At 38.0% G+C, this 215,000-nt stretch overlaps 2 protein-coding genes across 4 annotated transcripts in view; both read right to left on the bottom strand.

Annotated features, from left to right (window-relative positions):
- The window catches only part of LOC121306712 (noelin), a 31,301-nt gene extending 16,332 nt beyond the window's left edge, over nt 1–14,969 (bottom strand). Inside the window, exon 1 of one of the 2 annotated variants that reach the window (XM_041238591.1) lies at nt 14,531–14,969. In XM_041238591.1, coding sequence (XP_041094525.1) covers nt 14,531–14,605 — 75 coding nt within the window. In that variant the 5' untranslated portion in view covers nt 14,606–14,969. Of the gene's footprint in view, nt 1–544; nt 1,228–14,530 lie in introns of those variants that run through there. The other variant, XM_041238590.1, reaches the window with a different exon arrangement.
- A 41,611-nt stretch (nt 14,970–56,580) lies between these two features.
- On the bottom strand, nt 56,581–171,912 carry col5a1 (procollagen, type V, alpha 1). Of its 2 annotated transcripts, none has more exons than XM_041238600.1 (66): nt 171,540–171,912; nt 144,120–144,287; nt 132,252–132,465; nt 131,720–131,882; nt 116,159–116,290; nt 112,930–113,049; nt 112,164–112,844; nt 111,425–111,622; nt 110,585–110,641; nt 106,557–106,598; nt 106,142–106,204; nt 103,749–103,823; nt 99,807–99,899; nt 99,330–99,386; nt 98,331–98,384; nt 98,045–98,098; nt 97,172–97,225; nt 95,298–95,351; nt 94,252–94,305; nt 93,809–93,853; nt 91,427–91,480; nt 91,153–91,197; nt 90,047–90,100; nt 87,858–87,902; nt 86,934–86,987; nt 86,326–86,370; nt 85,804–85,857; nt 84,257–84,301; nt 83,572–83,625; nt 81,714–81,821; nt 81,206–81,259; nt 79,959–80,012; nt 78,523–78,567; nt 77,870–77,923; nt 77,716–77,760; nt 77,123–77,176; nt 76,347–76,400; nt 75,783–75,836; nt 73,824–73,931; nt 73,425–73,514; nt 72,936–72,989; nt 72,543–72,650; nt 72,029–72,136; nt 71,139–71,192; nt 70,873–70,926; nt 69,226–69,333; nt 68,568–68,621; nt 68,352–68,459; nt 67,718–67,771; nt 67,255–67,362; nt 66,727–66,780; nt 66,315–66,368; nt 66,155–66,208; nt 65,983–66,036; nt 65,301–65,408; nt 64,851–64,904; nt 64,682–64,735; nt 64,220–64,327; nt 64,083–64,136; nt 63,503–63,538; nt 63,039–63,092; nt 62,624–62,882; nt 62,303–62,415; nt 61,014–61,082; nt 57,618–57,851; nt 56,581–57,012 (listed from the first exon to the last, which is right to left on the bottom strand). In XM_041238600.1, exons 1-66 carry the CDS (start codon nt 171,643–171,645, stop codon nt 56,866–56,868), a joined length of 5,970 nt encoding a protein of 1,989 aa, XP_041094534.1. In that variant the 5' UTR covers nt 171,646–171,912; the 3' UTR covers nt 56,581–56,865. The 2 variants fall into 2 exon arrangements, with proteins under 2 accessions (XP_041094534.1, XP_041094533.1); XM_041238599.1 differs by lacking the exon at nt 61,014–61,082 and adding an exon at nt 61,139–61,207 and having other exon boundaries at nt 171,540–171,911.
- Nucleotides 171,913–215,000: the final 43,088 nt, after the last annotated feature.

The raw sequence follows: 215,000 nt of genomic DNA, 5'->3' as shown, positions 1-215,000 counted from the left end.
ACAGCCTAAAACTGCAGCAAAGCCCGATCCACGTTCCCGGGGTGTCGAAATGACAGATGACTGAACAAAACCATTCTGAACCCCAATCCAGATGCACCTGCGCGGAGATTACAGCTTTCTGTCTTGTTTTAAAGGGCCAGCGTTTTTAAACCAAGATCTCAAAAACCATCCGGTCAAGAGAATACAAATCAACGTAATCAAGAATTTATCTGACTGGAGTTAAAAACAAAACAAAACAAAACAAAAAACACAGAAACAACATTATTAAATATATTGCATATAATATACTATTAAACTGAAACAATTTGATGATATGCATCCATTTAAATTGATATCAACTGCTTTTTAAATTGCAGTGTACTTTGTGTCGATAAATTTAGCACCAAGGTTAATACTGCAACAAACAAAAGCCGTTCTATGCAGTTTTACACATTAGTACACAGCGTACCATTCGACAACACGCACGCACAAACAGAGGAAAAATAACATTTGAATCTGTCAAAATCTTCTGCAAAAGGGTAACGTTAACCCGTGTTTAACTTACTCCCGTGCTCCTGTCTAAGTTTCCTGTCGTTGCCGTCAGCTTGGTGGTATTCAGCCCTACCAGGGATGGTAGTGTCTGCGACATCCAGTTGGTGATCATAGCCATAGTGCTAAGCACAACCCCAATTTTGAGTAAAGGCACCGACATCTCTGCTTTCTGACTCCCACAAAAACCTTCATTCTGAACATTCGAGAGAAGAATACTTTTGGCGACCCATGATGCGTGCGAACGCTTGGTGCAACACCAGTGCCCCTGGCATGGACGATCTCGCTTTGGACATCGCTGGCAAATTAATCGAAGGAGGATTTTTTTTTTTTTTTTTTTTTTTTTTGCAAAGGAGCAAAAAAAGCCCGACAATGCTGCCGTGTGAGAGCCTTCTTGCGGTAAGCTGCGAGGCTGTCCTGCAGCAGTAGATGGAGAGAATACAATCTGTTGTACGTTTCCCTGCACTGAATTAAAATTAGCCTATTTTTTTTTTTCTTTTGAAACGAACCCCTTGATCTGACCCTGCCTCTTATGCAGTTGAGAATGTGTGAAAGTGGCTACAGGCAGTTGGGAATGGGTAAGGGGGAGGTGGTACTGTGCAACAGCGCAATGTGATGTCAGGTTCGCTTTGCTTACGAGAACGCCCTTTTGTTGCCACTAGGGAGTTTCAGCCCGGGCTTGTTAAATTGGGTTTTGTTGCCGAGGGTTCTTTCCCTGTGCAATTGCAAAGAACATGTCGCTAAGGTTTTTGTTATTGATTGGATGCTAAGCGCTTGACTATGTCAGGGGACACTTTCTGCCACAAATGCATCCTGAGCGGAACAATGGAAAGCAATACTATTTATAGCACCATTCTGCATCCTGTTTTTTGTTTTGTTTTTTTTTACGTTGGATTTATCTGTATACATGTACCCACATTGATTAAAATTGTGGATAAGTGTTTATTCATCTCATAACACATTGTGATCATTCGGTATCCTATTAGTTACCTACAATAATTACACGTTTACATTTGTAAATAGATTTACAATGTTTTCACATACTACACATAATTCCTATATACATGACAACAGTTCATTTTTAACACATTTCCACAGTTAAATGACACGAGCATGAGAAGATGCGCTAGCTATCTTTTAATATCACTTGGGATCTGTGAAATTACAAAAGTACAAAGGTAATAGACAGGTAATATATGCCCAGTACTATGCCCAGTGATTTTTGCGATATGTTTTTCATTACACCACAAAAAACGAGAGACATTTCTGCAGTGGTTGCACTTCTGTTATTCAATGATGTTAACAGTTTTTAAAAGATGGAGTCTATCGCCCCCTTGTAGTTCGCTAAGCTATTGCGTTAAGTTATTTTAGTTTTTATACTGAATATATATTTCTCCCACATTCTGATACTGTATTCACGGGGCTGAACGGATGGTTACTGGACATTTAACAAGTGGTGTCGCCAATCGTAATCCTTCTTACTCTGCTATTATATTTATAGTTGTATTCATTTATAGTACTAAAGACCTATGTTTGAAGTGGGAAAGAACACCGATCATGTCGTGACCTATTTTCTAAGAATATATATATATATATATATATATATATATATATATATATATATATATATATATATATATATATATATATATATATATATATATATATATATATATATATAAATCTAAAACACAAATAAAAACCACACTGGGCATATAAATAGCAGGGTATTTTTAGAAACAAGCAAAGACATCACGTCCGCTTGTACAATGCCAAACGCACAACAGGCTAAAGGACTGACAGATGGAGCACCGTTTGTACAGGTTACAGCTAGAGAGTGACTGTACCGGCAATGACTTCCCGACCCACATGCAACTTCAACACCCACTGATCACCCAGCATCCTCCCCAATAAAACGAACACCAATGACCTTTGCGCACGAGTTCATGCTTTTCCAGTAGGATTGTTTCTTGAGCCAGTCCCCATATAGTAACAGAAGAGTCTTTGAATTCAGCCAAAGTTATATACGTGACATGTTTATATATAGTTTGGCAACAACTAAGATAACTTAGTAATTGGTAAGTACTGACCACTACTACACCTACCATCTGAACACAGGCAGCATCTAAATCACATTACATTTTCGTGTAGATAGTCCTGACTTATTGCTTGTAAAAACACCAATTGGATCTGTTCAGTTGTATACCTTATTGCTCTAGGAAACAGAATGAAGCGGCTGTATACTTTCAATCGTACAAAAGTTCTTGACAGTAATTGAATGAGTCACTTCCTTGGATTTCGTTCCCATCCAATAAACTGTACATATAAATGAACTCCCAATGTAAAGACCCATTTCACAATGGCACTCCTACCCTTCAATACATCTCAAACCTGATCATATAATCTAATGTATATCTAGCTGCCACCAAAAGTATTTTAGTGGAAATATTATCATTAGGCTTTATCCAATCTACAGCAGTGCTATTGATATGAACTCGTCAGTTTACCACATTTCTTTGACAGCACACACTATACACAGCTCTCTCCTTCGCAGAACACCTGTTGTTTATTCTTTCAGTTCTTGACATAAAATGTGTTTCACAGTGCTTCAAATCCCTGTAGTATGGGCAATTCACTTTTCAGTCAGTTTTAAGTGGTTTGGTTTGACCTGTTCTTAACTATATATACAGTATATAAAGAACAGGTATATTATGGAAAGTAATGTAATACTCAGACAATAATATTCTGTACACAGAGCTTTTTGTGTGTTGTACAGTATCAGTTTTAATTGCATAGCCCATTAGCCACCTTGCTTTTTATGTTATAAAATGTATTTAGATTTTTAAAAAAAGACACATGAAAAATATATTTCTCTAGGTTTTAACAGTTATCTCTACGATAATAGATCTTATTAAGTTTCTCCATAATATGACTTTCATTGTATTGTAGGTTCAGTATTTGTTTTTCCTTGAATAGTATAATAATGCAAGAAGATCATTAAATTCAAATCCAACCAATACAGTATATAAACATAAAGCCCACATACTCAACCGGCTCTCTGCAATGGTACTGTCATGCACAGAATCATTATGTACGTTTGTGTTTGTTTTACACTGACAGCTGCTATTGAAAGTAATGTTCTTGAGAGAGAAATACAAAAACTGCAGGTTTTGCAAAACAATAGGCCTACTAACCTCTCTGAGATAAAATGGCATTCTAATAATAGTTCTGCCACCAGGTAATTCCAGTAATATGTTTTAGAAAGTAGCTAAAAGCTGTTTAGCTTGTCAAGTGGATGTTACTTTAAATAGCTGATTTCTCACAACTGACCATTGAAGACTGATCTCCATACAAACCATTCATGTTCCCACTGACAATGATACACGTTTCACAGGCCTGTTTAAAATCTCTGTTAGCAATGCATAGAACACTCGTTCCTGCTGTGACACCTCCTCTGCTCTCCCAGCTCTCTTTTAAATATTGATAGCTGCTTCCTCTCTCTCTCTCTCTCTCTCTCTGAAATCATTAATGAGAGTAGCACTGTTTTGTTGTCCTTGTTTTTTCTTTTTTTTTTCTTTAACTTATAAATTGACCTCCTGCCCAGGCCAATTAAAACGAAATCTTTCAGCTGTGCATTGCTGCCACAACAACCCACTTTAGTGCTGTTAGGAGCATTTCTATTCAAGTTCAGGGAGGCAGACAGACAGACACACATCTATAATTTAAAACTTTCCTAGGTGAATTTAAGGTAGCTTATCATTATCTAATGTTTACTTTGCACACGAAACCAGCCAAATATTGCAATAGCACTCAGAATCCACTAGAGGGAGCCATGATTCATAATGCACGCATGATGCAGGACCAAGGTTGGAGACCGCTGATCTAGTGAGTGCTGAGGGCAGAACAATGGAGACCTTTATGTACAACATGTCTATTACATGGTAGAGTTCCTTATGAAGGTAAAGCATCAGAAAAGATTTACAGGATTGTATACAAAAGACACTAACAAGCATTAAACACGTCCAAAACCACTGCAAAAAATATCACTGGATAATGCATACTTGTTTTCACATTTTTAGGTCAAGTGCAAAGAACAAATGCATTCCACAAAACATACTACCAGTACTTCAGATTTCAAACATACCACAAAAGTACTACCCAAAGATCAGTATACATTTACATTTTTACCAGCCAGTGATTTGTTTTTGTGAGAGAATATTAGATAAATAAATAGCAACTAGGATGTTGCTCAGATCAGATGTACAGTGCTTATTTGTGGAATCTGTGTTTGGGTCAATGTAGTAGATTTGTGCCAGTGTTCGGAAATGGGACCACTGCCATTGACTCACAGATCTCTCAATTGTGAAGCCAGCTTTACGATATCTTACTCCAGTTTTGTGCCAGTATTAGGAAAATGTTGTCTGCAATGCAATAGGAGACAGTGACAACAGCAGTGAAATGATCTGAATGAAGGTTGTGATTAAAGGGTTGAGAGGCTGCTTAGGGTCTACTGAGACTCGTCTACTCTGCACAAAATGACCCCGGTGGTCTCATTTCAGAAACAGATATCTAGTACCTCTGTTCTGAAGGCACTGTTTCAGCTCATACAGATGGGTAGGGCAGCCTATACCCAGCACGACTCAGTTTACAGACTTCCGATCCCAGTGGAACCAGACCAGAGATAAATAATGCACTTTAAGCAGGAAAAGCCAGGAGAAGGGAAATGTTTTAGACAGGCAGCAGACTAGACAGGGTGATGTTCTGAAACATTAAAGAACTACAATACGTCAAGTACATTAGATTTTATTTTGTCACCTTGCTATTTAAAAATAGGATTTCCTCTTTAAAATTTGAAAACCAAGCGTCCAGGAATATTGAGATTGTTTAAAAAGAAACAACTACTGGGAAAACTTACATCTTCTTCCCATACTAATTGCTGCCCTGGATACTGATTGCAGTCTTATATTTTGAACACACATTTATATATATATATATATATATATATATATATATATATATATATATATATATATATATATATATATATATATATATATGATTGAGTGCAAACAGCCAATCAGCTTCCAGATCTAGCGGGCTTCTACTTTGCACAGATGCCCGCTGGTACGTTGAAGTACTTAACTGTGAATTACATTTTAAAATCAATCTGCGGTAAATAACGGCTTTTCCCCTTAATATTCTAATCTACAATTTATCTGATAACATAAAGAGCAACTTAAACATACTTTCTGACACTGGTCAGGGAAAGGGAAATCATGTCTGTGACAGGTCACTGTAATGAAGGCTCAATTCGCAGCTACTGGACAGCAAATCAACCGGAAAGATACGATTGGTCCACAATTCTGTCATCGGCTGGATCCAAACCACACCCTCCCTCAAAACCAGCCAGTCAAACTGCCAACCCTGTTTCAGTTCTTTCCGCACAAGCCAATCCACTGCCTGCCAGCTTGAATGAGTCCGACTCAATACTACATGGACTATTCAACAACTGAACATGTCCAGATAAATTATAATAAGAAAGAGTAAGACCCCAATAAATAAATATGTTAGCAATAATAATAATTTTAATAACAATAATAATGTTTTCTCTACATGTTGTTTTTCTGTTCTAATTGTGTTAGGGACTATTTTCCTCAGTGGAATGTTACCTGGCGAAATAGCAGAAGTTCACGGTAAATATAGGTTTTTTCTAAGAGAAAATAAATAAATAAATCGTTTTCTAATAACGATAGAGCCTTCAATGTGGGCTCTACTGTGTGGCAGATGATCTTGACTTTCATTAGCACCCTCGTCTATAGCTCGGGACGCATAACTCCAGTCGCGGAGTTACATATAATTACTAAGACCTGTATTTACACCCACTTTTTTAAACTTAATATTTTATTCAAAACTTGAATGCTCAAACTGAAGACTTCTAAGGGTAAGATAAGTTACAGTAAATGTCAGCAAAAACTAAAGAGAAAAAACTGAAATGTGTTGATTGCATAAGTATTCAGACCCGTCAACTCAATATTTGGTGGAAGCACCTTTGGCAGCAATTACAGCCGCAAGTCTTTTTGGGTAAGTCTCTACCAACTTTGCACACCGGCTTGGTGCAATTTGTGCCCATTCTTCTTGGCAGATTTGCTGAAGTTCTCTCAAGTTGCTTGGGGATCGCTTATGGACAGCAGTTTTCAAGTCTTCCTGTCACCCTGCCATACAGGTTACTTTTGTGAAGTGTTCTGGATATTGTTGACTCTTGCACATTTTCTACCCATCTCAGCCATTGAACTCTGTAGCTCTTTGAGAGTTGTCGTTGGCCTCACGGTGGCACCCCTCACCAGTTTACTCTTTGAGGGACGGCCTGATCTAGGCAGTGTCTGAGTGGTACAATGTCCCTTCCATTTCTTGATGACCGAGTAGACTGTGCTCACAGGGATATTCAGAGACTTTGATATTTTTTTGTACCCTTCTCCTGATCTGTGCTTTTCAATGACTTTATCCCTGACTTGCTTTGAAGGTTCCTTGGTCTTCATGGTTGAGTCTTGCCTTAAAATTCACTACCTGACCAAGGAACCTCACAGAGACATGTTTTTATTCTGAAATCATGAGAACCACTAATATTGCACACAGACAGAAGCCATTCAACTACTTGTGTGGCTCATTAAGGTCATTTTGTGCACCTGAATTAATTTAGGTTTGCCACAGCAAAGGGTTTGAATACTTATGCAATCATGACTTTTCCATTTTTATTTCATATTAATTATCAATTTACTTCTTTCTTTTAGTTTGTGCTTTGTATGTGTGGAATAGGTTGTGTATATAACACATATTAATTCCTACTTCAAAGTGTCATGACTGCTAGCTTTAAAGCAAAAAAATGTGCAAACTGTGAGAGGGTCTGAATGCTGTATGCAAGGCACTGTATAAGGTACCAGACTAGGATAAAGAAAGATCCGATTACATGACATACTTTTCCTCTGTCATTTCACCAAGTGAGTGAAATTGTCTCCATGCCTTCTTGTTATTAACTAGCTGCTCTCCCTAATAACTGATATGCTTTCAGCCAGTGGAATGGTTTGACCCTGAAAACACTGCTGAGCTGAACTCTCATTAGAAGTGCAAGTGTAGGCGATTACCTGACTTTAAGGCTTGCAACTGAGAGTATGGTACCCGTTTCTTTTGTTTAAGCTCTAACATGTGCTTCCGTTAACTGCACACATGAGATCTACACAACGAATCGAAGTACATTGTAAGTATGAATTCCACATCTATAAACAGTGTTCACAAATTTCCCAGTCAATGTGTTGGTGCAAGGGAAGTTTAAGTGTTTACCTTTAGGCTGAATTTCAAGGAGAATTTCAAGGTGAGACTTATCTTGTCCTTCTTTTCTCTATCTGTAATCAATCCATTTCTTAAAGTGTTGTCTCCTGATTTGTTCACCAGTTTATTCTGCCTCTATAAAACACTCCCATTTGTAGCAAGCTCTCTCTTTTGAGCTTTGTTTGTTCCAACCATCCTCCCCTCCATCCCCTAAACTTTACTATTTTCTTATTTCCTATACAGAGCCCCGCACCGAGTCTCCACTGGGGGGGATATTGATCACTTCCCCTAGCTTCTCAGGTATCTGCCATTCTAGCATTATGTGCGCTAGTGCGTTTCTATCTCTACTGGACCTTTAGTTCCTCTACTCTCTCAAACTTTGTAATTATACTAACATCTGTTTCCTTAGAGCCCCCTCTAAGTGCGGTTGCTGCGTAATCATATGGGCCTCTCTATCTTATTTTCTTCCTTCAAGGACTTGATCACAAGTTCGGTCCCGTCGAGTCAGGCCATTCTCCTCCCCTGGGTGGCTTTGCATCCGCATCCAAGCCACCGCCATGGTTCTCCTGTGAGTAAGGGACTAGCACTTTATGTTTTCCATTCGACCAGCCTTCAGTCACCAAGCTTCCCAATCACGAGACTTGCTTTCCTATACATTTTTTCCCCTTCAAGTAAATAGCGTTCATCGAGTCTGCTATAAATCACCCTATAAAAAAAATTGCTATCTCTATAAACGTTTCACCGATACTCTGTGAAATAGGACGCAAAGCAGAATTTAAATAAACCGGATAGACTTTTAGTATGGAGCACTGCATTATTCAGCTGTTGTTTTGCAGAGAGTTAAGGGAGTAATACATATTTGATGACTTTGGATTTTAGTATCTCAGAACAGCAGATTGTGTTGTTTTTATAGAGTGTTCAAGGCTCAGTCAGAATGACCCTGCTAAGTCACGCATGCATTACATGCAGCTGGTTAAAAACAAATGGAGTGCAACTGCATTGAGTACCAAATCCATTGCAACCTCAAAACATATATACAGTACATTAAAACGTGTGTGAGTTATTACAGTATTTTGGCCACTCCTTAAAGAAAAAAAAAAATCTGAACTATCTGAATCTGAAAAACTATGAATAATTTGAGCAATTTTGCTCCAATGTTGCAGCTGCACAGTTCCTTGAGCCAGGCAGAACAATCAGTATGACTCAAATTATACTTCAAATATACATCAATGCAACTACAATATGATTGGACCAGCCAGCTCCATTCTCTCATCCTTTTCACGTAAAAAGCTGATTTTATCAGTACCTACATTTCATCTTTCATATTTTCTAGGTTTCCTCCAGTGAGTAAATCTGCATTAGCTTGTTTAAATCTTAAATAGTGGTTTATTAAGCCAGCCCTAATACACAAAGGCAGTTTAATTGTTTAGTTTTAGAGAGTTAGGCCCAATTAAAGTGTGAAAGCATATTGAGTAGTACTTCCATTTTCTTTACATAGTAATGAATGTCCTTATATAATTCCCCCAGTAAAACCTTTATCTTTTAATATGATCCATATGGAATAAAGGAGACAGGGTTAATATATTCTACTGCTGGAATGCAGACAGTCATGGATGTTCAAGGTTCAGATACTCTAACTTTAATTAACGGCACTGTATTAAAGTACAGAACTAGCTTGCAAACCACATGTGTTTTATTCAGCCAACAGCTGGAGGCAGGGAGTGCTCCTTTTACAAGGACAGCAGTTGTTTTTTGTGATGTTTTTGTTTGATAACTCAGGTAAACATGAACAATGGTCAAGGTTTGTTTGACAATTCAAATATTTGTCTCTGGCTAAATAAACATGCCAAAGGAATGTCTGAGTCACGCTCTCAATGTCACACATTCAGATCAATGATTTTTATGCTAACAATTGTCCTCTGTCTGGATAGGTCATCATATGTCAAACCTAGCTGTAATGAAGACTTGAAATGCCATATTATGAACTTCTGAATATCATAATACATAACTAGTCCTTGAAGTGACCTTACCTCTCACACCTAACTAACATTATACACAACATTTGGTTAAACATGTTAACATTCTTGCTTACAACAATTTACAACATTTGTTCCAAGAAAATATAAACTAGGATAGGACCCAGGGGAACTTGAAAAGATGAGAAAACAAATTGTATTTTAATTAATTTCAAAAGGTGGTAACAGTTTATAGATATGGACGCTATGCGATACACACACACACACACACACACACACACACACACACACACATATATAGTAATTAGAATATACTTGAGGATATCACCAAATCTGCAATTAACTCAGGTTACCTGATTTATAATTCATAATAATTACATATTGCAAAAGTTAATGAACATTACAAAATTATGTGATTTAAAAAAATGTTAGCTAGCCAGAGGACACACTTTTATAGCAAGTGTTACCAGGACAATTTATGATGTGAATTTTTTTATTACAGAAACCTACTGTAGCCAGAAAACACAGATGATTGTTTTCTGCTACAGTGACCACCAGAGTACCCCCTTCAATCAAGCCATTGCCTTTGAGTGTGCTAAGCCATGTTAAAGCACTTCTATTAAATGGCAAGAAAAACCGTTTTGTCTTGTCACACAATATTTAATTCATGCATGCTTACAAATACAACAGATGGAGAAATAGCATTTCAAGGAGTCCCAAAAAAACAGAGCATATGCCAGTGTTGTATCTATTTGTCGGAAAGAGGGGGAAATACATTAGAAATCAACTTGTACAGCAAGGCATTTTACTCACTAATAAGAGGAGTATAGAAATCATTACAATTTGTACGCTAGCATGATAAAATAACTTTGTCAAGCTCTGTTTAATAACAGTTTTCATTAATCTTTAACACTAACCTTTTCTAAGGCAATCAGGATTTGTGAAACCAGTAGACCATCAATAAAATAAATAAACCCCACTGTTTAGCACTAGATAGATAGATAGATAGATAGATAGATAGATAGATAGATAGATAGATAGATAGATAGATAGATAGATATAGATGGGCTTCAGTGACGTCATAAATTATGAGATCGAAGGTCGAGTTTATAAACTGTAAAACCCGAGATGGAATTGCTTTTCTGTAACTCACTGAAGAGGCCCATCTATTATTTTTTATAATACATGGATACCCTTGTGATGCTAATATTAAAGAAGACGAGGTTCAGCAGTACAGTTCGGTTTTTTTAAACGCAGTGTTTCAGTGCTGTACAGATGTTCTATGTCGTTATCCGTGTCTCTGGTTTCGCTGAGATACGAATGTACCAGCTTTACATCTTTTTCTTTTTAACCTAGTCTCATTTTGTTGATCATTAGTGAACATTTCTGTACTGTGGGTGTTGTCGAGTGATTGAAAACGAAACATTTTGTGTTTGAATTGAAATTGAAGGTCTCGAGTAGTCGAATGGGTCAAATTTCAAGTATATTTTCCTTTAGAGGAATTATCACTTTTTGACGTCACTAGTGTGGTATTATGCCTTTTTTTTAGAATGGCTCAGGATGCAAATATAGCTTTCATCCATGAATACATATGATTTTTTTATCTGCACAAAAGTTTTAAATTATTAAAAAAAATATTCAGCATGTTGCTGACAAAAGTCCTTCTTCAGCAGTGTAGAAAGGGTTCAATTGCTGTATGTATGTACTTATTTATTTTTAAAACTGAAAAGAAAAAACTTGTGTCAGCAATAATGCAGTATAAACTTACATTCCCTGAAAATAAAAGCTTTTTATGCACAGTAAATCAGAGCCTTTCCACTGAGGCATGTTCTTTATGCAAACTGGTGACAAGCTTGACAGAATGAGATTTACAACAGAAAGATGCCAAGGAAATGGAAACAATATATCCCTCAATCAGTAGAAAATCTGAAACTGGGAGCATTACAAATATGATTCTCTTTTATTTGAAAATATTTTAGCATTTTAAATATATTTTATAATATATTCAAAAGCAATACATGCACTGTTCTGTACTGAGATACATAAATCACACACTATAGCTACAGCAACCAACACTACATTAATAATTGGCACATACATACATACATACATACATACATACATACATACATTCCCTAACATGTAAAGTAATGTTTTGTAACAATAGCAAATTAAGTCAGCCCCAAGGAGATTACTGAATTATGGCTATCCTTATAGCAGTTTTGTAAAAGTATCAAATGAGTAAAACTATAATGATTGCATGAAAATATTTCAAGATAAATCTGCATAAAATGCCCCAAACCATCAGTTATATCTATCACTGTTGTTGGCTTGTTCTGTTATGTGTTACTTTAAAAAAAATGAAAAATGCTAATAATAATAATAATAATAATAATAAATAATAATAATAATAATAATAATAATAATAATAATAATGGAGCCTCTACAAATTAGAATCTCTGCTGTGTCACATTATCTTTGTGACCTTTCTCAACTGACTTTGCTCTCTCTTTCTATCTTGTATCTTTGTCTTTCAAAGACTGTCACTTACAGGGAATTAACCCAGTTCTAGTTGTATTTAACAAACCGCTTGGAACCCTGTAACAGACTGTTACAGCCGATCTCAATAGAAAGCGAACAACCCGTACTTTTGTGTTGCTTTCTGCGTTTTAAAGAACACTTTGGGGTTTAATAGACAGGATAGGAGGCACATTCACAGTCAGCATTAAATATGACTGTTTTTAATATTTCAATCCCATGTCTTCTGTTCACTGATTTACTATGTTGCAACATTCTGCTTTAGCATCTCAACAACTTGTTATGGACTTATTTTATTTGTGTAATCATATTATTGATTCACACACAGAAACACTTTTAAATATCCAGACCAAAATAGAAAATACACAATCAATCTTGAGTAACATATTTGATTAGTCTTTACCAGAATAGGCCACTATTTCAAGTATTATTAGCAATTATAAAATGAACATCACAAAACTATAGTTTCCTATAGTACCATAGGACATCTTTAGGAAATTATAGTGTTTTTGGACAATACTCTAGTATTTCACTTATACAAGTCCAGGGGTCAAAGAATCCCAAATCCCAGTTACATTACTCATATCATTAACCATTTGTTTAAACTAGTTTCAACTGCATAGCCAGTTTGTTCCACTTGAAGTTGTCTGTATCACGACCCTTACCACCATGTGTTAAAAAGCCAGTCCGATCATGAATCAGTTCTTAATGATAGTTGAGAAACTTCCATTGAATGTCTTCCCCTAATCTTGACATGGGAAAAATATACATCAAATAACTATTTTGTTTAACCCAGAGTACTGCTGAATTGAACATTTTGAATAACTTTTTTTAACTTGATTTAATTTGAAAAGCATACTGGACTAAATAGAGTTGGAGAACGCTTGTTTAGCCTCAGGGCTCTGACTCTTTGGAACTCTCTTCAAGCTTTGTTGCCTGATGCTCTCACTGTCCCTTGCTTTAAATCAACTCTCAAGACCCACTTGTTCTCTCTTGCTTTCCATGCTCTTTAAGCCTGATATCTGATATTAGCTGCTGTGTTGTTGCTACTCTTTCACGTATTATGCTACTATCATGTATTATGCACTGTTTCTTTTTTTTTTTTTTTTTACTGTACATCATGTATTATGCATTTCTCTGTATTTAAAGTATTATGGATTTTCTTTTTGTTACTGCATCTTGTAAAGCACTTTGTGAGGGTGGTCCACGATGAAAGGCACTATATAAAACACAAACTTAAAATTGATTTGAAAATCCTTCCCTTTGCTCTCGTTTTTTCAATGTGAGCTAAATCGTCACCTTGAAGAAACAATGGGAGGCAAGCGATGCTCCATTTCTGGCAAATATCCATATGTTATATACTGTAACTGTATGTTACAGTATATAACACAAGATTCATTTTACCAGACAATAAAATTAACGCAACTTTTTTTTTTTTTTTTTTTTTTATGTAATCTAATGTATGTAATCTACTAGGACAATCAAAAGCAAACCGTTTCTTGATGCAAATTAGCTAGGTATTATTGGATTTGATTTCATGGTATCATTTTTAGGTAGTTTAAATAAAATCAGACAGCGTGTATGTTAAACCAATATATTGTACAAATATTGTACTCTCAATATCTAGTTTCATGTTAATAGTACTGTAGTTCAAAATACCACTCCGACTCATTCAAACACACTTGTCTAATCATCTTACTCTTAACAAGGTAGGCGTATAAATAAAACTAATCTATTTTTCCACTGCAAAACGAAAAGCCCTTTTGTTGCCAAAAATACTGCGAGCGTAAAAGGCTGAGAACGGAATATTTACATATATAGTGGACTGGAATTGTCTTTCATTCATAAGGTTTGAAACTGAACACCACATTATGGTGCGTTAAGACCGTTAAGCTACATTTTTATAAATTGCCATTGAGAGGTTGCTCAATTGAATCCGTTTCAGTAACAACAGCGTTACCAACCCCACATCTAAATCTCCACCCCGCATGTACTGCACATATTACCGGACAGTAAGTAACCCATGCTACTGATCCGGTTTCGTGCAAAAATCTACCTAATTCTCCGTAGTATTTTCAAATTCAAAAGCCTTATCTCTCACACATTTAGCTCTAATCGAGGATACTATCGCTTTAACTGGGGGAAAATGGCGTTTGTAAACCTACTTGGGTGAGTTCTGTGCCCATCAAGATGAGAAGGATAAGACTCATAAGCTTGCTTGCAGGCTGCATTTCTTGCATCCGGTGCCAGGACCAGCGCTGTTATCTGCAGGTCGTTCTCACACTATTTTCTTGTCCTTTCAAAAGCCCCCCTTTTCTGGTTGCAGCCTTCCCTGCAGCCTTCAGCACCCAGATGAAAAAAAGCAAGAATTCTGTCTTGCACAGCCGTCACTTTGCATATTTATTGTATCCCCGTTTCTGACAGAGTCTTTTTTTTTTCTTCCACTGTCTTTAACGGCTGCAGCTCGGCTTGTTAGGTATTTGTAAGGGAAGAAATTCAACGGAGCACGAAACGATTGTCCTGGTATTGCCAAAAGTTTGCTTAAGAAAAAGAGGGGCAGACAGGAGAGCGAGATCGAAAAAAATACTAAGAAGCAGGCGCTAGCCACGGTGCTGAAACAGGATGTGACATCAAACAGGCGTGGGAAATTCAAATTCGATGAGTAGATTCTTTCACAGCGAATGCGGTTTTTCCCTTTGGATTTTTTTCCTTTCTTCTTTTAAATGACAGATTTAATAATCTTGGTGACAGACTATAATTAAATGTGGCGTGTCAAAATGCTAAATAAACCCCAAAGTAAAGTGTGAACCATTATCAATACTGGATTATGTGCCGCTTGTGTTGCTATGGAAACTGCCTCCTCCCTTGAGCTCTTGCTGTTCGGAAACAGTGGAACTGAACAAATAGGCTTGCTCAATAAATTGACGACTAAAGTCTTATTTCAAGGGACCTTAATAAGCCTGTCAGCAGTGCTGTCTATGAATTTGTGTTAAGAGGAAAAACATATTGTTTATTATTTGCAAGAAACATCAAGGTTACTTTACCTATTTTTTTTTTTAATGTTTTGTGAATATGTCCTATAGAAGGTATACTCAATTAGCTTTCTCTTAAAGGAAATAGGCCTATAACAAGATAGGGATGGGACATATTATCTTAAAGAGTCAGGGACAGCAACAATGAAACGTTATATTTATGTGTGTGCAACCCATTGTGATATTTAACAGTCTGTTTATACAGGTTTTAACATTCATTTTGCTAATAACCCCCTGTTGAGTACCAGGATCCTATGTAGGACGCAGCTACAAGTGATTGCTACCATCCTATCCAGTAAGAAAAATGCAAGAAAACAATTCAAGCTTCTCACTATTCAACAACTTATAAACTATAGGTGGTCTGGGTTGTAAATATAAACATATCAGGGATTTTTATTAATTGGTGGTTAAATGGATTCCTTAAATACCATATGTGCCTTCTAGAGCCTTAGCTATATGCCAACTGTCACGAGTGTTGTATATTTGAGCCACTAAAGATCAGGTGTTCTACTTATAATATACTAACTGAAACAGTAAACATAGAAACTGTGTTTTGTTGACTATCTGGGGGTTAGTTTTCCAGTAAAGAATCACATTCAGCAATGACGGCCCTGTTATAAGTCCAGCTGATTTATATGAACATTTCTGAGATTGGGTTTCAGATCGGGTTTGTGTTGGTCAATTGATTGTTAATCCAAACAATCAGATGGCATATTTGTTGCCACTGCCAGTATCAAACTACAAATAAAAACAATGAGGTGCTAATAGGATGAGATGATCATTTTCATTATGAGGTGTGACAGTGAAGCTTTCCTGACTTAACTGATTGTGCCTGTTTGCTATGAAAGGGCATGCCTGTGTTTCTGTGTGTGAATACGCATCATGTCGGATGATGCCAATGCTCAATTAAAATCAGTTCTCCCTTTCCTAATGTCCATTGCAGATGTTCACTGACCAAGATGAGCTCAGCAAGTCATTAGTTGTGACTGCTCCAGAATCTTATCTGTCTCCTTACTGATGTCTGCTAAGTCAGAATGTGATTGCATACATCAGCGGCCAGAGACCTTTACAGTGGCAAATACCCTTTTCTGTTAGCCGCCTTTGAAGGGAAAGATACATTAAGCCTGTTGATAGTGAAGCATTTCTGCTTGGGTGATATAAAGCATCTAATATTGTATTCAGAGGAAACTGTTTAATCTAATATTCATGATAGAAATCCACTTTTCACTGCTGCCCTTATTAAATGCATGCAGGAAAATGGACTAATACAGAAGGGTTTGCTAACATGTGCTATAATTCACATCACAACTGCACTTGATTTGCAGGTATATCTGTATCTGAGAGTACACATCTGCTGAAAAAAAAAGTTACTACTGGACTATTCGGATTTCTACACTCAACTTCCTGGAAGGCAATGGAAGAGCTCGTTTATAAGAATGGTCCAGTACCTCTCTAGAACAATTTAAATTTCTTGCAGACTCTTCATGTCAAATTAGCTCCCCCAGACCTGCCAATTGTTATGGCAGGTGTTTATTTTTGTTGTCCCACCCCTTTCGATCTACATTATAATAAACTTCATTACTGCAGGTACAGCATTGATATTACATAGCATGTTTCTTTTAGTGTTACAGTCACAAAGAAGGCTGTACAAAAGCTTCAGTCACTCAAGAACAGCAAACCCAGACGACTGTATCGGTCTAAGTTGTAAGAGTTTCCAGTAAGAAAGTATACAGATACCGATATGTGTGCTTTCAACTGTAAAAGGGCACTGCTTCCTTTGAAGGTAATTGACTTCAGCACAGTAAGTGTTTTAGTTTGTAAGCTATATAACAAGATCTAAAAGCTTGCCTTTGTTTTTTTTTTAGAGCGAATGTATTATTCTCCTGCACTAAAGCCCTGCACAGTGACCACAATTCAAACTAGGAATGAGAACAATAAATTCAGAAAAGCAATGGTGAGGGACACAAGCCTGCAGCCACTGATTAGTTCTCTCATTGTGTTAAAGACCCAATCGATTCTGCAGCTCCCTTTAATTAGAATGCATTTTTTATGTTCTGTGTTTTATTATTTGGGCAAAGACTGTTTGTTTGATGTTTTATTGAACTTGAATTGTAATGTTAGCCCATTTAACATTTTATAATCTAGTGTACAACTATTGTGTGTTTTTTAAGTTAAGTTGATTAAACCTAATTTATTTTGCATCAGAATACTATACATTAATCTTTATTTAGTAAGAGCTATATGGCAATCTGGAAGAATACTATAATTGTCACACTGTTGTAGCTTCAAAGGTGCTTTGTCCCTAAGGAGTCAATTTAGCACATATGAGAATTCCTTTGTGATAATAAGAGCTGCTCCTTGTGTTTCTCTTGTAATGCCCTTTTATGCTTGGAAGGATCATAGTGGTTCTGACAGTTGAAAGTGTAGCTGCATTCAGTTCAATTCTCATACTGGAAAACCTCCCTGCCTGTCCAGACTGCATCAGCAGCAAGTCAACCTTTTCAAAAAGCAGTCCCCCATGAGTTTAAAAATAGTCTGAAAATATTTCACAAGGCTGCTACCAAATGAGCCCGTAGTGAATACAATACTTCGAATCCTGTATTTTTGGCTTCCACACTACAAAAATGACATTGCAGCTTTGGGGAGATTTTACAGATGGCAACTAAACAAATCCCAAGGCTAAAGGGTAAGGGTTATGAAAATGGGTTGAGGGCACTGAATATGCTTAGCTTGGAAAATAGAAAAGTCAGAGGAGACTTGATTGATTGATTTATTATTCTAAAGGAGATCAACCAAGTCATCCCCAGATGCTAGTTTAACCCCAGTACAGAGTCCAGGATCAGGTGACACATTTGGAAGTCAGATTCAGGAGAGTGGGTAAGAGGCGTGCGTGGAGGTGTATTGAATGGGTTCTGGGAAGAACTTTCTGTTAGGAACCGGGCGAGCACTGGCATCCTCTCTTCTCAAACTTATTATGATAGTCATAATACTCAAGTAGACTCAGTAAAATATGATCAGGATTAGGTCAGTAAAAGCACTGCATGGCACTATAAAAATGCAATCCTTACATTTAATTGTCTGCAATTGATATAATTGGCCATGTACAGCGGTTGGCATTCACTACACTTCACTGCTGTACTGGGGAGGAGGCTACTGGACAGTAAACAGCACTTGCTTTTTAAATAGGTGGTATGTTTTAGCTAGGTTAGTGGGCACTTTTTATAGACCCATATAGTCTGTTAGAGCATTGTTCTCATGAGCCCTTGTCTTGTTTATACACTTCAGTAATTAGACAGGGTGTGCGTTGATGTGAAATGACTGCATTGCCAGGTGCAAGCACCAAGATAAGCAGTAAATCAAACGCACACCTTGTGATTATAAAATGTCCCGCTCCTGAAGAAAAACCCTGGAGTACAAAAGCTTCAAGATGAAATCTAACAATAGCATGGCTTGAGATCCTGTTCATCCAAGCCATTTTATAATGAACAGCAGAAAGGTTTTTAGTTTTTTTTCAATTAGATACGAGTAAAAAGAAATGACCAGTTCAAAACGATTAATATAATTAGGGCAGGAAAGGCATTCTTGATCATATACTTTTACAGTGCTAAGTATATCCAGGGCAGTCATCCGAAATATTATTTTAACTCACAGCCTACTGCAATGCAGGCCTGTGCTGTTTGCGTCAAATGGCACCTAAACACCTAAACCCTCACCAGAAAAATTGTCTTCTTGGACCAACCAGCCTATCCAATACAACATACAGTAATTCCCTTTCGCCTCGAAAATGAACATAAAAACACGCTGGGCATAAAACATCACAATGTGAAATATCAGTTGGTATGAGAGCCATGGGCAGAGCTTACATAAGCAATCACTAGGGGTACAACTCATATCCTTAGATGACATCAAATATGAGGCATTATTAGCGCACACCCGCTACATTTAAAATGATGCTAATAATAATATAAATATTCTAATATAGGGTAATATATGGGCTGTGTATGTTATCATCTGCTAAAACTAAAAAATACCCTTTACTAAGTGATTGTAGCTAACAAAAGAACATGTGTGCTGATCACTTTTATTTTATACATGCAGTAGGTCTGAAACGTGCAGTATTTAAATGTTATAGCAGACATGTATAGGAATCTAGTACTACACTAGGATTAAAGGAAGTTCTCCGTCTGCTTGCTTTGCCCTTTAGGAATTCTTTCACCATCACACTGTCATGCATTCCTGTTTGCTGCATCGTTCTGAAACATGCAGTGTTTACATGCTTTGCAGCCACACTGCTGAGGGAAATAGCCTTCTAAGTGTTACAGAAACAGACTACCTAGTAAGAGAAGCATACTGAAAATGATAATATGCACATGCTTGCTAGAACATGTGTTTCTTTCAAACCTGCACATTTGAGATATATATATTGAATGAAGGCACCCAACAGATAACATGTATGGAATAATTGTGTCAGCTACAACCGCTTTAAAATATATTTTTGTATGAAGGAGTGGATTACGTCAAACTATATGTGTATGTGGAGTTAGAACTTTTTTTGCTGTGCTCCAATCTATAATTAATTGTGGATTAGTAGCATCACATTATAAAGACATTTGACTACAAGGCAGTTAATGTAGAAAATTTGGTATCAGTATGTCCAAGTGCAGGTAACCCACATATTATTCATTTACCAGCAACAGCAAAGTGCTGGGTGGAGTGTTATTGCCTCATTTTAGCACCAAAATAGGATTTCTGCAATAATCATAAATAACAATTTCCATTTAAAAACCCTTTGCCTGCTCTTTTGCTATACCCACTCGGTCACTGTTTAAAAGTATACTGCAGTTTCACCTTTGAACAACAGCAGTCATTGAAGAATTAGGAAGTTGAATTATGCGACTATCCTGCGGGTGTCACTCCTCAGGCCTGATGACATTCAATCCACTAAATAATGCATTAAAGAATGAAGCGAGTAATTATTGACATGCTTCTGCTGTATGTGCGTGCTCTCTCTCTCTCTCCATTTCACTTGTCTCTGGTATCTGACACTCCCTGGCTAGAACCTTCTTTTCCTCTGTCTCAACAGTCTCTATGCACCATTCTGGAGATCTGACTTGGCTACATATTTCCACTCTCAGTTTCCCTGAATGAACAGGAGGCGGTAATTCTTGAGGAATGGTCGCCCACAGTTTTAAGGCACCAGTACCTCTGAATGCATACATGTATCAATTGCATATTAGAACAAGCGTGAGTAAGGTTGTTGTAATGAATACTGAATACAGCTAAGCTTAGCTGCAGTGCATACATTATATATAAAAAAACACATTTATAAGAAGTGACTCGAGGAATGGAAAAAGTAGACATTTGGGACGTTTTGGATATACCATAAAAGTCCATCATTAGCTAAAATGTTTTTTCTCATGGTCTCATGGAAGAAAACTAATTGTCGGTATATCTAAAGATGTGTTCTGTTATTTGAATGTTATTTTATATTATTTAGAATATTTGTCTTGCCCTTTACATACAAAGACACAAATCCGTCAAGGTTGTAGATGTGTTCACCATACAGGGCATGCTAACCCTTTTTGAATGCAGCCTATATTACGTACACCCTCATTTTGTAACCCTTCTATGACCCAAGCTATTACTCATTGTGCCACACAATATTGTCATGCAACGTACAGTACATCCTATAAGGCTGATTTCTCCTGGTTTCCCTTGACTAACACATTTCGAAATGATTAATGCTCCCCTATACATTCAACTTTCCTTTGTAGGATATCATTTATGTAATCTAACTCTTCAATCCATGGAACCATTGCATTATCAGAGGTGGCATTTCAGATTTTCAATGAACCCTGATGCCTTTTTTTTTTTAGCAGTATCAATCAATAATCCTATTTGCAATTGTATGTGTGTTTCTTTTTTGTTTTATCTAGGATAGAATCAATGCCAAGAACGTTGCAGGGGTAAAATCCAATTCTCATTTTCATGTGGTAGTAATAGCTTGCAAATTATCTGGCTCAGCCCTCTCCATAATGATGCTAACCCTGGGCGGTTCAGCTTTTCAACATATGGTGAAAAGAGCCAGCTCCCAAATGGTATTGATTGTGTCTATCTGGGATGTCATTGCTGCTGACATGTATGCATTAGGGTGTAAAATACAGAACTTCTGGGCAAAGAAATTCAGTTTGGACAATTTATTTCTCGAGTGTGTGTGTGTGTGTGTGTGTGTGTGTGTGTGTGTGTGTGTGTGTGTGTGTGTGTGTGTGTGTGTGTGCAGGTATTGCTATCAAACAATTCCCATTGTTTACCAAGACACCAATACACATTGATCATGAGCTTTTACCACTAGAAAAACAAAATTAGCAGTGAACTCACTGGTAGCAGTAAACTCTCCAATTCATACCCTATAAATATAGAGGAAATGCAATCCTTATCTTAGATAATAACTTGATTGCTGACATACTGACATGTTAGTACTAGTTAACAGTTAACAAACCAAAAAGTGCCTATTATTCAGAACTTTACAAAACATTATTAAAATCTACCAAAAACACATGTCCTATGCAATCTATACAGTTGTCTTCTTGTGGCTAATCTTACCCTCTTTTTTTTCTAATTCTGTACTTAAAAAAAAGTCTTTAACAAACACACACATCTGCTTTTTTATGCAACTTTAAAAAGGTTACATTTCATAATGTCTTTGGCATGTGGGGGCTGTGGTATTCAGTGGTAAGTGCATCGATTTGAAACTATGTGTTTATTGGTATATAAATCAAATTAAAGTTTGAGTGGATCTGAAGCCTGAAGAGAGTGTATTTAAAATGATCATTATATAAGGTTGAACGGCAGATTTAAAGGAAGCATGCCAACATTTTTCTAAGAAGTCCTTTTTTTAAAGAAATACTTGAAAAGACTTCTCTGCCTTTTTTTTTTTTTTGATGGGCATATTATCCATTATGTAAAAGCCATTTTAAATGTACAAGAAATACTAATAAAGCTATGATTAGCTTGGGAGCAATGAAGGTGTATTTTATCTGTTCAGTGCTGTCATTCTTATTTTCTGAATATCTCATCATAGATCAAATGCAGTCTTTCCATGATTCTTCACAGTGTCAAACAGCCCTATTAAGGGGGTGGAGCAGTTGATTTTCATTTCATGAACGCCTGGATGGTACACAGGACAATCAGTGTGCGCTTCTTCTGCGTAACACTGAGCAGTAAAAATGTGAAAAGCAAAGAGAGGAAACAGCAAAGAAAAATGATCCTAAAATGATATATAATATATATAATATATATATATATATATATATATATATATATATATATATATATAAGTTTTATTTAACCAGGTCCCCTTCAGAAACTTTCTTTGATACAAACTCGGTTTGCAGTTCAAGTGCTCTTCTCTGAAATTCTACTGCTGCAAAGCCTCTGGTGGGTTGTGGGGGATCTTAATGGAAACTAGACTCAAGCTTGACAGATTTGGGAAGACAATGGCAGCGAAGGACTGTTACACCTGAAAGGCAACACCGTGTCTACAGTAGCTTACAATGTAAGATTTAACATTGACGCATTTAGCTGCCATATTTTAAGTTATGTGAAGAGAAAAGACGCATGTCATTGGGTGTAAATCTAGTATGATTTGTGCAAAAGATATAAAAGGAGAAAGAGGTGGTGAACTTAAGGTAGAGTAGAAAATGAAAGCATTTTGATCCCTGACTCCCTTTTCATGGTTTAGTTTAGAAAGCTTTATAAATCATCATTGAAAGAGCCACGTAGTCATTGTATGAGAATAAATAATAGGGCTGGAGCTGATTACAGCTTTAGGAACACAACTACCTTTTATGTGGTCATTAGATCAGTTTAACTGCCTTTTAAAACATTGGGTTGTCCAATATTGCTACAAACCTTTGTAACAATGAACCATAATGAGCTAAGAATACAGAGCAGTATAACATAGCTGACTCCCAAACTATACCCTGTACCAGTGTAAAAAACTTTTTTTTTTTTTTTTTTTCTGTAAATAGCTAAAGTTATAATTTTGAATGTGTTGCTGCCTAAAAAAAAAAAAAATCAGTAAAACATTTAATAGAGAAACGATTCTGCTAGAGGGCACATAAAGGTCAACTATGGAAGAATGTAGTACGATTGGAATTTAATGTAAAATTCAATATGACTGTGGGTTACTGCGACTTTAATGGGCAAAGCAGAATGAATGTAAAATGCAGTGGATTTGATTGAATGTGTCTTACCTTCACCATGAGGCTATGGTGTATTATTATTGTGTAGCATTGCAATTGCTGCAGCTGCTAAGGCATAAATATTTAAGAACGAGTTTTTAAAAACCTCCTACATGTGCACAGCTAGACGCTTTCTGGATGTTAATGCTTGACCCATCATGCATAAGGCAGCGCTATTAAAAAGCCCATTAAAGGTCACACTCTGAGAGTCGCACAGAGCTGTTTGATTAAAAAAAAAAAAAAAGAAGAATGACGGATTCAAAGAACATTCCAGTGACTGGTGAATAATGCATTGTCCTGCTGGACAGTGGAGCAATGGCAGCCCATTCTGGACAGCTACATCTATTCTCCTTTTTAATCCTGCTACAATCTGCCTGCCAAAGTCCCAGTTGGGTGTGTTTGTAACAGGTGCTTCACAACAAACTTTTGGCATAAACAGAACTATTGATATGAGCTTCCTGTTTTCTATCTAAATCAAATATTCAGAACTCATTCCAATCTTGTCATCTAATAAGATAGGGCAAAATTAATGTAAAAGCATAGGGGGTCCTGAGGTAGTTCTGGACCGGCATTGAATTAGCCTACCCCAAAACCAAAAAAGGCCCCAAATCTAGGTTTCCAACCCCCAGTTGAGCAACAAGCAGTTCAGGTGAGTGTTCATAGGCATTTTGATATTTTATTTAATGTCCTCTAATCCAAACTGTAATTTCAGCCCTATTTTAGAAACCATTTGTGTAATTTAACAAGCCGTTTGTGTACAATGCTTTGTTTACTTATGTATTTAATTTGTGTGAACATCCCAACAATAAATTGCAGACTCCTGTTAGAAAAAAAACTAAAAATGTTTTCATGAATTCAAAACAGTATTTAAAGGAAACAGGCGTTAAAAGGTTGTTTTGCGAGTAGGGCCCAGTTTTTAAAAATGAGTAATTTAGTAATTAGTAATTTAATGCTGGTTTTATACTTTTTAAAATGCTTTTTGCTTTTGCCTTTGCAATTGCTTCAAAATGGGTCACATATGTTGTCAGCTGTAGAGCCTTTTATCCACCTGCCAACTTCATTGCTCTGCAGTGCATAGTTTGTGTCCAGCTTACTTTAAACTCATCCTGCTTGTTAAAACTGTAGCTGTGAATCCAGTTATTTTCATGGTGAATACATGTGTTGATTAAATTGTGACTCTAATGACTATGAGCCATGGCTTTTTTTCCCTGCACTACAGCATTCATTTGGTATCCACTGGGCCCTGTTTTGAAGGTTGTGGAAGAGAGTATTTTCTTCGAGCAATACAACTATGGTGCGTGAAACCACCAAAAATAAATGCTTAGTTGCAGGATGGAACATGTTAGTTGTTACTCCAAGTGGTTTATTTCTAGTTTAAATGCTTAGATTGTTTTCTGAATTACAGTTGCTTTGAGGGCTCATTTTCTTAAATCATGTTTCCGTGGAGATCGTTCGGAATGCTGTTTTATTTTTATGTAAAGCACTCTATACGTTTTCCAAAGGGTTCTGTCATACTGTTCCTTTTGATTCAGTGAGAAGATTAAAGCCATAACTTCAAAAGCTCAGAGACCAAAGCAACCTCATTACTCCAACAAATGAAATTAGGCCTTTTTTTTTTAAAGGGAAGGGGGTTCCTTGCATAATTCTGATAAACAGACACTGTTCCCCACTTAGCCACCTGGGCCCAGGGTTTTTGATTTTGAGAACATTCATTCCTACTTTAGAAAGGTTTTATGGTTTCATAAATATCTAACTGTGTATGACGTTTAGGAGGGACACATTCTGACTCGATGGGGTTTTATATGATGGCAGTTCCATAATTGCAATTATTATAAACTATTTTTAAAACAAGAATTGTATATCATATATTAATTGTATGCCTACTTATGCTGATATGGAAAGCTATCAAATAAAATACCTTTGTACATCTGCAAGAGGAGATCCCCATTCTGCATCTCATATGGTAGAATGTTTTTTGTAAATAAAATCTTGTCATTTCTCCTTATGTACAGTATGCTGTAGGTTATTTGCTTGCTTGGAAGCGGCATACACTGGTTGCATTGAGATTTGCTATTCATTTAACCATGGCAAATCAGTGTTGTTCATGGTTTAGCAATGAAATAGCATTGTTTTTACATTACAAAATAGTTCTGCTGCCGACACGGAAAACCTACTGTGTAAATCTTATATTAACAGTTGTTATATCATCACGTGTTGATTTTGGCATGTGTGTGTGTGTTTTAGGTCTTAAACGCGAGTCAGCACATCTCAAACAGTAAGTAACACTTCTGGAAAGAAAAAAATAATATGTTGGTCTTTTTACTTGCATTGACCTAATATGGTCTGCTTTTAGGGTTTGGTTTTGGGACAGAGGGTGTTATATCCACCGCTATGATGAAACTTGTATGGGCAGATTTTACCTTAACAAGAGCCTAATAAAGGCTTTCTAACCGTTCCTCCACTCTGCTTAACACCCACTCTAAATTTTGTTTGACCTACTTTTTTCATGGTGCTGATGGTGCCTGATTGATAGAGCTATTGAAATCCAGCAATGTGGGTGCCACTCTTGAGTTTGATGAAAATACATTTATTATTCATTCAATACCTCAAATGTTGGCAGGAGATCTCTGTTACTAACATTCCTTACCCATTGAGGCATAAATTGCATGGTTGTATAACAATGTAAATTATGTTCTCATGTGAGCTTTTATACACAATACATGCCTGTATACATTTTGATTCATTGTTATTGCGTACATGCATGCTCACAAGCTGTGCAGTCATTAAGAAAAAGTATGAGAACAGATAAGTAAACTGTAATTACCACTCCAAGTAAAATTATAAATCTGGCAGAACAACATGGTGCATGCTTGCCTTGCAAGCCTTTTCAAGAATCCAGAACAGCTTGCACAGTCAGTAATTATCCCCCTACATGTTGGATTTCAGATGGCCCGAAAAGTTTTCTACTTCCTAAGGGATTATCAAATATATCCATGTGCTTAGCTGTACAGATTTGATTTAATTTTCTGTGGAAGTTCAGCACTGTACTTGCATGCAAAATCAACATGACCTATGTGTACCAAAATACAACAGTTGAGCTTACTGTATATATGGCTTGTAACCTGCATCGTATGGGACATGAAGGCTTCCTACAATACAATATTAAATTGCCTGCTGTCCATGTGCGGTCTTCTCCAGGTGATGAATAGAGCAATAAAATCGGTTCCCCACTGAAAAAAAACACAGGATTTTAGTGATAGCCTATTGAATTCCCTACCAACAGCACACACCCAGCAGCAATACGATAATAAACTAATGGGACTAACTATATAGTAATTGAAATGACCATATATAAATCATAGCCCCTTTTTCCTTGTATAGTACCTAACCAGCTTAAAGCCAGCTTACTGTCTGAGCTCTATTTTCTGGAAATGGCATTATCCTTCAACTAATAAAAGATCAAGCTTTTGTTTCGATTTTTACACTGCTTTTTTTCAGCACACCACCATAAAACAAAAGAGCTTTCTATAGCAAACCTGTTGCAACTCCTTCATCGGCCCCCTAACAAGTATAGGCAGTGGTGGTTAGAGAAACAGCAATTGATCGATTATTGATTTCCACAGCTTTTATTTTGCAAGCCTCAAACATTTACTGATTGATTTTTTTTTTGACCTTGGCCTCACATAGCTAGCTGCACAGTAACATGTGCATTACTTAGTAGTTAAAGTGATACTATAGTTTTCTCAATGCATATATTATAGGAATAGATGCCTTTACCAGATGAGCTACTCGGAGACCCACAACTACTCAGTAGCAAGGTAATCTCAAAAATTCACAATTTTCAGTAGAGAAAACAAGGTTGTTGCACAGCTGTTTTGTCACGAAGCTGACATTGTAAATTGTTAGTATTAATCATCCTCACAGTGTTCACATCTGGAAAAATCACTGTTAATGCATTTAAATCCAGCTGTGTTCGATACTTGATTCTTTTCATCCAGGTTAACTTTCAGCAAACATCAACTGGAGTTGAAGTACATCACTGTGTATAAGTGCCTCATTGTTTTATTGTCTATAAAATTGCTAAAGTCCTATAGGAATAAATACATCAATATTTTTTTCCGAAACAGTATAAGGTAGGCAATGGTAAGAAACACACAACTGGAACCCCAGAAGGTGATAAATCACTCAATGTAAATGATGCTTTACATCACTGACATTTGCAGAGTGACAGCTGCATCTTTTGACAAGAAGATAAAGTAGAACAGAAATGGATAAATATACAGGCATTAGAAAACAAACAGGGATGAAAGCAATGTTGCATCGTGACCTTGCGTCAGCAAAGACCTTCATTTTAGGTCAACACTGGCAATACAACACTCCACCTCTAAAAAAATTCACCTTCCTGGAATGATTTATGATTATGTCAACTGTAAGCAGATCACATGCGTATGAAGCCCAACCCAAAAGCCAAATCCTACCAATCTCTACTTTGGAAGACACAGATTCAAAGGTGAGAATTTCAGTCCTCTTTTGTGTTAGCTTTTTGAGCATCTGCTAGCGATTAGTCCTCTCTGAACGAATCAGATTAATTATATAACTGGTAATTAGTCTTACATATAAGTCTTTAATTGATTACCTGTTGGAAGACGTTCAGGCATACATTTTCTGTAATGCATTTCAACAAGGTAGATATCCAACACAGGACTGGGGGCAAGTGGACTGTCCTCTATTCAATTCTAGGCTTACACAGCCAGCGGAAATCACATTGGATGGTTGATATCTTGGGGTGTTTCCTGTGCCTCCTAACAAAAGCTAAGAGGCATTGAAGGTTTTTATGCTATTTTTCTTCAGTTGTTCTTGTGTACCAAAATGGTAAGCCAGTGTAATATAAAGCCAAGGGTGTACCGAAGCCCAAGGGATGTTATTACATTAGCGAGTCGTTCTGGTATATTAGTGCAACAATGAAAAAACAGCCCAGTAACAGTGCTCAATCAAGCTGCCAAAGTAAAACAATTAATCAAAATGATCCATCTAGGAGAAACATTGACTAACTTATACATATGTGATCTAATTTTATAAAATATAGTTCAATAGGAATAATACACATTAATGCTAATCTCATTGTGATATCATTTTCATATGATACAAAGAAACATCAGATAGCTGTATCATACCAAGGTATGAAATATGTTATTTGTTGGCTAAAAATAGTAGTTTTGTTACATTTTGATTGAAACAGCTGTCAACTATACAATCAGCGATCCAGACAAGACTCCCAACAAGAACGTCTTGTGGCTGATAACTGCGCAGACGCAGAGGACTCTAGTCTTGGCCGGGAACCAACCAAGTTTGACCTTAAGTCGAATCTTGCATATATGTTTTATTTTCCGGGTCTGCGAGTTTTAATGTCAGTTTGGGGGTCTGACTAGCACAATGCTGGTCACTCGGGTGGGGGGGGGCAACTTATCTGGAGTGCTGTATTTAGTACTGTATATGGCTTGAGAGCCATCAGTTGGACAACCTAATCGTTAGCCTGTATTATGCCTGTTCTGATTGTGCTGATTATTTGGCTGTACTATGCCTGGGTAAAACATACAAATGTTGCACTGCCTGACTTTTGCAGAGGGCATGTACACGTTCATAACATATTTCACTCTGTATGCAGTACATGCTAAGAACGGCTAGTTGTACAATGACAAGAATGGTATCCTGAGTGCACAATAGAAAACCAGTGATCTGTGATCAGATTTCTTGTTTCAAAGAGCACTTGAAGGCTGCTGTGCATGTCTTACCAGGTGTACATATGGTAAAACAATTTCACAAAGGTCAAGATCATGGTTCAGGGTAACGCAAGACTGGGACAGGTAGAGAGCAGGCCAAATTCATGTTGGCACCAGATTTTGGAATAAAGAATAAATCCGTTTTTACATTTGATCCTACTTGCAACTAAGTTTAATGGCGACCAGTCTTGTTTCAAACCAGAACACATTTAAAAAGCCATGTAATAAACTGAGAACTCACATGTAATACATCTGTTTGCACAAGTGATAATTTAAAGGTCTGAAATAACGGTCCACACATATCTTTCAAAATCAAAAATCCTTGTTTTCCATGCTAGTGTTTCCTCCAACACAGTAGGGTTTCGGAGTGAAGGCATCACCTCTTTTCTATTGCATAACCGAGCTGCACCAGGATTAGGAGAAGCCTGGTTCAGTTTCCACTGCAGAGCCCAAGCTGTGCAGCTGACATTGCGTGTAGATGATATGGTATTAAGACTCACTGTATTTGAGTTGAAAATTGAAAACTCAGGTGTGATGGTTATGGTTCACCATATATTACTGAATACAACTGAAATGCAACCATGGGCTGATTACTCAAAGAGGAGACGAATGCCTTAGACACCATATGGTAAAAAGTGTACTGACTGGCATAATGGAACAATGAAATTCATTAACCCCACCCCTGGATCTGCTTAGCTCCAGGCCAGAGTTTCACTGTTTGGTTCTTGCTTGGCTCCAGAAATAGCCAGTGGAAAACCACCCTGGGGCCTGGGCTCCTCATGGCTCAGAAATGCCAGTGAAAAAGCGTTAATTATGTGCAGGAAGGCATAACAAATCTGGGAGGTAGGTGTAGTGGGGTCATTTTTTATTCAAATGCTGCATTTTGTGCTGTCCTCTAGCCTCATAAACTTTCTGAGCACATACAGGTTTCTTACAATTATCAGACCTTGAGGGTTACTTGGGCTACAATGTTAATGCAATATAATGGCAATATGTGAACAGTACCCCAGTCTCCTTGCTTTAATTCTAGGTTATTCAGACAGCTGTAGGCAGTTCAGTCCATCAAGCCTGGCCCACTTCTATACAGCGCTCTGTACAGCTCAACAGTCAGGTCCCAGGCACTGTTTGTCTTCTAACTTCCTGATTGCAATGTGTCAAACTGAGCTATAGCAGAGGAAGTGATTTGGCAGTTGTCTTTGAATTATCTTCATATTCCAAAAGAGAAGTATACCATACAAGCAAAACAAACAAAAGATATTCAACAGAAGAAACGTGCTCCTTTTGAATTGCTGTTTTTAACCCATATCAATGATGCTTTCTTTGGGCAGGAGCAGTGTAATTAATTTTTTTCTACACCTTCTGATGGCTGATCATCCTGACCTTCAAGCGTCACCATTTCTAGGTTCAAAAGGGTAATGCAGTCTGTGAATTTATTTCCTACCTAGACAAAGGCAGACATTTTTTTTTCTGATGTGGTCTGCTTTCCTCCAGGGACTAAACACCTATTTTGCTTCTGAGCACATCAGAGCTGGAAGTAAAAACCAAGACTACAGAAAGGTTGTTGCGTTTTTCCACTCAGATACCTGATCCCCCACATAGATTTCTGATACCCCTCCTTCTCTCTTCACTGAAAATGTAGGTCACGTATGATGGTAGAGTGTAGCCTACAGTATCAGTGTTAGTGGACTCATTGTTAGTGAACTCATTGCTCAGCTTTTGCCAGCAAACAAGCATTCTTCTTGGCTGCATTATGTATAGTCTCTGACACTGACCTTACCATGCTGAGCTGGGGGAGTCTTGGAAAGAATACAGTGAAGAACAAAAGGATTCTTTCCAGGATTAAAGTGCATGTCCTATGAAGATAGACTAAAAGAGCTGAATCTATATAGCCTAGAAAGAAGGAGAGCCAGAGGTGACTTAATAGAGGTATTGAGAATTATTTTTCACAGGTCACAGAGAACAGACCCAGGGACCACAGGTGGAAGCTGAAGAAGGGCATATTCAGAACCAAGGGGAGAAGGAGCTTTTTCACAGAAAGGGTGGTGAACCATTGGGACAGGCTGCCGGACAGAGTTGTTGAAGCAGAGACTATCGAATCCTTCAAAAAAAGACTGGATGCTGTCATGAACAATATTGTATAGCCCTGTCTGTGACCACTGTGAGACCTTTAGCTAGCCGCCTAGGGGAAGGGCGGTCTGTCTAGCCCCGGATTCTCAGAGGTTTCATTTCTCATACTAACCTGATTAGGGGAGTTTGTTTTTTTCCTAACAGACCCTGCTGGCATGAAACGATTGGTGGGTCGAGCGGCCTTTTCTTGTTCTTGAATTTCTTATGTTCTTACACATTTATCTTGTTTCTGATCAATGCACACATTTTCTATAAGCACTGTGGATTTGCATTTATTAAAATGGAAGGCAAACATTTAAAAGTTAGACTTTTAGGAAATTGTGATCAAAACTGAGCAGAGTGGAATAAACAAAGATGGGTCTGGAGCCTTTTAAGGAATCTTAAACAGACTGTGATCAATTTACCTGGAAAATTGCAGTTTATTCTTCAAACAACTCTACCTGGCACTCCTTACTGTCAGGTACAGTTTGCTACACGCGCACGTCCACGTACAATTACATTTGCAGGTAATTTCATCTCAGCAATATCTGACTGCAAAGCATGTCAGTCTTAAGGGAAGGAGAGAATTGCTTTAATGGACACTCAAGAGGGGGTGAGAACTTCAATCAGGGTCAAAATGGAGTGCAAGTATAAAAGCATGGCATGCAAACCAAGAACCAGCTGTCATTTGTTTTTAATGAATTATAATTTTGCTGTGTGCTTCGTTCAAAACTGCACATAGTGAATAGAAAAGTACAATAGGTAAGATTTCAGAATATTTTAATTGGCTATTCATAACCCCATTTCAGGCTATGTGTTATATGTTTGAATACTTGGTGTTTGGACATAACTGACTATATAGATTAATTCTATATCTTATTCAACCTACAGCAGTGCTAATCGGAAAACCCAAGACCTGATGATAGTTTTTGCAGTGGCTGTGGAAATGTTTTTTCCACTTCCAGATGAGATGCATTAAGACACTTGGAATTTGGTTGCAGACAGCTTAAATTAGCTATTTCTCAAATTTAAATAAAGCAGATTAAAATATCTCTCCATCTCCTCACAAATCATTTAGAGAGCCTGAAAAACATTTCAAGACTGCCCTGTCAGAAAGTCAAATTGAATCTGGTTTATATTCACAGGAATCATTGAAACTATATTAGTCAATGAATAGAAATGCCTGCCTGTACTGTTGGAAAGTCAATAAAGTCTTAACAGCCTTATAGATTTATGTGTGCTTGGCAGACTTTAGTTTAAGGTTGAGATAAAACAAAGAAACCTATAGTGTGCATAACAGACATGGACTCAATTATGATTGTAATTGTGCAATTAATAATGAATTTCAATTACATTGTAATTGTAATTGTAGCCAAACCTTGGCCTACCTGTAATTATACCATATAATTGATCAATTGCACTTCAATTAGGCATTTATTTGTCATATGATCATTATTATTGTATTGTCAACATCTTTTGGTGACCCCATTTGTTTATAAAAAATGAAAGTTTTTTGTGTTTGTACTTGTGATTACTGCTTGGGTTATTTAGAATACATAGAGTAAACTTGCTAATGCATTGAGTTGTTTATGTTATTTTTATTGGTACTGTAATTATAATTGTGATTACTGCAGCATAATTGTATCTATAATTGTAATTGTATTGTAATTGCAATTTTAGCAAACAATTCTGCTTAAATTGCATTTGTAATCATAATTCACAAAATGTGTGTGTGTGTTAGGAACAAATGACACCCTGTTAAGTTTGTAGAGTTGTTGTCGTTGTCCTTTTTTGCCAGCAGGTCCCCTGTCTGAATGGGGGAAAAGGGAAACCACCACCCCAATGTGAAGGAGAAGCTGACTCAGGGTTCGTTCTGTGGCCCTTCACCATGCACCACCATCAGGGGACATATAAAATGTAGGGCATATAAAGTGTAGGTCAAGGAGGTAGAGGATAAAAATTCACAGACATACTGAATGTAACCAGATGGCTCACTTAGAGTTTGAGGACATTTAAGAAATAGTGATCCCTCCCATGAAATTCAAGCTTAGCCTCTTTCATATATCTCCCAAAAAAAGGACCGTGAGTCATGCATAGCATCCTAAGCTCTCTAAACAACAGGCAGGAGTATTCTGGCAAGGTAAAGTTTTAAATGTATTGGCCACATCTGTGTTGAAATCTTCTTCAATCTGCCACAGGCACTGCTCTGATACTGCAAAGGATCTGCGGGGATTCCAGACGGATGACTGATGAAACCAATCTGGGTACATTAGCATGAGGATGTGAACATATTAGAAAACCATATCTGGAGGGTAAATGAGATATCAACTCCTGCTCTTTGTAATAGTAGTTGATTTATAAATTAGATGCTGTATCATCTTAAATACCCGATGTGTCCCATGTTAAACGTGGACTTGAAAGCATCCCTTCCATTGCAATCCTCTGAGACAAATGTAACAATTAGCTGCAGTTCAAAAGACAAAAAAAAATTAATTAGCCATATTTTATTGACGCAGCCTGAGACAAAAAAGATGCCACAAAGGATGGAATAGCTCCTGCATATGAATGTTTGTGTCGTGCATGCTTGGTCATCTCTAACAGAAACACACCCTTGCGGCACCATTACAAAGCAGTGTAGTGTATTATCATACAGAAACACTGGCAGAGTAATTAACAAACAATAGCATCACCAGCAATTGCAACCCAAGGGAATTGAATATATTGGACTGTGCTGCTGTGGTAGCACGCTGGCACTCACATTGTGTAATTGTGCTACATTATTTAATGTCACCAATCTGGTTTTATTCTGCTGTCACTGCATTGTCATTGCAGATCATTTGTTAGGTGGTGGAGAGTTTGTTCCCAGCCCCATATCTTGATGGAAAACGTCTGTATTAACAGTGATATGTGTCAATGGTGTTTCTCCTGGGAAGCCTCCCTGTCACCTTTAAGCATGTTTTGGAAAGGAATGCTTGAAAAGACCATTGGGGTAGCTTTAGGCACAGGGTATATTAATTAATTTCACCAGTAGACCAAATACTTGTTTATGCATAGCAGATGTGGGGTCGAGCGGGTTCAGAACTAGCCTACCTACATTAGAATGAAGGGCTAGAGATTCATAGTTTGAAGAAAAAGTAGATTAAATAGTTAAGACCAATAACTTATCAAATGTTAAAATCTTTTTCATTTTATGGATGTGTTTCGATCCTTACTAATCAGATTTGCGGACACTTACTAAATCATCAAAGTGTTTTTTTCTGGAACAAAGGACAAAGGCTAAGTGCCTTCCCTATGAAAATGGCTTGGCAGCTAAAGCCGTGCTCTATCTGCTATATTATGTTATTGAGTAAGAAAGATTAATGCAAAAATTCCTATTGGAAATCCAAGCAATGGATAATTTTAAGGTGGTCAGGACTGGTTGTATGGGCTTTTAGCTAGACTTACAGTATACTGACTTGGGAGTCAATATACTTTTGAAATTGGAATCTAATGGAGATGAATATAGTTTAACACACTTCATCAGTCTAGCACATAAAACAAAAAGGTAAAATACATTAAAATCTCAAGCTAGGAGCTAGAGAAAGACATATCAGTTCTTTTTCAAGTTTAGGGTACATTGACTTCATCTATGAGCCTAGTTATTGCCGATGTTGGTGGTTCAGATGACAGGAAACATGGGGGTATTAAAGAGAGTGCTATAGCTGTAATATGGTGTGATTTTCTTCACAAGATCATCCTACCTACTACTGCATTGTATAGTCCCTGGCTATTTCTAGAATCTTGGAAATCTCATTATGACCTTAAAACTCGTATAATCAAAAGTCCCCTGTCCTAAATTCTAAAATACAAATCCATTACTATAAGGGAAACAGAATTCTGAATACAATGTGATTGCATTCGAACTACACACATCATTGTGTAGAGTACTAAAGAGTTGCATTCTTTGCAAATGAACTCACTTTTTAGTAGGGCTGCCAATGAATCGCTGTTCTGCTATTAACGCTTTCATTTTTTGGGAGATATGTATTTTTAATCACACTCCTCTGTCTTGTCCATCTTAGCATACCGTAATTCATTTATTCCGGCACCATTTTAACACGCTCGAGTGTATACCAGGATTGAATGAGTGTTCATCAATCGTTTTCATATAAAATTAGTCATGTAACCATATCATGTAGCAAAGCACTCAAACTGAAGGACTTGTGAATGGGAAGTTTTTTTTTTTAAACTTTCTGATGATTCATTGGATAGAAAGAGGGTTACTTGTATCTACTGTCAAAATGAGTTCCAATATCGCAGAAGTGCATCTAGTCTGCTGTACCACCTGCGTGCTAAAACAACACTTCTGCTTCAGACAGCAATACAACAAATGAAACCTGTCAGTTTTGACAGAGTACTTTGAATCAAGCCAAGTACAATACTATGACCAGTGCTGTTGCAAAGTGGATTGCTACCAACTGCTGACCTGCTAACATTGTAGCTTTGTTTTATTTCAATAAACGCTTTTATTTACAATTATGGAGGACCGCTACTCAGTGAATATTTTGTTTCATTTTGGCCATTTCGAGGTGTTAATAATAGAAAGAAAGATAATAATAATAATAATAATAATAATAATAATAATAATAATAATAATAATAATAATAATAATAATAATAATCTTAAATGAGATGGATGCAGTAATTGTATCAATTAAATATGTGATATGTAAAAAAAAAAAAATCAAGATTAATTGAAATTGATTTTTTTAATCACTTGGCAGACCTACTTTTTAGTAATATTGTTAATGTTGTTATTGGGTTTAAAAAGGTCTTTCTAAAGTTTTCATTAAAATAGTAACAGCATTTCAGGCAACCCATGACTATGATATAAAACAGTGGCTCATCACAAATCCTAATGGAGCATCACTGCACTAGAATGTACCATACCTTACCGTGTTTGACTATGGCATACTTTTCATCCCCTTCACTGCACCATCACTGCATGATATTCAGCTCTAAGATTCTGTATGGTTTAGGAAATCAAATCTTTCAGATCCCCAATGACTGTCTTCTAGAAATTGTATTTGTCACCCATGGGTTGAAAATCTTTTTAGATTTAACCATTCCTTATTGCTTTCCGACCTTACCTACTTTTTAAAAAAATATGCAAACACGTTAAACATACCTAGCTCAAAAGTGAATTGCAAATAGTAATACAAATAAAATAAAATAAATAATCACAAACTCACATGTAAAATAATAATACATAGAAAATATTATGGCAGATATTCTCTTTAGAATAGTTCTTTGTATTGCACACAGTGCCATTGGTGGTGAATATGTGTAACTGCAGCAATGACCAAAAGTATCAAGTTAATTGTGATGCATGTGTTCCACAAAAAAAAATATAAATTGTGATGCTACAGTATACTACCCTTCCATTCCCATTGCATTGCACCTTAGTGTGAAGAACACAATCTAAACCAAAGGAGCGGTCTCATAGGCTCTGCTGACCTTGAAACGTGCTCCACAATTGAATGGAAACTATCTGTTTCTGTGCATTCCAATGCAGACAAATCATTCTAAATGAGTTTCTGGAAGCTTTGAAGTAGAGACTTAGACTTTATAAAAGAATGAACAATGCCTATTTGCATTCAAATTCATTTATCCAGTCAGCATAGTTGTAAAACAATTGTAACTTCTGAAATGACTTTTAAACTTGAAGTGCTGTCGGTTCTTGAAGTAGGTTTCAAACAGTGCATAGGATTTTCTTAATCATTAGAGAAGGAATGAGCTCAAATAAATTCTCCTTTTCTATTCCACCCCCTCCTCTATGGTACCTTTACCTTTGAAATGTGTGGCAAAATGACAAGTTCCTTTACATTTATATTGGCTGTTCTGCTGCCAAGATTAATACGCAAACGTGTCTAGAGTTTGAGAAGTCTGCAAATACGTGAGTAGCTGTGAAGAGCTGTGGCACAGTAGCATTGAGTAAGGAATAGATTTAGGGATGGGTGATTAATTATTGTGTACAGCTCCATCATCTTAGTCGGTCACAACTGCTGCCCTGCACATCACTATTGAAAATGACTTTCAACAGAGAGATGCAAGGGATATCATACCACAGAAATTTGTGTTATTATTATTATTATTATTATTATTATTATTATTATTATTATTATTATTATTATTATTATTATTATATCAATAATAACATTTACAGAGAATTTATAAGAAAAAAACTGATTTCTAGGTAAATATTGGGGGATAGTATTGGTCAAAAGTGAAAATAAAGGTGCATGTAGTTGAATTCTGATGTTAAAAGCTATTCCTAAAGACTTGCAGATCTCAGCTTCTCACTTCAACTCTCCACTGTGTGGTCTTGAAAGGTGGGGCGTTTGATGTACCTGTGCATGTTCATCTGCTCCTATTAAAGGTATCACAGAACATGTGTTGTAACATGTGGTTTTCCACATTACAGAAGTCAGCAATAGTGTTGATAACTGTACATTGTTTGCACTTAAATCACTCTATTTATTAAACAGCGTCCAATGCCCCAGTCTCCATTTGCTTTGGTTTGAAATTATACAGTTGAATTTTGTTAGGTTAGACATGAGCTTGCTTGCTATAAAACCAATTCCAGACTATGCATCAATAACCCATAATCTGTCATACTAGATCTCTGTGCAAGGGGAGCATAATGATAGTGCAGTGAGAATGGGAATGAGATTTGAGTGCATTGGTTAAGGTACTGTTGCTGTTCTTTCAGCCGTCCACTATCCCCTTTAAAACATTAAGCATTTATTATGAATCCATATGGGAAATCAAGCAGTATATCTTGTCATGTTCTTAAATATGTATATGTATATCTTTTATAACTGAAAGTTTGATCTCAGATTTACTTTACAGTCCTTAACAAAAGAGTCCATAGAAAAGACTAAGTATACACAGAATGTATTACATTATAATATCTATCTATCTATCTATCTATCTATCTATCTATCTATCTATCTATCTATATGTCTGTCTCTATCTATCTATCTATCTGTCTATCTATCTATCTATCTATCTATCTATCTATCTATCTATCTATCTATCTATCTATCTATCTATCTATCTATCGTTTGTCTTTGTTTGTGTTGAGGCGCATTTCCTGTTATTACAGCTCCGCCTTTGCTTCCACGTCACTCAGCTGCCTCGTACCAAACGTGAACGTGAATGTTCCTGGTATCAGACTCTCTGTCTTTAGTGCAGACAAGAACTTGCAGAATGGATAAAACTGTGTTGAGAATTTTAAGAAAATGCTACATTCTCAGACAACATGCATTTGAGAGCAAAACATAGTATGAGATTTTTAACTTTCCTAAGTAAGAAAGTTATGCCCTGGCAAGCCCAGGGGTACCAGGGTTATGCCCCATACAAGCCCAGGGGTACCAGAGTTGCGCCCCTACCAGCCCAGGGATACCAGGTTTGCGCCACTACAAGCTCTGGGGTACCAGGGTTACGTCCCTACCAGTCCAGGGGTACCAGGGTTGCCCCACTACAAGCTCTGGGGTACCAGGGTTACGTCCCTACCAGCCTAGGGGTACCAGGGTTGCGCCCCTACGAGCCCAGTGGTACCGGGGGTTGCGCCCCTACAACCCTGGGGTACCAGAGTTGTGCCCCTACAAGCCCATTTATGTTCATTTTACCTACATAACTTGTGCTTTTATTTAATCAGTAAAACTCATGCATTGGTCCTGAAATCTGACAGCCTTATTAGGAATGATTTATTTCATATTACACAGGAAGCTTAGATACTTGAAGAATTAATCAGATTTTTTATTTCCTTATCAAGGGAGATTTTTAATCTCTAGGGTAGTAAAACCCAGTCAAAATTGAGTAACTTATCATCATCGTAATTATCTATTATCATCACTTTCAGAAGTGAACCTCTTGTTCTCCAACACAGGCTAAGAACATTCTAGAGTTGATTTGATAATGATTTTTTGCAGACAAGAATGTCCACTAAAATAAATAGACAGGGTAGCCCTTACCTGAGGATATTTCTGCCCCTCTACAGACTGTGTGTTAGGAAAACAAGAATGGAACAGATCACTTTCCTACCATCACTGCAACAAACTCTCCAATTGCAATTGATCACTGTTTTCTCTTTTATATTATTGTATTGTGTTTGTTTTTATCACTGAAAGCAAGCAGGTTTTATTTATTTATCTGTTTTACTTTTTGTCTGTTTGTGATGCTGCTTGGAGTTTTGGCCAGGGTGTAGGTGTAACGCATCACCCCCACACACTCGTTGGTAATTCTCTATATGTTAATAAAATCCAATAATATAATTTAGATCTTCACAATAGATGAACTGTGCAGTGAACCCTCTATCGCGCAAATTAATTATTTTCAAATAATTCATCCAGAAACCTCAAGGTAAATACAGCTCCTGTATCTTTACAATGCTTGACATGTATTGTACTGCAAGTAGTAGATTGACCATCTCAAACAACATGACAGGTTTCCAGGGGGTGAGGATAAAAGATGTTCATGTAAAATCTGCTAGTTGTAAACCACTTTGACAATTAGCCTGTCCATATTTGAGCACCCCATTTCCAGAAAGGTTCAAATGTACTTTAGGAAGCTGTCTGTTTAGAGGGAATTGGTTTTCATATTAAGTGGTATGAATCACTGTGTGCTAGACAATGCTTGTTGAAGGACTCCTTAACATTAATGTATAATGAATGAGTGAATCATGAATGAGGCTTTTGAAAGAAAGAAAAAAAAATAGCACTGTAAAAGGCAGTTCCTTAAATGCACACTTAGCGAAAATGAGGATTTTAAAAACTCATGTGAATAATTGAAATGGTGTTTTGTGAAGTATATCAGATTTTAGCATGTAAAAAGAAGCAAAGAGACATGTACATTGCTCTCGAGTGAGATTGAGTGTAATTCCTGCTCCTTGGTTGTCCCTTGTGTGTTTCTATCTTGGTTTGGTCTGTAGTATAAAGATTTGGATTAATCACTATGCTCAACAAAATTGTCAACCCATCAATTAGCAGGTTCAACTGAATAATTAAGAGCTAGTTAAGACCAGGCCCTGGACCAGAAGAGCCTCAAGTGAGTACTACTGTTTTAACCAGCTGACTTTTACAAAAAAAAAAAAATGACACTGCATTTGAGAGAATGGCTTAAAGCTGGGGGTGGGGGAATACATGGTTCTTCAATTTATCCAGACATGCTTCATTTCAAAATCCAGCAGCACAAATTATTGCTAGGCAACATTTTTTTCAATATTTGTTGACATCTGTCACTCATTGGAATATTGGAAGACTGAAAGAGAAATTGGGGAAATAAAGACTCATTTTGGAATGAATAAATAACGAATGGCCAATAACAAATGCTGCAGTTATAATAAGGACTCAACCAAGGAGTTCTGGGCATCACTGAGGGGTTAAGTGGTGCTGAACTTTTGTCAGCTGTGCCGCCTAAGGGAGAATAGTTCATCATTCACTTTGAACTTATCAGCGTCTCTCACTCCCAGGTGCTTTATATAGCAGTAGACCTGAAATCCCTATGATGCTCCATGTAACAAAGCCACTTAACACCAGCAGCCTGAATCAGCAAGAAGTGCCAGACTGTGTAGCTGTGCTCTGTTAAGTAACAGACAGGAGTTAGACTGTTTAATTGAGTTTTTCCCACAGACGGAGACACAGTCCTGAATTACGCCAGAGTAACTCAATGCATAGGGCAAAGTGTGGCCAGATGGAATTTAAGCACACTAAATAATAAACAAAGGAACATGTCTTAGCATGCTGGAAAACATGTTTAAAACGTGTTGATTTCAACTGGACCTACAGTAAAACCGAAATACGTTTTCTTATAACATTTTGTGGTTTTACTGTACAGAGCGTCCCTTGCCAGAGAGGTTGAGGGTGGGTAAGAGTCTATTGCCAAACATCTACCATATCAATGTTAACAAACAGGCAGACTAATAAAGGGCTTGAGGTTTTCGGTTTTAACCGATATCCGAAAAAACACCCTCGAAGACCTATTTAGACAATTCGTTTTATTTTTTTTTTAGTGTTTTGTGTTCATTGCTGTCCTGTCTGTTTGTTTGACGTTTTCATGTGCTTTGTTCAACCTGTTTATGTTGGTTACCGTGTCTTTTGTTTTATTGCAGTATTTAGTTTTGTTATTTGTATTTATAATTAAAGTGTGCATTAGCCCATTCAAAAACATGCAGCTCCCTTGTCCCTGAGTCTCCTCCCTGGTTGAAACAGCTTGTCAGTTACTCTACCCTGTCACAGGGACTTTTTTCATTATAACAACACTGGCAAGACCAAGACTTTTTATCTATGCATCTTCCATCTCCCATTTTTGCACTAGATACTGTACTTTATTTGAATTATTCTAAGTGCCGGAACATGGGTTTGGCATTCTGCAATTGGAAACAGTTCCCATGAGATGCCACTCAAACAACATCATCTTTTAATCCTAAAGAAATCAGATTTTGCCAGGCAGAAATAGCAGCTTACATAATCCACAGAGAACAAGAGCAGTTATTCTGATCCTTTCAAAATGCAATCAGAGAGCAATTCGCAGGGGTTGAGGGAGCTCAGAAGTGCAGAGGCACTGATGAAAGGCAGGGCAGCACTGACCCGAAGTGTGCTGTAAACACCCATAATTTAATTTGCCTCTCTGTGATTTATTAGATCAGGAACTTCCTGGATGCATTTATTTTGGATCAATAAACAAGATCTTGAATGGTTCAGCCAGGGGCAATTTGTACCTTTACATTTGTATTCGAAGAATGGAGGGGAATCGTATATGTAAGATACAGCATTCATTTTTCATTTATTTGTGTGCCAAAGGCTTTTGTTGGTTTTTCTAGATACAGTAGCAGCACACTGATAAGATTTCTGTGTCTTGATTGGGATGAGAAGGGTATTGTTGTCAGTGCTAGGGAGTTGTAGCTCTGACAGGTTTTTAAAGGGTATACGCTGTATTATTCTCTGCTGTATAATCATTTGATTATAATCATTTGATGTTGTTAAATTTGTGAATTCAGACTCTCTGTGACTGTAGTAATACTGTTAAGGATTAAAAGCCAGTATTGTCCAGCCATCCAAAAGGCACATTTTTAAATGTGCATTAATGTTATGTATGTCTTCATCACATTCAGATTAATTTGGGGTTGCCAATACTAGGGACTCTTTTTATGGTGTATCAGTTTTGTTGTGTTTTTTTCTGACATCTGTACACTAATAATTATGGTTTCAAATAATTTCTTAAATTGATGTCATCGGAGACATGACAAGCACATGACTTGCATTAACATTGCATTAACTGTCATAACACTGAAACAAGAGACATTATTATTTAAGAGATTTTCAATTGTTTTATTATTTATTCATCATTATCCAGCTCAGTACCATCTGGCGCTGCTCTGTACCCATTGTGGAGGAAGTGAGAGAGTAATTGTTCTTGATTCAATTGATCTTGATCAATTTTGTTGAACAATGTTCACAAATATTACTGCTTCTTCTGGTCAATGGTAATCACGAGAATATTGATTTTCTTTGTTATTCGTTCATTATTATTATTTGTTTATTTCTTTAACCACTGGGCCACACAGTCTTCTGTATATTTATATATTTTAATAAAGGCATGCCAGATAATGTTCTGTAAAAAGTGGGATTTAAAGTAAAGATAGAGTGGACTGCCTTCCCCGCCAGATACTCACTGTAGTATCTTACTCTTAAGATGAGAACCTCAAGCTTAGTCTTGGTGCTTGCCTTCTGGCTTCAATTGTAACTAAAATCCAGGGCTTCAGAGAAGGCCTAGATGGTCAGTGTGACTTGTTCAAGGTAAGACAATGAGTAAGTGTCTGAGTAGGAATATGAACCCAGGGTTTCTTGGCCCAGCTAACTTAATACTGACTCCTTCTGTTCATCAGTAATAGTTCTCTTTTAATGTTATACATCCACAGTCACTGATTATTGCGGCTTATCAAACTAATCTAATCGCTGAAGGTTGATGTGGTATTACACCCCACACCAAAGGCTCGTTTAACACTGTGCACTCAAAGCCCCATTTTCTGTAGCCCAAATGGATTTAGTGCTTGGAAATTACAGGCACTCTAGGTTTTATTCAACTTGTTGAGCCTTTGTGGTCTATAAGTGATGCCCAATTGTGTGGCTTTATAGATTTCAAAATGAGAGTTTTATATTCCTCAATTAAAAAAAAATATAGACACACACACACACACAAGCAAAACCATTGACGCCAAGCTTTCGCTTGAATGCCCAGCTAGTGTGTTGATAGCATAATAAATCAAGCTCGGGTGCCGGGGACAACTGCTGGCAAAGCACCACCCAGGCTTTTCAAATGAGACTCAACTGCTGAGGTCGTCTGACACATGACTCGTGCAAATATGGTGACAGTAATTGCTTTATTTTATTGTTGCACTAGAATACAGGACAGGCTGGAAAGGTTCTAGTTTACCAATAAAATACAATCATATGCAGCCGACTCACACTGCTGTATGATGAAACCAAAACATGTCATCTTCATGCTGCCAATGTAAAAAATTTGAATATGTTTCTCAAAAAGCATGTTGTTGTTCACTTTGGTATGTTAAGCCTAAGCCTGTCTTTAAATATACTCTGATATCGACCAGACTTTTTCTCGGCTTTAGAGTATCTACTGTGGGTTTTTTTTATGGTTCTTTGTGGTAATGGGGTGGGCATTCTGCAACATGATTGGTTGAATTGTAATAAAGTAAATCTAAACCACAAGCAGAATACATTAGTTAAGATAACTGTAACATTTCTTACCCCTCCACCCCCAACCCCCTGCACACACGCACACACCCACACACGCCTCTCACCTATATCAAGTCTCCAGACTTTGACCTCTAAAAGACCCCCAGGTAAAAAGCGCGGTATTGTACTGTCTGTGTTTACTGCGAAGAGTAGCTTTGTGAACAGCAATCGATCGTCGGCTTTGTTAGCTGAGCGAGAGTTTGCACATAACGTGATTCATCTTGTTTGTCTTTCAACAGGCCCTTATTTGTCGTATCTGCAGCATCTGCTGGTGCATGTCCCTGCATCTCTGTTTTGCAGGGCGGCACTGAGATCTGCCCTTTGGTGCCGAAAAATTTTGGCTCAGCTGCCTGCTGTAACATACACTTGGAATACTCCCAATAAAATGAAAATGGAGAAAGTGTATCGTCTGCTGAATAGAGGAAGGCACGAGCCCAACTGAGTCACAAGTCCCCAGGACACTCTAGTATTGCCTCACACAAAGGGCATCAGAGATATTAGTTCACTCTTTTTAATTATGTATTCTTTCTAGGCTTTAATTGTAAAGGCAAAATGACTATAAAAGGCAGCTAAGTGGACCTACAGTACAATACAACATCTGACAAGGACAGAGGACCAGATTAAATCTGCATTCCGTTTTAGTCAGGGCTCATCAGTACAGTGCCTTAAGGCTCTAGTCTACCAACTGTGTGCTTCTCAGCCCTGGTTTAAAAAAAATAAAAAGGAATTGGACCCAAATGAAAAAGATTATACATCGCCTTCCAATAAGTAAAAGGACAGCATTTCTGTGGTGTAGAATATGTTAACCAATGGATCTCACTCCATAGAAAACATTTCCTATCTTCAAATACATGCAAAACATTTAGGGCCTCATTCAGTAAGCAATGGTAATGTGGTTTGCATGCAGTAAGCCCCTTTACTGCGTGCTTTATACACCTGCTGTATTCACTAACCAATGGCAGGCAATCTAGCGATGGGAAAATGTATGTGGAAAAAGAACAATATTCGAGTCATTTAAATATAATGAATAATGTTAATGGCTGGAAATGCATGCGAATTACATCACAAAATACTATGAGGGAGGTATTTGATATGCAAACTCTATTCACTTAAGGGTGCTGACTTTATTAGGTGCCTCAGCATGTGTTGAAAGTACCGCTTATTGAAACCAGGTGATGTCACAGAACCAGGAAAAGAGCGCAAATGAGAGTCAGGGAGAGAGTATTTTGGACCAGGCAGGTGTGGAGGAGGTAATAACTAGATACAGATTGAGCATAGAGACCATACTAGCTTTATATGAGGAGATCACATCTGATTTAGAGCCATCTGATTTAGACTTTTTGTCGTGGATCCTCAAAACCCTTGTTTTGGAACTAGAGTATTAAGGGCGTCTTCTCAGTGGACCCTTACAACACAGGCATAGGGGTGACTTTCTCCCTCTATTTTTTAGCCCTAGCTACTTGTTATTGGGGTTCTGAATGTCAGCCTCGGCTTAGCCTTGTAGCATTCCAGTCATGTGATAATCTTGCCCTTGTGACGGCTTGGGTATTCTAACACATTCGGTAATGGTTACATTTCTATTTCAGGGAATGTTTTTTGTAGTGCCCTAATTCTAATACTGTGTTTTATTGTCAGCGATTGTCACAGGCATCTGTATTCTTGTTTTTTGTAATTGCTCTGATTTGAACTCGTTCTTATCCATTTATCGTACTTACTATGTACTCTTAACGGAATTTACTCTTATAAACAAAATTTGTTTAACTGCTCTTAGTCAAATTCGCTCTTCAACGCTATTATTTACTGTATTTTTTTTATTTTGCTGTTATTTGAATTTGATCTTATTTTCTGCTGATTTTACTGTACTTTATAACTACTGATATTCTGTAATGTGATACTTTGTATTGTGATATTTTGTAACAACTGTAAGCCACCCTGGATAAGGAATAAATAAATAAATAGATAAATAAATAAATAATGCATATTTAAAAAGTTATCTCAGCATAAATAGTCTCCAAGTTGAGCAAATCACTTTACAGATGGTTTTTAAAAGTAAAAAACAAGTAAAATCCTCTTGGTACTGCTTGGTGTCTGTGAACAATGGTATATTAAGCCTCCAACATGGTGCCAGATGAAGAGAACATTAACTGGGATATAGATCCTCATTTACAATGACAAAGACAGATGTTGTTTTGAAAACTTACAACATCTGTCTCCTTTGCGACTGCCAAGACCGTCAATTTCACAAGAAGTTTATATTTTCAACTTTAGGGGTTATGGGAGGTCCCTTTGTTTTTGTTTTTTTATTATTTAAAATGTGGTTTTTACATTGCGTTTGACATTGCCATCTGTAACATGTTCAAATTATCGTATCGTCATTTATTGTTTATACTGCCATTGAATTTGTCATAAACTGCAGTTGTCTAAAGATTACGTTATATTCAATTTGTTTTGTTTTGCTTGTGTGTGCATGTGTCAGTTTTTAGTAGGGAAACTATAAAGCAGTTTAGATCTTTGCAAAGTGGAGATGCTCATTCAGTTAAAACCTCAATGGACATCCTGTGGGATATTGGTGTGGGCTAATGCTTTTGGGTAATTAGATATTACTGCTGGAATCAGCAAGTTTTCCTAACCTTTTTATTTTGGTACTGTATCTACTATTGAAAATATAACAAGCATGTTTTATTCACACACACACACACACACACACACACACACACACACACACACACACACACACACACACACACACACACACACACACACACACACACTCACTGTATAAATACAGTAAATAACTGATTTGCTGAGAAATGCAATGATTTATCTTGCTCAAAGTGTTTAGCACAATCTTACTAGATTATAGGTTTTTTGTATATAGGGTTAGCAAAATAACTTCTCAGACAACCATGTATTATTCAAGTTTAAATCCATATATATTTCACGTAAACCATATCTATTCCTGTGTCATAAAAAATAACTCACATATATATTTGTAGATTTATTTTTGCAAACAGCAGTGGTGTACACTATAACAATAAAGGAAACTTGCCCAATTCTGCTTAAATTCCTGTTGTGTGCGCTTCTTCACACACAAATATATATAGAATATAGTTTCCTTACATAGTGTTATCAACAAAATAATAAAATAAATGCAAGTGTGCTGGCACAGCATGTCCTTTCTCGCTCCCAGTCATGCTGACTTGGTGACTGCCTGTCTCAGCGCAGATGAGCAAAACAGTACACTTCAGTGCCTGTAAACACAAGTACACAATGTTGAGCCATGACCATCCTTTGCGTGGTATTCAGCTGTATCTAAACACACAGCTCAAACCACAAGCTCATGATAATATGGCTGGTGAAGCAGAGTGTGTTAAACTTGGCTCAGAAGCTCTGAATTTCGCATCCTGGCCTCTTCTTGGCCAGGGAAACGGAAATGTTTGGGGCACGTCACACAGAGCATCCCTGGTTTGTCACAGATTTTCATGTCAGGTTACATTAGTTATTCAGAAGCTACCAGCAGGCTGTGAATTCCATCTGCTTGGTCAGTTCATTTCAAGCCAAGGCTGTCCTGATACTTTACATGCAGTGCTTAGTTACTCTGGTAGGAGTCGAGACTGGCCATTGTGGTATATTATCTCTTGTAGATTTCCAAGAACATTGTTGGCAACAGATATGAGCTTTTGATTCTCGTCCAATAATTTCTAAATATAACACTAGCTTTTGAATGTTGCTGACCCAGTTCTATCTTTTTACTCAAAATGTAGCCTGTGCTGCTTAAAAAAAATGAAGCTGTTTTGATCAGTTAGGGTTAGTTTGAGGTGTGATATTTGTGAAACTAGCAGCAGCCTAGGACAGGGGATATTAAACTGTCTTTCAGAAAAATCTTTTTTTGCTTTTTTGTTACAGCGAGGCACATGACTGTTATTGTAACTAACAAGCTGATGCTACCAAGTTATTTTCAGCAGTATTTCAAAGTTGCAAATGCCATATATATATATATATATATATATATATATACATATAATGATATGTTGTATTAAATGATATATGCAATGAAAGCGTTATTTGTTACGGGGGGGGGGGACGTTTTTCACAAAATAACAAATGCATTACAAACCCCACCCAAATGGGGGAATTGTTTTAGTTGATATCTCTTTCGCATTTTTTTTTAAATAATGAATTTAATTAATTCAGTTAATGAATTAACCCTGTATTTCCAAATGTTGCTTTTAGGCATTTTGTTGTTTTGTTAATATTTTATTCTACAGTCAAATCCCCCCGGAGTTGGTTCCTGGCTCCTTTGGTAAGATACAGCTCTGGGGAAAAAATAATGTTTTGCCTGAAATGTGTGTTTGTCAAGATTGGGTTGATGATAATGATAACAATAAAAATTCATAATGCAAGAATTTCTTGTATGATGTCCTAATGTTTTATATTAAAACAAGAAAGTTATTATAAATAATTAGTGTAATCGTCAGAATATTGTTCTAATAATGTTTTTTAATAGATTTGGTTTTGTTTTGTTGTTGTAGTACCTATGTAGTTGTACTAGTTAATGCAAACATGTTGCTTTCATTTATTATTTTCCTTTAGCATGCTCTGTGAGGATGGAGGGTAGTTTGGAATGTGGTGACATCATTTCCATGGAAAGCCATACAGTATATTGATTATGTGATTTCTGTGATGGCTAGATAACCTAAAACATTGCACCATGTAATTGCAAAAACATGCTGTTTCCACCCTACAAAACCACAATAAAAACACCCCATACAGTAATTTGTCACCTGCGCCATTTTGCTTGTCACTTCTAAATACCAGTTTCTAACTTGTTCACCTTTGGAAATAAAATGGGATGTGTTGGTTCTGGAAAACACTGCCTTATTGGTTATTTATCTGCGTTGTGGGATTGTGGTGAGATTTAACAGGAGCTGGCATGTATGATAATGCAATATCCTGCTCTGTTGCCATTGTCGTGATCTCCCTTCACACGGTGTTAATTGTAATTACAGTCTTGTTAGGATGCTTCACAGTGATCAGAACTGAAATGGGAACAGGAAGCTATAGGGAACCACAGCATAGGATAAAAAATTGGTCTACTGAACATTTTGTATGCTGCTGATCTATTTTGGTCACTGTGGATTTATTTTACTAGGCCATGATGCTGGAAAAAGTAAGCTGACTGAATTTATTTGCCACGGGAAAGATAATACTGATCATAATAATAATGACCAATGAAGGCTGTCCTATCTGCTGACAGTGTAAATAACTCACCAGAGCACTGTTATCTCAGTAGTTGCTGTTTAGAAGTGCAAAGTAGAAGATGGCACTATTGTGCTCCAGCCAATATCCACCCTACACATATGCTGGGTTTCAGAAGTGGCCTTCAGGTCCTCATGGGTGCTAACAAAGAGGAATGAATAGAGGACAACTCCAAGGTCCTTTTGAGCACCCCTTTGTATCTTCATGCGTAAACGTTGCATATTTTACAAAGTCTATTGTCTTCAGGTGCCTTCTGAGTCTATTAAGTTAATTTATACAAATATGTCCACTGTTTACAGAATTAAAATAAGGCTCTGCGTTTAAAAATGTCACAGTACAATGGAGTTTCTTTAGTGTGTTTATATTTTGAAATGTAAAGTGCTTACCAGTTATTTCATGATTTGATTATTTATAAATGTGCTTATTTGAGTGTAACTTTTATCGTGTAAGAGCAGGATCCAGGGATTGTGAAGCTGACGAGCAGTTTACACCCTATTTTCAGAGACCTAGAAAAACTTGTTTGAAGTTTGTGTGTCATTGTAATGGTTCCGTTTAGGCCACTTACTCTACTAACAATACTTCAGCGACACGGCTTCATAAAACAATCCATTTCACTAGAAAACCAAAAAATGATCCCTCTAGTCTGCTTGCTGCAGTGCCAAAGAGTGAGATGCTGCATCTGCATTACTGATAACGATTATTGAGGTGCCTAGAGCAGCAATCCTTCCACACAAGTCTAGATGGAAGAGGAATTGGAAAGCTGCTGTAGTTCTGGCTTCAGAGCAATTTGTAAGTATACCTTACTGGTACCTTACAATAGAAAGATGAACTTCGGTTAACAAAACAAAGCAAAGCTGGGGAATAGCTGTCAGACAGTGTTCCTGAAATAGCTCAGCTTGGGCTGTGCTGCATGCAGAACAGTAAAATAATAATGAAAAGGTTCTGTGAAACCCCTTAAGAATATTTAAAATAAAGTACTGTTGCCGCTTGATGTGTTTTTAAAACATTTGCATTTCGACACCCACATTAACTATTCTCACTTTCAGATAGAAGCACGCTGAGCCCCAATACTCACTTGCCACTGATACCCTCCTATTAATATGAGAGAGGAGGCTAATGCAGCGGTGTCTGCCTTTACATGAAAGTAAATGTGTTTTTAGAATGTTGTACACATTCACTTTATATTCATTGTACCAGTAGATAAGGATAACAAGTCTAGTCTCAGGAACTAACCCCACTCACTCTGTTTAACGAGTATCTTGCTGTACATTTAGCATTTATCTGGAATATTTTTCTTTTTTTCAGATTTGAATGTATGTTTGCATATTATATGATCAGCAGTAATAAGGTTACTGACAATGAAAGTTTTTAATTATTTTATTATTCTTATATACTATTTGCTCTGAATTATATTCCTAATATTTTCTGCATCTCTAGAGGGCAGCAACAGAGTGAAAAAAACAGTAACATGTAAATTAAAATTAAAAACATTTTGTTCAAACAGAGCGTAAAATTAGTTTCACAGTAACCCTCTACTATGGGGTGTGAATTAAGTTTGTGTCTTTCATTTCCATTTGATAATATAGTTTGATTCTTTAGTCTCTGTTTTTTGCATCCTGTTCTTTTCAGGAGAAAATTCCCAGTATTTTCCTAATCTTTTCTATTCAGTATTATTCTGTCTACAAATACGTTGTATCTGATATTGACAGTGTTTTCAGCTAAAAAAATGCATTAACATATTGTGACAAAGAGATTCTATCACCAGTATACAGAGATATTACCCTACATGAAAAGAACTATATGAGTCTATGTTATTGAGTTATAGATGTGAAGGGCTTCCAGCTGTTATACAACACAAAGCAAGGTACAAAGTCTCACTGACAGATAACAAGCCACTGTTATTTTGTGTGTTTTGTGCAACTGAGGATGTGCAGTATTCTTGTGCTTGCAGGTGTAGAGAGGGGGACCCCTATTAGCCGTCACTGCTCGATTAAAATGGCTTTACAAACTATTTAATAAGCTACTCTTTTTGGTTTTCATTTTGCAGGCTGGTTCTTGAAACCATATCTCTGTTCTACATGTTCTACAGTGCAGTGAGAATACATACTGCAATATTATGCAACAGTGAATCATTACTGTTAACATGACAGTTTCCCAAATAGCCAGAGAAAGTCGGTTTCTGCAGTCTGGGATTAATGTTTTTAGTGTTATTAATGTGCCTGTTTTGTGTTGTGTACCACCTTCAACAAGGATTCCATCTTATCAAACCATGTGCATGACTGAGCTGGTTATATAATTATAATAGTTATATATTTCAAAATATAATTCAGTGCTAAAGTGTTTCAAAGCATGATGTAGAGGTTGGTTTTCATGTTTGGTAAGGAAAACGCAGCACATGCATTCTCCGGGCATCAGCTCAGCCCTTGAAATGTTGACCTCTGCACCACATCAGTGGTTTTCCTCCATGAAAATCGTTCTCCTTAAATAAGGTGTCTAGTGAAAATACTGTTTTCTCTTCAGTCACAATTCCGTTGCATTATACTGGGAGAATACATACAACACCAGAGACACCTCAGTACACTTTTGTGTTACTGTCTCTAAATTGTCCATTTGGAGTTGCAGAGTGTAGTCATTATGACAGTTTCTGTGAAGTGCTCTGCTTACATTTTGAACATCCATTGCAAAGGCTGTGGTTAATGGTTTAGCAGTAGTTCTCAATTGTTACACACTGTATGGTCATGTAATGAAGTATACTTCTTGAGTCCAGATTTTTAAAATATGTTCTATAGCTGAACTGACTCATTTAAAAATACTCTGTACTGCAATGGATTAGGGTGTGCACTAGGTTATAATAAAGTAAGGCTATCTTGCAGTTTCCAATGCAACTGCTATTGTGTTCTCTGGATGTCATGTAGTTTTGACATCAATTATTGTTTAGACATTCTGCTTTTCGCAAGTATTTTTATCCTTCTATGAAATGAATAAATCAAATAGGCAGAGCTTCGCTAATTGCCTCCAGAATGCTCTAATGTCATTTGAGTATTTGCAGATAAAGATCTTTAGCCACTATTTTACTTGCTAACATTAAGCATGAATTGCTTCTTTTTTAGTGCCATGGTTCTCAATTCATGGAGGCACTAAACAGTCTGGGCTTTATCTAAATACCACCACTGATTACATAATTAATAAGAGATGAAGGTTAAAAATCAATAATGCAACAGTTCATATTGGTCTCGTTATTTGTAGCTCTGCCTGTAATAAATAGGAAAACAAAACAGGAACTTTCATCTTTGGAAATACTGAAAAAAATTAAAATCTAATGACGAACGTTTGACAACAGGTATTTTTAAATGTCTTGAAACTTTCATATTTGAAGGATTTAAATGACAGAGAGTGCCCTGGACTGGATGGCCAGATGATTCATTCCCAGGGTTAGATGGAAGTCCGCCATCTAGAAAGGGGGAGGAGCTACTGTACACCAAGTCATCAACCTGGAAGGGAAGCGATGTGGCAGCCGCGGATTGGAGGTTGCAATCGTTTACCAAGGGGGGGGCGTGATTGACGGTACTTAAGAGGACATAGCAAGGTGATCTGTTCCTTTGTAATGGTTGTTAAAGAACCACTGAAGGACCGTGAATTTGTATTGTGAGTGTTTCGCGTTTTGTTGTTTACCGTGTTAATTGCACTGTTTGTATATTATAGACGGCTAACACATCCGGGAGATGTCGTTTAAGACCAGCAATCAACCCGGATTTCACTGTACTCATATTCACCGATAACGTGTATCGCATCAATAAAATTCACTGCACTCACTCTGTACTTGTGATTGTGTTTGTGTTTGGTGTCGTGTGTATGATTTCGAGACTGAACCCTGTGTTTAAATAAACTGCGCAATACATCAGGGGTGTATTGCCAGCTCTCCTTGTTATATTACTGTTGTCAAGTGACATTGGATTACAAAAATAAATCATCATTTTACCAGTACTTTGTTATCTGTCGTTGTATCAAACCCTGCATCATCTCTACACCTGTGTACTACTTACCACTTTGCCACACAGCAGTATGTAGATGCACTGCAGTTTAGATCAGCTGAATAGACCCCTACAGTGTATGCAGTATACTGTCTTCTGTACAGTAATACTATTAGAATAAATACACCATACTCTCAGATGTGTATAATGGCAGTGGGTCCTTATTTAACACTACAGTATGTGTGACATCTTGTATTTATTTTCTTAAATAATACAATAAATATTCTATAAAATAGCAAGAGAGTGTTATAAAAAAAACTGGGGAACATAACTGGTCACAATTTAAAGACCCCCCTCCCTTTATTTCACAATTTTGACATATTTCAAATGCTTGGTTGTTCTCATCTTTTAGCATGTAAACTTTGAAAATAGCACCACAAAGCCCAAAACATGCATAACAACAGGAACACATTATTAATGAGTCATGCATACAGTTTGGTTTTAATGCTTCGAAAGACATACAAGAGTCACACCTCAAAAGGAGTGGAAGGGCACAGTAAACTTCAATTTATTAACATAAAAACCAATATATCTTCTATCCTTTATTACACAGGTTTAAAAAGCTCTTATGAAGGCACCTTTATTGGTGTGACAGTTAGGACACTTTACTGAAGGATCAAGAAATTTACAATGTTTTTTCTTTTCAATATCATTAATGTCTAATGGGCCATACGTACTGTACCAAAAATCTATATATAGTTCACAGATTTTTGTTTGTTTTAATTTACTGAAATTGTTCAAGTCATATATATATGTATATATATATATATCAAAAAAAAAAAAATCTGACAATTCCATTTTTTAAATTTTATTCCATTAATGTTGAGTGGTTGGAGAGAAGTAGGAAGTAACTCTATGGTTTGACTAAAGCAATACCAAGAGTGAAACCTAGTATATAAACCCAATCCTTCTGCAATAAAGCATAGAGACTGAAGAATCACATGACCTAAACAGACCTAAAATAAGCTCTCATTTTCGCCTTTTTCTTCAAAGTGGAAATGTGCAATCAGTTGATGTCTCCAGTAAAATCAACTGATACACATGAACACAACTGTGCTATAACTTGCAAAAAAAAAAAAATAATTAAAAAATTGCACAACACCAGAAGTCATGTTGCATTAATTCCACAAAGGGTGGATGGCACTGCCTTCTAGTCTTCAAGTTTTCAAAGTAACAAGATGCTTAGCTGTGTAAAAATCTAATTTCAAAAAGAAGAAACATGTACTTGGATGAGGGGTTCTACAATGCGTTGTACTCTCTGAAATGATTTTAGAATGACATATAAACTTTAGGTCCCAACTAATTCCTGGAAGACATATGCAACACACATGTTAGGGGTGTGTGGTTTAAAGCCATAGCTGTAACACGCTATTCTGTGTGATTCAAGCATTAACTAGATTTCTTTTTGTCCTGGTTGGAAAGTACTGACACCAATTTTTGCAAGAAAGATAGCACTACTTTCAACTTATGTTTGATTGAAACCCAGTATGATTGTTAACGTATCCCAATAATAATCCCATCCTCTTGCCCTAAAACTGGCAGGCGGTAAGACACTGCATACAGTAGATGTGAATAACACGTGGTTGAAATGATAAAGATCTGACAACAGTGACAATTTTGAAATTGCTGGGGAGGTGTACAGAAATACTATAAAAAATCCAAGTAATTAATTTAAACAAACGTTTTGACGAGAAGCCTATCAGATGCACGCATTATGTCTCACCTCTTCTTAGCCTGATAATTACGCTGAATTTGACACGCTAAACTAAAATACTAAGGGCATCCCCATTAAGGCTTGGAGTGTACATTTAAGAATTGTACTTTTTTTTTGCTCGTGAATTAGAGCCTTTTACAAAACACTTTGAAGTCGAGGAGCCATGGCATGCAAGCCTGTTTGCTTTTTTATGTTCTGTAACTAAAATATAAAATACATAAGTTAGAACCACAAACATTCAGCAATTGAATACAAACATTACTACTATCCTATTATTATTATATTTAATTTTTGTTTCCAATAATTGGCTTTCTACATGGGCTACACAAGCTTAAAAAAGAAAGAAAAGAACACAAATACATAAAGGAAACTGCCCTGTGTATAAATATGAAAATACCATGCATTAACTAAGACCTTGCATTAAGGTACAGTTGTATTGTCTTGTCAAAAAGCAGGAACTAAAGATCTTGGGAGATTTGTTAATAGCAGGGCACCACCAGTGTTTTACTTATATAAACAAGTAAATATATAGCACCACCAAGGGAAATACAAAATAGCACCTATGTTTTCTTATAAAAGCGTGATATCCCTCATATATATAATCTCCCATTGCATATAGAACAATATGGAAGTATGAAAGAGCAAGCATTAAACAAATTCACTTGAAACTTGAACAAATAGCTAAGTTTACAACAGTCATCTTTCAAAAAAGGAGATTTCCAAAAGGTGATAGACAGATATCTTTTTTTTTGTATAAAAATGAAAGCTCAGATGATAGAGCCGTGTGTATTTTTTTTAGTTTTTTTTTTTAACCTTTATTATAATTAAGTTTTTAATTACAAAAAAGTTGATGCATTCAGTACCTCAACAAAAAGGAAGTTGGTAGTAACTCCTTTTTTTTATAACAACAACTTTGTCATTAAAGAAAAAAGGGTCACATGCACGTTTTGAATCCAGATATATATATATATATATATATATATATATATATATATATATATATATATATATATATATATATAGAAAAAAATATACAAAAAATTACTTACAAAAAAAAATATACAAAAAATTATATTATATATATATATATACATATAATAAATATATATATATATATATATATAAAAGCCCCATTGTAGAGAATAGGTGGACAATATGCACAAAATAAAGCAAAGCTTGAAAACTGAATACACTGGCATTTAAGGCTGGTTGTTTGTCCCACCCTTCCAATGCTTAACGTTCCCAATGGCAAGCTTTAGGGTTGTTTGGGTCATGTGATTCTGGACCTACACCAAAGAAAGCCTTCCTGTTACTGGAGAGATGAGGAGCAGTGGGGGGCGCGCAACGTAAAAAGCGCAGCTGAATGTCATATTCATCCATTTCAAAACCTGCATGTGACGGAAAAGGCACGCTGAGGTTAAAGGTTGCTGTTTTTTTTTGTTTGTTTTTTTTTTAATCTTTTTGTTTTTTGGAGACTCAATGGTTAAAAAAAAAAAAAAAAAAAGGTGATATTTTCTCGTTCAATTTCTCTGTGACGTCTCAACCCATAAAGCAGACGGGCCCCACTTCAAAACCGAATTTCTGTGAAGCTTCGCCGAAATCGTTGAACATGATGTCAACAAAAGGAACTTGCTCCACTTTGGGTGTGTTGATCTCCAGTACAGTTTTTTCATAGCCTTTCTTTGCCTGAAAAAAAAAATAAAAATGACCACATTAGAATGAAACAGACAAACTGCCAGAACATTTACTGTAGGGCTACTGCCAAGAACATTTAGCACATATTTTGGCCCTTTTACTACATGCATCAAATTCATTATGCTTAAAAGATTTGCGGTGGTATGGCTTCACAATTTGGATTTTTCTTTTTATATACACCCACCCCTCGTTATATCGCCACTCGCGGGTTCAGATATATCACGGACCCTGATGCCGCTGATAAAACGAGGGAGTGGCTGAGCAGTATTTGTTAGCCTATTTGTTTTTCTATGCGTCTCTCGCTCTATCGTGGCCCTCGATGTATAGGACCCCGACACACGCGATATACACTATGTAACACAATTTTTGTTCCTGGGTAGTAAGTGTTATTTCCTAATTGCTTATGCCTCAAAAGTATAGAAAATGGCTATTATTCCCCACAAACTTTGCTTTTGTCACCAGGACAGTGATATTTTGAAATATCACTATTTCCAATGAGAAAACGGGTGAATGTGTGTCTTTTCGTTTACATAAAGTCAGAAAAAAACAACAACAATCTCGAAAAACTACAAACCAATAAAGGACCCAGTACTTACAGCACAGCCATCGACTAACGCTCTGATGTAAGGGTTGTTGTCGTAGGACATCTCCTCATCGTTGGAGCCCAGGAAGCGGACGGCTTTGTCGTAGCTGTCCTGGGATGAGTCGTGCCAGGCCACAGACTGGTAGCAGTTATAAGTGAGGTTCTGGCGAGCAGAAGCACTTAGCAGTCTAAGAAAGGTCATCTGAACCACTCCGATGGGGTTGCCTTCTGAATCCACGTACGAGAGCTAATTGACAGGGAAGGAAAAACTAGGCAGTGACATACCAGCACTGAGAACAAATGAAGAGCAACACTGATACAGTGCCAAGATTTCACAGCACTGTGATACCATAGAACAGGATTCCAACTGGTGCAGGGAGATATATTATTTTTGCTGTCCTTACTTTTACTAGTTGATCAGTAACGCAAGTGAACACTGTAAAAATGATGGTATTCTCTGTAATTGAGACCGCCTGTATGGTGTATCACAGTTTGGTTTCCAAAATAGTTCTGGAGATTTCAGGAGCAAATGGAAGTTGGGTGAAGAAGGCACTGCTGACAGCGTCAAACACCTCAGTTTCAAACCAGCTCTAATTAGGGATCAAATGGTAACTTGCACGACAACGACATGCAGTTAAAGATTTTTCTAGGCAGCCAAAAATACCCACATTGTTATATGGGGTTTATGTTTGGAATTTTAGCTGGACAGTAATGATTTTTATATATATATATATATATATATATATATATATATATATATATATATATATATATATATATATATATATATATATATATATATATATAAACATTATTGTGTGAGGTTTGTTACCTTAAATTAACCAGACTTCATAAGCCTATTGAATATATTGCCTGTCCTTGCAAAACATACAGAACATCTTCAGGTATTATACTTTTAAAGTACAACGGATTATTAAAGTCATAACATTATGTATACATGCACTGAAATTAGTATTTGAAATACCCCACGTATCATAAGTAAAATACTTGACATGTTAGGAGAAAAAAAGAACAGAGCCTCTTTGATATTTCAGTAGGCAAGCAGAATGTCTGATCACATGTTTAATAAATATTTTATGACTAGCATACATTCAATAACGCATACTTCTGTTGGTAAATAGTTAATAATTTGTAGAACAAAAGACAGATTTCAGACACTCTTGTGGCCTAATAATAAATGTAATAAATCCTTCGTGCAGCAATAATAAACTTGTTTTAATGAGGTTGCAAAGACTTGGTTAGTTTTTAAACAGCGGTTTTGAATGAGGGGGTACTGGATGAAACCTATTGTGTCTGTATGAATCAGCTTTCGATTATGAAATGCTTCCATTGTCATTAACTGTTATTCCCTTGCCTGTAATATAATATTTTCTATTCTTCTATTCTTTGTCTGTTAAAAGGTACAGGCTGGGGAAACTGCTTGGAAACAAAAAAACTTTCCTCTAACCATTTCCAGAGACTCCAAATACAAATAAAGGGATTCGGACCAAGATTTAATTAAAAGTCTTATCTACTTATTCGATTTATAATTGAAGACCGTGCTAATAGGAATTAGAATTTATAAAGCTGAAGGCACTCTCGCACAAAGGGATTGAGAATTAATTGAAGACAGTTCTATTATTTTTTAAAGAATGACCCAATGATTCTTCTTCAATCACCTTTCCCTTAAAGCCTAAATCAGAGCCTAGCTCTACACTCTTCTGCGCTGCAGGCAAGAACATCTTTTGATAACCGACATTAGGTAATTACTCGGCTGAAAATGAAATATAAGCAGTGTGATTTGCTATGGTTGACTTTCAAATATCCTCAAAGGTGTGAAGACATATTTCCATTAACCCTGTGCCTGTATAGTACAGAGATTTACTTACATACCCATACAACACTTTACACTCATACCAACCATTTGTGCTCTGCTTGATCCATAGGGAGTTCTTCTTAGAGATTAACATGACTGACCACGAGAGAAGCACATGCAGAGCCAATGGATACAGGACAGGTACCAGGGAATGGCTACCAAAACTGGAGTTCAAGTGGCTGGTGAATTTGCACTATTCAGATTTAAAAGCATGTCATAAAATCAGGTTTCATATCCAAGTTAGTTCTAATAAGTAAGTCCCAACAAGTTAACAGTGAACAGTTTAAACACCTCAAGCAGGTGGAAATGTAATTGTAATGGATTGGATTATGATGAGTTAATTTCTTGGTATATGTTGTACTATGGTAGAGTTTGTTTATTTAATGTTTTATTATGAATACGTTGCATTTATCTAGGATTACTGTTTTTCTTAAACATCATGTCCATAACTTCTTCTAACACCAATTGAGCAGACAATGGTGTGATGGAAAAATCTTAGAAATGACTGAATTTGGGCACACTAAAAAAACAATATCTCTTCTACCCTAGTTAAAGTAATCCAATGTTATTGTGAACTGGAATAACTTGTTGGAACACAGGATCCAGGCATTATTCTTGTCATGTTTCCAATTTCAATAGTTCTTTTCTGGTTTAGGTATAAGAAGAGTGCAACACCGAGTGAACACCACTGAGAACTACCTTAGCAGATGAAGCACCTGGCAAGACATCTGAGATGCCATGTCTTCCCATCCCCTGCCCCAGAGCTGAATAAGCAAGCCATGACCATGTAATATTGTTACCTCATAATCTCAGGCACTGCCGCATTTCAAGTGTGGCTGGAGACCTTGTGCAACTTGCTTAAAGTGACTGTATTCCTTGTCAAAACAGAGTTTGCATCTGTTAAAAAATGCAACTGAATCAGAATAGGATATCTTTTTATAAGCTTGCTTAAGAGCAATTGTTTTCAATTTTGTCTAATCTTGTCACACTTGTGGTGTGCTGTCTCGGGTCTTTAGGGATAGTAATGAGGCTGCTGTAACTTACAATTTCTTCAAGCTTAGCTTGAAAATTAGACAGACAGACTGCAACCCAATCCCTTTTTTTAGTAAACGTGTGGGCTAGCACACCCCATATGTATTGAGGTATACAGTCACTTTTGGGTGAAATCTTTATTAAGAATAAGAATTACGGTTGGGCAATAACTTCAAAATAAATAATGCAGTTTCCTAGTCACACTAAATTTGACTTTTGTCTTCTCTGAGCTGTGTTATAGATTAGACATTATGTGCCATCTGTGGAGAAACAGTATGGATAGGATCGCTCTCAAGAAGGTGCTAAAGAACGCTTTCGGCAAACCAAAAAGATATGTTTCTTTAAAAAGCTTGTCCCAAACCTCTTATCATATGATAAAGATAACACCTTTACAATTAGACTTACTCGAGCAAATAACCAGTGAAACATGCGGTTTACTGATTGAAGCTGGTGCCAAGGACATGCATGACTCAAGACTCAAAACCTTGATGTGCAACTTACCAGTGACCCTCGCTTGTACTGACTATACCAAGAACCAGGTACATCTTTGGGCCAACGAGCCATTTTACTCTGTAAAATATGAAACTGGTTAAAGGAAGAGAAACAGACTGGGGAGGATGGCTTACCAGTTTACCACGTTTGAATTCACTGAACCAGGAGCCTGGAATTTCCTTTGCCCAGGATGTGATTCTAGCCTAGTGTGCGAGGTGGGACAGAGAGGGAGAAAAGCCACATTAAATAAGGAAATGCCATTTCATTTGCCCAATTGAAAACAAAATGCTGTGCCATGTAGTCAGCCCGACTGGAACTACACAACCATCCAAATGAATAGAGATTCATCTACTTCATTTTCCAAATGTCATTTTACATGTGTTGGAATGCACATGAAAGACTTTACTAATCCCCATCCATTTTGAACAATTAAAAAAAAAATGAAATGAAAGACACTGTTACCTTGCAGCTTCATTTCAATGAGTATTTAAATTTTCTATACACAGGACCACTGATCGTACTTTAAAGAGAGATCTTAAGTATTCAAAGGCTGCATTAATGTTTCCTACTGGCTGCGCATTGAAAAACTGAGCAAAGGCATTAAAAAATTGATCAAACTGTCATCGCTCTGTGATAACGCCTCTGGTAAACAGCAATAAAATAAGCGTTAGCATCCTGGGACCGACTGCTGACAACCTCCATTTACTGTGATAGAGCAAGGCATTTATGCATCCATAAATACCATCTACCAACAACACTGAGGAGATAAAATAATCATACATGTATACTGAACTGTTAAAGGAAATTAGTTAAAATTTCAGTTTGAGCTCAATAGATAGATATTTAATTTTGTAGGCTTTTCATAATTGTAAGCATGGCTGAGGCTGAAGAGGTTCAATAGCACGGGACTCGGGTTTCTGTTCAAAGAACTAGCTTTGCATTTCCATTAGTCCTACTGGAGAATAGAGGTGTGGTAGTTGTGCTACAATCTAATGGAAACTCCAGAGTCGCTGTAGGGTAGTAATCTTCAGGCAGAAATAGCAAAGGCAGTCAGTTAACATGGAGGCTTAGTTTAAGTTCAATGTGTGCAACGGTTGATTTATCATTTGACAGTTTGCATATGTTAATAGTAGGATATATATATATATATATATATATATATATATATATATATATATATATATATATATATATATATATATATATATATATTTATGATATTGGAGAGACAATGGTTCTGCTTCCAATATGAAGAGACACAGAGATGTAACTTTGCGTTTTCTTTTAACAGCACTTACTCCTTCAGATTTCTTGTCTGGGAAGATGCAGCTTTCCCCTCCCGCTGTGAAATTGCAGTAAACCTTGAAGGAATCTCTGGAGCAGCCCTGGTTGGGATCGATCCAGTATTCACCTGCAAACCAACAGTTAGAATGTAAGCTTGAAATGTACATGTCAATAAGAATAAACTGGCAAAATCCAAATGGATCACTTGAAAAAATTTGGAGATCATTCTACCTATTATAAAGATATATGTTTTTGGTCCTCTGCTGCTAGCCGCCCATTAAAAGAACCCTGTGCTGCTAGCGGCCCATTGAAATAACCCTCAACTCTTAACGCACCATCTGGAAAGTCAGAGTGGCACAGCTGCAGGTCCTTGCAGGTGCGGGCAGGGTTGTTCTGAGTACCCAGGGGGTGCTTCATCTGCTCGATCTCCAGCTTGAGAGAGTTGAGGGAGCCAAAGATCTCCTCCATGCCATCAGCGTAGTCCATGTAATTGTCTGGGTTGCCCTCGTCCATGAGCTGGCTCGCGTCAATGTTGCGCTTGTTTCTCTTAGAGGACTGCATGGGAAGAGGGTGGATGACATCACCAGGAGGACCCTAGGGTTGAAAGAAAATAAGAGTAGACAGGCTGAATTAAGGTATTATTTATTACAACCTACTTCTTAGTTTTGGTATTACAACCTAGTCGTTTTAATTTTTTATGGTGTCTTTAATTTTAACTTAAAACAAAACTTAAAGGGTTAAAATACTTACTGGAGGACCAGGGGGGCCTGGCACACCTGTTTCACCCTTAGTACCAGTTTGGCCCTACAGAAGAAGACAAGAAGAATCCATCTTATTAGCTTAGGATTAATACTTTCTTGCAATTGTCAACGTTACTGTAAATCCAGTACATAAAATTAGTAAGAAACAAAATGTCACTTTGCGAAGGGAATGGTAAGGGAGTAAGAAAAAGACATTCCTTATATCTGTTCATTACAGTTTAGTAAATAGTGTAAATCTTCAACCCCTTTTTAAAGCACCCAAGCCAAAAAATAAATAAATGATGGCCGCACTCCATAATATACTGGCCAATAGAAGGTTGCGTGAAGGGAAGCAGTGGGAGTAGTGAGAATTCCGCCCAAGCCAGGGCAGCTGGGGATGGGGATTGTACATTACACTGTACATGTATCTATTAAACTAAGACCCTCATTAGTGAGCCAATATGTTGTACTTACAGATGAACCTTTAGCACCCTTTGGACCAGGAGGACCCTTGAAAAAAGAAGGAGAAAATGCACATCATTCAAAACATAGTGAACAATGTTAAAGTGTAAATTAACAAACAGATCATTTTACCTATCCTGAAAGGGGACAGAGATCTTTGAAACATGCATGGGAATCTCCACTATCTCTCATCAATACCAACTGACCAACGTACTGTAACTGTATGCCAACTGTTTTGTTAATCTAGACCAGTAAAACACAGCTGTGAAGAGTACGGTACCTTGACTGGAAGACACAGAGAAAGAAAGATCCCAGTTGAAGTCGATGTCTCAACAGCTGCTACAATGTTGGCAGTACTGTACCTTTGTGGTGACATCATAAAGAATCTGCCCTGCACTCGTAAACTGAAAGTACAGTGTTCTGTCTTTCTAAAGCAACCCTTTTTAGCATGAACTCAGGTTGCATTCGCTATGGCTCCCAACTGCACCAATTGTACCAGCTGCCTTCAAGTGGAATCCCACGTCTCCAGCCACAACAATACATGGAACATCACTGAAGCAGGTATCTTTTTATCCCCAGATCTGCTACTTACTGGTAATCCTGGAGGACCAGGGGGACCAATTGGACCAGTTGGACCATTTATACCCTAAAACACAGGAAAGCAATACGTTACTGTACAGTAGCTAACCATATGCAGTCTCATTTTCATCTGGAGGAAACAATACTTACAGTATCTCCTTTAGAACCCGTTGCGCCCTGAGGACCTGGAAGACCCCGATCACCTTTCTCTCCCTGCTCTCCAGGGGGTCCAATCAGACCGATCAAACCTGGATGACCCTGAATTTAAGAACAACAAGTAAAAAAGCATTACATGGCATCCTACTTAGTCAATGGGTGGCATAGAATAGGATCTGAAGCAGCACAATATTTACAGAAAACTCCCTACTGCCTATATAAAGAGCGCTTCAGCAGTACGGAAACTCCCTGTCAGCGCCTTAGCATTAGGAGACAACCTGAAATATTCCCTTTGTTGGGATGACTTATTTCCATTCCTCTTCCTGACTGCAACAGAGGAACTTCACTATACCACATTTTATATTTCTCTGAGCAGAATTATACGATTGAATGAGCTTCTTGAACTTGTATTTAGAGAAATCCCTGTAAGAAATGTCAAGATGCTTCAAGCCTTACCTTTTCACCCTTTACTCCAGAGTCACCTTTGAGACCTGGCAAACCAGGAGGACCCTTAACAAAGAAGAACAAAAGAGCAGTTCATTAAACAACAGCACGAGATGTGATCTGTTTGTATCATCAATTACAGTAATCGGTTAGCTACAATTTAAAGTCACATATCACCTACCATTGGACCAGGAGGGCCATTTGGGCCAGGTAAACCTGGGAGACCTTGTTCACCCTGAAAACAAAAAAACACAAATAAAAAGTTTAGTTTTATTCTAAAAGTTAAAAAAACACACCAAGGGCAAAGTTTAATTCAACCATATTTTATATGATCACCAAAGAATATATTGTAACTGGTGATGGATGTTTGCTTAATGCATAGGCAGTGGTATACTCAATGTATAAATAGTGATATACCAATACCCCGAAGCCCTATCATGTATTTTTTATACAGTGAGTTTATTATTTACAAATACCTGAAGACACGGTTATGTTATTACTCTACAGTCCATAACACTTTAAGTGTGGCAGTCCTATTGCAATTGATTTGACTGATATTTTTCTTTTCACTGAGACACACTTATAGTGATCAGCTGCTTAGCAGTAGTGAATTGTGATTGTGTATACTTACCACCGGACCGGGGATTCCCCTGAGACCCTCTGGGCCAGGCTTTCCTGGAGATCCTTGTGGACCAACTGGACCCGTCTTTCCTTGAGGACCCTCAAGACCAGATTCTCCCTATTGAACAATGAAAGGTGCACAGACATTAATATATGCCATTTCACCACGCCATCTGTCATTGTGCAGGTTTGGCATCTTAAGCAGTACAATGAAGAAAGAACGTGATTAACCCACCCTCTCCTTTAATTTCCACATCTCTGTTTCCAAAAGTAATTTCCAGTAGCAGAACCTTCAAAAGCACAATGCCCTCAACATGCAAAGAACTCAAATGTAACCATCTTCTCTATTTGATCGTGTCTCTTTCTAGCCCAACAGTGAGCATGCCACAGAATGATCTACCACCACCTGCTGGAATGGAGGATTCCAACTTCTACTAATCCTACATTCAAGACCAATTGAATTGGGAGTGGAAGACAAGTTCTATTCACCATCATTAGGAGATTTAGGAACTGACTCTTGTCAATCCAATAACGGTGGTAAAGTAAGCATCTTTAAAAAGGTTTACCTTGATACATGAATATGGTGACACCACTGCACTGACTTCATTGTGTTTGCTACAATGATTTACTATATTTATTAAGGGCAGTGAGATTCTATTCAGTTCAACCTTCCCCTAAAAAAAACTCCTTACCTTAGCACCCTTTTCACCTTGCCTTCCTTCAGGGCCTGCAGCTCCTTGTGGACCCTGCAACAGATGACCAACACGTACATTAAATGTCTTGAACAAAGTAGATAGTGCCAAAGAATTCCTGATACCATTGTTTTAAAAATGATCTAATTTGTATGAATTGTGGGTAACTTACTCTCTTCCCTGGGGGACCTGAAGGGCCAGCCTCTCCAGTAGGACCAGGAGACCCCTAGATAAGGGCAAAAAGCCAAAGGAGATGGTCACTGTACAGTAACATGTGAGCAACATGTTGCCACTCAGTGCAACATACAACAGGGAATGATTGCATCACTTACAGGTTGTCCAGCTTCACCATCATCTCCTTTGTCACCAGGAGGACCATCCAGACCCTGTGGGGAAGACACAGTTCAAATTAACTTGCATACCTTGATTAAAATAAAAAATATTTACCCCTACAAACAGATTTACCCCCCCCTCCCACCCCCTAAAAAACAAAGACTGTTTTATAACCCCGTTGTCATAAGATTGTAGAGATTTCACTGACATAATAATATAGTTGTGTATTATTAATCCACTTTTTCAATTAAACATCTGTTATTCTCAGTAATTTCAGCCCCAATAAGATACAAGTCTCTGTTGGGTAAGACTCAATAGAGTAGAGCCTAGTACCTTGTTTGGTCCCTATTATCGAACTCCTGTATTATCACCGGTGTTTATATCTATTGACCAGGTCATGTGTGGACTTACAGATGGGCCAGCCTCTCCTGGAGGACCTGGGTCACCGGGGAAACCGACTGGACCCTGAAAGAGAAAAAAAAACACAACCTGGTTATACACAGAAGAAAAGGATTAACAGCAAACCCACAACCAAGACTTAACGGATCAACCCAGCATGATAAAACTGAGTGTCCCGTGGATTTAGACAAGATTCAACGTGGTTCACAGCAGCAGTGATGATGATGCGCTGTGTAACTCTGCCATTTTGTAGCACCTTATATACCCCTAGCTGTATTTTTCTTCTTCTAACCACAATATATCAGATTTTAACGGCTTGTCTTTTTTGCTTGGTTATGTATTAGTTCTACCTTTTATCCTTCTTTCCAAGTTCATCTTCTTTGCCTTGTCTACTCATTAATCTGGCTACAGATTTATATCCATTTATCTGATGTATTGAACCACTGCATGTCTTTTAAATCCCTATGGGTTGAGACTAGCTTACCCCAGTGGTTTTGAAAAGGTGATCCGCGAATGGGAAAGTGGAAGTGTCATACTTACAGGGCTACCTTTGGGGCCATCATCTCCAGGGGGACCTTTAGGACCAGGGGGGCCTGCTGAACCAGCAGGTCCAGCTTCGCCCTTTTCACCTCTCTCTCCTCTGGGGCCCTAGAAAGAACACACAACACAACCATAAACTATGCATGATAATACTATGCTATAGTTTTTTAAATCAATAGCTGATGTCACATCTCACTGTTTTTACTGTTGCTTCTAATGAGAATTTTCTTGCACACTCCTATGTCATTTACTGCTCTTGATAGAATTTCAGTTATGCATAATGCATAGAATATAAAATCATAATATACATAAGCAATAACAAGTGCCTAGGAAGGACAGTGATTGTATAACTGCTGCACATCTTGTTGTGTGTTATTGTGATTTAAATACATTTGTATTGAATATAGCCTTCCACCAGCACAAAATAGTCCCTATACTTTTAAAGAATACAAATTTGACTTACGGGTGGGCCAATATCACCTTGGAGACCAGGTTCTCCTGCTTCTCCAGATTCACCCTGTGGGGGGGGGAAACAAAGAGATTAAACCTGAAACAAAGTGTTCTCAAAAGTAAACGGGCAAAAAAAACACGCTGATCCAGAGGGAAAAGAGACGGAATCCCCTGTGCTTTGTTCAGAAAAAGCTAGTTTCTGTAGATCTCTGCATTTCCATCTTGTTTGATAAAAGACTAATTGAGTTGAGTGATGCATGAAAGATCAGAATGGCACAGTCTCCTATTGTCATCATTAGAGCCAGGAGTGAAACACACGCTACAGTACCAATGCTTATCAATTCAGGACAGCTTGGTAAACCACAAAGACATTCTTGTCGACCGTTAAAAGATGGCAACAGTGTCGCGTCACAGTAAATATTTATAAACTACAACTCGGAAAGGGCTTTCAGATCAGTTTATACCAAGAAAATAAAAAAATGTAAGCAGCAAAATGTGCTCTTGGTGGATTGACTTTCCCCATACATTTAAACAGTCTGTAGTTGGCAATATACATGACCGAAGTACAAGAACTATTGCATAGCCTCAGATGTGCTTTTATTTCCAACCAAACGATCTGAGATTCTGAGAGAGAGTGGAAATCTTACTTTCTCTCCCACAGCTCCTGGGTTTCCAATGCCACCTGGGGGTCCTTGTGGCCCATCCGCTCCTGGAGCGCCAGATGGGCCCCTGGGGCCTGGGGGACCTGGCGGACCCTAGAAGACAAATGATACATGCTGATTAAACACGACAAATGCATCACTTAATACACAAATTCCAATGTCTACTTATGGTTTGAAGAGGGAGGTGGGAAAATATTTTACCATTTGACCAACGTCACCCGTTTCTCCTTTTTCACCAGCTGGGCCAGGCAAGCCCTGATAAACAAAGAGAAACACATTGTTATGAATTGGAACCATTACTCTTTTCATCTTTCAGAAGATATTGTAGACAATACACAATGGAGGCTTTTGGTTTTTTCACACTTTTTATTTTATTTTACAAAGATATTAGCTTGTTGAAACATCCATTTGTACATGTTTGTAATATACTGCAGCTGTTAGCTTATTCCATGTTTGTGTTATAAGGTCTTCACCGTGTCTGTTAGCTTATTCCATGTTTGTGTTATAAGGTCTTCACCGTGTCTGTTAGCTTATTCCATGTTTGTGCTATAAGGTCTTCACCGTGTCTGTTAGCTTATTCCATGTTTGTGTTATAAGGTCTTCACCGTGTCTGTTAGCTTATTCCATGTTTGTGTTATAAGGTCTTCACCGTGTCTGTTAGCTTATTCCATGTTTGTGTTATAAGGTCTTCACCGTGTCTGTTAGCTTATTCCATGTTTGTGTTATAAGGTCTTCACCGTGTCTGTTAGCTTATTCCATGTTTGTGTTATAAGGTCTTCACCGTGTCTTGGGAAGATATGTCTAGCACAACTAAAACATGATGAATTTCTACTCCAGGAGCAAAATGATGCTGCGTTACCTGCAGGCCGACAGGGCCGGGGGGTCCTGGAAAACCTCTTGGACCTTCATCACCTTTCTGACCGAAGAGACCCTGCTGTCCACGGGGGCCAGGCTCTCCGTCAGCACCCTGGAAATGCACACAGCAATATAGTGTAAGCATTACACACAGAAATATAAACTAACCAACACCCCTTTAACACATGCACACAGCAAAACCGTGATAGCATTACACTTAGAAATATAAACTAACCAACACCCCTTTAACACATGCACACAGCAAAACCGTGATAGCATTACACTTAGAAATATAAACTAACCAACACCCCTTTAACACATGCACACAGCAAAACTGTGCTAGCATTACACTTAGAAATATAAACTAACCAACACCCCTTTAACACATGCACACAGCAAAACTGTGATAGCATTACACTTAGAAATATAAACTAACCAACACCCCTTTAACACATGCACACAGCAAAACTGTGCTAGCATTACACTTAGAAATATATACTCATTAGCATTAGAAATATAAACTAACCAACACCCCTTTAACACATGCACACAGCAAAACTGTGATAGCTGTACATGTCTAGCAAAACTGTCTAGCATTACACTTAGAAATATAAACTAACCAACACCCCTTTAACACATGCACACAGCAAAAGTGCTAGCATTACACTTAGAAATATATAACCAACACCCCTTTAACACATGCACACAGCAAAACTGTGCTAGCATTACACTTAGAAATATAAACTAACCAACACCCCTTTAACACATAAATACATTCTTAGAAATATAAACTAACCAACACCCCTTTAACACAGCACAGCAAAACTGTGCTAGCATTACACTTAGAAATTTAACCAACACCCCTTTAACACATGCAAAACTGTGTCAGAAATATAAACTACCCCTTTAACCATAACATTATAGAAATATAAACTAACCAACACCCCTCACATAATACTTAGAAATATAAACTAACCAAACCCCTTTAACACATGCACACAGCAAAACTGTGCTACATAACACATGCACACAGCAAAACTTATAGCATTACACTTAGAAATATAAACTAACCAACACCCCTTTAACACATGCACACAGCAAAACTGTGCTAGCATTACACTTAGAAATATAAACTAACCAACACCCCTTTAACACATGCACACAGCAAAACTGTGCTAGCATTACACTTAGAAATATAAACTTTTGCAAAACTGTGCTAGCATTACACTTAGAAATATATACTCATTAGCATTCTGTACATGTACCCAAACCCTCTATCAATCCCATGCCCTTTAATATGAAGTGCAGATACCCATTATATTACTGCTCACTAAGGACTATAACTAAAACATTCCTTAAGCGCAGTTTTGTTTTGCAAGGTCATTATTACCTTAACAGTATCTCAGCCTAATACAGGAGAATACATGAATTATTTATTTGTTACAACTTTTTTTTTTTTTTTAATTCAGAATGAGTCCATTGATATGCATTCTTCTCACATCTTGACAGCAAACAACAAAACAAAAATGAAAACAGTAAAACACAAACTAATAAGAATCTACTGATTTATAAAACAAAAAAAAAAAACATAGGCAACAGTTAGTGGATGCCAGAGGACTGTAGGAAGGGGAGTATGAGGTTCTGTACTTACAGAAGGGCCAGGCTGTCCAATTGGACCTACAGGACCAGTAGGACCAGGTGGACCCTGGGGGTAAAGAAATAAAAGTTCACACAAGAGTTAAGGACTGCTAACTGTTGTATGATGGTACAAGCTCCTAGTGTAACTGCATGAAAACATAATTCACTGCATTATCATGATAACTTCAAAATGCATATTAAAGCATGGAGATATATGTGCACAGAAAACTACAATTTAATACTGCAGTACAAATATCAATATTTGAAAAAAAAACATACATGTTCTCCCTTGTCGCCTTTGCTTCCTTTCTGCCCTGGCTCACCAAGTTCACCCTGTTTGAAAACAAGACAAGCATGATAAATACAATGCATTATTACAGTACACATTTACTGTATGTTATTCACTTTACTGTGACAAATGCAGAGAACAGCTGCATTTGGGTTTTGAGTAAGAAACCAGGGTAGTGTCTGCCATCTAGTATTCGTCTCCATGGGTGTTGATAGCCGTACATCCTTAAAATGTGCTAACATTTGTCACCGCCAGGCATGTGAGCAAACCTGACATCATAAATTAGATTATTCAAAATGCTGCTGCTGCTTTTTCCCCCTTGAAATATCCAGACTCATCCAGCATTGCAAACTGTCACCGTGATTTCCTACTAGAATGTAGTTGAATTACTGAATACTGCAGTGATTGAAAAAAGAACGGTTCAACATTCTATTACATTTCTATAAAATCAGCCTCTTGGATCAGGAAATATATTCAAATGAAATATAATTTCCTTGGAGATTGAAAGATAAAATATATAAAAGCACTTAAATGGAAATACACTTTGCCTGCAGAATTATTTTACCTTCACTTTTTACCCACAAAGTACGTTTTACCAATAGTTTAAACTGTATCTGGCAATACATCTACAGTATAGACAATCAATACAACTATAGATATTTAGAGTAGGTCCACTAACTGAACTATCCATTCCTATACAAATATATAGATACATGGAGCTCTGAGGTTTCAATTGCATTTACCACAATGAATCTAGCTCCAGCTGAATGAATGACCATTGAAGTACAGCATATTGTTGTCTGAATTGATGAACTTCTGCCTAGTAATTATCCTGTAGGTATATCACAGGTCGCTGGCCCCTCCCCCTCCACCTCTGTACCTTGTCCCCGTCTTCTCCAGGAGACCCAATAGGTCCAGCCGGTCCTGGAAGACCAACTGGTCCCTGGATACCATCCCGACCAGCAGGGCCTTGAGGACCTTTCTCACCCTGGAACACAAGCAAGACGCACGTCATTCTCTCCATCTAAAGACTGCACAATTTCATTTCCATTAAATCAATGCAGAGCATGTCATCTGTCTCAGCTAGATACGTTCATAAAGGATTTGACAAAGAAGAACAGAGGATTTAGAAAATAGTCTCCAACAGTTATCTGTAATAGAAGGGTTTGGATGGGGATTTATTGACCAAATCCTTTAACTGTTGTATATATTACCTGACAGTTAGAATCCAGAATTATTAGCGATTCCAGAGAGTACTGTACATTTTTACTTGGTGATAAGATGAAGTGGTTACAATATATTAGCCTTCTGTAAATGCCAGTTTTTGAGAGTAAATTGTCTTTAAGTAAACACTAGCATTCAATAATAAATAAATACATAAATACATTACTTACAGGTCCTCCTTTTTCCCCAGATGGTCCAGGGGGTCCTTGGGGCCCGGGTCTGCCTGGAAGTCCGATTGGACCTGCTGGGCCAGCTGGTCCCCTTTCACCTGGGGAACCCTGAGAAAACAGCGACAGGGTTAGAGACAACGTGGGGTTAGTAGGGTAGGGGGCTGCAAAAAAATACACTTCCAAGTATTGGAATATACCAATATTACCTGAGCCATTTCTCAGGTATTATCCAGATGTCTACAGAACTTATTTAAAGACTTTTCAAGCATCTTTTTAGTAGGCTGCTAGTCTACACTACAACAGAGCTATAGCAAGCTGCAGGGAAAAATAATTTGTCCAGTATTGCAAAGCAATATCGTTCATAAAAGAGGTTGTTCAGCAGTCACTACTTACAGCAGGACCTGGTGGGCCATTGGGACCCTCGTTGCCTTTCAAACCAGCTGCACCCTTTTGAAAAAAAAAAGAAAAGGAACATTAAATACAAACATATAAGATTCAAAATCAGCAGCTATCATAGCAAAGCTGTGTCAGGCTCAGCTAAGCAACAAACAACACATTAATATTTTACTAGCATTGTTCTAAGAATTGAGCCCCAAATAAAGCACTTCCATTTTGTTTACTTCATTGATAAATATTCAATTAGCTTGTAGTGTGCCTACATCAATGGAGTACGACCAGCTTATAGAAAGAGGTAAGTGGTGCTATTTGTAAAAGCTTTGAGGTTTCTTTAACACAGATGGATGAAATTGTATTAGCATGCTACTGCACAATGTATGCCTCATAAAGTGTGCATTTGTGATTTTAAAGCACTTTATTGCACATCTCTTAAGACAGCTGCATTTGATTTTTCCCGGTACAGCAATGAATAATATTTGTACTTACTACTGGACCTGGAAGTCCTCTTTCTCCTGTGAATCCTCTCAGACCAGGAGGACCATCTTTTCCAGTTGGGCCAGCAGGACCAGGGTCACCCTGAAAATGATAAAGCCTCATTAATATCGCAATACTGACCAGGACTGTGCACCATATTGTTTGTGACCAAATAATGCGTTCATCCCTTAAGTGGTTCCCAATCTCAGCAACTCCAGTAGTTTGGAACCTTCTTCCATCTGATGATGTCAATGACCATTAGGTTCTTAAAAGCACAGCAGGCTAATTAATCAGTCATGTGGTCTATTTGTCTGGTTCCCTCCTCACAAGCCACCTTTGGTGCTTTGCTTCTCATTGGTGGTTTCTGATTTGTACTGGGAAATCCAGAACAGTGGAAACTGTGCACCTTACCTTTGCACCTTCTTTTCCAGCAGCTCCTGGTAGACCCTGCTCGCCTGGGGGGCCCGGGGGCCCAGGGTGTCCACGCTCTCCCATTGGTCCAGTTTCACCAGTAGGACCCTGCACAATACAGTTCATAAGTACACAGGACCAGAGGCATTCTAATTACACAGTGGCATTCTATACATAGTTCGGCCTGAAATTAATCGAAGTTATAGGACAGATATAACGCAGCAGCTATAAAACAGTGCAGTTCAGTAACCTGTCTCTGTTGCAATGGCAGTAGAATCACTAATTCTTCGACCAAGTTGCTAATTGTCTCATTAGCTAGGAGGTAGGTACACAGCATTCATACAGCATTCCCTGTCAGAGGAAAGGGAATGCTGTATCTCAAAGGGGTCTTTAAAGTTGACAGTCAGTAAAATTAGCATAACTGCAAAAAAGGCCATATGTGTCTCTAAAGGAAATGTGGATGCAAGACAGACTTGTATCAGAACTACAAATGAACACTCATGTTACTGGGGTGAACAGAGACGTACCTGGGCTTGGGTTTCAATTGAAAACCCATTGGACTGCTGTATTAACCAACCTTGACTGGAGGTGCTGCTTGTTGGGAAGTGTTAAATGTGACTAGAAAGCTAAAGCTCAAAGTTTGCTATAAATTAAGCCCATCTAGTTGAGCAGATTCGACTAGCTGACAAGTATAAGTTTCTGTTTGCAATTATTTCTTTTTTTTTTCTTTAAAATTCTTCCTCAAGACGATATCCCATCTTTCACCTAACAAACTGCCTCAGCCGGAATTACTCAGTACGCTTGGGTCTCCTGTGAAGTGGTAAATCTGCTCATTAAATTCACTTATTAATAGAGAACACCAGGGATAAAGAATGAAAACCCAGGCAGAAATAGCTCCCTTACAGCCAGTATAAAAGATAACTAAAAAAAACAGTTTTTGGTCCTGTTAAAATGAATATGCTTTAGAAATTCTTTTGGTTCCACATCCATGAAATTCAAAAATAGTTTAAATTCCATTTCCAATATAGAAATTGCCACATACAGCATGGCAAGTGGCTGAGGTCAACATGCAAAATGCTTATTATAATGATCTAAAGCTTCAACTATTGGCCTTTTTTTCCTATTTTTTTACATTATTAATATTAGGAACTGCAAACCCAGTGGAATGTATAAAGGGCTTCTACTTGAGATCAGGCAGAATTCTACTTATTTAAAATGTCTTCAGAGCCAGACATTCCTAATCAGTACGGGCTCCAGCTTCTCAGCAGCAATAACACTTTAATGCAGTAAAGTCATCTAAAAGTACATTCTGTACCTTACAGCACTGCATTTCACAGTCTGGTCAGAATGTTTCTATGTATATATTCATGTGCATTCATAACATCACTTCTAAACTATGGCACTGTAGTTGAACCTGAAAAAAAAAAAACACTACGCTAGGATTGTAATTATAAAAAGTACCAAATACCAAAAAATATGATAACTGTGTGCATATATTTAATGCTAACACTGCATACAATGCACACATTTCATCAGTCATATTCATCCCAGCTGTTTTGTTCTTTGGCACCATAAGGCAATATACTGGAGGGATTTTATCTTAAGGCAGATTTCAGTGCCTTCATTAGTGCAATGACATTAAAGATGACATTGTAACGGTACTGTAATGGTTTCTAAATCCTGATGTGCACAACCCACTGACCTTTATTCCTTGTGAATATGTGCACATTATTAAACTATGCTGTGCATGGCTTTAAAGTCTTTTGTTCCCGCAGTCATGCATGAAAATAACTTGATTTCAAGCCATTTTTGTGTGGGTGCTGAAACACGTTTCATGATACAAACCACCCACCACCGCAACATCCTGACAATAAACTGTCTCTCGTGAGACTGTATCAGACAACGCAACTGGCCAGGCTACTCATTTGCTGTTGTTGCAATGCTGTAAACGAGGCTCACCTGGGGTCCGACCACACCTGGGGGCCCAGGAGGACCAGTCTTGCCTTGAAAACCCTGAAGAGAAAGTCAAGCAAGAGATAAATACAATAGCAGTTACAAGAGGCTCAGATATACAGTACAGTGATTTGCAATAGCATACCATATCTCTGGGAATTAATATTCATTATTCACAGTGTTGATTTACAGAGATACTACAATGATTCCCTTTACATTGCTAATGAATGCAGGTAAAATAACTTTCCTTCTCATGGCATTCCCTGACACTTTTTTTTTTTTACATACATTAGTATTGCTGTCATGCTCTTCCTCTTCGCCTGGTTTATCTACAACAACATGTTTCTCGATCCAATTCTTGTTGGACTGTATATGCAGGTGAATGGACAGCGCAGAATCTCATTCTCTGTTGTGTACATTTGAATCATGTGCTGTTACGTCACAGCAGGAAACATCTGGAGTCATAATAATAGCAATAAGCTAGTTTATACAGGAGGACTTCCTTATCCAAGTCCTGTCCTGAGTGTTAACAACAAACCAGTGCAGTCCCATGACAAGCACAATACTCACAGTTTCACCTCTCTGTCCAGGGTGTCCTGGGAGTCCATCTTTGCCAGCGGGACCCTGATTGAGAAAAGACAGCTTGGTTACCCAGTGGAAGGAAATACCTTCAGAATCAGCAAAAGCAGGCCCTCTGATTAATTCATTATTACTCTCGGAAGGGAGACCCTGAACTACATTTAAGGAGAGGACTCCAATAGCTAATCTAACAGAGATACCTTCACGTGTTGCTTATACCACAACACCTCTTAGGGATTACACAACTGCTCCAAGCCATTCTTTTGAGACTTTCAACACTGAGGTCTGGAGTATTACTCTATTTAGACCTTTCATACTGTGTGTTTGCACAGTACGTAGTACACAGACTGATATGTGGATTACATGACATGCCACGTGGCTGCATACATGGCAAACTGGGGGAATATTCTACTTGTACATACATTCTCTAATTGTTTGACCACTCAGTGCATGCATGTATGTCAGTATGTGTTGACTATGAGACCTGAGGAGGACATTATAGATAATATACATTATTAACGCACATTTTATATTGGCTAACAATATAAAGAAGTGCCTCCATCAGTAAATTATTAAACAGTAAGGGGGATTAAATGCATGACCCTAGGCTCCCAAAGCCAAAACAGAAAAGATGCTCTTTGTCACACCATTGTGACATCACGCATGCTAAATAGTGGTCTTCAGGATTAGCCTATTTTAGCAGTGCTCGTTTTTCAAAATGCATCCTCATGTGGATCTGAAGAGTGTTTCAATGAGAAGATACTTACAGGTGGGCCCTTTGGACCAGGGAATCCTGTGGGTCCCTGAGGTCCTGGTAAACCCTGAAGAACAAAAGGAAGATACCATTGTTACCAGATCACACAGCTTCATTCGTGTTGCCTTGCGATGCTCCTGAATCTAGCACACACTAATAATAATAATAATAATAATAATAATAATAATAATAATAATAATAATAATAATAATGTTTTAAGTGCCAACATCTAGTTTAAGATCAGGAGAAACATTGTAATTAGTCAGTTTAAATCTTCCACAAGTGTATTCCTGCAGGACCTGCCGAGCTCCAGGTAAGCGACTGTAACTAGGACACTGGAATATCTACACTGGTGTAATGGCAATGCCCTCAGAAGGATACTACAGTGACGGTAATTATACCCTGGGGGCATTCTACCCTATGTAGTAATAGCCTGGGTTGCCTAGTACCGGCACACAGTCTGTAACAAACATTCTACTGTAGCCAGAGGTATAATGAAAAATTACAGGTGTCAGTAGCATAAAACAGAACATGTAGGTCACCGTGATACTGCACACCCGTGCATGCATATGCATACATTATATATATATAATAGATGGGCCATACCCTTTCGCCAGGAGGACCAGCTGGACCATCACTCCCTGAGTTGCCCTGTGGAGATGAATCAGAAGCCATTCAGTTAAAAAGCAATGCAAGTACACTGAACAAATTAAAAAAGACAGGCTTCTGATTGAGAACAGCAGTGTTTAGTAAAACACACCTTCGACCCTGGCTTTCCAGTGGGACCCCTTGGACCTCTCTCTCCACGAGGACCCTTGAAGGAAATGAAACGCAGGAAGAGTACATTATTGCATTATTTAACCCTCTGTATCTTCACATTGCTCTCCTGGCACTTGAGTGAAAAGCTGTTGCGCAATCTGATTGAAATAATGCACACGGCAGTTACTGGGCACTGGTTCTGTTTTAGAATGAGCTTCAATGCTTTTTGCTAAGCACAATCTCAATGTTCTCTTTAAACATAAAGATTTTTAGATGTTGCTATTTCTTTGAGAATGGTTTCACGTATGCAGTAAAGGTACCTTTTAACACATTCAGAATAATGTGGTGTAGGCTTTGATTCCAACTGGAATTCATAAGCAATTACTGATCCTCATGATCAGGACATGAGGGGCGTTTTTTTCTTCGGTGTAGTTGATCGCTGTTTAAAATGCAATACTCAGTGATTCACAACAGGAGTCACTGATCTAGATAGCAGTAAACAAAAAGGAGATATATTTTTTTATTATGTCGGGTGTCAGCAGGGGCTTCCTGATATTGATGATGTGAGGACTAAACTAAAAAAAAAAAAAATCTCTCTGAAATAACAGATCCTGTTTGACACCAGAACCTAGACAGACTAAAAAGGACACGTACCGTTGGTCCTCGCTGTCCCCTTGGACCAGGTTTGCCTGCTGTTCCCTAAAATAAATAACACAAAGCTGTTATGGTAACAAGTACAGTAGACAGGGCACCAATGCACAGTACACTCTGTGTAACAGTGGTCTTCAGCTTTCAGGTGACTTCACTGGGAGGGATGCTACAAACACAACACACCAGACAGCTGACAAAAGAGGCTTCAGATCTGGAGGACCGCGGGACTGCCTGAGAAAACAAACCACTGGCAGCTGTTGGGACAACCGAGTAGCAAAGCTGGTCCTCCTGTCGTTACTTCATAGGACAAGCATGTTAGTCATCAAAAGTAAAAATAAGCTGACTGATGAGTCATTTCTACCAGCAAACGTGTGTGTGTGTGTGTGTGTGTGTGTATATATATATATATATATATATATATATATATATATATTTCAAATGTATATGGCTTACCTTAGTGTACTAATAAAACAACTGGATGCATAACCTGATAGTTATGCATTATACTAGCTGTTGAAGAGTTTAGGATGATTGAATCAGTATTTGGCAATTGAGAGATTTAGATCTACTACACTATATGATCCAGGCCAAGCCATATACAGACTATGTACTGCAGTTCGTTCAATAAACGTGTTATCTATTTTCAAGTGGACACTTTAAACAAAGCTTTAATGCATTTAGACCTACATGCTGAAGTCATGGATAAGAGCATTGCTTTCTTCAAGTAAAAGAAAAGTAAAGATGGCAGACTTCTATAGATCTTTAGCAGTGCAGTATGGGCTCTGAATGACAAAACCCCTTTTATCTGTCGTGAAATCAATAAACAAATTACCGCTGCTTGAAGCAGGCTTGGAATTCTAAACATGACAACCATTTAAAACGTAATGGGCTGAGACGTAATCCTCTTGGTCTGCTGTCTTTGACAATGCATTATTTGTGCTTGGGCTTTATCTTAGTTTACATTGATCTATGGGCTCTGACAAAATCACCAGTTAATACAAAATCAAAGGATATATTTAAAAACAATTCTATTGTGTTTTAATGGTTTTTAAAAAGATTAGATTAAAAGATACAAACATGACAAGGCTCAGTCCTTATGAAAGTATCGTGTACAGGAAGCTGCTATATACTGTAAATACGGTGCTTTGCAGATTATTTCAAAGCATTTTCAAATGTGGTCTTCAAAATTGAATTCAATTGAATTCATAATGTACATTAATCCTTTTACATAAATCTAATCCTAATATTTAGAAATACAATTTAGTATGATCTGATTTCAATTAAAGAGGCACATCTCTTTGTTCCAGAATGATCAGCTTTGCTAACCATCGATCAGAGAGTGCAGGCAAAACAGTAACGAATGAGGTGGCTGAATGGCGAGGCTCAGCACAGTAATGCTGTTAGATTCTTCTCGTGGGTTTGCACTCTACAGTACGTACCCTTGCTCCTTTTTCTCCGTTGGCTCCTTGAAAACCTTGAAAACCCTGAGATCCCTGAAAAACAAAAACACAAGAGGCTCAGTCAACATAGCAGCTCCCCTATTACCAACCTTCGCATGGTCGTATATTATTATGAAAATGAACTACATGCATAATATATTAACCTCAATAAATTATCATATATTTCATAATGTATGTGTTGTAATATATTCAATCTGTTTACCATATACAAATTATTGCTGTTTTTAGATATACATGTATACTATAGATATACTTACAATATACCAGAAAATGTATACTGTAGCAAAACAGGGCACTTTAAAAACACCATTTATACCCAGGAACCTGACAGCCACACTTGATTTAAGTTTTAGAATGCTGTTTATTCACAAAGAGCTCATCAAATCGAAACTCCCCTCCAGCTCTACAGACTGCAGGAGCGTGCCACTCCCACACACTGCAGCCCTGCTGACTATGACAAATCCAGGAACAACACTCAGTAACACACAACGCTTCCCAATAAAAACCCTGCGTTCCCAGCGTCGTTTGCGCCGCTATATGCAAATGAGCTACTTGCTGCTGTTACTGATAACTGTTTTTTGTTTTCATCCTATATTTTAATCTATCAGCCAAGAAGAACATGCACAGGGAATTAAGGCATATAAATTGGGATAAGACATAAAACCGAGGTCCTACTGTATGAGACTCTGCAGCAGCAGTTGTTGATGCAAAGTCCACCCCCTAGTTTCTGTAAGTCGCTTTGGATGAGTGTCTGCTGAACAACTAATTAATAATAATAATAATAAATGAAAGGTAAGGAATGTAATTCTCTGTCTACGATGTCTAACCTCTTTCCGTTTCAAGGCTGCTCTCTAGGTCTGGCAGGACAATGTGTCAAATATATTCATAAAATACAAAAATATGAATGGTCTTAATGTTAAAGTATACACAATATGTTCCACATTCATACAAACATTAGATATATATAGTTTTAATGTTATATATAACCTATATATATTGGATATATAATTAGTATATGTTTAAATCATTTCAAATCTATAAACAGAGTGTTTAGTAAATCGTCTTGTCACTGCACAAACAAAATTTATTGTGTATATATATATATATATATATATATATATATATATATATATATATATATATATATATATAAAGAAGTCAGGTAATATAGTTGATGTATTGTGCAATATATTTGAAGAAATTAGTTTTATAGATAAATGCCATACCTTTGGACCTTGTCTTCCGGGATATCCTGGTAACCCTGGAACACCAAGCTTGCCCTGGAAAACAAATGGAAAATTGCCTTTAGTTGGTAACAATTCTCTTCTAAAGAAGGACTAATATAATATAATATAATATAATATAATATAATATAATATAATATAATATAATATATTTGCAAATTAACTAATGTACCTCAAATTCTGATATCAATCTAGGTCAACTACTGGTTAACTATTCATTCACTTTTGTTTTAACAAACAAGATTGGTTCTCATAAACAAAAATGTGCATCTTATAGATAAAGCACAGACCGCCAAATTACCCCCCCATGTAACTTAGAATCAAATACCGTCCACATACAGTACAGATAAGTAGGAAGACTGTTACAGGTACAAGCAACAGTATTGTATTTCCACAGTGATTTACAGTCATGACAGTAAGAAAACCCAGACCCAAGAGCTATACGTGGGCTCAGCACATTACTCAGGCAATCGTCCACCTAAAGCCTCACCTTTTCTCCAGTGGGACCAAGTGGACCTGAATCACCTGGCAGACCAGACCTTCCCTTTGGACCTTCAGGTCCATCTTCTCCTCTGGGACCAGAAGGCCCAAGCTCGCCCTTGGGAGTAGAGACGCATGCAAGATTGTTTTAGTGCCAAAAGCATAACTACTAGAAAACAAAGGCATGCTAGCTATTAGGTTTCTTTAATGCAAATGCAATGGGCTTTGAATGGTGAAATAATACAAACATTATCTAATGTTATGGATTAGACTAGCTAATGTAGAGGTTAAGAGAACTGGAGCTGAATTTCATTTAGGCTAATTTGGTAATTGAGAGATTCTGATGCGCTACAGTATATGTTCTGTTTATACTTGTCTGCTCTATTGTAGAAAGATTTAGCAATGCATTTGGATTTCTTTTCTAGGGTTTCGTAATAATTCTTGTCTGAGACTCCTCAGGCCCTATTTTGAAGCAAACCAAAGGTGATTTTTTTAAGAGGAATAAAACTGAGACGATCAGAAAGTAGAAACTTAGCTGCAGGAAGGAGCACTTAAATGACTGGTCCGTGCAATTTCTTGCTATTTGTTTTACAATTTAAATTATTTTATTCCATTCCGAAAACATGCGTTTGCCTTTGTGTACTTCAAAATAAAGCTTAGAGCAAACTAGCACTTAGGTTTTACAGCAGATAACAGAAACATACGGGACTCCTGGGGCCTAATTACAGACCCCTTTTCATAAAATGTTAGTTAACCCTGGGTTTTAGTGCTCTGAATAACTGAGTCTACAGGACTCTGATAAATTGTATTTTCATAATGAATTGTTGGTATCTTGCTGCATGGCTTGTCCAGTGAGCTTTCCCCAATCAAGACTTTTCTACCTCAGTCAGAAAGTAGCGCACAACTCATAAACGAAACTTGGACTGTTTCATTGCCATTTAAGTTAATGTAGTAACAGGATTGCTTTCTTGCCATTTCGTAGAATCAGAATCCCTGTACAGTATTTACAGCCTGCCAACAGCCGCAACAGCCAACAATGAAATAGCCCAGAGGCTTTGTGACTGGCCCCATAAAGAAATGGGCCTTCAGAATGCTACAGTAAATAAGAGCAATGCAGGGATCAATACTGGCATCCATCTCTGCCAAGGTTAACGTTCCTGTGTTTTATGACTTGATCAGCATCCAAAATCAAGTTTTTATCAGTAACACTGCTGTTTTGCAGCTCAGCCATTCAATATGTTTTAATAGGATTTTGATTTAAAACATGTTTCCTGTATTACTGAACAAAACAACCAAAAGTGATTTTAATATTTACAAGACGCTATATGTCAGTAAACTGCAGGTGTACTGCACATACATGTTAGTAGGCTGCAGTGAGGAACCTGAATAGAGTGCCTCAGTATATGGAGAATTGTGATTCAAGGGATCTGGGTGCTGTGGAAGCTTTATTTCGATAAAGAAAGCCAAGGCATTTATCATTTAGGTAATGTCATTCAGCACTGATAAAATTAGAGTCATTCATTTAAAAATAATAAAACGTAACACAGCATTCCTTTACATACATTTTGGGGGGTTTACAAGATTAAAATGCACTTTTTTATGCAAAAAAGTAGGCTACAGGGTTGTATTTATACATTTTATAGGTCTAGTCCCTCCTCAATCCAAGTCTGAAGCTCAGTTTGTCAGTTAGGTGGAGTTGGAAAAGGAGCTGATGGGTTAAATTTGAATAATAAACCCAGCTCAGGATGGTCTTCTTCACTGATCCTGTCTAGGCCGTAATCGTACCCCCTATGAGGGGTCTGATTGGCTGACGGCCTTTACTTGTATAATACAATATCATTATATCCGCAAGATTTCAGAATACTTACTCGGTCACCCTTCAACCCCATGTCACCCTTGAATCCTGGAAAGCCATCTTCTCCCTGGCAACAATAAAAGAAGACATTAGGTCACCAGCCAGACTTTGAAACAACAACATTACCACCCTACTCTTGTTGGGTTAGAAATGTTATATGCTCACTACATTATTTAATTCGGCAGAAGGAACAGTGAATGTCTAATTAATTGTTACATGGAATAGATTTGGCTAATAAAGCCAGTTGCAGACTGTTGCCTTGGAAACGTTAACTCGTGGAAAGTTGCCAGTGGCAGGCTGCTTTCTCTCGCAGGTTTAGAGCTTTTCTTGAGTGCTACCGAAAATAAGGGGAAAAAATACAATCAAATATAGAAAAAAAAAGGTTTATTTGAATGTGTTTTTGACGTGCAGCTCAGGCAGATACCACTCTAGAATATAACTTGAACACCTGAAGATTCGGAAGTCCATTCTGCCGATATTAAAACAGTCCAACCCATAGAAAGCAATGGAGCTTTTCTGTGCCTAGTCAGGGGTTTATTGCAATTAGAAATGGGTGAACAGTCTCTTTAATGCTATGCAAAACATTGAAATCTTGGACGACAGAGAGGTTTTCCATTGCAATGTTAATCTTTCCCACTGACCCTGCTGCTCTTCTGGCCCTGTAATACTCTGCATCTAGTCCAGTACGTTTCTCTCACCTTATCACCTTTGTGACCCATTAATCCACGGACACCATCAGCGCCCTAAAAACAAAACAAACAAAAAATAGATACAAAATGCGAATCATTCACTGTTTAGATACTGCATACATACATGCAAGACAATCCGAATTCCTTTGGGAGCGTCTCAGTTAAGGTCAATGCAGACACCTTTAACTTTTAACTAAAAGTTGCATGAACTAGACCTAAGGGCCACGGTATATGATATCTGTGGTGCCTGCATCAGATACCTGAATATTCTGACACATGCCCAACCTGAATACAATAATCTAGTACAGCATTTCTCCTGTATAAATAGCTACACAACCTCTTGTGGTATAATAGTGGAATTGCATCTAGTTCAGTGCGAATGAACAGCAGCATTTTCTGAAGACACTGCATTTGAATGAAAAATGAGAGAAATAGTAAGTGCTGAAAGGTGAGGTGTGTTAAATTAAATGATGATCGTTCCATTTTCCCCGTTGTGCTAAATTGTATTTGAAGTCACATCCGTTAGTTAATTGAACTGCACTAGCAGGTAGAAATAGAGGCCTTTTTAATTAGAGGATGCAATGCCAGCTCTTTAAAGATGAATTGGAATAAACTTGACACTCATTTATAGCAAGACTTGCTTACGCAATAACTCGGAGCGACAGTATAACAATCCTGGTAACTGCCACAAAAAATAGGAAAAAGAAAAAGAAATAAAAATAATAAAACCAATAATAAAACCAATTTGATCCAAGAATTACCGAATTCCCTGCTCACTTCAAACCACACAGTGAACAAAGCAACCTGATTATACAGATTTGCCTGCAATTCCAGTTACTGTACAGCGTACTGGCCTCATTAGCTAGTTGGCCCATGTTTCCAGCTCTGATGTAAACTCATGTGTAAGCCATGAAACTAAACTCAGCTGCCATGACTCTCAGCTCCCTCAGTCTCCAAGTAATAGAGCAAGGACCAGCACAGCAAATACTGCAGTACATTATGGCTGGTGGACATAAATATATACTGCTCATGCTGTTACACATAGTAAACTTGGTAGATAAGAAGATGATAATATTACATAGATTTATAGATAGAGACATACAAAGACAAAGGAGCAGACATTTCAGATCAATACATACTGTGAATACATGTTGGTGTCAGAGTCACATGAAGGTAATTTAAAAGATAAAACTGCTATATTACAGTTTAAGAAAGCAAAGCAAACTGTAAAAACCAATCAACACCTCTTGTCTGGAAAAGTTTGCAGGGTCATTGTAAGTGGAAGAATCACTGAAGGGGTTTCCTTGTAACAGAAAACACTCTTTCAAAAATGGATTACCCACAGCAGACCAGAAACCGTCTACATGCAGACAGACAGACATTTCAACAGGACAGACTAAATGATTTAGCAGTTTATAGAACACAGACTAAAAGACACACTCCGAATATTTAAATAAGTGCTGTCATTTCCCTGTGAATGGTTCTTCACAATCCCACTTTTCCTCACCCTAAACTGTAAAAAAAGGTTTTTACCAATCATGAAAAGACTGTCTTACCTTGACTCCTCTGGGTCCTGGATAGCCAATTGGGCCTTGTGGACCAGCTGGCCCCTAAAAAAGACAAGCAAGATTTTTAAAAATCAATGCGTCACTTTCAAGAATATTTCTGTCAGATTAACAAATTCTCTACCTACAGTAGTTAGGTACATTAGTTAGTTCCATTTAATAGCTCTGCAATGGTGGCAATAGCAGAGATAGCGTAGCATGCTGTTGTATGTCTTAAAACATATATATATATATCAAATATGTAATATATATATATAACAGTGGCAAGCATATCTTTTAAGCTTGTCAAGTTACACACATTTCAGAATAGCAATTTCAAGTTCAAACTAAACTGAGATAGCAGCTCCTAAATTTCACCGGTGCTCCAGTCATTCCTATGCTTTGTTCGCTAGCGTCGAAGCTCTGAAATGCAGTAGCAGGTACACATACAGTATGGCAGGTGTGCTGTAAACCTGCCCAAGCCCTGCTAATCTAAATGAGAATGCAATACAATGAGAATATGGAATAACTCACTGGGTGCCCCTTCTCTCCGGAAGGTCCTTCTTTGCCAGGGTGACCCTGTAAACATGAAAGATCAAGACTTTTGGCTTGTGACTGCAACACAAACAGCTAGGACCTTATCAAAAACATCACAGAATATTATATTAGCTTTGGTTTAGCCCTTAAAAGGATGCATGTGACAGTATTAACCACTGGGAATAGAGGAAGTGAGGTCACTCAGTTCTGAGTCACATCTTAAAGATGCCAAGTGCAACAGAACAGCAGCAGAACAAGCAATCCGAACTCAATCATTCATATACAGAAAGATTACAACATGTGAAATGGTACAGAGTCACTACCAAATGATATTCAGCCTTTTCCATTACAAGACAGCAAGAAAGCCCTTACATAGAGGCTTTGAAATATCCAGAAGAAACAAAGTGGGTTTGACTGCCTCTGCATTTTCCAATGGCCTGATAGTCACCATGTGCAACTTTGATATCAACTCTGGCCACTGTAGTGCAGAACTGCGTACATCGACTCAACATCCTCCTGTCCTGTCTCATGATTTAGGAACAGGTCTTCAGAGTAGTCTTTCTTTTTATAAATGTCACTGCATTCAGCCAATTGCATTAGCTTACCGGAGGACCATCTGCTCCAGGCATACCAGGCAGACCTGGCTTGCCTAAAGGACCCTGAAAAGAAGCAAGGAACAACCATCAGGAAAAATCTAACAAAATGAGCCAAGCTTGCATTAATCACGGCCCTGTGGTGAGATCAGCTCCCTTTGCAATAGGAGGTTTGAGTCTTCGATTCCTGGACAGAGCTGACTCAGCGACAGTCAATACCATCAAGGGCAGGCCAGCTGCTAGTCCTCAGGGTGGGAGGAAATAGACTAGCATTGAGAGTGCCTTAGTGGAGCGAGGGGATCAGCTTGCTGTCTGAGCTGTTTTAAACTCAGGACGCAGTTCAGCCTAGAGCTGTAGCTGCTGCCGAATCTCATCTCTTCCAAAAGGTTCATGGAAGGGAAAGACATCAATGCACTCCGCAGTGCCACTGTACTGGAAAGTGCACACAATTACTACTACTGTCACTGAGATTGTATTTTAAATAGATATGGCTTCAGTGAAGCATGAAGAGTGTCAAGAATAATCCCCTTGTTATACAGGCTTTTAGATTGCAATTGGCAAGTACTTCAGCTACTTGCAAATAACAGCAAATTATTAACTCCCAGGAAGCTCAGTGCAAGTACTAAGGAAACTGGACATTCGGCAGTGGCTGTATCCTCATTACAGCTTTGTAAGTACTCAATAATATTATGGAACACATCGATTCTATATATGACCATTCACTTCAATTTCAAGTCACAAAATTAAAACAAAACCCTAAGAATTAATTAAATAGGTTTAATACACAAGACTGCTGGGCTGCTGTTTTGAACAGTGTTATCTTTCCTACAATATAGGTCAATTGAAATAAACAGGACTCCCAGGACTGACTGTGTGAAAATATTCCCGTCTAGTTACGACAAAGTGTGGTACTTTTTCCAGTGATTTTAGACTTACTTTGTCTCCTGGTGGGCCAATAGGACCCTGGGGACCAGCAAGACCCTGTTAAAAGAAGATGAAATAATAATTATAACATTTATGTGGCAGTTTTATTCACTAATTCACAATGAAAAAAGTTTAGAACAGCAATAGTCTAATAAACATACAGAAAAACACACTATAATATACTCAATATAGTTGCTATAGTAAACTAGAATGTGTTCGCTACTGTATATGCATATTCAATGAAATATTTACTCTAGGTTTAGTAATAAATAACTATTATAACGTTAAAGACAGAATACTGATATGCCGGGTGCACAGAATTGTATTCAAGTGTGCCGATAAATGTGGATTTTACTGGAGTGGAACTAAGGTAGCTACAAGTGAAACTAAGGTAGGTGTATTTAGATTAGAACACCTTCCAAAAAGAGCACAATTAAACCAGGATATTTCGTTCTATATAACCTGCTGGTATTGACTTGCTAATGCCTTCCCTTAGCTGGAGCATGTCGCTTAGTGAAAGAAGCAATTAAAATTAATTCAAAATAGCAGCTACACAGCCAGTATCTTGGAAGTGACAAATGCAAAGTAGTATAAATCATTTCTTTTAAAATAACATCTTAATTCAACAGGGGCTTCAATACGAGAAACCCTGTAATGCCAGCTAAGACATATTTTATATCCAATTAAAATGTGTAAAATAGTGAGTCACAGCTACAATAAATTCATATGGCACAGATCTCCTGTTTTTTTTTTTTTTTCTAGGAAGAATTCAATACTGGGAAATAATGTCTTTGTTATTTACTGTACACACTATTTTGCACTTTGAAATCTTAATAAATAAAAATCATACCTCTTCCTTCTCATTTTTTTTGCCATACAAAGTCTACAGTACAGTGAAAGTGTTCCTTGTGGTTACAATGTTGGCACTGGGCTTTGAGATGGCCTGGTCTTGAAGGGCGCTGTATTAGGGCAATGTTGGTGTTGCTGCATTGAACTGGGATAGTGTGTGTGATCAAAGACATATAGGTGAAAGGCATGGTAAGTGTCTGTTTCATATTGCAATGCCATAGGGAAGTCATATTGTACAGCTAGTGCCAACATTCCAAAAAAAAGAACCTCTCATTTGAAGAATAACTGTTCAGTAAATCCTTTATTTGTATTGTTGGTTGTTTAGTCTGTTTATTTTCACATTAATAAGAAATAACAGGTATAGTGCTATGTGCAGCAAAAGCCATCTAAGGTGGCACTCAGCTTAAGTTCAAATTAAGAATACAAAGGGACTTGTTTGGAAGTTACGTTGTTCATTAGTTCAGATGTTTTTCACAGCCTTAGTTACGACCCCTTTAAGTTTTATAACTAATCGAACATTGCATTGCATGATCTAATGTACATAATAAGAAACAGATGCTTAACAACTAGGTGTATGACTGCAGTTCGGAACACCTCAAATGAGTCAAGGGACTCTCTGGGAGTCATTTGTCACATCTGGCTGCATGCACATTAGTTTTGCAAAGAGAGCTCAATCAATACCCTAATACTGTGGGTTTGTTTTAAGTCCCATGGATTGTAAATGTGACTTCAGGAAAGACTTTCATGACACAGCATCACGATTTATAGGGACATACTGGAATGGGTAACTATACGACAGGGATGAACTATTGATCATTCATCAGCATTAAAAAAATCTATTAACAAACTGATGGTAATAATGAATCTGTTACTACTCCACACGGGAATAACTGAAAGGATTATCGTTTGTTTGGTTAATCAGGGAAGAGGTCCTGTTTTCTGGCAGGTTTCCTGACCTAAAAGCTATAACTTTAAGTCAATGAAAAGACTGAAAATGCTTTTTATGTACTGTAACACTATCATCTGGCAGTGATCTAGGTGTTTTTTTTTTTTTTCTGCTCATTGAGTTACAATGGGATTTAACACAGGAAATTATCTATGTCTTAGTCAATTCTAGTAATTCCAGGCAATCAATGAAATATTGGCATTATTATTATTATTATTATTATTATTATTATTATTATTATTAAAAGTGCAATGTTACTGTGCAAATGTACTGGTGTAAACTGTTATAAGGTAAACTCACCCATTTAATTGCAAGCCATTGACATACAAAATGTGATGTTTATAGCTCTGTTTAATACAGATGGAGGTTTAACCCCCAGCATGAATTGTTTATCTGAAATATTTACCTGAGCTCCAGGGTTGCCCTGCTGTCCTGGGGGGCCTGGCTCTCCTTGAGGACCCTGGAAAGGCAATTCCAATCTCATTTAATTATACCCCTGTGAAGCGTGAACTCCGTGTGACCACCATGCAGCCGCGTTACAAAGGAGCCGGGGCTAGATTCGCTTTCATTCCATTACTGAACCAGCACAAAGACTGCACTACTGACAACATTGACTAACGCACAGTTAAAATTGGATGCTGGGAAATGAGATCCGTGATGGGATTGGTTTCTTTTACAACATGCAATCTAGTTTTTAATCTTGTCTTATGTATACCAGAGTGTAACAATTAACCTGTCCTCTGCAACCCTCAGTGTGGGATTTCTAACACCCATTGGTTGCAGGGGGGGGGGCAGGTAAATGGTTACACTCTGCTATACTAGATGTACTGTACTTGACGTGAGACAAGACTCTGGGAGCTCTATTGAGAACACAGGGATGCTTAGCATTTCTGAGTTTGATACAAATTGAATCTGAACAGGAATAACAACAATAGCTATGATAACACATACCCATACCACGTTGCTCTTTGGAAGTGTAGTTCATAGCAACCTTTATATCTAATTGGTTCCCAACTGACGTTATAATATAAATAAATCCACAGCGCTTAAATGAGATACTATTATGTAGCTGTTTACAATGAGCAGAATACCCCGGGGCTACTGCTAGACTCAAGCACTCCGCCACACAGTTTCACAGTCCACAGGCATCGCTCTAAGCCCTTTCAATTCCAAGTTACCTGTGCTGTTGACTATTTCATTAGAATAGTGTATTGGCTGGCAGGGACAATCTGTAATTGTTCAGCTGTGAAGTAATTGTTGGATTGTGAACAGCGCATGCATTAAGCACCCGCTGTGACTGTTACAAACAACTACCTCTAACTAACTGCCAATCAGTTAGGAAACTCAGGCTTGAGAATGGCTGACTGTTGAAGTAAACTCTCTCCTAACAGAACTAATGAGAGGCAAACTGGACAGGAGTGCTAAGCTACATTAGCAACATCATCACTGCCCTTCCCCTTTATAGTATGATTATATTGGAACTAAAGAGAAAACTGTTTTTTTTTTACTTACAAAATTTCCTTTTGGACCAGGCTGACCATCCATACCTGCAACACCCTGGAGAAAAAAAAAATCCTTTTCAACAGCTTTAAAGAAATGGTAAACACATTGCAAAACACTTTCTGTGGGCTTACATATTTGATATACTGTATTTTTGAAAGCTTAATTTTCATAACAGCCTTTTAAAAAAAAAAATGTTCCCCTTTACAAGGACAAGGAACAATGAGGGTTGCTGATGTGTCAATGTTGTTGCTCAAAGATTTATTTAATTTCAAACAATACTCACTGGGGAGCCGACAGGTCCGGGGGGCCCCTTTGGCCCTAGCAAACCACGAGGACCCTGCAAAAAAAACAACAATGAATCTGGTACCCGAACACAAGCAGGGAGCTGATCATCACTACAGCATCTTCAAAGCAAGGCTGTTAAAAATCAAGCTCTGGTATTAAAGGATTCTTTAGGAATAGAAATTGCAAACATCTGTTACATCTTCTTATATTACAGCCCTGGCAGGTCTTCAGGCACATACCGCAGCATGTACAGGATCTTTCTGGGAATTGAAGGAAGACTTTGCTGCTCCATCTGCTGGGCAGGTGGTTAAACTGCAATGCTTTCAGTCGAGGCTGGTCATGAGCCCTCCATTTGGAGCCTGTGTACAGATCTAGCTCCACTGGGAAATGGCAGTATGCAAGTTCGTCTCTGCCAGCATGCAGGTGTGTGCTGAGAAACAGTGTCATGCACCACGTTGTGCAGATCCCTTTTAGCCTGTGTTCTCTTTTGAGCTTTCATTTAAAATCCTTCCAATGTTACTGCACGATACAGTATGTAAGTCCTTTCCTAAAACAGTCACATACAAATCAGAACAAGGTGTATAATAGATTACAAGTCACATCCCAACGTAGAAGCCAGTGGCAATTACATTAATGATGAGTGTCTCGAATGGCATATTTCAAAAGCTTCACAGTGTAATACCAATGGAGTGATTAAATATTATGTCAACTGTTTGAATGAGCCGGGTTAATTAGCTACTGGTTGTTATATTTTAAACTCATTTTCCATGATTCATATAGCTTTGTATGAGTTTATCTAGTTCTATTAAAGCAGAGTGGTTCTACTTGCACTTCTGTGTGACTGGCCGTGGTGCTGCAATCAATGTGAGTGGAGCCACTTGCAACATGATTTGAGTCAGCAAGCTCATAGGAATGAAGAATCAATGCAAACGACAGCCAGCCATTGAAGGCAACAGGGAGGATGGCACTGTGGAGTCAGAACCTTTGTGGGCACACGTATAGATATCAAAGAGACTTGAGACATACGACAGGGGTGGCCAAACAACGCACAGCAACAGAACAGAAATTAGACAATGCGCCCTTCAGATTTCAGAAGAGGACAAGACATGTGGGTCTTTTTCAAATCACAGCACAAAAATATGCTGTTATTTCAGAAGAAGAAAAAGGGGCAGGGTAACTATTTAAAATTCTATATTTTTAAATCCTGCCATCGAAAAGCCAAACATGTCATACACGCACACACTCTTAGATCAGGTCCCTCACAGGCTGGCAGAGTTATAAGGAAACAAAGCAAGATGTTTTCTCTTTATTAGATTTTAAGACCCACTGAGCCTTCAGTGTTCTTTTAAAGCTGAGCCTCACATGTGTGCAGCAGACACAGTGCATCCAAGGTGAAAACGGGGAGAAAAAAAACTATGGAAGGGAGCCAGGACATGTTTCAGAACACAGTACACAGTACTATCAAATAGAGGACAGCACTTTCTGAACAACACAGCTATTTTTAGATGGATGACTGGTAACTCTTAAAATAGAATAGAAATGGAATTGTGCTAGACTTTTTTAAGGTTTAGAGCTCCCTGATGCATTTTTTGTTCTATTAGAGTTTGACAGGATTTTGTTTAAGGGCTATCTGCAATCCAATCTCAGATCTGTTAGGAGTCCCTGTTATATTAGGTAAAAGTATGGCAAATTTCAGTAAAGTGTGCAAAACATACCATTATGAAAACATAAATATAAACTCCCATACATAATCATTGGTTCTATTGTATTAATCTATAAGATATAATAAATATAACCATGGTTTAAATCATACAAATACAGCCCTCTTTGGAATACTATTAAAACCTCAAACCTCAAAGACTCACATGCACTGTTATATTATCTAAGTATTTGGACCACTGCTAGTAAATACATGTACTTATTGGATCTCCTTACAGCACCATAGATTTTACATACAGTGCCAATACCCTGGAACTCTTTCTGAGATACAGAAATATTTTCTGTCATGCTGTGCAAATCAAAAAGAACAACCGCCTGCACAGAGTGGCAGAATTCTATGCCAGGCACCTCATACCATACTGGGCACCTCGGAGCGCATTTCCTGGACAGTGTGGAGTCTAGAAATGGACTGCCTTATGCCATGCATGGCCGGTTACTGCAGTACAGCATATGCCATTCTCCCAGAAGGCAGGAACTCAAGGTGGGAGCAGGCAACAATCATTTGCAGCTTAGTCATCTCAACCGCTCCTCCTACTAGAGTGACTTTCACAAGGCAACTTACGTACAGACACAGCGCTTCATAGAAAATACCTTTCCATAGTTATGTACTAATGTATCGGTAGAACAATTTGTTTAAAATATTAAAACTAATAGCACTTACAGGTTCACCTGGTAATCCTCTCAGTCCAATCTCTCCATCGTCTCCCTAAAAAAAAAAAAAAAATAGGAAAATGCCTGTAATGGAGCTGTTACTAGGCATTTTGAATTTTGTGGCCCCATAGTTTCAAAGCGGGGCATTTTTACTATGGTTTGGAACTGTGTATTGATTCTTAAATGTTAAAATCTATGTTAACTATTCTCGTTGTAGTTATGAAATGTTTATTCTGACATGGAAAGCAACTCTAAATGAATCGGAACTTCCTGCTAAGTTGTCTCATTTTACACAACACGATCACCACTGTTCTGTAACAGATTCATTACAGTACACTTGCAGTACCATTTAAATATCCCTAGATGGAGCTTTTTCATAGTTTTGAACAGTAATGATGCACATTAAGAGCTGGGTTTACATTACATTAATGTTACGAATGAAAAAAAGCCTACCCTTTCACCATCCTCTCCTGGTGGACCTGGAGGACCAGCTGGACCAGAGTCTCCCTACAAAGACACACAGTGATCAATACATACAGGACCCATAGTCCTGCCAGCCAGGATGAAAAAACATTTCAATTATTTATTAAAAAAAAAAAAACTACCACAATATCAGTGACTGCATTGCAAACCAGGCCCATATGTCTGAAAACAATTTACTCTATTTTCCAATAATGCATTCTGTTAATAAGACACATCAAGGCCATTACTGCTATTATCACAATTTTTAATGAATTCTAGTCATTGCATGTGCTTATTACGTTACTATCTAACAGTGTTGTGAGGATAGCTCTAAGATTATTATTATTATTATTATTATTATTATTATTATTATTATTATTATTATTATTATTATTATATGGTAGCATTATAATTTTTTTTAGACATGGCAAACACTAAACAATGAAACAAATAGAAATACAGCTAAATCTGTGACATGAGTGCTTACTTATCAGGGATACATTCCTGTCTGAATTAAACAGGGTTTTTGTAAAAGGGATCTTTTGTTTTTTTAGTATTTGAAGAATTTCTCTTAAAGGAGATCCACGCTTATTCGATATACCTGCTGTGTCGAGTAATTGTGTCAATCTGTTCCATTCATGCTATTGTTAATTGCTGTATCCAACGAATGCCAACATAATAGCTTTGTATCCAGCTAAATCATCAGGAAACGCATCAGGTTTGAATTAAGGGCTGGCTGCTTTTGCAAAAATAAGTCATTGAAAACAAAGTTATACACTACCCAAATCATTGCATTTGTTAAATATGCTTCTTTTGTTTTTATTGGCGTTGGTACAGATATAACAAAGTAGTAAAAATGAAGAAATTCAATTTTACAACTGTTGGGTTCATGGAAACAAGAGATTTCTTAGTATCCAGTGTATGTATATATATATATATAGGTATTTCTTGCTCATGTCGCCAAAGTCGGTGGAATATTTCTGAAAAATGTTAAATAAAGAAATCAAGAAAAGGTGAATTATACAGATTAGGCTTACTCTGTGTCCCTTTTCACCAGGTAAACCAGCCAGCCCGTCAAATCCTCTATCACCCTGAAAGAAGAAGAACAACAACAATATTGAGGGGGGTGCAATACTTAAATATATAATGTGCCTATAAGGGTTAAACCTCCATATTGTATAGCTATGTCAAATTCAGCATGTGATGTGATATGTCTGATTTACTGTTTGGGCACCAAACAATCTGACAAAGATAACTGTTGTATATGTGTTTCCAATGACTCTAAACAAGTAGGAAACCATTAGGGGTGTTTAAAAAAAAGAAACGGAATATAAAGGTTACAATCACTAGGCATGTTTGCATAGATCTCTGCCACCCAATGGTTCCTGTAAACATGGTCCCTTTGAACTAAATGGGATTTTCACTGAACACGACCCCACCTGGTGGCCAAATGTTGCCCAAGTTCCTAAAAGCAAAATCTGAATATTCTGCACAAAACTGGAAATACTGTAATGTGCATGTGAGCTAAAATCAGCATTCTGTTTAAAATTCCTCTCAGCACATTAGCAGGTTATTAAACTGGTGCTAGCTTTGCAGTGGAGTGAAACTAAACGAATGCCCTGCTATTCAGATATTCAGTGAATGCACAACACCAATTTAAATGTAGAGCATACTGCAAAATATCAAGATACTCCAGATAGATGTATACTCTCTGCAGTATACTGTAATTCAATGAACTGAAAAGCCAAGATAACCCTTTCACCATTGCAAACAACACAACATAGGTTTCATTACAGTGAGCACAGCAGTGTAAACAATGTCAGAACATTTACAACCTGTACTTTCCTTATTAACAGAATCCTTATTGTGTAAGCATTATTATTAGTAGTAGTAGTAGTATTTATTTAGATTAAGTTAAAAAGGTTAACACTAAGTTTCGAAGATCTGTAGCCAAGCCACACAGCTTTGAAGATTTTAGGCTTTTAGTTATGACTTCACAATTTTTAAACAAGCCTTTTTAAATCTATTTCCATGCACATAAAACACAGCCCTAAGCCCCATTAGGTATCACTTGTCTAGTTGTCTTTTTTAATCGTATTTTCACTGGAATGGATTTTCTAATCTGCTGACAGCTGAAGATAAAGGGTGTCTAGACAACGTTTTGATTCTGAACCAAAAAGGTATTGTGGAGTTTTATTTACAATTAGAAAATAAGTAAGCGTGATGCAACGATCCTGGTTTTGACAGGTATTAAATGAAGCCTCAGAGGCGTAAACTAATCTATCCAGTACATTAAACTATGTCCATGGGGAATCATGTGCTTGCTTTGGATAGGTGGTTATGAATATAAGACATTGCAAAGCATTGGGATGTGGACTCTCAGCCAAGCCTGTAGGAATTGTATATATTAGTCTGGCCATTTCATATCCTTCCTTTTATGATTATGGTATCTCATCATAGATTTGTCTGATGGGACATATTTCAATTTAATACCATTTAAAATCAGTCTATCATATTTCAGATGTGGTGGGCATTGCTGCAATTATATGTACCTTTATTCTGCAGAGGGAAAATACTTCCTTAAAAAAGCTTTACTGGCCCTTTGTTATCTACAGTGGCTTCTGCAGATTTGGTCCCTGGCAGGTTAACCTGGATTGCAAACAGTTTTAAGCTTCCAGTCTTCCAGCCATTGTCTGGGTTCTGACCAATTTCTAAAAACAGATAACTGGCACTGATGATAAACACTGTGGGGGTTACTACAAAAGGTCCTCAAGTACAAAGCTGGCTGTATCTGAGTGGGCTGCAGCCAACATTTGCCACCTGAGGGGCAACTGAAGCAAAGTGAATAACTGCTACCACGAGGGATAAGGAGAGAAACACAGACTCCAAATGTTGAAAGCTTGAAAAATACCTTTGTCCCTGTTTGACCAGGCATTCCTCTAGCCCCATCAGAACCAGCTCGACCCTGCAAGAAGACATCAAAGAGCACAAGTTAGTGTGGATAACAAGAAGCTCTCTAATGATTAGGAGACACATACAAACTAGCTTTTAGTAGGCAGCTAAGTCACACAACGCTGAGCATTTTTTACAGAGACAAACAATATCTCATAGCAGATGGCATTCGTGTAATGAAATGTTTTGTTTCTGTAAAACAGGGCACCAATCAAGTGCATCATGTTAGGCACACACAACTCCAGTATGGGATGTATTATTATTATTATTATTATTATTATTTCCATAGGCTATTTGCTTTCATTTGTTGATGTTGGGGTATTTTGCATTGCAGCACATTTTGTTTCCAATTCAGTTATTTGTGTTGCTTCTTATTGCTCTGGCACACTCGTCTCCAGGGTCTGTTATGTAAACTGCATTACTGCCTCTATTTTCTCCAAGAAACGCAATGGATCAGTTACATTTTCTGTGGCTTCAATGAAGCAAAACAAACTGATGAAATTCAAAACTCTTTTTAAACAAAAAACAGTGCCAGTAAAATACACACTCTCAAATTTCGATTAGAATGTGACAGAAATGTTTACTACAAACACTGCAATTGGAAGGGAAAAGCCAAATAAAATACTACAGTAATGCACACTTAATTGTTTGCTGTTTTTCCCACACATGGGTGCTGTATATTTGTATATACAATGTATCCATCACTGTGTTTGACTATAAATAGTGTGCTGATATATATAACACATGGGGTATGGTGTGCAGGTGGTGGAAGCAGTTTGACTACAAACTGCAACTACAAAACAGATCTCAATAAAAATCAAACTTCATTTACCCTGCGTCCTGGTTTCCCTGATGGTCCTGGAGGGCCCATAGGGCCTCGGGGTCCCTAGATTTAAAACAAAAAGAAAAGTTTAATAAAGAGAATGGTATTGATGTAAACATGTTTTCTTTTTTCCCCACTGGCACTTTGATCAATGTAAAAATCCCATAATCGGTAATATATGTGCAGCGCATATGACAACAGATGAAATACTGCAGCATTCAACAATACTCTGATTCAAAGCGGCTTGCGCTCTATTCTTTCAGTGGTATGGGATTAAACCAGCTGCATCACTCACCTGTGGGCCATTATCTCCTGGATCGCCTTTTACTCCTGAAACACCTGGTTGACCCTGGGAACACAAAACTAAAGTTGATACAATACTAAAAGTGACAGACACAATACACAATACCTACCAAATGATCTCCAGTGGCAATGTAATGACAATGCACAGTGTTTTTTTTTTTGGTCTTTTTTCCAATAAGGGGCAATGGTAGCAAAAGGGCAGCTACAATGGTATGAATACCACTGCTGGCAATGTTGTGGATTGCTACTGGGTCTGCTAGAGTACCATTATTGTAAATGCACTGGGATTAGAATTAGAATTTTGCGCAACTATTTTACCCCCAATTTGGAATGTCCAATGATTCAGCAATTCCCCACACAGCAATCCCACGACCAAGCCAGCTTCCACTTTCACACCCAGGAACTTGAGAGCGGATGTCAGCCAGGAGAAAGGCCAGCCCAGCAAGTGTCCACTCTGAGCTCACTGGGCACCTGGCCAGCATGGTCCGCTGCAGCGTGATGTGGGGAAACAATCCCCACTGCTTTTGCCTCTCTAACCAACGGGAGCGTCAGAGCCAATGCGACACTCTCTTTGGAATCCCCAGAGAAGACCACCGACTCCGAACAGCCAGGATGTGAACCTGCGCTGTATGACTCACCCTGCACACCATACCACTGTGCTTTTACCAGGTGAGCCACTCTGGGACCCCCTGGGAATATAATGATTTTAATCTTTTCTGTAAGGGTAGACTCTAGTCTGCTGGCATCCCTATTCAGGTAGTGCATTATACTTTATATACTATGTATGTCCAATAACATCTAATCAAGCACCCACAGGACCTCTGCATTACTTATTACATGGATAGCAAAGTGTTGTAGCTGGCAGTAGTATGCAAGCACAACTGGGAATTTAACAGAGCACTTGTGCTTGATTATGTTCAGTTTAAGTACATGGTTCACTGTGTAAACACACAGCTAAAATGTCAACAATGAAATCAAACCTGTTACTTACCAGAGGTCCAGGCCTTCCTGTTAGACCCATTGGACCTGTTGGGCCTCTCATTGCCAGCTATGAAATTAAGGAGAATGTTGTTAGAATTTGAAAGCACACTGAGCAGTATTACAATATGGAGAACCCAAGTAATATGATCATAAACCACCGATTAATCTATACTAAGGAAGATCCCACACCGATAAACCAATACAAAAGGGGCTCAACGCCCTGCTGGTGACCAGCTAAGTTTGGGGATTGGAAGAAATATTTCCTGGCCTCTTATCAGACAGCCTGCAGTTTTATAAAATTCTGGACCAGCACGGACCAGAAAACCACCAGCTCTCACCAGCAGACATTCCACCAGCGCAGGTCATTGCTGGAATCATACTACTCCTGTACGGAGGGTGGTTCCAACACTATCATCCATTGAGAAGAACTCCTGTTTTAAAACAATCTGAAAGGCATAATGGCTGTGGAAAGCCTCACTGTACTTACCCTCGCCTGTTGCATTATGGCTTGCATTTGGGCTTCCTGTGCTGAAACAACGGGTCCCTTCTGTCCTCCATCTCCTCCTGCACTGAATCGGAACTGCAGGAATGAAGGGCAGAGTTTAATACCACAGTGCAAGGAAAAGACCACAAGTTAAGCAGTTCCTCGTGCACTTTGTGTTGCTTTTACTTTTAATCAGAAGCCTGATCATGCATATTGATCTATAGTCTGTGTTCAGGTTTGTAGATCCACAGGAGGTGGGTTGCCTATTGTTATAACAATCCAAGATTCCTCTATCGTCCCTCTATTGGTAGCATATGTATGGAAACAGAGTCACTAGCGTAGCTGCCAAAAAATTAAATTTGGCAACTGGTCCGTAGCTCTACTTGCGTAATGTAATTCGCGTTTGTTAAAATAATTTGCCCTAATTAAACCTGTCTAATTAAAACTGCAGATTTATAGGATGGCAGTAAGCACTATCATCGCCTGCCAATGCATTCTTTGCTGTCAGCAGTGGGTGTCGGTTCTAAAGTTGTGTGATATATTGGGGTTTATTATTTTAAAACTTTAAAACGTTTAAAAACAGTATTAAATGTATTAATATTAATATTAAATGTATGCAAGGTAAAATATAAACATAACTATGCTTACTAACTGAAATCGACTTTTTAAAATGAAAAATGATATGGTGGTTTAAACGGTTAACAGCCCCTTAACACAAAAGGATAATGTAGATTTACAGTGATGGGTCTATACATCCATTTCTCATCAGCCAAGCCAAACCACTGCGACACCCCCTCCAAGTCAGTGTGACCCAGGTCTGAAATTCAAGTGCATTGTGTGCATAAATCACTAGGAATAAAGCACTGTGAATCTGACAGAGGTGGAACATAAGAGCTCTGAACCACGGCTTCAAGTGTGCTGAAACAGGCTGGACTGAAACAAACCCATAGCCAGGCCCCAAAATATGTGAAGATAGCATTATTCTAGATATAGCTAAGGCCAAAATAATTTTAGGAAAGAGACATCATTTAAAAATGACATTAACATAATTTAGATATTTTATTTAACATCATGTAATCAAAGAAACAACAAAATGATATCGCAGAAGTCTACCAGAAGCCATAGTATTAGTACAGTATTCCATGTTATTATTTTTTTGTACTGTATATGGAAAACTACAAAACGGTATGCCATTCAATATGTCAATGCAACATTATTCAGCAGGTATCGTTCGACTTTATGAAGCAAAATTAGTTCATTCTGTAGTGATGCTAAACTTTTGGCGTAATTCTGTAGTGATGCTAAACTTTTAGTGTACCTTTCAAATTGACATCTAGCTCAATTTCCATGTAACCCAGGCTAGACACAGCAAGGGATAGGCCTGACTACTGCATCTGCAATCGCACGCTTTCCAGCACTCTCTTCAGTAAGTAAACAAAGGAAAATATACTTGTTGACGGCATTCCAAGGGTTAAACTAAGCTCACAGCAGAACGAGGTTTAGACATTAACAGTTTTCATCATCAAAACACCCCTCGACCAAGCTCATAAGAGGTGTCAGATTTACTGTGACTAAAATCAGCTATGGGGAGATAAACATTTATTTACGTTTCATAACACAGTTTCTACCATACATACCCTTCCAATGTTCGCCTTTCTATTGCCAAAAATGCGAGATTCTCATCCACTACAAACTACACAGAATTGTAAATGTATTAAATCAGTGATAATCCACTGAGCTGTTAGACCATATATAAAAAATAAAATACAATATAAAAACCCCTATATTTTTGATAAAGCTCTTTTTAGTTTTGCTGGAAAAAAGTATATTTTTTTGAGTGATGGAAAGCTGTTTGCAGCGCCAAAATGTACTGTTCTTTAGGCACCCACTGTGGGAATTTAGACCTGGAAACAACAACCTTGAAGAAAACATTTTGGATTGATGAGATTGTGTTTTCTGCTCTCCGCTGAAAAGCAAGAAAGCCTCACTATTTGTTATTATACAGTCATAATGATTTCCTAATGACTGAGATAGAGGTAAAGAGCTTTCTTCTTTAAACAGAATTCATTTCTCACACTCCAGCAAGACAGCACCACTTTCTCTTTAAAGAGAGGCTTTCACTTTTCCAGATGCTGGCAGGTGATTGTTTGTAAATCCACCCCAGAAACATTCAAACAAATAGTTACTAAATATTACAGGTTTATTCTCCAGGCTTGAAAGTGACTACCCTATCTATGACAATCTGTGTGTTCAGTTCAGAATTCAAGTAAATTCCACTTTACACAAAGGTCTGCATTAACTCCTCAGGCATTGGCACAAAATAAAGATTGCTTCATAGCCACATGGTAAGTCAGCAGTTGAAACAGGTTATGTTTTCCATTCTGAAATCTGTATCAGCTAGACAGTGCCCAAATTCCAAATGGACATTACTACTCACCTCTAACCTGTAGTGTTTGTGGTGCAAGCGTTCTTTACCCATATAAAAACAGGTCATTGAAATACAGAGATCTGGTAACAGTACTGTACTGCAGTTTAACTGCAATGTAAAGATGAGCTGCTTATTAAACATGCTAACATTGAACAGCACTATAAAGCAGTAAGGTTTTAGATGGAACGGCCCCTAGTATAATAAGGTACTGCATTTTCATTGCAGTTTAATTGCTAGTGTGTTTCTTGTTTTGTAAGGGTGGGGAGGGGGGTGGCTATGTTGTTCTCGTCATTAAAGACTCCAAGATTCAGTGATTTATTCTGCTTTTTTTTGTTGCAGTTATTGTGTGGAAAGTAGCCCAGTTTGCGTCTCAAGCCAGGAACCCCATGCCATAAGCAAGTATTCTTTTCTCTCCCCTTTAAGATCACCTTGGGTCTGTATAAATCACAGGCTCAGAACAGATCCACCTGGTAAACTTTTCAAAATTCTGGATAGCATTTAACAGATACTTGCCAGCAGAACACAAGAACCAAAGCACTAAGAATTAACAGCCTGGCAGGATTGTCATTGGTGATCTAATTTATATTACAAGATCTAAGCAATATTGGCAGATACCCAGTTTGAATTCTTTGAATAGTCTTGTCTGGCAACAGATTTTATATCTAAAACAAAAACCTCAATAAATAGAAAACTTTTTTGTCACATGAATTAACTGGACACGGTGGAGCGGTTTATTAGTTCTTTGCCAAGGGGTGGTGGTATAGTGTACCCATTAACTGAATGTCTCACGTGGCACCAGCTTCTTCTCTACCTGACCTCAAAAGACCTCAAAAGTAGAGCCAAACTACATCATGCTTTCCATGAATCACTCCTGCACTAATATTAGATTCATTTAAATTCATTTAATTAATTGAACAACAATTTCAAAGCCTAGGACTTATAGTACAGCACGATCTGGCACACGCATATAATAAATAACATTTGCATTTATATTTTTTTTGTCTAATGTTGGCCAAGTGGGTGTAAACAATCTTTTTTCAAATAGGTGAAAGAGTAGAGAGTACACAAGGGGGGCTGCCTTACACAGTGTCAGTGAAATTAACTGGGGTCTCTTTCATAGCTTTGGTGAGAAGCAAAGATTTAGGAGGGAGAGATTATGGGTTTGATTCATGGCTGGGGTTTTAAAACGTGCAGGCACCAAAACTGCAATAACATTAACAATGTGTTTAGCATCCACTAGATGGCAGTACAGTATCAGGGAGAAAGCATTTCAAAGCAAAATACACACCTAAAGTAGGGGTTGCACCTTGAAGCACAATATGCTTTGTGTGGATAGCTACTGAGGAATAAACTAAACTTACATTAACAATATTAGGTGACATTTCTTTTAAACACAACCAGCATTGTTTAACTATTTCACTGTCCACTGATCAAAATGCCCAAAACACACGCAACAAAGGGTTTCTCTCCCCAGCATCTGGACAGTTTAAAATATGCTTTAAAGTGTGGATACTCACAGGCAGCATGAGGACAGTCCCTGGGGGTCCTGGCAATCCATCAGCACCTGGAAGACCTGGTCGACCTGCAGGACCCTGACAAAAGCAACACGAAAAACGATGCTCGGTTAGTACTTTTCAATGCAACATATGCTTGGCATATTACAAATGCTACATACGCTTGCAGTGTGCTGTTACTACCACCAGGTGGCAAAACACACAGTAAGATATTTGGACAGGACTTGGAAATAATTCCACATGGGCAGAGCTTCCACGATTGAGGTTCTGTGACGATAAAATAAATTAAATTTGGCGTATTACCAGAAGAATGTGTTTTAACACCTAAAAGCACAATGATAGTGAGATATCCAGCAAGATGTGTCTTGTGGCCAACACCAGCTGTTCAGTTATCAGAGCAAGTCTAGACCTTTTCGAATGGAAAACTCTGCTAATTTCGCTTGTTCTATAAAACTGGAATCTGAAACTAAATATTCTTTATACTGTATTTTAAAAAGTGAGCTTTGTGCTGCATCAGCGCTTATGCAGATATGTCATTTCAGTTCCATATTGATTCCCAGAGTTTAACTCACGGTTCTCAGTCATTACACACTGCACCTTACTGACAATATGTCCAGTGATACCAGAGCCCTTGGAGAAACCCACTCTAAACCCACTCTAATACCCCTTCTTCCACTGGCACAGCCAAGCCGTGTGGGCCCCGGGTGCTTTTCCCCCGGCTATTTTGTCAAGCCGAGCGAAAAGTAAATCATGAAGTTGGTTTCACAACACATCTGATTCTGGCTCGGAGCCAAGCAGGGGTGTGGTTAATGAGCTCCATCATTACGCTGATTCAGTCAAAACACTCAAGGAATATGACATGGCGTGCAGCTATTTGGAGCAGTGGAAATTTCAGCCTTGGGATGCTGAGGGCTCTTGTATTTATATATGAAGAACAAACATGCAGAAAAACACCTTGTAACCTCTGGATCTTCCATTCCCAACTCAAATACAGCTAGTATCGCACAATCTACGACATGTTCATTGCCTACATGCGACTCCTCCAAACTCGGTTGTACAGTGGAAAAGAGGCAGAAGAGAAACTTTAAACATGACTGTCCATTACTGACAAAAAAAAAAGTTGAGACAAGCAAGATTATATGAAGCTACAGTGTGACATCTTGGTGCATGATGGTTTATGCTATCAATCACACTTCAGGTACAACACTGGGGAGATATATTTAGTTTTTTTCTCTTAGAAGGGACAGCATACACTGTTGTGGAACATTTGATAGTTGATGTTTTGTAAACGTTGCAGACTTTGGATGAATAAGGGTTTCTGCTGTCAAACAGCTTAGCTGGCATTACCCTTAGGATAGTTCAGAGACCTTGAACTAAAAGAATAGGAAGACCGCTTAACTGTCAATGGCATGCTCATAGCAGAGAACAGATTATAAACAGGCATTGCTTTTAGGACTAAACACAGTACAGTCCTCCATGCATATATATATATATATATATATATATATATATATATATATATATATATATAATCATCAGTTGTCACCGCTGTTAATGCACTATACCCATACAGTGTAATATGAGGCTGCGATGAAAGCTTTTGTTATCATGACAGTTGCTGGTAGCGGGCGCATGGGTTACACGAGTCTTTGAACTTGGTTACTTCAGTAGGTAAATGCTTTCCTCCAATCTCTTTCACTTAGCTGTCCAAGACAGGTTTACCGCTTAAAGAACTGGTCCAAAATTCACTCCATATGACCTCACTACCAGCTGGGAATGAATTAATGACTAATTACAATTCTGCTTCAAACTCGTCAATTGTACTTGTTTGTTTTTGTTTAACTAGCTTATTCAGTAGCACTAAAGAGAAGCTTAAAATTCAGAAAGGAGACCACCTAGTAGTAGAAAATAACAATTTCTTGATTGCGAAAGATATGCCTGATACACAGGAACAATTTACAAACAGTTATGCCCGACATGAACATGACAGCCGACAGATACATAATACATTCACATTATAATTTGGCCCATGGCCTTGTCCATTGGAGCTCGATAGCAGCCCCTGTGCTGGCTGAGCTAATATGAATTCAATACAGTGATTAAGAATGACTCGGCCAGTGGGCAGGACAAGTGGCACTTGGGACCACCTTCCCCTAGACAAGGCACGCTGCAGGGTGGAGGCAGGGGAGAGGGAGGACCAAACAAAGAAACAACAGGGATTTGTGGGCAGACAGACCTATTTAACTGGTTAAACTGGTAACGTATGAGATTGATGAGTCTCCTTTTGGAAAGACAACAAGTTTCCAATGTATTTAGACAAAGGACAATCCGGGAGTCAAGACCTCTTTCATGATCTTCCGAGAGTGTGATTCAGTTCTGGGTTATGGATTACTTACTCTTTCACCTGGATCTCCAGTTGAACCAGGAGGACCAGTGGGACCAGGAGATCCTGGGAGACCCTGTGCAAAAGACACAAGAACAAGGGATTTAACTAACTGTTGCTAACACACCACGGGATCTGTGCCAGCGAAGGTAGATTTTGGATGTAGACCAAGGCTTACGAACAGCTGTAACAATTTTTTATATAGATCCACATTCTATAATTCTACATAGTACTGTATCTATACAGTTGTGGGTTTACTGGTAGTCATGGTAGCAGTTTTTTATTTAAACTGTTGTGAGACAGTTTGCTGAGGTCATATATAGACATTCAAAGTTTTTTTTTTTAAATGCAGCTGTATGTAAATTGTGTTTCTTTTCTTTTTGGAGGGAGGGGTGGAGTTCCTATAGGGTAGAGAACATGTTACTTACAGCTGGGCCTTCAGGACCAGGGGGACCTTCCACAAGCATTCCCTGGAAAAGAAAGAACAATGCAAGTTTCTAGCAAGTTTGTTTTGACAAAATGATAATGGTAATTAATCTCAAAAACACGTGCAGGGTCAGATTACATGATTAGAGAAGAGAAGTGCTCAGAGGGACAGGCCGATCCATTTCACTACGTCAACATGTTTTTCCATAATTCCAGGTGATATATTATGGTCATTATGCACTTTTTCCTATCTTTTTCCTTTTTTCTTTAACTTGAAAAGGCATTAAGATACCAAAGACAGCTTGTTTTCATAAAAAACAAAACATCTGTATCAACAGTGAAATTAATCACAGTCAGTTCAGTGCTGCTTAGATAGGTCTACGGGAAAACAAGCATGTATAGGTATTGGATTACTGATGAATCTATTGGTTATTGTTTCGGTTATTTGGATCTTTCCCAAAACATCAAGGGACTTTCTTTATGGCACTAATAACTATGCCATAAAGACATAGCGACATTAAAATACACAGAAGCATTCAGAGTTGCCAACGCAGCAATCCTTCAACTGTATGTTACATAAAAGTATTTATGATGCCTTAATTAGGGTGCAAATAAATGAATACCCAAGACTCATGTAATTCTACTTTTTACTGTGCTTACTAGGATATATAGTATGCTGTGATTAAGCACATTCTTTACTCTTCTGCACTGCATCCAGGTACCAAACTGAACTGTAACACAGCAGTGGGCAGATTACATTTCTCTTAAAGGCTTTTTTTGTTTTACCTGTACAGACATTGCAATTGCAACCAGATAGTAAAATGGAGTGCCTATAATGATACAGCAAGACGAATTGAAAGACAAACCCTGCAGTCTCTTTTCACTGCATTCTATTTTTAATACAATTCATGTTTCAGCATGTCGGGAGCCAGAATACACCGTAAATCTGTGTTTCTTGTGGCTGGAAGGGCACTGATAGCATTTCAGCAGCTTTAAGAGTTAGATGAGGAGTTGTAGTCCTTTAGTAATGGTAAATATGGAAAACATATGACCAATTTATTGAAGCCTGCTGCTTTTACATTAGACTTAAATGCCTTTCTTGATCTGATTTCTAACACTGAAGATATCAGTTGAGGAATAGATTCTCCAATCACACTGCTTCTCTGATTGAAACTGGAGAAAGGCTGTCCAATTAAACTCATTTTGAGGTGAACTGTGGGGAGGGCATGTCACTGCTGAATTTAAATACAGTCTAACTTCACTATAACGAACCCTTCTTATAATGAACCCCCTTTTTTAACAATCCAAGCAGCAAGAACCATTTTTCTCACTACCTTACAATGATCACTTGTACAAAATCTACCCGGATAAAACGATCTCGCTTGTGACTGACACTGAACTTTCTCCAGTGTGAATGTGATATTCTCTCAGTGAAAACAAAGACCTTGGTAGGCTAATTCAAAGACAAGGCTGATTCATAGATAACCTATTGTAGCGGGAATCATGTGTGACGTATTCAACCGTTGCACCCCGTCACACAAACTGCAACCATGGCAACAGGCGTGAGGAGGTAACAAGAGTAAAACAGCGTGCATTGAGAAAAGCACGAAAAATATGAAGCAATCGACGCTGGATATGTTTTTCAAGAGAAAGGGCTCAAAATCACTGTATTCAGCATGTAAATGTACTTTTTATTTTTTTCATTTCTTTACTGTTTTCTTTTAAATCTACAGTTTAAATGTTGATCAATGTGAAGTTGTCTTGAAAGAACTGCTGTATATTTTATAAAGATGTTCAATTCAATATGGGTGTTTCTTCATTATTCTGATACAGCAAATTGCCAAGCCCTATTATAGTGAACAACCTGATATAAAGAACATTTCTCCAGGTCCCAGGCTGGTTCATTATAATGAAATTAGACTGTATGTATTTCTACATAAAAGTTAGAGATTAAACATAGCTAGTAGTAACAGTAGTACATAGCTGTATCCCTGTATCATAATGTATACTAATATCCTAATTGTTCAGCTGCATAACAGTAAGCTTATTTACTGTTTAAATAAAAAAAAAATACTGATAAAATAAAGCTTATGGACGGATAAGCTGTACATTATATACATTTGGAACGGACAGGCTGACGAGTGTGTGTGGTCTGAGCTATACATTTATGTTACATCGCCAAAGAGTGGAATACATTTGTTTCTGAGTTGGTGCAAATCGCTAATTACACCCATAAACCCAGTGCAATTGTGTACATAAAACTAACATACAGTAATAAAATCCAAGCCCTCGGTTCACAGCGAGCCACTGACTATGGGTTCCCTGTAGTTTATTTGCAGAGCAACAATAATACATTTTAAGGAATTCAAAAGGTACTGAGCCAGCAGTTAACTCACAGTGGGTGGTAAAGTACACCCATGGTATGCAATGTGAACACTTTGTTTAATGCAATAGGGCAGCTGTATTATTTGAATATGCTTTTATAACGTAAACCTTAAAACACCCTTTCCAAATGGTTCCACTCCATGGGAAAGTAAGACTGTCAGGGGAGTCAACTGGGCAGAGAAAAGGGTCAACGGGTAAATGCATGTTTATTCTGCTCTGTGGGATTGTTTAATATAAAGAAAGCAAGCAGGACCTTGGCTTAGTGTCCTCTGCAGAAACACCGCAGGCTCTAACACCAAACAAAGTTCTCACACGCCACACTGTAATTCTGCTAAAGGGAGTCTACCCGCCACTCAATATGCATGGTTAGCCTGTTCTTTGGATGAGTCACGTCTACCTTGTGGAAATTAAATACTGGAAAAATACCCTTAAAATGTATTACATGAATGGTCAAGACTATGCCACATAATGGATAGAAACAGAATTGTGTCATGATGGAAGTCTAAGGGTTATGGGTAGGGCTGTTATCCTCTGAGTTCTTTTCAAATACTATAGAAATTCTGGCTTAATCCCCAAGCCCAGCCAAATCCAAGCGTCTCTGGGAAGAAGCAGTTATATCTTAGTGGCTCTGACCAGTATAAATAGCATCAGATTATAATACTTGGCCACTTTTCACATCCCAGATATTACGCCAGGTTCCTAGTGTGGTATGAACAAAAACAGAAGTATGAAATCAGTAACATGAAGCTGTTTCCCACTGAAACTAACCACACCCTTTGTAAAAAAAATTTGAAGATGTGAACGCTGTTCTGCATCCATTCATGTTCCTAACATCCTTGAAATCCAGCATTATTTATTCTGGGACAGTTTTGTTGAGGCAGTAGTGATAACTGAGAACCCTTCAGTGCTGCAGTTTGAACAAACTCCCTGTACAAATGTTTATGTTGGCATATTGCCGGGCGTGTAACCTTGAGGTGAAAACGCGCATTAAGCAGGCAACACACAGCTTTCTCAGGACCGCAGAATAACTTGTGACAATTTAAGTAGACTTCTAAGACTCAAGAATGTTATAACCCTAAACAGAGGGGAGGGACTGGGCAATGCAAGCGTCACAGCTTTCTCTTCATCTCTGGGTCCACATCCACAACTTATATCATTCAAGCATTTTACATTAAACAGGTCAAATATTGTGTACCCTATGGTTCACCTCAGTTGAACCACACTGATGGAGATCATGTTTCTTCATTGAGGAATTATCCAAAACAACCCAAAATGACGCTCTCCAATGTCTTATGAATCGACCATTGCTTATATGACTTATGAGATGTCAGCTTTGCTTTTTTGCTGCATCATTTTCTAGCAGGGAAAAGTCAGTGCAAAGGTACTGTCAAAGGCACATTTTTTGCTACTTTACAGTATAAAACTTGGAACAATACTGTAACAGCCCCTTGCTGAAACCAAGTTGCTTCTTGTTCTTGTTTTGTACTGGTTACCACTGACTTATTGCTTTCGGATAATGTGCCTTTGCACACAGTGTTCTGATGCTTGATAATCAACGACAGCAAGTCCAGGTATTATTCACCAGTTACGGCAGACGGACATGACAATGATGTATACATCAATCAGTAATAATAACAATACTTACAGGCTCAATGATGGCAGGCTCTCCTTTCTGTCCCTTTTCCCCCCTTGCTCCGCCAACCTACAATATATGAAACAAATTGTGTGACTTCACAATTTTAATCAATATTAACACACACCTAAATAGAATAACATCTGTTAACTGGATATGACCAGCAGTAGCAGCTCTAGCAGGGGTCTCCTTTTATCTGTCAGAGAGCATGGGGACTCAGAAGCATTTTGTATATTACAGCCCTATGTTTTTTCAATAGGGAAGATACTGTATAATAAAGCCTATTCTGGACCCCACAGCATTTCTTTTGCAGATCCATCTACCCGAGGGCTGTCCAACGGATGGCTCTTGAGCCATATGTAGCCCTTTGAGCTCCCAATATGGCTCCCCGGACAGCAAATACAAATCTTTAGTCTTAGGTAAAAGCAAGTACAGTACAGTGAAAATATATATATATATATAATCCGTATGACCCTTTCATGTACAGCAACCTCATAGGTGGATGTATAAAAAAACTAGACTTTATCTGGGGACATATGGAAGACACAAATTCATGATAACCTCATATGAGGATGGCATTTTTTCCCTATATAAAGGAATGGAGAATTAAAAAAAAAAATGTATTGAAATATATTTATTATGTGTTTAAAGCTACTTTTTTCCAGCTATTTTCAACATGTCATGAATTAAAGGGTTAAGTAAAACATTTAGGAACAACCTGCGCTGGAGAACAATCTAGGAATGAGTCGCTGAGAACAGAGCATATTATTTTAAAGAGCATCCTGGGAACAGGCAAGCGAGGCACTTCAAAGCAAGATCCCTTGTTGAATCAAGAGAAGGAATAATACAAACCTGGCTATAATCATCATCGGTCTGGGCGGGAGAAACGGGACCAAAATCTCGGTCACCCTCGCCATAATCATACTCTGTATAGTAATCTTCCTTGTCAAACTCCTTAAGGATTTCTTGTGTAAAATCCCCCCCCTCCGAGGACTCTTCATGTCCGGTACCTCCATGTCCAGTTGACCCTGACTCACTTCTGCCTTGGGTCTGGATATGTAAATACAGAGCATTGTGGTAGAGAATATACACCATCACATTTTAATAAATAAACATGGTTATATCCTAAAACACATCCCATATGAAACATATTCTAGCTTTTGTAATTCACAGGACTAGAGCACTTTTACCTTTTTACCCAGCAAACAGACAACAAGAGAACTGCCCTCATTTTAACTTTACAAAATATGGGGATCTGGAGACGTGTATACAAGTGGTTTATAACAAATATATAGTCTGCATACTGAGGTGATGGTTTGCGACTCACAATAACAGACGTCTCATAGTGTCAATGATTCACAGTGAGTGTAGAACAGCTCTTTTATGTGACCAGTTGTGTGCTGGTTTTACGATGTGGGATAGTGTTCACTGGGGATTGAGAAGATAACACCCACTGAATTTAACCTGATACAGAATCAGACAATCAGAGGCATAAAGCATGAAAAGCGAGTGATTTAGCCTGCTTCTATCAACCACCTAGCCCTATAAAACATCCCTGAATGCACAACAGTGAAGGTTAACCAGCACTCACCTCAGTTCCATTTTGTGAAATGATTACTGTTGAAGTATGAATGTCTTCAGTGTGTGTCCCCATGTCAAAATCAGTCCCCATGTCAAATCTGGATCCCAGGTCCACTCGTGATCCCAGGTCCACATTTGTCCCCATGTCCACTCTGGATCCTAGGTCCACTCGTGATCCCAGGTCTACATTTGTCCCCATGTCCACTCTGGATCCCAGGTCCACACGTGATCCCAGGTCCACATTTGTCCCCAAGTCCACTCTGGATCCTAGGTCCACTCGTGATCCCAGGTCCACATTTGTCCCCATGTCCACCCTGGATCCTAGGTCCACTCTGGATCCCAGGTCCACACGTGATCCTAGGTCGACCCTGGATCCTAGGTCAACTCTGGATCCCAGGTCCACATGTGATCCCAGGTCCACACGTGATCCTATGTCGACTCCGGAGTCAAGATCCACATTTGTTCCAATGTTCACTCGTCCTCCCTGGTCCACATTTGTTTCAATGTTCACTCTTCCTTCCTGGTCCACATTTGTGCCTATGTTTACTCTTTTCCCCCCTTCCCCATCTTCATATTCATTGTATGTCTCATACGCCTCAGGATCCTCATACTCTCCATATTCTGGATACGCTCCCCCAGTAGGCTTTGTTTCAATCATTGTTGTTTCTTCAGTGGGTTTGTACAATACATCCTATAAAAAAGAAAGAAATGTTACAGCAAAGCAGTTGTACATTGTGCAAGCAATTTTTTCCTGATCACTATTCCTGATTCCATACCTCTTCCACTGCTGCAACAGGTCCTGCTACCTCATTAGGCTTCGGTTCAGGGGTAGTAGTTTTCTCACCAAGATCCATGTCTTCGTAATATGGGTATTCATAGTAATAGGTGTCTTCGTCCTGAAATTCATAAAGTACCAAGATGAGTTCCTCACTGCTGTGCTGTATTCCTTGCACCAGGTTGCATAAGCTCAATTTGACCAATGAGTGCTGCTCATCCCTTTATGTCAATGGCTTGTTTTAATGCATTATTTGTTATCTGGAAAGCCCTTCAAACAAGCTTTGAAATTATACAAATGTTATTTGTCTAGGTCACCCCCCACACCCCCACACCCTCCCCCCACTTAAGAGAAAAATTGTCAAAAGTCATCAACATGACTTCTGAGACTCCATAATGTGGTTCAGCTCTTACAGTTTATATGCATGCACAGACAACACCTACCCTGGAACCCATTTACCATGTTACACATGGCTTACATCTCCTCAACCACAAAAGAAGAAAGTCTGCTGCAGTTCAGCTGGAATGACCCATGAAGGAATGTTTGTAAAGGATATGAACTGTAAGGTTACACTGTGACATCAACTGATTGTACCAAATTTACAAAGAAACACAATCTAGGGACCTAGAACTGAACTTTATATTGCAAAGTGCAATTTAGAAAACAATATATAAGGCATCTCTGTATTGCTTCATTTCATTACCCTGCTGGAAGAAAAACTCCCCTGTTTGTAAACACCTTACAGCTGAGCAAGTATAATCTGCAGAGGATCAGCTATTTCCTGTCTCTCCATTTGCAGCCCCAGCAATGTGAAGCCGGCTGGATTGAGTTTCAGCTGCACAGTTGGCCATGGGATTGTAATTCATGTACACCCATAAATTCAGCATAACGCTTTCAAGACTGTTTCAATAAATATTTAAGATTTGTTTTCCTGTAGATTAATAATACTTAGAAATAAATAAACAAATATTAAAACATATTAAAAAGGGGTTTAAAAAAATAGCCCGTCCTTAAAAGAGTCCTTGCAGCTGTGAATCGGGCACTATAGCACAGTATAAGCAACCCAGCAATTCTTGTGTTTTTGTGTTATATAGCACTGCTGATAAACTGCGGCTGCTTTGTTTCACATGGGTGAAACAGAGGCCTCCTTCGGAAACAGCAGAGCCCCAAGCTGAAGTGTAGCCTGTACCTCACAGTCTGTCCTGAAGTTTCAAGGAATTTTATATCAGCTTTCATTCCATTAATTTTTTTCTTGTTGCTACACTTGCTTGGAGGCAACTGGACAATGTTCACATTTTTTTAAGATTTATGAAGGCGGCACTACATGTAAATGGAAGGCTTTATTATTATTATTATTATTATTATTATTATTATTATTATTATTATTATTATTTTTTTTTTTTTTTTAATAAACTGTAATTTTATGATACATATCCAGTCCAATTTGATTTGTTCCCTTTTAAACGCCCATATCAGTCCCAGAGTTCTAAGACCTATCGTGCGGCTGTGCCATTTATCTCAAGTGACACTTGTTTTCTAAACTAAACAGCTAATGCACTAGTTGTTTTCTGGAAGGCCGCAAATTGACCAGTTTATAATGTCCTTTTCTGTGCGTTCACAGGTTTGGTTGATCATTTTTAGGTGCATCTTAAGGTTACTGATGTCAGTATCAAGGCTTTCTGGGTGACACATCTGTTATTTGAAATCTAGTCCAGGCTAGTGAAGCAGCAGAGACGGCATTTATAGCTTATTTTTTTACTTTGCCTTTTCTAGTTTACTTCAGAAAATAAATATATTAGAGCTATGAATGGAAGAATGCCCTGAGCCAAACAAAGGTGCTTTATAAGGCAAGCGCAGGTGGTTCCCAAACCAGTAAGGACCTGCCTGTCAGTGTTGCCTTTTGTCAGGCAGCTCTCGTCAGCTGCAGAGGAGAGTGTGAGGCATTAGCATGGAACCAGGCAACAGGGTTGGACGCTTCGTTTACCCTGCTCCATGCACACCACTCACCGCCTCTGACTTTTGGACCTGTCAATCTTTCAGGAAGACTGCAAATAAGATATCTAGCTGCAATTGCATTCCCACTCCACACTAAATCTGGAATAGTGAACGGATTCCACTTTGTTCCACTACAGCTGATGCTGGTCAGGGTGTATTTAATTGATCCAGCGTCTGAACTAAAACCATTCAAAAATGAACCTTCTATGGAACTGACACTTCTACAATGCAAGTGAGGTTGCTTTTCTGTTTGTTTATTGATTTCAGTAGCAACACATGTTCACTGTTAAGATTAATTGGGTTGGCAGGTAGCATGCTTTTTGACCCAAAGACTATTTAGCAGCGTCTGATTTAGAAGTGGCTACACGCTCTTCCTGAAAGTTAATCCTATAGCTACAGAAATGGGGCTCTGCAGTATACTGTGTATTAAATAGGGCCTGCATTACCTGTACTAGTCCAGGCAAGCCTCCCTATTAACAGCTTAGAAGTACTTTCAGAAAGGTTCAAGCAAGGGTGGCCTTATCTTGGATGCAGCACTGTAAAATCTAAAGAAACCCTGACAGCAAGCTAACTTGGAATATCAGATACTTGTGTTAATGTCAAACTATATTTGAAATAAACTCAGCATAATTTAATTAGGCTTAATACCATACATAACTGTATGGCTGTGGAACAGTTCCAGGCATGGTGCCTACAGGTATAAGCTTAAACAAGCATTCAATATCATTCTAGCAATATATAGCTTTTTTTTTTTTTTTTACTAAAATATTACTGTGCAAATTAGTTTTTTAAATTTGTGTTTTGGGTTTTGTACGGAGAGCAGGCTATTAAGCAGGTCATTTAAAAGAACTAGAATGAAAAATCAGATAACACAATAGAAAAAAAAAATACTTGTATATATCAAAACTGCAAAACAAGAATTTGAAGAAGAAGAAGAAGGAGTGAATAAAGAAGAAAATACAGGGCATCCCATAATTCAGGTATTATAGGCAATATAAGAACTGTATATGCACATTAGGATGTTCTGTGTTAAATCTGGCAGCTACATCCCATTGACTGTCTGCTCCATACATGAAAATTACCAATATTAACAATTATGCCTATGATGCCTCATTTATGTGACACCCTGTATTTAAAAAAATAATAATAATTTGTATTTAACAGTGAAATGCACGGTGGTACCAAAATGCATCTCCACGCCTCGTAAAAAGCGGCTGTTGTTTTGTAACACTTACATCTCCGTCTGGGTTTGGGTCCTGGGACTGCGGGGAATCAGGGGCGGGTGATTCACAGTCTGGGCTGTAGTGCTCACAGTAATCATAGGCTGCCCTGTGGTCTGGAACAATCATTAGCTGCTGGATATCTCCCTGCAAATACCAGAGGAGAAACACAATATTAATAAACAACTCCACCCTGGGGAAACATAAAACAGCACTACCATGGCAGTCACTTTGGCTTGAGTCGCTTCACTTGCATTAAAGCATTGGTATGCATCCTCTATAGGGTTTTTAAATTGCCTGCAAACTTAAATAAAATAAATTAATAAATAAAACACTAACAATAGCTAAATAACAATAGATAAACGGAACTGTTTCCATCAGGAATGGCCCCATTTTTTGTTTGGTCTTGTAGTATTCTCTACAAATCAACACTCCAGGCAGTAAAACAAAAAGACTCAAGGATTGATGAATGACACTGCAGTATAATGCAACGTGGACGCAGTATACAGCACACACTATCACTCAGTGATCTGGGTTGATAAACTATAAACATTAGCAATGTATGAGTCACTTTAACTTTTGCATCTAACTTTTGCATGGGCGGTGGCCAGACTGTTTTAAAACTGCATTCCTGATTGCTGAAACACCAGGAAAAAGCAGGCACCCAAGGGACCACTATGGAGCACTGAAAACCAGTTTCTTTATTTTAAAGAGCTTGCACCAGACTGCATTAACCCCCAGCAGACATCTATTTTCAGGCAGCCAGACCACCAAATCCATAGCATTGAGTGAGGCCCATACATTTTTTTTTAATAAAAGGCATTGATCTTGTCTTGTCTCCTGTAGAGATCTAAAATAAAAACATTCATTTCAGATACCATTTCAAATGCCTTTAGTTGTCAATCACTTTCATTCTTTCTATTCAGAAGCTCATATAAATGAATGCATTTGTTAAAAGACTTCAGATATTGCTCCAGCATAAAGTAGTTAAAAAAAAGAACAGATTTGCATTTCTTTGTTAGAGACTTTGCACTGCAGTATTGGTTTTCTCGTAATGCCAAGGGAAGCTGCTCTTGCAGTAATTTGATGTGATGCTTTATTTCCTGTCCCTGTAAAAAGTAAAGATATTACAATGATTTTGCAACAGCTCATATCCGCAGAAGCTGACTTTGTTTGACACACTTGGCTTTTTTTCCCAGGCTTCAATTCCCAGGGCTTTAAAATTCAGCGTTTTAATGATATGAAGTATACAGTACTCTTGCGCATAATTAAGAAATTATTCTGGAGGTTGCTGACATGTTTCACATCTCTGGCAGACCTCACATCTAATGGCTTCTGTGTTAGCAAAAAAAGTCTCTTAAATCACATCACAGCATCACACAGGGTGTATATTTGGTGGCTACCAATTCACTTATAACAAAGCTTTAATAAGACCCAACCACTGTCCACAATCACTCACGATGCCCTAGAACCAGCAGCTTTGAAGACTGAGTTTCCAGCTTGATTTAGTGCAGGATTAACAGTACATAAAAAAGTGCAGCACCACACCTCTCTGGACTCTATATGCTGAGTAAGATTACAAACACATCAGGGTAGACCTTGATTCCCAAAGCCAGTCTTAAACTGAAAACGGTCCGAAAACATTAAAGAAAAGATAAATAGAAAATATCGAGCATAATTCGTTCTTTTATCTCTCATTATTTTCTTTGTTTACATCACAGACAGAAGCCCAAGTTCTTGTCTGCAATATAAATTATATACTGTATATTGAACTTGGGAAGTCATGATTATAGATTGCTATGCAGACTTTATATCAGACACCAATGTTTAGTGCAGCAAATATCAGGTTCTACTTCAAAGTTCTACCAGTACCACAACTGTTTATCACAGCCCTTGCATTGGTAAGTTCCTTTAATGATTGGTTCAAGTGTTTCTTTTGCAATATTTTGTATCCCATTATGCAAAACGCTTGTGATTATTATACTTAAAAGATGTTTTAGAGCTATCGTGTTTGTTGACAGCATCCTGTGAAGATATTAGGTTTTACGAGACAAAAATGTATCCGAGTTCAGGCACCAGCACTTTACAGCACAAATTACAGTTTAACTTTTCCAAAAAACTCTTAGAAAATAATCGTTTTCCAAAACATAATCCTATACTAAAGTATGAACTCCCAGCCATCCATGGAAAACACGACTTTTTGAACAATTGTCGATGGTATTCGTTTTGTTTTAAAGTTGTGGGGCTCTAGAAACACATAGCTATTCAGTTCATGATGGACTGGAGTTCTGCAGCCAGGTGGATTATTCAGTTTCAGCTTTCCCGATTTCCCTTGTTCCTTGTCACCACTGGGAAGAGTGGGGCTATTATTCCACCCCTGCTGATTCACCGCAGGATAGTCTCACTGCTGGGCCTCTAAGACATCACTGTCTGAGAGCCACACCTGCAGAGAACACAGCTCAACTGGAGCAGCTGGGAGCTTAGCCATAGCTGCCAGGCCCCACCAGTGTCTGCTCTGATACAATGATGTGGTTGTGGATGATAGATCCACTATGCCATTGCCACCAGGGTGTCTCAGTAAACCATTGCTTGAACCTCAGCAGAAATTGTCCAGGCAACTTCTACATTTCCCCCCATGTCCTACAAGATTTCTCAAACCTTTTAGTATTTTTTTTTTTTTAATCCTAAATGGTACACCATTTCACAATCACTGCTAAAATATGTTGCTTTTACCAATAGTATCAATTTCCAATCATCATAGCTATTTGGTGTACAAGCGAGAATTCAGTATACTTTCACAAGACTTTATCCATTATAAGTAATACTACACATCACATATAGACAGTCGTGTACATAATATGTATTGCTGAAAGGAAACTGCCCATCAAATGGTATCCATCTGTCAGACATTATACTTTAACACAGTGCAAACTCAGCCAAATGTGTGTTAAAGTTCATAAGTCAGCCATGAACACTTTAACGCTCTTCTGGGATCCCACATAGCAACCAGGCGAGTCTGTAGCTAGGGTCGCCATGGATACCAGGCTCTGGTATGGTGTGTAACTACAAGACTTTAGAGCTGATGCCTAAATAAAAGCGTGGCATTCTTCCGCTGACCTTTTACTGTGTGATACTCATCTGTTTAAAAAAAAAAAAAAAACAGGAGACCTTTGAGAACCTGTAGTCTGAAATGAATGGGCCTCTTGTCTTCCTGTTGCTTGTCGTCATGTCTTTAGTGCACAGTGACTCAGCTCAGTGCCATGTGAAGCACTCACAGGTCACATAGCTTTCCGTCAGTGAAAAAGAAGGGGGGCAGTTTGGAAGTCCTTTAGTGCCAGCTTCAGGCTCCTTGTTAAACTAAGAATAACTGCTGCTCAAAGTTAGCTCCAGTATGTAAGAAAAACCTTGACGTGAGGTTTTTTGCTGACCAGTTAAGCAGAACAGTTGTAGTAATTCATCAAAAAAAGCACTTCAGAAAAGAAAGCCTAATGTACTCCAATTCAAGTAGGGCACGCTGCTAGAGACCAAGGCAAGCAGCTCACTGTAAGTCTATCATAGCTTTGACCCCAAGACTGACCAGAGACAGAAATACCTTTCTGCATTATTTTAGTTTCATATGCATTCAAGCTATTCCTTGAAATGGATTTGAATCTGAAATGATTTCATTGTGATTCTTGCACCAACTCCATAAAATACCAGAAATGCTATCTTTCTGTATTCTCATTTTGCCAGGTATCCCCACTGTCTCCGCTAGTGTAAGAACTATTAAACATGGTCAACAGTAAAGCACTGATTATTCATCAGCAGTCACCTTGACATGCTTCAGCTGCCATGCAGCTTGGAGGTCCGTTCAGTATCAGCCCTGTGCATCTTGTTTTAAAATGTCATCACTTACGCTAGCATATGAATTAACTGAAGCAGGAAGCCACAAATCTGTCTGGCTATAGATAAATAATACAGCGGTAAATCCAAGCGGATTATCTAATTTTTTTTTTGGGGGGGGTTACCATGATGAGGTGTACATTATCATTCTATATTCCTGTAGCTGCTACGCAAACCCCCCTCAAGCTGACGGTTTGTCTGCGTAAGCCTTCTATGTTTCTGTAACAACACGTCATTACTCGGACAGGAGAAGGAGAGCCTGTCAGACTCTTACTGTCTCGTTCACAGAGATTACACAGAAATAAAAGAAAAATGGACCAATGAGAATTTAATTATTAAAGTCGAAAAAGATCATTTTTTATGATGCCAGTGTCAGTGGTTATAAAGACAGTAAAAAGAAAGACGCCACATGGTAAGAAAAAACAGAACAATTGGAAATTGATGGTATGTCCATCTTATTTCACCTTAATTATAGTCAAAGGTTCACTGGTTTCGTATTTCTGTAAAATGACGCTTTTTTGTTTTAATAATGTTGACCAATAATTCACACACTGACTGAAGATTTTATTAAAACTGAAAATCTATATAAAAAAAGTATATTAAACTAATTTTCTCAGTATTTACAAAGAGATATGTGTAGATGCATTCTTTTTGAATAATTTAAACCAGATAAACCAGATCACATATAAACATTTGCTGTTAAATGTCATTTTTTTAGTGTGCGGTGTACCCAGACTATTTGTTTGTTTTATTTATTTTATTTCGTCTCCACAAAAGGAACAAAAGCAGACAGTATTTTCTTTTCATGACTGGCTACAGTTACAGCTACAGCTAGGTTAAGGTTTTTCATCAATCCCAAAGTTTATCAGCTGGGGTCTCACTGGTATGAACACTTAGGGGTTGACATGTCAGATTCCCAAGTAAGTCTCATTGTCAAATATTGTATTTACTGTAGTTACTGCAGTTCCATGGTCTACCAGCAGGAGTCACTGTGGTAAATTATGCATGGCTTGCCTCGAGAAGATTTAGTAACTAAAAGTAAATTAACAGGAGAGTCTGTAGATGGAATGTAATGAATCTTCAGGCAAAGCCCCTTCAAGCAAAGCAGTTTCATTTTTACTGTTTTCTTCATTTTTCTCTTTTTGGCAAGGCTGTACCCATCTGCAGAACTCATCTTTAAAAACAAAACATATCGGGTTGATGTACTATAGAAAACAAGCCTGGTGCCTTTCCCCCTTTTTACGATCCCTTGGTCAACCCAAAAAAAAAAAACTCAAATTCCAGATGCCTTGTCTGGCTCTGAAAGAAAAGCCACCTGTTGCTGAAACAAAGCAGCAGCATTGCCTATTTTCCAATAGGAAACACATGTAGGATCAGTCCCATTCCCAGGCAGCCAACGGCTTTGCTCCAGACGCTGCTGTGCACTTCCTCGACCGAATAAAGGTAGCGTGATTATGAATTCCTACACATTAGCAAATAGCTATCGAAGAGATAGTACAAAAAACAGGCAGGGTTTTAACAAACAAAATAATTTGCTGTAAGAGTATTCCACTATTCCAAACTGCTGTCAAAACCCACATTGCCTTGTGTTTTCTACTTCAAGTTCAAGTTCTGATGAGACTAATCCAGCTTCAGTCCAGGCTTGGATATTCTTACCTTTGGACCAATGTGGATATGGACTTGGTGTGAGATGGGTATCATCATGACTTGGACTTGATAAAACCAAACTGCTTCCCAGGGATGTCACTTCAGATTTTATATATTCATGTATTTGCAGGACATGTCAACTCGGAGGCAGGACGTGTGAAACAAAGTCTTTATTTTAAACGCCTTAAGATTGTTCACGTGCATCAAAGGTTCTAAATACCATCCCCAACACAATTTCATTGCACATAATAAAGTGTACACATAGTAAACACATGTACAGCATAAGTAAATTATGGTCAACGATTTGCGATCCAAGCAGGGAAATGGTACTCCAAAGCATTAGGAGTTACAGGAAGAGGTCCGCTTATCCGTGCCACTGTATCATAAATCCAAACTATGCAAATCAGCACTCTTAAACCATCAGTGAAGTCACATGAGTGGGCAAGTTAAGTTAAACCATAAAACCAAAAAGTATACGACTGAGATTTGAACAGGATAAATCTATAAGATTTGGGCTCCCTCAAACTGTAACATGCAGAGGTTTGCCAAAAGCAACAAAACGTAAACCACATGTTTCTTTTTTCAACCTTTTCACCGGTTGCGCTTTGCCTAGGCTCAAGCACAGCCAACATTACAGGACAGCTAAAAAACACGACTCCAGCTTCCTGCTTCTCAGGCAACGCCAATCCGACATGTCAATGTTATAGTTGGCTTTTAACTAATACCCACAAAATACTGCTGAGGGAATGCTTCTTTTCTGCTGCAGTAATTAGGGACCCTCACTTCCAAAGCAAATCTCCAATACGGAACAAGCAAATTGCAGGATTTACCTTGGAAATCTGAGCGCTCCCTTGAGGGGCTGGACGGGTTACAATTTTTTAAACTGTGACTTGATGAACCGATATTAAACAGATGGGTCTTAATTGCAGTTTTAAAACAATTTTTTGCAGTCTGAAAAATAAAAAATCTTAAAAACTAACCATCAAGTCACTTTAGTTACCTTAATAAAGCACAATGAGAGAAAATACAGGCAACTATGTTTAAAACTTAGCTTTGCAATACTGTTATGCAGTCCCTGCATAGCAACTATTTGGCAAGTTGAAGCATATTCTGGTATTTCCAGTTGCTTATTTTAGCAAAAACATTTTTTTTGGTATTTCCATCTTTAATCTTACTTAAAGGGTACTGTTAAACAAATTAAGTATATATAAAATGCTAATAATCCACAGAGACATATCGACAGGCTCAAAACAAAAATCCAAAACAGCCTTGTCTGGTCTGCTACATTTTCCATGTTTTTTGGATGGTGTGAAGCCTGTGACTCATCATCCAAGTCTCTGTACAACTCATCGGAGCTCTATGGTTCCTGCCTGGGCTCTGGAGGGTGTATTTAATGTGAATAATGCATGTAGGATTCTTGTGCAAATAGAAGGCACAACTTGTCCGTTGCTGTACAGACAGGGGGAGGGGTGGATGCGTGGGGAATAGGGAGGGTGTCTGGCACGGTTTAGGATTTTCCTATCAGCCTCCTTCTGGCAGTCTTACCACCCAGCGGGCAGCCTAACTGGTGATGTTGACGTGTTCCATCAGCATTACCCTTTCTCAATGAGAGGCAGTAAACCCAAGGAGACCAGTACAGGCTCATTCTGTGTAAATCATGTCTGAAGGCATCATACGTGCTGTAAATTAGAGGGTCTGCCAACAGCTTAACTAATCTGCATGTTCTTCTTTCGTCATTTTTTCTTCTTTTCAATTTGCTCAGTAGTTCTGCTTTAATAAGAACATTTTGAAAGCCAGTGTGAACTTATGAAAGCAAAATTGGTCAGTTTTTTAGATGGTGTTGATGTTTGTGTCTTTTTCAACCTTTTTTCTATTTCCGACTGCATGTGCTCCCACCCAGTCAAATAAGTCACATGTTCTAGTAGCCCTGAGTGTTGGTTGCTTGCTTGCCTCTAAACCAGCAAGCCTGATCCCAGTATATAGTCTATCAGTTGTTTTCTTCTCCTGCATGTGACATGTGCACCCGCAGGATTGACAGTTTGCCATCATTTATGTATATTGTAACATATTTGGTTGTGTTAGCTCAGGCTGCTCAACACCTAACCCACCCTGTCCCAACCGTGACCCCAAAATATCCACAAAGCAGAGAAACACAGGTACCCATACTGTCCTGCCCCAATCATTTGCATACCAAATGACACTATCCAAAATTCCCCACTGACAACGATGCACCACCTGCTGCCATTATATATATATATATATATATATATATATATATATATAGAGAGAGAGAGAGAGAGAGAGAGAGAGAGAGAGAGAGAGAGAGATCTGCCTGGTTTTGCAGCTGTGAGCAGAGGCGGGACATCAACATGCTAGGCCCTAAGTGGTGTAACAATAGCTGAATTTTGATCATTATAGATTGTTATTGAGAATTATATTGGGAATGTCGAAGTAATATTTCAATTTACTTCTTACAAATAAAAATGAATTGTCATCAGACAACAGAGGCATCGTAGTCGATTTGGTTACGAGTCAATTTTCAAGAACTTTCTCAGAAAAAATTGGAGATTGCTAAAAAAGGGAAGCATATACCACAAACACTTGAACCGACACAGGAAGGAGAGGGATATACTCGCCAAAATTAAAATTATTAAAAGTATGCGCGACTTGCCGGTAACTGTCAATTTCAAAAATAATACAGCTGGAACTGTCTGCTGTTCACGGAGCCCTTTTCCCTCCCTACCAGGAAAGCTCTGCAATCCTCTGCATTATTGCCATCAGATTGGTCCAGGTTTCCAAGAATGACATCAGCGTCTGGGAGGAAAGTAGAGCACCAAGCACCTCACTATTTCCAAGGACTTAATCAAATCTGAGGTTTACCCTCTCCTCCCTCATCCTATCCAGTGTGCTGATGAGAAACTTCCAATTGAATCTTGCTTGATTTTACTTTACTCAGTGATTAAACAGAACCTGAACAGGAACACATTGATAATAACAGTTGGAAGGTGATTATACCTACATCTAGAGCCAAAAGTTTTGCATCACGCTACAGAATTAACAAATTTTGCTTCATAAAGTCGAGTGAAACAGGCTGAATAATGTTACATCAACATATTGAATTACATACCGCTTTGTTAGTTTTTCATATACTTGACTGGAAAAAAAAAACTGGAAAATGTGACATTTCGAAATCTAACATGAAATACTGTCCTACTATTATGGCTTTTGGTAGACTTTTGCAATCTCATTTTGCAGTTTCTTTGATTACATGATGTTAAATAAAAGATCTCAATTATGGTCAAATCAATATGTCCATATCGGGGTCTCAATCCTAAAATTCGAGGTGATGCAAAACCTTTGGCCGTAGCTGTAGTCAGGACAGGGACTCAGCAGCTCTTCCTCTTAGGTTGAAAAAGTGGGATTTATGAAGTACTTGCACTTATGGCTTCATACGAAGAAAAAAAAAAGAAAACACGCCAGTGTCTGACAGATTAATTGTTGTTATATTTGGTCTCACTCCTGGCCTCTTTTAAATGTTTTTCCATTTTCCATACTTATGGACCCTTTTTTGGGATATCTATAGTATGATATGATTTGGGGCATAGCGGTGATGTAACTGCTGGACTTTAACAAACAGCGGGAAAGACTACACTGTTTACTGCTGTGTGCATCTGTATCTCGATGGGATAAAAGACAGAAATAATAAATGTTTCTGGCCCATAGTTAAGTTATTTGTGTTTTTAATGTTACACAGAAAAAAAAGCAGTTTTGTCAGTGTCTCTATCTTTCCTAAATAATTTTTTTCTGTAATATTTGTGTATTTTGTTTATATAATAAATTGAGGTTTGTGGTTTGCAGAAAATGCAAACGCCCATCATGCGAAAAGACCAACTCTTTCCTGAGCCTACAGCCACATTCACAAACATGCCAGCCTTTAATATTTGTGGAATTAAGGAATGTACTGATAATTATGGTAAACAGGAAAACATCTTGTTTTGTTTTTAAAAATAACAAATATTTGAGCTGTATTTTTGAAGCACCAGCACAGTAAATGCATTAGAGCACCCTGGTATCCAAGCTTCAAGCATTAAATTGCACTGCAGTTGAGGCAGAAGCTTTAAACCCCAGCTAATGCACTAAGGGCAATCATTCCCAGTCAGTGCAAGAATGGTTATGGTATAAAACCAGTCTCGTCATGTCAACGCCACAAAAACATAAGAATACAAGAAAAGCTTGGGAATGAAGGCCCATCAAGGCTTGTCCCTTCTTAACACATAGTAAGAGGATACTGTTTCAGTATGCACTATGAGGTCATGAGGACTCAAAAAATCTATCTCCAGCATTACAAGGTCATTAGAATAGCAGAATGCTAACACAATTTAGCCACTGGTTTCCACAGAAACCACAGTCTAGTATTGATATCCTGTATTGTCAGATAATATTTAAGAACATATATAGAAAAATGTTTGGCCAGTTTAAGGCAGGATTTACGCAGGACTAAAATCTGGTGTCCTCAGAGACGGTCAAGAGCATAAGAAGTCTAGTAACCTCCCAGACTAGTTTTCACCAAGGAAAGTCGATCAATTAAAAATGAAATGCGATGCTGCGACCAGACAGGGTGATTTTGCGCATGACTTGTAAAAAACGAACTAGATGTAAATAACCTCCACAGAAAAAGAGGTTACGGGCAACTTGACGACATTGAATAAACGTTTCCCCTCTTGAATTATATGTATTTCCATACTTATTTTTAAATGCTACATTCAAAGCATCCATTTTTAGAGTCGCCACTTACGTTTTGTATTTTCGCCCGTCCCCAGTTTGGATACCAAATCGTAGCTTTGAGGCGAATACCCCGGAAATGCTTATATCAATTCTATCATAACACTAACATCGTGGTCGATTCGCTCGGGGGTAAAAAGACACAGGACACCTGAGTTTGAAATTTTACAGGCGGTCCCGATGTCCTGTAAAAAGAGATAAAAGAAATGGGCGTTTCGCATGGGACTAAATTTCACAGATGTCGGTAAAAATTCACAATCCACCTGGTGATTTTTAGTCCCATGCTAATCAGGCTTTTGGTGTAATCTACCTTACTGGTTACTACAACGGGTGCAAACTGATTTGAAAGTTTAGCACCAGAGCGTCTACCGGTGCTAAATTATCAAACTCTGCCTTAATCAAGCCCCCGCCCCCCCTCACAACTTATTACACGACACAAACCTTTTCTCCTGTGTATGTGGATGAGTGTGGGCGGGTCATGTGAATAGTCTAGACCCAATGAGAGACTATCATCATCTATGGCTGCTAAGGAATATAACAAAATAAATAATAATAATGAAGTATATTTATTATATGAGGTACTCTGGTGCTAGAATCTAGTGCCATGGAGGCAAATTTTCACCGCTGTATAATGGTCTATTTATAAAAAATAAAAATTAAAAGTACGTTATTAATAGAAAATTCACAGGTACACCATAACAACTTATTTAAATAAGAAAATCATAAAAACTAGTTCACCTGTTCTGCTGCCAGCTTCTACTGGGAACTGAGACAACAGAATTTAAGTGAATGCCCAGACTGTTTGCAAAAGTACCACCCAATCTTCCTGTATATATGTCTCTTGTGCTTAAACATGCTGCGTTTACATATTTAAGAGCTTCGATACTGTCTCGTCTCCTCGCTGTCAGACTTTTGTTTTTAATGATGTTTCCAGTCTCCCTCAATTATTTTACATTTTTCTTGGCAGATGGTGAGGGAAACTGCAGTGTTATTAGGGCCAGCAAGAACAGGGGGACATGGGCTGTCTGCTGAGCCAGACAAAAATCAGCTCTCTCTGTCTCTGCAGAAACACACACACACACACACACACCTGCTAAACCTATTATAACGTGTAGCGGCAAAAACAGTCATGTCTCTTTTCCATGTTATAATCTGCTCCCATAAACATTACAACCACTAATAATTCATTGCACTTTACTAATGCTGCTATAAAACAGAGTGGTCTGCAGACCACAGAACATTGATCGTGGATGATTGCTATTGGGTACCCAGTTCTGGTCTCTGGAATCTGGGTTTAAAGATTAACCTAAACCAGCTGAAATTAATTCTGGCAATTAGTGAAACAACAATGTTTTTTGTGGACAGAGGCCCAAAAACAGCACATAACGGCAGACCTCCCAGAATTTTTTTTGTTCTACTCCAACCACAGGTATTTTCTGTGTATGACGTCTCTGGCATAACAACATTCATTTTGTGTGCTTTATATTTACCTATCTTAGAAAGTACATACCTCCCCACCAATGATATGAACAGGTGTCCTACCAATGGATAAGTTGTTCTCTAGATTATGTTACACACGGGTCTGATGGATAATATGTGTTTGGATATTCACCACATGCCGTCTTTTACAAAATACAGAACTACAGATTGTTCTAGTTTACTGACCCTCTACTGTTAAATAAACTAATATCAATAAATACTGTACCGGTCACTATTCTGCTGTCGCTATGCTGCAATTACAATTGATTCATAGATTCAACTGAATAATACCAATCCCTAGCCATAGATATTTACCTGGGACACTACAACTAAGACTACTGTTTCAGTTTACGAGTCATAACAAAGGGGGAAGAGAAAAGGGGCATCTCATAATTTGGAAACTATGTGGAATATTTTTCCATTTTACACAAGTTCTTGGAGGAGTTTCCCCTCATTTCCAGCTGGCTGGGGTCCAGCATGAGAGAAAGTTTAATCTTTCTAATAAGCCATTGCTGGTTCCCATGTCAGCCTGTTCCATTACTGCTTCCATGACTAACAGTACAGTCAGCTAAACTCTCAGCAGATGGCCGGCCGTGTCATCTAATCTGTGTCAAGGAGCCCTATGTTTAATCACACGTGTGCTGCAGCGGTGTACATCGGCCCAATTAATCATTCAGTCATTTCAATATTATAGAAGAGCAAATGCTTTTCAAATATTCAGCTTCAAAGGACTGCTGGCAAATTCTTTAGCATCTAACCCTGGTCCACCACTATAATTTCATGCAAAGCCTTTAGCATCTAACCCTGGTCCACCACTATAATTCCATGCAAAGCCTTTAGCATCTAGCTCTGGTCCATCACTATAATTCCATGCAAAGCTTTTATATCCAAGTCTGACATCCTATTTTCTTTACATGTGTTAGGAGTTAGCTTCATGTATACTGCAGTACATATCGATATGGTTTTTTTTACTAATTGAAAGTATTAATAAAGTAAAACTAAAAACATCTCAACAAAAACACTGCATGTGCATTTAAAATAACTTCTACTTTTAAAAGAGATGGGAAACTGAAAAAAAAACATACAGTAGTTTAACAAGATGTTTATTTGGTGGTCTCACTCCCATACAGTACATACAAAATAGTACCAACCAACTGAATGTACAGAAAGCTTAGAACAAACATTTCATTTAAAGAGCTAGCTTACAAAACATGCCTGGAGGATGTTATTAGCTCTTTTAATCAAGGCCAGAGGTGAACCAAATCATCCAACTCTACAGTCAGCCCCTTGCTCCAAACTTCTAGGATTTCAGACAACTTGTACCTTTGGATTCTCCCCCCTCTTCTTACAAGAAGAGGCTGTAGTTTAAATTATGCCTTGGCCCATTATCAAACATGCTGTATCAGTCCAAAAATTATGACCCAGAATCCCAAGATTTGACGACAGGAATTAACACCGCTCTCAGACAAATTACATTTAAATGAGAGGAAGATTTTTTTTCTAGTGCAGGAAAACCTGATGGTCAAGCAAATTTAGAGGAAATTATTATGAACCCTTCCCCTTGACCAGTTTAAAGGTACAAGTACACTCATACGTTCATTGCTGTAATTTCACCCTACGGTGTCTAGAAATGACACAGTCCAACTCCACCCATTCTAGATATCCAAAAATCTTGAAGGCAATGACCTTGTATGTAGGAAGCATATTAGGGTCACGACCAGAGTTATTATTTTCATTGGAAGATCTTGTAAAAGATTGAAAGACAATCCACTCTGAACCTGAAACTGTAATGCACCAAAGACAATACAACTGGAACGTTTGTTTGGTTTATCCCAGTGAAAAATCTAATGGTTTAGGATTCTGCTCAAAAACAACTCTATCTGACAAGTTTCAGAAGCTGTCAAGATTATAAAACCACATGCTTGGAGAGCCAATACTGTAAATCACATAAAAAAAAAACTGTCAGAGGCAGCTGGTTGGAAGCGTACCACTAGAGCTTCATTTTAGTAAAAGTGTGTGTGTACACTATCAGCAGTGCCCTGTCAAACAATATGAAAAACAGATTCACAAGCTGCTATTGCTATGGAAACACATAAAATATCCCCTTGTACTTTGTGTTAATTTGTATGTTTGGGTAAGGCTTCATTTCAAATAGCCATGTACTGTATTTATGCATCACATTGTAAAACAGATGTTAGGATGGGACAATATTCAAAAGTTATTATTATTATTATTATTATTATTATTATTATTATTATTATTATTATTATTATTATTATTATTGAGTAAAATACACTTTGCTATTCATGTTTTTTTTTTTCCTTAACTTTTGTTATAAGTATTCTAAAACAGTGGGTGAATATCAAAGTTAATTACAGTCATAAAAACAGACTTTAAAAAAGCATTCTTTAAATCATATGCAAGAGCAATGGCAAATTTTCTGAATGGAATAAAACAGTTTAAATGGTATAGCAATAGCCCTAAAAACCCTTTATGTGGTTTTCATAGCATCATATTCTGTACTTTAAACAGCTGTAACTCTTCAAAAAATTGCAGCAAACCAACCAAACTGTTACAGTACTGTGTGCATTAGCATTTTATTAATATCATGACACGCAAAACTACACTATATTCTACGCTTTTTTTTGTTGTCATTATGAAGGTTCAAAAACACATCTGCAACATAGATATCATATACACACAGCAACAAAACGTGTTAGGCCCAGCCAACAACAGGAAAACCTTAAAAAATGAATTATTCTATGAATTGAACTGGGACTAAGTGCTCACCGACATATGTGATCAAAGCCAGCTTTCTTCAGGCTCAACCATTTGCCTGCCGTTTTGTTATTTAAAGGGCCACTCTCCACTTTCCTAGACCTTATTAAGATTATTTAAAAAAAAAAAATTATATATAAAAAAAAATATATATATATATATATATATATATATATATATATATATATATATATATATACACACACACACACACACACACACACACACACACACACACACAGTTCAGTAGTTCAGGACAAAACCCACAACATGTACATTTTAGTTTCAGAAAACTAAAAAGTATTGATGATTATGCAATGTATATCTGAAAAACTATCTGGCTTCAAACCCGCCTGGCATAAGGGTTCACCACCTGGCCGTCTGGACAAGGCAGGAGACCCCCCATAATAGATTGTGCTTGGAGAAGCTACTGGGGTGGAGAACTGCTACTGGGGTTCTCCTGTTTTCTATTCACTTCAAGTAAACTTCTTGTGAACTTATTCTTATTCACCCAGGGCTGCCCTGTCCAGGGGTGAACTGTTAACCTGGCAATGCAAAGACCACTTTTGGCTGGATTTCAGTTTTTTATTGATTGTTATGAGGAATTACTCCAATTTAAGCTCATAGTTCCCTGGCGTTTCATAACAGTGCTATAATGAGGGTAGAGTGCATTTCACTGGATGGAACTTGTTGAATTTCTTCAAGTCCTTGACAGAACTTAGTTTGACAGGCTGTCATCAATTCCAACCTATCTGCATGGCTCACTAAGCCAATTATCTCATATACTATACTGTATCTTGAACCTACTTAGCAAGCTGGGGGGGGGGGGGGGGGTGACTTTACTTCAATCTGGACCCAATAAAAAATGTTTATACACACATTAGGTATTTCATTTTAAGGTGTTTTGAAAAATGTTGTATATCTAATAATAATAATAATAATAATAATAATAATAATAATAATAATAATAATAATAATAATAAACAAGGAGAATTAGAAAAAACCTACCTCAAAGACTTCTTCATCAAGTATTCTAGTTCCAAAAACCAAAATGCCCTTGGTGTCAATTCGAGGACGGGCACTTCTGTCCAAAATCTTTGTTGACTTCTTAGTACAGTCCAACACCATGGTGACTTCTTTGTTGTGGACACTGATAGCCACTCGATGCCACCTGTGGAGAAGGAATTTCATGTGTGGGTGTGCGTTCTGTGACTCGTATTTAATTTGCATTGAGAGCTTTCACTTCTGACAACCGCTGATAGTTTTTTAGTTTTTTGATGCTCTTAGTCTTACTTTACTACTTTCATTTAAATACCCAACTCACATGGATATCACACAACACACACACACACACACGCATACACATACTGTATAAGACACAGGGCATGAATACATTCTAAATTCATGGTGGTAGTCGACACTTTATTTTCTATGAAGCCCATATTGAAAACGTCATTGACAGCATCAAAGTGCACATTGAGGCCACCGTTTGAATGCACTAGTCTCAGAGACACTACTGTGTATGATGGCCTGCACTTACTTGCCATCAGCCAGGTTGATGCCCCTGAAGAGTGGGTAATCCTCTGGCCCGGGCTTGCCCGTGTGATCTTCATAAAGGAACACCGGAGACCGTCCCACCTCCATGCCAATCTGCTGGATCCCCTGCTCATTGTAGATGGACAGGAGGAAGGACTGGCTGCCTTTTTTCGGCCTCACGGTGGTTAAAATGGAGAAATCCTTGGGGAAGGATGAAGCTGGGGAAAGAAACAAAGAGTTATAATAAACCAGCATTCACTTATGAAACAAAAACAAAAGTCATTTTGCTGCTTTAAGTCAGCCTGCCTGTGTATTTGTTGTATCTTAGATTATGTGCCTGTTTATTAGAAAGTACTGAATGCTGTTAGATTGTTTGGCAGATGGGGAGCAGTATTATTGGGAAAGCTGTTAACAATAATTCAAATGTTTAATTAACATTGCTTCATGTAATCAGTGATTAATAATGTATTGCTGTGAACGTAGTCTGGGTTGCTGGCGCTAATTGTCTCTATGGTTGTGTTGTTGTGTTGTTGTGTTGTGCCAAAAACAATTTTTTCACTAGTAAGTTGCCAGTAGTGTTCAGTGTTTTTCTTTTTTGCTTAACCTTCATGATGAATGTTGTTGAAGTAAACAAAATATTGCCACTATTAAAATCTATGCTGGTTGTTGTTGTACAAGGCTTACTTTGTTTGCCAAGAGAAGTTCTATGGTCACTGGCCTTTGGGTTTTAATGTTGAATTGCACATTTGCTCCTATGCACAGAACATGCCACAGCCTGGAATGTACTGCATGAAAATTCTCTGGAGATTGGACTCAGAGACTGGTGGTTTCAACAGTCCCCACAGCAAAGATGACCGAAACCAATACAGTACATCATATATGATCTTGAAAAAACTTAAACCACCAGCAGAATTTCTTCAAAGGTCTTCACTGAGTAATCATGAAAGTTAGCTAATCTTCCAGTCCTGCAGAAGGCAGACCGTGTACTTTTAAATCTGAAGAATGCTGTCAAAGTAGCTTAAGGAGAGGGGTGCCTGCTACCCTGAGTGTGGAAATTCTTCATCCTGTCTAACACATCACTCAGTACCAAAACGACTTGATAAAGAAGTGCCAATCACATCTCTTAAACTACAGACAAACTTAAGAGCATAGGGAGTGTACAGACACCTCTTTCTGAGAATGGCAGATCACATCCAATGGCCATTAAGGGGCACTGTTTCTTTGTTGTGGGGTGTCAATGATACAGATATAATAGCCACAAGGCAGGGGTAAGCTCATGGGCCCAATTCACAAAGCTTTACCTGATGAGAATGTTTTTTCTCATTGGGTAAAGTTTGGTATGCATGAAATGCCAATGACAGTCTATAGCAATTTCATGAATACCAAACTGTAATTCAAAGTATTTTGTTAATAGACCCCCTGATATACTTAAACTATTAAAAAGAGTTACATTTGCTACTCCTGTCAAGTTAGAATGAGGGTGGGGGGAGAGACCATTGACTATGTGCTGTTTTGAATGTATGTAGTGGTTTCATATTTTTCTTAATGTTTTCTTATGCTATACAGTAGTGGGTAACAGTATACAGACTCTATGAAAAATCCCAAATTAGGGAGGCCTTAACTGCAGAAGCATGTTCTGCTGTGACCCTTTGACCTTCTGAGGATTCCTTTCAGGTAGAATGACCCCTTAGTACACACTAATCCATTCACGCAACATCACTTTGACTCCAAGGCTGACAAAGTCCTGCAGCCAAAATCCTGGAAATCTGCACATAAAAAGTCTCTTTCAGGCCCCAGAGGAATAGTCTACGGAATGCTAAGTCGTTTCAAACACTTGTGACCACATTCTTCTAGAATCCCCCTAGTCAAGAAGTAAAATCTACAGCACGATTAAATGCCATAATTAACATTAAAACAATAAATTCCGGCACCCTTGACACAGAATATAATGATGATTAGACAGACTACACTTAAACATTCAAGTTAAGGAAAACTACAACACAACAGAGTTCTACTTAACCCTTTAACATTATACCCAGGCTAAGCATATACTATGATTATGTTAATAATAATAAGTTAATGCTCCCAACACTGCCATGTATTTTGCATTACTTGCTTGCTAAGGAACCAGACATTCTAAAATGAACTGAGCTCAGCAAACTGAATCTTGCCAAAGTTAATTAATTAAATAGGCCAAGTTCCAAAATTAAATATTTCCATATTGCAATTACAATATTGCATACATATGGCACTGTATATGTATACTGTTCATTTTAATGACTAATTCATAGCAATCAAGCATGAAACGGACTATATATTTAATCGGGCAGTTTCCATAGAAACCACAAACGTCCCTCAACAGCAAGGTTGTGAGCCAAGGAATAAAGTTCTGTCTGAAATCTGCAAAAGATTTAAACACATCCAGATGCCAGTACGGATAGTTCCTTTGCCAGCAGTGGTTTCTCAAAAGAATGCAGTTTCTTTGTACACATTCTTTCCACAGCACGGGCAGAACGTTTGATGATTTAGCCATTCACGCTCAGAAATCTTTATCTCACACAAGCCCTAGGATCCAAGCACTCTGCTATCATCCAACACTTTAAGGAAGTCTTGTGTCAGGCACCAAACAGAAAGCCTTGTAAGGAGGGTTCAGAAAACGTGTTCCGCAGCGGTAGGCGAATAACTGAGAACCTTATAAGGAGAGCATACTGTATAGGCATTAAAGTCCAAGGTTAAGGGATGAGGCTGTGAGACCCAACCTTTGGAATTGGATACCAAAATATTTCTTAATACCTGCTCAGCCAATGATATATTCTATAAGTCATTATTACAGTTCTATTTACTGTAGCTAGTGAAACAAAACAAAAAAAAAAACATAAACTGAGGTTTTCTGAGGTTTTCAGTAATGTGCAATGGAGATAAAACTTAGCAATTGAATTGTGGTAATGACACAAAGGACAACTGGGCACTTAAAGAGATTCAAGAAATGGTGAGAAAAACTTTCCAGCAGCCACGGCTTTTTCACAGAGTCGCTTTGACCCTGGCTCTTAGTAAAAGCCTTTTGCAGGCCTCGTCTTCCAGCCCATGTTCAATAACAGTGTTTGAAAGTGTTAATCTCTTCCTATTATGCCTCTCATTTTTTTCTTCCCTCATCGGTTTGTTTGTTTTCCACCGTTTTCTTTTGACTGGCCTCCTGATCCTAACGCTGGATTCAGTTCTATTCACAGTCTTGTTCCAAGACCCCCATTAGTGCAGCCCTTCTTGTTACTTGAATGAAATGGCCTTTTGATAGTGGAGCATCTGACTCCCCTCACTCTCTCTTACTCAAATGCCTGAGGATTCATTCCACCAGCGGCTTGCGTCTTCACACGAATAGCATTCCCCACGAATCCCAGGCATTACCCCTATGCATGCAGTTCGTCTCTACAGCTTTTCTACAAAGGGTCTCAGTAGAACTGCCCACTGAGAATCCTGAGTGTGTTTTACTGGCAGTACCTGTGCATTGGAACAATGGGATACTGTAGGCCTGCATTTGCTGGGTCTGCATTTCTGGAAGTATGGCCATCCTGCAGTTCATTTTAGTTGTAAGCTGAGACAGTACACAACATTTCAGCTATGCTGAAAGCATCCACTTTTTCTTCATATCGACACATCCCCACTTTGCTTCTCAGCATAGTCTCCTCACCTATAGCTGTCCACCCTGTAGACGACTTTTTTTTTTTTTAAAAAAGCCAATAAAAGCCATGCCAGTACTGAACTGTGTGTTGAATCCATATGCTTAAAGTTTTCCCCTTCCATATGTTTTTACAACTTTATTGTTTAGTTATTGGCAAAGAACGCTCCTGGGCTGCAAACTGCCATGGTGATTCAAAACAAAACTATGAAAGCATGCAATGCAAACTTAATCCCACAGGCAAAACCACATACAAAGAAGTTCAGAGCTCCTGACCACATGAGGATCGCTCTTTGCAGGGGCTTCTGGCAAGCTCAAAGGGGGTGCCAATTCTAAAGTAAAAGATCATCATTTCAGGCATTTTTAAAGAGGGAAACAAAACAGCTCAGCGAGTTCGGGATGGCTTGCGGGTTTGACCAAGGCCAGAAACCATTGGTACTTTTTTTTTTTATTTGTAAAAACAGCCGAATCACTTCTGGGAAAGTATGGTGCTCTGATTACAAGTTTGCATGAGATAAAGGGCTCTAATTAGGCCACATGAATGTCTTATATAATTCTTTTATGGCGAAAAGTTAAGAGAATGGAATTTTTAAACTGTGATGTAAAAACAATGTATACATCTGATGTTTTTGATTTGATATGAATGGGATTTTCCTAGCAACACTTTTTTTTGTTTTGTTTGAACATCTACAGTATTTTGTTCTATGAAATTATATATTGTACTATATTCTACCTTCATGAGATTAATGTGAAATACATTGAAAAAAAATGTTTTATACAAATGTTCAATCAAACCAAGTAGACAGAACTACAGTGTTTGATGAATGTTTCTATTTAATATTATACCAAGCATGGCCTTATTTTTATGTTTTGATTTAAAATTATACTGTTGCCTAGTTACCAGATTGCATTAGGCAACATATTCTAGATGTGTTTTACTGGACAAAGCAGATGGATACAGTGTAGGAATGACTTACAGTCCTTTATAAATAATATGCAGTACAAATATACATTTGAAGAACACTAAATTAAAACCATGTGGCAGGAATATGTTACTGTCTGGAATGCTGTGTTCTATCAGATTTATGTCACTCGGTGCCACGCTGTAAGATATATGGTCACTCTTCACCATTCGTGGCATAAAACATGTACAGTACAAGATCCCAGGCAGTATATTTAACAGCAGAACAATGACTTTATTCTTTTTTTTATTATATTTTCTTTCATTATTGTACAGCATCAGCAGTGGCAACACTGAGAGTCTGATGGAAAAATTTAAACTAGGTGTTTGTACTTTCTAACTTTCCAGCAGCCAGAGCATAGACAGTAGCCAAAAAGTAAAATAAAAATGATCTCACTCTGCATTCTGGAACGGATAAAGTCTCTATGCTGAATTCTACCAAGCCAAAGACAGAATGCTATAAGAGCCCCAATTTGGTTCATGGACAGATCTTTGGCAAAAATAAATAAATAAATAACACACCTTACACAGAGACTATTTGAATCACTGGCTGAACGCTAAACGGCAACAGGTGATCGTTGTCCTTCTGGGTTAAGGGGTTATATCTTAGCCTGCACATGTGTACTATGTATTATTCGTATGTCACAGAACCTGCAGGGTTATTGTACTCCAGTGCCTGTGTCTTCTAACAGACTACAATGAGTTTCTGATTGTTGACGCCCCTGAAACTCTAGAAATAAATATGTACTGTGCTTTTAAAAAAGCACAGTCTGCTCACGGTGTCCCAGCAGTTTAGTTTAATGCATTTATTTTCAAAAGTTCTAGGTTAAACTGCATCAGAAAATGTCTGACCAGACTGTGCTGACTGCACAGAACTCAGTCCATGAGAATGGAGTGCCAGCTTCATGAAGGCAGTAATTACTGAAAAAGAACATAATCCAATAGAAGTTTTCATCCAAAGCAAAATGCTTCACAAGTCCCTTTATCATATATGTATAAAAAGTTACTTGAACCAGAAAGGTTGTGAAATGAAAGCCAAGCTCCGGCCATGTCCTGGGGTGACCCACGCTCAGCAGACCTCACATGGTTTGACCGAACAGGGATGCCAAGTTTAACTTGCTTCACACTTCAGCTGCCACAAGCTAGCTAAAGACAACCTAGGATAAAGCATTGCATATGTGTGTCTGGGACATGTGCTGGTCACTTTGCAGTGTCACCTCTTTACAGAGTCACGTGACACACATTTGCTATAGCCAAAGAAAAGGGCTGAGACTGTTTTATGGAGGGAATTGCACAGTATTTAAATTGATTTAAACAATGGCTTTTGCTTGTCGTCCACAATTGTTTTTAAAATGTTAAGAAGGGTATATTATCAGGTATGCACACATATGCACAAACAGAGACACATACACACACACACACACACACACACACACACACACACACACACACACACACACACACACACACACACATTTACTGTTAATGATATACATTGAGCTAGAGGGCAAGTTTGTTAAATAAAACACAGCTGTTTTAACTAAACAGTCCTCTCCAGTTTACAGAACTGTAAACTAAAGACAGAGGCTCATTAAACCCAGCCGCATTTAATGAATGAATGTAAGTATCTTATAGACTATTCTGATTAACTTTTCAGTCTTTCAAAAGGGTAGAATAATATTTGCAAGCATCACAGTTAAAATTGTTTAATACATCAATTAGCCAAGAAATCAATATTTACTACTTTTCATCGTATCATCAAGAGGATTATCAAAATAGATAAAGTTGTTTTGTTATATTAAAATAAAGAAAAACTATGTTAAAAACGTATACAAAAGTTGTCTGCCTCTGATGTGGAGTCTGCATGGGTTTCATCCATACACAGCATACAAATGGGATGCTTTTATTAAAAAAGAATACAGTGTGTAGATGTGACATATATAGATGAATAACTAAGCGGATTGTAAACAAATACAGTAAATGTAATCTCTTCACGTATCCCTCATATTGTACTATATACATTCAGAGTTGTCATTTGTTTGACAAATATATTAGCTCATTTCTTTAGGAGAGTACATTGTTTAGATCTGGCATCTTTCATTTTTTGTTTGGATTCCAAGGAACTGACTTCTCAGAACTCGTACTTGAATGGTATGCCTAAACAAGCTTTCATGAAAGGATTAGGCTATTTTAACTTCCCTGCAGCACACCCGTAGTTTAAACAGTCAAAGAATTCTGAAAACCCAAACTTGCTTTCTTCTAATAGCTGCTGCTAGCCCCTGTATTTCTCAATGTTTCTTCAAATATGGGTCAAATCATAGGTCTATTAGCTGGCTCATTATATTCAAGTATTAGTGATCGCTGGAGACTGAAATCCCTTGAGCCCTGCTCTTGTGAGAGTCCCTTTACCCCAGCCCTTACAACAGTCTGACTGCAGTTTATTGCTGAACAATGTAGACATGAAGCAAATGAACTGCTAAGACCTGTCAGCCACAGCTAACACTATTTTAAAGTGTCCTTTACTCCACTGTAATTATACTTTTACATTGTATGTTATATAGCAACTACACTGTAAAACCTCTACTTTTTATGTAATTACAGTGTGATTATCATGAGGCTAGTTAAGATCCTTAGGTCTGGCTTGATGTGGAAAATATACAAAGCAGGCACAGGTGTTAATGCAGGCTCTTTGTCTAATTTAGCAGTAGAAATACCAGCTGGCTATAATTATGACTGATAAAATGTACGCAGGAAGTTTTAATAGATTATGGAAGCAGTTCTGCTGCCTGCCCTGAAGAAGGGATCTGAAGCCAGACTTTCACCCTAACCGAAGGCAGAGGCAGAAGGAAGCCTGCTTGCTTTAGTTTCATATGGCCTATATATTTCAAGCTAACAGCTTTTCTGAGCATAACAAAATGATCTTTCTGTAATCTGCTAAAATAAGTTTGTGCTTAGCGATTTCCAGCTAAACTAACTGAAAAAAATAGAAAAAAAAAAACGATGATCGCTTGCAACTGCAGTATGCAGGTGTCAGTACAGGATCTGGTCAGGATGTTTAACTAAGATGCAAGCTTGCTGAAATGAATTATCATTCTAGTTAAAATGTTGAAAAATAATATTATTCATATATAAGCAGGCTAATGCATTATATTCATTTTTACTTAATGCAGTATATGTATTTTTACTTAAACGCATTACAAGCGTCTGTTTTTATTATTGTCTAGTAAGCATATTAGTTTTCAAACACATTATAAACACATAAGCAGGAGAGGATACAAGCGATGTCAGTAGGGAAGAGTGAGCAGCTAAAAAAAGACATCAATATTAAAGTCAAGCCATACCAAAAAGATTCACATTTTAGATGGGTGGATAAGATTGTTTTGTATGCCTGAACAACATTGTACTGAAGCTTTTTTTAGAATGAAGTTCTTAAAGATATGATTACTGTTTTAAACGTATCATTTTTAAATCGAGGCCACAAACTCTTGATGAACATAATCTCGGAAGGAGGCTACTTTTCTTTTTCTTCCAAAAGCTTAAGAATAGGATGGCATTCTTGAAAGACAGAACTATGTTGTAAACAAATAAAACAAATTAACAAAATTAAAAATTCTTAATAAATATAATTATCAGGAAACTTCAAGCGTCGTGTTTGTTTTCTGTTCCTCACAGAAGGTTTAGTGGGTAGTGTTTGTCCCGAGCTCATATGAGACTCAAATGTGAAAACAGTGTAATTATTAATAGATGCAGCTGCCATTGCTGGAAGAAAAGGAAACTTAACAAAAGATAATTGCAATTAATTAATATACTTCTTCACACGTATACAATCTGATGCAAGAGTTTTGAGTTCCAAAGGCATCCATCATAGGATAACGGCTTCTCTACTCAAAACCCGCTTTTCTGAGGCTGCCATAAATTGCAGATTCGGTTTAAGTAGATTCCCTCCTTTTTGTTTTGGGAACATTAGAAGAGGTTCTTCCATCCTATGTTTTAATGCAGCTCAGGCCACGTCAGTTTTGATTGGGGGTATATACTCTAATTGAGGGTGTGCTAGGCTCTGCATTATCGTGCAGCTGTATACATGATCTTTACGTCAGATGATTTATAGTTTGACAGGAAACACACTCTGACAGCTCCTAAGGGCAGGAGAAAGAATGAAAACATCTGCAAAGACTTTTCACTGTAACCCTTTCACTGTCCACATGGAAGTCTGGAGACACCAGCCACGTCAGCTCACTTGTTTTTGGTTTTGAGTTTAACAATTCTTAATTCAGAACAAATTTACTGCTATTAAATCCAGAAGCTGTATTTCATTGTACGTTGAATCAGAAACACAGAGCACAGTAGTAAAGAGAATAACTTTATTTATGACAGATGTTATAGTGTACAGCAGCCCTGTTACAGGCGGGTCCACCATAAGAAATAAAATAATGTGGAATGACCCAGAAACCTGAGATTGTACAGCAGCATAAAGCTCATGAACCACAAGGCAACTTACAAGCAATCAGTAAAAGGGGACACTTTCCAGCAATTCTACCCTTTTGTTGAGTTAAAGCAACAATGTAAAACCATTTTGATTGGAGCAACTGGATTAAAAGGTTGCTTCAGCAGTTTACCTTGTGTTAAAAGGCTTTTACAACAGTAACTTCGTTCTGAGGGTTAAAAGGAAGTCGATCATGTAGAAAAGAGACAGAGCTTTCTGCACACTAACTCATTGACCCAGAAGGGAAATTATGTGGCAGCCGCGGAGTGGAGGGGCGGCTGCAATCGTTACCAAGGGGTTATGATTGAAGGTATAAATAGGGGTTGAAGCAATGGTTATCTGTTCCTTCATTTTTGGTTATTAATAAGTGACCCGGAAGGACCTGTGTTTTTGTAAATTATTGTGAGTGTTTGTTTTGTTCTGTCTATTTGTTTGCTTGTTATCACTAGACAGCTAACACGTTCCGGAGCTGTCGCCAGAGGCCAGTACAAACCCAGAACAGCACTGCACTTTTATCACAAATAACTATTTGCACCACAAGCATTAATTCAAGCACTAACGGACTTGGGTATGTGTTTTGTGTTTTGTGTGGGTGTATAATAAAAACAGGACTATTATTTGCAGGGCAAATCCAGGGATTATAAATTAAGTAATACACGCTGCTGTATTACTTACCATCATCTGTTTGTTTTGCCGTCAGGCACTGGATAAAAAAAATATCATTAAACAAACTTTGCACCTGGATTATAATTGTCTGTCTGTTCATTGATCACCTACACCTGCACACTATCAACCTCTTTGCCACAAGGGAACACACAATTCAGAAAAAGTGGTAAAGTGCTGTATCTCATGTCACATCAAAGGCAGTATTAGAGCAGTCAAGAAGACAAGTGAGAGAGAGAGCATATTACTGCTCCATAGTATATTGGAGCAACACATGCTTAAAGCAATGGTCGAGTCAATGCATTATAGACAGTGTTAGAACAATAAGCTGTGCAATGCAGTTCTAGATTGTATACACAGCAGTGTTCTGCGTCAATGGAAAGATCAAGCCTATATAAACAGCATTTAAACACACGTTTTAACCTGAGGGGCCAGGAATGATGTCATTCTGAATACGGAAATCAGTTTATGTAACTGGGAGGTAAAATCTGGTTTTAATAATAGTGCTGTGGTTGGCCCTTTTCCAGAATTTATTCTTTTTTTTTTTTTAACAGGTTAATTTAAAAGTTGTCAAGCTACCATCCCTAGTGTTGACAAATGTATGTATGAATGTGATACGTTGTCATGGTGCGATGTTACAACAAGTGCTCAAAGATCTAGGACTGAATTACTTTATCATATTTAACACTACAGACTGAATGGCTTTATTTGAGGGGGAACTTAATCCTTGCATCTAATCATATTCAACAGCAGAATGACTGGACAAATCAACACGCAGATGTGTGATTTAGACTGAAACATATTTTCTTTTCAGGACATTGTGCTTGTTCTATAAAGCAAATTCCCCACAGAGTGGTGTTTATTTCACTTACATGTATGAAGATGGCAACCCACTTGCATATTTGTGGAAAACCAGACACTGAAAGTACTGTAGAAGAACTTAGCTAAATGAGCTCTAACTAGAACAAACACAGAATAACACAATTGGGCAGGAAAGAATAAGGTCTGCTAAAGAGGCAGAGCTTTATTTAGTATTATGTATGGAGCCCTGTGATGCGGTACGCCTCGCCCCTGTGTTATTTGTAGTTTGTTGTATTATGGTCTCTGTTCATTGTTTGTTTTGGCCAACGTGCCTTTTTGTTTTGTGTTTTGTTTTGTTTTGTTTAAACGTCTTATTTATTATTAATAAAACAAATACAAGCCCATAGTAACTTGCCTGTGTGTGTGGTTACTTCCTGATATGTGACATCACCACAAGCCCACACACTGGAAATGTACCTATTCTCCACAGATTAGTTTAGTTTGTAAGCCTCATTCCACACCCGCTTAGTGTTCCTGTGTGCTTGCTAAATAACACAATCAGCATTTACTTATAAAGCAATTTCACTTTGTATTTCATGGCTCCCACCAGGTGTCATGTGTTTCTTTCCCAGGCATGCAAGGCACCAATCATTTAGGGAATGTACTGACATTAGAGGAAACGGTTCCTTCAGAGATGGAGGTCTGTTCTTCCTACCCCTGGAGAGACACCAGTACAAGCTGGTAAAACCTGATAGATCCCACGCGTTATAGACAGGACGACCAAACCCTAGTTTCCATTCATTTCAAGCAGAAACAGTAACTGTGGCTCCCCCACAATCATCCTTGTGTTATGTACTTTATATGTACTGTATATTTGCTATTTGAAATGGTTTGATTTAAAAGTGGCAGGCAGCATTATAATTTAATTCTGATTGTTATTGTGTCATATAGTTATTTCTTAACTTGAGCTATTACTGGTGGTAAAAATGGTAATATTTTAGGAGGTCACATGTAAAAAAAACTCACAGTATTTTAGTGTGTGGGTGTTTTTTGTGTAAGCAAACTTTTTTTTTCTTTAGTAACATTTTTATAGTGTATTTCTGTGTTATGATGGGAAGGAATGGGTAAATGTTCCACCAAAAAAATTTAAAAAAATCTAGATAATTCTTAGAGGAAACACTGACTGAGGCGAAAATATTTATTTACTGGTAAATACACCAGCATATACCTGCCCATACAGCAGTAGCTCCATGTGGTATGTGCTTTGAATATAGAATAATGTTTCTCTTACCAGGATATAACTGCTTCGTGGGGGCGCTTAGCTGGGCTTCCTTTGTTACTCTATAAGCGACATCTGGCCCACTTGAAGATCTTCTGTGTGGACAAAGGCCTGTTGTTTTTGTTACACCTTCAGGTAAATTGTGAAAATCTAATATCTTCAAGAGATCTGCAGGGCCCGCTGTGAAAATACAAAATAAGAGAGACAATGTTAAATAAATCAATAACAATAACAACAGCACGCCATTAAATACTATTGTTTTTTTAGGCAGCTTTTCTTTTGATCTGTAAAGATAGAAGTTCAGAACTACACTTCAATTCACTTTTCTACTCAGCTTTGCATGTCAAAACAGCCGCTCATATTCTCTTCAACATAATTTTCTAAGAGACTTATCCAGCATCCAGACATGTGTTCAGGCTGCCCCAGACAGGGAACTCATAACCTCCAGATCAAAAGGTGTTAAACACTGACTACCTAAAACTCACAGATCAACTAAATCTTCCTCTTTGACAGGCAGACTCCTTAATTTGCTTTTTTTCCTCCTCCATTAAAATGAAATATTTCCTGAATTTGTCTGAGTTAGTAGCAGTCTGTGTCTCATATAATTATAATGTTTGGTAAAATATGAGCAAGTCCATTATATAATGACAACAGAATTACATAATCCTAACACCCAGTGTACACGCATTCATATTCACAGTGTCAAAGACTAGTTTTGACCACAATCAAGGTCGATAACATTTTTTTCCCCCTCTTCTTACCACAAGAAATGCACCCTCTAGGGGGTACTCAGAACTACTACAACAAAAAGACTCAGGACCAGTCTCCCAGCAGGGCCACCGTATTATGGTGAATGAGAATTACTGAAAATAATAAGTAATAAAATAAAACTTTGAAATTATTAATAAAATAAAAAACATTCTGTTTTTTGTAATAGAATGATGCATATTTTCATTGTCAAACTAACAGCAGAATCAATAGATATTAAGTGAAAGTATCCAATGACTTATTAGGACTGATTCCTAACATCTGGTTCTAAGGCAATCTGGACTGTAGCAGCGTACTCATTCACTTCAAATAACTTTGATTCTAGGAACTGAAAATACCCTAGAGAGCAAAGAAATCCAAGTCCCAGGACCAAACCAACGTTTGTATTGAACATGGAGGACACATTTTTTGTATTGACTAAATTAACAAATATTTGCAACAGCAGCTGAAAATACTGCTGGAAACAGTATCCAATCAGCAATACAGTACTTTCTTGGCTCTGGATACCAGTTAAATGAATAACAGATGCATGCTTGAGAAGTCATAAATGGCAAAAACTGCCTTCTATTCTACCAGGATTTTTTAAAGAACAATAACCAAAATATAAACCTACTAACAGTACTATGAATATGCTGGTTCAAAAACAGGTAAAACAAATACAAATAAATAAATAATAACTCAGACTTATTCCTGCATTTCCTTCAGAACGCTGTGGTTATGCCATATTGGGAAGTTGAATAAAGTTATAGTTTACCCTAAAGCCTGTAAATGATATGTCTTTTTCTTTATTTACAGCTGCACTGATATGAATTCGGAATATGTACTAGTTTAAAATGAGAGGAGCCGAAAAATAGACAGCAACGTCCTTTCTCTGGCTGATGAGGACAAAAGACAGGAAAATGGTTAAATATGGGATAACTAATGTAAGCAGCAAAACGGCTACAATTTTCAAAAGGCTTTTTTTTTTTTTTTTTTAACAGTTTGACCCTATAGGACCAGAGAGCTGTCCTTTTGTTCTGAGATAGACAGGCAAGCATTTTTGCACATGAATTAACAAAAACAATAACAGCGTCAACAGCGGTCCTGAACAGCAAATTGTCAGCTCTAGCTATTGCACCTGATATCCTTGGGCTAAGCCATTAATGCTTTAATTCTGCTTCAGCTGAAACCAGGCCTCTGCAGGTCTTACAAGCAGGGATAATACCAGTAATTAACCCTTCCTTTCAAAGACCAAGCAACTTCAATGAATTAAATGCTTATACAGTACAAGCAATAATTTCTCTTGGCTTTGACTAACTCACAATTAAAGATGCATGCAAACTGTGGTTCTGCATTCAATTGCAATTAGGCATGGCTAAGTTCAGTGTGTTAGCCTGCTGTAAAATGCATTACAGTTTGTATCCCTATAGTGCACTAAATTAAGTACTGAATACAGCACACCAGCCCTCCCTTTTCAAGTGTTCTTGCCACTCTGATTAACTCAACAGAAATCCTCATGATACCACCAACAGCAGCAGCTGCAGGAAGCTTTGCAGCTCAGGGAAATTACAAACGTAATCAGATGAAAATAATGGGATCATTTTCACTGCATGTTTATTAGTCTTATATTTATCTATACTGTAACAACCTTCTTAACTAAAACCTGTAAGGGGTACAACTGCCTCAATTGAAGTCAAACTGCACAGACCTGGCTTTACTTGTTAACTGTGCAGAGATTCAACATGACCCTATAAGTATAAATGGGTCAATGAGAACAAACCATTAATTTAACCGAAGCCGTCATCCATTCAATGCTTTTAATTTGCAGTTGAATCTTATCATTATATAACAGCTAATACAAAAATAATCATATCCAAAGGACAAGGTATCAATTACTGTACACAAGGCAATGTTATGGAAAAAACCAATAACAGATGCTGAAAGCCAGCATCATATTAAACATCATCACATTTTACACAGGCCACATCAAACAGTGCCACTGGTTAGACTTCCCTTTGCTCCATGCAGTACTCCCTTGCTTCGCTTCCCAGCCATTTCTCCAGAGTGCCTGCCAGCTCGCCTGTGAATCCAATCTCGCTGCTGCTGAACTATATAACTACCCTGTTTACTTCAAAATGAATTTACAGTTTTTCCACTTGTTTGAGTTTAATATGAAAACCCTATTAAGTTCTAAAAGCTTAGAAATAAATACTGTACTACATATATACAACATTATCAAAGCTAACAGTGCTGTGAAGAATGAGAACAATAATGCCAGTAACTTTTTAAACAAAGTCACCCACAATTACTGCACTACGGATCAGAACTGGCGTAAAATATCAAAGCATCCAGCCTTTCCATTTGGCAGTATAACAGGGGGGAGGAGGAGGAGGAGGAGGGGGAGGCCATTTTACCAGTCAGCCTTCTCAAATAGAAATGTATCTATTTTGTTTTGATTTGTTTTTTTTATTTGTTGCAATACAGCATATGCTTTTGCTTTCATTTCTCTGGTTAGAAATTTTTCACAGTGTGGCGCAATAGGTACCAGAACACCAAAAACGAATAGTCTAGCTTATCAATGATCCTGCCCATAAGTCCTTCCACAGTCTTAATAAACAAACCTGTATACAGCCTTTTCTCTTACTGTTGAGAAGGTTTTGTCCCTAAAGTGATACCAACTGGAAGAAGTGGGGCGACTCCCATACATTCACTTTCCAAAGGAAAAAGCAGACGACCAATAATTCAAGTTTTACTGTACGTGCAGGTCAGAAGTCATCGTGTCACAAGAGTATGAAAACTTGGCAGGTGAGAGGTGGGGGGAGGATTTTTCCTGTGACACCTACAGTACAGTGAGCTCCCAATGCCAGTCGAAGACAGGATAATAACAGTGTTGAGAAAACCACACAAACCGCACGCCGCTGCCAGTAAGGGCCATCATTGTGGAGACATGGGACACTCTCCAACAGGGCAAGAGCCGGTCTGTCACAAGCCACACTGTCTCACAAGAGAGGAGGCCAGCCAACGTACACACATACAGGAAAGCTTTATTTAAATTCCAGCAGTATTTCCAGTATGCTGCAATAACGCCGACATGGACGGCTCCAAAGAGAGCCTTGTGGAGGCGCCAAGTTCCCAGGAAGTGATGTCTGCATTAAATAAAATAAATAAATAAAAAAATCCTACAAGTTTCATCCCCTTGCGGAATCGAATGTCAGATCTGACTGATTCAAGGTTCTTTTCAATCAGATGATGCCAGCTGTAGTACCGGTAGTGTGATATGTTTGTTTTTAAAATTCGCATCAACCAACAGTCAGAGGTAGACAGTCATGTGAGGGCACGTGGTTTAAATGAGTACCGATCATGGCTTATATATATATATATATATATATATATATATATATATATATATATATATATATATATATATATATATATATATATATATATATATATATATATATATATATATATATATATATATATATATATATATATATATATATATATATATATATATATATATATATATATATATATATATAATAAAATAATATTTTCATTAAACGTTGTAAATACTCCTAATGTATATTCATCCACACACCATACTCGACATACACTAACACCAGAGTCAACTTACCTTGCCTAAAATCACATACAGCCTGGCCATTTGTATACAGACAAATATTCATCCAAATATTAGTCCTCTTTCGTCAACATTTATAACGGTAAAGAAGTAAATGAAAAAACTGCCTTCCGCATCAGTATTAATGCAATGTCTTACAATACAAGAAAAACCAATGGCAATTTTCAGAGTTTGGGAACACAGCAAGCCTAACCAGAAAGAGCAGACCAAAGCAGTAATCTAAAGACACAAAAGGACTACAAACCAGCAATTAAATGTGTAATCGTCTCCTCAAGAACTCCACAGCACATCTCAGCAACCTCCTTTCCAATCACTGTCTCTCTTACGAGTTACATTGTTATGTGATTCCCCCATTATTCCGGTAATCAGAAACCATGCAGACAAAGCATGGGGTGAGCCAAAAACACCTACTCAAATGAAACCAATTATTTATAAGAACCAACTATTTGAGAAAAGCACAATAGTAACAGCAAGATTTACATGAATGTATTAGCCTTTAGCTTTTAGGTTGTCACACCATGCCAACAAAAAGCAGAAGCTTCTGCTCACACCACTCAGCTTAACAAGCGCAGTAATGTTTAATTAATCACAAAGGAACTTAATTGTGCATTTAGACTCCATGAAGCCTGGCTTGCATGCTGAAACCCAGCAGTCACACGACGAGGTCAGGGTGAACATGTGATCTAGGAGCGAAGGCATTGCATAAATAGTGTTGTGTACAGAACAGTCTTCCTCTCCCACACCTACTGGAATTATTTGCCTTTTATGAGAATATTCCTCTATGTATGGGATACAGCATGGGGCTCCCCTATCATAGTTAGCATGCCTTCAGCCGCCTTTTGTTGGAGGCTTCAAAGTTCGTGGCCTACGAATTGACATGAGGGACTGCAGAGGCTACACTTGTATTACACTCAGGGCTGTGCTTTGTAGGGTGGCAGGGCTTGCAGTGACACACACCAGATGTCCATGTAAATTCCCAAGTTCCGCTTTTAATAGTATCTCCCATGCTGACAGTATAGGACGTTCAAATCCTGGATTCTGCTGGTTTGAGCTCTCATCCAATTAGAGCCGTTTTTAGCCAATCCAGCTCCCAATGGAATTTGTCACACTTTAAAGGGTGTTATTTATTAAGCCTTTTTTCTGAATTACTGTATTTCTACTTACTGTATTAATGCATATTATAGTAAAGAATGCTATAATAAATACATATTTAAGCTTTACAGAAATTCTGTAGCTCTGTCAAAGAGTCTGTGTATATAAGAAGCCTGACTCCACATTACCTTCTTCTGTATCAGGTTTTCATTTACAGCTGAAGATGGGACAGACATCTATAGAATGTGTAACAGCTGAATCGTGATATTTCTGTCTTTCATGAGAATGGACCACCCTGTGCACTGCTGAACGACGTAGGCCCCTTTCAATATACGTCCGTTATTAGCAATAGGTATCTTAAAAAAGTCTAATGCATGTACATGGAAAAATGTAAGGGTGACACTCAGACACACCTACGCTCATAGACAGGTACCTTCATATATCCCCACATTCTTTTATTGTAAATAAAGACTCCTAAAGAATGTCCTTACCAAATTTAATCAAATCTAGAAATATTAAAAGAAACGTAATAAATGCAATGAGAAACAGTTAGACTGGAAGTCTTTCTCAATGCCCATGCTCTACATAAGTGCACACAGTACGCATCACTGCAGGGGTTAACAATCCAAGCTAATACTACCAACAGCAATCACTGCTAAAGAATGTTTAATACCTTGCACAAATATGCCATAGGTAACGAAAGGAAGGAAGAGTGGACATACAATGCAAAATTATTTTTAATTGTTATTTATATTTTATTTTTTACCAATTAAACCAGCACATTAAACTAATTGAACACCAGTAACTATATTATTAAATTCAATTTCACAACAATTCCAAACCTAAAACACAAGAGAAAATACCCCTCCTGCCCTGTTCTCCCACAAATTACAAGAGCTTTACTATGTTGCTTTTATCAGATCAGTTGCAGGGGGTCTGTTCCAGGTTTGTCTTTTACCATAAAAGGAAAGCTCCAAGGCTCCAAGATGGTTGGCTGTAGACCTACGAACGGCAGTTGCTGCTCCTGGGAGGTATTCAATGATGCGTCCCTTTCAGATGCAAACACCTGCAGGATAGCTTTGAGAAGAACTGCCCCCTACTCACACAGCTGACTCCTGAATGCTCACAAACCCCATGTGAATCCATTCCGTGCACAAATGATTGATTGGCTAATTGGTTGACTGGCAGGTTATGGCAGTGAGTGACAGGTGAAATGCTTTCTCTTGGTGACAGTTACACAACACTAGTCTAAAGTCAGATGACCTTGTTCTGTTCCCCTGGTTTTAAGTGCTATTGCATTTCTCAACAACCCTGGGATATTTTGGGAAATAAGGGAATTCTATTTCAGTTTTAAATGGATATAATGCACTTAGCGGAATTACAGGTTTTTATTTGTGCAATAAAATTATTTAGTAAATGTCTGTCCCTGTACAGACAGGATTCCACTACATTTTTGCTACATTCTGTAAATAGTGCATTTTTGGTATTGGCAGATTTTGCGCTGGAGGAAAGGCTTAGTACTGTAAGTCCAGTCCAAAATGTGCTGCTTTATTTATAGATGGATTTGGACCACACATTTTCCTCTAATATAGCATTAAAACCTACCAGACACCTGTGCTAGTAAATCTAAAGCAGGATCTGTTATTGTAGCTACATTTGATCCTCCTGAATCGGACATGAGTCTGTGATGAAGGATTTGCAGTTCAAAGTCCAGCCCCTAATGCACCCCACACTGTTTAAGTGGAACTGGAAGATGTGTGTATCTTGCAGACTGGCTTCAGGAACTGGAGTGTGCTGATGCTATTAATCGGAGTGAGGAATAACTGAACGCTTTGATCTTCATACAGGCCAAGTTCACTAGACTCTTCCATTTCCAGGTATCCGATAATGGGGCTTCCATTTCCAGGTATCCGATAATGGGGTCATTGCTCTCTCTGCGGGGGGGGGGGGGGGGGGGGGGGATATGCTAACTATGCAAGCTTTAAAATTCACATCCTCTCCCTTGCTCAAGGTGTTCTTGTTCCACACTGCGCTGTAAGGCTATCTGACCAGTGAGAATCAAGGTCCTGAGGAGGAATAGGGCCATTTAACAGGCAGGCATAGTTGGATTTTGCTAGAAGGTTCCTTCAGATATTTCCCTCAGACATAAAGTGAATATGTCTGTTCCTCTCATTCCCACTTGTGTGCATAGGCATGCATTAGTTTTGTTCTAAAACACTATACAGCGTGATTAAAATAATCTGGCCACAAGAATCAACCAAACATTTAATATTCATGCTACAGGCATATATCAGCATAAGAACATAAGAAAGTTTACAAAAAACTTTGGTTGTTTATAGCTTATTGATCCCAGAATCTCATCAAGTACTTTCTCAAAGGATCCCAGGGTGTCAGCTTCAACAAATTACTGGGGAGTTGGTTCCAGACCCACACAGTTCTCTGTGTAAAAAAGTGCCTCCTATTTTCTGTTCTGAATTCCCCTTTATCTAATCTCTATTTGTGACCCCTGGTCCTTGTTTCTTGGGTCAACATTGTCAATACATTTTAGCATCTTTTGATTTATTCCGTAGCCAGAAATATCAAAATATGAATAGAGCTAAGAGATAGTAACTGAAGCTTTAAAGGGTTAAATGTTTAAACAGTAACCACAAATAAACTCCTCAACAGCACAGTATTTTACTCAACGTTACAATCAATGTCAAATTTTAAACGGCAACAAAAATCAAAGATAGACATAAACCAGAAATACTAAATCAGGTATTTTTTTCAGTGTAAATGTCTATGACACAGAAGGTGTACCCGTTCAATCTATTGAACACAGATTTGCTGCCTTACATGAGTGTCAATCACATGTGTGTGATGTTCACCTCAATAAAAATAGCTCATCGGCTTCTAAACACTCACACATAAGGTGAAGTCCAGTGCTAATCTTAAGCAGGCACAAGTAATGGCAAACATGTTTCTTAATACAAAATGTTCCAGGCACAATACAAACCAGTACATTTAGCATGGGGAAGAGGTAAATCAGAGTTATTAAACATCAGTATTTAGGTATGTGGTTGCAAAGAAAGCTAGTAAACTTTTGATTGCATTTTATTATGCATTTGAATTGAATCTTAGTTGGCCTCAGTTTAGTTCTACCAGGTTAGTATAAATACAGCATATTGAAGATGCATAGAGGAACTTTTGTAAACCTGGACAAATCTATGAAGATTCTACTTCCAGTGAGGCAGCCTATTGAAGCCAAAATATCCTGTACAAAATCAGAAGCAATTACTTTGTTGCATTTTGTTACTCAGTTGTTACAGAACAAAAACTACAGCGGTTCTAATATTACTGTAACTTGCAACTAAATCTATATTTCCACCGGCACTGATCTGGCAGTTTGCCCTACATCTCAAAAGCCAGCAGCCATGATTTGCATGTTGGCAGATTAAGTACTATGGCAAAGAGTCACTATGGAGGAACTGACAGTGAACACAGCGTGTTGTTGGAGGACATCCCTCTGCTTTTTGATTAAGTGTGAAATGTCTAATACATTTTCAAGGTTAAAGTTGGCATGAAATACATGATACCCTAACCACCAACAAGTAATAGCACCCACTGTGCCACACTTCTTATTGGAGAGTGGAAGTGAAGTGATTGGCAAAGACCAGATTTGGTGAAAGGCATGTAGGCACGTTCTAAAAGTCAGGTACCAGACAGACACAAGACATACAGTTATGTAACCAGACAGACACCAGACATACAGTTATCTATACATCAACTTGACAACAGACAAGTACTGGTAATCCTCCAGCCCATTCTCCTTGATGAACCATATCTGATGGTGTCAGGTGGCAAGCCACAAGATAACCTTCTATTTCAGCTTCTGATTGCTGTGAAAAACACTTAAGACTCTGAAGTTCTTTGATGCTGTTAAACTACAAACAGCTGTTCTGTCTCATGCTGGAGGATCCCGCCCATTTTAAAAGGAAACAGATTATGCACACTCATTCAGAGTGAGGGTACTATACATTGCCCAGAACTATAATTCCAGCTTAAACTGCAATGCTTGCCTTGACATGCTTGCTAAGCAACCAAGACAATCTACAAACAACAGGATAAAGTCTCTATTCTTGATCAACACACTGTGGGTTGCAAGGGCATACAGGGTGTACAAGGAATGATAGATAATGTCATTTTTTTTAATGCAAATTCAGTCCTGCTCTGTTACAGCTTTAACCCTTCACTCATCTTTGCCTCTTTATTCACAAACGTTGATGTGACTGAAAAGCCATCAGAGACTTTCGCAAACCTAAACTACTCAAGAACTCAAGCAGACACACTTGTTTCGTTTGTGCCTTCGTTAGTACACCGATGGATTGATTGTCTTATCTTTTCAATTATTATGTTTACAATCCTGACTGCTGCAGTGTGCTTTCCAGCGACTGGCTCTAACAGGTCTCCCTTTCAAAAAGCAAGTCTAGCAGCAAATTAATTTGACAGCTACAGAATAAGCATGGCCAAGCAAGTTTCTTTCACCTGATATCTTGCAAGATCTGTTCCATTTTTTTTTAAATGTCCCTCTTAAAGCTTATATAACCTTCATATATCTAAAGTTACTGTAGCATCACTTTACATAATTATACACATTCCACCTTGAACACTGCAATATATAAATTGTACTCACAAAGGTTAATGAGAAGAGACAAAAGCTCCTAAACATGTTTAATTGTTTTCAGCATCTGATGTTTTATATTGCAGGTAACTGCTGAAAAAAAAAAAAAAAAAAACAGTAACTACATCAGAACCCTCTCTCTCTGAACTCCTGGGTGGGAAACCCCATGTGAGGTGGACTGACCAGAAAACACAGAAGCGGTTCTCAGTTCTCTTCACTGGTCACATGACCTGCCTCACAGGAAGTGATTAAATACCAAGAAGTTTTATTTATTTATCTATTTATTTGTATGCTATTCATTGACGTCACTGCCAATGTTTGTTTTTTTTTCAGGCGAACTGTGGTACTGCTTCTTTTACACATCTAAAAACTGAAAATCTTTTACACATCTAAAAATCTGTTGGGTACAGCTATTTAAACTATAGAATGCCAAGTTAAAAAATAAGTAATAAAAAAGTAATAATAATGTAATACTCATAATGTTTTTGATGATATCTTCAATCTAACACACACTCCACCTGTCTATGTTTGTATGCCAGGTGAATAATGTCAGTACCTCATTCCTCCAACATGGAAGCCAAAAAATCCCAAAACAGGCTATAAATCTCCTGAAAATAACATTGCGCTTTCTGCGCAGCATGCTTTTCTAACATTGGCTTGACCTTCCTTCTCATAAATTCATGTCTGAACCCACCTTTATTTTTACTGGGTATAGATCAGAAGTAAGCCACTTAGCTATATGCTTTTCTTTGCTATAAAGGAGATGACCAGTGCTTAGTATAAACCCAATAGTGATATTACTGTAGGTCTTAAATTCTGAAGTGACAGTTGTTGATGCTTCCTGGTATAAAACCAAGTTCTTAGCTGTAGTTTATTTTCAGTCCATTGGTCTGTATATCAGGGTCCAAATCATCAGGATCACTGTATAGACTGTATTAAGGCAATCTAATTAGGGTTTTGTATGTGCAATTATGTGCTCTTGCTTTTATCTCAATTACAAACTGTGTATCACATACAATTCCTCATTGTAATAACTGTGGGGTTAGTCTTTATTTTGCTGTGCCAAGTTTTAATTACAAGTTCTGTTCAATAACTACAAAAGGATTTAAATCGCTGGCTCAGATCACGAAAGCCACAGGATCACTTGAGATAAAAAGTGTACTGTTTGAGTTGCAGACATCAGTCAGATATAGCATACGTCATCTATAAATAGCATCCAATTTCAGGGAACAAACCATATTTTACAGTTTTGTTTGTTTGTTATACACAATATTTTGTGTCAACTGTATTTTATATTAAACGCTTGCTATAGTTAAAAGCATAAACATAATAATATGATTCTAAACTATTGCACATGTTTTCTAAAGCCTCAGACAAGTGTGGTAAAATCTGAACTATATACAGCATCAAGTATATTCTGTAACTAATTTCAGACTATACAGTAGAGAAAATGCTTCAAAGAATATTTTACCAGTAGCTTCCATGACAATTGTCCCAGAAATTTGTTTCCTTTTTCTTGCATATTTAAGGCACAATGAATTCACTTTTGCATCTCCAAATTCTCCCCTCAACCCCATCTCTAGTATAGAAATTGGCAATCCACCGTGACTCTGAGTCACACTCATGCAGGCCAAAACTGTAGTATGAATCCAAGTTCAGTACTTTGGTCAAATTCATCAATTCCAGCAATAATAGGCTCAACAGTCTTAAACCGTCGGGGGGGGGGGTTAGGGTTAGGGTTAGATAGATAACCTTACCCCAGAGTTCACTCCAGGGTTACTTAAAGAATGCAGACAAGGAACTCACTATTTATTCCAACCGCAGGCAAATTTGTTACAGTGTGGTGATTGCTATCGTGCAGTGACTGCACAGTAATTATACCACATTGAACCCCATGTCCTTTTAAATCTTCCTCTACCGCGTGTGATAAAAGCTTAGAAAAAGCTCAGCACCTCAGCTGCCCCAGACAGAAGCATGCCAAATAGCATCCAATTAGTAGTGAATCTGGGAATAGTCTGATAATACATATTTTCATAATTAATTGCAATTGTATAGTTCTCTCTAATTATCTGTATTGGCTACAAATCAAGAGAAAGAGTAAGCCAGAGATCAGGAGCTGTAGCCCCAGAGCCAGCTCACACCCACGATTCACTGCTTCACTGCACAGCACCACACAGCGTACCAAAGACACTCGCACCACTTTCACCAGGATCACAGAGCACAGTTTCGTGCATGGAGGATTGGGGTTATTGGAGTGTTTGGGACTGCAACCCGCCCTTTTTTTTTGGATTCCCCTATACCATTGCTGGTATAGGGGCGACCTGTTTTATTTTTGTGTGCAATTCATTAAATAAACACAGATGTTTTGGGAATTCAATTGCTGTATTGTGTGTCATTTACCTGATTCTGTATGCTTTACAAAAACAAGTAAAAAGGGACTGCTGGTGCTTGCAATTAGGAAGTTGAAGGTCATCAGCACCTACTTTAGAGATAAAATAGTACATCACAGCACTTTAAAATGTGCCAAATGCTTTCAAATACATTGGGAATCCCCCTTGCACTCAGTGTGTTACTGCTCCAGTTTAGCTGTATACATAGCAGAATGATTAAACAAATTCTAAATGATAACGGAAGCCAACCAATCCTTTGCAGTGATACGCTTGTCACATGACAAGATCGAAAGTATGGTACACGCCCCCTGGCTGGAGAACTCTTGAGCTGCTAAACCTCGACTGGGTTTATACTGGCTCCCTTACAGGGGAAAAAAGGCAGTGTGCCAATGCTCCAATTTCAAGCCACAATAAGCTGTATCTAAAATGGGCAAAGTCAGTGCGGTATGAAAGTCCAAAGCTAACAAAAGTGAACTCTGCTGCAGGGAACAAAGACAGCACCCTCAGGCACTTCAGTTATTTTCATTAGAATCCTGCTACAGTATAAAGTTTTCAAACTCCTCTTTTGTCAGACAAGCGGTTTTAAGACTATCTGAGCAACTCACTCAAATCTACAAACATATATAGGCCTACATATATACATATTATTTTTAAAGGGAACACTTTCCAGCACTTCCCCTTGTTCCAGACTGCAATCCTCACATTCCCCAAACAAGATTGAATTCAGACACAGCCAGAGAGTGTTATCAGATAAAGTATTCCAGACACACACACACACACACACACACACACACACACACGCACACACACACACACGCACATGCACACTCACAAAATGCCTCAGAAAAGGCAGGCATAAAAGATCAGTCATGTTCACTCCACTCCCCTTTTATTTGTCCTGCTCTGTGCTTATTATTTTAGCAGGGGGAACTCCATATGGTCTACCTCATTGTCTGCTGAATGAGGCTTAGCAGGCTTGTGCAGAGAAGACAGATAAATCACTGTCAACCACCAAAGACTAAAATGGAAAAACTTAGTCAGCATCTGGGGGCCTTTTTTAATGCTCAGTTTACAGCAAGACTCTGGAGACCTCAGGTCATAAGGATAGGGGGGCTTTTTTTCCACTCACACACTTCCTTCGGGTTTGCAAGTAGTGTGTGGTCACTAAAACATTTTGTTTGACTGGCTGGCGCAAGAAAATTCTCATGATTAATAACCCTTTGCACCTAGCCTCCTGCATTACCTATTAGGAGCTCTCCTACTTTTCCAGAAAGTGAAGACAGCTGGAGGTTTTAACAGTTATGAAACACCAGAGGTAAGAAGAAAAGGAGGAATGTAATTTGCGCCAAAAAGGAGAAAAGAGGGAGAGGGAGAGCATGACTTAAAAGCATTAGAGGCTGCAATGACCAAAAATACAGCTTTGCATAGCACATAAAAAAACGGGCAGTGAGGTCAGATGAAGACTGATTAAAGAGTAGACTCTTACAGATTAAGCTAGAGCACAGGCATATGCATACAGTCATGGTTAACAAAATATTCTGCTGGCAGGATCTCTTTGAATCCCTAAGTTCAACATGACCAATACACTGCTGCGAAGATTTTAATGCTGCTTTTGATTCTTGCATAACACTTTAATAAAAGTGAAGGTTGCTAACATCTGCCCATGTTATGAGTTTAATTTCGTTTTGAGAGCTCAAACTTGTTTGTTGACAACAGTACCTGCTATTGCTGCAGCTGTTCAAGGTGACATCATGTAAAGCAGGGTTCAAAGGGGGAGAACGTATTTTTGAGGAAACGAAACAGACCAATACAGATCTAGACTTTAGATACTAAACTGTGGAAGAATGTAGCAATCACACACCAAATGTAGTTGCGCATTTCAGCTTTAACATCATTGTAGGTGAATTTACTTTTTTTTTCCAAAGGAAATCCCTGTAGCCTTTTTTTTTCCTGGCTTCCTTCCATAAAGCAATATAACAGATAAGATCAGGCCAAAAATAATAACCAAATCTAGACCAAACATTATCTTTAGCTGAGGTATAGGAATTTCACTGTGAGTCAACACTATCCAGAAACAGACCCTCTAGAAAAATGGTATTTACAGGTATAACTCCATAAAACCAAAGAGCTGTCTTGAAGAAGTGCCTGTAACAGAAGTCTCAGGACTGCATGGAGTCTTGCAGTACTGAGATTCAGGAGTTTTCAAAAACAGATAAGGGTTACTAGCCACATCACCACAATTCAAATATATTCTCTAATAAAGCCATCATAACAAATAGGTGGTTTTGTATGAAAAAGACAAAAAGCAGAAAACATAATCTTCATATTAGGATTTTTCTGTTTTACTAAATAGATCTTTACAAAAACAGCAGTGGCATTGCAGTAGGTTATGCATAGCTACCTGTATTTTTTTTTTCTCCTATATTGTCTGCAAGCCTTTATAAACAGAATTCGAACAATGTTCTTTTTATTCCTCAACTCCCCAATTCCTCTTCCACTACATTGCCTGCTGTTGATTTTCCCATTGGAAAAGCATCCATACTCTTGCCAACTTTTGGCCCCAACTTGGAAAGTTATAATTATTATTATTCCAGACCTTTGTACTCCCATTCCCAATCTTCATTGCAGCACATTCTACATGCAGAAAAATTGAGAACTACAACACAGTACAAGGCAAGCCATCTGTCTTTAATCGGTCCACTTGCAGTAATGAAATTCAGAGTTTATCTTCAGCATTATCATAACTTCTTAAGTCATTAAATGCTACTTGATCCCACGGTGGTTTCAAAGGCTTCTGCTACACAGTTCTGCCATCTATTCAACCCAGTACCTTAGCTGGCCTTTTCATACCTCAAATAAGCGGGCATGATGGTTTTAGATGACAGCTGATTTCCTGCGAGTCTTTTCTGTTCTAAGGGCATCTCTTTTCTGTGCAATCTGCTAAATTAAGCTTTCTACCAAGCCAGCAGCATTTACAAATGTGCCTAGAAAAGTGGATAGGGTTTACAGATCGCTGAAATAGTTCCTTAAAAGGAGACAGCTGCTTTGCAGATAAAAGTAGCTCTTTTGGCAGTTAAATTCCAGAGAATGTTGAGAACCTTGTACTATCAATACAATACTGTACCTAATTGATGTGCTGATGTTCTGATTGATTTCCTATGGTACAACCAAGTTTATCAGAAATTCAGCCTGTACCCTTTTTAGTTTGTAGACAACAGGCCTGTGTACAAGGCCTATGTCTATAAACAGAAATGTTCGGTAAAGTGTACCATATAGTATATTAAGGTACAGCATACAAGGTTTGCTAAAAGCTACTGGAAATAATGATCAGACTGGAGCTGCTACAGTGTAACTAGGAGATCCCTCACCCCAGACTGGATCTCTCCCCCCCCATCTCTATGGCAACAATTTCCTGTCCTAGTTTCACCAAGTGCTGCTGTCGTGCTGGGTGGCATCTATTCTTGCTGCTCAGAAAAACTAAACCTAAGGTTAAGCACTTGTTGCACCAACCTACCCATCACATGTTAATGGAGATGTCTACGTAATTGAGCCTTGAGGAAATTAATAATTACTTATTTTTCTTATGAACGCCCAATTGTTAAAGCTCAGTTATATTAACAGCTCCATTAAAATGGGATGGGTAGGTTGGTGCTTTATTTAACAAAACCGCATTATGTCTCTTCTATAGGGTTTATTGATTCAGTAAAATGTATCCTTATAAGATGCATTTCTCTCGCCATTACTTGTTTTATTGACTGCTTTTGATGACAGGAAGAGCAGTCCGTTTTCAGCACTTTTTCCTGATAACCTAGGAGCCAGTGTTCATTTATAATTTTAGACCACGAGCAGTCAGCATTACATGGCTTTTGGTGGTGGCTCCTTCCTATTCTAAGTCCATAAATTGCCATAAACACATCCGCTAAAATTCAAACAAATTTTGTGGCTAGCCTAACAAATTGTTATATGTCGAAGTGGGTTTGCTTGTCTGTTACCAGAATGAACAGCAACTGTTGTAATTATGCTCATTCTACGTTGTAAACGGGTTGCACGACTGCTGAAAATTGCTAAGAAGGTGGTTCCAGAAGAAACTGCCCTATACTAATCTATAAACAGCTGCACTTGGATTGTCTCCTTTTAATGCTACTTAAATGTTCCATAAAATATGAATAAAACAGACCAAATGCGCCATGCTGTAAGCATCATCTAAGAGAAGCTTCAAGAAAGAAATGCCTGATCATTTTTTATAAAAGGCCGTTTTCATGGAAACATTCAGTCTTTCAAATGACGCCCACTTCCCCAAAACACAGAGACCCCTGGAATAATTACCGTACACATATGAAGAGAGAGCCTGCCATAAAAAATAAAAACAAAACATGGTATTATAGTTGAATCAACTACTCCTGGATATTCAGTAGAAGAGTAAAGCAAACACACACACACACACACACACACAAAAAAAATCTCAAATAATTCAGAAAGAAAAATAAAGACCCTAAATGGAAGCTATTTACTCTGGAACTGTGTTCCTCGCTCTGTTATAACCTATTACTGCGGCTCCACAATGCCAAAGTATTATTTTACCTTCACTTCATGCCACTCAGTCACTTGCCTTTGTTCTTACTGAGGCAAACTTGCTTCCCACATAATGAGGCACCCTCAGCCTGCCTTGGGGCTTGCAATTCTGCACACTCTGATAACATCTCACTTTTCGTCCCCTTGCATTACTGGTTTCAGATTTGTGTGGTTTTTAATATCTGCCAGCCCCAGACCCTTCTCCGTGTTAATTTGGTGATAAACACACCTTGTCATTTGAAATAGCACCAGCGATGACTACAGTACTATGCTGGAGTTACTTAAAAGTACTTCAGAAATCAACAGGGCTTTAAGCTCCTCAGTGAGTCAATGCCAGACTATTAACGCATATTATAAACATTGGCTAACTGCTGGCAGTTAACATTAACCTGATGCCCTGATTGGCTAGATTGCTTGTTCTGTACAGCTGCTCGCTCAGGTCTATGATTATTTGATCTTGCTAGACTATTTTGTACGCTGGTCTTTAATAAAATGACAAGACATATTTAGTATTTTATTCAATTTCAACATAGCTTAAAGAGTAAGCAGCTGGGTTACGAAAAATATAGTGTTACACGTCCCCAAGTGTTGCTACAACTGTTTAAATATTGTACCTGTAATTACTCTCTTCATGGTTAATATCCAGATAACTTTATACACTTATAACTTTAAAGTCTGTTTCAGAGCTCTTTTCAAAATGTCCGCTCTGTGCACTGGGCAGGAAGAGCGATTTAAAAAAAAAACAACAACAACAACATAACAAGTTCTCTGGCTTTTCATGGATTGTTATTGCTGTGTTATCTGTTTGACAATGGGGGCAATAATCCTTACACCAACAGTGCACTAGCGCGACCATTTTCAAACAGCTTTGAAACAGACTGTATGTGTAAAAAGTTGTCAGGATGTTAACAACGAAAAGAAAAATGACAGGTACGTGTAGCAGCACGTGGGGATGTGGAACGCTATATTGTTTGGAACCCCGTTACTTACTCTTTAATAAGGTACCGTGGAGAAGCCATCCCCTAATGGCTAACTGCGGGTCTTGTAAGTTCACGATCCTCTGTTTCCATTGGACTGAGCTATGCATTGGTTTGCTCCAGTGCCTTACACTTAGAGACTGCATTGAGTACCAGTGTCTGCAACTGGCCACCCACCTCTCGAGCCAGCGCTGAGCCCCATACCAAGGAACGCACTGGGTATCGTTCTCCTCCACTGTATACTGTGCCCACAAGAGGAGCCACGCCTGGACCCTGTCTGGTTTACTTCTGCGATACTGCAAACACCACATAACACAGCTTTGTCAAGAGATTTGAACTCCACTGACTGTTGATATTTGTCCTTCCTGAGTTGGAATATGGAAGGAGCTCACCTGTAAGTAAGGTTATTGTATATAAAGTAAGTTCTGTTTGTTCAGGCATGGTCCGGAATGATGCAATACTAGTTCTGCTTATTACAAACACTCTACTCCTGGTATTATATAGCATGTTAAAACTGGTAGTTTTCTACAAACCTGTTTTATTACTCAATTAATTATTCTCTAACTGCTTTTAAAAAATTGTGTCTTTGTAGAAAATAATACATGATCTGGAACTACTCACAAGCACAATAAAAGTTGCTTATTTTGGCAGTAGTGTACATTTTCGTTCACAAACTGATGATTTATGAAGGGTCTAACAACAGAGGAATAAACACACAAGCAGTACATCAAACACACATTTAGAAATGCATAGTTAAGTAAAGATCATGCTCAAGTTATTTCACGTTTACAATCCTGACCTGTACGCTATCACAGTCGGTCAGTTAACCATGCAAAAAGTTTTTTTTTTTTTTTTTTTTTTTTTTTTTTTTTTAACTTTTTTCATGTTTGTTTAACCAGCTTGTTCTCTTTTTAAACTGGGAATTAGTAAGAAGAAAGCTTTCTATGGATATCCAACTGCAGTGAGAATCAGTTCCTAGAATAATATTATAATGTCAGGGCTCTTTGCAGACCTCTGCATTTTCTGACTGAGAAACGCTGTTGCAATAGCGCTGTGTGATTTACTTAGACATTGAATTCATCCTGCCATCAGGACCCAATCAAACTTAAAGGCCCTCACCAGGGGAATGAGTCTAAACTAACCACTGGTTAAATACTGAAGTCTAAATAACTTCCTGAGACTCAGTACTCATAGCTGAAGCCGCAGCTCACGCACAGCTGTCAGGGTCTCTCTTTCCTGTTCATACTGAATTTTAATATGATCTGGCAGAGCCTGTCACAAATCACAACTCACGCCATGGCTGCAGCTGGGCATAAAAAGGTATTTTTAAAATTAGTGACAGATTAATAAAGCAATTCATTCCACAGCGCACGTGAGAACCTACCAGCTATGTAGTGATGCAGGTGCAGCGCTCAAAGTTTGAGAAGGAACAAAGAACAAAAATTGAATAGACGAGGGGGGGGTGGGCTTTGTGACTGCTGCACCTTGACAAGACTGGTAAGCGCTCTGCTTTATTGATCAGTGTCTAATTAGAACGTATTTGCGTCTGTCACTGGCGCCTCCTTCGTCAATCCGACTCGAACAACACATTTAAAGTGAATCGGGGTTTATTGTTACAGCTGGATGCATTTGGAGATCCACACTAGCCCCAACATATGAAACGGACAGAAGTCAGATAGAACTCCAGCCTCTTGAATAAACTGTCATTGCCCCCCACTAAGCCTTCTGTTATTGCTGTGTATTTATGCTTTGCATTCCACCCACCTGAAGTGCGGTTTCTGGTGTTATAGACACAGATTAGCACGATGCAAACAGTTCTGAGCCCCGGCTGCTGTTTGCTCAGATGCATAACTCTTTAAATAGCCAGCCAAGTCTGTGTGATTGATGGTCCAATGACTCCCAGGTCAGCCGCTATGCAAGTTACATTCCCTTTGTTCTTTTTAACCAGTGTTATTTTTATTTTTATCAGCCCTAACTGAGATGTATATTGCGACTTCAAATGCCACATGCACGTTTCTCCCTTTAGTTTTTTTACACTCTTGCTGAAGCCTACCTCTTCGTTGACACTTACATTAAGCTGAAAGGATGAACGTCCCTCGAAGGCTAAGCACATTTTTATTGGTGAAAAGTTTAAATTACAGCTGCACAGCTGTAGTTATTTCTAACAACAACCTGACTTTAGAAACCCAGCTTTTTCAGCAGCTAAAAAGGGACAACAGTTAATGACCAATAATATATACCCTATAGAATGTTATCTACAACAATCTGCATAAGCAAAAAAAAAAAAAACAAGGGGAATGAATATCCCCTCACTTCTCCAAACACAAGGTCAGCGTTACAGTGCCTAGTCCCGATATAACAGACTGTTAAGCAGCATTTGAGACGCACTCAGAACCCCCAGTCAAGTAACAGACTCTGCAATGACAAAACCACTGGAATGCCCATCAATGGAAGAATGCCTGCACCCTTAACCTTGTCTGACAGCAGCCTTTTCATAGACCAGATAGATCATGCTAAGCAACAGACTAAGAGCTGCATTATTCTGAGTCCCTGCTTAACAGAAGCACTGTATTTCATTTTTATTGGATTGAGTGTCAGACAAAGAGTCCCTTGACTGTAAACTGAGAGATTTAGGAACTTTGACTATTTTTTTTATTATTTTTTTTAATCTATTGAGACAGTGGTGCCTGGTCTTAAAGGAATAGGACAGATTAAAAAAAAGAAGGAAGATCATTGCTTCTCTTTTAGAAACAAATTTAATGACCTCCAGGTGGAGCAGTCTAGAGTTGGCCAAACTGTATTAGATTGTAAAATATACTTTTGAACTGGTTTTAAAGAAGATGCCCTGACTGAAAGCCTAATAGTTTGTTGTTGTCCCATGTGAGTCTGATAAGAAGGAGAAGGAGTCTAGATAAAGTTCCCTCATATCCAGTGCCTTGTCATTTTGGCTTACTGTACCTGACACTGAAAGCCCTCACATCCCCATGAAAAAAGATTTTAAAACAAGTCTGTTTTATAGAAGGCCCACTAACTGCTGCATCTGCTTTGGAAAACCTTCTTAATTTTTGTATATCATCGCCAAACTAAATCTTTAAAGTGTGTTTATTTAAGGATTCCATTACAATGAAACAAAGGAAATTTATTCATGGGATAATCTGAAAAAATAACTCAATAGAGTCAAGTATGCAGATGTCTGTTAACCAGATTTGTTTATCAGAAGTTTAATTGATAGAATTTTTTTGTTTTTGCTGCATTTTTTCCCAACATATGGTTTGGCAATCACATCTAACAACCGATGACATGGATTATCACATGTATAGTATTATATTCCACTTATACTTATGCAGACATGTCTGATAATTCTTGCAGTAAGTTAGGGTGTGGACTCCTGGTATATCAGTTTAAAAGCTTAGTCAGTTAATAAGGAACATTTGTTGCCAGTGTAACAATGTTTGCCCTGAGGTGCAAATATTGCTTTAGGTCAGTGAGGACCATTTAAGAACTAGTCAAGCTTCCAGAAATTGTATTTCTTGGCATTCTACTCCCAATTAAAGATAAGGAAAAAAATAAATGATGTTATGCTTTCTCAGGAAGGGCAAAAGGTGAAGCCAGCCTGCAAAATAAGATGAATTTTTTGAGGAGCCTGGGGCTCTGTTTAACCATGTTAAATCCTTTACGCCCACCCAGTTCATCCCCTTTAAACATGTTATTCAGTTTAAGTCTTACTTTTCTCTCTGGAATATGTTAAACAGATCAAATTCAAAAGGATTTCTTGAAAATTAACGCTGTCTTTTTTTAGGGCATAAAAGTCATTGGTTTGCACAAAATGACAAGTTTAAAGCTGCGACACAGGTCAGGCGACACAGCAAAACCTGTATTTAAAGGTTTTTATGGGGACTAGGAAAAAATGATTTTCATTTCAAAATATTCCAACATTTTAAGGAGGGCAAAAAAAAAATTTAAAAAATAGATGTAAAGGTTTTATTTACTTGGCACCAGCTATGACCAGCATGGTTACTACAATACTAAAGCTACTGAACTAATGCTAATACAATGTAAGCTGCACATACTGTAATTAAGGACATTCAAAATAAAGTTTCCAGGGAAAAGTGGTCTGTAGAAGCAGATGGTCTTTCTACGGTAAATTGCCTGTTATTAAAACATGTTTTACTTTAGGACAAAAAGCAAAAGTCTTTAGAAACTTGGCATGTTCCTTCTTTCTTCCTTTAATTATAGAGGATGTGTAATGAAAGGCTAAACTTTAAAGATGCCAGCCCAGGCTTTCTTCCTTGAAAATGAAGGTTATGCCTCATAGCTTATCTGACCATATCTTGGCTTTTCCACTTATAAATAATAACGTTTCATGTTAAATGTTAAAAGCCATTTTTGTTAAACTAGTAAACCAATGCATATAACCAGATTTAATATGGCTATTGACTGTTAATGCTGTGTGTTCACTGCTTTGTTTTGGTAGCTGCAAAGTTAATATTGAGATTGAGTCTTTAAAATAAAGTGCTGTTGTATTGGATCACCCCTACAGAGCAGAATGTTTTAGGATTAGCTGGCAGCTTTGAATCTGAGATTGAACATCTGACATTCACCAATGTGTGACCTGCTTTCGTGTGCCTGTAATGTTGACCAGTCAGCATCATTACAGACTTCTGAAACAGAGTAACACCCAACTGTGACACCTCACATAGATCATTTCATTGGCTTTTCATCCAACCGCTATTTTCAAGCACGACAGAAAAAAACAATCCAAGTTACAGCACCAGTCATTGTTTGTTTTGGTTTTGTGTAGGTTTATTGACCACGCACGATGCAGAACCTATACGCCCAAAAAGGCTTTCCTTTCACTATGGAAATTATTATTAAAGGTTTGTCAGCCAATTAGAAGAAAGGCCATTATCTATCTATATAATTCACAAGATGAGCAAATGGCAAGATGAGATATGTTCCATGAGTCCAAAACAGCAGAACGGTCAAATGTATTAAAAGTTTAGCCAGTTTAATTTATCCCGCTGTATAAAAACACAAATTACTAAAATATTGAGAGAGAAGCATACTTTGACTTAACTTACTATAAACACTTTGTAAATATTGTACCTGGACCACCTGAATGTAAGGAGCTATAAAGCTAGCTGAAAAACAACCCTGCACTATTTTGAATATTACCATGTGTGTGTGAAAAAATAACAGTTTTTTTGCCTGTTTAATGTTAAGCTCGTTTCTGTTCACACATGTTCTTTGTTCAATGAAGAAAATAATACCAGAGCTGATATCCTTGACAGTACGGTACATCTAAGAACAGCCTTGTTTTGTAAAAACAGTAACGGTTTAAAGCAACTGGTTTTATTGTGGTTGATTACTTCAATTCCTTAAAACTGGCAGTTCCTTGAAACTGAAAGTTAAAAGTGTTGTCAGCCACCATAAAGAAGGGCTTGGCTCAATATACATCATGTGTGACTCATTACCAAACTGTTTCACGAAGTCAGGACGTCCTGGATCGTCTTTAGATTGTTCTTTATGTGTCTCTAGCTGCTTTACAAGCTTAGTTTTAAATTATCTATTTAACAAAAATATCAACTCTGAACTGTTTCAATAAACACACCCTCAGAGGGATGTTTTTATAGCATGTCGGCACACATTCATAAAACAGAGTAGTGTTCCAAACGAGCAAGCAATTAAAGTGTAGCCTGTGACATGGAACATGGCTCTCTATAATAATACCATGGTCAAAGTATGGCAAAGTATATGCATGGCACAGTATAGACCAGTACAGAGAAGTAGGGGAGAGCAATGGTTAATTTTTTTATTTTTTTAAACTCAATATTTACGCTAACTTTTTAAATAGAATGAAGCATTCATAGCTTAACCTCCAATCCTCGGCATTGCTGCTGAGTTCATAACAGAAGCTTCAGGCCCATTTTCACGTAGCGTCCAAGGATGCTGCTGAGTGTAACACGAAGCATCTCTGTGGGATCAGGGCCAGATAAAACATACTGTGGCTGCAGCCAAAATCCTTTGACACCCCCCTACAATCAGGGACATCCCCACTTATCTCGCCGTGCCAGTAAGCCATCAATATTGCACAGCTCTGTGAGGTTCCAACAGAAAATAGAAACTGGAACCTGGGCGGTCAAAACGGCATGCTTTTACAACTTTTTATGAAAATCATGGAGATATTCAGGTGAGTAATGTCTCCTGATTCTTGCAAATAAGGCAGGTTTTAAAGATAGATTTGCTACCTACATCTAGCTTTACTATTGTTTTCACTATCATTTTGGAAGTATAGGTGTATGTTTTCGTTTTGTTTTTTTTCAAAGATATATGTTAACGTAACATTATTCAGCAGGTTTCATTCGACTTTATGAAGCAAAATGTGTTAATTCTATAGGGTGATGCAACACTTTTGGCCACAGTACAGATTAACAAGCAATTGTTCACGCAGAACAGTCAGAGTGCAATGTAACATTTCATTTTCATTTGGCATCCAACCTATTTGCAGAAAGGTGGTTCTGTAGCACAGGAAGGTGAAAAAACTTACCCCAGGGCCGAGATAATGAAACCGTGGCAAAGACTACTTAAAAACACCAAACCATATGACTAATCCACCACTCTAACAATAATAATCAAGTGTACTCAATCCAATCCAATGGCTATATCATTACTGGGAGCACAAGCGAAAAAAAACTAAACAAAAGGCAGCCATCAAACAGTTACCACCAACGCGTGCCTTACCCATAAGACATTTATTCTGGTAGCACACAAACAGCTTGGCAATACGCTTTTACCAGCGTCCAAAATAGTGCAATCATAAAAAGCCTGAAACTTAGTAAAGCCAAGAGTCAAATGAAAGTAATCTGTCAAATCTGATTCTGCGACAGTGCTGGAACCATAAACTGCTGAACACTGCTGTACTGTAATATACAGAGAATATTAGATCAGGGAGTGTATTTTAGCACTGTATTGTTTCACTGAGGAGATGTTTCACTGGAATTACAGTGTTAAACACTTGCTTTGATATATTGCTTATAATATATACTGCTTCCTACCAAACTTGAATTCTGTGTAATTAAAAATATACTTTGTTAGTTAGTGTAAAGAGAAATATCAGTTCAGTTTTTAGTAGAGATGCAAGAATAATGTAAAATACACAGTAGTGAGCTAAATATAAGGAATTGTTCCTGTAAAGATTTTACAGCGATAAGCCTTCAGTATATATGATCTCTACATTATGTTTTTAATCTTTTTTTTATGTTGCTGGAAAGGGTCACTTGTACTGACATTTTGTGTGATGACATCATCAGGCAAAGCAGGCCATGATGACATCATCGCACATTGAGCCAGTGCAAACAGACACCACAGCGGGCTTGGGAGCGCAAAACACCCCAGCCGCTAACATAGGAGCCACTTAAGAAGAGGCTGACGTCAGCACTGCATCCAATCTCTCCAGGCAACTTTCAGTGAGGAATGCTTGAATGTGCAGGAATTCCATTTTGTCTGCAAAGCTGTACTCCATAGAGCTGTTAAGTACAGTGCTCTTAGTATTGTGCTATACAAATTGTACAGTTGTTAAATACTAATAATAATATATGGTATGTACAAAATTTCTTCTGGTTTAAAAGTAAGTTTGCAGGATGCAATTGGAAAGCACGCTAATTTAGGGTAATCTATAGGCTGCTTAGATACGGTATATGTTTTCAGTACCATTGGAAAAACTGCTGAAAATGTTCATTCTTTACATGAAACAACATGGCCTCCTGCTCTACCAAACAGTCATTCAAACAGCTCCCCCCTAGTTCCACAGTATCAACATTGGACAACATGAAAAGAAATGCTTCACTAAAAGTATGAAAATAGGCTTCTGATAATTGCCCATCAGTTGTTCTACAGACTAATTTAATTGTCCCTGAATACATATGACAGATACACATAGCAATACTGTGAAGTCTTTAAGATGAAGGAAAAATGGGAACAAGGCACCACCTAAAGAAAGTATTAAAGAGCCCCTCCCTCTCTCTTCACTTCTTAAACAGACATTTTGATCTTCCGCCCTTCCCTTATTATGTCTACCTACCCACCAAATGAAATTCCACACCCTGTCCTTACAAATGCCCTCCAGCACTTTTTAAAACCAGGTGTGCATATTTAAACACGTACTGCGGTGGTATAAAAGCAGAGAATCGTTTGTAACAGCCTGGTAAAAACTACTGAAAACTGCAAAATAAACTGTTCAAATTAATCACGTAGGATAGCTGATACAATGTGACATTGCTTCCATCTGATATATACGATCAATGTATCGGTCTACTTTCGAATAAACTTACAAACGACGGGCACTGCCTACCAACATTGCACAAGTGACATTGAGTTGGCAGGGTTTTGTCTGGCTTTTGCTGCAGATGAGGTGTGGTGGAGCAAGTGCCCACCCCTCTACCTTAGGCGTCTGGGATCTTTTGCACTGTCTAACGTTTCTATCTACATCTCTTCAACACTTCTGACTGTACCAAAGTGTGTTTCCTTAGGATGCCCTGCAAACAGTTTAGCGATGATCTAAGGAAATAGTTATGTCTACCTAGACACATGTGGAATGAAACAAGAGATTTCCTGGAGCTGTTGCTATCCTCGAGAAAATAAAAATACAATTACATAATAATCTGCAGCCATCAGTTTTATTATATAACAATTCATTCTAGTTTTTATTTTTTAATTTTTTTTAAAGAAAGGAAACTGCCTGTGTTTAAATTTAAAATAAATGAACCCCGTCCTCTCGCACTAAAACTTTGCATGGGGCGTATATCGAGCGTACGTCCCTGTGTGTGATTACGTCACCTACCAGCCCTACTGCTACCTTCCCCCGTGCACGCTACAATATATAGATACATAGATAGACAGATAGATAGATTGATTATTATTATTATTTTATCTGCTGTCATTTCTTTTAAATGGGGTTTATGATTTTTTTTGGTGAAAAACAAAAGCTGAATACCAACAAAAAAAACTTTGCACAAATTCAACAATAGGTGGCGTAGGATTCCTTACTGAATTATTCCAAGAAATCTCAGACTAACGGGGGGGACGGGACATTCCTTTGAACTTGGAAAAAACATTCCGCGTTTTGCAGACATGTTCAATTCTCTGCAATACCAGCGGGTAGTATATGCATACGAGAAAATGCACGTGAAATGTTTATTTAGAATCAAAACGTTTTATTGAAGAGAACTAATATAAATGAATGGACTGCACGCAAAATATGTTTTCATCCCATCATCTGTCGAGGAATGATGGTTGCCAATACAAATCATTATGCAAAATAAAGAAAATAATATTGGAAAAGAAGCCACTTACCTGAACTGGCTTGCGAAATTACAAAAAACAGAAATATTGCTAGCGTTAGGGGCAAGTCCCTTATCCGGCGTTTTCTTTTCCACCTTATATGGATATCCATGACCATCAAAAAAAAGTTGTGGATCGATTGCTTTTAAATAAAACAGAGACTTTGACAACTGCTGAGATGGAGTGCAAATGTAGCCAAGGTCCCAAAGAAGAAAAAAAGTGTATTTTTATAAAGCCATGCTTCTTTCCACCGGGGTTAGTTAAATAACGGGGCACCCTGCCTCACTCTCCCTCTCTCTCTCCCCTCTCTCCTCTTCTGCTCGTGCGAGGCTCTGATCAGAAGAGATGCCCCCTTTCTGACTCGACTGAAAGATCTCAGAAATAAACACAAAAAAAAAGTTTTCCAGAGACTGTCATTCAGAACATGAACCAGAAAGGGCAGCAAATCACAGTTCTCGACATGGGAACTCGACTCTTTCATTGGATGTAGGGAAAAAAAAAAAAAGTTTGGTGAAAGTTTTTTTTTTTTTTTTTTTTTTTTTTCTCCAAGGGTAGAACGTTCATGGATTAAAGTTTTGACGTTTAATTAAAGCAGTATCCTCCAACCAAATACGGGTTTTTAAAACTAGGCATGACAGCGGGAAAATTAACTTTAAAAGGAATCTGCTGTTTTGCACATAAAAAGTGTTAGGAGTTGTTCTGCAGAAGGTAAACGTTTTTTCTGACAGTGTTTTAATGAGTACTGTAGGCTGTTGCAAAAATATCAGAAGAATTATAACATTTTAGAAATTAAATTAGTGGTCCAAAATTTAAATATATAAGAGAGTTAAGTTATAAATTATTTATTATTATTATTATTATTATTATTTATGTTTAAAAGCAACGTATTATTTACATTATGATTTGTAGAGCATGGTTATTTACATATGCAAAACAATTATTTATTTTGTTACAGCCAGCCGCTGAACTTTGTGTTTTAAGTTGTTATTGAAGAAAGAAAGAAAGAAAAAGAAAGAAAGAAAGAAAGAAAGAAAGAAAGAAAGAGGAAATTAGATATAATGTCTGCTCACAGAAAGCTAAAAAAACAGACTTTTTTTTAGAAAAAAAGAACATTTTAAATGTGTTGCGTGAGGAATGAGACATTAGGGAAGAGCAGATGCACGTGCTAAATTTCCAGGCGCTAATCTCTTGACACCTATATTAAAAAAACAAAACAAGAAACCATGGTGAATGCCGCCATGGATGCTGGGTTATTGTTTTTACTTGAGCACCAATCTATTACCAATGTAGTTTATAACCACTGTCCTATGTTAGCTTTGCCTTTTGTGAACTTCATCAGAACTTGATGAAAGTCCAGTTTGTTTATATTCCCCAAGGTGGTTTTCAACAGGAACAAGTCCCTATCACTTCAAGCATGAAGCCAAATAACACTACTTGAATAAGTTAATCATTAGGACAATGTCCCAGCCCAGCCCTCCCCTGTAGACCAGACTAGAAGGCTATCCTGGATATCTGTTGATTCAAAGTGCTTCCTCACTCTCCTTCTCCACATTTGACTCCATACTGTTTCCAGATTTGAAAGACCACCCACATGGAAAGAAATTCGATAATAACAAGGAACTGACCACTGCAGTTAATGAGTGGCTCAACAACAAGAAGAAAGAACATTTTCCCGACCTAGACAAAAAATGAACAAAGAGCATTGTGTTTCTAAGAGGCCACTGTACGTATGGTGAAAGGGTGGTGAAAGACTTTTTCTTTCAAATATACTTGTTCTTTTTGATCACTGCTTATAGTGCAACCAGTTCCCCCACTCTTTCTGCCCCAACTATAGATAGGAATTTAATGTTCTCATGCAATGCAAAAATGTTCTAAATGCTGGTCCTTAGAGCTATCCAACATTTTTCTAGAAATTTGTGAATCGTTAAATTGTATTTTTTTTTTTACGGATGACTCAAAAAACCTCAGAATGAGTCAACCCTGTACTCTTGTTCCATATTAGATACTGTGGCAGTGCGCCCTGCCCATGTGTGTGTGTGATGTGTTATGTGTTGAGTGTGGTGAGTTAATGTTGGTGTATAGATATTGGTGCACAGGATATAAATGGGTCTATGTAGCACAAGTGATTTTAAAAATATAGTTGTATTTAGGCACGGGGATTGCACAATCACTTCACATGCAGATAAAATGTGTAATAAGATGTGAACAGGGGGATTGCACAAATTAGTTCACGTGCTGTCATAATCCATTTGGAGTTCCTTGATTTCCATGGCTACCCATATGAAATGAAAACAGACATAACTGTTTGTTGCGTGTAGTAATGCACCGTGATTTATGTAAGCCACATTCCAGGAATTCATGACATGTGACCTAAGACTTTTAAATATGTGTTTTAAAAACATATATCAACATTTTTTTCATCTGGGCTCAGATGAATTAGACGGCTCACACAAATTAATCCTTTTAAATGAGAAGTACTATATATTTAATTTCATATCCAGTAACCATCTTCAAGGGGGTGTAAGGCAATGTTCTGGTGCATTCAATGCCTTCACAAAGTTGGAGATGGAAATCTGCAGCAAAGTTGATTCTACGGTACAGCCCATAATTTGTGCAGTCTTGGAAGCATCTGCAACCAGCTCTGTAATGAAGACAGTTATGACTGCAACAGACTGGGGGGGGGGGGGGGGGGGGGTGTACATGTATCTGTGTTATTACAGAATGCATATCATCTTTACCAGTTACTATGATATTAAATTGGTATTGATATTAAGGTTCTTTATTAGATATTTCAAATGTGCAAAGCTGAAATACAGGGATAAGGTTACTTGAAAAAAATACAAATATAGTAAAATTATAGCCAATTTGCATTTTTTTCTTCAGTAATGGTATAATGAAATAAGGACATTTACCTAACATAGGCAAAGGAATTTGTATGTATTGTATATCCCATCATACTTTATATAAGATCTCTAAGGAACCAGTGTGTGACTGCATTACATGGACTAACACATGTTCTCCCACTATTGAAGACCCCAAAGTAAGCGTATGTTCTTCTGGGAGCTGCCACTGCACCAGGCCCTCTTCCTGCGATTACAATTCCAGGTGGTCGGGTTGGCTCCCTGATTAGCACTCCTAGTTATAGGGTCAGCCTTGTCTTCTAATTTGAGTTAGATTGCATATGGGTATGTGGCATAATTATCAGCCTTCATTAATACAGAGTGCCTAATTGCATAATCATCACTTAGGTATGTCTAACTATTTCAGCATTCAATTAGTGGACACACCATATGCATTTATGTTAGCTGCCAATTTGTGAAAGTACTGTAAAGTAGGGCACTTCAAGCTCTAAATGGTATAAATACAATTGACATTTTATTGCATTACATTTATTGATTTTTCTCTCCTTTTCAGTTTCCAAGCTGTTTTTTTTTATTATCGCTCTAAATATTTTGTTTATTTGTGTGTTTGTTTGTTTTTATCAATGTTTTCCCCCCGTTTTCCAACAGCCAATACAGTACTTGATACAGCCAATACAGTACTTGATATGATCACATTAAGTAGTTATATATATGATAGTATATATATATATATATATATATATATATATATATATATATGTACATCTTCTCATATCATCTGAAACACTTTAAACCTCTCCATTGGCAGAAGTTAGGGTATTTTGGATTAGGAGCCATGAAGAAAATGTTGTATGACAATACATGACATTATCATCCAAAATAATAGGCAAAAGGCCTACTTTCCATAGCAATGACTGCAAATTTGTTCCTGCCATACAGAGAGCAACATGCGTGTGATTGCTATGACAGTTTTTTTAGATGTTAATTTAACACATTGTAAAAGTACAGAACAATTCAGTGCTTGTGTGACTTTCTCCTACGTTGTGGAAATCTAAAAAAACATGTTTAAAAAAGGATTTGGAAATTGTGACAATGCCCATTAAAATGAATTGTTAGAAATAACCTGTTGTATTTGATTTCAGTGCCCCGCTTGCTTTCTTCGCTAGGTACCTCTGTTAAAGTTCAAATCAGCTGCAGTGTTTAGACACTAGAAGCATTCCCTCAGGATTACTTTCATTGCTGTATTCAAATTGGATTCAAACCAAAATCAAAAGTATTATTTTGACATTAAAAATGCATGACATATAGCTTGAGTAAATATCTTACAAATCAATTTAAAATGCAAAAGCATTAATCAACTTTATGAAACTAGAAAGCATTTATCTACTAAATGACTGCTTCTTTTAGAAATAATACATTCTAATTCAAAACAAATCCAGAAAAATGGCAAATAAGAAATATAGCGGCATGAAAAACATGATTAAAAACAGGATTACCGGCTCATCAGTATATTCTCCTAAATGTTTTCTTCAAGTTCTGAAACACAAACCACAGAAAATAAGTCTCACATGTTAATGGTTTGTGTGTGTGTGTGTTTAATAACTCAAGTAAAACTGACACAGTATTCTCCTTAAAAATATGCTAAAGAAATTAGTATTCAGAAAGCAAGTCTACTGAGGTATTACATTGACATGACATACACTGTCGATCCTAAAGCCATAAATAAATGAAACATCTGGGCAAACCAGTCCAGTGGTGGTACACTAGCTCTCATTGACTTCAGAATCTAGAACTCTAAAATTAAAAAGCATGATACACGATGGAACTAAAGTAGTCCAAGTTTATTAGACAAAGACAATTAATTCTTGCCAGATGCGTTCTTTTTTAAAAATGCATTTTAAAAACAAATCAACACATTTTAAGTATTAGTTAAACTTTATTTATTTAGCAGTTGCCCTAAAAACATATGTCTGGTCTTGACAAAACAACAAAAAAAAACACATTATTATATAGAAAATGCATACTAGGATATCAATCAGGCAAAATATTGGGAAAATACAGGTAATATACACTATTCTATGCTTGAGTAGATCATTGGAGTTTATTTAATTAATTTCTTAAAAGACATTAATGTACGGTAAGTAATGTGCATTGTGAACAGTCTTTATCATTCAGACTTGGCCATGCTCTGTATAAATACAACGTGTTATAAAATAGCAGATCTGTTTGTTTTAGAGACACCTGTGCCCCCTTCTTCAGCAAGTCCTCAACTCACTTATCAGTGAAGGCAACTTTAATTAGAAATGTGTCAAGACTTTTCCATTCAAAGGATTATACAAGCCACCCCCTTTAAAGGTTTGTCATCACCTGAATAACAACAAGAAGCCATGCATGAAAAAAAAGATTTATCCACATTCCTCCCTGACAGCACCTAACGTCCAAGAAGTGGTGAGTTAACTATAAAATGCATAGTGTACGGATCTATTTAAATACACAGCGCACTTGCTAATAGTGATGAATTTGGTGCAGCCTGAAAGATTGTTGATTGATTGACAGAATTAACTTCCACTATGCTACAGTACATGTTTGCATCATTGTGGCAGGTGTTTGGTTATTTTTGTAGTTGCATCCATAACTTTAAACACCCAAAGTCTGATTTAAAATTACAACTTAAAAAGTAAGTAGCAAGGTTCCGAAAAACTACAGCGTTACACGTCCCCACATGTTCATACAGCTGTTTCAATAACGTACCTGTCATTTTTCTTTTAATTGTTAACATTGTGACAACTCTTTACACTTATAACTTTAATGTCTATTTCAAAGTTCTTTTCAAAATATCTGCTCTAGTGCACTGGGGTTTGAGATATAAATAAATAAATAAATAAATATTTTAAAAAAAAACATAACAACAAGTGCTCTGGGTTTTCTTTTCTGTACCACATCATGGATTGGTATCGTTGTTTCCTGTTTGACAACGTGGGCAATAATCCTGACACTATCAGTGCACTAGCGCTGCCATTTTGAAAAGGGCTTTGAAACAGAGTTCATAAGGTTATAAGTGTAAAAAGTTGTCAGGATGTTAACAATGAAAAGAACAAGGACAGGTTCGTTATTTAAACAGTTGTAGGAACACCTTGGGGGGGGGGGGGGGGGGGGGGGGCGTGTAGTGTTATATTTTCAGAAACCCCAATACTTACTCTTTAAGAGACAGACATTTCAGTAGACTTTTTCATATGCACCATTTTCATTGCTGACATTATTATTATTTTTTTTGTTTTATCTTCAGAAACACTGAATGTGAAATGTGTTTGAATTACAACAGCTCACTCAAGTCAGGCTGTGACTATTAATCGCATGAAACAGCCTCTACCGCCAGCCTCTTTACAGTCAACAGGGTTAAAATGTTTAAAGGAACAACGTGATTTGGCTCAAAGCAAATTACTATAATAGGTGAATGCTGTATTAAATTACTCTCTGTGCTCCTCCAAAATAAACACAGGAAACAAAAAAACTAAAAGGGTAATGCTAATGCACAAAAGCACAGACAAAGCATAAAACAGTTATTTGCAAATGAATCTTCCCTTCAGATAACAGATGGTTAAAAGGCCAAGCATGGAAGATTCCTGATACAATCAGGTAGTAAATTCATGCTACAGGAATCCCTTGAGGCTCCTGTTGATTTACTAATATCAGTTTGGACAGCTGGTATCTTCTTGACCCTATGACAGCGAGGACACTGTGTGTAGATGTGAGATGTCAGGGTCAGGGTTAGGGTTAGGGTTGGGGTTAGGGTTATAGTGTGTAGATGTGAGATATCAGGGGGCACAAGTAATGCAAGGTAGTGTTGTACAATTAACCTATTGTATATTGTCTTAATGCAGGAACAGACAATCAAGCTTAATGTGCAAGATTTGTAAGTACAGTTTGTAACTTCAGTCTAGTCTACCACACACCATGTGTATGCAAACCTTTTTTTAAATGCATTCAAATACCATAGTATATTATAGAGTTCCCTACAGTAACCCTACTGTTTTGAGTGCACTATGCAGATCTTGTCTATGTCAATGTAAAAATGCAAGTCCAGGTTTAACCAAATACATTACAATTCAGAGATTCGTTCTAATGGCATACCCTCTGATAGGGTATTGAAGAAATGGTTTATAATTGCTATAAATAGCTAAAAGGCAATATTGATTTTACAGAACACTATGTGAAGGTCATACAATTTTGTTTCTGTCCTTTTAGCATGTGACGAGAGAAAGAGGATACTAAAATACTGCGGAAGTACCTAATTTTGATGGTACAGTATAATATTCCAATGTTTTGTCAATCATAAAAATAATAAAACACAGATTAGAATGCAAATGCAAAAAGTAACAGATGCTCTGTCAACCAGACAACAATTAAAAAATGTGAAGAAGGTGGTATTTAAATACACATGGTAAGCACAGAGCTGAGAAGAGAACAAAAGGACAATGTTCCCTTTCTCTGGTCTCCACGTGGATTTCTTAACTTCATTGGTATTTATTTGTTCACATTTCACCACATATTTAAAAATGCCCAGTTCAACACTCAAGTCTGCCGATTCAGAACAAACAGTCCTAGTTAGATCCAAATAACCACGATTTAATAATAATAATAATAATAATAATAATAATAATAATAATAATAAAACATTTACTCTAACAAAAATATAACATCCTGATTAGTAGTTTTTATTTTTTTTTGTTGTTGCGAATTCAGCATTACGTTTGTTTGTGGGATCTACACAGCCTATTTCAGGATCTTTGTTTTATAGCTTTTACATTTAATCACACAAGGATTAATACAAAAAAGAAAACACAAAGATATTACAACAAAGTTCTTATATTTGTTAGGCCCTCACTTAGATGTGTAAATGTGTGTTCACAGCAGAAAGTTTTCCAATAGCTACTTCGTGGGGTGAGAGCTAGGGCTGGAGTGAAAGGTCATTGCTTGGAGAGGTAGTTTGAGGAGTGGCCTCAGAGGATAAGATAGGAAAGGAAAGAGGTTTCGAACGGCAGGTGCCTTCTTTGCCAGAGGAGAGGGAGTAACCTCAAAGGCAAGCTGTTGAGTAGCTTCGGGAACCAGAAAACACATAGATAGAAGAGCAGGAGCTAGATGAAGAGCAGGAGCTAGAGGACAGAGTGTGTGGCCGGGAGTCCCCTATGACTCATGCATTGAGAACCCCATGAGCCTCACTTACCCCCAAAGGTTGGACCCCCGGCTCCCAGCAGAACCCCACACCCGTGGGACAAACATTAGTTTATGTGCCAATGCATAACATATATGAAAGGTGGAAAAAAGACATCCGAGACAAACATGATGCATTAGATTTATTTTATTTTTTTTATTATTTTTTACAGGACAAAAGAATGGTAGAGTGAAATTATGTGTTTGCCTGCTGCAAAGTGGAGAAGAACACACACACACACACACACTCCTTTGGTAGATCCAGCTGATCAGGTAGCCCCTACACAATTTTTTCGTGAGCTGCAGCAATATTGGAAACAGATGTTCATATGTATGATTCTACTGCTGAGGAGGATCAGCGCCCTAGGCTCTTAATTAGATGCTGATTAATGTTGGCTTTTGCTGCTGAAGTGGCTGCTCCAATTCTAAAGGACTGAGGAGTGTAGAACTGAGGAGAAAGGTCTGCTTTGGAGATGAGAGAGGCAAGATGAGTTGAGAACCAATGCATTGTAACTACTGCACAGGAGGAGCTGGGGAGCAGCGGATCTTTCATGAGGAAAAGCTTCTTGTTGTAGATGTATCTGGAACTAAGGAGATGTCGTTGGAACGGATGTGGAGAGAAGGGAAGCTGGAAAAAGATGATTCAGAGCATCTGAGGAATCCAAAGAAAGCAGTTACATAAGTACATAACTTCTGTGAGGAGATCGTCGAAGGGGTTGAAACAGCCTCTTCACAAGATTGACATGAACAACATTGGAAGTCGAGATGGGGAAGTAGGAGGGGAGCTCTTAGATATGCCATGGAGCGTCAGGCGGATTGCTGGAATGGCCAGAAGAATCGGAGAGAACACTGACATGAGGCGGTAATGGAACTGGATTCCGAAGATGTGCTGGATTCCTGAGATGTAAGACGTGATTGTAGAAGAGGAGAGGTGCAGAATGTCTCGTGCGTGGATGATAAAGGCTAAGATCCCTTCTTGATTAAATGAAACTGGCTGAATTATTTTTTTCGTGCAGAAGAAGGAGAAAGAAGACCAACCTGTAGAGTAGGATGATCTTGTTGATGGAGCTAGGAAACATGTAATTTCTAGCCTACTGAAGAAGGTTGAAGAGAGGAGAGCTCACAGGAACACTAGCAGCTGGTGTTGAGGAACTTGGAGAGGTGCTGGAGCTGCTTAAATAGGAAATAGGAGAAGATTAACAGGGAAAGCAGGGTGGAGCCTCGGATCTCTTCTCCAGAAATACACCTATATGCTATCACTTAAATGAAATGGGGTGTATAAAGGACATAGTAATACAAAATGAGTTGGGCTGTACAGCCGAATACTGTATGAAGCCCCAAATTTGAGTTAAAAACCAAGTAGGTTTGCTGTACCTTATGAGAGAGAAGTTTGCTGGCCTAGCATATTTATTTGTTTGGCCCTTTGTTAAGAAGTTTGAACATGCAGTGCCGTTTGTTAATTACTTTTACTAAGCTCTTGTGCCAGAACATGGAAAATACAAAAACAGACAACAACAACTTCAATATTTAAACCAACTACCAACAAACAAGGGAAAACCCCATTCTTTTTTAATTGTCTTATGCCAGATCATGATTTGACAACATCAGAGAACAGGTACACAAGTTTTTGCAGGTAAAATCGTATTAATTCAACTTATGGGCCTATTCCAACGAGCACTCGGATACACACATGTGCTCCCAATTATCTTCTTTAAACCAAACACTGCAAATGGATCCAAGCCTTTTTAATCATGCAGACACACTTCTGTGAGCACTGTGTCCATTCTTTACAAGACCATGCTATGCCAGATTTCAATTCAATCCAGTCTTTAGTTTTCACAGCTCTGTTGCAGAACTACAGGCTAGAGAATGTGAGAGAAGCTCAGAAGAATAGTGGAGAGGAGCTTGGTACGTTACAGCAAAGTATTGATAGAGTGAATGAATGAAAGAGAATTGTGCAGTCTTCAAAATGTTTACTCTATTGGCAGAAATCAACATTTGAATGAGATTCCCTATCTAAAGTCTTATTATTGACGTTTTGGTACATTTTGATGCCTGGCCTGTTAGGTTTAGATCTCTTAAGAATGATTCATAGTTCAGCAAAAAAGACATCTTTAAGACATGGCTGTGCAACGGCATATATGGGTCCATCTACAGTACACTGTCAGTGAAAGGTTCAAGAGCTGAAATCTTAACAGCTGTGTTCTGTTGGTTTAATTCCTATGGAATTCAGATTAAAGACTAAAATATCCTTTAAGCCTGCTGAGTTATAACCAACCTGTTTGCGCAGACAAAGATAAATCAAACGCATCCATTAAGAATATTTCTTTTAATCATTTTGTTCATTTTGTCCTCTGTTGGGCTGCCTCAAGTTTCAATGGCGGTTGGTAAGGCCTCCAACCTTTAATAAATTATATCAAGGTATTGAAAAGTATAGTGCAATGTATGCGTTTATACTGTACCTCACGATCGTGCACATCCTCATATTCTTTTATGAACCTCTGGGTATATACTGTGACTGCACTTCTCAGCCAGTGTTTCACCTCTCCCCTAATTGCCTTTAGGATATTAGCATTAGTCATTATTATATTGCATCCACATTCATTGTTAATGCATACAAAGGCTTTAGCTTCTATCCAGGGAAGAACTTTGAAATGTTGACTGTGAACGGAAACTTGAAAACCACTTAATTCCAGTGTTTACTGGAATCAAACCAGCAGTCGCAGACAGTTCTGAAGTCTAGTCATGCAAGTAAAGCTACAAGCATTCCAGACAAGAATTGTCTGTCAGTCTTAACATGATCATCTTTAGTGGTTTTTTTTTTTGGTTTGTTTGTTTTTTGTAGCATGGGAAACTACTGACCAAAACACTCTGTAACCAGATATTTTTATACACACTAAAACGCCATCACTGTGTTGTCAGCAGTACATTGCATGTAATAAATCAACTGTGCTAAAGACATAGCAGGTAGTTTAAAATGTACAGCATTGGAGTTACTTGCTTTGGATTATTATCAAGGGTTCAAGCCATTCATGTTGTTTTGTTTTTAAGAAGACCCGCGTCATTTCTGGAAGTAATGATGATAGCTGTAGAATGTGGAATTTAATAAAGTGTTTAGGAAGTGTTAGGAATCTAAATCAATGTAAAACAGTGTTGCTTGGCGCGCTTGGATTACAAGATTATTTGATACTGAAATACATATTAAGCATCCCAGTAGTTGCATAATAAGAGGGGAAGTGGAACGGCCTTTTTTGATTATATAAATTGTAGATTTGTTATTGCAAAAGAACAGTATTGATTTCTTTCAACAAAGATGACCTCATAGATGTGCCGCTGTTACTACTGGATACATTTCGAGAAGAGCTGAGGATTTTAAATGTGGTGCTAGGTTTTCGATTTCTAGAGGAAAGAGAGGTGGGCTGACCATATCCTGGGTTGAAGCTGTAGGAGAATGTTCCCATACAGACAAAAATTGATGTTCCAAATCTTCTGAATCCGAGGAGCTCTGCAGTGAGTACTCCATGCTTAAATTATTGTTGTTGTTTTTGTTTTATTTCTTCCAATGGGGGCCTTGAAATCCACTTAGGTTCGCCAAAACAAAAAAACACAAGACTAAAGGTTTAAATAGGAAGTAGATTTTGATTGATGATAGGATATCAAAGGGTAAGGAAGAGCCTATCTTCCACCCCCCCTGAACCACACTATAGGTTAACATGAAGTGTATTACTTTGAGAAAGGGTTGAGCTGTTTCTTTTTGAACACCCTAGTGAAATTTTATGATAGAATGACCACATGGTTCATCTTTTATTCATGTACTTATTTTTATATCAGGTCTTTGTCATGGGTTAGTACAATGGCTTCAGATTTGTGTTTTGGAGTTTGTGTTATATTCTTAATAATCCAGTAAACCTGTGAAATGCTTTATTTAAACTGATTAGGTTAACAAGTGCTGTTTTTGTTGATGGAGACATATTGTAAAACATGTTTCACACAAAATCCAGGAATGTTGAGGAGTATAGTTATGGCTTCAGGGGATTGGCCTTATGTAATTTCTATGGTAATGCAACATGGTTTTTCTGCTTAGATCATAATTAGCAATTGCTAGCTAACTATTCCAGCAAAAATCTTTCTCAGTCAGCTCCTCTAGGATGATTGTGGGGAAGTGAGGTAGGGAAGCGTTTTAGTATTGCAATAAAGTCCATCACTGTAGCAGTGTGATCATAGCAGAATCAACAATCAAGAATCATACTGACACACGTTGGTAATAGGTTATGAAACAGGTATTAGAATTAAATATTATAAAGTATCAGTTTAAACAAGCAAAATCTATACACTCCATAATCTACCATCAATGAAAAAATAGACTGGGTATATGTTGATTTTCATTGAATGAGGTTTTCTTTGAATTCACAAGAAACCTGCAAAAAAAAAAAAACATTTAAAACTGTTTTAAAAAATGCATGTGCTGGCACGGGCTCTCATGCTGATTAGAAGCCCTTACTGCCTCGCCCGTTTGGATTGAAAATGTAGAAAATGTAAATCTATTTAAAAACAACTTTATTAGATCTAGACAAATTCAAACTTCTAACACCCATCCATAAAAAAACAAGGAAAAATATGAGAATTGCAGCAGCAATATCCACCTCTGAAGGAGAATATTCCTCTTATGTTGCTAAGCTTTTAAGTGAGTTTGGCATTTGCTGTCCTAGTCAACACATAGGGGAGAGGATTTGAACTGGGTGTGTAATTCAAAGGACTTAATGGCAGTGTAGCTAAAGTTATAATGTGACGCTTGGATTTAATAGTTAATGGTCAATTCAATTATATTCTATTATGGAAAATCTTGCTTATCTTTGCTTAGAAAATAAACATGAGCTATCAAGCCTGGACTACAGCTGGTAGGTCTGGAATATGTTTAAACCAGTGCCAAGGTAACACGCTGTTAAACCATGGAGGATTGACCGAGGTCCATCCAGGGTTTTAATTCATCTTTGAAGATTTGATGTAATATATAATGTTTGTATACATTTGTCAATATATATGTGTAACTTGACTTCAAAAGTCATTGAGCTACCATGTCCCCTTTGTAAAAAGCTATTGCCTTCCCTTTGTATTGCATTGCCATTGAAGGTCATATGCTAAGGGGGGCACTGTTTATTTAACATCACCCAGCTAGATCATGACTTGAAACCTGAAAGTTTAGTGAGCTGCAGTGACTATACCATGGTAAAACCCAGTAGATGCATAATGCAAGTACTGGAAGTATCAGAAATGCGTGAGTTTAAAGGTGAAGCATTCCAACTCTCCTGCAGTGTCGCTATGCTGTAAAGTGGTGTGCAAAAGAAAATGTTTCTATGTGTTGTCTTGCATTGGTGTTTGCTTCTTTAAAAGGTTGTGACTCTTCATAATGGTGGGTAACGTGACCTGCAATTACCTACAGTGTGTGTCATCTTACCCGCTGGCTGTCACCAATAGATCTGTGAACATGTGATCGCACATAAGTGTGATTTGCCTTGTTCGGCAAACAACGTTCTGTTTCATTTTCATCTCAGATAAGTTGATTTTTTTTTACAGTGTGTGAGCTGCAAATCAAGGAAAAGCCACTTGATGGAACAAATATAACGTTTTTGGTCTGATGAGATGTCTTTAAATATGTATAAAACTTGTAGAAAAAACTTGCGCCCAATTGCCAGATTTTACCACGTCTACAGTGAAAGTGACTCACAGGCTAGGGAACCCTCCTCCACTCCCTTTAAAAAATTTACAATGAACACTTCTTCTGCAAAGGGAAATCCTGCTTTACATGATGATATCTAGTAAGATTTCTACAGGTTGGAGGGAAGCTGCCTGTATTTAAAGTACCAGAATTTTGGAGATCCCATGCATGTCATAGTTAACAAATTAACACACAAAAATGATATAATACGGTGGATAAATCTGACGGGCAGGTATCGCTCTAAAGCTGTATAGGATTCACCTGATGCACCAGCTTTATGGCCAGTTTTACAGTTAAGTTATAAGCATGGCTGCAAGCTGACTGCCTCTGCCTAGGATAGATCATATTGCACAATATAGAAAAAATGGTTCCATCTGTGACGTGTTGAAGCCATTAAATTTGTAGATTCTTGAGTGCGCAATTTGTGAAAAAATTGTGAAAGAAATTAAATTGTTGTATATTGCACTACCACAGATATTTTTTATAAATTAAAGTCTCAAATTGAAGACAATATTATGGATGGCCTGGGCATATTGTTTCTGCTGTAGCTGTACAAGATTCTTCAGGGTTTCAGCAATGTTTTTTATTTTAAATGGAACAGTGAACATTGTTGTAGATGTTGGATACATGAAAGAATATCACGGGAATGACCCGTTGAAAGACACAAGGGGACACTTAATTATTAAACCGTTTCTGGAGGGGATTGGAGAATTAAGTAAATCAATTTATCTGCAAAAAAAAAAAGAAAGAAAAATTATAATCCTCAGCATGGAATGATTTGTGCAGGGAAACACATTACAGGAATTTGCTTTACATGAGACCACAACAAAATACAAAATATGAGACCAATAATGTGCACCCCGAAATATTGAACATTCAGTGTTCTCAATGTCCCTACCTGAGGGTTCTCTGGCTAACGGTAGAATGGGCAATTTCAAATGAAAAATGCCTGCTATACTGAACAAAAAGACACCCTAAGCTTTGGGTGTGGAGGGATAAGGTAGGGGGTATCAAAAACAGTTGTGTGCTGTTGTTTGCAGCATTGGTTGTACTGCTTCCATTATCATAGCTGGGAGGACTGGCTGGTATCTTGTGAGATTGCTCTTTCCTTTTGATAGCTTATGATAAATGACTTGCCCCAACACAATAAAAGTTTACTCAGATGTGCATGATGTGCAGGGAAGAATTCATGCACTCTGAAATTGGTTCACTCCTTTGAACAACTTGGATAATAGGAAAGAGCCTTTTCCCCCCTCTCATCCACGTGATTGATTTGAATTCTGAAGTTCCATTTTATAATTTTACATTTAATGGATGAAATTTCACACATGGTTCTGATCATAACTAAAGATTACCCATTGCTTGTTTTTTTTTCTTTCTTTTAGGTTTTGAAGAGTCATGTTTTCTATCTTTGAAATGTTATTTTCTGGCACGCTTAGCCTTAACACTTCAAAAACTTCTAGACAGCAAAGCACTGTCCGTGCGTTGTGCTTTTGCAGTTGCTTAAAAAGAGAACACTTTGACTATGACTAGATATTCTTTACAAATCTTTGATCTTCTACTCTCCTACAGGCTGAATCCAGGGGCAAGCTGGAAAAATATCTGAATGACCATCAACGACCGTCAGTTAATTTGTCATTCGTGGAAGTAAATACTGTAGTTTTGTTTAAATTAGTAAACTTCATATATTTATGTGTATATATAAAATAATGCCATTTAAAATGCACTGAAGCATATACAGACTTATAATGTATAACCAGGATATAAACACAACAGTGCAAAAACATACCGATTATGTCATCATTTACAGAGACAGCCTTAAAAAGGGAACCATTTGGAGTAAATGAACACTTGACAGACACAAAGGATGTTTGGTTCAAAGTAATCAACCTCTTACAAAAAGCCTCTTACTATAAACAAATGTCAAAACCACACAAAATCAAAATTAGAGCCATCAGTATGAAAAAGTTGATGATCATGTCAACAGTATGTACAGAAGACTAAAGACTGTTGAATAAAAGTATATCCTGAAAGGCTTAGATGTCAGTATGTGAGTAAATTACATGTTAGTATTGTGATAAAATATGTTGAAATGACTGATTTACATTATGTGGGAAAACATCTTGTGTAAGATGGACAAATTTATGGACAAACCTAGGTTTAATGAATTTAATACTGTGAATAATGTATTCGTTACAATTGGATAAGCGTTTTTCAGATCTATATTAAAAATGTCTCGTATACATACACATGTACAACCGTCTACAATATGTACAATATTATCAAGGCTGGCCTGGTAAAAGTGTATCTGGGCCAGGCCCAAGGGGGGTGGTTTGGGTCAGGTTTGGTTTGGAGATACGTAAATTCAATTCATAGAAATTGAATCTGTCAAAATTCTTACTTTGTGTACTATGTAACTTTTTCCTACAAAGACTTGCATTCTTTTGCTGGCGTGTATAATGTAAACCTGGCATAACCTCAGAAATCAATAAAACACAGACATTTCAGATTACAACCAGGGCTCTACTGGCAAGCCAGGCAGTATTCTTAAGTATATGGTCCGTTCTTTTAGTTATGCAGGCAAACATTCTCATTGCCTGTGTGTTTAATTACTTTATTTTGTGTGCCTTAAAAAGAAACAATCTTTGTGAAAGGCAACGGCAACTAAATTATTTGTATATTAGAATACCATTTAAATGGGCATGGTGGTTTTCTCTGATAGCATTCCTTCACTGCTGCTAGTCAATGGGAACAGCTAACTCCAATTCACACTCCAGGTTTATTTTTTCACCAAGTAGGATTAAGTAAATCCTTATTTGACAGAAAGCCAACTTGTTGAGTATCTTTATCCTAGGTTTCCACCACCACTGTACTGTACAGTTAGTAATGAGCTGTTCTGTTTTAAAATCACAGAACTGAATTTACATGACAGTTGAGAAAATGTACTTTTAATATGGCTCATGATGGCACAATGAAGCAGGTTACAGCTGGTTTTCCGACATACAGGTGCAAGGAACTACAGTACATTATAATGCAACTGACTGTCAAAAGCAACTGCCTGTCAAAATCTGAAACTTTGCAACCCTTAAGTTTTGAGCCATGCCTGTACTTTAAGATGGAATATAAGCCATATATGTGTATAAGTCACTCCCAAAGAACTGAAAGTAGACATATACAACAGTTTTTAGTATATACAGGGTGATTAGAAAGGAAGTTTACCACATCAACGATATGGTGCGCTGACTTTCTAATTACCCAGTATGACAAATCAATAAAACATTAACATAATCTAAATCTATTGGAGACACTGGTAATTTGATTGTTTTATTTAAAAATGTATATGCAAATAGGTAAAGTGGATAGAACAGGAATATGACTACCAGTCTTAAATAAGCCGCACCCTTGGTTCACTGCGCCCTGTCTGAATATTTTTTATACTATATGCAGGGTAATTACCTCATAAACCCTAACATGTTCCAATTAAATGATACCAGCTTTGCTTTCTCGTTACAGTTTCCTAACTACTGCTCCCAGGAAAGCACCGTAGACAACTGCAATATATTTTTAGGAACCTGAAAAATTATAAATATGCCAGGGATAACTATAAATAACTCTAAATAAATATAGCCCTCCAATTTTTTCATGCTCTCTATTATTATTCCCACATCAATACTGACCATTTTATAAATGTGGTCACTCCCCAGTTAGCACTCAATTACCTAACTGGTGAACGACCACACCGGTGTTTGCAGGCAGGTACAGATTTAACCCCATCCCTGCCAACCTTACTTTCCCATACCAACACTATTTACGTTAAGGGATTTCCCCCTGCAACACCACTATTCAAGGAAAAAAAAAACAATAATTCAATCATCTTTCTTGGGTTTCCATATTTTCGCATGGCTGCGCCACACAAAATGGTCTTAGTCAATGGGATAGACTCATCTATGTCTTTACTCCATTAATGACACTAGGGAAGAATGAGGATGCAAACTGCTAACATGCATTAATAGTCTACATCCACTGTAATGTAAAAAACAGTGTGAAAGCATTGTTACAACTGAAAGCGTATTTATTTATTTATTTTTCTACCATTTTAAATGTTGCCTCTCTCTTGGATTGAAGATCAATGACAACTTCAATTCCCATTGTCATTGTGAAACCTGAAGGCAGGGCCCAGCCTGGGAAATCTCTTCCCTGACTTGCGGGTTATACGTGTCATTGAAGCCACTGAAGCATCCCCAGACAATTTTCCTCCCTAGCCTGTGGGAGTGTAAAGGTCATTGCAGTACTTCCTGTGAGTCCCCATCCAAGATGACAACGTGAATGGGATTCAATTCATGCTCGCTTGACTCACTCTGAAATCCAAGTGGTGGTGCTTTACTTGACAAGCCACTGGGGAAAACGTATTTTTAACACATAATCAAACAACCATGAAATACTCTGGAAGTACACGTGTATTGTGTGCGAAAACAGTATAGCTAAATTGCTTACTTGTACCCCTCTGGGTGCCTAGGGATGAAAGATACGACTCCTATTGCATGAAGAGCCATTTCATGTTTTACAGTGAGCCTAATTAAACACACCTTTGCTTATTTTGACACACCATGCATCTTTTGTAGTCATCTGTAAACTAAGGCATATAGTTAAACTTGGAATCATGGCTCAGACTGCTGTTCAATGGAAGGTTTACTTTCTCTACACCTGGGGGCAGAACTTTAAAGCCAACATCATCCCAAAAGGCTTTGCATTGGCGGTGCAGGATAGCATTTAGAGTTGCTCTGAAATTCCCTCTCATTCTCAATTTCATGGAAATCATGTTTTTCCCCCTTCGGTAATGGAATGCACTGTGCTGAAATCTGATTGTTCATTGTATGCTTGTATTAATGCTGGTCACAATCTGCTCTCCAGATGTCCAGAAAAGAGTCAATTTTGTTCTCATCATGCCCTTTGATCTTCCTGTAAAATGGATATGCTGTCTCTTACAAACGTCACCAGCTTTGTGCCACAGTACCAGTGCCTCCTGTTGACCTGTTTAGTGCACAGCTAATCGGTTTCTAGCCTTCTTCATTTTTCTAATGAGTTAAGTATCCTTTTTTCTTAATTGAAGTAAGTAACTCCATTGAATTGACATATGGGACCCAGCTTGTAGGTTTGGCACACTTCCTTCTGTCTCTCTAGGCCCTTGGAGCTGATGTCATAAATTAAACATCTCAGACATGCTGTTGTAATAAAGACCAAATGAAAACTTAATCAAAAGACCTATAGGAGTGTCACTCACATGGGTCAATGGACCTGCCAAGAGTGCTCTAAAACTGAGTCCACTTCAAGTTGCAGAGGGATCTATTATGGATTCTGTCCTCTGTTAGAAACTTGACTCTTCCCAACCCTATATATATATATATATATATATATATATATATATATATATATATATATATATATATATATATATAGATATATATATATATATATAGATAGATAGATAGATAGATAGATAGATAGATAGTGTCCCTACTGGTTGAGGTAGAGACAACTCTAGCTACCCCACTTCCTTCCCTTTGCTGGTCTGCATCTGCAGTTTGAATCCCTAATGCCTGAAGTACAGTGTGTTTGTGACTGCCCACATGAAGTACCGGTACTGTACAATCCCCTAAACAAACCACAAACATATAATACAAATAATTAACTTTTCTGGCTTTCCAAACCACCCTGGTGTGTAGCTCTGAGTCTGTCTGTATCTATTGTTCCTGGGGTTGCATAGAAAAACACATGAAAATTACAAAGCAGGGGTTCTATTGGAACCACGAGTGATCTATTCAAGTCTAAGGAGTAGAACTCAAACCTGGGTTCATTTGGATTTGGGAATAATTCAAGCCAGAAGGAAATCTTATCTGCAGCATGGTTTAACTCTCTCAGGAAGAACCAGAGCAATTTGTACAAAACTGGCGTCAGCATAAATTGCCTTCTGTGCCATGCTTCATGTTTCTTAATCATGTTTTACTGAGAGCAGTAAACTATTTGAAACATGCTGCCCAATTCCCAACCTCAATTTGCTTGTCCAGGAATAAGTGTATTCATTTTTGCCAGTGTTACCTACAGTACATTACTTGCCTGTAGATGTACAAACAAGCATTGCTAGACCATGAGACAAGTTTTCTGAGGCTTTTCTGATTCATCAAGCTAAGCTTTTGATCTTTCTGTTTTCCCAGCATGGAAATATTTTGTTATAGTAATAACTCCTCTTACTCCCCCTTTATGCCCCAGCCCCCAGCAAAATTATTGTTTCATTCTCAGAGAGCTGAGCAGAATCTAGGAGCACAAGGCTCTGTGGTTTTTGTTTTAACAAAGTACAGTATGTACAGATATATTTCATAATTACAACTAACACGAAGGCTGTTGAACAGATCCAGATCTGAGGCACAGAAACACAGTCACATTTTCCTGTTAATACCTTAAACGACATTTCCATAGGGATAAAGACAGAACATGTAATATGTAAACCTTCTTAATAAAAAATGCTACATAATTGCACCCTTAGAGTGTGGTTCAGGGGGCTGGAGCTAGGGCTCCTCCCCCATTCTGCTTCCAGATCTGCCTCCTCCTCTGCACTCTGTATGTGTCCATTGCTAGGGCATAACATTACTGAAGGCTCCCTGGTTCAAATGCTCGTTCCTTCGGCTCACTTCTTTCCTTTCTATTCCTCAGTTGTGACTAATAATCTTATATTCCTGATTCCCGATTTTGCTATTTTTTTGTACATTTTTGTTTGTGTTTGTGTGTAAGACAATTCATTACAAAAGATCCAACACTGCTTGCTTTACAATGGATAGCATTTCAACAGACCTTGTACAATAATACAGACAGAACAAGTCAACATGACACTACATACAGGAAGACCCAGGCATAGCCACTGACCCATGGAGTAAGACAGGTAAACCAGAATCAGCCACAATTTATATTATATTATTTACAGAATAATAGTTTTTTTTTCTGCTTAAGCTACTATTAAATGGTCTATTTCATTCATGTTCCGTCTGATTTGACACACAGCAGGGTACTAATAAGGTGTTGGCGATCTCTGGATCTTTATGGAAACTCTTAACAGTAACTACCCTCTTACTATAATTAACTGACTGCATGGTTGAAAATACTGCAATCCAAGGAAAGCTTCAATAAAGGAGGTGTACTAAAGCAGACCATTAGAAAAAAACTAATGTTGGCAAAAATATTTCTAAGTCTGGTTCAAGACGTGGGTATAACATTCCAGATGGTAAATTTAATTTCCTGTTGTCTTTTAAAAGCCCAGATGTTTTTTGTAGTAGATGTATACAATCATTGGAAATACCCTTCTTAAGCAAAAAAATAAATAAACAAAATAAGTAAGAACTTTTTGGAAAGTTTATACCATGTATGCACTGACTGATTAGAAGCTGGAAATCTTTTCTAACATAGACATGTGGGGCAGCCAATGCATTAAGTATGCAGACAACAACAGGATGACATGAGCACGACAAAAGTGAATGCTGCTCCCAAGCCTGTGACCATCTCTAAGGTACAAAGAAATGGGATATCCAAACACAATCTGTTTATTAGCTCAACTGTTTACTCAAAATGCATCACCCTCTTGTGTATTTTGGACTGTTTATGTATAGATCACCTATTTAGGGAACTGTAACAGGGAGAGATCTGTGCTGACTCTGCTGGCGTGTTCACGGGCTGCAGGAAGAGGACGGCAGTCGTCCAACAACCGCCTGTGAGTCATGGCAGTGACACGGGGAGGTGGGAAAGTGGGTGTGTGGACTTTCCCCCTCTCTGAATGGCTGAGAGGCGCGTCTTGGGAGATTGTTAGCCCTATAAATTAACGCTCTGTTGTTTCCTCAGATCTGCCCTGTTAAATGCGCCGAGAGTGCGGAAGCGCTGGTCAATGACCGAGAACCAGTGGGAGAGAAAGAAACGGAGGTTCAGAGCGAGACATTGAGGGTGGGGAACCCTAGGGCAGACCCCTGATTAGTATATCAGAGCAGGCTAGTGGACGGTGATCCGGGTCGCACGGGCAGCGGCGGCCGGGATATCGCTGCAAAGTGCAGCACCTTTTCTTTGTAGTTTTTGTTACTGTTTTATTTTCCCTGTTTCTTTGTGCCTTCTGGTTTGAATTATTGTTTCAAAGCACCTGCAAGGGCGCCGGTATTGTGTACCATCGCTTGGTATGCCCGTGGTTCGTTGGTAAATCAGACCACGGACCCACAGCGCCATCTGCGGGACTAAAGAAAAAACAGCACCCTGAAATAAAACTGGGCACCTGTGAGGTGTTGCCAAATTCACCTGTCTGTCTCCTGTGTCAGTGAATTACCCACCACCCTTCCACAGGAACATACAGCTATGGCCAAAAGTTTTGCATCACCTAGAATTTTAGGATCTGCCGAAGCCTTTTATGGCAACAGAAGTACCTAGTGTTCTACAGATAACTCATTTATGATAAGCTTCAGAGACGGGAAAACCTCATCAGAAAGCAGAAGACGATGCACCCAAAATCGTACAGTTGAGCAGTGCAAATACAGACTTCCAACAGAGCACGCTGGCACAGCACACAGGGAACAGTCTGGACTGTTGAGCACCCTCCTTGTCTGTTTACCACTGCAACCAGCAGATGTGATGTGGTCTCCCAAGCTACCAGCCATCCTTGAAAAATAAGTCCTGAAATTATGCTGAGCGCTCCAGTTTATATTCTTCCTATTATTATTGCTGCCTTGCCAGGAACATATTGGATTGCACAGGCACTAAACTCTACTTACACAAGGTTCATCAACCAATGGGATGTTTTTTTTTTTTCACCAGATGTTTTAGGGACCCCCTCCTCCTTTGTTATTAATACACTAAAACACAGTGGATGTTCAATTTCAGTTCAATAATAAGAGCGCTATTAACATAAGGACATTAGGCAGTAAAAAAAGTGTGGTTAACAGTACATTTTTGAGACGGGATGAGGTAGCAATTTCCAAGTGCTATTAGGAACATTACAAGGGGAAAAAACTTTCTTCAACAGAGATTTATGAGCTGGAAGACATTCCACGAGAGGCTACGTTTCACTCAAAAGAAAGAAAGAAGAACGTTGTTATGTCTGATGAAAAAGTTACTGTGTCTGGCTGCAGCAGGCCCATGATGAGTAACATGTACTCTTGTACTGTACTTAAGAAAGTGAAGGCAACATCACAGCATTGTATAAAGGTCTAACAATGTACTGTTATGTACAGGCAGTGTTTTCGGATTCTGCCGCTGTCGGTGAGATGAGATGAGGTTGAAAGCTCTGAAGACAATCAATGCAGACGAGCCTAGCTCTTTTTGCATAGTGGTTAAGATGCTTGCTTGCTGTGAAAGGTGTCGCTGGTTCGCACCCAGCTTTCATCCTGTTGCCTTGGTGCTGTGGCCCGAATCTCATAGACTGGCTGCAGTCGATCGCCGAGGTTACAGGGAATAAGAGTGGCCAGCCTCTGCACTGTTACACTTAACAAAACCCTATCCCCGAACCCAGGCCTAAACCCCACTGCAGATTTCATGAGTGCAGAAGTGATTTCAACACTACTAACATCTAAAGCAGTAACTAATCACAGTCTGCAGCAGCAAAGCCATCTGATTGGTTAGAAAGGTTCTGATGGTATAGAATTGCTAACAATGTTTTGTAGTAAAAAAACCTTTGAGAATCTAACACAAAGTGAATATAATATAATAATAATAATAATAATAATAATAATAATAATAATAATAATAATAATAATAATAATAATAATAATAAACTCAGCTTAAAGCAGGGAATCATTTGGGCGAGATTATGTTCATGTTTTTGTGTACACAAAATGGATCGTTTCGAACACTGCTCTCGCATTACTCTGTTCAGTGACTAACTTTCTATTTAAACAATAACTGCACTCAGGCACTCAATCCAATGCTACCATGGCTGGGATTGAAGTATGCTGTGCCAAAAGGCTCAAGACACAGAAGTGAGATTAACACACATTCAAATAATGAATCTCCAAGAGAATGAATGCGTTAATCGCAGAAGTTTACTGCGATTAATTGACAGACCTACTTTTTACATAACATAAATAGTGGTACCTGTATACTATACACACATTTTTGTATACAGTACAATTCTTTTTAAAGCATTTTAAAATATGTCTAATACATTTTAAAGCTTTTTTTTATATATGTATTAAATATGTCTAATGCATTTAAAACTTAATGGCAAATGCCTTCTGTCTGAATTGTCCGATTTTCTGCTGTAACCGTTCTATGAAAATCAACACTACACTGCAATCAATCATGCATAGCCACTGAGTCAGTTGCACTGGCAGATACTCAGAGAGCTGTTATGCTTGATTGTGGAAACGCGGTGTTTCCTGATTAAGGGACGCTCTGGTGGTTTGGGTTATGGCAGAGTGTGGAGAGAGGCTGTGGTTACCCACAGGCCATCGGGGACAGTGATGTGGCGATGACATCGATTGGTGATTACAGAGCTGGGGAATGTGAACACATGGTTCTGCCACTGGAAAGGTATGTGTTGGAGGGGGTGATGGCATCAGGAAAATATCTAGTTGTAAATAACCACAAGTGTTGGTAGTTGAAATAATAACATTTCACAGGACGAGAGCCGGGGCCCAGTGAAAGGTCGTTACTTGGAGAGGTAGTTTGAGGAGTGGCCTCGGGGAATAGGATAGAAAAGGAAAGAGGTTAGGGAGCGACTTCAAAGGCTGGCTGTTCAGCAGCCTCTGGAACCAGAAAACACATAAGATAGATTGGCTTGGCGGATCCCATGACAGGCTCGGCGGAGCGGCAGTCGTGTAGGAGGAATAGGCTCTTGCGCTTAAGAACCTGGAAAAGGAAAGACAGAACAGGGAGCTGGAAATAGAGCCCAGTTTCAATTTGAGGAAGATAGAGAGCAGCAGATGCTAAAGATCAGAGTGTGCGGCCGGGCGTCCCCTCTGACTCACGCGGTGAGAACTCCCCCTCGGTGGAGGCGTGGTTGGCAGTGACCATAAAGGTCGAGGAAGTGAGCCTCACCCCCAGAGGTTGGACCCCCAGCTCCCCTCAGAACCCCACACCCGTGGGACAAACAATAGTTCATGTGCCAATGCATAACATACTGTATATGAAAGGAGGAAAAATATGAATTCGATTTGGGTAGAGTGAAATTATGTGTTTACCTGTCACACAGTGGAGAGGAAAAAACCCTGCCCTATTAGGGGGGAAAGAGCCAAAGATGAGGCTGCTTTCGGGAGAGATGCTTCTTAATAACCCTATCAGCTGAGGACACTGTCTTGTGCTTGACCACATGCTTTGAACAGTTCCTTTGATTTGACTGATGAGGTGGAAACACTGTTGCACAGAAATTGCTTCAGTGGTGGGAACAGATCCCCTTCGCCCAGTGGATCTCAAAGCTGTGCATCTCAAAGCTGTGTTGTTGATGCTTAGCCATTGGGATCCTTTAAGACCTGACTTGACAGTTAGTGTCCTCTTCCAATAGGGCTTGGTGACTTATAATGACTAGGAAAGTAAATTATTGCGTGGCCCGCTATCATACTTGCTCATACTCGTGTTAGTAAATTCCTAATGAACACAGGCACTTTAAGCATTGTGGCAGTTTCTTTTTGATCTGTAGTCCCAATTATGAGAACCAGGTGAGGAGGTCATTAGACTCCAAAGAGGAGTATAAAATGGTATTGACATTACTTTAGCTGTGTATGGCAGGGTGGAGTAAAAGCATGAGAGCCTCCTCAAAGGCTATGAACCCTGTACCAAGAGCAGCTACTGTAATAAATCAGGCTTACACTTCTGCGATCTGTATAACTTAAACCCCTCAATTCATAAGAGCTGCTGGTGACAGAAAAGAGCCTCCTTATAGAAAAGAGCCTCCTTATAGAAAAGAGCACCTTATAGAAAAGAGCCTCCTTATAGAAAAGAGCACCTTATAGAAAAGAGCACCTTATAGAAATGAGCACCTTATAGAAAAGAGCCTCCTTATAGAAAAGAGCCTCCTTATAGAAACGAGCACCTTATAGAAAAGAGCCTCCTTATAGAAACGAGCACCTTATAGAAAAGAGCCTCCTTATAGAAAAGAGCCTCCTTATAGAAACGAGCACCTTATAGAAAAGAGCCTCCTTATAGAAAAGAGCACCTTATAGAAAGGAGCCTCCTTATAGAAAAGAGCACCTTATAGAAAGGAGCCTCCTTATAGAAAAGAGCACCTTATAGAAAGGAGCCTCCTTATAGAAAAGAGCACCTTATAGAAAAGGTTGCCCAAGTGAAATAACTTGCGTCGCAAATTAGAAAACGTCACATACTGCGAGAAAAGGGGACCCTACAAATGGTACTGTAGCTTTCTCAATCAAAGCCAGCTAAAGAGAATGTTTCGTCCAGACTGTAACCACACAGGATAGCTCCTCCTAGGGGGCATATTTTCAAAGTGTTTCCAGCCTTTAATTAAATCCTCAAAACACAAACCAAACAACAAACTAAGAGAATTCAAGGCCTCTTAAGCATCAGGGCGTTTGTGTTAGATTAATGTTGTATTTTAAAAAGGCTGGCATAAACGCTTTGAAAATATGCCTTGAGTTTCATTTTTCACTTTGTGGTTATTTTAATGTTTTTGTGTTAATCTTCCAGGCAACACCATGACTGCTAAACTAAACTGGTTTGACTAAGACAAGAGCCTCCCATGTATTAGTAATGAGCTGCTTCTAAGTTATGCAAGACCAGGGCAATAAATCTACAGACTGCTCCTATAAAACCCTTCTCACTTGCCAGCTTGAATTTAGGAACACACACTTCCAAATTAAAATGTATTTTAAATCCTCCAGTAACACGTACTAAGTACACACTTCCAACCACACCCTGTGTTCCCCTTCTCTTCCTGGCTCAGGCTTGTGTTGCCTACAGCAATACTTTCTGTTCTGGTGTTTCATGATTCAAAAGGGAAGAAATTGGTGTGGCATTTAAGTTGCAAAAGGAAAACTCTTTGTAACAGAGTCAACTAATATATGAAGCAGTTTAACAAATAATAATAATGCAAACTGTTAACAACTAGCTTACTAACATGTTAACAAAGTCTGTAAATTTCTTGTTAAATTACCTTTTTAGCACACATCAGATCTCTGCTGAATAATCAACTCACTCAAGGTGACCATATCATTGAAATGGGGTTAAATGGGGTTTTGTTTTTTTCTGTACATTTTCTGTATTAATTGTTTAACAGATTAATATACAGGGTGCCCCATTAACCAGGCATCATAGGTATAATTGTCAATATTGGTAGTCTCTATTGTTTCTTTCAGGTGTGACATGCCTAAGGAAAGAGGAATGATTTCATATATTTTGCATGTGTGCTGCAGATTGTCTATAGGGTGTGAGCGCCAGATTTAACATCCAAGTCAGCATAATAGATAATGTTGCATACGATGCCTGATGTGGCACAGTCAGTATATTTATTACCAATTAACATGAAATGATCAACTTGTTAGTAAACTTAATTAAAACGTGACCCAAAATAAGATTTAAATTATCATTTTTCAAATGAATGGGATGGTCCTAAGGGATTCTAATCTATTCTAAACTCCCACCGTCGCTCGCTTTAAATCAACTCTCAAGACCCACCTGCTCTCTTTTGCTTTCCATGCTCTTTAAGCCTATTAGCTGCTGTGTTGCTGCTACTATTTCATGTATTATGTTACTATCATGTATTTTGCACTTGCCACTGTATTTAATGTTCTACTTCATGTATTATGCTACTATTATGTATTATGCACTTTCCACTGTATTTAATATGCTATTTCATGTATTATGCATTTTCCACTGTATTTAATGTATTATATATTTTTTTACTGTATATCATGTATTCTGCATTTCTCTGTATTTAAAGTGTTATGGATTTTCTTGTTGTTACTGCATCTTATAAAGCACTTTGTGATGGTGTTCCACTATGAAAAGCACTATATAAAATAAAGATTGATTGATTGATTGATTGATTGATTGATTCACATAACAATATAAAACCAATTACCTGGTTAAAACAAAAAAACTAGTCATTAGAGGCTGATCATGAATGTATTAGAATAGAATAGGAGTCCGAACTGCTGAGTATGCTTGATGAATGTTTTCTGACAGATAGACGAGACAGATCTGACTATATCTTAGTGATACATTTCTCGGTTTTACAACAGGGAAATGATCTCATGTATATAGTATCTGATGAATATGGCCCTAGAAAAAAAAAATTCACTCTCACCCCATACTAGAAAGATATGGCTCAGCCCATGACAGGGGCAGGATTTTCCAAAAGCTATTAGTTACAGTGTTTCTTTACAAGTGCTTTAATAGGTTGTCACTTCATTGAAAACAGATAAGAACTGCCACCACATCAAAAAAGTCAACTGTAGTGCATAGGGTTAAAAACAATTTCAAAATAAAGTAAAGGACACCCTGCAAATCACATATCAAAAAAATATATGTTATTGTTTAAAAGAAATATATTACAAAAAATTACGCGTTTTTACTGAGCATCAATGCAAGAAATATAGTTTGGTCACAACAGACAACAAAGCAGATGTGACAGACTTTGGAAATTTCTATTTTTCTGTCCAGTCCTTCTATTAAGGTCAAATTTAATATTGTTCCCCAGCTCTCCTTCAGCTCAGCACCCAGGGGAATAAAACACGTTCATTTGCACACACATGTGTTAAAAAAAAATGTCTCAAATATCCCTACTGAGGTATGTGAAGTTGAACATTTTATGAAGGCCATATGCATTCTTTAAATCAAACAAAAGTTAACATCTGGTATGGATTGGTGGCTATTCCCATGATGTTAGAAGTGCATGTTCAGTGAAAGTCTTTAATATACATCTAAAACACACCATAGGCAAGAGGCTGGCCTGCACCATGGGTAGGGCTTTGCAACCAATCATTTTAAATTTAACAAATCCACAGTGTTGCACTTAAAATCCTGCGCATTTCTAATAAATGGAGGGGAAAACAAGCAAAAGTGAGGCTAGCGGAATTAGAAAGTCCCATTGTGACAGGATTTTAATGGAATGAGGAAGGCATTCTGTTCTAGCGCTTAAAATTCACCTGACAAGTTCAAAGCCAGTTAAAGGAAACTATGATGTTAATGTTTTCCTCTGCTTTGTGCATCATCTTCTAGGTAATCAAATTCTCAGAGATCATACAATGTCTGGATACAATTTACAGTGTTTTTTTTGTTTTGTTTTGTTTTTTTAAATACAAACAAACATTCCTTTGTAAGTGAGACCCTAATGAACTATGAAATTCAGAACCATACATCTGCAAGGATCAAATGCCATCATCGACAACTAAACTCTCCTGACCACTTCCATGTTGTTCACATCAAGCTGCTTTTGAACACATTCTAGTTTGACAAGCATTACATTTCATTATCTAGCTTGGGCCATTTTCCCATCAAGTCTGAGCTAAACAACAGACCCAAATTCCCATTTACCTCATTCAAATCCAAGACCCCAACTGCAAAACACTGCTCAGGGATGGGCTTTTGGTTCATTTAAATGTCATCAAAGTGCTATTTCACAATCACAACACAGCTACCAAAATACGATATGAGAAGAGAGGTTATAAACTTTAATTACACAAGCTATATGCAACTGTTACCAAATGTAATGTGTTTAGGGCAGCTGCAGTGGAAATGCATAAGTTAAAAAGCATTACATGAAGAAGAAAAAAAAACGTCATTGCACGCTCATAGCAATATAAATGTGCATCTGGTGAAATGGCTGGACAATTAGAAATAACACTGTCATTGGGGGGGGGGCAGGGCCACCATTGGCAGCCGGGGAGTCACTCATTCCACACAATGTTGCCGCACACTCAGAAATAGGAAAAGTTTCCAACATGTTGAACATAAACCAGACTGAAGTAGTTATACATGAAATCTGATGCACATTATTTAGTGGTACACACACAAAGTTACAGGTACTGAATAATACTAATATTTACAAGCATACAGCAGATACCTATTACATTTTTATTACAATGGTCATAAACACGACGCAATATAGAATCTGAGTAAACTATACAGTTTGTACTCAGTGGCTACAACATTAATGATTAAGCTGCTAAGGAAATTGCCATGCTAATCAATAGCAGAAGGGACAACTGAGCTCCAGCAATATTTAGCCTGCATCCAGATGTTAGCTCTGTTCTATTGGTTTTGATGTTTTCAATTTCTTCTTGGGACATCCAGCTATGATCCTTTTTTTCCTCTTGTGTCTGGTGCTGAACCCTGTGAGGTAGAGGACAGGCCTTGGCAGGACTTCACACACAATCCCGTCCGCCGAGCCTTGCCTGCGTGCAGAGCACACTGGCCTCCAGATTCCACGCCATGGTCCCTGTGGAAGGGCTTTGTGGTTTGTAGTCTAGAACGTAAGTAAAAATACATTTGAAATCATCAAAGATGGCTCATATATTATACTGCTCAGACTATAAAATATCAATTTCATGGAAACACATCTGAAAATAAAATAGCTTAGTTCCCTATGGACATTCACATTGCACAATCTGACACAGTTTGGCATGATTCGTAGTCTTTGCTTGAGAGAGGAACTGAGCAGCTGGAGGTGTTCAGGTCAGGATTGAGGTGAATAGAGAGGGGAAGCTGTCATGCAACAAGAAACCAAGAAACCAACAACAGCCTGGAAAAGTTTAGTGAATATCTTACTTGTCTTTTAAATGACTAAGATGGGGCCTAGCATTGTATTGGTTATACTTAACAAAATACTGGGTATTATCAGGAGCAAGCAATCTACTGCAGGGGCTCCTAATCTGTGGGCTATGGCCCAAATGTGGCCCACAATGCAATCCTGAGTAGGCCATGGGAGCAATGACATTCTATGTATGTATGTATGTGTATATATATATATATATATATATATATATATATATATATATATATATATATATATATATATATATATATATATAATACCTAATACATTATGTATTATACCTAATACAGCTGAACAGGTCTCAGGTAAAAAAAAAATAGTTTGAGAACTCTTGACCTACTGACTCTCAAGACACCTTCTGGACAATTAACATATTACAACTCCATCCTGTGAAATGTTTAAGACGATTAACTTTGTAACTAGACTAAGAAGATGATCAAAATGAATTTAACTTGAGGGGGACTCAAAACCTGGCGAAAAGCCAGACTTATACTCTTACTGTACTTACTCTCCAAACATTAGGGTGAGAAAAAACAGTTGCCATGGATTTTAGCAGAAGTGTTGTTTTCCAATCTCTGGAATTGAAGTTTAATCTTCAATTTTCTTCAAATAACACAGCTGGACCGAGCTGGAGATTTGATCGCTGAAGAAAACCCTCAAGCATGCTGAAGCAGCTGAACATAATCACATGCTTCTAAACTGCAGCTAAATTCCTTTTCCTCTCCGCCTGGCGGATTGAGATAAACGGTTTCCTACACAGTCATGAGGACCTATCACATATTACAAGAAACACATGCTAGCTGACATGTAGCTGTGAAAGGGTCCAGAGGGAGGGTAGTGGATTCGTGGAGCTCTAAACTATAAAATGCTATGAATTGTTTATTCTTCCATTGGATCCAGGATTTTTTTTTTTTTTTTTTTTTACTCGCTTGTAAGGAAATTATTTCCAGATTTGTGTTCTTCTGAGAACAATGATGTTAAGCCACACTTCTGTTTTATGGATTGGTCCGTGTGATCTAATGCACTGGTCTCATCCCTGGAGATCTGAGTTCAAGTAATGTCAGGATTATTAAGGACCTTTGCACGGAATCTAACATGATACCTACAGCTAAGGCCAAATGTTTTGCATCACCTAGAATTTTAGGATTGAGACATAATCAAAATAAAACTATATGAACATAATGTTTAACATCATGTAATCAAAGAAACTACAAAAAGATATCGCAAACGTCTACTGGAAGCCATAATGGTAGTACAGTATTTCATGTTAGATTTCAAAATGTCACATTTTTCCATTTTGTCATTTTTTCATTAAGTATATGTAAAACTGCAAAGTAGTATGTAATTTAATATATTAACATGGCATTATTCAGCAGGTTTCATTTGACTTTATGAAGCAAAGTTAGTTTATTCTATAGGGTGATGAAAAATGGCTGTCGCCAGTAATAACAATTCTAGTAATTAACACATTTTAATAAAATAAATCAGATGATATCAAATTCTCAACAGGGTTAACACACTGGGACCAAAAAAAAAAAAAAGTGTTTTGTTTCAACTGCAGGGGGGGGGGGGGGGGGGGGGGCACTCAGGGTGACTTGACTGAATTGCTCAGTTGGAAAAGCACCTGGATTTAAACTAGGTCGATAAGGGCCTGTCTCCAGTCTGCTTGTAAAAGGCCTGAAAGAAAGAAAAAAGGACCGATTTCAGCCCGTTATGTTTGTTTTTTTATTCTTTCGCGTTGTAACTGGAAAATGATAGAGATTCTCAGATCCCAGCTTGCCATACTTCTGTAAGGACTAGTAGACAGGGTTAAACCTCGTTTTTATTGGCATAAATAACTATTTATTAGTATGCAATTACATAGTTATTGGAGTTCAATTACATGTTAATAAACAGGGCATATGTGTAACAGGGCTACTTTGTTCACCCTGTTAATTGTTGTACTCTGCATTGTGTTTTCTTCTAAAGTCGATGACACAAAGACACGTTTTTTCAGTATTTCCTTTGTTTTTTATTCTGCATTGAGAATGAAAAGAAAAGAAAATTGCGTTTCAATCCAGGTCACGGCAACAACTCAATATCATTGTTCAGCTGGGTTTTTTTTTTTTTTTTTTTTATCAAAACAGACTACTCGTACAGATGGATAGTAATTAGAAAACTCCAGCTGGAAAACGTTTATTTCCTTAGAAATGATTACTACACAGTGTGTGATGCAATTCACAATATTTGTATTACCCATTACTAGTGTAATGGTACAGTCCACTACTTTTTGAAGCCTTGCTAGGAAACAATTGTCTGACTTTTAAAGTGGCAGCAACAGCCTATTGATAATCTAGTGAAACCACTATACCACTGTTACATATGCAACAGGGTAAAACACAGCATGACTTTCCAGCCGCATTGAACATTTACCACAACGTCATTGCCGAATAATTAAAAACTGTGGCGAACGAAAATATTGAAAAATGTTTTCTGAAAGAAAGCATGAAAAACAAAAGTCAATTTTTCATAATTTCATACAGTCTTTGCAGAAGTGTGGCTCACACTCTATTAGTTTCATTGCCCTGCTTTCGATAATCCAGGGCACATATAATTCCCAGTCATAGAATGAAAAACGCATTGTACCAATATTTCAGATGCAGTCCTCAGCCACCATATGTTTTCAGTTTAAAGCCACAAAAGATGCCGGAGAGGGGGGCTTCCTGTTCAGATGTTTTAATGACATATCTCTTTGAATGAAATTGGGAGCATTAACAAATAGAAAAATAATATAAAACACCTTGTGGCAAATCCCATTTTCAATTTTACTTTCTCTTCGTCTCTCTCATCGGAAAGCCAGACTGAGATTTCAAAAACAAAAGCCCCCACGGGCCTTTATATCAAATGGAATTCTGCTTTTGTGGGATTTGTTAATGAAATGAATGAAACTGCTAGTGGAAACGCTTTCCATTATTCAGAAGATGCCAGAGTTTTTTCGCTTATTTTTATTTTGCCCCAGAAGATCTAGGGAGGGACAGTAGGCTTTGGCTGATGCCAAGGCTGCAGATATATCTTCTAATCTACTGCATCGTTAAATTAAATTTGATGGCATCATGGACAGCAGAAAAATTGTTCCGCTATAAACTGGATATTATTTCAGCAACAAACCCAGGGAGGGTATTGTATTTAGTTGACACAAGAAGCACACTTCTCTTGCCCCTTCTCTCGAGCCCTTTGTTTTATGGTTACAACAGGGAAACAAACCTATAATCTCCACTTGATTTTGATTCCTGACCTCTCAAACAGCAGCACTGCCATTTGTTTTAAGTATATATTAAAGATGCGTGTTGCAAATGTATATTAATGCTGACGAAATGTCAAAATTATGTTTGTTAAACTGAATACAGCACATACATTAATACAATCCAACTCCATAAACCAGATGAAGCATTTAACTGTGAGGGTGACTTCATGTCTAAAGCCTCAATGTTCTCCTGGCATGCATGGTCAATGTTCCATGTATGTCTGCATACCTCCAGCTGATAGATTAAAAGTTGCACACAGAAAATTACGAGGGACCACTTACCGTTTTTTTAATGACACATTTTAATTAGTTACGGAACAAAATCCATGGATACGCTGTTTGTTGATCTCCAGACTAAACCACAGGAGGAGGGAGAAATTGGCTCAGAGTTGCGTGGAAGTTGAGGGAGACCAGTCATCGTGCACATGAACACAACTGGAGCCAGCTGGCTTTACATTGATGAAGCTGGCACTGGGATGTGGGTGACAGGGGATTGGTCACCAGCCCTAGATCTATAGCCATTTAAGGGGTACCAATTAAGAATGCCCAACTTAAAACAATTTGCTATCTGCATAAGATTTTTTCATATTTTTCTCATACCATTTTTTGATACCGCATAAATCGATTAACACTCCATACTTTATTTAAAAGACATTTAATAACTCATTTTAAACATTGGTCTATTTGGCAATTTACAATTCCACACACAAAAGTTTACAATGATAAACTTGCATGATATTTGTTTAGTATCCCATTTTTATGCTATAAATGTACCAAACAATTATTCTGCAATAACAGGGCTAATGTATTTGATTGAGTATGCTTTCACTGTGCATCGGTTAGAGCTCTGAAGACATGATCTTGGTTGAGTGTGCACCTATCTAAAGAGTGTTCCCGTGTTTTTGTGTTTGAATATGCAAAGACAGAAAGTTTATTGAATCGCTGTTGGCTGCTTGGTTTGTTCAAACTTGATTAAAATCACAGGGCAAGTATCAAATCCATTGTTGATTGTTTCCAGGGACAGAAATGCAGAGAATTGTGTGTAATAGGTTTCAGAGACAGAATGCTTTGCAAGTCGTGCTTTAATCAAGGTCAAGCTTCCAGTTGGTTTGTTTATGACAGAGAAAGCTGATTGACAAATAAAAGTAATTTCTTCCTAAATTGCATCTTTAAGTGGTTATTATGGTAAATAAACGACATGCACATGTATAGAAACTATATACCATAATTTTAACACGTGAAGAAGGTCTGTTGATGCTAAAATACAAGTTGATAGCTGTTTGAATTTGACAATGACCTGTTTTGAAGTTTTGCAAAGTTAGAATGTTAAGTTAGAAGTCGTCTAAAATGCTTAATTAAAGAGGGCTTCAATTTATGCATTTCAGAGCCTATGCCAGGAATAAATGGAAAGAAATACTGCGACACTGAAATTATAGTAGAGCAACACTGAGTAGTTCTCCAGGGTCTTAGTGAAAATAACAGGAAAACAATAAGGGGTGGCAAGAATATATGTTATGCTAATAAGAGGTAAGGAAACAGCAAAGTGCTGCGTATGTGCAGCTATGGCTAAACGTTTTGCATTGCCCTATAGTCTGAACAAATTTTGCTTCATAAAGTCGAATGAAACCTGCTGAATAATGTTCTGTTAACATATTGAATTACATCCACCCAATGCATGCATAGCAACCCATTAACTGGTCAGTGAGGCAGGCCTTACACATCACACTGAATTGACCAGTAACAATGGATGCAATTTTGTGAATCACCCAGAATGGCATGTGTAAAGTATTAAAATGGAAATATTTGTTTCCCAGGCTCTGTGGCAATAAATCTTCATGGCTGCACTGTTCGCTACTGATTTATGTCTTTCTCTCTGGCTATTTACTCAGTGGAGTTACAAGCTGTTCTGAGAAATGCAGAACATGCAGATCATGAGGGGGAGGGGAAAGGGGAGGGATGACACCCCTCCAAGATTCCGGCTCACAGCCCAGAAACCAGGGACACCCCCAGCATCCTGGACAGTGCGGAAGGTATGCATGGGATTTCAGAGCAGAGAGCTTCTTTGAAAAAGATTCTCCTCATCTGGGAATTCCTTCTGGGTAGGCAAATCAGCGGCAATCATGGTGGCAACCACTGCCCTGCTCTGTCCTCTTTGACTGTTTGTTTTTCTGCAAAATAAACAGGACCTCGACAGTAAACCTCAGCGAGTCCTTTAGCTGGGAATAAAAAGATCTTTCTTTATGGTAACTGGTTAATAATTAGCAGGCTTTGAAAAGTCATAAGTAATTATCTGTGCGTTTCACTGTTTCCATTTTTTTTAAATTGATTAGGCTAATGTGAAGTTGGAGCTAGAATTAGGGTCATATGATATAAATATCTTCTAACAATCCTAATTATATGGTTAACACTACTGAGGAAAAGGGCAGCTGACTAGCACACTTAATACAGTGACAGTTTAAAAAGACAGTCCTGTTCATATTACAAGGTTGACAGTACATATCATATATATATATATATATATATATATATATATATATATATATATATATATATATATATAATAACCTAATGTTGCTTTCTTTTTAAAAATGATTTGTATCTGCATGAGAAAGGGTAGCTGCAAGAGAAAGGGTTCACAAGTTCATTCACAAGTTATAAATGAGGGAGTGTCCATCAGAGTTTGTGTTTTAAGAAAACCGACTGGATTCCAGATCTCAGAAAATAAGGGATGCTTTCTGAGATCCGCAGTCCATGGTTAAGAAGTATGTGCTGAAAAATGGGAAGAGGCTTACAGGTTTGTGGGTTGAAGGGGGGGGGGTTCTTTTAAAATCAGAGAAACATCACTTAAACGATATCAGGAGAATGTCTTTAGAATAGAACTAGCAGTCTGTTCAGACATACGGCTCTACCAGTAACTCGGAAATGGTCGCCCTGTGCTATTTTGAAAGCACCCCTACAGTTCAAGGATTCGAGGTTAAACTATTACTAGCGAGTGCAGTGCTTGTAATGTGTGTCCAAACAAGCTATTCATTGTTGCAGGCACTGATATCTCGTTTTTTGGCAGATAATTTGGTTGCCTTCCAGGAATGTGGAAAAATTGACATGAACCAATTGTCTCCCACAGGCTGTGCAGTTCTGCATTTTATTAGCGTCTGAAATCTGGAGAAGGAGGAAAAGAAGAGACAGGGGGAGGGGGGGAGGCTGGGCCAGGAAATTACTGCAACTTGATAGATTAAAATCTGGTTCAGACTTCATCTTTCCCAGATTACTGTGTGTGAATGACGTTTCAGTCTCACAGCTTGAAATTGAGATCATGTTATTTATGTATATCTTTTATTTTTTAAGATGGACAGTTTTCTCTATATAGGTAGATGGATTTCCCATGAAAATCATAATTTCATATTATTTTAGAGTTCAGATAAACTTCTGAGGTAAAAAGGTGTTTATTAGTTCAAGAGTCATTTGAAACGTGGGGAATGATTTAGAAATTCATATAACTAAAATCCACCCACTCCCCACAAATCCACAGAGTTGCTTCAACTAGAGTGTTCATATGTGTGTTACAGATATTGTGTGTATTTCTGGTTCTAATTAAATATTGTTGTGTTGCTTTTGCCCTATAGTTCTCCAGTTACAACGCGTTTCCCATTCAAACCTTACTACCCCATTACTTGCACCCCATTACTTTATACTTAAGACCTGGCCTCACCATAAATATTTACTGCACAAAAGCTGTGGAGAAGAAAATGTGGCTGGGAGAGCCTAGAGCTCTGTATACAATATTAAACACTTCTGATTAATTAACATGAGCTAAGGATAGTGGTATGTCTTTCTAAACAAAAGTAGGAAAAAAAAGGGCTCCTTCATTGTTGTCTCAGCCAAATAAGTCATACTCAGAGAAGCTTGGCAGTCTCCAGTAAATGCATAAAAAGTCAGATATGGGTTGGTTATTTGAAAATGGAAAATATGTGTTAGATTTTACTGCTTAAAACCCCTTCCCAGCAAAACGTCCCAATGAGTCATATAACATGTTTCTGTTTTACAAGTGGTGGTCTTTTCTAATTGTCAACATGATTCGGGTTATTCTAACAACCGGATAATTGCGCTGTTGCGAATCAGACACATTGTAGCACACTGTAATGCCTTACGAAAGAGGGTGCCCTGTTTTATCTATGTAGGCTTTAATAACACCATTTATGAAGCTTCATTGAGGGAGTTGGTCCCTTCATTGTGCTTCTAAATAGCATAATTGTATCCCTTATGCTGGTATACAGTATTTAACTTAAATGAAGTAACCGTTTTTAATACAACTAAGTAAGGGTGTGTGATTACAATGGTTTTTGTTTTACAGGGTGTAGGACCATGGGCTACCAGGCTGGCACTGATTCAATGTGATCATTCCTCCATGAGAACCACCTCTAATTGGGGTGTAAATCTACAACTGTTGCATGGCACCGTTTTGTAGTCAGTAAGGGATATAATGTTGATGGGGAGGTGACTAGACTTCCACAGTGAGTCTGCTGGGATATACAATTGCTGGAAAAGCTTGGAAATTGCCGAAAATTATTGAAAATAACCAACAGCAATCATATGGATTACGCACAGAAATAACCATAATCTGCATAAGGAATTGACTGACGGAATGCAACACTGAACGTGGACAATGCTAACCCATCCATATTAACAGAGCGTACTGTAGTAGATGGATATTTAAAAAGCAGATCATTTTTGTATTCCTGTATTTTGGTTCAATCGGACATATCCCATGTGCATTCAGCATGAACTTCTCTTTATTCTCTGACTGCAATGACTTTTATTTAAGTCTTTGCAGCACAGTTTGATGTGATCAGATAAGTTTAATCAGCAGTCGAGTACTTTTCTGCATGTTTGAACTAGGGTACTAAATCTGCTTTGGTTTGTCTGTAGAAAAGCTGGATTATTTGATGTTCATTTGGAGAGCTAAATAAGAGAGTGTGTGCCAGACTGTGACCCAGAAGCATAGCTAAAGGTGTCTCTTGGAGAGCTATGCATTGTTTGGAAGCCCTATCCCAAACTTCATCAGTCAGTCATCACTACATGTTAGTTTTGTCAAGCTGCGAGGTAGGGACATCTCCACATGTTTACATTTTGATGATGTGATTTGTGTTTGTGAATCAACCCTCAAAAGTACTTCGCTGACTCCATTTGAACTATTTCCTGTTGTTTCTATTTTACTATCAAAGCGTCTTGAGACAGTGGGGTCTGTTTTATTGATCTAAACAGTTCTGGAATACTGCTACCCGAAAATGTATCAATCTAAAGCTGCTATGAGGATAACGCTGGCATCACTAAAATGTATCTTACAGTTTTAATTCAGTGCTGCTGCTTCATTGGACCTAAATACCTGGATAGTGCTTGGGAACGCTGAGCTACCAAAACCTTCTATCAAATTTCATAAAGAGTATAAACATGTAAAAATCATCGAAATAAGGGAATCTCGTATTTCAATAACTTGTTCAAACAACCAATCCCTCCCCCCTCAAATGCAGTCCCACTCTTACCCTTTGAATGACTTCAGCGAGCAGGAAGCCAGTGTAAGTCACTGGTTTAGAAATGTTTGACAGACTGTTCTGCTGCATTAGCTGAGCTGGGAGAGGAAAGTCTGCTCCATGTTATCTCTGCTTTTTCAATAGTGCTACCAGGCATGATAAACATTTCACGCATTCAACATGTAAACGAAAAAGAACTTGGCCTCAGTCTTCTCAGTCTTCAAAGTTTGCTTAGAATTGGTATTAGTATTAGTATTATATATTTAGTTATGTATTTGTATTCCTATGGCATGGTCACAAATAGTCACCAACATCAATCAAAGGAGAGTTCATGTTAACTTTGTGTGGTTCGGGGGCTGGGAGTCAGGGCTTCACCTGCCTATCATCCTAGACTTGCTATTTAAACCCAGTCACAGCTCTGTTCTTTCTCTTGCTTTTTCCTCCTCCTCAGTTTCATCTGCTGTGTGTATCTGTGTCGGTCCCCTCTGGGGGAATAATGAGTCTCACTTCCCGGACATAGTGTTCTAGTAACTCCACAAATTCCTCGTGTGGTCAGAGGGGACCACTGGCCACACTATTCTTTTGCAGCTCATGCATTATATCTTGCCTCAAGAAAAAGGCTCTGTCTTCTTGCTTTATCCTCCCGGGACCTGGCCCTCTTAATCTTAGTGTTCGAGTCTCATAACTAACAATAATTAGGTTTTTCAGATTCTCTTTTCTTCCTTTACGTCAAGGCCTCGTATGAGCTGTTCCGTCCTCTGAGGGTTGAACCTGGTCGGTAAGTGGGACCCAGTCGCGAGGCAACATCTATAATGACTCTCCAAGAAGTCAGAGGACTCTGTGTTTTCAGGGGCCCAGAGGCTGATAGGGTTAGACTCGACTCGGGAGGGCTCTCTCCCCTGTTCTAGAGGCCGAGCCTCCAATCCTGAGTTGCCAAAATACCCTTCCTCTCGCAGCCCTGGATCCTGCCCAGTGAAACTCCAGCAATAGAGCAGAAACTTTAATGTTTTCAATAACATTGTGCCTGGACAGGCATCAGTTACCAGACATAGGTGTATCTAATTCAGGTACGAATATGAAGTTTAAAATACAAATTCCATCACAGTACCATACTTTCCTATTGAAAAGTGTCTGGAAGCTTTATTTCTATAGTTTGGTGTTAAGGGTAACAGAATGGTTTAATGATGATACACTACAAGGGAGAATTATGGTAACATCAGCAGTGTGAACAATTCCTAGAAAAGATGGAAAAGACGAGACTGTGAGTGATGCTGAGCTGGCAGTGGCCCAACCCAGCCCTGATTCTACAGAACAGATTGGGCTAATTGAATAGTTAGTAATGTCAGTAAGGCAAACTTGCATTTGGGAGCAAAGGTAAGCTCCACTTTCTCTGACTGAGCACAAATGCACTGTAATTGCAAAATGTCCTAAAATGGTAGTATACAATAAGGAATCCCCATCCAGCTATAATACTTGCCTACTGTATTGAGATCTCTGGTCCTTAATGGTACACCAAGTTTGTTGGGTTTGAGCCCATCTAAGACATAAGTATAAGCTTGATTCTAAAAGATACATTTCATAGAAGAAATAACCTGTATTTCAACTATCGAGGTTCATTTTAGTGTTGTGCTCTCTCTCTCTCTCTCTGCCCCTATCACCACTGGAACTGGTCTGTTTCCTTCAGCTGAGATTCAGTCTCTCCAGTTTATTCTTACTGTGAGGAGTCTGGAAAGGGACCAGCTGCTTAATACATGAGCAAACAGGGTTTGATGCATTAGCAGGGTAACTTCCCCAGGGATTCACAATCATTATCACTTTGTGCTGTGCAGTAATGCTGTAAATCCTCTGCAGCCACTTGTAGGTTTCAGCTACCACAGATAGATGTGAAAAGCTGATGCCATGTGTTTTGTTTTTGAGGGAGGAAAGGGGTGTTGAGTTTGATGTTCATGAAGAGTGTCTGACAGCAGTTGGAGACTGTTTGGAGCCCTTAAGTTGGACACGTATAATGCAAGGGTGGATCTTAATTGAGGAGGGTTTTTGTATGCCATGTTAGGGAATGCCAATTCAATCATGCTGGGTTTAGTTATTCAAAACAATGTTCCAAGCTCCCCGTGTGGGATGGATTTCTCATTGAATCGCTTGCATGGATCCAAGATGGCTAAGGAATTGTTAACGTCTCATTACATTTTCTTAGTGATTTTTCTCTGTACCTTTTACCTGTTAGTCATTCTCAGTGGTTCTTAGTGCAATTCTTAAAGTAGTTTTATTCTGTGTCTGTGTTAAGGGGGTTTGACTATCAGACCGGGGGCTGCTCTTCTGTTCTGTTTGCATGCCACTGCCATAGACTTAAGTAATGTAGGCTAGATCGACCAAAGTGTCTTTATAGTAGTAAGCACCATCTAATGCAAAGCTGTGTATTGCCAGCAGAACTAAAGTAAACTTTATTCAGTGTCAGACCACTAGATGGTGCTGACTTGTATTTCCATAGATTCTATGTTACCATGGCAACAGACCCCTAAACTGGAAAATCCTGGTATCAGTTACTTTCATAAGTATGTTAATAGCTAATACTGTTTTTTGTTTGTTTTAATCAGACTCCTATACATTATCACTGCCTCTGCCACTTAATGTTAGCAGCCACTGTATTTATAACAAAAAAAAAAAAAAAAACACTGTAAAGCCCACAATGTTGTATTTTGTGTTCAATGGGAGAAACCATTTCAGTAGCTACTTGAGAAAGACCTGGGCATAGACCTTTTGAAATTCATCAGGAGTAAAACTGGAGACATATTATTGTGTGTAGTATATGCTGACCCATATATCTCTATATCTATGGCACGCAACAGGAATTGAACAGCAGAGCCTGAAAATATATATATATATATATATATTTGAAGCGATTAAAAAACAATATGTTGCTAAAAACATACTACAAATACCTCACTCCAGTGTGCATTTTTATATTTCGCTGCACTTGTTGGAGGGCAGTGTATTGAAAGGTATTGCTTCTGATCTTAATAAATTCAGCCTTAAAGTAAAATGAACCAAACAGTCACTGACTGGTTGCTGCTGACTATGACCTATGACTATGCCCTCGGAGACCAGCAGTATCCTCCAGCCCTCTCCAGTTTCTACCGAGAGTAAGGCTGTCATAAAAAGTCTAATAAAATAAAAAGAAGATACAAAAAAATACTCAGCTTCTAAAAACAGTCCCATCGTGTTACGTTTCACGTTAAAGAATACAGGCTGTGTTTATTTTCAATAATGTTTTATTTCACTGTGCCACAAAGGAAGGCTGAAAAAGAACTTTAATGAGTTCCAAATATTAGCTCAGATGTCTTTAACATTTGTTCCTTGCCTGCCAGCAGCCCTGTTCGATTTCCAAAGTGTTTGGCACCCAGATTGTGCTCCTTCCCTTGTTGATTGTTAATTATTACCATCTGTATTTGCAGCACTTTTCAAAGTCTTACAAAATAGAATAGGAGGCCTATAGGGTTTAAAAACTGTATTAAACTAAAAGACTGACTAACCTTGCAATAATGCTGTCCCACAGAGGTTTCAGTAAATAACTTGGCATCTCTTCTTGCTATGAGATGTCCTGTTTATAAAATAAACTACAGAATAATTGATTGTATTGCATTGCTTTTTTCCCCCAATGCTAACACTGTTAATTAATTAGTTTGGTTTCCATACAAAAAAAATAAAGAAATAGAACAGCATCAGTTTCTTTATCGCCAGAACAGGACCATTCCATAAAGCCTTTCCTACACTTTGGAGTTGTTTTACCGGAACGTTAGGTTAGGCTTAGTATTCGTTTGGATTGGTTTATAACAGTGTGATTCTCTATTGGAAATTTGGGGTTTGGGATTGTCTACCAGAAGCCACAATAGTTGTACAGTATTTCTTGTTAGATTTTGAAATATCACATTTCTCAATTTTTTCGTTACGTGTATAGAAAAAAACTAAATTCAATATGTTAACGTAACATTATTCAGCTGGTTTCATTTAACTTTATGAAGCCAATTTTGTTAATTCTATAGGGTGATGCTAAAATGTTGTCCATAGCTTTTCAGTTATAAATAGTAGTTTAATACTTCTGGTACCTCTCCCAGCAGCCCCAGTGGTTC

Source organism: Polyodon spathula, chromosome 49 (genome assembly GCF_017654505.1).
Source record: "Polyodon spathula isolate WHYD16114869_AA chromosome 49, ASM1765450v1, whole genome shotgun sequence".
Classification (NCBI taxonomy): domain Eukaryota; kingdom Metazoa; phylum Chordata; class Actinopteri; order Acipenseriformes; family Polyodontidae; genus Polyodon; species Polyodon spathula.
The sequence above is the reverse complement of the archived record's forward strand: the minus strand, read 5'-3'. Positions and strand labels throughout refer to the sequence as shown.

What these genes read in the sequence shown, in the direction of transcription:
- col5a1 (XM_041238600.1), bottom strand. Translation starts at nt 171,645, where the DNA reads ATGGTCATGGATATCCATATAAGGTGGAAAAGAAAACGCCGGATAAGG. An exon ending in CAGGAAGGCCTGGACCTCTG is followed by an intron (nt 98,385 to 99,329) that starts GTAAGTAACAGG and finishes TTGTGTTCCCAG; the next exon opens with GGTCAACCAGGTGTTTCAGG. An exon ending in CAGGACCCAGAGGAGTCAAG is followed by an intron (nt 84,302 to 85,803) that starts GTAAGACAGTCT and finishes TTTTGTTTTTAG; the next exon opens with GGCGCTGATGGTGTCCGTGG.